General features: G+C 31.7%; 1 non-coding gene across 1 annotated transcript; it reads right to left on the bottom strand.

Annotated features, from left to right (window-relative positions):
• Positions 1 to 91,407: 91,407 nt before the first annotated feature.
• On the bottom strand, positions 91,408 to 91,514 carry LOC137966792 (small nucleolar RNA R71). Its single transcript, XR_011116283.1, has one exon. It is a non-coding gene; the product is annotated as a small nucleolar RNA R71 (small nucleolar RNA).
• Between the last annotated feature and the right edge of the window lie 196,844 nt (positions 91,515 to 288,358).

The raw sequence follows: 288,358 nt of genomic DNA, 5'->3' as shown, positions 1-288,358 counted from the left end.
GAGAGATAATTCAAAAAGTGTCTGTATTTTTTTGGGATTGTAAACTCTTTCAAGTGTTTATATATTAGGTTTTGCAATGAACAGGAAATGGGGACGCGAGGGATTTTTAATTGAGTGTTACCTCCCAATCCATAAGCCATTTCTTACAAAAACTTAGCCCGTTACGCATGATTGACCCAAAAATCACTTTACAAATCATTTATGATTGTTAGGTCATCTTTTTGAAAACAGACAAAATACTGGCTTGTTTGACTCGGGTATATATCCCACCGCACGTTCACTTGAGAATTAAATGTGGTTTGGATCCATAGGTCATTTGCATCTTTAACATGTTTCAAGCGTGCATATCCATATTTAAAACAATTCTAGCATCAATTAGAAATCTCTCTCTTATAAAATTCCAAGCTATTAGGGTTGAATTAGTAGAATTTCCCAAACTTTGATATCAAAGTTTTCGTGTTCATTTGTGGTGTGTGAATAACTTTTCTTTACTTACATTTGTTGTTGTTTTAATTTTTTTACATACATAAAATCCAAAAATTTCATTTTGTTGTGATCTGGTTGCCTTGTCTTCTTGTTCACAAGATAAAGTGAAAAGTAAAAAACTCAAGTTTTGATTTAACAAAAAAGTATACATCTAAAATGGAAATGCAAAAATGTAAAGATAGATAATTCCAAAAATTGTCAGTAATTTTTAGGGATTGTAAACTCTTTCTAGTTTTTATATATTAGGTTTTGCAATCATCGCGAAAAGGGGGAGGCGGGATGATTTTTAACTAAGTGTCGACTTCTAATCCGTAAGTCATTTCTGACAAAAATATAGCCCATTACGCATGATTGACTGATAAATCACTTTAAAAATCATCTATAATTGTTAGGTCAGCTTTATGAATATAGAAAAATAATGGTTTGTCTGACTTGGGTAAATATCCCACCTCACGTTCACTTGAGAATTTAATGAGGTTTGGATCTATTGGTCATTTGCATCTTTAACATGTTTCAAACATGCATATCCATATTTAAAGCATTTGTAGGATCAATTAGAAATCCCTCTCTTATAAAATTCCAAGCTATTAGGGTTGAACTAGAAGAATTTCCTAAACATGGATATCAAAAATTTTGTGCTCATTTGTGGCGAGTGAATAAATGTTCTTTACTTAAATTTGTTGTTGTTTCATATTTTATGCATACATAAAATCCAAAGTTTTCATTTTGTTGTGATCTGTTTGCATTGTCCTTTTGTTAACAAGATAAAGGGAAAAAGTCAAAAATCAAGTTTTGATTTAAGAAAAAAGTATCCATCTAAAATGGAAATGCACAAATATAGACAGAGATATTCCTAAAAGTGTCAGTAATTTTTAGGTATTGGAAACTTTTTCTAGATTTTATATATTAGGTTTTGCAATCATCGGGAAAAGGGGGATTTTTAAATGAGTCATTGACTCCCAATCCGTAAGTCATTTCTGACAAAAATATAGTCCGCTACGCATGATTGACCGATAAATCACTTTAAAAATCATCTATAATTGTTAGGTCAGTTTTTCAAATTGGCAAAATAATGGCTTGTTTAAATGGGGTAATTATCCCACTGCATGTTCACTCGAGAATTTAATGAGGTTTGGATCCATAGGTCAATAGCTTCTTTAAAATATTTCATGCATGCATATCCATATTTAAAACATGTGTGGGATACATTAGAAATCTCTCTCTTATAAAATTCCAAGCTATTAGGGTTGAGCTACTGGAATTTCCCAAACTTGGATATCAAAACTTTCGTGTTCATTTGTGTTGTGTGAATAAATTTTCTTTACTTACTATTGTTGTTGTTTTATATTATTTGCATACATAAACTCCAAAGTTTTCATTTAGTTGTGATCTGTTTGCCTTGTCTTTTTGTTAATGAGATAAAGCAAAAAAGTGAAAACTCAAGTTTTGATTTAAGAAAAAAGTATACATCTAAAATGGAAATGCACAAATATAGAGTGAGATAATTCCTAAAAGTGTATGTAATTTTTACGGATTGTAAACTCTTTTTAGTTTTTATATATTAGGTTTTGCAATCATCGGGAAAAGGAGGAGGCAGGGGATTTTTAACTGAGTGTTGACTCCCAATCTGTAATTCAATTCTTACAAAAATTTAGCCCATTACGCATGATTGACTGATATATCACTTTACAAATTTTCTATGGTTGTCATGTCAATTTTTTCAAACTGGCAAAATAATGGCTTGTTTGACTCGGGTAAATATCTCACAACACGTTCACCTGAAAATTTAATGAGGTTAGGATCCATAGTTCATTTGCATATTTAACATGTTTCAAGCATGCATATGCATATTGAAAATATGTGTAGGATCAATTAGAAATCTCTCTCTTATAAAATTCCAAGCAATTAGGGTTGAACTAGTGGTATTTCCCAAACTTGGATATCAAAACTTTCGTGTTCATTTATGGGGTGTGAATACATTTTCTTTACTAACATTTGTTTTTGTTTTATGTTTTTTGCATACAAAAACTCATAAGTTGTAATTTTGTTGTGATTTTTTTGCCTTGTCTTTTTGTTCACGAGATAAAGAGAAAAAGAGAACAATCAAGTTTTGATTTAATAAAAAAGTATACATCTAAAATTGAAATGAAAAAATATAGAGAGATATATTCCTAAAAGTGTCAGTAACTTTTAGGGATTGAAAACTCTTTCTAGTTTTTTTTTATATTAGGTTTTGCAATAGTTGGGAAAAGGGGGATTTTTAAATGACTGTTGACTCCCAATCCGTAAGTCATTTCTGACAAAAATATAGCCCGCTATGCATCATTGATCGATAAATCACTTTACAAATCATCTATAATTGCTAGGTCAGTTTTTTTGCAAATTGACAAAATAATGGCTAGTTTGCATGGGGTAAAAATCCTACCGCACGTTCACTTGAGAATTTAATGAGGTTTGGATCCATGGGTCAATAGCTTCTTTAACATGTTTCAAGCATGCATATCCATATTTATAATATGTGTGAGATAAATTAGAAATCTCTCTCTTATAAAATTCCAAGCTATTAAGGTTGAACTAGTGGAATGTCACAAACTTGGATATCAACACTTTCATGTTCATTTGTGGTGTGTGAATAAATTTTCTTTACTTACAGTTGTTGTTGGTTTATATTTTTTGGATACAAAACTCCAAAGTTTTCATTTTGTTGTGATGTTTTTGCCTTATCTCTTTGTTAACTAGATAAAGGGAAAAAGTGAAACTCAAGTTGTGATTAAAGAAAAAAGTATACATCTAAAATGGAAATGCACAAATATAGAGAGAGATAATTCCTAAAAGTGTATGTAATTTTTAGGGATAGTATACTCTTTCTTGTTTTTATTTATTAGGTTTTGCAAACGTCGGGAAAAAGTGGTGGCAGGGATTTTTAACAGAGTGTTGACTCCCAATCCGTAAGTCATTTCTGACAAAAATATAGCCCGTTACGCATGATTGACCGATAAATCATTTTACAAATCTTCTATGATTGTTAGGTCAAGATTTTGTAAACGGGCAAAATCATGGCTTGTTTGACTCGGGTAAATATCCCACCGCACGTTCAGTTGAGAATTTAATGACGTTTGGATCCATAGGTCATTTACATCTTTAACATGTTTCAAGCATGCATATCCATATTTAAAAAATGTGTAGGTTCAATTAGAAATCTCTCTCTTATAAAATTCGAAGCTATTAGTGTTGAACTAGTAGAATTTAAAAAACTTGGATATCAAAACTTTCGTATTCATTCGTGGTGTGTGAATAAATTTTCTTTACTTACATTCTTTGTAAATTTTTTGCATACATAAATTCCAAAATTTTTATTTTGTTGTGATCTATTTTCCTTGTCTTTCTTCACGAGATGAAGGGAAAAAGTGACAATTTAAGTTTTGATTAAAGAAAAAAGTATACATGAAAAATAGAAATGCACAAATGTAGAGAGAGATAATTCAAAAAATTGTCTGTAATTTTTAGGGATTGTAAACTCTTTCTTGTTTTTATATATTACGTTTTGCAATGGTCGTGAAAAGGGGGATTTTTAACTGAATGTTGACTCCCAATACGTAAGTCATTTTCGACGAAAATATAGGTCATTACGCATGACTGACAGAAAAATCACTTTACAAATCATCTTTAATTGTTATGTCAGCTTTTTGGAAACGGCCAAAATAATGGCTTCTTTGAGTCGGGTAAATATCCCGCTACACATTCACTTGAGAATTTAATGAGGTTTGGACCCATAGGTCATTTGCATCTTTAACATGTTTTGAGCATGCATATCCATATTTGAAACAAGTGTAGGATCAATTTGAAATCTCTCTTTTATAAAATTCCAAACTATTAGGGTTGAACTAGTGGAATTTCCAAAATTTGGTTATCAAAACTTTCGTGTCCATTTGTGGTGTGTGAATAAATTTCCTTTACCTATATTTGTTGTTGTTTTAAATTTTTTGTGTAAATAAATTCCAAAATTTTCGTGTGGTTGGGATCTATTCGCCTTGTCTTTTTGTTCACGAGATAAAAGAAAAAGTGACAACTCATGTTTTGATTTAAGAAAAAAGCATACATAAAAAATGGAAATGCACAAATGTAGAGAAAGCTAATTCCATAAAGTGTTTGTAATTTTTTTATATTGTAAACTCTTTTTAGTGTTTATATATTAGGTTTTACAATCAACAAGAAAGGGGAAGGCAAGGGATTTTTAACTGAGTGTTGACACCCAATCCGTAAGTCATAACTTACAAAAAATTAGCCCGTTACACATGATTGACCAATAAATCACTTTAAAAATCATCTATGATTATTAGGTCAGCTTTTCGCAAACGGACAAAATACTGGCTTGTTTGACTCGGGTAAATATCCCACCACAAGTTCACTTGAGAATTTAATGAGGTTTGGATCCATAGGTCGTTTGCATCTTCAACATGTTTCAAGCATGCATATCCATATTTAAAACAATTCTAGGATCAATTATAAATCTCTTTCTTATAAAATTCTAAGATATTAGGGTTGAACTAGTGGAATTTTCAAAACTTTCTTGTTCATTTGTGGTGTGTGAATAAATTTTCTATCTCACATTTGTTGTTGTTTTAAACTTTTTGCATACATAAACTCCAAAATTTTCATTTTGTTGTGATTTGTTTACCTTGTCTTTTTGTTCACGAGATAAAGGGAAAAAAAGTGAAAACTCAAGTTTTGATTTAAGAAAAAAGTATACATCTAAAATGGAAACGCACAAATATAGAGAGAGATAATTCCTAAAAGTGTCTGTAATTTTTTAGGATCGTAAACTCTTTCTAGTTTTTAAATATTAGGTTTTGCATTTGTCGGGGAAAGGTGGATTTTTAAACGAGTGTTGACTCCCAAATTGTAAGTCATTTCTGAAAAAATAATAGCCCATTACGCATGATTGACCGATAATTTTTTTTACAAATCATCTATAATTGTAAGGTCAGATTTTTGCTAATGGGCAAAATAATGGCTAGTTTGACTGAGGTAAATATCCCACCACACGTTCACTTGAGAATTTAATGAGGTTTGGATCAATAGGTCATTTGCATCTTTAACATGTTTCAAGCATGCATATCCATATTTAAAACATTTGTAGGATCAATTAGAAATCTCTCTCTTATAAAATTTTAATATATTAGGGTTGAACTAGTGAAATTTTCCAAACTAGGATATCATAACTTTTGTGTTCATTTGTGTTGTGTGAATAAATTTTCTTTACTTACAGTTATTGTTGTTTTTTATTTTTTGCATAAATAAACTCCAAAGTTTTCATTTTGTTGTGATCTGTTTGCCTTGTCTTTTTGTTAACGAGATAAAGGGAAAAAGTGAAAACTCAAGTTTTGATTTAAGAAAAAAGTATACATCTAAAATGGAAATGCACAAATATAGAAAGAGATAATTCCTAAAAGTGCCTGTAATTTTTAGGGATTGTAAACTCATTCTAGTTTTTATATATTAGGTTTTGCAATCATCGGGAAAAGGGGGAGGCATGGGATTTTTAACTGAGTGTTGACTCGCAATCCGTAAGTTAGTTCTCACTAAAATATAGACCGTTACGCATGATTGACTGATAAATCACTTTACAAATTGTCTATGATTGTTACCTCACTTTTTTCAAATAGGCAAAATAAAGGCTTGTTTGACTCAGGTAAATATCCCACCGCACGTTCACTTGAGAATTTAATGAGTTTTTGATCCATAGGTCATTTGCATCTTTACCATGTTTCAAGCATGTATATCCATATTTAAAACATGTGAGGGATCAATTAGAAATCTCTCTCTTATAAAATTCCAAGCAATTAGGGTTGAACTAGTGGTATTTCCCAAACTTGGATATCAAAACTTTTGTGTTCATTTGTGGTGTGTGAATAAATTTTCATTACTAACATTTGTTGTTTTTTTTTTGTTTTTTGGATACAAAAACTCAGAAATTTTAATTTTGTGGTGATATTTTTGCCTTGTCTTTTTGTTTACAAGATAAGGGTAAAAGTGAAAACTCAAGTTTTGATTTAGGAAAAAAGTATACATCTAAAATGGAAATGTACAAATGTAGAGAGAAACTTCCTAAAAGTGTCTGTAATTTTGAGGGATTGTAAACTCTGTCAAGTTTTTATATATTAGGTTTTGCTATCATAGGGAAAAGGGGCATGCGGGGGATTTTTAATTGAGTGTTAACTCCTGATCTGTAAGTCATTTCTTACAAAAATATTGCCCGTTACTCTTCTTTGACCGTTAAATCACTTTACAAATCATCTATGATTTTTATGTCAGCTTTTGTTAAATGGTCAAAATAATGGCTTGTTTGACACGGGTAAATATCCCACAACATGTTCACTTGAGAATTTAATGAGGTTTGGATCCTCAGGTCATTTGTATCTTTAACATGTTTTAAGCATGCATATCCATATTTAAAACAATTGTAGGATAAATTAGAAGTCCCTCTCTTATAAAATTCCAAGCTATTAGGGTTGAAATAGTGGAATTTTCCAAACTTGCATATAAAAAATTTCGTGTTCATTTGTGGTGTTTCAATAAATTTTCTTTACTTACATTTGTTGTTGTTTTAAATTTTAGCATTCTTAAATTCCAAAATTTTCATTTTGTTGGGATCTGTTTACCTTGTCTTTTTGTTCACGTGATAATGGGAAAAAGTAAAAACACAATTTTTTATTTAACAAAAAAGTATACATCTAAAATGGAAATGACAAATGTAGAGAGAGATAATTCAAAAAAGTGTCCGTAATTTTTAGGGATTGTAAACTCTTTCTAGTTTTTATATATTAGGTTTTGCAATCGTTGGGAAGAAGGGGTGCCGGGGTTTTTTTATTTGAGTGTTGACTCCCAATCCGTAAGTCATTTCTGAAAAAAATATAGCCCGTTACACATGATTGATCGGTAAATCACTTACAAATCATCTATGATTGTTAGGTCAAGTTTTTGCAAACGGGCATAATCATGGTTTGTTTGACTTGGGTAAATATCCCATCGCATATTCACTTGAGAATTTAATGAGGTTTGGATCCATAGGTCATTTCCATCTTTAACATGTTTCAAGCGTGCATATCCATATTTAAAATAATTCTAGGATCAATTAGAAATCTCTCTCTTATAAAAATTCTTAGCTATTAGGGTTGAACTAGTGGAATTTCCAAAACTTTGATATCAAAACTTTTGTGTTCATTTGTGGTGTGTGAATAAATTTTCTTTCTTACATTTTTTGTTGTTTTAAATTTTTTGCATACATAAACTCCAAAATTTTCATTTTGCTGTGATCTGTTTTCCTTGTCTTTGTTCATGACATAAAGGAAAAAAGTGAAAATTCAAGTTTTGATTTATGAAAAATGTATACATGAAAAATGGAAATGCACAAATGTAGAGAGAGATAAATCCAAAAATTGACTTTAATATTTAGGGATTGTAAAATCTTTCTATTTTAATAAATTAGGTTTTGCAATGGTCGAGAAAGGAGGATTTTTAACTGACTGTTGACACCCAATCCGTCAGTCATTTTTGACGAAAATATAGTCCGTTACGCATGACTGACCTAAAAATCACTTTACAAATCATCTATAAAGCTTAGGTCCACTTTTTTCAAACAGCCAAAATAATGGCTTGGTAGACTCGGGTAAATATCCCAGTGCACGTTTAGTTGAGAATTTAATGAGGTTTGGATCCATAGGTCATTTGCATCTTTAACATGTTTCGAGCATGCATATCCATATTTGAAATAAGTGTAGGATCAATTAGAAATCTCTCTCATTTAAAATTCAAAGCTATTAGGGTTGAACAAGTGAAATTTTGCAAACTTGGATATCAAAACATTCATTTTCATTTGTGGTGCATGAATAAATTTTCTTTACTTAACATTTGTTGTTGTTTTAAATTTTTTGCATAAATAAACTCAAAAAAATTTTATTTGGTTGTGATATGGTTACCTTGTCTTTTTGTTCACATGATAAAGGAAAAAAGAGAAAACTCAAGTTTTGATTTAAGGAAAAAGTATACGTCTAATATGGAAATGCACAAATGTAGAGAGAGATAATTCCAAAAAGTGTCACTAATTTTTAGGGATTGTAAACTCTTTCTAGTTTTTATATATTAGGTTTTGTAATCGTCGGGAAAAGGGCGAGGCGCGATAATTTTTAACTGAGTGTTGACTCCACCTCCGTAAGTCATTTCTAACCAAAATATACCTCGTTATGCATGATTGACCGATAAATCACTTTACAAATCATCTATAATTGTTAGGTCACCTCTTTGAATATGGCAAAATAATGGCTTGTCTGACTCGGGTAAATATCCCACCGCACGTTGACTTGTAAATTTAATGACGTTGTGATCTATAGGTCATTTGCATCTTTAACATGTTTGAAGCATGCATAACCATATTTAAAACATGTGTAGGGTCAATTAGAAATCTCTCTCTTATAAAATTCCAAGCTATTAGGGTTGAACTAGTTGAATTACCTCAACTTGGATAGCAAAACTTTCATTTTCATTTGGTGGTGTAATAAATTTTCTTTACTTACATTTGTTGTTGTTTTAAATTTTTTTCATTGATAAAATCCAAAATTTTCATTTTGTTTTGATTTGTTTGCCTTGTCTTTTTGTTCACGAGATAAAAGGAAAAAGTGAAAACTCAAGTTTTGATTTAAAAAAAATGTATACATCTTAAATGGAAATGCAGAACTATAGAGAGAGATAATTCCAAAACGTGTCTCTAATTATTCGGGATTGTAAACACTTTCTAGTTTTTAAATAAATTAGGTTTTGGAATCGTCGAGAAAAAGGGGAGGCGAAGGATTTTTAAATGAGTGTTGATGCCCAATCCGTAAGTCATTTCTTACTAAATTAAAGCTCGTTACACATAATTCACCGATAAATAACTTTAAAAATCATCTATGTTTGTTATGTCAGGTTTTTGCAAACGAGCTACGTAATAGCTTGTTTGACACAAGTAAATATCTCACTGCACATTCACGTGAGAATTTAATGAGGTTTGGATCCATAGGTCATTTGCATCTTTAACATGTTTGAAGCATGCATATCCGTATTTAAAACATGTGTGGGATCAATTAGAAATCGTTCTCTTATAAAATTCCAAGCTATTAGGGTTGAACTAGTGGAATTTCCAAAACTTGCATATCAAAACTTCTGTGTTCATTTGTGGTGTGTGAATAATATTTTTTTACTTACATTTGTTGTTGTTTTAAATTTTTTTCAAACTTAAACTACAAAATTTTAATTTTATTGTGATCTGTTTGCCTTTTTTTTTTGTCCATGAGAAAAAGGAAAAAAGTGAAAACTCAAAGTTTTATTTAACAAAAAAATATACATCTAAAACGGAAATTGAGAAATGTAGAGAGAGATAATTCCAAAAAATGTCTGTAATTTTTATGGATTGTAAACTCTTCCTAGTTTTTATATATAAGGTTTTGCAATTATCGGGAAAAAGGGGACGCGGGGGATTTTTACCTAAGTGCTGATTCCCAATCCGTAAGTCATTTTCTTACAAAAATATTGCCCGTTATGCATGATTGACCGATAAATCACTTTACAAATTATCTATGATTGTTATGTCAACTATTTTCAAATGGGGAAAACAATGGCTTGATTGACTCGGGTAAATATCCCACCGCACGTTCACTTGAGAATTTAATGAGGTTTGGATCCATAGGTCATTTTGCATCTTTAACATGTTTCAAACATGCATATCCATATTTAAAACATGTGTAGGATCAATTATAAATCTCTTTCTTATAAAATTCCAAGCTATTAGGGTTGAACAAGTGGAATTTCACAAACTTGGAAATCAAAACTTTCGTGTTCATTTGTTGTGTGTGAATAAATTTTCTTTACTAACATTTGTTGTTGTTTTAAATTTTTTGCATACATAAATTCCAAAATTTTTATTTTGTTGTGAACAGTTTGCCTTGCCTTTTTGTTCGCGAGATAATGGGAAAAAGTGAAAACTCAAGTTTTGATCTAACAAAAGAGTATACCTCTAAAATGGAAATTCAGAACTGTTCAGGGAGATAATTCTCAAAAGTGACTGTAATTTTAAAGGATTATAAACTTTTTCTAGTTTTTATTGATTAGGTTTTGCAATCGTCAGGAAAAGGGGGAGGAGGGGGATTTTTAACTAAGTGTTGACTCCCAATCCATAAGTCATTGCTCACCAAAATATAGCCCGTTACGCATAATTGCTCGATAAATCACTGTACAAATCATCTATAATTGTTAGGTCAGTTTTTTTAAAACAGGCAAAATAATGGCTTGTATTACTCCGAAAAATATCTCATCGCACGTTCACTTGAGAATATAATGAGGATTGGATCCATAGGTCATTTGCATCTTTAACATGTTTCAAGCATGCATATCCATATTTAAAACATGTGTAGGATGAATTAGAAATCTCTCCCTTATAAAATTCCAAGCTAATAGGGTTGAACTAGTGCAATTTCGAAAACTTGGATTTCTAAACTTTCATTTCATTTCTGGTGTGTGAATAAATTTTCTTTACTTACAGTTGTTGTTGTTTTATATATTTTGCATACATAAACTCCAAAGTTTCATTTTGTTGTGATCTTTTTGCCTTGTCTTTTTGTTTTCACGTGTCCATTTGGCACCTATGCTTACAAACGCATGCCTTTTGGTTTATGCAATACGCCCGCCACTTTCCAACAGTGCATGATGAGTATCTTTTCTGACATGATTGGTGACTTTTTAGAGGTCTTTATGGATGACTTTTCTGTGTTTGGCTCTAGTTTTGATACATGTCTATACAATCTCTCACTCGTATTGTCCCATTGCATTAAGTTCAATTTACTCTTGAATTGGGAGAAATGCCACTTCATGGTAACAGAAGGAATTGTTTTAGGACATGTAGTGTCTGAGCGGGGTGTAGAAGTGGACAAAGCCAAGGTTGACCTAATTGCCAATCTTCCACCACCTTCTTCTGTGAAGGGGTTGCGTTCTTTCCTTGGCCATGCTGGGTTCTATAGGCGCTTCATTAAGGACTTTAGCAAAATTTCTCGTCCTTTGACGAATTTGCTTGGTCAAGATGTTGCTTTTGCTTTTGATGATGCCTGTATTCATGCTTTTGAGACACTGAAGAAATTTTTGTCCACTGCACCCATTGTCCAACCCCCTACTTGGTCTTTGCCTTTTGAGTTGATGTGTGATGCCTCTGATTATGCATTGGGGGCTGTTTTGGGGCAAAAGACAGATAAAATTCCCTGTGTCATTCAGTATGCTAGCCGCACTCTTCATGATGCTCAATTGAATTACACTACTACTGAGAAGGAGTTGCTAGCTGTTGTGTTTTCCTTGAACAAATTCAGATCATTTCTATTACGGTCAAAGGTTATAGTGTTCACTGATCATTCTGCTTTGAAGTACTTATTATCAATGAAGGACACTAAACCTTTCTTGATTAGATGGATCTTGCAATTGCAAGAATTTGACCTTGAGATTCGAGATAAGAAGGGTTGTGAGAATGTTGTTGCTGATCATCTATCTAGGATTTGTGTAGCACCTCAGGAAGGATTCCTTCCTTTAAATGATTCCTTCCCTGATGAACAACTTCTCCAAGTATCCCAGTTGCCTTGGTTTGCTAACATAGTCAACTATTTTGTAACTCATAAGATTCCTAATTATTGGAGTAAACAAGATCGGTTGAAATTCTTTTCCCAAGTCAAACATTTTTTTTTGGATGACCCTTATTTGTTCAAGGTGTGTCCTGACCAAGTCATTAGGCATTGTGTACATGAGCAAGACTTTGCCAACATTCTTGAATTTTGTCATTCCCACGCATGTGGTGGACATTTTGGTGCTAGAAAGACCGCGGCTAAAGTCTTGCAATGTGGTTTCTATTGGCCTTCATTATTTAGAGATGCCCATGAGTTTTGTCGTGTGTGTGATAGATGCCAATGGACTGGTTGTTTGTCTAGGAAGAACATGATGCCTCTTAACCCCATTCTTATTGTTAAATTGTTTGATGTGTGGGGTATTGACTTCATGGGTCCTTTTCCTGTCTCGTTCGGCTATCAATACATCCTTGTTGTTGTTGAATATGTCTCTAGATGGATTGAAGCTATTGCATGTAAGACAAATGAGCACAAAGTGGTGGTAAAGTTTTTAAAAGAAGACATCTTTAATCTGTTTGGTACTCCGAGACCGATCATCAGTGATGGGGGATCTCATTTTTGTAATAGAGCATTTGAGACCTTATTGAAGAAATATTCCATCACTCATCGGGTGGTACGGAGTGGACACCCGTAAACTTGTGGTCAAGTGGAAATCTCTAATAGGGAGATCAAACGGATTTTGGAGAAGTCGGTTCGCTTTGATAGGAAAGATTGGTCCACTCGAGTGGACGATGCTTTATGGGCCTATCGAACCGCTTATAAGACTCCGATTGGGATGTCTCCATTTCGCCTAGTGTTCGGCAAAGCATGCCATCCACCTGTTGAGCTTGAGCATAGAGCTTATTGGACCATTAAGGCTTTGAATTTTGATTTGACTCAAGCGGGCGAGGAGAGAAAATTACAATTGAATGAGTTGGAGGAGATACGTCATGATGATTATGAGAATGCCAAATTGTATAAGGAGCGAACAAAGATTTTACATGGTAAATCTATTTTTTGCAAGTCTTTTACTGTTGGGCAGAATGTTTTACTTTATAACTCACGATTGCATTTGTTTCCAGGGAAGCTAAGATCCAGGTGGTCCGGTCCATTTGAAGTTACACAGGTGTTTCCTCATGGCGCTATTGAGATCCGCAATCACGGAGATGGGTCGGTCTTCAAAGTTAACGGTCAGAGGCTCAAACCGTATCTTGAGAATGTCTCCACACCGGAGGAGGTGATGGTGATTTTCTTGGAGGAACCTGTCATTTCATCTTGAATGCATTAGAGTCTTGCTTACGACTATAAACTTAGCACATTGTGGGCAATCCCCACGTTTCTATCCCTTTGTACATTACAGTTTTATTTTTGGTTTATTCATTCTTGTTTGGGATAACATTTGGTGTACTCTGGTCTTGATTGATTGGAGGTCCCTCGGCGATGCCGGCCCCATCATGGACTTGGGGTACTCTCTTGCCGGCTGAGAGCATAAATGGTTCCGGTAGTCGATAACCAGACTTTTGGTCCCTAGTTTGAGAGGTCTGTACTCAAACAACCGTTCTGCGATTGACCAATTCGATCTTGAAGTATTGAATGAAAACCTTATGGTGAGTAACTTATGGACTTGTGTTCAGCGCGTGATTCCTGTTGCCTTCAGTGGCCAGTCACACAAAGATTTTTTCAAAGTGTGATGTGGGATAGAGGTTTCATCTACGAATGATTACCTACAGGTATGACTGATACGAGTAAACCTTCTTTGAGGGAGACTATGTATCATTCCTGGGGGTCTTTATTGACTTTTTGGTATTATTTTTGATGACCAAACACATATGGTCCCACCTATGGATTTAAGAGCCCTGAGGGAGCTTAACCCTTACTCTGCTGGAGTATAACTAGCTAAGCTGTTATTCCTTTTTGTAGTCGTTCTAGTTTTTTAACTTTTCCCCATTGGGGACAATGTCAGGTTTAGGTTTTGGGGGGGACGTCTCTTTTATGTCTTAGAAATAATTTTCTTTTGATTTCTGTTCGTGGTTTTCAAATTACTCCTCTTAGTATGTGGTTAACGTTAGTAGAGTTAAAATAAGTTGCTCAAATGTGTTTCAAAATTTTTCGTAAAACTGTGTAGAATATGCCTATTAGAAATCTAATATCATTTGTTGTGATCCATGAGAATTCAGTGGGATAACTTACTATTGCATTAGACTTGGAACTTAGTTGCAAAAGAGAACATGTAAATCTAGTGTTGATCTATGTTAGTCTGAATAGTCTTGTATGCCTATTTGAACTCATTCCTTTTTATACCTCAGTGAAATTCCTTGTTGTAATGTATGAATGCAAATGGAAATGCTCTTGCTTGCAAAAGACAGATAACTTCAAAAACAGCCTGGGCAAACCCGGGGGACATGCACCGGAATAGTCGGTTACTTAAAAATAAGTGCATGTGCAGTGAAGACGAATACAAAATGGTGGTAATACCAAAAGTATTCAATGAAACAAAAATTACGCTGGTAATAGCAAAAGTGCGCTGGTAATAGCGTAAAATGGGTTTAAATCTGGAAGCAATGAGTTTCCTTAACTTTGATGATGAATTGTAATTTGAAAAAAGTTGTAGGTCAAGATTGAAATTGGTATATTTCTTTTGTGAGATTGTTAGACAACAGGCTTACTATACTATTTTCTCTTAATTGTGATGTGATCAGGATTTTATTGTTATTTGTTGCCTCTTTGTTCTGTTGAAGTAATTGTTTATGGGTCACATTGGTTCAGGTGGAGTAACAATGAGTATATTTGGATTGATAATATGCTATATTTTACACAGGTTTTCAAATTGCGCAGGATCTCATATGATTTTCAGATATTTTACGATACTAAGTGTTAGTCATATGCTAATGAGGAGTAAATTTTCTTCAGTTTTCTTATTATATTATTGATTTAGATAAATTTTGTGGGTAAATTCCATGCAAACCCTCACGAGACATAACTCGTCCACTACTGCAAAGTAGGGGTTTAACGGCTTGTTGCATGCGCTAAATGCAATCGTGCTCCCTACGAAAGTGGCATTTTGTTTTCCTAGGCTTAAGTTTGGTTCGATTGTTGTTTTGCTAGGGACTAACAAAGATTTAGGTTTGGGGGTGTGATAGATGCCATATTCTGACATGAGAACTAGGTTAATTATAATAGAATAACCCTTATAATTGTGTTATAGGTGGTTATTTATCGGTTTTCAATTGAAACGTGCATTTATTGAATTTGGCATTAATCACTATCTATATTGCATATTTTTCTCTCCTGAATTATATTTCATTACTTTTAGGGCTTATTTCTTCCTGAAATGCTTTTTATGGATTCAATTATGGAATTTCAGGAGAATTTTGGTGGAGAAGGAGATATTTACCAAAATGCCCTTAGTGAAAGGAGGTGATTTTTTGGGGCAAATCGTATTAAAACAAAGGAGAGAGGATCGACTGAACGAGGGGGACGTCGACAGAAATAGAGCACCGTGGACCGAAACAGGGGAAGACCCGAGCGGATTTTGCCACCGTCGTTCACCACACCACCGTCATCCATCGCTGTCCAGCAACCGATAACAGACCCGAGGAGAGCTCGAGAGAGTCTCCATCGCGGCGAGTTTGACAGTGCCAGTTTCTGTTCACCAGGCCGAGAGGTGATGCGAGAGGGCTCCTCCGATGCCAATTCCGCATTCCGACCATCCTTCGGCGTTGATTACCTATTTTCGACCATTCCCGGAGCTTTTCCGACTCCGACCGAGACTCGAGAGAGTTGGTTAGAGGACTTCAGCTCCGTTTTGTTCTTCGTCGGTCGTCACCTCCGTCTGTGGGCTTCTATCCTTCTTCGCCGGCGTCGTCTCTACCTCCGGCCACTTGCTCTTGCTACCTGAAGCCATCAATTTCGGGAAATTGCAGCACCCGTGAGAGCGAGTCTGCTGCCCGAGTGAGACGAAGGAGAAGGGGAGTAATCCGTCATTTTGGAATCTAATTTTTCTATAGTTTGAACTTAGGTTTTGAATTTTTATTAAATGTGAGTTGATAATTAATGTTTATCGAATATTTGTTTTCCGGATATTTGATAAAATTAGCTAGTTAGGGTAGGATTATAATTTAGGTTGGATTTTGGTATTTTTATCCGATTTTTTTCTTTCACTCTATGGGCTCGAGAGGGGCTAGATGAAAGGATTGAGAAATCGGATCCGTGGTTACGTGGCGCTCGAGAGAGGCACGAATCACCGTAAAATCCAGAGTTGATGTTTCCTGTTGTGCAAGTAGTTAACCAGATGATTGGTTGATAATTTAGGATATAATTAGTGTTTAGTTCAGATTAATTCATCATATTTGGTTAGGCTAGTTGACTGAAGAATACACAAAATTCAGTCCTCCCTATTGATATGACCCTCGCTTCCCGCTAGATTACATGAACGATTCGTACGCTTGTGAGGTATAAAAGCCGATGTAATCAAATTTCACATCAATTGACTCGGGTAAATATCCCACCGCACGTTCACTTGAGAATTTAATGAGGTTTGGGTCCTTCACAACTTTAACATGTTTCAAACATGCATATCCATATTTAAAACATGTCTAGGGTTGAACAACTGGAATTTTCAAAACTTGGAAATCAAAAATTTCGTATTCATTTTTGGTGTGTGAATAAATTTTCTTCACTAACATTTGTTGTTGTTTTAAATTTTTTGCATACATATATTCAAAAATTTTCATTTTGTTGTGATCAGTTTGCCTTGCCTTTTTGTTTGCGAGATAAAGGGAAAAAGTGAAAACTCAAGTTTTGATTTAACAAAAAGGTATACCTCTAAAATGGAAATTCAGAACTGTTGAGGGAGATAATTCTAAAAAGTAACTATAATTTTTAGGAATTGTAAACTATTTCTAGTTTTTATATATTAGGTTTTGCAATCGTCAGGAAAAGGGGGAGGAGGAGGATTTTTAACTGAGTGTTGACTCCCAATTCGTATGTCATTGCTTACCAATATATAGCCCGTTACTAATTGATCGATAAATCATTTTACAAATCATCTATAATTGTTAGGTCAGTTTTTTTAAAATAGGCAAAATAATGGCTTGTATTACTCAGGTAAATATCTCACTGCACGTTCACTTGAGAATATAATAAGGTTATGATCCATAGGTCATTTGCATCTTTAACATGTTTCAAGCATGCATATCCATATTTAAAACATGTGTAGGATCAATTAAAAATCTCTCTCTTATAAAATTGCAAGCTATTCGGGTTGAGCAAGTGGAATTTCCCAAACATGGATATCAAAACTTTTGTGTTCATTTGTGGTGTGTGAATACATTTTCTTTACTTACATTTGTTGTTGTTCAAATTTTTTGCACACATAAACAAAAAAATTTCATTTTGTTGTGATTTGTTTGCCTTGTCTTTTTTATCACGAGATAAAGGAAAAAAGTAAAAACTCAAGTTTTAATTTAAGAAAAAAGTATACATCTAAAATAGAAATGCACAAATGTAGAGAGAGTTAATTCCAAAAAGTGTTTGTAATTTTTAGGGATTGTTTACTATTTCTTGTGTTTATTTATTAGGTTTTGCAATCGACGGGAAAAAGGGGAGGCGGGGGATTTCTAACTGAGTGTTGACTCCCAATCCGTAAGTTATTTTTTTACAAAAATTTAGCCCGTTAAGCATGATTCACCGATAAATCACTGTACAAATCGTTTATGATTGTTAGGTCAGCTTTTTAAAAACAGGCAAAATACAGGCTTGTTTGACTCGGGTAAATATCCCACCGCACGTTCATTTGTGAATTTAAATAGGTTAGGATCCATAGGTCATTTGCATCTTTAACATGTTTCAAGCATGCATATCCATATTTCAAACAATTTTTGGATCAATTTGAAATCTCTCTCTTATAAAATTCAAAGCTATTAGGGTTGAACAAGTGGAATTTCCAAAACTTGGATATCAAAACTTTCGTGTTTATTTGTGGTGTGTGAATAGATTTTCTTTACTTACATTTGTTGTTGTTTTAATTTTTTACAAACATGAACTCAAAAATTTTTATTTCGTTGTGATTTGTTCGCCATGTCTTTTTGTTAATGAGATAAAGGGAAAAAGTGAAAACTCAAGTTTTGATTTAACAAAAAAGTATACATCTAAAATGGAAATGCACAAATGTAGAGAGGGATAATTCCAAAAAGTGTCTATAATTTTTAGGGATTGTAAACTCTTTCTAGTATTTATAATTTAGGTTTTTTAATCGTCAAGAAAAGGGGATGGCGGAGATTTTCAACTGAGTGTTGACTGCCAATCCGTAAGTCATTTCTAACAAAAATATAGCCCGTTATGCATGATTGACCGACAAATCACTTTACAAATCATCTATGATTGTTAGGTCAAATTTTTGAAAACAGGCAAAAACATGGCTTGCTTGATTTGGATAAATATCCCACCACACGTTCAGTTGAGAATTTAATGAGGTTTGGATCCATATGTCATTTGCATCTTTAACATGTTTCAAGCATGCATATCCATATTTAAAACATGTGTAGGATCAATTAAAAATCACTCTCTTATAAAATTCCAAGCTATTTGAGTTGAACTAGTGGAATTTCCCAAACTTGGATATCAAAACTTTCGTGTTCATTTGTGTTGTGTGAATTAATTTTCTTTACTAACATTTGTTGTTGTTTACATAAACTCTAAAATTTTCATTTTTTATGATATGTTTGCCCTATCTTTCTTCACGAGATAAAGGGAAGAAGTGAAAACTCAAGTTTTGATTTAAGAAAAAAATATACATTTAAAATGGAAATACACAAATATAGAGAGAGATAATTCCAAAAATTGTCTGTTATTTTAACGGATTTTAAACTCTTTCTAGTTTTTATATTTTAGGTTTTTTAATTGTTGAGAAAAGGGGGATTTTTATTTGAGTGTTGACTCCCAATCCGTAAGTAATTTCTGACAAAAATATATCCCGTTACTCATGATTGACCGATAAATCACTTTAAAAATCATCTATAATTGTTAGGGCAACTTTTGGCAAACAGGAAAAATGATGGTTTTTTTACTTGGGTAAATATCCCACTGCACATTCACTTGAGAATTTAGTGGGGTTTGGATCCATAGGTTTTTTGCATCTTTAACTTGTTTTAAACATGCATATCCATACTTAAAAGATTTGTAGGATCAATTAGAAATCTTTGTCTTATAAAATTCCAAACTATTAGTGTTGAAATAGTGGAATTTCCCAAACTTGGATATCAAAACTTTCGTGTTGAATTGTGGTTTGTGAATAAATTATCTTTACTTACATTTGTTGTTGTATTAAATTTTTTGAATACATAAAGTCCAAACTTTTCATTTTGTTGTGATCTGTTTGCCTTGTTTTTTTGTTCACAAGATATAGGAAAAAGTGAAAACTCAAGTTTTGATTTAAGAAAAAAGTATACAACTAAAATTAAAATGCATAAATATAGAGAGAGATAATTCCAAAAAGTGTCTGTAATTTTTAGGGATTGTACACTCTTTCTAGTTTTTATATATTATGTTTTCCAATCGTTCGGAAAAGAGGGAGGTGGGGGATTTTTAACTGAGTGTTGACTCCCAATCTATAAGTCATTTCTTACAAAAATATAGCCCGTTAAACATAGTTGACCGATAAATAACTTTACAATCATCTATGATTGTTCGGTCAGATTTTTTGCAAATGGGCAAAATAATGGCTTGTTTGACTCGGGTAAATATCCTACCACACGTTCAGTTGAGAATTTAACGAGGTTTGGATCCATAGGTCATTTGCTTCCTTAACATGTTTCAAGCATGCTTATCCATATTTAAAACATGAGTTGGATCAATTAGAAATTTCTCTCTTATAAAATTCTAAAATAATAGAGTTGAACTAGTGGAATTTCCCAAACTTGGATATCAATACTTTCGTGTTCAATTGTCATGTGTGAATAAATTTTCTTTACTCACATTTGTTTTTTTTTTTAATTTTATGCATACATAAAGTAAAAAAATTTCATTTTGTTGTGATCTGTTTGCCTTGTCTTTGTTCATGAGATAAAGGGAAAAAGTGAAAACTCAAGTTTTGCTTTAAGTAAAAAGTATTCATCTGAAATGGAAATGCACAAATATAGAGAGTGACAATTCCAAAAAGTGTCTGTAATTTTTAAGGATTTTAAATCTTTCTAGTTTTTATATATTATTTTTTGGAATCGTAGGGAAAAGAGGGATTTTTAACTGAGAGTTGACACCCAATCCATAAGTCATTTCTGAAAAAAATATTGCCTGTCACACATGATTGATCGATAAATCACTTTACAAATCATCTATAATTGTTAGGTCTATTTTTTGCAAAATAATGGCTTGTTTGACTCTGGTAAATATCTGCACGTTCACTTGATAATTTAATGAGGTTTGGAACCATAGGTCATTTGCATCTATAACATGTTTCAAGCATGCAAATCCATAATTAAAACATGTTTAGGATCAATTAGAAATCTCTCTCTTATAAAATTCCAAGCTATTAGGGTTGAACTAGTGGAATTTCCCAAACTTGGATAGCAAAACTTTTGTTTTCATTTGTGGTGTGTGAATAAATTTTCTTTACTTACATTTGTTGTTGTTTTAATTTTTTTTCATTGATAAAATCCAAAATTTTCATTTTGTTGTGATCTTTTTTCCTTTACTATTTGTTCACGAGATAAAGGAAAGAAGTGAAAACTCAAGTTTTGATTTAAGAGAAAAGTATATATCTAAAAGGGAAATGCACAAATGTAGAAAGAGATAATTCCAAAAAGTGTCTGTAATTTTTAGGTATTGTAAACTCTTCTAGTTTTTATATATTAGGTTTTCCAATCGTCGCGAAAAAGGGGAGGCAGGGGATTTTTAAATGAGTGCAGACTCCCAATCCGGATGTCATTTCTATAAAACATATAGCCCATTACGCATGATTGATCGATAAATCACTTTACAAATCATCTATAATTGATAGGTCAGGTTTTTGCAAACAGGCAAAATAATGGTTTGTTTGACTCAGGTAAATATCCCACTACACGTTCACTTGAGAATTTAATGAGGTTTGGATCCATAGGTCATTTGCATCTTTAACATGTTTTCAAGCATGCAAATCCATATTTAAAACCTGTGTAGGATCAATTAGAAATCTCTCTCTTATAAAATTCCAAACTATTAGGGTTGAACTAATGGAATTTCCCAAACTTGGATAGCTAAACTTTCGTGTTCATTTGTGGTGTGTGAATAAATTTATTTACATACATTTGTTGTTGTTTTAATTTTTTTGCATACATAAACTCCAAAATTTTCATTTTGTCGTGATCTTTTCTCATTGTCTTTTTTGTCACGAGACAAAGGGAAAAAGTGAACACTCAAGTTTCGATTTAAGAAAAAAGTATACATCTAAAATGGAATAGCATAGATGTGGGGAGAGATAATTCCAAAAAGTGTATGTAATGTTTAGGGATTGTAAACTCTTTCTAGTTTTTATATATTAGGTTTTGCAATCGTCCGCAAAAGGGAGATGTTTAATTGAGTGTTGACTCCCAATCCTTAAGTCATTTCTAACAAAAATATAGCCCGTTATGCCTGATTGACCGATAAATCACTTTACAAATCATCTATAATTGTTAGGTCAGCTTTTTGCAAATGGGCAAAATAATGGCTTACTCAGGTAAATATCCCGCCCCACGTTCACTTGAGAATTTAATGAAGTTTGGATCCATAGGTCATTTTCATCTTTAACATGTTTCAAGCATGCATATCCTTATTTAAAAGATGTGTAGGATCAATTACAAATATCTCTTATAAAATTCAAAGCTATTAGGGTTGAACTAGTGGAATTTCTCAAACTTGGATATCAAAACTTTCATGTTCATTTGTAGTGTATAAATAAATTTTCTTTACTTACATTTCTTGTTGTTTTATATTTTTTTCATACATAAACTCCAAAGTTTTCTTTTGGTTGTGATTTGTTTGCCTTGTATTTTTCTTCACGAGATAAAGGAAAAAAGTTAAAACTCAAGTTTTGATTTAAGAAAAAAGTATACAACTAAAATAAAAACTTTGAGTTTTCGCTCACCCTTCATCCCGTATACAAAAAAGGCAAATAGATCACAACAAAATGAAAATTTTAGAGTTTATGTATGGGAAAAATTTAAAACAAAAACAAATGTAAGTAAAGAAAATTTATTCACACACCACAAATGAACACAAAATTTTTGTTATCCAAGTTAGGGAAATCCCACTAGTTCAACCCTAATAGCTTGGAATTTTATAAGAAAGAGATTTTTTCTACACTTGTTTTAAAAATGGATATGCATGCTCGAAACATGTTAAAGAGGCAAATGAGCTATGGATCCAAACCTTTTAAAGAGAATAACAAACCCTCATTAAATTCTCAAGTGAACGTGCGGTGGGATATTTACCCGAGTCAAACAAGTCATTATTTTGCCCATTTAAAAAAAGCTGACCTAACAACCATAGATGATTGTAAAGTAATTTATCATATATAACGGGCTATATTTTTGTAAGAAATGACTTATGGATTGGGAGTCAACAATCTATTAAAAATCCCCCGCCTCCCCCTTTTCCTGATTATTTCTAAACCTAATATATAAAAACTAAAAGGAGTTTACAATCCCTAAAATTTACAGAAAATCTTTGAAATTATCTCTATCTATATTTGTGAATTGCGCATTTCAACTTTAGATGTATACTTTTTTCTTCAATCAAAACATTGAGTTTTCGCTAGCTCTTCATCCCGTAAACAAAAAAAGCAAATAGATCACAACCAAATGAAAATTTTAGAGTTTATGTATGGGAAAATTTTAAAACAATAACAAATGTAAGTAAAGAAAATTTGTTCACACACCAAAAATGAACAAAAATCTTTTGTTATCCAAGTTTTGGAAATTCCACTAGTTCAACCCTAATAGCTAGGAATTTTATAAGAAAGAGATTTTTTCTACACATATTTTAAAAATGGATATGCATGCTTGAAACATGTTAAAGAGGCAAATGACCTATGGATCCAAACCTTTTAAAGAGAATAACAAACCCTCATTAAATTCTCAAGTGAACGTGCGGTGGGATATTTACCCGAGTCAAACAAGCCATTATTTTGCCCATTTACAAAAAGCTGACCTAACAACCATAGATGATTGTAAAGTAATTTATTATACATAACGGGCTATATTTTTGTAAGAAATGACTTATGGATTGGGAGTTAATAATCTGTTAAAAATCCCCCGCCTCCCCCTTTTCCCGATGATTGCTAAACCTAATATAAAAAAACTAAAAAGAGTTTACAATCCCTAAAATTTACAGACAATCTTTGAAATTATCTCTCTATATTTGTGAATTGTGCATTTCAATCTTAGATGTATACTTTTTTCTTCAATCAAAACTTTGAGTTTTTCTTCTCCCTTCATCTCATAAATAAAAAAGGCAAATAGATCACAACCAAACGAAAATTTTAGAGTTTATGTGTGGAAAAAATTTAAAACAATAAGAAAGAGATTTCTTCTACACATGTTTTAAAACTGGATATGCATGCTTGAAACATGTTCAAGATGCTAATGACCATGGATCCAAACCTTTTAAAGAGCATAACAAACTCACTTTAAATTCTCAAGTGAACGCGTGGTGGGATATTTACTCGAGTCAAACAAGCTATTATTTTTCCCATTTACAAAAACTTGACCTAACAACCATATATGATTGTAAAGTGATTTATCATGCGTAACGGGCTATATTTTTTTAAGAAATGACTTATGGATTGGGACTCAACACTTAGTTTAAAATCCCTGACCTCCCCCTTTTACCGATGATTGCAAAACCTAATATATTAAAACTTAAAGAAGTTTACAATCCATAAACATTAGAGACATTCTTTAGAATTATCGCACTCTACATTTGTGCATTGTGCATTTCATATTTGTATGTATACTTTTTTCTTGCATCAAAACTTTGAGTTTTCGCTCTCCCTTCATCCTGTAAACAAAAAGGCAAATAGATCACAACAAAATGAAAATTTTAAAATTTCTGTGTGGAAAAAATTTAAAACAATAACAAAAGTTAGAAAAGAAAATTTATTCACACACCACAAATGAATACAAAAGTTTTTTTATCCAAGTTTGGGAAATTCCACTAATTCAACCCTAATAGCTTTGAATTTTATAAGAAAGAGATTTTTTCTACACATGTTTTAAAAATAGAAATGCATGCTCGAAACATGTTAAAGATGCAAATGACCTACAGATCCAAACTTTTTAAAGAGAATAACAATCCCTCAATAAATTCTCAAATGAACGTGCGGTGGGATATTTACCGGAATCAAACAAGCCATTATTTTGCTCATTTACAAAAATATGGCCAAACAACCGTAGATGATGGTAAAGCAATTTATCAAACATAACGGGCTATATTTTTGTAAGAAATGACATATGGATTGGGAATCAACACTCAGTTAAAAATCCCCTGCCTCCCCCGACGATTACAAAACCTAATATATAAAAACTAAAAGGAGTTTACAAACCCTAAAAATTACAGATAATTTTTGGAATTATCGCTCTCTACATTTGTGCATTGTGCATTTCCATTTTAGATATGTACTTTTTTTCTTAAATCAAATCTTTGAGTTTTCGCTGTCCCTTCATCCCGTAAACAAAAAGGCAATTAGATCACAAAAAATGAAAATTTTAGAGTTTTGTGTATAAAAAATTTAAAACAATAAAAAATGTAATTAAAGAAAATTTATTCACACACTACAAATGAACAAAAAAGTTTTGTTATCCAAGATTGGGAAATTCCACTAGTTCAACCCTAATAGCTTGGAATTTTATAACAAAGAGATTTCTTCTATTCATGTTTTAAAAATTGATATGCATGCCTTAAACATGTAACAGATGCAAATGTCCTATGGATCCAAACCTTTTATAGAGAATAACAAATGCTCATTAAATCCTCAAGTTAATTTGTGGTGGGATATTTACCCGAGTCAAACATGGCATTATTTTTCCCAGTTACAAAAAGCTAACCTAACAACCATAGTTGATTGTAAAGTGATTTATTATGCATAATGGGCTATATTTATGTAGGAAATGGCATATGGATTGGGAGTCAACACTTAGTTAAAAATCCCCTGCCTCCCCCTTTTCTTGACGATTGCAAAACCTAAAATATAAAAACTAAAAGTAGTGTACAATCCCTAAAAATTAGAAACACTCTTGATAATTATCTCTCTCTACATTTGTTCTTTGTGCAATTATATTTTAGATGTATATTTTTTTCTTAAATCAAACTTTGAGTTTTCGCTCTCCCTACATCCGGTAAACAAAAAAGGCAAATAGATGATAACAAAAATAAAATTTTAGAGTTTACGTATGGAAAAAATTTTAAACTATAACAAATGTAAGTAAAGACAATTTATTCTCAACACACGAATGAAGACAAAAGGTTTGTTATCCATGTTTCAAAAATTCCACTACTTCAACCCTAATAGCTTGGAATTTTATAAGAAAAAGATATTTTCTACACATGTTTTAAAAATGGATATGCATGCTTGAAATGTGTTTAAGATGGAAATGACCTATGGATCCAAACTTTTTAAAGAGAAGAACAAACCTTCATTAAATTCTGAAGTGAATTTGCTGTGGGATATTTACCTGAGTCAAACAAGCCTTTATTTTGCCTATTTAAAAAAATCTGACCTAACCACCATAGTTGATTGTAAAGTGATTTATCATGCATAACGGGCAACATTTTTGCAAGAATTGACTTATGGATTGGGAGTATACACCCAGTTAAAAATCCCCCGCCTCCCCCTATTCCCGACGATTGCAAAACCTAAAATATAAAAACTAAAATTAGTTTACAATCCCTAAAAATTATAGACATTCTTTGGAAATATCTATCTCTGCATTTGTGCTTTGTGAATTTCCATTAGCTTTTTTTGAAATAAAAAATTTGTGTTTTCCCTCTCCCTTTTTCCTGTAAACAAAAAAGGCAAATAGATCACAACAAAATGAAAATTTTAGAGTTTATGTATAGAAAAAATTTAAAACAATAAAAAATTTAAGTAAAGAAAATTAATTCACAAACCACAAATGAACACAAAAGTTTTCTTCTCCAAATTTCGTAAATTCCACTTGTTCAAACCTAATTGCTTGGAATTTTATAAGAAAGAGATTTTTTTTACTCATGTTTTAAAAATGGATATGCATGTTCGAAACATGTTAAAGATGCAAATGACCTATGGATCCAAACTTTCAAAAGAGAATAACAAACCCTCATTAAATTCTCTAGTGAATATGTGGTTGGAGATTTACTCGAGTTAAACAAGCTATTCTTTTGCTCATTTACAAAAAGCTGACTTAACAACCATAGATGAAGGTAAAGTGATTTATCATACATTACGGGCAACATTTTTGTAAGAAATGACTTATGGATTGGGAGTCAACACTCAGATGAAAATCCCCTGCCTCCCCCTTTTCCCGACGATTGCAAAACCTAATATATAAAAAATAGAAGGAGTTTACAATACCTAAAAATTACTGACAATCTTGGGAATTATCTCTCTCTACATTTGTGCATTTTGCATTTCAATTTTAGTTGTATACTTTTTTCTTCAATCAAAACTTTTGAGTTTTCGCTCTCCCTTCATCCCGTAAACATAAATGGCAAATAGATCACAACAAAATGAGAATATTAGAGTTTATGTGCGGAAAAAAATTAAAAGAAAACAAATGTAAGTAAAGAAAATTTATTCACACACCACAAATGAATACAATAGTTTTGTAATACATGTTTCGGAAATACCACAAGTTCAACCATAATAGTTAGGAATTTTATAAGAAAGAGATTTCTTCTACACATGTGTTAAAAATGGATATGCCTGCATGAAACATGTTAAAGATGCAAATGACCTATGGATCCAAACCTTTTAAATAGAATAACAAACGCTAATTAAATTCTCAAGTGAATGTGCGGTGGGATATTTACCCGAGACAAACAAGCCATTATTTTTCGTATTTACAAAAAATTAACCTAACAACCATAGATAATTGTAAAGTGATTTATCATACGTAACGGGCAATATTTTTTTAAGAAATGACTTATGGATTGGGAGTGAACACTCAGTTACAAATCCCCCACCTCTCACTTTTCCCGACGATTGCAAAACCTAATATATAACAATGAAGTTTACAATCCCTAAAAATTATAGACACTCTTTGGAATTATCGCTCTCTACATTTTTGGATTGTGCATTTCCATTTTAGATGTATACTTTTTTCTTCAATCAAAACTTTGAGTTTTCGCTCTCCCTTCATCCCGTAAACATAAATGGCAAATAGATCACAACAAAATGAAAATACTAGAGTTTATGTGTGAAAAAAAATTAAAATAATAACAAATGTAAGTAAAGAAATTTTATTCACACACGACAAATGAACACAAAAGTTTTGTTATCCAAGTTTGGGAAATACCACTAGTTCAACCCTAATAGCTTGGAATTTTATAAGAAAGAGATTTCTTCTACCCATGTTTTAAAAATGGATATGCATGCTTGAAACATGTTAAAAATGCTAATGACCTATAGATCCAAACCTTTTAAAGAGAATAAAAAACGTTCCTTAAACCCTCAAGTGAATTTACAGTGGGATATTTACCCGAGTCAAACAAGTCATTATTTTGCCTATTTACAAAAAGCTCACATAACAACCGTAGTTGATTGTAAAGTGATTTATCGTCCGTAATGGGCTATATTTTTGTATGAAATAACTTAAAGATTGGGAGTCAACACTTATTTAAAAAAAATCCGCCTCCCCCTTTTCCCGACAATTGCAAAACCTAAAATATAAAAACTAAAATTAGTTTACAATCCCTAAAAATTACAGACACTCTTTAGAATTATCTCTCTCTACATTAGTGCATTGTGCATTTCCATTTTAGATGTATATTTTTTTCTTAAATAAAAACCTTGGGTGTTCACTCTCCTTTCATCCTGTAAACAAAAAAGGCAAATAGATCATAACAAAACTGAAAAATTTAGAGTTTATGTATGGAAAAAATTTAAAACAATAACAAATTTACATAAAGAAAAATTATTCACACACCACAAATGAACACAAAAGTTTTGTTATCCAAGTTTGGGATATTCTACTAGTTCAACCCAAATAGCTTGGAATTTTATAAGAAAGAGATTTTTTCTACACATGTTTTAAAAATGGATATGCCAGCTCGAAACATGTTAAAGATGTAAATGACCTATGGATCCAAACCTTTTAAAGAGAATAAAAATCCCTCATTAAATTCTCAAGTGAACGTGCGGTGGGATATTTACTTGAGTCAAACAAGCCACTATTTTGCTCATTTACAAAAAAGATGACCAAACAACCGTAGATGATGGTAATGTGATTTATCAAACATAATGGGCTATACTTTTGTAAGAAATGACTTATGAATTGGGACTCAACACTCAATTAAAAATACCTACCTCCCCCTTTTCCCGACGATTGAAAAACGTAATATTTAAAGACTAAAAGGAGTTTAAAATCCCTAAAAATTATAGACACTCTTTAGAATTATCGCTCTCTACATTTGTGCATTGTGCATTTCCATTTTAAATGTATATTTTTTTCTTAAATCAAAACTTTGACTTTTTACTCTCCCTTCATCCTGTAAACAAAAAAGCAAATAGATCACAACAAAATGAAATCTTTTGAATTTTTTTGTAGAAAATTATTTAAAAAATAACAAATGTAACTAAAGAAACTTTATTCACACACCACAATTGAACACAAAAATTTTGTTATCCAAGTTTGGGAAATACCACTAGTTCAATCCTAATACCTTGGAATTTTAAAGAAAAAAATTTCTTCTACACACGTTTTAAAAATAGATATGCATCCTTGAAACATGTTAAAGATGCAAATGACCTATGGACCCAAACCATTTAAAGAGAATAACAAACGCTCATTAAATCCTCAAGTGAATTTGCGGTGGGATATTTACCCGAGTCAAACAAGCCATTATTTTGCCCATTTACAAAAAGCTGACCTAACAACCATAGTTGTTTGTAAAGTGATTTATCATGTATAACGGGCTATATTTTTGTAAGAAATGACTTACGGATTGGGAGTCAACACTTAGTTAAAAATAGTCCGCCTCCCCATTTTCTCGACGATTGCATAACCTAAAATATTAAAACTAAATGTAGTTTACAATCCCTAAAAATTACAGACACTCTTTGGAATTATCTCACTCTACATTTGTGCATTGTGCATTTCCATTTTAGAATGTATATTTTTTTCTTAAATCAAATTTTGAGTTTTCACTCTCCCATCATCCTGTAAACATAAAAGGCAAATAGATGACAATAAAAAAAAATTTAGAGTTTATTTATGGAAAAAATTTAAAACTATAACAAATGTAAGTAAAGACGATTTATTCACAACCCACAAATGAACACAAAAGTTTTGTTATCCAAGTTTGGGAAATTTCACTAGTTCAACCCTAATAGCTTGGAATTTTAAAAGAAAGAGATTTTTTTCTACACATGTTTTAAAAAAGGATATGCATGCTTGAAAAATGTTAAAGATGCAAATGACCAATGGATCCAAACTTTTTAAAGAGAATAACAAACCCTCATTAAATTCTCAAGAGAATTTTCAATGGGATATTTACCCGAGTCGAACAAGCCATTATTTTTCCAATTTACAAAAAGCTGATCTAAAAACCATAGTTAATTGTAAAGTGATGTACCATACGTAATAGGCTATATTTTTGTAAGAAATGACTTACGGATTGGAAGTCAACACTCAATTAAAAATCCCTCGCCTCTCCCTTTTCCCGACGATTGCAAAACCTAAAATATAAAAACTAAAAGTAGTTTACAATCCCTAAAAATTATAGACAATCTATGGAATTATTTCTCTCTATATTTGTGCCTTGTGCATTTCCATTTTAGATGTATATTTTTTTCTTAAATCAAAACTTTTTCGCACTCCCTTTATCCTGTAAACAAAAAAGGCAAATAAATCACAACAAAATGAAAATTTTAGAGTTTAAGATTGGAAAATTTTTCAAACAATAAAAAATGTAAGTAAAGAAAATTTATTCACACACCACAAATGAACACCAAAATTTTTTTATCCAAGTTGGGAAAATTCCACTAGTTGTACCCTAATAGCTTGGATTTTTATAAGAAAGATATTTTTTCTACACATGTTTTAAAAATGGATATGCATGCTCGAAACATGTGAAAGATGCAAATGACCCATAGATCCAAAATTTTTAAGAGAATAATAATACCTCATTAAATTCTCAAGTGAACGTGCGGTCGGATATTTCCTTGAGTCAAACTAGCTATTCTTTTGCCCATTTACAAAAAGCTGACCTAACAACTATAGATGACGGTAAAGTGATTTATCATACGTAACGGGCTATTTTTTACGTAAGAAAAGACTTATGGATTTGGAGTCAACTCCCAGTTAAAACTCTCCCGCCTCCCCCTTTTCCCGACAAATGTAAAAATTAATATATAAAAAATAAAAGGAGTTCACAATCCCTAAAAATTAAAGACACTCTTTGGAATTATCTCTCTCGACATTTGTGCATTCTGCATTTCCATTTTGGAAGTATATTTTTTTCTTAAATCAAAACTTTGAGTTTTCGCTCTTCCTTCATCCTCTTAACAAAACAGGCAAACAGACCCCAACAAAATAAAAATTTTAGAGTTTATGTATGGAAAAATTTAAATCAATAACAAATGTAGTAAAGAAAATTTATTCACATACCACAAATGAACACAAAAGTTTAGTTATTCAAGTTTGGGAAATTCCACTAGTTCAACCCTATTAGCTTGGAATTTTATAAGAAAGAGATTTTTTCTACACATGTTTTAAAAATGGATATGCATGCTCGAAACAAGTTAAAGATGCAAATGAACTATGGATCCAAAATTTTTAAAGAGAATAAATAACCCTCAATAAATTCTCAAGTGAATGTGCGGTGGGTTATTTATCTAAGTCAAACAAGCCATTACTTTCCCCATTTACAAAAAGTTGACCTAACTACCATAGATGATTTTAAAGTGATTTATCATACATAATGGGCTATAGTTTTGTAAGAAATGACTTATGGATTGGGAGTCAACACTCAGTTAAAAATCCCCCGCCTCCCCCTTTTTTCTGACGACTGCAAAACCGAATATATAAAAACTAAAAGGAGTTTATAATCCCTTATAATTACAGACAATCTTTGGAATTATCTCTCTCTACATTTGTGCATTGTGAATTTAAATTTTAGATGTATTCTTTTTTCTTCAATCAAAACTTTGAGTTTTCGCTCTCCCTTCTTCCCATAACAAAAAAGGCAAATAGATCACAACAAAATTTAAATTTTAGAATTTATGTGTGGAAAAAATTTAAAACAATTACAAATGTTAATAAAGAAAATTTATTAACACACCATAAATGAATACAAAAGTTTTGTTATCCAAGTTTGGGATATTCCACTAGGTCAAACCTAATAGCTTGGAATTTATAAGAAAGAGATTTCTTCTTCACATGTTTTAAAAATAGATATGCATGCTTGAAAGATGTTAAAAATGCAAAATACCTATGGATCCAAATATTTTAAAGGGAATAACAAATACTCATTAAATTATCAAGTGAACATGCGGTGGGATATTTACCTGAGTCAAACAAGCCATTTTTTCCCTTTTACAAAAAGCTGACCTAACAACCATAGATGACTGTAAAGTTGTTTATCAAGCATAACAGGCTATATTTTTGTAAGAAATGACTTATGGATTGGGAGTCAACACTCAGTTAAAAATCCCCAACCTCCCCCTTTTCCCAACGATATCAAAGCCTAATATATAAAAACTAAAAGGAGTTCACAATCCCAAAAAATAACAAACACTCTTTGGAATTATCGCTCCCTACATTTTTGCATTGTGAATTTCCATTTTAGATTTATACTTTTTTCCTCAATCAAAACTTTGAGTTTTCTCTCTCCCTTCATCCCGTGAACAAAAAGGCAAATAGATCACAACAAAATAAAAAATTTAGAATTTATGTGTGGAAAAAATTTAAAACAATAAAAAATGTAAGTAAAGAAAAATTTTTCAGACACCACAAATGAAGACAAAATATTTGTTAACGAAGTATGGAAATTCCACTAGTTCAACCCTAATAGCTTGAAAATTTATAAGAAAGAGATTTCTTCTACCCATGTTTTAAAAATAGATATCCATGTTTAAAACATATTAAAGATGCAAATGACCTACGGATAAAAAATTTTTAAAGAGAATAACAAACGTTCGTTAAATCCTCATGTGAATTTGCGGTGGGATATTTCCCCGAGTCAAACAAGCCATTAATTTGCCCATTTACAAAAACCTGACCTAAAAACCATAGTTGATTGTAAAGTGATTTATCATTCATAGTGGGCTATATATTTGTAAGAAATGACTTAAAGATTGGGAGTATACACTCAATTTAAAATCCCCCGCCTCCCCCTTTTCCCGACGATTGCAAAACCAAAAATATAAAAACTAAAAGCAGTTTAAAATCCCTAAAAATTACAGACACTCTTTGGAATTATCTCTCTACATCTGTACATTGTGAATTTCAATTTTAAATGTATCTTTTTTTCTGAAATGAAAACTTTGAGTTTTCACTCTCCCTTCATTCCTTAAAGAAAAAAGGCAAAAATATCACCAAAAAATGAAAATTTTAGAGTTTTGTATGGAAAAAATTTAAAACAATAACAAATGTAAGTAAAGAAAATTTATTCACTCACCACAAATGAACACAAAAGTTTAGTTATCCAAGTTTGGGAAATTCCACTAGTTCAATGCTTGGAGTTTTATAAGAAAAAGATTTTTTCTATACATGTTTTAAAAATGGATATGGATGCTCGAAACATGATAAAGATGCAAATGAACTATGGATCCAAAAATTTTAAAGAGAATAAGAATCCCTCAATAAATTCTCAAGTGAACGTGCGAGGAGATATTTATCCAAGTCAAACAAGCCATTATTTTTCCCATTTACAAAATGCTGGCCTAACAACCATAGATAATTGTGAAGTGATTTATCATACATAATGGGCTATATTTTTGTAAGAATTGACTTATGGATTGGTTGTCAACACTCAGTTAAAAATTCCCGGTCTCCCCCATTTATCTGACGATTGCAAAAGCTACTATTTAAAAACTAAAAGAAGTTTACAATCCCTAAAAATTACAGACAATCTTTGGAATTATGACTCTCTACATTTGTACATTGTGAATTTCAATTTTAGACGTATACTTTTTTCTTCTACAAAAAATTTGAGTTTTCGCTCTCCCTTCATCCCGTAAACAAAAAAGGAAAATAGATCACAACAATTAAAATTTCTTCAATCAAAAATTTGAGTTTTCGGTCTCCCTTCATCCCGTAAACAAAAAAGCCAAATAGATCATAACAAAATTAAAATTTTAGAATTTATGTGTGGAAAAAATTTAAAACAATAACAAATGTAAGTAAAGAAAATTTATTCACATACCACAAATGAATACAAAAGTTTTTTTATCCAAGTTTTGGAAATTCCACTAGTTCAAACCTAATATCTTGGAATTTTATAAGGAGTGTTCTTCTACACATGTTTGAAAAATGGATATGCATGCTTGAAACATGTTAAAGATGCAAATTACCTATGGATCCAAATCTTTTAAAGGGAATAACAAACGCTCATTAAATTCTCAAGTGAACGTGCGGTGGGATATTTACCCGAGTCAAATAATCCATTATTTTTCCCTTTTACGAAAAGTTGACCTAACAACCATAGATGACTGTAAAGTGATTTATCAAGCGTAATGGGCTATATTTTTTTAAAAAATGACTTATGGATTGGGAGTCAACACTCAGTTAAAAATCCCCCACGTCCCCCTTTTCTCGATGATTGCAAAACCTAATATATAAAAACTAAAAGGTGTTTATAATCCCAAAAATAACAAACACACTTTGGAATTATCGCTCTTTGCATTTTTGCAGTGTGCATTTCCATTTTAGATGTATACATTTTTCCTAAATCAAAATGTTGAGTTTTCGCTCTCCCTTCATCCCGTAAACAAAAAGGCAAATAAATCACAACAAAATGAAAATTTTAGAATATATGTGTGAAAAAAAAATTAAAACCACAACAAATATAAGTAAAGAAAATTTATTCACACACCGCAAATGAAGACAAAAGTTTTGTTATCCAATTTTGGTAAATTCCACTAGTTCAACCCTAATAGCTTGGAATTTTATAAGAAAGAGATTTCTTCTACCCATGTTTCAAAAATGGATATCCATGCTTAAAACATGTTAAAAATGCAAATGACCTATGGAACCAAACCTTTTAAAGAGAATAAAAAACGCTCGTTAAATCCTCAAGTGATTTTGCGGTGGGATATTTACCCGAGTCAAACAAGCCATTAATTTGCGCATTTACAAAAAGTTGACCTAACAACCATAGTTGATTGTAAAGTGATTTATCATACATAACAGGCTATATTTTTGTAATAAATGACTTATAGATAGGGAGTCAACACCCAATTAAAAATCCCCCGCCTCCCCCTTTTCCCGACGATTGCAAAACTTAATATATAAAAACTAAAAGGAGTTTACAATCCCTAAAAATTACAGTCAATCTTTGGAATTATCTCTCTCTACATTTGTGCATTGTGCAATTCCATTTTAGATGTATACTTTTTTCTTCTATCAAAACTTTGAGTTTTCGCTCTCCCTTCATCTCGTTAACGAAAAAGGCAAATAGCTCACAACAAAAAGAAAAATTTAGAGTTTAAGGAAAAAATTTAAAACAATAACAAATGTAAGTAAAGAAAATATATTCACGCATCACAAATGAACACAAAATTTTTTATCTAAGTTTGTGAAATTCCACTACCACTAGTTCAACCCTAATAGCTTGGAAATTTATAAGAAAGAGATTTCTTCTACACTTGTTTTAAATATGGATATGCATGCTCGAAACATGTTAAAGATGCAAATGACCTATGGATCCAAACCTTTTAAAGAGAATAACAAACGCTCATTAAATTCTCAAGTGAACCTGCGGTGGGATATTTACCCGAGTCAAACAAGCCATATTTTTCCCATTTACAAAAAGCTGACCTAGCAACCATAGATAATTGTAAAGTGATTTATCATGAGTAATGGGCTATATGTTTTTAAGAAATGACTTATGGATTGGGAGTCAACACTCAGTTAAAATGCCCCACCTCCTCCTATTCCCGATGATTGCAAAACCTAATATATAAAAACAAAAAGGAGTTCACAATCCCTAAAAATTACAGACACTCTTTGGAATTATCGCTCTCTACTTTTGTGCATTGTGCATTTCAGTTTTAGATGTAAAATTTTTTCTTAAATCAAAACTTTGAGTTTTCGCTCTCCCTTCATCGCGTAAACCAAAAGGCACATAGGTCACAACTAAATAAATTTTTTAGAGTTTATGTCTGAAAAAAATAAAAACAATAACAAATGTAAGTAAAGAAAATTTATTCACACGCCACAAATGAACACAAAATTTTTGTTATCCAAGTTTGGAAAATTCCACTAGTTCAATCCTAATACATTGGAATTTTATACGAAAGAGATTTCTTCTAGCCATGTTTTAAAAATGGATATGCATGCTTGAAACATGTTAAAGACGCAAATGACCTATGGATCCAAACCTTTTAAAGAGAATAACAAATGCTCATTATATCCTCAAGTGTATTTGTGGTGGGATATTTATCCGAGTTAAACAAGCCATTATTTTGCTAATTTACAAAAAGTTGTCCTAACAACCATAGTGGATTTTAAAGTGATTTATCATGCGAAACGGGCTATATTTTTGTAAGTAATGAGTTACGGATTGGGAGTCAACACTCAGTTAAAAATCCCCTGCCTCCTCCTTTTCCCGACGATTGCAAAACATAAAATATAAAAACTAAAAATAGTTTACAACCATAAAAATTACAGACACTCTTTGGAATTATCACTCTCTACATTAGTGCATTGTGCATTCCAATTTTAGATGTATATTTTCCTCTTAATTCAAAACTTTGCGTTTTCGTTCTCCCTTCATCCTAAAAAAAAAAGGCAAATAGATCACAAAAAAATGAAAATTTTAGAGTTTATGAATGGAAAAATTTTAAACAATAAAAAATGTAAGTAAAGAAAATTTATTCACTTACCACAAATGAACACAAAAGTTTTTTTATCCAAGTTTGGGAAATTCCACTAGTTCAACCCTACTAGCTTGGAATTTTATAAGAAAGAGATTTTTTTCTACACATATTTTAAAAGTGGATAAGCATGCTCAAAACATGTTAAAGATGCAAATGACCTATGGATCAAAAATTTTAAAAGAGCAAAAATTCTCAAGTGTATGTGCGGTGGGATATTTACCCTAGTCAAACAAACCATTATGTTGCCTATTTAGACAAAGCTGACCAAACAACCATAGATGATTGTAAAGTGATTTATCATACATAATGGGCTATATTTTTGTAAGAAATGACTTATGGATTGGGAGTCAACACTTAGTTAAAAATCCCCCGCCTCCCCCTTTTCCTGACGATTGCAAAACCTAATATATAAAAATTAAAAGGAGTTTACAATCCCTAAAAACTACAGACAATCTTTGGAATTATCTCTCTCTACATTTGTGCATTGTGCATTTCCATTTTAGATATATACTTTTTAATTCAATCAAAACTTTGAGTTTTCGGTCTCCCTTCATCTCGTAAACAAAAAAAAGCAAATAGATCATAACAAAATGAACAAAATATTTTTGATATCCAAGTTTGTGAAATTCCACTAGTTCAACCATAATAGCTTGGAATTTTGTAAGAAAGAGATTTCTTCTACACATGTTTTCAAAATGGATATGCATGCTCGAAACATGTTAAAGATGCAAATGACCCATGGATCCAAACGTTTTAAAGAGAATAACTTACGCTCATTAAATTCTCAAGTGAACGTGCGGTGGGATATTTACCCTAGTCAAACAAGCCATATTTTTCCCATTTACAAAAAGCTGACCTAGCAACCATAGATGATTGTAAAGTGATTTATCATGCTTAACGGGCTATATTTATGTAAGAAATTACTTATGGATTGGGTGTCAACACTAAGTTAAAATCCCCCACCTCCCCCATTTCCCGACGATTGCAAAACCTAATATGTAAAAACTAAAAGGAGTTTACAATCCCTAAAAATTATAGACACTCTTTGGAATTATCAGTCTGTACATTTGTGCGTTGTACATTTCCATTTTAGATGTATACTTTTTTCATAAAACAAAACTTTGAGTTTTTGTTCTCCCCTCATCCCGTAAACAAAAAGGCACATAGATCACAAAAAAATAAAATTTTTAGAGTTTATGTCTAGAAAAAAATTTAAACAATAACAAATGTAAGTAAAGAAAATTTATTCTCACACCACAAATGAATAAAAGACTTTTGTTATCCAAGTTTGGGAAATTCCACTAGTTGAATTCTAATAGTTTGGAATTTTATAAGAAAGAGATTTCTTCCTCCCATGTTTTAAAAATAGATATGCATGTTTGAAACTTGTTAAAGATGCAAATGACCTATGGAACCAAACCTTTGAAATAAAATAACAAACGCTCATTAAATCCTCAACTGAATTTGGGGTGGGATATTTACCCGAGTCAAACAAGCCATTATGTTACAAATTTATAAAAAGCTGACCTAACAACCATAGTTGATTGTAAATTAATTAATCATGCGTAACGGGCTTTATTGTTGTAAGAAATGGGTTACGGAATAGGAGTCAACACTCAGTTAAAAATCCTCATCTCCCCTTTTCCCGACAATTGCAAAACCTAAAATATAAAAACTAAAAATAGTTTACAATCCCTAAAAATTACCGATACTCTGTGGAATTATCTCTCTCTACATTTGTGCATTGTCCATTTCCATTTTAGATGTATATTTTTTTCTTAAATCAAAACTTTGAGTTTTTGTTCTTCGTTCATCATGTAAACAAAAAAGGCATATAGATCACAAAAAAATGAAAATTTCAAAGTTTATGTATGGAAAAAATTTAAAACAATAACAAAAGTAAGTAAAGAAAATTTATTCACACACCACAAATGAACACAAAAGTTTTGCTATCCCAGTTTTGGAAATTCCACTAGTTCAACCCAAATAGCATGGAATTTTAAAAGGAAGAGATTTCTTCTACACATGTTTTAAAAATGGATAAGCAAGCTTGAAACATGTTAAAGATGCAAATGACCTATGGATCCAAATCTTTTCAAGAGAATAACAAACGCTCACTAAATTCTCAAGTGAACGTGAGGTAGGATATTTACCCTAATCAAACAAGCCATTATTTTTCCCATTAACAAAACACATACCTAACATCCATAGATGATTGCAAAGTGATTTATCATGCCTAACGGGCTATATTTTTTGTAAGTAACGACTTATGGATAGGGAGTCAACACTCATTTAAAAATCTCCCACCTCCCCCTTTTCCCGACGATTCCAAACCAAATATATAAAAACTAAAAGGAGTTTACAATCCCTAAAAATTACAGACACTCTTTGGAATTATCGCTATGTACGTTTGTGCATTGTGCATTTCCATTTTAGATGTATAATTTTTTCTTAAATAAAAACTTTGATTTTCGCTTTCCTTTCATCCTGTAAACATAAATGCAAATAGATCACAACAACATGAAAAGTTTAGAGTTTATGGGTGGAAAAAATTTAAAATAATAACAAATGTAAGTAAAGAAAATTTATTCACACACCACAAATGAACACAAAATTTTTGTTATTAAAGATTGGGAAATTCCACTAGTTCAACCCTAATAGCTTAGAATAATTTAAGAAAGAGATTTATTCAACCCATGTATTAAAAAAGGATATGCATGCTTGAAACATGTTAAAGATGCAAATGACCTATGGATCCAAACTTTTTAAAGAGAATAACTAACGCTCATTAAATTCTCAAGTGAACGTGCGGTGGGATATTTACCCGAGTCAAACAAGCCATATTTTTCCCAGTTACAAAAATCTGACATAGCAACAATAGATGATTGTAAAGTGATTTATCATGCGTAACGGGCTATATTTTTGTAAGAAATCACTTACGGATTGGGAGTCAATACTATGTTAAAAATCCCCCCCTCCACCTTTTCCCGACGATTCCAAAACCTAAAATATAAAAACTAAAAGTAGTTTACAATCCCAAAAAATTATAGACACTCTTTGGACCTCTCAACATTTGTGCATTGTGCATTTCTATTTTAGATGTACATTTTTTTCTTAAATCAAAACTTTGTATTTTCGCTCTACGTTCATCCTGTAAACAAAAAAGGCAAATAGATCACAAAAAAAAGAACATTTCAAAGTTTATGTATGGAAAAAATTTTAAAATATTACAAATGTAAGTAAAGAAAATTTATTCACACACCACATATGAACACAAAAGTTTTGTTACCCCAGTTTGGGAAATTCCACTAGTTCAACCGAAATAGCTTGGAAATTTTTAAGGAAGAGATTTCTTCTACACATGTTTTAAAAATCGATATGGATGCTTGAAACATGTTAAAGATGCAAATGACCTATGGATCCAAACCTTTTAAAGAAAATAAAAAACGCTCATTAAATACTCAAGTGAACGTGCAGTGGGATATTTACCCGAGTCAAATAAGCGATTATTTTTCCCATTTACAAAACGCATATCTAACAACCATAGATAATTTTAAAGTGATTTATCGTGCGTAATGGGCAGTAGTTTTGTAATGTATGACTTATGGATTGGGAGTCAACACACAGTTAAAAATCCCCCCCCCCCCCCCCCCCCCCCCCCCCCCTTTTCCCGACGATGGAAAAACATAATTTATAAAAACTAAAAGGCGTTTACAATCCCTAAAAACTACAGACAATCTTTGGTATTATCTCTCTCTACATTTGAGCATTGTACGTTTCTATTTTAGATATATAATTTTTCCTTACATCAAAACTTTGAGTTTTCACTCTCACTTCATTCTGTAAACAAAAAAATCAAATAGATCACAACAAAATGAAAATTTTAGAGTTTATGTGTGGAAAAATTTTAAAAAAATAAAAAATTTAAGTAAAGAAAATTTATTCATACACCACAAATGGACACAAAATTTTTGTTATCCAAGTTTGGAAAATTCCACTAGTACAACCCTAATAGCTTAGACTGTTATAAAAAAGAGATTTCTTCCACACGTGTTTTAAAAATGGATATTCATGCTTGAAACATGTTAAAGATGCAAATGACCTATGGATCCAAACCTTTTAAAGAGAATAACAAACGCTCATTAAATTCTCTAGTGAACGTGCGGCGGGATATTTACCGGAGTCAAACAAGCCATTATTTTTCCCATTTACAAAAGGCTGACCTAACAACCATAGATGTTTTTAAAGTGATTTAACATACATAACTATTTTTGTAAGTGATGACTTTTGGATTGGGAGTCAACACTCAGTTAAAAATCCTCTGCCTCCCCCTTTTCACGACAATTGCAAAACCTTATATATAAAAACTAAAAGGAGTTTACAATCCTTAAAAGTATCAGACAATCTTTGGAATTATCTCTCCCTACATGTATGCATTATGCATCTCTATTTTAGATATATACTATTTTCTTAAATCAAAACTTTGAGTTTTCACTTTCCCTTCATTCTTTAAACAAAAAACTGAAATAGATCACAACTAAATGAAATTTTAGAATTTATGTGTGGAAAAAATTTAAAACAATAAAAAATTTAAGCAAAGAAAATTTATTGACACACTACAAATGAACACAAAAGTTTTTTTATCCAAGTTTCGGAAATTCCACTAGTTCAATCCTAATACCTTGGTCTTTTATATGAAAGAGATTTCTTCTAGCCATGTTTTAAAAATGGATATGCATGCTTGAAACATGTTAAAGATGCAAATGACCTATGGATCCAAACCTTTTAAAGATAATAAGAAAGACTCTTTAAATTCTCAAGTGAACGTACGATGGGATATTTACCTGAGTCAAACAAGCCATTATTTTTCCCATTTATAAAAATCTGACCCAACAACCATAGATGATTATATAGTGATTTATCAAGCGTAACGGGCTATATTTTTGTAAGAAATGACTTATAGATTGGGATCCAACATTTAGTTAAAAACCCCCCATGTCACCCTTTTCCCGACGATTGCAATACATAATATATAAAAACTAAAAGGAGTTTACAATCCCTAAGAGTTACAGACACTCTTTTGGAATTATTGCTCTGTACATTTGTGCACTGTGCATTTCCATTTTAGATGTATAATTTTTTCTTAAATAGAAACTTTGAGTTTTCGCTTTCCTTTCATCCTGTAAACATAAATACAAATAGATCACAACAACATGTAATGTTTAGAGTTTATGGGTGGAAAAATTTTAAAATAACAACAAATGTAAGTAAAGAAAATTTATTCACACACCACAAATGAACACAAAAGTTTTGTTATTAAATATTGGGAAATTCCACTAGTTCAACCCTAATAGCTTAGAATATTTTAAGAAAGAGATTTCTTCAACCCATGTTTTAAAAAAGGATATGCATGCTTGAAACATGTTAAAGATGCAAATGACCTATGGATCCAAACTTTTTAAAGAGAATAACTAACGCTCATTAAATTCTCAAGTGAACGTGCGGTGGGATATTTACCCGAGTCAAATAAGCCATATTTTTCCCATTTACAAAAAGCTGACCTAGCAACCATAGATGATTGTAAAGTGATTTATCATGCGTAACGGGCTATATTTTTGTAAGAAATCACTTACCGATTGGGAGTCAATACTATATTAAAAATCCCCCGCCTCCCCCTTTTCCCGATTATTCCAAAACCGAAAATATAAAAACTAAAATTAGTTTACAATCCCAAAAAATTACAGACACTCTTTGGACCTCTCAACATTTGTGCATTGTGCATTTCCATTTTAGATGTACATTTTTTTCTTAAATCAAAACTTTGTATTTTCGCTCTCCGTTGATCATATAATCAAAAAAGGCAAATAGATAGCAAAAAAAAAGAACATTTCAAAGTTTATGTATGGAAAAAATTTAAAAATATAAAAAATGTAAGTAAAGAAAATTTTTTCACACACCACAAATGACCACAAAAGTTTTGTTATCCCAGTTTGGGAAATTCCACTAGTTCAACCGAAATAGCTTGGAAATTTTTAAGGAAGAGATTTCTTCTACACATGTTTTAAAAATCGATATGGATGCTTGAAACATTTTAAAGATGCAAATGACCTATGGATCCAAACCTTTTAAAGAAAATAACAAACGCTCATTACATACTCAAGTGAACGTGCGGTGGGATATTTACTCGAGTCAAATAAGCGATTATTTTTCCCATTTGCAAAACGCATATCTAACAACCATAGATAATTTTAAAGTGATTTATCGTGCGTAATGGGCAATAGTTTTGTAATATATGACTTGTGGATTGGGAGTCAACACACAGTTAAAAATCCCCCCCCCCCCCCCCCACTTTTCCCGACGATGGAAAAACATAATTTATAAAAACTAAAAGGAGTTTACAATCCCTAAAAACTACAGACAATCTTTGGTATTATCTCTCTCTACATTTGAGCATTGTATGTTTCCATTTTAGATATGTACTTTTTTCTTACATCAAAACTTTGAGTTTTCGCTCTCACTTCATTCTGTAAACAAAAAAATCAAATAGATCACAACAAAATGAAAATTTTAGAGTTTATGTGTGGAAAAAATTTAAAAAAATAAAAAATTTAAGTAAAGAAAATTTATTCATACACAACTAATGGACACAAAATTTTTCTTATCCATGTTTGGAAAATTCCACTAGTACAACCCTAATAGCTTAGACTGTTATAAAAAAGAGATTTCTTCCACACATGTTTTAAAAATGGGTATTCATGCTTGAAACATGTTAAAGATGCAAATGACCTATGGATCCAAACCTTTTAAAGAGAATAAAAAACGCTCATTAAATTCTCTAGTGAACGTGCGGTGGGATATTTACCGGAGTCAAACAAGCTATTATTTTTCCCATTTACAAAAGGCTGACCTAACAACCATAGATGTTTGTAAAGTGATTTATCATACATAACGGGCTATATTTTTTTAAGTGAGGACTTTTGGATTGGGAGTCAACACAAAGTTAAAAATCCTCTGCCTCCCCCTTTTCACGATGAGATCAAAACCTTATATATAAAAACTAAAAGGAGTTTACAATCCTTAAAAATATCAGACAATCTTTGGAATTATCTCCCCCTACATATGTGAATTGTGCATTTCTATTTTAGATGTATACTATTTTCTTAAATCAAAACTTTGATTTTTCGCTTTCCCTTCATCCTGTAAACAAAAAAGTGATATAGATCACAACTAAATGAAATTTTAGAGTTTATGTGTGGAAAAAATTTCAAAAAGTAAAAACTTTAAGCAAAGAAAATTTATTCACACACCACAAATGAACACAAAATTTTTTTTATCCAACTTTGGGAAATTGCACTAGTTCAACCCTAATAGCTTGGTCTTTTATATGAAAGAGATTTCTTCTACACATGTTTTAAAAATTAATATGCATGCTTGAAACATGTTAAAGATGCAAATGACCTATGGATCCAAACCTTTTAAAGATAATAAGAAAGACTCTTTAAATTCTCAAGTGAACGTACGATGGCATATTTACCTGAGTCAAACAAGCCATTATTTTTCCCATTTACAAAAATCTGACCCAACAACCATAGATGATTATATAGTGATTTATCATGCGTAACGGGCTATATTTTTGTAAGAAATGACTTATAGATTGGGAGCCAACACTTAGTTAAAAACTCCCCACGTCAACCTTTTCCCTACGATTGCAATACATAATATAAAAAAGCTAAAAGGAGTTTACAATCCCTATAAATTACAGACAATCTCTCTCTACATATGTGTATTGTGGATTTTTTTTTTAGATCTATATTTTTTTCTTAAATCAAAACTTTGAGTTTTCGTTCTCCCTTCATCCTGTAAACAAAAAAGGGAAATTGATCACAACAAAATGAAGATTTTAGAGTTTGTGTGTGGAAAAAAATGTAAAACAATAACGAATGATATTAAATAAAATTTATTCACGACCAGAAATGAACACAAAAGTTTTGTTATCCAAGTTTTGGAAATTCCACTAGTTAAAAATCCCCCACCTCCCCCTTTTCCCGACGCTTGCAAAACCTAAACTAAAAGGAGTTTACAATCCCTAAACATTACAAACAATCTTAGGAATTTTCTCTCTCTACATTTGTGCATTGTGCATTTCCATTTTACATGTATACTCTTTTCCTAAATATAAACTTTGAGTTTTCGCTCTGCCTTCATCCCGTAAACAAAAAAGGCTAATAGATCACAACAAAATTAAAATTTTAGAGTTTATGTGTGGAAAAAATTTTAAAAAATAACAAACTTAAGTAAAGAAAATTTATTTACACACCACAAATGAACACAAAAGTTTTGTTAACCATTTTTGGGAAATTCCACTAATTCAACCCAAATAGCTTGGAATTTTAAAAGAACGAGATTTCTTCTACCCATGTTTTGAAAATGGATATGCATGCTTGAAACATGTTAAAGATGCAAATGTCCTATGGATCCAAACCTTTTAAAGAGAATAACAAACGTTCATTAAATTCTCAAGTTAGTTAACGGTGGGATATTTACCCGAGTCAAACAAGCCAATATTTTTTGCCTCTTTACAAAAAGCTGACCTAACAACAGAAGATCATTATAAAGTGATTCATCATTCATAACAGGCTATATTTTTGTAAGAAATGACTTTTGGATTGGGAGTCAACACTCAGTTAAAAATCCCCCCCTCCCACATTGAAAAACCTAATATAGAGAAACTAATAGGAGTTTACAATCCCTATAAATTACAGAGATGCTTTGGAATTATCTCTCTCTACATTTGAGCATTGTGTCTTTCCATTTTAGATGTATACTTTTTTCTTAAATCAAAACTTTGAGTTTTCACTCTCCCTTCATCCTGTAATCAAAAACGGCAAATAGATCATAACAAAATGAAAATTTTAGAGTTTGTGTGGAAAAAATTTAAAACCCAAAAAACATAAGTAAAGAAAATTTATTCACTCACCACAAATGAGCAAAAAATTTTTGTTATCCTAGTTTGGGAAATTCCACTAGTTCAACCCTAATAGCTTGGAATTTTATAAGAAAGAGTTTTCTTCTACACATGTTTTAAAAATGGATATGGATGCTTCAATCATGTTAAAGATTAAAATGACCTATGGATCCAAACCTTTTAAAGGGAATAACAAACGCTCATTAAATTCTCAAGTGAACGTGCGGTGGGATAAATACCCGAGTCAAACAAGCTATTATTGTCCTATTTACAAAATGCTGACCTAACAGTGATAGATGATTGTAAAGTGATTTATCATGTGTAATGGGCTATATTTTGTAAGAAATGACTTATGGATAGGGAGACAATACTCAATTAAAAATCTCCCACATCCCCCTTTTTCCCGACGTTTGCAAAACCTTTTATATAAAAACTAAAAGGAGTTTACAATCCCGAAAAATTACAGACAATCTTTGGAACTATCGTTCACTACATTTGTGCATTGTGCATTTCAATTTTAGATGTATACTTTTTTCTTATATCAAAACTTTGAGTTTTCGCTCTCCCTTCATCCCGTTAAAAAAGGCAAATAGATCACAACAAAATGAAAATTTTAGAGTTTATATGTGGAAAAAATTTAAAACAATAACAAATGTATGTAAAGAAAATTTATTCAAACACAATAAATGATCACAAAAGATTTGTTATCCATGTTTTGGAAATTCCACTAGTTCAACCTTAATAGCTTGGAATTTTATAAGAAAGAGATTTTTTCTTCCCATGTTTTAAAAATGGATATGCATGCTTGAAACATGTTAAAAATGGAAATGACCTATGGATCAAAACCTTTTAAAGATAATAACAAACGTTCATTAAATCCTCAAGTGAATTTACAATGGGATATTTACTCGAGTCAACAAGCCTTTATTTTTTGCCCTTTTACAAAAAGCTGACTTAACAACCACAAATGATTGTAAAGTGATTTATCATACATAGCGGGCTATATATTTTTTAAGAAATGACTTATGGATTGAGAATCCTAATATATAAAAAACTAAAATGATTTTACAATCCCTAAAAATTGCAAACACTCTTTGGAATTATCGCTCTCTAAATTTGTGCATTGTGCATTTCCATTTTAGATGTATTCTTTTTTCTTAAATCAAAACTTTGAGTTTTTGCTCTCCCTTCATCTCAGAAACAAAAAAGGCAAATAGATCACAACAAAATGAAAATTTTAGAGTTTATGTGTAGAAAATTTTTAAAACAATAACAAATGTATGTAAAGAAAATTTATTTACACACCACAAATGAACTCAAAAGTTTTGTTATTCGAGTTTCGAAAATTCCACTAGTTCAACCCTAATAGCTTGGAATTTAATAAAAAAGAGATTTCTTCTACACAAGTTTTAAAAATGGATATGCATGCTTGAAACATGTTTTAAAAACTTTGAGTTTTCGCTCTCCCTTCATCCTGTAAAAAAATAAAAATAAAATAGATCACTATAAAATAAAAATTTTAGAGTTTATGTGTAAAATAAATTTAAAAGAATACCAATTGTTAGTAAAGAAAATTTATTCGCACACCATAAATGAAGAGAAAATTTTTGTTATCCAAGTTTGGTACATTCCACTAGTTCAATCCTAATAGATTGGAATTTTATAAGAAAGAGATTTCTTCTACCCATGTTTTAAAAATGGATACGCATGCTTGAAACATGTTAAAGATGCAAATTACCTATGGATACAAACCTTTTAAAGAGAATAACAAATGTTCATTAAATCCTGAAGTGAATTTACTATGGGATATTTACCCGAGTCAAACAAACCATTATTTTTTGCCCATTTACAAAAAGCTGACCTAACAACCATAGATGATTCTATAGAGATTTATCATACATAACGGGCTATATTTTGGTAAGAAATGACTTATGGATTGGCAGTCAACACTCAGTTAAAAATCCCCCACCTCCCCCTTTTCCCGACTATTGCAAAACCTACTATATAAAAACTAAAAGGATTTTACAATCCCTAAAAATTACAATTTTTTTTTAATTATCGCTCTCTACATTTGTGCATTGTGCATTTCCATTTTAGGTGTATACTTTTTTCTTAAATAAAAAATTTGAGTTTTCGTTCTCTCTTCTTCCCGTAAATAAAAAGGCGAATAGATTACAAAAAAATGAAAATTTTAGAGTTTATGTGTGGAAAAATTTTAAAACAATAACAAATGTATGTAATGAAAATTGATTCACAAACCACAAATGAACACAAAAGTTTTGTTATCGAAGTTTGGGAAATTCAACTAGTTCAACACTAATAGCTTCGAATTTTAAAAGAAAGAGATTTCTTCTACACATGTTTTAAAAATGGATATGCATGCTTGAAACATGTTAAAGATGCAAATGACCTATGGATCCAAACTTTTTAAAGAGAATAACAAACCCTCATTAAATTCTCAAGTGAACGTGCGGTGGGATATTTACCTTGAGTCAAACTACCATTATTTTGCCCATTTACTAAAAGTTGACCTAACAACCATAGATGATTTTAAAGTGATTTATCATTTATAATGGGCTATATTTTTGCAACAAATAAGTTATGGATTGGGAGTCAACACACAGTTAAAAATCCCTCGCCTCCCCCTTTTCCCGACGATTGCAAAACCTAATATATAAAAAATAAGAGTTTACGATCCCTAAAAATTACAGACAATCTTTCGAAATGTCTCTCTCAAAATTTGTGCATTTTGCAATAAATTTTTTGATGTATACGTATTTCCTAAATCAAAACTTTGAGTTTTCTCTCTCCTTTCATCCCGTAAACAAAAAAGGCAAACAGATCACTACAAAATGAAAATTTTAGAGTTTAAGTGTGGAAAATATTTTAAACAATAAAAATGGAAGTAAATAAAATTTATTGACACACCCCAAATGAACACAAAAGTTTTGTTTGCCAAGTTTGGGAAATTCCACTAGTTCAACCCTAATAGCTTGGAATTTTATAACAAAGAGATTTCTTATACACATGTATTAAAAATGGATATGCATGCTTGAAACATGTTAAATATGAAAATGACCTATGGATCCAAACCATTTAAAGAGAAAAACAAACGCTCATTAAATTCTCAAACGAACGTGTGGTAGGATATTTACCTGAGTCAAACAAGCCGTTATTTTTCCCATTTACAAAAAGCTGAACTAACAACCATAGATGATTGTAAAGTGATTTATCATGTGTAACGGGCTATAATTTTGTATGAAAATACTTTAGGATTGGGAGTTAACACTCAGAAAAAAATCCCCCACCTCCCTCTTTTTCCCGATGATTGCGAAACCAAATATATAAAAACTAAAAGGAGTTTACAATCCCTAAAAATTACAGACACTCTTTGGAATTATCGCTCTCTACATTTGTGCAATGTATATTTTAATTTTAGATGTCTAGTTTTTTCTTAAATCAAAACTTTGAGTTTTCGCTCTCCCTTCATCCCGTAAAAAAAAAAGGAAAAAAGAAAACTACAAAATTAAAATTTGAGAGTTTATGTGTAAAAAAATTTTAAACAAAATGAAATGTAAGAAAATAAAATTTATTAATACACCACAAATGAACACAAAAGTTTTGTTATGCAAGTTTGGGACAATCGCTAGTTCAACTCGAATAACTAGGAATTTTATAAGAAAGAGATTTCTTCCACACATGTTTTAAAAATTGATATGCTTGCTTGAAACATGTTAAAGATGAAAATGATCTATGAATCAAAACCTTTTAAAAAGAATAATAAATGCTCATTAAATTCTTATGTGAACTTGCTGTGGGATATTTACCTGAGTCAAACAAGCCTTTATTTTTCCCTTTTACAAAAAGCTGACCTAACAAGCATTGAAGATTGTAAAATTATTTAACATGCGTAATAGGCTTTATTTTTGTAAGAAATGACTTACGGATTCGGAGTCAACCTCCCCCTTTTCCCAACCATTGCAAAACCTAATATATAAAAACTAAAAGGATTTTACAATCCCTGAAAATTACAGAAAATTTTCTAAATTATCGCTCTCTACATTTGTGCATTGTGCATTTTCCTTTTAGATGTATACTTTTTTATTAAATAAAAAATTTGAGTATTCACTCTCCCTTCATCCCGTAAACAAAAAGGCAAATATCTCACAACAAAATAAAAATTTTAGAGTTTATGTGTGGAAAAAAATTAAAACAATAGCAAATGTAAGTAAAGAAAATTTATTCACACACCACAAATGAAAAAAAAAGTTTTTTTATCCAAGTTTGGGAAATTCCACTAGTTCAACCCTAATAGCTTGGAATTTATAAGAAAGAGATTTCTTCTAACCATGTTTTAAAAATTGATATGCATGCTTGAAACATGTTAAAGATACAAATGACCTATGGATCCAAACCATTTAAAGAGTATAACAAACGCTCATTAAATTGTCAAGTGAACGTGTGATGGGATATTTAACCGAGCCAAACATGCCATTATTTTTCCCATTTACAAAAAGCTGACCTAACAACCATAGATGATTGTAATGTGATTTATCATACGTAACAGGCTATATTTTTGTAAGAATTACTTTTGGATTGGGAACCAACACTCAGTTAAAAATCCCCCGCCTGCCCCTTTTACCAACGATTGCAAAACCTAATATATAACAACTAAAAGGAGTTTACAAACCCTAAAAATTACAGACAATCTTTGGAATTATCTCTCTCTACATATGTGTATTGTGCATTTCTGTTTTAGATGTATAATTTTTTATTAAATCAAAACTTTGATTTTTCCCTCTCTCTTCATCCCGTAAAAAAAAGGCAAATAGATCACAACAAAAAGAAAATTTTAGAGTTTATGTGTGGAAAAAATTTTAAAAAATAACCAATGTTAGCAAAGAAAATTTATTCACACATGACAAATGAACACAAATGTTTTTCTTATCCATGTTATTGAAATTCCACTAGTTCGAACCTAATGGCTTAGAATTTTTTAGAAAGAGATTTCTTTTACCCATGTTTTAATATTAGGTTTTGGAATCATCGGGAAAATGGGGAGGTGGGGGATTTTGAACCGAGTGTTGACTCCCAATCCGTAAGTTATTTTTTACAAAAATAAAGACGTTACGCATAATTCACCGATAAATAACTTCAAAAATCATCTATGACTTTAGGACAACGTTTTGCAAATGGGCTAAATAATGGCTTGTTTGACACAGTAAATATCCCACCGCACATTCACTTGAGAATTTAGTGAGGTTTGGATCCATAGGTCATTTGCATCTTTAACATGTTTCAAGCATGCATATCCGTATTTAAAACATGTGTGAGATCAATTAGAAATCATTCTCTAATAAAATTCCAAGCTATAAGGGTTGAACTAGTGGAATTTCGTAAACTTGGATATAAAAACTTTTGTGTTCATTTGTGGTGTGTGAATAAATTTTCTATACTTACATATTTTGTTGTTTTAAATTTTTTGCATACATAAACTCCAAAATTTTCATTTTGTTGTGATCTGTTTGCCTTTTTGTTTCACGAGATAAAGGAAAATAGTGGAAAATCAAGTTTGACTTTAAAAAAAACTATACATCTACAAAGGAAATGGAAAAATTTAGAGAGATATAATTCCAAAAAGTTTATGTAATTTTTATGGATTGTAAACTCTTTGTAGTTTTTATATATTAGGTTTTGCAATCGTCAGGAAAAGGGGAAGGCGGGGGATTTTTAACTGAGTGTTGATTCTGAATCCTTAAGTCATTTTCTTACAAAAATATTCCCCATTACGCATGATTGACCGATAAATCAATTACAAATTATCTATGATTGTTATGTCAACTATTTTTAAACGGGTAAAACAATGGCTTGTTTGACTCGGGTAAATATCCCACCGCACGTGCAGTTTAGAATTTAATAAGGTTTGGATCCATAGGTGATTTGCATCTTTCACATTTAAAACATATGTAGGATCAATTAGAAATCTCCCTCTTATAAAATTCCAAGCTATTACGGTTTAACAAGTGGAATTTCCCAAACTTGGATATCAAAACTTTCGTGTTCATTTGTGGTGTGTGAATAAATTTTCTTTTCAAACATTTGTTTTTGTTTTAAAATTTTTGCATACATAAACTCCAAAATTTTCATTTTGTTGTGATCAGTTTGCCTTGCCTTTTTTTTTTCACTACATAAAGGGAAAAAGTGAAAACTCAAGTTTCGATTTAACAAAAAGGTATACTTCTAAAATTGAAATTCAGACATGTAGAGGGAGATAATTCCAAAAAGTGACTGTAATTTTTAGGAATTGTAAATTCTTTCTAGTTTTTATATATTAGGTTTTGCAATCATCGGGAAAAGGGAGATGCAGGGGATTTTTAACTGAGTGTTGACTCCCAATCCGTAAGTCATTGCTTACAAAAATATAGCCCGTTATGCATAATTGACCGATAAATCACTTTACAAATCATATATAATTGTTAGGTCAGTTTTTTGAAAAGAGGAAAAATAATGGCTTCTATTACTCGGATAAATATCCCACTGCGTGTTCACTTGAGAATTTAATGAGGTTTGGATCCATAGGTCATTTGCATCTTTAACATGTTTCAAGCATGCATATCCATATTTAAAACATGTGTAGGATCAATTAGAATTATCTCTTATAAAATTCCAAGCTATTAGGGATGAATTAGTGGAATTTCCAAAACAAGGATATCAAAACTTTCGTGTTCATTTGTGGTGTGTGAATAAATTTTCTTTACTTACATTTGTTGTTGTTTCAAATTTTTTGCTCACATAAACTCAAAAATTTTCATTTTGTTGTGATCGGTTTGCCTTGTCTTTTTGTTCTAGAGATAAAGGAAAAAAGTGAAACTCAAGTTTTGATTTAAGAAAAAAGTATACATCTAAATTGGAAATTCACAAATGTAGAGAGAGATAATTCCAAAAAGTGTCTATAAATTTTAGGGATTGAAAACTCTTTCTAGTTTTTATATATTTGGCTTTACCATTGTCAGGAAAAGGGGGAGGGGGGGATTTTTAACTGAGTGTTGACTCCCAATCCATAAGTCATATCTGAAAAAAATATAACCCGTTACACATGATTGACCGATAAATTACTTTACAAATCATCTATGATTGTTTGGTCAGCTTTTTGCAAACGGGGAAAATAATGGCATGTTTGATGCGGGCTCCAAACCTTTACTTGAGAATTTAATGATGTTTCGATCCATAGGTCATTTGCATCCTTAACATGTTTCAAGCATGCATATCCATATTTAAAACATGTGTAGGATCAATTAGAAATCCCTCATAAAATTCCAAGCTATTAGGGTTAAACTAGTGGAATTTCCCAAACTTGGATATCAAAATTTTCTTGGTCATTTGTGGTGTGTGAATAAATTTTCCTTACATACATTTGTTGTTTTTTAAATTTTTTGCATACATAAATTCCAAAATTTTCATTTGGTTGATATCTGTTTGCCTAGTCTTTTTTTTCACGAGATAAAGGAAAAAAGTGAAAACTCAAGTTTTGATTTAAGAAAAAAGCATACATCTAAAATGGAAATTCACAAATGTAGAGAAGAGAGATAATTCCAAAAAGTGTCTGTAATTTTTTGGGATTGTAAACTCTTTCTAGTGTGTATATATTAGGTTTTGCAATCGACTTGAAAAAGGGAAGGCAGAGAATTTTTAACTGAGTGTTGACTCCCAATCTATAAGTCAGTTTTTATAAAACATTTTGCCCGTGATGCATGATTGACTGATAAATCACTATACAAATTATCTATGATTGTTAGGTCAACTTTTTGCAAATGGGCAAATTCTGGCTTGTTTGACTCGGGTAAATATCCCACCGCATGTTCACTTGAGAATTTATTAGGTTTAGATTAATAGGTCATTTGCATCTTTAACATGTCTCAAGCATGCATATCCATATTTCAAACAATTTTTGGATCAATTTGAAATCTCTCTCTTATAAAATTCAAAGCTATTAGGGTTGAACAAGTGGAATTTCCAAAACTTGGATATCAAAACTTTCATGTTCATTTGTGGTGTGTGAATAGATTTTTTTTACTTACATTTGTTGTTGTTTTAATTTTTTACAAACATAAACTCAAAAATTTTCATTTCGTTGTGATCTGTTCGCCATGTCATTTTGTTCATGAGATAAAGGGAAAAAGTGAAAACTCAAGTTTTGATTTAAGAAAAAAGTATACATCTAAAATGGAAATGTAGAAATGTAGAGAGAGATAATTCCAAAAAGTGTCTGAATTTTTAGGGATTGTAAACTCTTTCTAGTTTTTATATATTAGGTTTTGCAATCGTTGAAAAAATGGGATGGCGGGGTAATTTTAATATGAGGGTTGACTCCCAATCCATAAGTGATTTCTAACAAAAATATAGCCCATTATGCATGATTGACCGATAAATCACTTTACAAATCATCTATGATTGTTAGGTCAAGTTTTTGAAAACAGGCAAAATCATGGCTTGTTTGGCTAGATTAAATATCCCACCGTCAGTTGTGAATTAAATGAGGTTTGGATCCATAGGTCATTTGCATCTGTAACATGTTTCAAGCATGCATATCCATATTTAAAATATGTGTACGATCAATTAGAAATCTCTCACTTATAAAATTCCAAGCTATTAGAGTTAAACTAGAGGAATTTCCCAAACTTGGATATAAAAACTTTCGTGTTCATTTGTTCTGTGTGAATAATTTTTCTTAACTAACATTTGTTGTTGTTTTAAATTTTTTGCATACATAAACTCCAAAATTTTCATTTTTTTGTGATCTGTTTGCCCTGTCTTTGTTCACGTGATAAAGGGAAAAAGTGAAAACTCAAGTTTTGATTTAATAAAAAAGTATAAATCTAAAGTGGAAATGCACAAAAGGTAGAGAGAGATAATTCCAAAATTTTTTTATAATTTTTAGGGATTGTAATCTCTTTCTAGTTTTTATATATTAGGTTTTGTAATCGTCGAGAAAAGGGAGATTTTATCTGAGTGTTGACTCCCAATCCGTAAGTAATTTTTGACGAAAATATAGCATGTTACACTTGATTGACCGCTCAATCACTTTACAATCATCTATAATTGTTATCTATAATTGTTAGGTTAGTGTTTTGCAAACAGGTAAAATAATGGCTTGTTTGACTCGGGTAAATATCCCACTGCACGTTCACTTGAGAATTTAATGAGGTTTGGATCCATAGGTCATTTGCATCTTCAACATGTTTCAAACATGCATATCCAAATTTAAAAGATGTGTAGGATCAATCAGAAATCTCTCTCTTACAAAATTCCAAGCTATTAGGATTGAAATAGAGGAATTTCCAAAACTTGGATATCAAAACTTTCGTGTTGAATTGTGGTTTGTGAATAAATTTTCTTTATATACATTTGCTGTTGTTTTAAATTTTTTTCATACATAAAATCCAAAATTTTCATTTTGTTGTGATCTGTTTGCCTTGCCTTTTTGTTCACGAGATATAGGAACAAAGTGAAAACTCAAGTTTTGATTTAAGAAAAAAGTATACATCTAAAATGGAAATGCAGAAATATAGAGGGAGATAATTCCAAAAAGTAACTATAATTTTTAGGGATTGTAAACTCTTTCTAATTTTTATATATTAGGTTTTGCAATTGTCGGGAAAAGGTGGATGCGGGGGATTTTTAACTGAGTGTTGACTCCCAATCCGTAAGTCTTTGCTTACAAAAATATAGCCCATTACGCATAATAGATCAATAAATAACTTTAAAAATCATCTATGATTGTTAGGTCAGATTTTTTGCAAACGGGCAAAATAATGGCTTGTTTGACTTGGGTAGATATCCCACCGCACATTCAGTTGAGAATTTAATGAGGTATGGTTCCGTAGGTCATTTGCACCTTTAACAAGTTTCAAGCATGCATATCCATATTTAAAACATGTGTAGGATTAATTCGAAATCACTCTCTTATAAAATTTCAAGCAATTAGAGTTGAACTAGTGGAATTTTTCAAACTTGGATATAAAAACTTTCGTGTTCATTTGTCGTGTGTGAATAAACTTTCTTTACTTACATTTGCTGCTGTTTTAAATTTTATGCATACATAAACTCCAAAATTTTCATTTTGTTGTGATCTGTTTGCCTTGTCTTTCTTCTCGAGAAAAAGGGAAAAAGTGAAAACTAAAGTTTTGATTTAAGAAAAAAGTATATATCTAAAATGGAAATGCACAAATGTAGAGAGAGATAATTCCAAACAGTGTCGGCAATTTTAAGGGGTTTAAAACTGTTTCTAGTTTTTATTTATTAGGTTTTGGAATCTTAGAGAAAAGGGGGATTTTTAACTGAGTGTTGACTCCCAATCCATTAGTCGTTTCTGACAAAAATATACCCCGTTATGCATGAATGACTGATAAATCACTTTACAAATCAACTACAATTGTTAGGTCAGCGTTTTGCAAATAAGAAAAATAATGGCTTGTTTAACTCGGGCAAATATCCCACCGCACGTTCACTTGAAAATTTAATGAGGTATGGATCCATAGGTCATTTGCATCTTTAACATGTTTCAAGCATGCAAATCCATATTTAAAACATGTGTAGGATCAATTAGAAATCTCTCTCTTATAAAATTCCAAGCTATTAGGGTGAACTAGTGGAATTTCCCAAACTTGGATAGCAAAAATTTCGTGTTCATTTGTTGTTGTTTTAATTTTTTTGTATTGATAAACTCCAAAATTTTCATTTTATTGTGATCAGTTTGCCTTTTCTTTTGGTTCACGAGATAAAGGAAAGAATTGAAAACTCAAGTTTTGATTTAAGAAAAAAGTATATATCTAAAATGGAAATACAAAAATGTAGAAAGAAATAATTCCAAAAAGTGTCTCTAATTTTTAGGTAATGAAAACTCTTTCTAGTTTTGATATATTAGATTCTCCAACCGTCGTGAAAAGGGGGAGGCTGGGGATTTTTAACTGAGTGTAGACTCAAACTCCGTAAGTCATTTCTATAAAAAATATAGCCCGTTACACATGATTGACCGATAAATTTCTTTACAAATCATCTATTAATGTTAGGTCAGATTTTTTGCAAACGGGAAAAATAATGGCTTGTTTGACTCGGGTAAATATCCCACCACACTTTCACTTGAGAATTTAATGAGGTTTGGATCCATAGGTAATTTGCATCTTTAACATGTTTCAAGCATTCAAATCCATATTTAATACATGTGTAGGACAAATTAGAAATCTTTCTCTTATAAAATTCCAAGCTATTAGGGTTGAACTAGTGGAATTTCCAAAACTTGGATATCAAAACATTCGTGTTCATTTGTGGTGTGTGAATAAATTTTCTTTACTTACATTTGTTGTTGTTTTAAATTTTTTGCATACATAAACTCCAAAAATTTCATTTTGTTGCGATCTGTTCTCCTTCTCTATTGGGTCATGTGATAAAGGGAAAAAGTGAAAACTCAAGTTCTGATTTAAGAAAAAAGTATACATCTAAAATGGAAATGCACAAATGTGGAGACATATAATTCCAAAAAGTGTATGTAATTTTTAGGGATTGTAAACTCTTTCTAGTTTTTATATATTAGGTTTTGCAAACGTCGGGAAAAGGGGGATTTTTAAAGGAGTCTTGACTCCCAATCCTTATGTCATTTATGACAAAAATATAGCCCGTTACATATTATTGACCGATAAATCACTTTAAAAATCATCTATAATGGTTAGGTCAACTTTTTGCAAATGGGAAAAATAATGGCTTGTTTGACTCAGGTAAATATCCCACCACACGTTGACTTGAGAATTTAATGAGGTTTGGATCCATAGGTCATTTGCATCTTTAACATGTTTCAAGTATGCATATCCATATTTAAAACATGTGTAGGATCAATTAGAAAATTCTCTCTTATAAAATTCCATGTAATTAGGGTTGAACTAGTGGAATTTCCCACGCTTTGATATCAAAACTTTTGTGTTCATTTGTGGTGTGTAAAAAAATTTTGTTTACTTACAGTTGTTCTTGTTTTATATTTTTTGCATACATAAACTCCAAAGTTTTCATTTTGTTGTGATCATTTTGCCTTGTCTTTTTGTTAATGAGAAAAAGGAAAAAAAGTGAAAACTTAAGTTTTGATTTTAGAAAAAAGTATACATCTAAAATGGGCATGCAAAAATGTAGAGGAGATAATTCCTAAAAGTTTCTGTAATTTATATGGATTGTAAACTCTTTCTAGTTTTTATATATTAGGTTTCGCAATCGTCGGAAAAAGGCGGAGGCAGGGGATTTTGTACTCAGTGCTGACTCCCAATCTGTAAATCATTTCTTACAAATATATAGCCCGTTACACATGATTGATCTATAAATCACATTACAAATGATCTAAGATTGTTACGACACTTTTTTCAAATAGGCAAAATAATGGCTTGTTTGACTCGGGTAAATATCCCACCGCACGTCTTGAGAATTTAATGAGGTTTGGATCCATAGGTCATTTGCATCTTTAACATGTTTTAAGCATGCATATCCATATTTAAAACATGTGTAGGATAAATTAGAAATCTCTCTCTTATTAAATTCCAAGCTATTAGGGTTGAACTAGAGGAATTTCCCAAACTTGGATATCTAAACTTTCGTGTTCATTTGTGGTGTGTGAATAAATTTTCTTTACTAACATTTGTTGTTGTTTTAAATTTTTTTCATACCTAAACTCCAAAGTTTTGATTTTTTTGTGATCTGTTTGCCTTGTCTTTTTGTTCACGAGATAAAGGGAAAAAGTGAAAACTCAAGTTTTGATTTTAGAAAAAAATTGACATCTAAAATGGAAATTCACATATATAGAGAGAGATAATTCCTAAAAGTGTTTGTAATTTTTAGGGAATGTAAACTCTTTCTAGTTTTTATATATTAGGTTTTGCAATCGTCGGGAAAAGGGAGAGGCTAGGGATTTTTAACTAAGTGTTGACTCTCGATCCGCAAGTCATTTCTTACAAAAATATAGCACGCTACGATTGATTGACCGTTAAATCACTTTACAAATCATATATGATTTTTAGGTCAACATTTTGCTAATGGGCAAAATAATGGCTTGTTTGACTCGGGAAAATATCCCATTGCACGTTCACTTGAGAATTGAATGAGGTTTGGATCCGTAGGTCATTTGCATCTTTAACTAGTTTTAGGCATGCTTATCCATATTTTAAACAATAGTAGGATCAATTAGAAGTCTCTCTCTTTTAAAATTCCAAGCTATTAGGGTTGAACTAGTAGAATTTCCCAAACTTGGATATAAAAACTTTTGTGTTCATTTGCGGTCTTTGAATAAATTTTCTTTACTTACATTTGTGGTTGTTTTAAATTTTTTGCATACATAAACTCCAAATTTTTTATTTGGTTGTGATATGCTCGCCTTGTCTTTTTGTTCACGAGATAAAGGAAAAAAGTGAAAACTCTAGTTTTGATTTAAGAAAAAAGTATACCTCTAAAATGGAAATGCACAAATGTAGAGAGAGATAATACCAAAAAGTGTCTACAATTTTTAGGGATTGTAATTTCTTTCTTGTGTTTATAATTTAAATTTTGCGATCATTGAGAAAAGGAGGAGGCGGGTGATTTTGAACTGAGTGATGACTCCCAATCCGTCAGCGATTTCTTACAAAAATATTGCCTGTTATGCATGATTGACCAATAAATCACTTTACAAATCATCTATAATCGTTAGGTCAGCTTTTTGCAAAAGGGAAAAATAATGGCTTCTTTGACTCGGGTAAATATCCCACTGCACAATCACATGAGAATTTAATGAGGTTTGGATCCATAGGTCATTTGCATCTTTAGCATGTTTCAAGCATGCTTATCCATATTTAAAATATGTGTAGGATCAATTAGAAATATCTCTCGTATAAAATTCCAAGGTATTAGGGTTGAACTAGTGGAATTTCCCAAACTTGTATATCAAAAGTTTCATATTCATTTGTGGTATGTGAATACATTTTCTTTGGATACATTTGTTGTGTTAAATTTTTTGCTTACATAAATTCCAAAATTTTCATTTTGTTGTGATCTGTTTGCCTTGTCTTTTTATTCACGAGATAAAGGGAAAACGTGAAAACTCAAGTTTTGGTTTAAGAAAAAAAAGTATAGATCTAAAATTGAAATGCACAAGTGTTGAGAGAGATAATTCCAAAATGTGTCAGTATTTTTTAGGGACTGTAAACTCTTTCTAGTTTTTATATATTCGATTTTACAATCATCAGGAAAAGCGGGAGGCGAAGGATTTTTAACTGAGTGTTGACTCCCAATCCGTAAGTCATTTATGACAAAAATATTACCCGTTACGCATGATTGACGAAAAAATTACTTTACCAATCATCTATGATTGTTAGGTATGCGTTTTGCAAACAGGCAAAATAATGGCTTGTTTGACTCATGTAAATATCCCTCCACACGTTCACTTGAGAATTTAATGAGGTATGGATCCATAGGTCATTTGCATCTTTACAATGTATCAAGAATGCATATCTATATTTAAAACATGTGCAGGATCAATTAGAATCTCTCTCTTATAAAATTCCAAACTATTAGGGTTGACCTAGTGGAATTTCCAAAACTTGGATATCAAAAATTTTGTGCTCATTTGTGGTGTGTGAATAGATTTTATTTACTTATATCTGTTGTTGTTTTAAATTTTTTGCATACATAAATTCCAAAGTTTTCATTTGGTTGTGCTCTGTTTGCCTTGTCTTTTTGTTCACGAGATAAAAGAAAAAAGTGAAGACTCAAGTTTTGATTTAAGAAAAAAACATGCATCTAAAATGGAAATGCACAAATGTAAGGAGAGATAATTCCAAAAATTGTCTAAAATTTTTTGGGATTGTAAAATCTTTCTAGTATTTATATATTAGGTTTTGCAATCGACAGGAAAGAGGAGGCGGGGGACTTTTAACTGCGTGTTGTCTCCCAATCTGTAAGTCATTTCTTACAAAAATTATCCCATTACGCATGATTGACCATTAAATCACTTTACAAATCATCTATGATTGTTAGGTCAGCTTTTTGCAAATGGATAAAATACTGGCTTGTTTGACTCAGGTAAATATCCCATCGCACGTTCACTTGAGAATTTAATGAGGTTTGGATCCATAGGTCATTTGCATCTTTAACATGTTTCAAGCATGCATATCCATATTTAAAACATGTGTAGGATCAATAAGAAATCTCTCTCTTATAAAATTCTAAGCAATTAGGGTTGAACTAGTGGTATTTCCCAAACTTGGATATCAAAACTTTCGTGTTCATTTGTGGTGTGTGAATACATTTTCTTTGCATACATTTTTTGTTTTAAATTTTTTGCTTACATAAACTCCAAAATTTTCATTTTGTTGTGATCTGTTTGCCTTGTCTTTTTGTTCACGAGATAAACGGAAAAAGTGAAAACTCAAGTTTTGATTTAAGAAAAAAAGTATAGATCTAAAATTGAAATGCACAAATGTTGAGAGAGATAATTCCAAAATGTGTCTGTATTTTTTAGAGATTGTAAACTCATTCTAGTTTTTATATATTCAATTTTACAATCGTCGGGAGAAGCGGGATGCGGAGGATTTTTAACTGAGTGTTGACTCCCAATCCGTAAGTCATTTATGAAAAAAATATAGCCCGTTAAGCATGATTGAGCGATAAATTACTTTACAAATCATCTATGATTGTTAGTTATGCGTTTTGCAAACAGGCAAAATAATGGCTTGTTTTACTCGGGTAAATATCCCTCCACACGTTCACTTGAGAATTTAATGAGGTTTCGATCAATAGGTCATTTGCATCTTTAACATGTTTCAAGCATCCATATCCATATATAAAACATGTGTAGGATCAATTAGAAATCTCTCTCTTATAAAATTCCAAGCGATTAGGGTTGAAATAGTGGAATTTCCCACACTTGGATATCAAAACTTTCGTGGTCATTTGTGGTGTGTGAATAAATTTTCTTTAGTTACAGTTGTTGTTGTTTTATATTTTTTGCATATGTAAATTCCAAAGTTCTCATTTTGTTGTGATCTTTTTTCCTTGTCCTTTTGTTAACGAGATAAAGGGAAAAAGTGAAACTCAAGTTTTGATTTATGAAAAAAGTATACATCTAAAATGAAATGCACAAATATAGAGAGATAATTCCTAAAAGTATCTGTAATTTTTAGGGATTGTAAACTCTTTCTAGTTTTTATTTATTAGGTCTTGCAATCAACAGGAAAAGGAAGATTTTTAAAAGAGTCTTGACTCCAAATCCTTAAGTCATTTCTGACAAAAATATAGCCTGTTATGCATTATTGACCGATAAATCAGTTTACAAATCATCTATAATTGTTGGGTCAGGTTTTTGCAAAAGGGCAAAATAATGGCTTGTTGACTCGGGTAAATATCCCACTGCACGTTCACTTGGGAATTTAAAGAGGTTTGAATCCATAGGTCATTTGCATCTTCAACATGTTTCAAGCATGTAGATCTATATTTAAAACATGTGTAGGATCAATTAGAAATCTCTCTCTTATAAAATTCCAAGCTATTAGGGTTGAACTAGTGGAATTTCCCAAACTTGGATAACAAAACTTTCGTGTTCATTTGTGGTGTGTGAATAAATTTTCTTTACTAACATTTGTTGTTGTTTTTCGTTTTTTGCATACAAAAACTCCAAAGTATTAATTTTGTTGTGATCCATTTGCCTTGTCTTTTTTGTTCACGAGATAAAGGGAAAAAGTGAAAACTCAAGTTTTGATTTAAGAAAAAAGTTTATATCTGAAATGGAAATTCACATATGTAAAGAGAGATAATTCATAAAAGTGTTTGTAGTTTTTAGGGAATGTAAACTCTTTCTTGTTTTTATATAATAGGTTTTGCAATCGTCAGGAAAAGGGGGAGGCGGGGGATTATTAACTAAGTGTTGACTCCTGATCCGCAAGTCATTTCTTAAAAAAATATATCCCATTACGCATGATTGACTGTTAAATCACTTTACAAATCATCTATGATTTTTAGGTAAGCATGTTGCTAATGTGCAAAATATTGGCTTGTTTGACTCGGAAAAATATCCCACTGCACGTTCACTTGAGAATTTAATGAGGTTTGGATCCTTAGGTCATTTGCACCTTTAACTAGTTTTAAGCATGCTTATCCATATTTAAAACAATAGTAGGATCAATTAGAAGTATCTCTCTTTGTAAAATTCCAAGCTATTAGGGTTGAACTAGTGGAATTTCCCAAACTTGAATATAAAAACATTCTTGTTCATTTGCGATGTTTGAATAAATTTTCTTTACTTACATTTGTTGTTGTTTTAATTTTTTTGCATACATAAACTCCAAATTTTTATTAGGTTGTGATATGTTCGCCTTGTCTTTTTGTTCACGAGATAAACGAAAAAAGTGAAAACTCAAGTTTTGATTTAAGAAAAAAAGTATAGATCTAAAATTGAAATGCACAAATGTTGAGAGAGATAATTCCAAAATGTGTCTGTATTTTTTAGAGATTGTAAACTCATTCTAGTTTTTATATATTCAATTTTACAATCGTCGGGAGAAGCGGGATGCGGAGGATTTTTAACTGAGTGTTGACTCCCAATCCGTAAGTCATTTATGAAAAAAATATAGCCCGTTAAGCATGATTGAGCGATAAATTACTTTACAAATCATCTATGATTGTTAGTTATGCGTTTTGCAAACAGGCAAAATAATGGCTTGTTTTACTCGGGTAAATATCCCTCCACACGTTCACTTGAGAATTTAATGAGGTTTCGATCAATAGGTCATTTGCATCTTTAACATGTTTCAAGCATCCATATCCATATATAAAACATGTGTAGGATCAATTAGAAATCTCTCTCTTATAAAATTCCAAGCGATTAGGGTTGAAATAGTGGAATTTCCCACACTTGGATATCAAAACTTTCGTGGTCATTTGTGGTGTGTGAATAAATTTTCTTTAGTTACAGTTGTTGTTGTTTTATATTTTTTGCATATGTAAATTCCAAAGTTTTCATTTTGTTGTGATCTTTTTTCCTTGTCCTTTTGTTAACGAGATAAAGGGAAAAAGTGAAACTCAAGTTTTGATTTATGAAAAAAGTATACATCTAAAATGAAATGCACAAATATAGAGAGAGATAATTCCTAAAAGTATCTGTAATTTTTAGGGATTGTAAACTCTTTCTAGTTTTTATTTATTAGGTCTTGCAATCAACAGGAAAAGGAAGATTTTTAAAAGAGTCTTGACTCCAAATCCTTAAGTCATTTCTGACAAAAATATAGCCTGTTATGCATTATTGACCGATAAATCAGTTTACAAATCATCTATAATTGTTGGGTCAGGTTTTTGCAAAAGGGCAAAATAATGGCTTGTTGACTCGGGTAAATATCCCACTGCACGTTCACTTGGGAATTTAAAGAGGTTTGAATCCATAGGTCATTTGCATCTTCAACATGTTTCAAGCATGTAGATCTATATTTAAAACATGTGTAGGATCAATTAGAAATCTCTCTCTTATAAAATTCCAAGCTATTAGGGTTGAACTAGTGGAATTTCCCAAACTTGGATAACAAAACTTTCGTGTTCATTTGTGGTGTGTGAATAAATTTTCTTTACTAACATTTGTTGTTGTTTTTTATTTTTTGCATACAAAAACTCCAAAGTCCAAAGTATTAATTTTGTTGTGATCCATTTGCCTTGTCTTTTTTGTTCACGAGATAAAGGGAAAAAGTGAAAACTCAAGTTTTGATTTAAGAAAAAAGTTTATATCTGAAATGGAAATTCACATATGTAAAGAGAGATAATTCATAAAAGTGTTTGTAGTTTTTAGGGAATGTAAACTCTTTCTTGTTTTTATATAATAGGTTTTGCAATCGTCAGGAAAAGGGGGAGGCGGGGGATTATTAACTAAGTGTTGACTCCTGATCCGCAAGTCATTTCTTAAAAAAATATATCCCATTACGCATGATTGACTGTTAAATCACTTTACAAATCATCTATGATTTTTAGGTAAGCATGTTGCTAATGTGCAAAATATTGGCTTGTTTGACTCGGAAAAATATCCCACTGCACGTTCACTTGAGAATTTAATGAGGTTTGGATCCTTAGGTCATTTGCATCTTTAACTAGTTTTAAGCATGCTTATCCATATTTAAAACAATAGTAGGATCAATTAGAAGTATCTCTCTTTGTAAAATTCCAAGCTATTAGGGTTGAACTAGTGGAATTTCCCAAACTTGGATATAAAAACATTCGTGTTCATTTGCGATGTTTGAATAAATTTTCTTTACTTACATTTGTTGTTGTTTTAATTTTTTTGCATACATAAACTCCAAATTTTTATTAGGTTGTGATATGTTCGCCTTGTCTTTTTGTTCACAAGATAAACGAAAAAAGTGAAAACTCAAGTTTTGATTTGAGAAAAAAGTATACATCTAAAATGGAAATGCACAAATGTAGAGAGTGATAATACCAAAAAGTGTCTGTAATTTTTAGCGATTGTAATTTCTTTCTAGTGTTTAAAGATTAGGTTTTACGATCGTCGAGAAAAGGGGGAGGCGGGGGATTTTTACCTAAGTGATGACTCCCAATCCGTAAAAGATTTCTTACAAAAATATTGCTCGTTATACATGATTGACTAATAAATCACTTTAAAAATCTTCAATGATTGTTAGGTTAGGTTTTTGCAAAAGGACAAAATAATGGCTTCTTTGACTCGGGTAAATATCCCATTGCACAATCACTTGAGAATTTAATGACGTTTGGATCCATAGGTCATTTGCATCTTTAACATGTTTCATGCATGCACATCAAAATTTAAAATATGTGTAGGGCCAATTAGAAATATCTCTCTAATAAAATTCCAAGCTATTAGGGTTGAACTAGTGGAATTTCCCAAACTTTTATATCAAAACTTTCGTGTTTATTTGTGGTGTGTGAATACATTTTCTTTACATACATTTGTTGTTTTAATTTTTTTGCTTAGATAAACTCCAAAATTTTCATTTTGTTGTGATCTGTTTGACTTGCCTTTTTGTTCACGAGATAAAGGGAAAAAGTGAAAACTCAAGTTTTGACATAAGAAAAAAAGTATAGATCTAAAATTGAAATGCACAAATATTGGGAGAGATAATTCCAAAATGTGTCTGTATTTTTTAGGGATTGTAACCTCTTTCGTGTTTTTATATATTTGGTTTTGCAATCGTCTGGAAAAGGGGGAAACTGGGGATTTTTAACTGAGTGCTGACTCCCAATCCGTAAGTCATTTCTTAAAAAGATATAGCCCATTACGCATGATTGACCGTTAAATCACTTTACAAATCATCTATGATTTTTAGGTCACGTTTTTGCAAACAAGCAAAATAATGGCTTGTTTAACTCGGGTAAATATCCCACTGCACGTTCACTTGAGAATTTAATGAAGCTTGGATCCTTAGGTCATTTGCATCTTTAACAAGTTTTAAGCATGCATATCCATATTTAAAACAATTGTAGGATCAATTAGTAGTCTCTCTCTTATAAAATTCCAAGCTATTTGGGTTGAACTAGTGAAATTTCCCAAACTTGGAAATAAAAACTTTCGTGTTCATTTGTGGTGTTTGAATAAATTTTCTTTACTTGCATTTGTTGTTGTTTTAAATTATTTACATACATAAACTTCAAATTTTTTATTTTGTTGTGATCTGTTTGCCTTGTCTTTTTGTTCATGAGATAAAGGGAAAAAGTGAAAATACAAGTTTTGATTTAAAAAAAAAGTATACATCTAAAATGGAAATGCACAATTGTAGAGAGAGCTAATTCCAAAAAGTGGCTGTAATTTTTATGGATTGTAAACTCTTTTTAGTTTTTATATATTAGGTTTTGCAATCGTCGGGAAAAAGGGGTGGTAGGGGATTTTTAAGTGAGTGTTGACTCCCAATCCGTAAGACATTTCTGACAAAAATATAGCCCGTTATGCTTGATTGACCGATAAATCACTTTACGAATCAACTATGATTGTCAAGTCAAGTTTTTGCAAACGGGCCAAATCAAGGCTTGTTTGACACGGGTAAATATCCCACCACACATTAAGTTGAGAATTTAATGAGGTTTGGATCCATAGGTCATTTGCATCTTTAATATGTTTCAAGCATGCATATCCATAATTAAAACATGAGTAGCATCAATTAGAAATCTCTCTCTTATAAAATTCCTAGCTATTAGAGTTGAACTAGTCGAATTTCCCAAACTTGGATATCAAAACTTTCGTATTCATTTGTCGTGAGTGAATAAATTTTCTTTACTTACATTTGTTGTTGTTTTAAATTTTTTGCATACATAAACTCCAAAATTTTCATTTTGTTGTGATTTGTTTACCTTGTCTTTGTTCACGAGATAAAGGGAAAAAGTGAAATTTCAAGTTTTGATTTAAGAAATAGTATACATCAAAAATGGAAATGAACAAATGTAGAGAGAGATAATTCCAAAAATTGTCTGTAATTTTTAGGGATTGTAAACTCTCTCTAGTTTTTATAAATTAGGTTTTGCAATGGTCGAGAAAAGGGGGATTTTTAACTGAGTGGTGACTCCCAATCTGTAAGTCATTTCTAACAAAAATATAGCCCATTACGCATGTTTGACTGAAAAAATCACTTTACAAATTATCGATAATTGTTACATAAGTTTTTTGCAAACGGCCAAAATAATGGCTTGTTTGACTCGGGTAAATATCCCATTGGATGTTCATTTGAGAATTTAATGCGGTTTGGATCTATAGGTCATTTGCATCTTTAACATGTTTCGTACATGCACATCCATATTTGAAACAAGTGTAGGATCAATAAGAAATCTCACTCTTATGAAATTTTAAGCTATTAGGATTGAACTAGTGAAATTCACAAACTTGGATATCAAAACATTCGTTTTTGTTTGTTTTAAATTTTTTGCAAAGATAAACTCCAAAATATTAATTTTGTTGTCATATGTTCGCCTTGACTTTTTGTTCACGAGATTAAGGAAAAAAGTGGAAACTCAAATTTTGATTTAAGAATATACATCTAAAATTGAAATGCACAAATGTAGAGAGAGATAATTCCAAAACGTATCTGTAATTTTTTGGGATTGTAAACTCTTTCTAGTTTTTATATATTTGGTTTTACAATTGTCGGGAAATGGGGGAGGTGGGGGATTTTTAACTGAGTTTTGACTCCCAATCCGTAGGTCATTTATGAAAAAAATATAGCCCATAACGCTTGATTGACTGATAAATTACTTTACAAATCATCTATGATTGTTAGGTAAGATTTTTGAAAACGGGTAAAATAATTGCTTGTTTGACTCGGGAAAATATCCCTTCACACATTCACGTGAGAATTTAATGAGGTTTGGATCTACTGGTCATTTGCATCTTTAACATGTATGAAGCATGCATATCCATATTTAAAATTAGGAATCTCTCTCTTATAAAATTTCAAGCTATTAGGGTTGAACTTGTGAAATTTCTCAAACTCGGATATAAAAACTTTCGTGTTCATTTTTGGTGTGTGAATAAATTTTCTTTACTTATATTTGTTATTGTTTTAATTTTTTTCGCATACATAAATTCCAAAATTTTCAATTGGTTGTGATCTGTTCGCCTTGTCTTTTTCTTCACGAGATAAAAGAAAAAAGTGAAAACTCAAGTTTTGATTTAGGAAAAAAACATACATCTAAAATAGAAATGCACAAATGTATAGAGAGATAATTCAAAAAGTGTCTGTAATTTTTTGTGATTGTAAACTCTTTCAAGTGTTTATAAATTAGGTTTTGCAATCAACAGGAAATGGGGACGCGGGGGATTTTTAATTGAGTGTTGCCTCCCAATCCATAAGCCATTTCTTACAAAAACTTAGCCCGTTAAGCATAATTGACCCAAAAATCACTTTACAAATCATCTATGATTGTTAGGTCAGCTTTTTGAAAACGGACAAAATACTGGCTTGTTTGACTCGGGTATATATCCCACTGCACGTTCACATGAGAATTAAATGTGGTTTGGATCCATAGGTCATTTGCATCTTTAACATGTTTCAAGCATGTATATCCATATTTAAAACAATTCTAGCATCAATTAGAAATCTCTCTTATAAAATTCCAAGCTATTAGGGTTGAATTAGTGGAATTTCCCAAACTTTGATCTCAAAACTTTCGTGTTCATTTGTGGTGTGTGAATAACTTTTCTTTACTTACATTTGTTGTTATTTTAATTTTTTTACATACATAAACTCCAAAATTTTCATTTTGTTGTGATCTGGTTGCCTTGTCTTTTTGTTCACAAGTTAAAGGGAAAAAGTATAAACTCATGTTTTGATTTAACAAAAAAATATACATCTAAAATAGAAATGCAAAAAATATAGAGATAGATAATTCCAAAAGTTGTCAGTAATTTTGAGGGATTGTTAACTCTTTCTAGTTTTTATGTATTAGGTTTTGCAATCATCGCGAAAAGGGGGAGGCGAGATGATTTTTAACTAAGTGTTGACTCCTAATCCGTAAGTCATTTCTGACAAAAATATAGCCCGTTACGCATGATTGACCAATAAATCACTTTAAAATCATCTATAATTGTTAGGTATGCTTTTTGAATATGGCAAAATAATGGCTTGTCTGACTTGGGTAAATATCTCACCCGACATTCACTTGAGAATTTAATGAGGTTTGGATCTATTGGTCATTTGCATCTTTAACATGTTTCAAGCATGCATATTCATATTTAAAGCATGTGTAGGATCAATTAGAAATCCCTCTCTTATAAAATTCCAAGCTATTAGGGTTGAACTAGAAGAATTTCCTAAACATGGATATCAAAACTTTTGTGCTCATTTTTGGCGAGCGAATAAATGTTCTTTACTTAAATTTGTTGTTGTTTCATATTTTATGCATACATAAACTCCAAAGTTTTCATTTTGTTGTAATTTGTTTGCATTGTCTTTTTGTTAACAAGATAAAGGGAAAAAGTCAAAAATCAAGTTTTGATTTAAGAAAAAAGTATCCATCTAAAATGGAAATGAACAAATATAGAGAGAGATATTCCTAAAAGTGTCAGTAATTTTTAGGTATTGGAAACTCTTTCTAGTTTTTATATATTAGGTTTTGCAATCATCGGGAAAAGGGGGATTTTTAAATGACTGTTGACTCCCAATCTGTAAGTCATTTCTGACAAAAATATAGTCCGCTACGCATGATTGACCGATAAATCACTTTACAAATCATCTACAATTGTTAGGTTAGTTTTTCTAATTGGCAAAATAATGGCTTGTTTAAATGGGTAATTATCCCACTGCACGTTCACTCGAGAATTTAATGAGGTTTGGATCCATAGGTCAATAGCCTCTTTAAAATGTTTCAAGCATGCATATCCATATTTAGAACATGTGTGGGATAAATTAGAAATCTCTCTCTTATAAAATTCCAAGCTATTAGGGTTGAGCTAGTGGAATTTCCCAAACTTGGATATCAAAACTTTCGTGTTCATTTGTGTTGTGTGAATAAATTTTCTTTACTTACTGTTGTTGTGATTTTATATTATTTGCATACATAAACTTCAAAGTTTTCATTTAGTTGTGATTTGTTTCCCTTGTCTTTTTGTTAATGAGATAAAGCGAAAAAGTGAGAACTCAAATTTTGATTTAAGAAAAAAGTATACATCTAAAATGGAAATGCACAAATATAGAGTGAGATAATTCCAAAAAGTGTATGTAATTGTTACGGATTGTAAACTCTTTCTAGTTTTTATATATTAGGTTTTGCAATCATCGGGAAAAGGGGGAGGCGGGGGAATTTTAACTGAGTGTTGACTCCCAATCTGAAATTCAATTCTTACAAAAATTTAGCCCGTTATGCATGATTGACTGATATATCACTTTACAAATTTTCTAGGTTGTCACGTCACTTTTTTCAAATAGGCAAAATAATGGCTTGTTTGACTCGGGTAAATATCTCACCGCACGTTCACTTGAGAATTTCATGAGGTTTGGATCCATAGGTCATTTGCATCTTTAACATGTTTCAAGCATGCATATGCATATTGAAAATATGTGTAGGATCAATTAGAAATCTCTCTCTTATAAAATTCCAAGCAATTAGGGTTGAACTAGTGGTATTTCCCAAACTTGGATATCAAAACTTTCGTGTTCATTCGTGGTGTGTGAATACATTTTCTTTACTAACATTTGTTGTTGTTTTATGTTTTTTGCATACAAAAACTCATAAGTTGTAATTTTGTTGTGATTTTTTTGCCTTGTCTTTTTGTTCACGAGATAAAGAGAAAAAGAGAACACTCTAGTTTTGATTTAAGAAAAAAGTATACATCTAAAATGGAAATGAACAAATATAGAGAGATATATTCCTAAAAGTGTTAGTAACTTTTAGGGATTGAAAACTCTTTCTAGTTTTTTTATATTAGGTTTTGCAATCGTCGGGAAAAGGGGAATTTTTAAATGACTGTTGACTCCCAATCCGTAAGTCATTTCTGACAAAAATATAGCCCGCTATGCATCATTGATCGATAAATCACTTTAAAAATCATCTATAATTGCTAGGTCAGTTTTTTGCAAATTGACAAAATAATGGCTTGTTTGAATGGGGTAAATATCCCACAGCACGTTCACTTGAGAATTTAATCAGGTTTGGATCCATAGGTCAATAGCTTCTTTAACATGTTTCAAACATGCATATCCATATTTAAAACATGTGTGAGATAAATTAGAAATCTCTCTCTTATAAAATTCCAAGCTATTAGGGTTGAACTAGTGGAATTTCACAAACTTGGATATCAACACTTTCATGTTCATTTTTGGTGCGTGAATAAATTTTCTTTACTTATAATTGTTGTTGCTTTATATTTTTTGGATACAAAACTCAAAATTTTTCATTTTGTTGTGATCTTTTTGCCTTATCTTTTTGTTAACTAGATAAAGGGAAAAAGTGAAACTCAATTTTTGATTAAAGAAAAAAGTATACATCTAAAATGAAAATGCAAAAATATAGAGAGAGATAATTCCTAAAAGTGTATGTAATTTTGAGGGATTGTAAACTCTTTCTTCTTTTTATTTATTAGGTTTTGCAATCGTTGGGAAAAAGTGGTGGCATGGGATTTTTAACAGAGTGTTGACTCCCAATCCGTAAGTCATTTCTGACAAAAATATAACCCGTTACGCATGATTGACCGATAAATCATTTTACAAATCATCTATGATTGTTAGCTCAAGATTTTGTAAACGGGAAAAATCATGGCTTGTTTGACTCGGGTAAATATCCCACCTCACGTTCAGTTGAGAATTCAATGACGTTTGGATCCATAGGTCATTTACATCTTTAACATGCTTCAAGCATGCATATCCATATTTAAAACATGTGTAATGCATATCCATATTTAAAACATGTGTAGGATCAATTAGAAATCTCTCTCTTATAAAATTCGAAGCTATTAGTGTTGAACTAGTGGAATTTCAAAAACTTGGATATCAAAACTTTCGTATTCATTTGTGGTATGTGAATAAATTTTCTTTACTTACATTTTTTGTTGTTTAAAATTTTTTGCATACATAAACTCCAAAATTTTCCTTTTGTTGGGCTCTATTTTCCTTGTCTTTGTTCACAAGATGAAGGGAAAAAGTGACAATTCAAGTTTTGATTAAAGAAAAAAGTATACATGAAAAATGGAAATGCACAAATGTAGAGAGAGATAATTCAAAAAATTGTCTGTAATTTTTAGGGATTGTAAACTCTGTCTTGTTTTTATATATTAGGTTTTGCAATGGTCGTGAAAAGGAGGATTTTTATCTGAATGTTGACTCCCAATCCGTAAGTCATTTTCGGCGAAAATATAGGCTATTACGCATCACTGACCGAAAAATCACTTTACAAATCATCTTTAATTGTTATGTCAGCTTTTTGGAAACGGCCAAAATAATGGCTTCTTTGACTCGGGTAAATATCCCGCTACACGTTCACTTGAGAATTTAATGAGGTTTGGATCCATAGGTCATTTGCATATTTAACATGTTTCGAGCATGCATATCCATATTTGAAACAAGTGTAGTATCAATTTGAAATCTCTCTTATAAAATTCCAAGCTATTAGGGTTGAACTAGTGGAATTTCCAAAATTTGGTTATCAAAACTTTCGTGTTCATTTGTGGTGTGTGAATAAATTTTCTTTACTTGTATTTGTTGTTTTTTTAAATTTTTTGTGTAAATAAATTCCAAAATTTTCATGTGGTTGTGATCTATTCGCCTTGTCTTTTTGTTGACGAGATAAAAGAAAAAAGTGACAGCTCATGTTTTGATTTAAGAAAAAAACATACATCAAAAATGGAAATGCACAAATGTAGAGAGAGCTAATTCCATAAAGTGTTTGTAATTTTTTTGTATTGTAAACTCATTTCAGTGTATATATATTAGGTTTTGCAATCAACAAGAAAGGGGAAGACGAGGGATTTTTACCTGAGTGTTGACACCCAATCCGTAAGTCATAACTTACAAAAAATTAGCCTGTTACGCATGATTGACCAATAAATCACTTTAAAAATCATCTATGCTTATTAGGTCAGCTTTTTGCAAACAGACAAAATACTGGCTTGTTTGACTCTGGTAAATATTCCACCACAAGTTCACTTGAGAATTTAATGAGGTTTGGATCCATAGGTCCTTTGCATCTTTAACATGTTTCAAGCATGCATATCCATATTTAAAACAATTCTAGGATCAATTAGAAATCTCTTTCTTATAAAATTCTAAGATATTAGGGTTGAACTAGTGGAATTTTCAAAACTTTGATATCAAAACTTTCTTGTTCATTTGTGGTGTGTGAATAAATTTTCTATCTCACATTTGTTATTGTTTTAAATTTTTTGCGTACATAAACTCCAAAATTTTCATTTTGTTGTGATTTGTTTACCTTGTCTTTTTGTTCACGAGATAAAGGGAAAAAGTGAAAACTCAAGTTTTGATTTAAGAAAAAAGTATACATCTAAAATGGAAATGCACAAATATAGAGAGAGATAATTCCTAAAAGTGTCTGTAATTTTTCAGGATTGTAAACTCTTTCTAGTTTTTAAATATTAGGTTTTGCAATTGTCGGGAAAAGGGGGATTTTTAAAAGAGTGATGACTCCCAAATTGTAAGTCATTTCTGACAAAATAATAGCCCATTACGCATGATTGACCGATAAATCACTTTACAAATCATCTATAATTGTAAGGTCAGATTTTTGCTAATGGGTAAAATAATGGCTAGTTTGACTGAAGTAAGTATCCCACCGTACGTTCACTTGAGAATTTAATGAGGTTTGGATCCATAGGTCATTTGCATCTTTAACATGTTTCAAACATGCATATCCATATTTAAAACATTTGTAGGATCAATTAGAAATCTCTCTCTTATAAAATTCCAAGATATTAGGGTTGAACTAGTGAAATTTTCCAAACTTGGATATCATAACTTTCGTGTTCATTGGTGTTGTGTGAATAAATTTTCTTTACTTACAGTTATTGTTGTTTTTTATTTTTTGCATACATAAACTCCAAAGTTTTCATTTTGTTGTGATCTGTTTGCCTTGTCTTTTTGTTACGAGATAAAGGGAAAAAGTGAAAAATCAAGTTTTGATTTAAGAAAAAAGTATAGATCTAAAATGGAAATGCACAAATATAGAGAGAGATAATTCCTAAAAGTGTCTGTAATTTTTACGGATTGTAAACTCTTTCTGGTTTTTATATATTAGGTTTTGCAATCATCGGGAAAAGGGGTAGGCAGGGGATTTTTAACTGAGTGTTGACTCGCAATCCGTAAGTTAGTTCTCACTAAAATATAGACCGTTACGCATGATTGACTGATAAATCACTTTACAAATTGTCTATGATTGTTACCTCACTTTTTTCAAATAGGCAAAATAAAGGCTTGTTTGACTCAACTAAATATCCCACCGCACGTTCACTTGAGAATTTAATGAGTTTTTGATCCATAGGTCATTTGCATCTTTACCATGTTTCAAGCATGCATATCCATATTTAAAACATGTGAGGGATCAATTAGAAATCTCTCTCTTATAAAATTCCAAGCAATTAGGGTTGAACTAGTGGTATTTCCCAAACTTGGATATCAAAACTTTTGTGTTCATTTGTGGTGTGTGAATAAATTTTCATTACTAAAATTTGTTGTTTTTTTATGTTTTTTGCATACAAAAACTCCAAAATTTTAATTTTGTGGTGATATGTTTGCCTTGTTTTTTTGTTCACGAGATAAAGGGTAAAAGTGAAAAATCAAGTTTTGATTTAGGAAAAAAGTATACATCTAAAATGGAAATGCACAAATGTAGAAAGAGATACTTCCTAAAAGTGTCTGTAATTTTGAGGGATTGTAAACTCTTTCAAGTTTTTATATATTAGGTTTTGCTATCGTCGGGAAAAGGGGCAGGCGGGGGATTTTTAATTGAGTGTTAACTCCTGATCCATAAGTCATTTCTTACAAAAATATAGCCCGTTACTCTTGTTTGACCGTTAAATCACTTTACAAATCATCTATGATTTTTAGGTCAGCTTTTGTTAAATGGACAAAATAATGACTTATTTGACACGGGTAAATATCCTACAACATGTTCACTTGAGAATTTAATGAGATTTGGAACCTCAGGTCATTTGCATCTTTAACATGTTTTAAGTATGCATATCCATATTTAAAACAATTGTAGGATAAATTAGAAGTCCCTCTCTTATAAAATTCCAAGCTATTAGGGTTCAAATAGTGGAATTTTCCAAACTAGCATATAAAAACTTCTGTGTTCATTTGTGGTGTTTCAATAAATTTTCTTTACTTACATTTGTTGTTGTTTTAAATTTTAGCATCCATAAACTCCAAAATTTTCATTTTATTGGGATCTGTTTACCTTGTCTTTTTGTTCACGAGATAAAGGGAAAAAGTATACATCTAAAATGGAAATGACAAATGTAGAGAGAGATAATTCAAAAAAAGTGTCTATAATTTTTAGGGATTGTAAACTCTTTCTAGTTTTTGTATATTAGGTTTTGCAATCGTTGGGAAGAAGGGGTGGCGGGGTATTTTTATTTGAGTGTTGACTCCCAATCTGTAAGTCATTTCTGACAAAAAATATAGCCCGTTACGCATGATTGATTGATAAATCACTTACAAATCATCTATGATTGTTAGGTCAAGTTTTTTCAAACGGCAAAATCATGGCTTGTTTGACTTGGGTAAATATCCCACCGCATGTTCACTTGAGAATTTATTGAGGTTTGGATCCCTAGGTCATTTCCATCTTTAACATGTTTCAAGCGTGCATATCCATATTTAAAACAATTCTAGGATCAATTAGAAATCTCTCTCTTATAAAATTCTAAGCTATTAGGGTTGAACTAGTGGAATTTCCAAAACTTTGATATCAAAACTTTTGTGTTCATTTGTGGTGTGTGAATAAATTTTCTTTCTTACATTTGTTGTCGTTTTAAAATTTTTGCATACATAAACTCCAAAATTTTCATTTTGTTGTGATCTGTTTTCCTTGTCTTTGTTCATGACATAAAGGAAAAAAGTGAAAATTCATGTTTTGATTTATGAAAAATGTATACATGAAAAATGGAAATGCACAAATGTAGAGAGAGATAAATCCAAACATTGACTCTAATTTTTAGGGATTGTAAAATCTTTCTATTTTAATAAATTAGGTTTTACAATGGTCGAGAAAGGAGGATTTTTAACTAGCTGTTGACACCCAATGCATCAGTCATTTTTGACGAAAATATAGCCCGTTACGCATGACTGACCTAAAAATCACTTTACAAATCATCTATTAAGCTTAGGTCAACTTTCTTCAAATGGCCAAAATAATGGCTTGTTAGACTCAGGTAAATACCCCATTGCACGTTTAGTTGAGAATTTAATGAGGTTTGGATCCATCGGTCATTTGCATCTTTAACATGTTTCGAGCATGTATATCCATATTTGAAATAAGTGTAGGATCAATTAGAAATCTCTCTCCTTTAAAATTCAAAGCTATTAGGGTTGAACAAGTGAAATTTTGCAAACTTGGATATCAAAACATTCATTTTCATTTGTGGTGCATGAATAAATTTTCTTTACTTAAGATTTGTTGTTGTTTTAAATTTTTTGCATACATAAACTCCAAATTTTTATTTGGTTGTGATATGTTCGCCTTGTCTTTTTGTTCACAAGATAAAGGAAAAAAGAGAAAACAGGAAACTCAAGTTTTGATTTAAGAAAAAAGTATAGGTCTAAAATGGAAATGCACAAATGTAGAGAGAGATAATTCCAAAAAGTGTCACTAATTTTTAGGGATTGTAAACTCTTTCTAGTTTTTATATATTAGGTTTTGTAATCATCAGGAAAAGGGCGAGGCGGGATGATTTTTAACTGAGTATTGATTCCACCTCCGTAAGTCATTTCTAACCAAAATATACCTCGTTACACATGATTGACTGATAAATTACTTTACAAATCATCTATAATTGTTAGGCCACCTCTTTGAATATGGCAAAATAATGGCTTGTCTGACTCGGGTAAATATCCCACCGCACGTTGACTTGTGAATTTAATGAGGTTGGATCTATAGGTCATTTGCATCTTTAACATGTTTGAAGAATGCATATCCATATTTAAAACATGTGTAGGATCAATTACAAATCTCTCTCTTACATAATTCCAATCTATTAGGGTTGAACTAGTGGAATTACCTAAACTTGGATAGCAAAACTTTCATTTTCATTTGGTGGTGTAATAAATTTTCTTTACTTACATTTGTTGTTGTTTTAAATTTTTTTCATTGATAAAATCCAAAATTTTCATTTTGTTTTGATTTGTTTGCCTTGTCTTTTTGTTCACGAGATATAAGGAAAAAGTGAAAACTCAAGTTTTGATTTAAGAAAAATGTATACATCTTAAATAGAAATGCACAAATGTAGAGAGAGATAATTCCAAAAAGTTTCTCTAATTATTCGGGATTGTAAACTCTTTCTAGTTTTTAAATAAATTAGGTTTTGGAATTGTAGGGAAAAAGGGGTAGCGGGGGATTTTTAACTGAGTGTTGACGCCCAATCCGTAAGTCATTTCTTACTAAATTAAAGCCCGTTACGCATAATTCACCGATAAATAACTTTAAAAATCATCTATGTTTGTTATGTCAGCTTTTTTCAAACGAGCTAAATAATAGCTTGTTTGACACAGGTAAATATCTCACCGCACATTCACATGAGAATTTAATGAGGTTTGGATTCATAGGTCATTTGCATCTTTAACATATTTGAACCATGCATATCCGTATTTAAAACATGTGTGGGATCAATTAGAAATCGTTCTCTTACAAAATTTCAAGCTATTAGGGTTGAACTAGTGGAATTTCCAAAACTTGCATATCAAAACTTCCGTGTTCATTTGTGGTGTGTGAATAATATTTTTTTACTTACATTTGTTGTTGTTTTAAATTTTTTGCAAACTTAAACTCCAAAATTTTAATTTTATTGTGATCTGTTTGCCTTTTTTTTTGTCCGCGAGAAAAAGGAAAAAAGTGAAAACTCAAAGTTTTTATTTAACAAAAAAATATACATCTAAAACGGAAATTGGGAAATGTAGAGAGAGATAATTCCAAAAAGTGTCTGTAATTTTTATGGATTTTAAACTCTTCCTACTTTTTATATATACGGTTTTGCAATCATTGGGAAAAGGGGGACGCGGGGGTTTTTTACCTAATTGTTGATTCCCAATTCCTAAGTCATTTTCTTACAAAAATATTGCCCGTTATGCATGATTGACAGATAAATCACTTTAAAAATTATCTATGATTGTTATGTCAACTATTTTCAAATGGGGAAAACAATGGCTTGATTGACTCGGGTAAATATCCCACCGCACGTTCACTTGAGAATTTAATGAGGTTTGGATCTATAGGTCATTTTGCATCTTTAACATGTTTCAAACATGCATATCCATATTTAAAACATGTGTAGGATAAATTAGAAATCTCTTTCTTATAAAATTCCAAGCCATTAGGGTTGAACAAGTGGAATTTCACAAACTTGGAAATCAAAACTTTCGTGTTCATTTGTGGTGTGTGAATAAATTTTCTTTACTAACATTTGTTGTTGTTTTAAATTTTTTGCATACATAAATTCCAAAATTTTTATTTTGTTGTGAACAGTTTGCCTTGCCTTTTCATTCGCAAGATAAAGGGAAAAAGTGAAAACTCAAGTTTTGATCTAACAAAAAAGTATACCTCTAAAATGGAAATTCAGAACTGTTCAGGGAGCTAATTCTAAAAAGTGACTGTAATTTTAAGGGATTATAAACTTTTTCTAGTTTTTATTTATTAGGTTTTGCAATCGTCAGGAAAAGGGGGAGGAGGGGGATTTTTAACTGAGTGCTGACTCCAAATCCATAAGACATTGCTTACCAAAATATAGCCCGTTACGCATAATTGATCGATAAATCACTGTACAAATCATCTATAATTGTTAGGTCATATTTTTTAAAATAGGAAAAATAATGGCTTGTATTACTCCGGTAAATATATCATCGCACGTTCACTTGAGAATATAATGAGGTTTGCATCCATAGGTCATTTGCATCTTTAACATGTTTCAAGCATGCATATCCATATTTAAAACATGTGTAGGATGAATTAGAAATCTCTCCCCTATAAAATTCCAAGCTAATAGGGTTGAACTAGTGCAATTTCTAAAACTTGGATTTCAAAACTTTCATATCATTTCTGGTGTATGAATAAATTTTCTTTACTTACAGTTGTTGTTTTTTTTATATTTTGCATACATAAACTCCAAAGTTTCATTTTGTTGTGATCTTTTTGCCTTGTCTTTTTGTTAATGAGATAAAGGGAAAAAGTGAAACTCAAGTTTTGATTTAAGAAAAAAGTATACATCTAAAATGGAAATGCACAAATGTAGAGAGAGATAATTCCAAAAATTGTCTGTTATTTTTAGGGGTTGTAAACTCTTTCTTGTTTTTATATTTTAGGTTTTGCAATCGTTGAGAAAAGGGGGATTTTTATCTGAGTGTTGACTCCCAATCCGTTAGTAATTTCTGACGAAAATATAGCCCGTTACGCATGATTGACCGATAAATCACTTTACAAATCATCTATAATTGTTAGAGCAGCTTTTGGCAAAACGGAAAAATAATGGTTTTTTGACTCGGGTAGATATCCCACTGCAAGTTCACTGGAGAATTTAGTGAGATTTGAATCCATAGGTCATTTGCATCTTTAATTTGTTTTAAACATGCATATCGATACTTAAAAGATGTGTATGATCAATTAGAAATCTCTGTCTTATAAAATTCCAAACTATTAGGGTTGTAATAGTGGAATTTCCCAAACTTGGATATCAAAACGTTCGTGTTGAATTGTGGTTTGTGAATAAATTATCTTTTACTTAAATTTTTTGTTGTTTTAAATTTTTTGCATTCATAAAGTCCAAAATTTTCATTTTGTTGTGATCTATTTGCCTTGTTTTTTTTTTTCACGAGATAAAGGAAAAAAGTGAAAACTCAAGTTTTGATTTAAGAAAAAAGTATACAACGAAAATTAAAATGCATAAATGTAGAAGGAGATAATTCCAAAAAGTGTCTGTAATTTTTAGGGATTGTAAAATCTTTCTAGTTTTTATAAATTATGTTTTCCAATCGTCGGGAAAAGGGGGAGGCGAGGGATTTTAAACTGAGTGTTGACTCCCAATCCGTAAGTCATTTCTTACTAAAATATAGCCCATTACACATAGTTGACCGATAAATAACTTTACAATCATCTATGATTGTTTGGTCAAATTTTTTGAAAACGGGCAAATAATGGCTTGTTTGACTCAGGTAAATATCCCACCACACGTTCAGTTGAGAATTTAACGAGGTTTGGATCCATGGTCATTTGCTTCCTTAACATGTTTCAAGCATGCTTTTCCATATTTAAAACATGTGTTGGATCAATTAGAAATTTCTCTCTTATAAAATTCCAAAATAATAGAGTTGAACTAGTGGAATTTCCCAAACTTGGATATCAAAACTTTCGTGTTCAATTGTCGTGTGTGAATAAATTTTATTTACTTATATTTGTTTTTGTTTTTAATTTTATGCATACATAAAGTCAAAAATTTTCATTTTGTTGTGATCTGTTTGCCTTGTCTTTGTTCATGAGATAAAGGGAAAAAGGGAAAACTCAAGTTTTGCTTTAAGAAAAATGTATTCATCTGAAATAGAAATGCACAAATGTAGAGAGTGATAATTCCAAAAAGTGTTTGTAATTTTTAAGGATTGTAAAATCTTTCTAGTTTTTATATATTAGGTTTTGGAATCGTAGGGAAAAAAAAGGGATTTTTAACTGAGTGTTGACACCCAATCCGTAAGTCATTTCTGACAAAAATATTGCCCGTTACGCATGATTGATCGATAAATCACTTTAAAAATCATCTATAATTGTTAGGTCAGCTTTTTGCAAAATAATGGCTTGTTTGACTCTGGTAAATATCTGCACGTTCACTTAAGAATTTAATGACGTTTGGATCCATAGGTCATTTGCATCTATAACATGTTTCAAGCATGCAAATCCATATTTAAAACATGTTCAGGATCAATTAGAAATCTCTCTCTTTTAAAATTCCAATCTATTAGGGTTGAACTTGGAGAATTTTCCAAACTTGGACAGCAAAACTTTCGTTTTCATTTGTGGTGTGTGAATAAATTTTCTTTACTTACATTTGTTGTTGTTTTAAATTTTTTCATTGATAAAATCCAAAATTTTTAATTTTGTTGTGATCTTTTTTCCTTTACTATTTGTTCACGAGATAAAAGAAAGAAGTGAAAACTCAAGTTTTGATTTAAGAAAAAAGTATATATCTAAAGGGAAATGCACAAATGTAGAAAGAGATAATTCCAAAAAGTGTCTGTAATTTTTAGGTATTGTAAACTCTTTCTAGTTTTTATATATTCGGTTTTCCAATCGTCGAGAAAAGCAGGAGGCGGGGGATTTTTAACTGAGTGCAGACTCCCAATCCCTACGTCATTTCTATAAAACATATAGCCCATTACGCATGATTGATCGATAAATCACTTTACAAATCATCTATAATTGATAGGTCAGGTTTTTGCAAACAGGCAAAATAATGGCTTGTTTGACTCAGGTAAATATCCCATTGCACGTTCACTTGAGAATTTAATGAGGTTTGGATCCATAGGTCATTTGCATCTTTAACATGTTTCAAGCATGCAAATCCATATTTAAAACCTGTGTAGGATCAATTAGAAATCTCTCTCTTATAAAATTCCAAGCTATTAGGGTTGAACTAGTGGAATTTCCCAAACTTGGATTGCTAAACTTTTGTGTTCATTTGTGGCGTGTGAATAAATTTATTTACATACATTTGTCGTTGTTTTAAATTTTTTGCATACATAAACTCCAAAATTTTCATTTTGTCGTGATCTATTCTCATTGTCTTTTTGTCACCAGACAAAGGGAAAAAGTGATATACATCTAAAATGGAACATAAAAAATGTGGAGAGTGATAATTCCAAAAAGTGTATGTATTGTTTAGGGATTGTAAACTCTTTCTAGTTTTTATATATTAGGTTTTGCAATCATCGGGAAAAGGAAGATGTTTAATTGAGTGTTGACTCCCAATCCGTAAGTCATTTCTAACAAAAATATAGCTCGTTACACTTGATTGAGCGATAAATCACTTTAGAAATCATCTATAATTGTTAGGTCAGCTTTTTGCAAATGGGCAAAATAATGGCTTACTCGGGTAAATATCCCGCCCCACATTCACTTGAAAATTTAATGAGGTTTGGATCCATAGGTCATTTGCATCTTTAACATGTTTCAAGAATGCATTTCCTTATTTAAAAGATGTGTAGGATCAATTACATATCTCTCTCTTATAAAATTCCAAGCTATTAGGGTTGAACTAGTGGAATTTCCTAAACTTGGATATCAAAACTTTTGTGTTCATTTGTAGTGTATAAATAAATTTTTTTTCCTTACATTTGTTGTTGTTTAATATTTTTTGCATACATAAATTCCAAAATTTTCTTTTTGTTGTGATCTATTTGCCTTGTTTTTTGTTCACGAGATAAAGGAAAAAAGTTAAAACTCAAGTTTTGATTTAAGAAAAAAGTATACAACTAAAATTAAAATCCATAAATGTAGAGAGAGATAATTCCAAAAAGTGTCTAAAATTTTTAGGGAATGTAAACTCTTTCTAGTTTTTATATATTAGGTTTTGAAAACGTAGGGAAAAGGGGGATTTTTAACTGAGTGTTGGCTCCCAATCCGTAAGTCATTTCTTCAAAAAATATAGCCAATTACGAATAATGGACTGATAAATTACTTTACAATTCATCTATGATTGTTAGGTCAATTTTTTTGCAAATGGGCAAAATAATGGCTTGTTTGACTTGGGTAAATATCCCACCGCACGTTCAGTTGAGAATTTAATGAGGTTTGAATCCGTAAGTCATTTGCATAAAACATGTGTAGGATCTATTAGAAATTTCTCTCTTATAAAATTCCAAGCTATTAGAGTTGAACTAGTGGAATTTCCCAAACTTGGATATAAAAATCGTGTTCATTTGTCATGTGTGAATAAATTTTCTTTTCTTACATTTGTTGTTGTTTCAAATTTTATGCATACACAAACTCCAAAATTTTCATTTCGTTGTGGTCTTTTTGCCTTGTCTTTGTTCACGAGAAAAAGTGAAACCTCAAGTCTTGATTTATGGAAAAAGTATACATCTAAAATGGAAATGTACAAATGTAAAGAGAGTTAATTCCAAAGGTGTCTGTAATTTTTAGGGAATGTAAACTCTTTCTAGTTTTTATATATTAGGTTTTGGAATAGTAGGGAAAAGGGGGATTTTTAACTAAGTGTGGACTCCCAATCCGTATGTCATTTCTGACAAAAAATATAGCTCGTTATGCATGATTGACTGATAAATCACTTTATAAATAATCTATAATTCTTAGGTCAGATTTTTTCAAATGGGAAAAATAATGGTTTGTTTGATTCGTGTAAATATCCTACCTCACGTTCACTTGAGAATTTAATGAGGTTTGGATCCAGAGGTCCATTGCATCTTTAAAATGTTTCAATCATGCATATCTATATTTAAAACATGTGTAGCATCAATTAGAAATCTCTCTCTTATAAAATTCCAAGCTATTTGGGTTGAACTAGTGGAATTTCCAAAAACTTGGATATCAAAACTTTTGTGTTCATTTGTGGTGTGTGCATAAATTTTCTTTACTTACATTTGTTGTTGTTTTAATTTTTTTGTAATGATAAACTCCAAAATTTTCATTTTGTGATGATCTGTTTGCTTTTTCTTTTTGTTCATGAGATAAAGGAAAGAAGTGAAAACTTAAGTTTTGATTTAAGAAAAAAAGTATATATCTAAAATGGATATGCACAAATGTAGAAAGAGATAGTTCCAAAAAGTGTCTGTAATTTTTAGGGATTGTAAAATCTTTCTCGTTTTTATATAATAGTTTTTCCAATTGTCGAGAAAAGGGGTGGGGGATTTTTAACTGAGTGTTGACTCCCAATCCATAAGTCATTTCTTACAAAAATATAGCCAGTTACGTATGATTGACCTATAAATCACTTTACAAATCATCGATTATTGTTATGTCTGCTTGTTGCAAACGGGCAAAATAATGTCTTGTTTGACTCGGGTAAATATCCCCCATTCACTAGAGAATTGAATGAGGTTTGGATCCATAGGTTATTTTCATCTTTAACATGTTTCAAGCTTGCACTTCCATATTTTAAACATGTGTAGGATCAATTAGAAATCTCTCTCTTATTAAATTCCAAGCTGTTAGGGTTGAACTACAGGAATTTCCCAATCTTGGATATCAAAATTTTCGTGTTCATTTGTGGTGTGTGAATAAATTTTCTTTACTAACATTTGTTTTTGTTTTATGTTTTTTGAATAAAAAAACTCCAAAGTTTTAATTTTTTTGTGACATGTTTGCCTTGTTTTTTAGTTCACGAGATAAAGGGAAAAAGAAAAAACTCAAGTTTTGATTTAAGAAAAAAGTATACATCTAAAAAAGAAATGCACAAAAGTAGAGAGAGATAATTCCAAAAAGTGCCTGTAATATTTAGGGATAGTAAACTCTTTCTAGTTTTTATATATTAGGTTTTGCAATCGTCGGGAAAATGGGGAGGGGGGGGGGGCATTTTTAACTGAATTTTGACCCCCAATCCGTAAGTCATTTCTTCCAAAAATATAGCCAGTTACGCATGATTGACCGATAAATCAGTTTACAAATCATCTTTGATTTTTATGTCAGCTTTTTGCAAACGGAAAAAATAATAGCTTGTTTGACTTGGGTAAATTTCCCACCGCACGTTCACTTGAGAATTTAATGAGGTTTGGATCCATAGGTCATTTGCATCTTTAACATGTTTCAAGAATGCATATCCATATTTAAAACAATTGTAGGATCAATTAGAAGTCTCTCTCTTATAAAATTCCAAGCTATTAGGGTTGAACTTGTGGAATTTCCCAAACTTTGATATCAAAACTTTTGTGTTCAGTTGTGGTGTGTGAATAAATTTTCTTTACTTACATTTTTTGTTGTTTTAAATATTTTACATACATAAACTCCAAAATTTTAATTTTGTTTTAATCTATTTGCCTTGTCTTTTTGTTGACGAGATAAAGGGAAAAAGTGAAAACTCAAGTTTTTATTTAAGAAAAAAGTATACCTCTAAAATGGAAATGCACAAAAGTAGAGAGAGATAATTTAAAAAAGTGTCTGTAATTTTTAGGGATTGTAAACTCTTTCTAGTTTTTATATATTTTGTTTGGCAATCGTCAGGAAAAGGAGGTGGCGAGGGATTTTTAACTAAGTGTTGACTCCCAATCCGTAAGTCATTTCTGACAAAAATATAGCCCGTTACGCATGATTGACAGATAAATAACTTTGCAAATCATCTATAATTGTTAGGTCAGCTTTTTGCAAACGGGCAAAATAATGACTTATTTGACTCGGGTAAATATCCCATCGCTCATTTCCTTGAGAATTTAATCAGGTTTGGATCCATAGGTTATTTGTATCTTTCACATGTTTCAAGCATGCATAAGCATATTTGAAACATGTGTAGGATTAATTAGAAATCTCTCTCATTAAAGTCCATGCTATTAGGGTTGAACTAGTGGAATTTCCCAAACTTGGATATCAAAACTTTCATGCTCATTTCTGGTGTGTGAATAAATTTTCTTGACTTATGTTTGTTGTTGTTTTATATTTTTTGCATACATAAACTCCAAAGTTTTCATTTTTTTGTGATCTATTTGCTTTGTCTTTTTGTTCACGAGATAAAGGGAAAAAGTGAAAACTCAAGTTTTGATTTAAGAAAAAAGTAAACATCTAAAATGGAAATGCAGAAATGTAGACAAAGATAATTCCAAAAAGTGTTTGTTTCTTTAAGGGATTGTAAATTCTTTATTTTTTTTGTATATTAGGTTTTGCAATTGTCGGGAAAAGGGGGAGGCAGGGGATTTTTAACTGAGTGTTGACTCCCAATCCGTAAGTCATTTGTTAAAAAATTATAGCCCATTACGGATGATTAACCGATGAATCACTGTACAAATCATCTATGATTGTTAAGTTAGCTCTTTGCAAACGGGCAAAATACTGGCTTGTTTGACTTGGGTAAATATCCCACAATACGTTCACTTGAGAATTTAATGAGGTTTGGATCCATAGGACATTTACATCTTTAACATGTTTCAAGCATGCATATCCATATTCAAAACAATTGTAGGATCAATTAGAAATCTCTCACTTATAAAATTCCAAGCTATTAGGGTTGAAATAGGGGAATTTGCCAAACTTGGATATCAAAACTTTCGTGTTCAATTGTCGTGTGTGAATAAATTTTTTTTACTTACATTTGTTGTTGTTTTAATTTTTCTACATAAATGCCAAAATTTTCATTTTTTTCTGATCTGTTTGCCTCTTCTTTTTGTTCACGAGATAAAGGAAAAAAAAGTGAAAACCCAAGTTTTGGTTTAAGAAAAAACTATACTTTTAAAATGGAAATGCACAAATTTAGAGAGAGAGAATACCAAAAAGGGTCTTTAATTTTTAGGTACTGTAAACTCTTTCTAGTTTTTATATATTAGGTTTTCCAAACATCGGGAAAAGGGGGAGGCGGGGGATTTTTAACTGAGTGTTGACTCCCAATCCTCAAGTCATTTTTGACAAAAATATAGTTTGTTACCCACACTTAACCGATAAAAAACTTTACAAATCATCAATGATTGTTAGGTCAGCTTTTTGCAAACGGGCAAAATCATGGCTTGTTTGACTCGGGAAAATATCCCACCGCACGTTAAGTTCATAATTTAATGAGGTTTGGATCCATAAGTTATTTGGATCTTTGACAAGTTTCAAGCATGCATATCCATATTTAAAACTTGTGTAAGATCAAATAGAAATCTCTCTCTTACAAAATTCCAAGCTATGAGAGTTGAAGAAGTCGAATTTTCGAAACAAGGATATCAAAACTTTCATGTTCATTTGTGGTGTGAGAATAAATTTTCTTTAGTAACATTTGTTGTTGTTTTAATTTTTCTTTCAAACATAAACTCCAAAATTTTAATTTAGTTGTGATCCGTTTGCCTTGTTTGTTCACAAGATAAAGGGAAAAAGTGAAAAATCAAATTTTGATTCAAGAAAAAAGTATACATCTAAAATGGAAATTCAGAAATGTAGAGAGAGATAATTCCAAAAAGTGTGTGTAATTTTTTGGGATTGTAAACTCTTTCTAGTTTCTACATATTAGGTTTTACAATCATCGAGAAAAGGGGGATTTTTAACTAAATGTTGACTCCCAATCCGTAAGTCATTTCTGATAAAAATATAGCCATTACACAAGACTAACTGATAAATCACTTTAAAAATCATCTATAATTGTTACGTAACCTTTTTGTAAACGGGCACAATAATGGCTTGCTTGACTCGGGTAAATATCCCACCGTACGTTCAGTGGAGAATTTATTGAGATTTGGATCCATAGGTCATGTGTACCTTTAACATGCTTCAAGCATGCATATCCATATTTAAAACATGTGTAGGACCAAATAGAATTCTCTCTTATAAAATTCAAATCTATTAGAGTTTACTAGTGGAATTTCCAAAAATTGGATATTAAAACTTTCGTGTTCATTTGTGGTGTGTGAATAAATTTTCTTTACATATATTTTTTGTTGTTTTAAATTATTTGCATACTTAAACTCCAAAATTTTCATTTTGTTGAGATCTGTTTGCCTTGTCTTTGTTCACGAGATAAATGGAAAAAGAGAAAAATCAAGTTTGTATTTCAGAAAAAAGTATACATCTAAAATTGAAATGCACAAATGTAGAGACAGATAATTCCAAAAAGTGTCTGTAATTTTTAGGGATTGTAAACTCTTTCTAGTTTTTATATATTAGATTTTGCAATCGTCGAGAAAAGGGGGATTTTAACCTAAGTGTTGACTCCCAATCCGTAAGTCATTTTCCACAAAAATATCACCCGTTATGCATTACTGACGGAAAAATCACTTTACAAATCATCTATAATTATTAGGTCAACTTTTTGAAAACGGGGAAAATAAAGGCTTTTTTGACTCGGGTAAATATCCCACAGCACGTTCACTTGAGAATTTAATGAGGTTTGGATCCATAGGTCATTTGAATCTTTAACAAGTTTCAAGCATGCATATCCATATTTAAAAAATTTGTAGGATCAATTACAAATCTATCTCTTATAAAATTCCAAGCTATTAGAGTTGAACTACTGGAATTTTCCAAACTTGGATATCAAAACTTTCGAGTTGATTCGTAGTGTGTGAATAAATTTTGTTAACTTACATTTGTTGTTGTTTTAAATTTTTTGCATACATAAACTTCAAAATTTTCATTTTATTGTGATATGCTTGCCTGGTCTTTTTGTTCATGAGATAAAGGGAAAAAGTGAAAACTCAAGTTTTGATTTAAAAAAAAAAAGTATACATCTAAAATGGAAATGACAAAATGTAGAGAGATAATTCCAAAAAGTGTCTGTAATTTTTAGGGATTGTAAACTCATTCTAGTTTTTAAATATTTGGTTTTGCAATCGTCGGGAAAAGGAGGAGGCATGGGATTTTTAACTGAGTGTAGACGCCCAATCCGTAAGTCATTTCAGACAAAAATATAGCTCGTTACGTGTGATTAACAGTTATATCAGTTTATAAATCATCTATGACACGGGTAAATATCTCACCGCACGTTCACTTTAGAATTTAATGAGGTTTGGATCCATAGGTCATTTGCATCTTTAACATGTTTGAAACATGCATATCCATATTTAAAACATGTGTGGGATCAATTAGAAATCGTTCTCTTATAAAATACCAAGCTATTAGGGTTAAACTAGTGGAATTTCCAAAACTTGCATATCAAAACTTCCGTGTTCATTTGTGGTGTGTGAATAATTTTTTTTACTTAAATTTTTTGTTGTTTTAAATTTTTTGCAAACTTAAACTCCAAAATTTTAATTTTATTGTGATCTGTTTGCCTTTTTTTTTGTCCACGAAAAATGGAAAAAAGTGAAAACTCAAGTTTTTATTTAACAAAAAAATATACATCTAAAACGGAAATGGGGAAATGTAGAGAGAGATAATTCCAAAAAGTGTCTGTAGTTTTTATGGATTGTAAACTCTTTCTAGTTTTTATATATAAGGTTTTGCAATCATTGGGAAAAGGGGGACGCGGGGGATTTTTAACCAAATGTTTATTCCCAATCCGTAAGTCATTTTCTTACAAAAATATTGCCCGTTATGCATGATTGATCGATAAATCACTTTAAAAATTATCTATGATTGTTATGACAACTATTTTCAAATGGGGAAAACAATGGCTCGATTGATGATAGATACCATATTCTGACATGAGAACTAGGTTAATTATAATAGAATAACCCTTATAATTGTGTTATAGGTGGTTATTTATCGGTTTTCAAATGAAACGTGCATTTATTAAATTTTGCATTAATCATTGTCTATATTGCATATTTTTCTCTTCTGAATTATATTTCATTGCTTTTAGGGTTTATTTCTTCCTGAAATGCTTTTTATGGATTCAATTACGGAATTTCAGGAGAATTTTTGTGGAGAAGGAGATATTTACCAAAATGCCCTTAGTGAAAGGGAGGTGATTTTTTAGGGCAAATTGTATTAAAACAAAGGAGAGAGGGTCGACTGAATGAGGGGGGCGTCGACCGAAATAGAGCACTGTGGACCGAAATAGGGGAAGACCCGAGAGGATTTTGCCACCGTCGTTCGCCTCGCCACTATCGTTCGCCGCCGTCCGGCAACCGAGAACAGACCCGAGGAGAGCTCGAGAGAGTCTCCATCGTGGCGAGTTCGACAGTGCCAGTTTCTGCTCGCCAGACCGAGAGGTGACCCGAGAGGGCTCCTCCGATGCCAATTCCGTATTCCGACCATCCTCCGGCGTCGATTACCTATTTCCGACCATTCCCGGAGCTATTCCGACTCTGACCGAGACTCAAGAGAGCCGGTTAGAGGACTTCAGGTCCGTTTTGTTCTTCGCCGGTCGTCAGCTCCGTCCGTGGGCTTCTATCCTTCTTTGCCGGCGTCGTATCTACCTCCGGCCACTCGCTCTTGCTACCCGAAGCCATCAATTTCGGGAAATTGCAGCACCCGTGAGAACGAGTCTACTGCCCGAGCGAGAGGAAGGAGAAGGTGAGTAATCCATCATTTTGGAATTTAATTTTTCTATAGTTTGAACTTTGGTTTTGAATGTTTATTAAATGTGAGTTGATAATTAATGTTTATCGAATATTTGTTTTCCGGATATTTGATTAAATTAGCTAGTTAGGATTATAATTTAGGTTGGATTTTGGTATTTTAATCCGATTTTTGTCTTTCACTCTATGCACCCAAGAGGGGCTAGACGCAAGGATTGAGAAATCGGATCCGTGGTTACGTGGCGCTCGAGAGAGGCACAAATCACCGTAAAATCTAGAGTTGACGTTTCCTGTTGTGCAAGTAGTTAACCAGATGATTGCTTGATAATTTAGGATATAATTAGTGTTTAGTTCAGATTAATTCATCATATTTGGTTAGGCTAGTTGACTTAAGAATACACAAAAGTTAGTCCTCCCTGTGGATATGACCCTCACTTCCCGCTAGATTACATGAACAATTCGTATGCTTGCGAGGTATAAAAGCCGATGTAATCAAATTTCACATCAAATTTTTGGCTCCGTTGCCGGGGAGGCACGTATTAAGTGTATTTCTTTGTTCTCCATGGTCTTAGGTTAGATTTATTTTTATTTATTTAATTTTATTTTTTTCTTTCATAATTTTATCTTGGTGATTTTGTATGGAATTATTTTTTATTTCGTCTAGTTAGTTCGTATTTTCAGTAGTGAGTTTGTTAGCTTAATTTGATAGTTCGTTTTGTTTCTTTTTGTGTTTTTATGCACGGGTGCCACTCCCTAGGTGAACCATTAGCTACGTTTGTTGAAGAAGTTGAACATATTTGTAGGAAAACACCAGAAGTCAAGTTAGGAGCTACCATGGCCAATCAGGGTGAACCATTACAGTTACCTGCAGTCGGTGACCATAGAGCCCTGAGGGATTATTCTATCCCATCCCACTTCACATCACCTTCTTGCATTATATTGCCACCCACTACTGCCGCCAGATATGAGTTGAAACTGGGTGTGATCCAACTCCTCCCTACAATCTATGGGTTGGAGAAGGAGGACCCTTATTACCACATCAAGGAATTCTTAGCTATTTGTGCAACTTTCAAATTCCAGAATTTCTCAGATGACTCTATCCGGTTAAGACTTTTTTCATTTTCACTTAAGGATAAGGCCAAGTCTTGGCTTAATTCCTTAGAGGTGGGCATCATTACTTCATGGGACACATTAGTCACGAATTTTTTGTCCAAATACTTTCCCATTCAGAGAACTACAACCCTCAAAAGAGAAATCTCCAACTTTATGTAGTAGGAGGGTGAACACTTTTTTGAGGCTTGGGAGAAATGGAAGGATTTGATCCGTAGGTGTCCGCATCATGGGTTTGAGAAATGGCATTTAGTGCAATACTTTTATCAAGGTCTTACACCCCAGGTTAGATCCATGGTAGATGCAACGAATGGTGGGAGTTTGATGGGTAAGAGTGCTAGTGAGGCATGGGACTTCTTTGAAACGTTGAGTGATCAATCTTAGCAATGGGGTTCGTCATTTAATGTTGATAGGAGATTCTACAAAGCCAAAAGAGGGGGTCTCTACAAGGTTAGTGAAACACCCATGCTCATGGACAAGATTGAGGGGTTGACTAGAAAAAATGATGCCCTTATGGTGTCCAAGAGTTCACCTACTCCTAACCCATCAACTGTCTGTGCCATAAGCTCTGGTTCATCTCATCCCACACAAATGTGTCCATCTAGTTCATCCTACCCGGAGCTCATTGAGCACTTGAATGCAGTCCAGAATTTTCCTAGACCAAACCAGAACGATCCTTTTTTGGAAACATATAATTCGGGTTGGGCTAGGCACCCAAATTTCTCATAGTCCAAGGGCCCATAGTTTGGGGGTCCTCCACGGTTTACTCAACCCCAAGCTCCGTGCCCACACTTCACTCAACAACCATTGATTCCACAAAAACCTTCACTTGAGGATACACTTCAATTATTCATGCAGAATGCACAGTCCTCCATTCCTAAACTTGAAATGCAAGTGAGTCAGTTGGCCAACCACATGAGTGAACAAGCACAAAATAGACTCCCGAGTCAAACCATTCCTAACCCCAAAAGCACACATGAGAGTGGGTCGAGTTCCAATCCCCACCATGAGCAAGCCAAAGCCATAACCACCCTTAGGAGTGGTCGTGAGTTGAACAATGGGGTAGGGACCACTAAGTCTAAGGAGTCAAAGGATGACAATGGGGACACATCATTGAGTGAAGAACCTCCAAGTTCTCCACCAACAGCCAAGCAGATCCCTAACCAAGTCCCACCAACTCCTTATCCGCAGAGGTTATCGGGCCCACCTAGGAAAGGAGATAGCATGCATGAAACATTGGAATTGTTTAGTAAGGTTCACATTAACATTCCACTTCTTGATGCTATCAGGCAAGTCCCTGCCTATGCCCGATTTTTGAAAGACCTTTGTATATAGAAGAGAAAACAACATGTTAACAAAAAGGTCTTTCTTACTGAGAATGTAAGCTCAATTCTGAAGCACAACACTCCTCTTAGAGTTAAAGATCCTGGATGTCCCACAATTTCATGTGTCATTGGTGAACATACCATCCAGAGAGCTCTTCTTGACTTAGGGGCAAGTGTGAATTTGCTTCCTTTCTTTGTTTACCAACAATTAGGTTTGGGGGAATTGAAGCCTACTCCCATCACACTTCAACTAGCTGACTGTTTTGTCAAGATACCACAAGGAATAGTTGAAGATGTTTTGATAAAAGTGGACAAGTTTATGTTCTCGGTTGATTTCATTGTTCTTGATACAGAACTGGTAGTCAATGTGACCAACCAAATTCCTGTCATCCTAGGACGTCCCTTCTTAGCCACATCAAATGCTATCATTCATTGTAAAAGTGGTGAGTTGGAGTTGTCTTTTGGAAATTTTAAGGTATCGTTGAATGTGTTTAATGCCGGGCACCACCCACTTGAGTCTGAAGATCTGAGTCTTGCATTTAAGATAGAGACTATTATGCTTGATGACGAATCCACTTTTGAATCTTTTGAGTCTTGCATAACATCTTTAGACATGGACTATTTTGATGAGGAAACATATTTCCGAGAGGTTGACTCTTTACTCAGTTTTGTACCTCTGTTGGAGGAAGCTTATGAGGTTGTCACAACTGATCATCCACAGGATCTTCATCTTGACTTGGACTCTTGATGCCTTAAAAGGGATTAGCCCCTCCATATGCATGCATCGTATTCATTTGGCGGAGGGGACTAAAGCCTCACGTGAGATGCAACGTAGGTTAAATCCCCATATGCTGGAGGTTGTGAGAGAAGAAATCATCAGGTTGCTTGTGACAGGAATCATTTACCCTATTTTCGATAGCACCTGGGTGAGTCCAATTCAAGTTGTCCCTAAGAAATGGGGGATAAGGATAATGAAAAATGAGAGTGGTGAATTAATTCCCACAAGAACTACCACCAAGTGGCATATCTGCATTGACTATAGAAAACTTAATTCCGCCACTAGGAAGGATCATTTCCCACTACCTTTCATTGATCAGGTGCTAGATTGATTGGCTAGCCACAATTTTTATTGCTTCTTAGATGGATACTCCGGCTACAATCAAATTCCCATTGCTCCAGAAGACCAGGAAAAGACCACATTCATGTGTCCGTTTGGCACCTATGCTTACAGACGAATGCCTTTTGGTTTATGCAATGCACCCGCCACTTTCCAACGGTGCATGATGAGTATCTTTTCTGACATGATTGGTGACTTTTTAGAGGTCTTTATGGATGACTTTTCTGTGTTTGGCTCTAGTTTTGATACATGTCTACACAATCTTTCACTCGTATTGTCCCATTGCATTAAGTCCAATTTAGTCTTGAATTGGGAGAAATGCCACTTCAAGGTAACAGAAGGAATTGTTTTAGGACATGTAGTGTCTGAGCGGGGTGTAGAAGTTGACAAAGCAAAGGTTTACCTAATTGCCAATCTGCCACCACCTACTTCTGTGAAGGGGGTGCATTCTTTCCTTGGCCATGCTGGGTTCTATAGGCACTTCATTAAGCACTTTAGCAAAATTTCTCGTCCTTTGATGAATTTGCTTGCACAAGATGTTGCTTTTGCCTTTGATGATGCCTGTATTCATGCTTTTGAGACACTGAAGAAATTTTTGTCCACTGCACCCATTGTCCAACCCCCTACTTGGTCTTTTCCTTTTGAGTTGATGTGTGATGCCTCTGATTATGCATTGGGGGCTGTTTTGGGGCAAAAGACGGATAAAATTCCCTGTGTCATTCAGTATGCTAGCCGCACTCTTCATGATGCTCAATTGAATTACACTACCACTGAGAACGAGTTGGTAGCTGTTGTGTTTGCCTTGAACAAATTCAGATCATATCTGTTAGCGTAAAAGGTTATAGTGTTCACTGATCATTCTACTTTGAAGTACTTATTATCCATCAAGGACACTAAACCTCGCTTGATTAGATGGATCTTGCAATTGCAAGAATTTGACCTTGAGATTCGAGATAAGAAAGGAAAGGTTGTGAGAATGATGTTGCTAATCATCTATCTAGGATCTGTGTAGCACCTCAGGAAGGATTCCTTCCTTTAAAAGATTCCTTCCCTGATGAACAACTTCTCCAAGTATCCTAGTTGCCTTGGTTTGCTGACATAGTCAACTATCTTGTAACTCATAAGATTCCTGATTATTGGAGTAAACAAGATCGGTTGAAATTCTTTTCCCAAGTCAAACATTTTTTTGGGATGACCCTTATTTGTTCAAGGTGTGTCCTGACCAAGTCATTAGGTGTTGTGTACATGAGCAAGACTTTGCCAACATTCTTGAATTTTGTCATTCCCACGCATGTGGGGGACATTTTGGTGCTAGAAAGACCGTAGCTAAAGTCTTGCAATGTGGTTTCTATTGGCCTTCACTATTTAGAGATGCCCATGAGTTTTGTCGTGTGTGTTATAGATGCCAACGGACTGGTTGTTTGTCTAGGAAGAACATGATGCCTCTTAACCCCATTCTTATTGTTGAATTGTTTGATGTGTGGGGTATTGACTTCATGGGTCCTTTTCCTATCCCCTTCGGCTATCAATACATCCTTGTTGCTGTTGAATATGTCTCTAGATGGATTGAAGCTATTGCATGTAAGACAAATGATCACAAAGTGGTGGTAAAGTTTTTAAAAGAAAACATCTTTAATCGGTTTGGTAACCCGAGAGTGATCATCAGTGATGGGGGGTCTCATTTTTGTAACAGAGCATTTGAGACCTTATTGAAGAAATATTCCATCATTCGTCGGGTGTCCATTCCGTACCACCCGCAAACTTGTGGTCAAGTGGAAATCTCTAATAGGGAGATCAAACGGATTTTGGAGAAGTCGGTTCGCTTTGATAGGAAAGATTGGTCAACTCGATTGGACAATGCTTTATGGGCCTATCGAACCGCTGATAAGACTCCTATTGGGATGTCTCCATTGCACCTAGTGTTCGGCAAAGCAAGTCATCTACCTGTTGAGCTTGAGCATAGAGCTTATTGGGCCATTAAGGCTTTGAATTTTGATTTGACTCAAGCGGGTGAGGAGAGAAAATTGCAATTGAATGAATTGGAGGAGATACGTCATGATGCTTATGAGAATGCCAAACTATATAAGGAGTGAACAAAGCTTTTACATGATAAATCTATTTTTCACAAGTCTTTTACTGTTGGGCAGAATGTTTTACTTTATAACTCACGATTGCATTTGTTTCCAGGGAAGCTAAGATCCAGGTGGTCCGGTCCATTTGAAGTTACATAGGTGTTTCCTCATGGCGCTATTGAGATCCACAATCACGGAGATGGGTCGGTCTTCAAAGTTAACGGTCAGAGGCTCAAACCGTATCTTGAGAATGTCTCCACACCGGAGGAGGTGATGGTGATTTTCTTGGAGGAACCTGTCATTTCATCTTGAATGCGTCAGAGTCTTGCTTATGACTATAAACTTAGCACATTGGAGGGATAACATTTGCTGTACTCTGGTCTTGATTGATTGGAGGTCCCCCGGCGATGCCGGCCCCATCATGGACTCAGGGTACTCTCTTGCCGGCTGAGAGCATAAATGGTTCCGGTAGTCGATGACCAGACTTTTGGTCCCTAGTTTGAGAGGTCTGTACTCAAACAACCGTTTAGTTTGATCTTGAAGTATTGAATGAAAACCTTATGGTGAGTAACTTAAGAACTTTTATTCAACGCGTGATTCCTGCTGCCTTCAGTGGCCAGTCACACGAAGATTTCTTCAAAGTGTGATGTGGGATAGAGGTTTCATCTACGAATGATTACCTATAGGAACGACTGATACGAGTAAACCTTCTTCGAGGGAGACTATGTATCATTCCTGGGGGTCTTTATTGACTTTTCGGTATTATTGTTGATGACCAAACACATATGGTCCCACCTATGGATTTAGAAGCCCTGAGGGAGCTTAACCCTTACTCTGCTGGAGTATAACTAGCTAAGCTGTTATTCCTTTTTGTAGTCGTTTTAACTTTTCCCCATTGAGGACAATGTCAGGTTTAGGTTTTGGGGGGGGGGGGGGGGGGGGGGGGGGGGAACGACTCTTTTATGTCTTAGCAATAATTTTCTTTTGATTTCTGTTTTTGGTTTTCAAATTACTCCTCTTAGTATGAGGTTAATGTTAGTAGAGTTAAAATAAGTTGCTCAAATGTGTTTCAAAATTTTTCGTAAAACTGTGTAGAAAATGCCTATTAGAAATCTGATATCATTTGTTGTGATCCATGAGAATTCAGTGGGATAACTTACTATTGCATTAGACTTGGAACTTAGTTGCAAAAGAGAACATGTAAATCTAGTGTTGATCTATGTTAGTCTGAATAGTCTTGTATGCGTGTTTGAACTCATTCCTTTTTTTACCTCAGTGAAATTCCTTGTTGTAATGTATGAATGAAAATGGAAATGCTCTAGCTTGCAAAAGACAGATAACTTTAGAAACAGCCTGGGCAAACCCAGGGACATGCACTGGAACAGTCAGTTACTTAAAAATAAGTGCATGTGCAGTGAAGATGAATACAAAATGGTGGTAATACCAAAAGTACTCAGTGAAACAAAAATTACACTGGTAATAGCAAAAGTGCACTGGTAATAGCGTAAAATGGGTTTAAATCTGGAAGCAATGAGTTTCCTTAACTTTGATGATGAATTGTAATTTGAAAGAACTTGCAGGTCAAGATTGAAATTGGTATATTTCTTTTGTGAGATTGTCAGACAACAGGCTTACTCTACTATTTTCTCTTAATTGTGATGTGACCAGGATTTTATTGTTATTTGTTGCCTCTTTGTTCTATTGAAGTAATTGCTTATGGGTCACATTGGTTCAGGTGGAGTAACAATGAGTGTATTTGGATTGATAATATGCTATATTTTACACAGGTTTTCAAATTGCGCAGGATCTCATATGATTTTCGGATATTTTACGATACTAAGTGTTAGTCATATGCTAATGAGGAGTAAATTTTCTTCAGTTTTCTTTTTATATTATTGATTTAAATGAATTTTGTGGGTAAATTCCATGCAAACCCTCACGAGACATAACTCGTCCACTACTACAAAGTGGGGTTTAATGGCTTGTTGTATGCGCTAAATGCAATCCTGCTTCCTACGAAAGTGGCATTTTGTTTTCCTAGGCTTAATTTTGGTTCGATTGTTGTTTTGCTAGGGACTAGCAAATATTTAGGTTTAGGGGTGTGATAGATGCCATATTCTAACATGAGAACTAGGTTAATTATAATAGAATAACCCTTATAATTGTGTTATAGGTGGTTATTTATCGGTTTTCAAATGAAACGTGCATTTATTGAATTTGGCATTAATCACTGTCTATATTGCATATTTTTCTCTCCTGAATTATATTTCATTACTTTTAGGGCTTATTTCTTCATGAAAGGCTTTTTTATGGATTCAATTATGGAATTTCAGGAGAATTTTGTTGGAGAAGGAGATATTTACCAAAATGCCCTTAGTGAAAGGGAGCTGATTTTTTAGGGCAAATCATATTAAAACAAAGGAGAGAGGGTCGACTGATTGAGGGGGGCATCAACCAAAACATAGCACCATGGACCAAAACAGGGGAAGACTCGAGAGGATTTTGCCACCGTAGTTCGTCGCGCCACCGTCGTTCGCCGTGCCACCATCATCCACCGCCATCCGGCAACCGAGAACAGACCCAAGGAGAGCTCGAGAGAGTCTCCATCGCGGCGAGTTTGACAGTGCCAGCTCGCCAGGCCGAGAGGTGACCCAAGAGGGCTCCTCCGGTGCCAATTCCGCATTCCGACCATCCTCCGGCGTCGATTACCTATTTCCAACCATTCCCGGAGCTATTCTGACTCTGACCGAGACTCGAGAGAGCCGGTTAGAGGACTTCAGCTCCGTTTCATTCTTCGCCGGTCATCACCTCCGTCTGTGGGCTTCTATCCTTCTTCACCGGCGTCGTCTCTACCTCTGGCCACTCGCTTTTGCTACCCGAAGCCATCAATTTCGGGAAATTGTAGCACCCGTGAGAGCGAGTCTACTGCCTGAGCGAGAGGAAGGAGAAGGGGAGTAATCTGTCATTTTGGAATTTAATTTTTCTATAGTTTGAACTTAGGTTTTGAATGTTTATTAAAAGTGAGTTGATAATTAATGTTTATCGAATATTTGTTTTCTGGATATTTGATTAAATTAGCTAGTTAGGGTAGGTTTATAATTTAGGTTGGATTTTGGTATTTTAATCCGATTTCTATCTTTCACTTTATGCACTCGAGAGGGGCTAGACGCAAGGATTGTGAAATCGGATCCATGCTTACGTGGTGCTCGAGAGAGGTACAAATCACCGTAAAATCTAGGGTTGACGTTTCCTGTTGTGCAAGTAGTTAACCAGATGATTGCTTGATAATTTAGGATATAATTAGTGTTTAGTTCAGATTAATTCATCATATTTGGTTAGGCTAGTTGACTAAAGAATACACAAAATTCAGTCCTCCCTGTGGATATGACCCTCGATTCCAGCTAGATTACATGAAAGATTCGTACGCTTGCGAGGTACAAAAGCCGATGTAATCAAATTTCACATCAATTGACTCGGGTAAATATCCCATCGCATGTTCACTTGAGAATTTAATGAGGTTTGGGTCCATAGGTCATTTGCATCTTTAACATGTTTCAAGCATGCATATCCATATTTAAAACATGTGTAGGATCAATTAGAAATCTCTTTCTTATAAAATTCCAAGCTATTAGGGTTGAACAACTGGAATTTCCCAAACATGGAAATCAAAACTTTCGTGTTCATTTTTGGTGTGTGAATAAATTTTCTTTACTAACATTTGTTGTTGTTTTAATTTTTTTGCATACATAATTTCCAAAATTTTCATTTTGTTGTGATAAGTTTTCCTTGCCTTTTTGTTTGCGAGATAAAGGGAAAAAGTGAAAACTCAAGTTTTGATTTAACAAAAAAGTATACCTCTAAAATGGAAATTCAGAACTATTGAGGGAGATAATTCTAAAAAGTGACTATAATTTTTAGGGATTGTAAAATCTTTCTAGTTTTTATATATTAGGTTTTGTAATCGTCAGGAAAAGGGGGAGGGGGGGATTTTTAACTGAGTGTTGACTCCCAATCCGTAAGTCATTGCTTACCAATATATAGTCCGTTACACATAATTGATCAATAAATCATTTTACAAATCATCTATAATTGTTAGGTCAGTTTTTTTATAACAGGCAAAATAATAATGGCTTGTATTACTCAGGTAAATATCTCACCGCACGTTCACTTGCGAATATAATAAGGTTATGATCCATAGGTCATTTGCATCTTTAACATGTTTCAAGCATGCATATCCATATTTAAAACATGTGTAGGATCAATTAAAAATCTCTCTCTTATAAAATTGCAAGCTATTCGGGTTGAGCTAGTACAATTTCCCAAACATGGATATCAAAACTTTTGTGTTCATTTGTGGTGTGTGAATACATTTTCTTTACTTACATTTGTTGTTGTTCAAATTTTTTGCACAAATAAAAAAAAAATTTCATTTTGTTGTGACATGTTTGCCTTGTCTTTTTTATCATGAGATAAAGGAAAAAAGTAAAAACTCAAGTTTTGATTTAAGAAAAAAGTATACGTCTAAAATGGAAATGCAAAAATGTAGAGAGAGTTAATTCCAAAAAGTGTCTGTAATTTTTAGGGATTGTATACTATTTCTTGTGTTTATTTATTAGGTTTTGCAATCAACGGGAAAAAGAGGAGGCGGGATTTCTTACCGAGTGTTGACTCCCAATCCCTAAGTCATTTTTTTACAAAAATTTATCCCGTTAAGCATGATTCACCGATAAATCACTTTAAAAATCATTTATGATTGTTAGGTCAGCTTTTTCAAAACGTGCAAAATACAGGGTTGTTTGACTCGGGTAAATATCCCACCGCACGTTCACTTGAGAATTTAATTAGGTTAGGATCCATATGTAATTTGCATCTTTAACATGTTTCAAGCATGGATATCCATATTTCAAACAATTTTTGGATCAATTTGAAATCTCTCTTATAAAATTCAAAGCTATTAGGGTTGAACAAGGGGAATTTCAAAAACTTGGATATCAAAACTTTCGTGTTCATTTGTGGTGTGTGAATACATTTTCTTTACTTACATTTGTTGTTGTTTTAATTTTTTACAAAACAAACTCAAAAATTTTTATTTCGTTGTGATTTGTTCGCCATGTCTTTTTGTTCATTAGATAAAGGGAAAAAGTGAAAACTCAAGTTTTGATTTAACAAAAAAGTATACATCTAAAATGGAAATGCACAAATGTAGAGAGAGATAATTCCAAAAAGTGTCTATAATTTTTAGGGATTGTAAACTCTTTCTAGTATTTATAATTTAGTTTTTTTAATCGTAAGGAAAAGGGGATTGCAGAGATTTTTAAATGAGTGTTGACTGCCAATCCGTAAGTCATTTTTGACAAAAATATAGCCCGTCATGCATGATTAACCGACAAATCACTTTACAAATCATCTATGATTGTTAGCTATAGTTTTTGAAAACAGGCAAAAACATGGCTTGCTTGATTTGGATAAATATCCCACCGCACATTCAGTTGAGAATTTAATGAGGTTTGGATCCATAGGTCATTTGCAACTTTAACATGTTTCAAGCATGCATATCCATATTTAAAATATGTGTAGGATCAATTAGAAATCTCTCTCTTATAAAATTCCAAGCTATTTGAGTTGAACTAGTGGAACTAGTGGAATTTTCCAAACTTGGATATCAAAACTTTCGTGTTCATTTGTGGTGTGCGAATAAATTTTCTTTACTAACATTTGTTGTTGTTTACATAAACTCTAAAATTTTCATTTTTTATGATATGTTTGCCCTATCTTTCTTCACGAGATAAAGGGAAGAAGTGAAAACTCAATTTTTTATTTAAGAAAAAAGTATACATCTAAAATGGAAATGCACAAATGTAGAGAGAGATAATTCCAAAAATTGTCTGTTATTTGAAGGGATTGTATACTCTTTCTAGTTTTTATATTTTAGGTTTTGCAATCGTTAAGAAAAGGGGGATTTTTATCTGAGTGTTGACTCCCGATCCGTAAGTAATTTCTGACAAAAATATAGCCTATTACTCATGATTGACCGATAAATCACTTTAAAAATCATCTATAATTGTTAGGGAACCGTTTGGCAAACAGGAAAAATGATGGTTTTTTGACTCAGGTAAATATCCCACTGCACGTTCACTTGAGAATTTAGTGGGGTTTGGATCCATAGGTTTTTTGCATCTTTAACTTGTTTTAAACATGCATATCCATACTTAAAAGATGTGTAGGATCAATTAGAAATCTCTGTCTTATAAAATTCCAAACTATTAGTGTTGAAATAGTGGAATTTCCCAAACTTGGATATCAAAACTTTCGTGTTGAATTGTGGTTTGTGAATAAATTATCTTTACTTACATTTTGTTGTGATCTTTTTGCCTTGTTTTTTTGTTCACGAGATAAAGGAAAAAAGTGAAAACTCAAGTTTTGATTTAAGAAAAAAGTATACAACTAAAATTCAAATGCATAAATATAGAGAGAGATAATTCCAAAAAGTGTCTGTAATTTTTAGGGATTGTAAACTCTTTCTAGTTTTAATATATTATGTTTTCCAACCGTCGGGAAAAGGGGGAGGTGGGGGATTTTTAACTGAGTGTTGACTCCCAATCCGTAAGTCATTTCTTACAAAAATATAGCCCGTTAAATATAGTTGACCGATAAATAACTTTACAATCATCTATGATTGTTCAGTCTGATTTTTTGCAAACGGGCAAAATAATGGTTTGTTTGACTCGGGTAAATATCCCACCACACGTTCAGTTGAGAATTTATCGTGGTTTGGATCCATAGGTCATTTGCTTCCTTAACATGTTTCAAACATGCTTATCCATATTTAAAACATGTGTTAGATCAATTAGAAATTTTCCTCTTATAAAATTCCAAAATAATAGAGTTGAACTAGTGGAATTTCCCAAACTTGGATATCAATACTTTCGTGTTCAATTGTCATGTGTGAATAAATTTTCTTTACTCACATTTGTTTTTGTTTTTAATTTTATGCATACATAAAGTCAAAAAATTTCATTTTGTTGTGGTCTGTTTGCCTTGTTTTTATTCATGAGATAAAGTGAAAAAGTGAATACTCAAGTTTTGCTTTAAGGAAAAAGTATTCATCTGAAATGGAAATGCACAAAGGTAGAGAGTGATAATTCAAAAAAAGTGTCTTTAATTTTTAAGGATTGTAAAAATATTTCTAGTTTTTATATATTATATTTTGGAATCGTAGGGAAAAGAGGGATTTTTAACTGAGTGTTGACACCCAATCCGTAAGTCATTTCTGAAAAAAATATTTCCTGTTATGCATGATTGATCGATAAATCACTTTACATATCATCTATAATTGTTAGGTCAGCTTTTTGCAAAATAATGGCCTGTTTGACTCTGGTAAATATCTGCACGTTCACTTGATAATTTAATGAGGTTTGGATCCATAGGTCATTTGCATCTATAACATGTTTCAAGCATGCAAATCCATATTTAAAACATGTTTAGGATCAATTAGAAATCTCTCTCTTATAAAATTCCAAGCTATTAGGGTTGAACTAGTGGAATTTCCCAAACTTGGATAGCAAAACTTTCGTTTTCATTTGTGGCGTGTGAATAAATTTTCTCTACTTACATTTGTTGTTGTTTTAAATTTTTTTCATTGATAAAATCCAAAATTTTCTTTTTGTTGTATCTTTTTTACTTTACTATTTGTTCACGAGATAAAGGAAAGAAGTGAAAACTGAAGTTTTGATTTAAGAGAAAAGTATATATCTAAAAGGGAAATGCACAAATGTAGAAAGAGATGATTCCAAAAAGTGTTTGTAATTTTTAGGTATTGTAAACTCTTCTAGTTTTTATATATTAGGTTTTCCAATCATCGAGAAAAAGGGGATGCGGGGGATTTTTAACTGAGTGCAGACTCCCAATCCATACGTCATTTCTATAAAACATATAGCCCGTTACGCATGATTGATCGATAAATCACTTTACAAATCATCTATAATTGATAGGTCAGGTTTTTGCAAACAGGCAAAATAATTTCTTGTTTGACTCAGGTAATTATCCCACTGCACGTTCACTTGAGAATTTAATGAGGTTTGGATCCATAGGTCATTTGCATCTTTATCATGTTTCAAGCATGCAAATCCATATTTAAAACCTGTGTAGGATCAATTAGAAATCTCTCTCTTATAAAATTCCAAGCTATTAGGGTTGAACTAGTGGAATTTCCCAAACTTGGATAGCTAAACTTTCGTGTTCATTTATGGTGTGTGATTAAATTTATTTACATACATTTGACATTGTTTTAAATTTTTTACATCCATAAACTCCAAAATTTTCATTTTGCCGTGATCTGTTCTCATTGTCTTTTTTGTCACGAGACAAAGGGAAAAAGTGAAAACACAAGTTTCGATTTAAGAAAAAAGTATACATCTAAAATGGAATAGCACAAATGTGGGGAGAGATAATTCCAAAAAGTGTATGTAATGTTTAGGGATTGTAAACTCTTTCTAGTTTTTGTATATTAGGTTTTGCAATCGTCCGAAAAAGGGAGATGTTTAATTGAGTGTTAACTCCCAATCCGTAAGTCATTCCAAACAAAAATATAGCCCGTTACGCCTGATTGACCGATAAATCACTTTACAAATCATCTATAATTGTTAGGTCAGCTTTTTGCAAATGGGCAAAATAATGGCTTACTCAGGTAAATATCCCGCCCCACGTTCACTTGAGAATTTAATGAAGTTTGGATCCATAGGTCATTTTCATCTTTAACATGTTTCAAGCATGCATATCCTTATTTAAAAGATGTGTAGGATCAATTACAAATCTCTCTTATAAAATTCAAAGCTATTAGGGTTGAACTAGTGTAATTTCCTAAACATGGATATCAAAACTTTCGTGTTCATTTGTGGTGTATAAATAAATTTTCTTTACTTACATTTGTTGTTGTTTTATATTTTTTTCATACATACACTCCAAAGTTTTCTTTTTGTTGTGATTTGTTTGCCTTGTATTTTTCTTCACGAGACAAAGGGAAAAAGTATACAACTAAAATTAAAATGCATAAATGTAGAGAGAGATTTCCAAAAAGTGTCTGTAATTTTTAGGGAATGTAAACTCTTTCTAGTTTTTATATATTATGTTTTGGAAACGTGGAGAAAAGGGGGATTTTTAACTGAGTGTTGACTCCAAATCCGTAAGTCATTTCTTAAAAAATATAGCCAGTTACGCATATTCGATTGATAAATAACTTTACAAATCATCTATGATTGTTAGGTCATTTTTTTTTGCAAATGTGCAAAACAATGGCTTGTTTGACTTCGGTAAATATCCCACCGCATGTTTAGTTGAGAATTTAATGAGGTTTGAATCCGTAAGTTATTTGCGTCTTTAACATATCTCAAGCATGCATATCCATATTTAAAACAGGTGTAGGACCTATTAGAAATCTCTCTCTTATAAAATTCAAAGCTATTAGAGTTAAGCTAGTGGAATTTCCCAAACTTGGATATAAAAACTTTGTGTGCATTTGTCGTGTGTGAATAAATTTTCTTTTCTTCCATTTGTTGTTGTTTCAAATTTTATACATACATAAAATCCAAAATTTTCATTTCGTTGTGGTCTTTTTGCCTTGTCTTTGTTCACGAGAAAAAGGGAAAAAGGGAAAAAGTGAAACCTGAAGTTTTGATATAAGGAAAAAGTATACATCTAAAATGGAAAAGTACAAATGTTGAGAGAGTTAATTCCAAAAGGTGTTTGTAATTTTTAGGGAATGTAAACTCTTTCTAGTTTTTATATATTGGGTTGTGGAATCGTAGGGAAAAGGGGGATTTTTAACTGAGTGTGGACCCCCAATCCGTAAGTCATTTCTGACAAAAAATATAGCCCTTTTTGCATCATTGACCGATAAATCACTTTACGAATCATCTATATTTCTTAGGTCAGATTTTTTCAAACGGGCAAAATAATAGCTTGTTTGATTCGTGTAAATATCCCACCGCACGTTCACTTGAGAATTTAATGAGGTTTGGATCCATAGGTCCATTGCATCTTTAACATGTTTCAATCATGCATATCCATATTTAAAACATGTGTAGGATCAATTAGAAATCTCTCTCTTATAAATTTGAAGCTATTAGAGTTGAACGAGTGGAATTTCCCAAAACTTGGATATCAAAACTTTTCTTTTCATTTGTGGTGTATGCAACAAATTTATTTACTTAAATTTTTTGTTGTTTTAATTTTTTGGCAATGATAAACTCCAAAATTCTCATTTTGTGGGGATTTGTTTGCTTTTTCTTTTTGTTCACGAGATTAAGTTTTGTTTTAAGAAAAAAAGTATATATCTAAAATGGAAATGCATAAATGTAGAAAGAGATAATTCCAAAAAGTGTCTGTAATTTTTAGGGATTGTAAACTCTTTCTCATTTTTATATAATAGGTTGACCGATAAATCACTTTACAAATCATCTTTGATTTTTAGGTCAGCTTTTTTGCAAACGGGAAAAATAGTAGCTTGTTTGACTGGGTAAATTTCCCATTGCACGTTCACTTGAGAATTTAATGTGGTTTGGATCCATAGGTCATTTGCATCTTTAACATGTTTCAAGAATGCATATTCATATTTAAAACAATTGTAGGATCAATTAGAAGACTCTCTCTTATAAAAATCCAAGCCATTAGGGTTGAACTAGTGGAATTTCCCAAACTTTGTTATCAAAACTTTTGTGTTCAGTTGTGGTGTGTGAATAAATTTTCTTTACATACATTTGTTGTTGTTTTAAATTTTTTACAAACATAAACTCCAAAATTTTAATTTTGTTATAATCTATTTGCCTAGTCTTTTTGTTGATGAGATAAAAGGAAAAAGTGAAAACTCAAGTTTTTATTTTAGAAAAAAGTATACCTCTAAAATGGAGATGCACAAAAGTAGAGAGAGATAATTCAAAAAAGTGTCTTTATTTTTTAGGGATTGTAAACTCTTTCTAGTTTTTATATATTTTATTTTGCAATCGTTAGGAAAAGGGGGTGGTGAGGGATTTTTAACTAAGTGTTGACTCCCAATCTGTAAGTCATTTCTGACAAAAATATAGCCCGTTACACATGATTGACAGATAAATCTCTTGACAAATCATCTATAAATGTTAGGTCAGTTTTTTGCAAACGGGAAAAATAATGGATTATTTGACTCGGGTAAATATCCCATCGCACATTTCCTTGAGAATTTAATCAGGTTTGGATCCATAGGTCGTTTGCATCTTTAACATGTTTCAAGCATGCATAAGCACATTTGAAACATGTGTAGGATCAATTAGAAATCTCACTCTAAATTTCATACTATTCGGGTTAAACTAGTGGAATTTCCCAAACTTGGCTATCAAAACTTTTGTGCTCATTTCTGGTGTGTGAATAAATTTTCTAGACTTATATTTGTTGTTGTTTTATATTTTTTGCATACATAAACTCCAAAGTTTTCATTTTGTTGTGATTTGTTTGCCAAGTCTTTTTGTTCACGAGATAAAGGGAAAAAGTGAAAACTCGAGTTTTGATTTAAGAAAGAAGTATACATCTAAAATCGAAATGTAGAAATGTAGATCGAGATAATTCCAAAAAGTGTTTTTTAGGGATTGTAAACTCTTTCTTGTTTTTGTATATTAGGTTTTGCAATTTTCGGGAAAAGGGGGAGGCGAGGGATTTTTAACTGAGTGTTGACTCCCAATCCGTAAGCCATTTCTTAAAAACATATAGCCCATTATGGATGATTAACCGATGAATCACTTTACAAATCACCTATGATTGTTAGGTCAGCTCTTTGCAAGCGGGCAAAATACTGGCTTGTTTGACTATGGCAAGTATCCCACCGCACGTTCACTTGAGAATTTAATGAGGTTTGGATCCATAGGTCATTTGTATCTTTAACATGTTTCAAGCAATTGTAGGATCAATTAGAAATCTCTCACTTATAAAATTCCAAGCTATAAGGGTTGAAATAGAGGAATTTTCCAAACTTGGATATCAAAACTTTTGTGTTCAATTGTCGTGTGTGAATAAATTTGTTTTACTTATATTTGTTGTTGATTTAATTTTTTTACGTACATAAACTCCAAAATTTTCATTTTTTTTTTATATGTTTGCCTTGTCTTTTTGTTCACGAGATAAAGGAAAAAAGTGAAAACCCAAGTTTTGATTTAAGAAAAAACTATACTTTTAAAATGGAAATGCACAAATGTAGAGAGAGAGAATACCAGAAAGTGTCTGTAATTTATAGGGACTGTAAATTCTTTCTAGTTTTTATATATTAGGTTTTCCAAACATTGGGAAAAGGGGGAGGCGGTGGATTTTTAACTGAATGTTCACTCTCAATCCTTAAGTCATTTCTGACAAAAATTTAGTCTATTAGCCACACTTAACTGATAAAAAACTTTACAAATCATCTATGATTGTTAGGTCAGGTTTTTGCAAACGGGCAAAATCATGGCTTGTTTGACTCGGGAAAATATCCCATTGCACGTTAAGTTGATAATTTAATTAGGTTCAGATCAATAAGTCATTTGGATATTTAACATGTTTCAAGCATGCATATCCATATTTAAAACTTGTGTAAGTTTAAATAGAAATCTCTCTCTTATAAAATTCCAAGCTATTAGAGTTGAACAAGTGGAATTTCCGAACAAGGATATCAAAACTTTCGTGTTCATTTGTGGTGTGAGAATAAATTTTCTTTACTTACATTTTTTGTTGTTTTAAATTTTTTTTCAAACATAAACTCAAAAATTTTCATTTAGTTGTGATCTGTTTGCCTTGTTTGTTCACAAGATAAAGGGAAAAAGTGAAAAATCAAATTTTGATTTAAGAAAAAAGTTTACATCTAAAATGGAAATTCAAAAATTTAGAGAGAGATAGTTCCAAAAAGTGTGTGTAATTTTTTGGGATTGTAAACTCTTTCTAGTTTCTACATATTAGGTTTTGCAATCGTCGAGAAAAGGGGGATTTTTAACTGAATGTTGACTCCCAATCCGCCAGTCATTTCTAATAAAAATATAGCCCATTACTCATGACTAACTGATAACTCACTTTACAAATCATCTATAATTGTTATGTAACCTTTTTGAAAACGGGCAAAATAACGGCTTGTTTGACTTGGGTAAATATCCCACCATACGTTCAGTGGAGAATTTAATGAGGTTTGGATCCATAGGTCATTTGCACCTTTAACATGTTTCAAGCAAGCATATCCATATTTAAAACATGTGTAGGACCAAAAAGAAATCTCTCTCTTATAAAATTCAAAGCAATTAGAGTTTAACTAGTGGAATTTCCAAAACTTGGATATCAAAACTTTCGTGTTCATTTGCGGTGTGTGAATAAATTTTCTTTACATACATTTGTTGTTGTTTTAAATTTTTGCATACTTAAACTCCAAAATTTTCATTTTGTTGAGATCTGTTTGCCTTGTCTTTGTTCACGAGATAAATGGAAAAAGAGAAAACTCAAGTTTGTATTTAAGAAAAAAGTATACATCTAAAATTGAAATGCACAAATGTAGAGAGAGATAATTTCAAAAAGTGTCTGTAATTTTTAGGGATTGTAAACTCTTTCTAGTGTTTATATATTAGGTTTTGCAATCGTCGAGAAAAGGGGGATTTTAACCTGAGTGTTGACTCCCAATCCGTAAGTCATTTTCCACAAAAATATCACCCATTATGCATGATTGACCGAAAAATCACTTTACAAATCGTCTATATTTATTAGGTCAATTTTTTAAAAATGGGCAAAATAAAGGCTTGTTTGACTCGGGTAAATATCCCACTGCACGTAAACTTGAAAATTTAATGAGGTTTGGATCCATAGGTCATTTGAATCTTGAACAAGTTTCAAGCATGCATATGCATATTCAAAAAATTTGTAGGATCAATTACAAATCTCTCTTTTAAAATACCAAGCTATAAGGTTTGAACTAGTGGAATTTTCCAAACTTGGATATCAAAACTTTCGAGTTGATTCGTGGTGTGCGAATAAATTTTCTTAACTTACATTTTTTATTGTTTTAAATTTTTTGCATACATAAACTTCAAAATTTTCATTTTTTTGTGATATGTTTGCCTGAACTTTTTGTTCTCGAGATAAAGGGAAAAAGTGAAAACTCAAGTTTTGATTTAAAAAAAAAGTATACATCTAAAATGGAAATGCACAAATGTAGAGAGATAATTCCAAAAATTGTCTGTTATTTTTAGGGATTCTAAAATCTTTCTAGTTTTTATATATTAGGTTTTGCAATCGTAGGGAATAGGAGGAGGCATGGGATTTTTAACTGAGTGTTGACGCCCAATCCGTAAGTCATTTCAGACAAAAATATAGCCAGTTACGCGTGATTGACAGATAAATCACATTACAAATCATCTATGATTGTTAGGACAACTTTTTGAAAATGGACAAAATAATGGCTTGTTTGACTCGGGTAAATATCCCACTGCACGTTCACTTGAGAATTTAATAAGGTTTTGATCCATAGGTCATTTGCATCTTTAACATGTTTGAAGCATGCATATCCATAATTAAAACATGCATAGGATTAATTATAAATCTCTCTATTAAAAAAATTCAAGCTATTAGTGTTGATCTAGTAAAATCTTTACTTACATTTGTTGTTGTTTTAAATTTTTTGCATACATAAACTCCAAAATTTTCATTTTGTTGTGATTTGTTTGCCTTGTCTTTGTTCATGAGATAAAGGACAAAAAGTGAAAACTCAAGTTTGTATTTAAGAAAAAAGTATACATCTAAAATGGAAATGCACAAATGTAGAGAGAGATAATTCCAAAAAGTGTCTGTAATTTTAAGGGATTGTAAACTCTTTCTATTTTTTATATATTAGGTTTTTCAATTTTCGTGAAAAAGGGAAATTTTCAACTGAGTGTTGACTTCCAATCCGTAAGTCATTTCTTACAAAAATATCGCCCGTTAGGCAAGACTGACCGATAAATCACTTTAGAAATCATCTATAATTGTTAGGTCAACTTTTTATAAATGGGCAAAATAATGGCTTGTTTGACTCTGGTAAATATCCCCCAACACGTTCACTTGAGAATTTAATGAGGTTTGGATCCATAGGTCATTTGCATATTTAACATGTTTCAAGCATGCATATCCATAATTAAAACATGTGTAGGATCAATTAGAAATCTCTCTCTTATAAAATTCCAAGCTATTAGGGTTGATCTAGTAGAATTTTCCAAACTTGGATATCAAAACTTTCGTGTTCCTTTGTGGTGTGTGAATAAATTTTCTTTACTTACTTTTGTTGTTATTTTAAATTTTTTGCATTCAAAAACTACAAAATTTTTATTTTGTTGTGATTTGTTTGCCTGGTCTTTTTGTTCAAGAGATAAAGGGAAAAAGTGAAAACTCAAGTTTTGATTTAACAAAAAAGTATACATCTAAAATTTAAAAGCACAAATGTAGAGAGAGATAATTCCAAAAAGTGTATGTAATTTTTAGGGATTGTAAACTCTTTCTAGTTTTTATATATTAGGTTTTGCAATCGCCGGGAAAAGGTGGAAGCGGGGGATTTTTAACTGTGTGTTGACTCCCTATCTGTCAGTCATTTCTTACCAAAATAAAGCCCATTATGCATAATTGACCGATAAATAACTTTACAAATCATCTTTGATTGTTGGGTCAGCTTTTTGCAAACGTGCAAAATAATGGCTCTTTTGACTTTGGTAAATATCCCACCCGACATTCAGTTTAGAATTTAATGAGGTTTGGATTGATAGGTTAGTTGCATCTTTAACGTGTTTCAAACATGCATATCCATATTTAAAATATGTGTAGGATAAATAACAAATCTCTCTCTTATAAAATTCCAAGCTTTTAAAGTTGAACTAGTGGAATTTCCCAAACATGGAAATCAAAACTTTCGTCTTCATTTGTGGTGTGTGAATAAATTTTTTTTACTTACATTTTTTGTTGTTTTAAGTTTTTTGCATACATAAACTCCAAAGTTTTCATTTTGTTGTTATCTTTTGGCCTTGTCTTTTTTTTTTCTCGAGATTAAGGAAAAAAGTGAAAACTCAAGTTTTGATTAAAGAAAAAGTATACATCTAAAATGGAAATGCACAAATGTAGAGAGAGATAATTCCAAAAAATTTCCGTAATTTTCAGGGATTGTAAACTCTTTCTAGTTTTTATATATTAGGTTTTGCAATCGTCGGGAAAACCTAGAGGCAAGCGATTTTTAACTGAGTGTTGACTCCCAATCTGTAAGTCATTTCTTAAAAAAATGTAGCTCATTATGCACGATTCACTGATAAATCCCAGTATAAAACATCTATGATTGTTAGGTAAGCTTTTATCAAACGGATAAAATAATGGCTTGTTTGACTCAGGTAAATATCCCACCGCACGTTCACTTGAGAATTTAATAAGTTGTGGATCCATAGGTCATTTGCATCTTTAACATGTTTCAAGCATGCTTATCCATATTTAAAACATGTGTAGGATCAATTGGAAATTTCTCCTTTACAAAATTCCAAGCTATAAGGGTTGAACTTGTGAATTTCCCAAACTTGGATATCAAAACTTTTGTGTTCAATTGTGGTGTGTGAATAAATTTTAATTACTAACATTTGTTGATGTTTTAAATTTTTTGCTTAAATAAACTCCAACATTTTCATTTTCTTGTGATGTTTTTGTCTTGTCTTTTTGTTCACGAGATAAAGGGAAAAAGAGAAAACTCAAGTTTTAATTTAAGAAAAAAGAATAAATCTAAAATGGCTATGCAAAAATGGAGAGAGATAATTCCAAAAAGTGTCTTTAATTTTTAGGGATTGTAAACTCTTTCTAGTTTTTATATATTATGTTTTCCAATCGTTGGGAAAAGGGGGAGGCGGGGGATTTTTAACTGAGTGTTGACTCCCAATCCGTAAGTCATTTCTTACAAAAATATAGCCCGTTAGGCATGATTGACCGATAAATCACTTTACAAATCATCTATAATTGTTAGTTCAGCTTTTTGCAAACGAGCAAAATACTGGCTTGTTTGACTCGAATAAATAACCCACCACACGTTCACTTGAGAATATAATGAGGTTTGGTTCCATAGGTCATTTGCATCTTTAACATGTTTCAAGCATGCATATCCATATTTATAACAATTGTAGGATCATTAGAAATCTCTATCTTATAACATTCCAAACTAGTAGGGTTGAAATAGTGGAATTTCCAAAACTTGGATATCAAAACTTTCGTGTTCATTTGTGGTGTGTGAATAAATTTTGTTTTTTACATTAGTTGTTGTTTTAAATTTTTTGCATACATAAACTCCAATATTTTTATTTTATTGTGATTTTTTTGCATTGTCTTTATGTTCAGGAGATATAGGGAAAAAGTGAAAACTCAAGTTTTGATTTAACAAAAAAGTATACATCTAAAATAGAAATGCACAAACGTAGAAAGAGGTAATTCCAAAAAGTGTCTGTAATTTTTAGGGATTGTAAACTATTTCTTGTTTTTATATTAGGTTTTGTAATCATCGGGGAAAAGGGGGAGGTAGAGGATATTTAATTGAGTGTTGACACCCAATGCGTAAATCATTTCGGTGAAATATTTAGCCTATTACACATGATTGACCGATAAATCACTTTACAAATCATCAATGATTGTTAGGTCAACTTTTTGCAAACGGGCAAAAAAAATGGCTTGTTTGATTCAGGCAAATAACCCACCGCATGTTTACTTGAGAATTAAATGAGGTTTGGATCCAAAAGGCATTTACATCATTAACATGTTTCAAGCACGCATATCCATATTTAAAACATGTGTAGGATCAATTAGAAATTTCTCTCTTGCAAAATTAATACCAATTAGAGTTGAAAAAGTGGAATTTCCCAAACTTGGATATCTAAACTTTCGTGCTCAATTGTGGTGTGTGAATAATTTTTCATTTCTTACAATTGTAGTTGTTTTAAAATTTTTTCCTACATAAACTCCAATATTTTCATTTTGTTGTCATCTAACTGCCTTGTCTTTTTGTTCACGAGATAATGGAAAAAAGTGAAAACTCAAGTTTTGATTTAAGAAAAAAGTATACATCTAAAATGGAAATGCGCAAATGTTGAGAGAGATAATTTAAAAAAGTGTCTGTAATTTTTAAGGGTTGTAAACTCTTTCTTGATTTTTTAATTAGGTTTTCCAATTTTCGGGAAAAGAGGAAGCGGGGGATTTTTAACTGACTGTTGACTCCCAATCTGTATGTCATTTCTGAGAAAAATAAACCCGTTACGCATGAATAACCGATAAATCACTTTAAAAATTATCAATGATTGTTTGGTAAGCTTTTTGTAAACGGGCAAAATAATAGTTTGTTTGACTCCGATAAATGTCCCACAACACATTCACATGAGAATTTAATAGGGTTTGGATCCGTAGCTCATTTGCATCTTGAACAAGTTTCAAGCATGCATATCCATATTTAAAACATGTGTAGGATCAATTAGAAATCTCTCTTTTATTAAATTCCAAGCTATTGGGGTTTAACTTGTGGAATTTCCCAAACTTGGATATCAAAACTTTCATTTTCATTTGTGGTATCTGAATAAATTTTCTTTACTTACATTTGTTGTTCTTTTAAATGTTTTGCATACATAAACTCTAAAATTTTCATTTTGTGGTGTTTTGTTTGCCTTGTCTTTTTTTTTACGAGATAAAGGGAAAAACTGAAAACTTAAGTTTTGATTTAAGAAAAAATTATACATCTAAAATGGAAATGAACAAATGTGGAATGAGATAATTCCAAAAAGTGTCTGTAATTTTTAGGGGTTGTAAACTCTTTCTAGTTTTTACATATTAGGTTTTGCAGTTGTCGAGAAAAGGGGGACTTTTAATTGAGTGTTGACGCCCAATCCGTAAGTCATTTCTAACGAAAATATAGCCCATTACACATGATTGACCGATAAATCACTTGACAAATCATCTATAATTTTTATGTCAGCTTTTTGTAAACGGGAAAAATTATGGATTGTTTGACTCGGATTAATATCCCACTGCACATTCACTTCATAATTTAATGAGGTTTGGATCCCTAGGTCATTTGCATCTTTAATATGTTTCAAGCATTCATATCCATATTTAAAACATGTGTAGGATCAATTAGAAATTTCTCTCCTATAAAATTTCAAGCTATTAGGGTTGAACAAGTGGAATTTCCCAAACTTGGATATAAAAACTTTCGTGTTCAGTTGTGGTGTGTGAATAAATTTTCTTTACTTACATTTGTTGTTGTTATAAATTTTTTGAATACACTCATTTTGTTGTGAATTGGTTGCCATGAGTTTTTGTTCTCGAGATAAAGGGAAAGAGTGAAAACACAAATTTTGATTTAATTAAAAAGTATACATCTAAAATGCAAATGCACAAATGTAGAGAGACATAATTCCAAAAATTGTCAGTAATTTAAGGGATTGTAAACTCTTTGTAGTTTTTATGTATTAGGTTTTGCAATCGTCGGGAGGAGGTGGGGGTTTTTTAACTGAGAGTTGACTCCCAATCTGTAAGTCATTTCTGAAAAAAATATAGCCTGTGACCCATGATTTACCGATAAATCACTTTACAAATCATCTATGATTGTTTGGTCAGCTTTTTGTAACCAGGCAAAATAATGGCTTGTTTGACTAGGGTAAATAACCCACCGCACGTTCACTTGAAGATTTAATGAGGTTTGGATCCATAGGTCATTTGCATCTTTAACATGTTTTAAGCAAGCATATCCATATTTAGGGTTGAACTTGTCGAATTTCCCAAACTTGGATATCAAAACTTTCGTGTTCATTTGTGGTGTATGAATAAATTTTCTTTACTTACATTTGTTGTTTGTTTAAATTTTTTCATACTTCAACTCCAAAATTTTCATTTTGTTGTGATCTGTTTGCCTTCTCTTTTTGTTCACGAGATAAAGGGAAAAAGTGAAAACCCAATTTTTGATTGAAGAAATAAGTATACATCTAAAATGGACATGCAAAAATTTAGAGAGTGATAATTTCAAAAAGTGTCTATGATTTTTAGGGATTGTAAATTCTTTCTAGTTTTTATAGATTAGGTTTTTCAATCATCGGGAAGAGGGGGTGGCGCGGGATTTTTAACAAAGTTTGGACTCCCAATCCGTATATGATTTCTTATAAAAATATAGCCTATTACGTATGATTGACAGATAAATCACTTTACAAATCATCTATAATTGTTAGGTCTGCTTTTGCAAACTGGCAAAATAATGGCTTGTTTGACTCAGGTAAATATCCCACCGCTTGTTCACTTGAGAATTTAATGAGGTTTCGATCCATAGGTCATTTGCATCTTTAATATGTTTCAAGCATGCATATCCATATTTAAAACATGTCTAGGATCTATAAGAAATCTCTCTTATAAAATTCCAAGCTATTAGGGTTGAACTAGTGGAATTTCCCAAACTTGGATATCAAATCTTTCATGTTCATTTGTGGTGTGTGAATAAATTTTTGTTACTTACATTTGTTGTTGTTTTAAATTTTTTGCATACTTAAACACCAAAATTTTCATTTTGTTGTGATCTATTCGCCTTGTCTTTTTATTCACGAGATAAAGGTAAAAATTGAAAGCTCAAGTTGAAATTTAAGAAAAAGTATATATCTAAAATGGAAATGCACAAATGTAGAGAGAGATAATTCCAAAAAGTGTCTATAATTTTTAGGGATCGTAAACTCTCTCTTGTTTTTATATATTAGGTTTACCATTCATCGGGAAAAGGGGGTGGTGGGGGATTTTTAAGTGAGTGTTGACTCCCAATACGCAAGTCATTTCTTACAAAAATATAGCCCGATACTCATAATTGACCGATTAATCATTTTACAAATCAGTAGTGATTTTTAGGTCAGCTTTTTTCGAAGGGGCAAAATAATGGCTTGTTTGACTCGGGTAAATATCCCACCGCACGTTCACTTGAAAATTTAATGAAGTTTGGATCCATAGGTCATTTGCATCATTAACATGTTTCAAGCATGCGTATCCATATTGAAAACATGTGTAAGATCAATTAGAAATCTCGCGCTTATAAAATTCCAAGTTATTAGGGTTGAACTAGTGGAATTTCCGAAACTTGGATATCAAAACTTTCGTGTTCATTTGTGGTGTGTGAATAAATTTTCTTTACTTACATTTGTTGTTTTAAAAAAAAAATTGCAATAATAAACTCCAAAATTTTCATTTTTCACGAGATAAAGGGAAAAATTGAAAACACAAGTTTTGATTTAAGAAAAAAGAATACATCTAAAATGGAAATGCACAAATGTAGAGAGAAAAAATTCTAAAATGTGTCTGCAATTTTTAGGGATTGTAAACTCTTTCTTTTTTTAATATTATAGGTTTTGTAATAGTCGGGAAAAGGGGGAGGCAGGGGATTTTAAACTTAGTGTTGACTCCCAATTCGCAAGTCATTTCTTATAAAAATATAGCCTATTACACATGATTGACCAATAAATCACTTACAAATCATCTTGATATTTAGGTCAGCTTTATGCAAATGGGCAAAATAATGGCTTGTTTGACTAGGGTAAATATCCCACTACATGTTCACTTGAGAATTTAATGAGGTTTGGATCCATAGGTCATTTGCATCTTTAAAATGTTTCAAGCATGCATATCCATCAATTAAAAATCTCTATCTTATAAAATTCCAAGCGTTAAGGGTTGAACAAGTGAAATTTTCCAAACTTGGAGATCAAAACTTTCGTGTTCATTTGTAGTGTGTGAATAAATTTTCTTTACTACCTTTTGTTGTGATCTATTTGCCTTCTCTTTTTGTTCACGAGATAGAGGGAAAAAGTGAAAACTCTAGTATTGATTTAAGAAAAAAGTATACATCTAAAATGGAAATTCAAAAATGTACAAAGTGATAATTCCAATAAGTGTCTATAATTTTTAGGTATTGTAAACTCTTTCTAGTTTTATATATTAGGTTTTTGCAATCATCGAGAAAAGGGGGTGGGATTCTTAACTGAGTGTAATCCGTATGTCATTTCTGACAAAAATATAGCCTGTGACGCATGATTGACCGATAAATCACTTTACAAATCATCTATGATTGTCAAACAAGCTTTTTTCAAACGGGAAAAATAATGGCTCTTTTGACCAAAGTAAATATATCTGCCCACGTTCACTTGAGAATTTAATGAGGTTTGGATCCATATGTCATTTGCATCTTTAACATGTTTCAAGCATGCATATCTTTATTTAAAACATGTGCAGAATATTTTAGAAATTTTTCTCTTATAAAATTCCAAGATTAGGGTTGAACTAGTGGAATTTCCCAAACTTGGATATCAAAACTGTCGTGTTCATTTGTGGTGTGTGAAAAAATTTTCTTTACTTACATTTGTTGTGGTTTTAAATTTTTTGCATACATAAACTCCAAAATTTTCATTTTTGTTGTGATCTGTTTGCCTTGTCCTTTTGTTCACGAGATAAAGGGAAAAAATGAAAACTCAAGTTTTGATTTGACAAAAAAGTATACATCTAAAATGGAAATACACAAATGTAGCGAAGATAATTCCAAAAAGTGTCTGTAATTTGTAGGGATTGTAAACTCTTTCTAGTTGTTTATATTATGTTTTGAAATCGTCGGGAATAGGGGGTGGCAGAGGACTTTTAACGAAGTATTGACTCCCAATCCACAAGTCATTACATAAAAAAATGTAGCCCGTTACACATGATTTGCCGATAAATCACATTAAATATCATCTAAGATTCTTAGGTCAGCTTTTGGAAAACGGGCAAAATAATGGTTTGTTTGACTCGAGTAAATATCCCACCGCAACTTTACTTTAGAATTTAATGAGGTTTGGATGCATAGGTCATTTTCATATTTAACATCTTCCAAGCATGCATATCCTTATTTAAAACATGTGTATGATCAATTGGAAATCTCTCTCTTATAAAATTCCAAGCAATTAGGGTTGAACTATAGGAATTTCAAAAACTTGGATATCAAAACTTTTGTGTGCATTTGTGGTGTGTGAATAAACTTTCTTTACTTACATTTGTTGTTGTTTTAAATTTTTTGCATACATAAATTGCAAAATTTTCATTTTGTTGTAATCCGTCAAGTCTTTTTGTTCACGAGATCAAGGGAAAAAGTGAAAAGTCAAGTTTTGATTTAAGAAAAAAGTATGCATCTAAAATGGAAATGCACAAATGTAGAGAAGATAATTCCAAAAAATGTCTGTAATTTTTAAGGATTGGAAACACATTCTAGTTTTTATCTATTCGGTTTTGCAATCATCGCGAAAAGGGGAAGGTGGGATGATTTTTAACTGAGGGTTGACTTCCAATCCGTAAGTCATTTCTGACAAAAATATAGCCCCTTACGCATGATTGACCGATAAATTACTTTACAAATCATCTATAATTGTTAGGTTAGCTTTTTCCAAACGGTCAAAATAATTGATTGTTTGACTCGGGTAAATATCCCACTGCATGTTCTCTTGAGAATTTAATTAGGTTTGGATCCATAGGTCATTTTCCTATTTAAAATATTGCAAACATGCATATATATATTTAAAACATGTGAAGGATCAATTAGAAATCTCTCTCTTATAAAATTCCAAGCTATTACGGTGTACTAGTGGAATTTTCCAAACTTGGATATCAAAATTTCATGTTCATTTGTGGTGTGTGAATACATTTTCTTTACTTACATTTGTAGTTGTTTTAAATTTTGTGCATACATAAACTCCAAAATTTTCATTTTGTTTTTATCTGTTTGCCTTGTCTTTTTGTTCACATGATAAAGCGAAAAAGTGAAAAATCAAGTTTTGATTTAAGAAAAAAGTATACATCTAAAATGGAAATGCACAAATGTAGAGAGAGATAATTCCAAAAAGTGTTTGTACTTTTTAGGGATTTTAAACTCTTTCTAGTTTTTTTATATTAGGTTTTGTAATCGTCGGGAAAAGGGGGAGGCAGGGGATTTTTTACTGAGTGTTGACTGCAAAACCATAAGTCATTTCTTAATCAAATATAGCTTATTACGTATGATTGACCGATAAATCACTTTAAAAATCACCTACGATTGTTCGGTATGATTTTTGCAAACTGGCAAAATAATGGCTTGTTTGACTCGGGTAAATATCCCACCACACGTTCACTTGAGAATTTAATAAGGTTTGGATCCATAGGTCTTTTGCATCTTGAATATATTTCAAACATGTATATCCATATTTAAAACATGTGAAGGATCAATTAGAAATCTCTCTCTTATAAAATTCCAAGCTATTAGGGTTGAACTAGTTGAATTTCCCAAACTTGGATATCAAAACTTTCGTCTTCATTTGTGGTGTGTGATAAAATTTTATTTGCTTATATTTGTTGTTGTTTAAAAGTTTTTGCATACATAAACACCAAAATTTTCTTTTTGTTATGATATGTTTGCCTTGTCTTTTTATTAACGAGATGAAGGAAAAAAGTGAAAAGTCAAGTTTTGATTTAAGAAAAAGGTATACATCTAAAACAGTAATGCACAAATATAGAGAGAGATAATTCAAAAAAATATTTTTAATTTTTAGGTAGTTTAACCTTTTTCTAGTTTTTATATATTAGGTTTTGCAATCTTCAGGAAAAGGGGGAGGCGGGATGATTTTTAACTGTGTGTTTACTTGCAATCGAAAAGTCATTTTTGACAAAAATATAATCCTGTTAGGCATGATTGACCGATAAATCACTTGACAAATCATCTATAATTGTTAGATCAGCTTTTTGAAAATGGGCAAAATATGGGCTTGTTTGACTCGGGTATATATCCTGCCGCACGTTCACTTGAGAATTTGATGATGTTAGGATCCATAGGACATTTTCATATTTAACATGTTTCAAGCATGCATATCCATATTTAAAACATGTGTAGGATCAATTAGAAATCCTTGTCTTATAAAATTCCAAGCTATTAGAGTTGAACTAGTGGAATTTCCCAAACTTGGATATCAAAACTTTCGTGTTCATTTCTGGTGTTTGAATAAATTTTCTTTACTTACATTTGTTGTTGTTTTAATTTTTTTGCATACATAAACTCAAAAGTTTTCATATTGTTGTGATATGTTTGCCTTGTCTTTTTGTCCACGAGATAAAGGGAAAAAAGTAAAAACTCAAGTTTTGATTTAAGATTAAAGTATACATCTAAAATGAAAATGCACAAATGTCGAAAAAGATAATTCCAAAAATTGCCTGTAATTTTTAGGATTGTAAACTCTTTTTAGTTTTATATATTAGGTTTTGCAATTGTCGGGAAAAGGGGGTGGCGGGGGATTTTTAACAGAGTGTTGACTCCCAATTCGTAAGTCATTTCTTACAAAAATATAGCCTATTATGCATGAATGACCGATAAATCACTTTACAAATCATTTATGATTGTTAGGTCAGCTTTTTGCAAACGGGCAAAATAATGGTTTGTTTGACTCAGGTAAATATCCCACCGCACATTCACTTGAGAAATTAATGAGGTTTGGATCCATAGGTCATTTGCATCTTGAACATGTTTGAAGTATGCATATCCATTTTTAAAACATGTGTAGGATCAATTAGAAATCTCTCTCTTATAAAATTCCAAGCTATTAGGGTTGAACTAGTGGAATTTCCCAAACTTTTTTATCAAAACTTTTGGGTTTATTTGTGGTGCTTAAATAAATTTTATTTACGTACATTAGTTGTAGTTTTAAATTTTTTGGATATAAAAACTCCAAATTTTTTATTTTTTTGTGATCTTTTTGCCTTGTCTTTTTGTTCACAACATCAAAGGAAAAAGTGAAAACTCAACTTTTGATTTAAGAAAAAAGTATACATCTAAAATGGAAATGCACTAATGTAGAGAGAGATAATTAAAAAAAGTGTGTAAATTTTAGAGATTGTAAAATCTTTCTTGTTTTTATATATTAGGTTTTGTAATCGTCGGGAAAAGGGGGAGGTGGAATGATTTTTACCTAAGTGTTGACTCCTAATCCGTAAGTCATTTATGACAAAAATATAGCCCATTACACATGATTGACCAATAAATCACTTTACAAATCATCTACAATTTTTAGGTTTGCAAACGGGCAAAATAATGGCTTGTTTGACTCGGGTAAACATCCCACCGCATGTTCACACTAGAATTTCATGATGTTTGGATCCATAGGTGATTTGCATCTTTAACATGTTTCAAGCATTCATTTCCATATTTAAAACATGTGTAGGATCAATTAGAAATTTCCCTTATAAAATTCATAGGTATTAGGATTGAACTAGTGGAATTTCCCAAACTTGGATAACAAAATTTTTCGTGTTCATTTGTGGAGTGTGAAGAAATTTTCTTTACTTACATTTGTTGTTGTTTTCAATTTTTTGCATACATATATTCCAAAGTTTTCATTTTTTTGTGATATGTTTGCTTTGTATTTTTGTTTATGAGATAAAGGGAAAAAGAGAAAACTCAAGTTTTGATTTAAGAAAAAAGTATACATCTAAAAAGGAAATTCTTAAATGTATACAGTGATAAATCAAAAAATTGTTTGTAATTTTTATTGATTATAAACTCTTTCTAGTTTTTATATACTAGGTTTTCCAATCGTTAGGAAAAGAAGGAGCCGGGGGCTTTTTAACTGAGTGTTGACTCCCAATCCCTAAATCATTTCTTACAAAAATATAACCCATTATGCATAATTGACCGTTAAATCACTTTAAAAATCATCTAAGATTGTTAGGTTAGCTTTTTGCAAACTGGTAAAATAATGGCTTGTTTGACTCGGGTAAATATCCCACTACAAGTTCACTTGAGAATTAACAAGTTTCAAGCATGCATGCCCATCTTTAAAACATTTGTAGGATCAATTAGAAATCTCCCCCTTATAAAATTCGAAGCTATTAGGGTTGAACTAGTGGAATTTCCCAAACTTGGATATCAAACTCTCGTTTTCAATTGTGGTGTGTCAATAAATTTTCTTTACTTACATTTTTTGTTGTTTTTAAATTTTTTGTATTCATAAACTCAGAAATTTTCATAATGTTATGATCTTTTTGCCTTGCCTTTTTCTTCACGAGATAAAGGGAAAAAGTGAAAACTCAAGTTTTGATTTAAGAAAAAAGTATACATCTAAAAAGGAAATGTACAAATGTAGAGAGAGATAATTCCAAAAAGTGTCCTTAATTTTTAGGGATTGTAAACTCTTTCTAGTTTTTATATATTATGTTTTGCAATCGTTGGGAAAAGGGGGAGGCGTGATGATTTTTAACTGAGTGTTGACTCCCAATCCGTAAGTCATTTCTTACAAAAATATAGCCAGTTATGCATGATTGACCGATAAATCACTTTACAAATTATCAATAATTGTTATGTTTGCACACGGGTAAAATAATGGCTTGTTTCACACGAGGAAATATCGCACCGTACGTTCATTTGAGAATTTAATGATGTTTGGATCCATAGGTCATTTTCATCTTTAACATGTTTCAAGCATGCATATCCATATTTAAAACATGTGTAGGATCAATTAGAAATCTCTCTCTTATAAAATTCCCAACTATTAGGGTTGAACTAGTGGATTTACCAAAAAATGGATATAAAAACTTTTGTGTTCATTTTTGGAGTGTGAATAAATTTTCTTTACTTACATTTGTTTTTGTTTTAAGTTTTTGGCATACATAAATTCTAGAGTTTTCATTTGTTGTGATATGTGTGCCTTGTCTTTTTGTTCACGATATATGGCAAAATGTGAAAACTCTAGTTTTGATTGAAGGAAAAAGTATTCATGTAAAATGGAAATGCACAAATGTAGAGAGAGATAAATCCAAAAAGTATCTGTAATTTTTAGGGATTGTAAACTCTTTCTAGTTTTTATATATTAGGTTTTGCAATCGTCAGGAAAAGGGGGAGGCAGAATGATTTTTAACTGAGTGTTGACTCCCAATCCGTAAGTCATTTCTAACAAAAATATAGCCCATTATACAAGATTGACCGATAACTCACTTTAAATATCATCGATGATTGTTTGGTCAGCTTTTTGCAAACGGGAAAAATAATGTATTGTTTGACTCGGGTAAATATCCCACCGCATGTTCACTTGAGAATTTAATGAGGTTTGGATCCATAGGTCATTTGCATCTTTAACATTTCAAACATGCATATCCATATGTAAAACATGCGTAGGATCATTTAGAAATCTCTTTCTTATAAAATTCCAAGCAATTAGCCTTGAACTAGTGAAATTTCTCAAACTTGGATATCATAACTTTCATGTTCATTTTTGGTGTGTGAATAAATTTTCTTTACTTACATTTGTTGTTGTTTTAAATTTTTTGCGTACATAAACTTTCTAAATTTTCATTTTGTTGGGATCTGTTTGCCCTGTCTTTTTGTTCACGTGATAAAGGGAAAAACTTAAAAGTCAAGTTTTGATTTAAGAAAAATGTATATATCTAAAATGGAAATTCACAAATGTAGAGAGAGATAATTCCAAAAAGTGCCTGTAATTTTAGGGATTGTAAACTCCTTCTAGTTTTTATATATTAGGTTTTACAATTGTCGAGAAAAGGGGGACGCGTGATGAATTTTAACTGAGTTTTGACTCCCAATCCGTAAGTCATTTCTGGAAAAAATATAGCCCGTTACGTAAGATTGAACGATAAATAACTTTACTAATCATCTACGATTGTTAGGTCAGCTTTTTGAAAATGGGCAAAATAATGGCTTGTTTGACTCGGGTAAATATACCACCCCACGTTCACTTGAGAATTTAATGAGGTTTAGATCCATAGGTCATTTCTATCTTTAACATGTTTCAAGCATGCATATCCATATTTAAAACATGTGTAGGATCAATTAGAAATCTCTCTCTTATAAAATTCCAAGCTATTTGGGTTGAACTAGAGGAATTTCCAACACTTTGATATCAAACTTTCGTGTTCATTTGTGGTGTGTGAATAAATTTTCTTTACTCACATTTGTTGATCTTTAAAAATTTTTGCATATTTAAACTTTCAAAATTTTTATTTTATTGTGATCTGTTTGCCATGTCTTTTTGTTCACGAGATAAAGGGAAAAAGTGAAAACTCAAGTTTTTATTTAAGAAAAAAGTATACATGTAAAATGGAAATGCACAAATATAGAGAGAGATAATTTCAACAATTGCCTGTAATTTTTATGGATTGTAAACTCTTTCTAGTTTTTATATATAAGGTTTTGCAATCGTTGGGAAAAGGGGGGGTCAGGGGATTTTTAACTGATATTGACTCCCAATCCCTAAATCATTTCTTACAAAAATATAACCCGTTATGCATAATTGACCGTTAAATCACTTTAAAAATCATTTAAGATTGTTAGGTCATGTTTTTGCAAACTGGTAAAATAATGGCTTGTTTGACTCAGGTAAATATCCCATTGCACTTTCACTTGAGAATTAACAAGTTTCAAGCATGCATACCCATATTTAAAACATGTGTAGGATCAATTAGAAATCTCTCTGTTATAAAATTCGAAGCTGTTAGGGTTGAACTAGTGGAATTTCCCAAACTTTGATATAAAAACTCTCGTTTTCAATTGTGGTGTGTGAATAAATTTTCTTTACTTACATTTATTGTTGTTTTAAATTTTTTGCATCCATAAACTCAGAAATTTTCATATTTTTTTTATCTTTTTGCCTTGTCTTTTCTTCACGAGATAAAGGGAAAAAGTGAAAACTCAAGTTTTGATTTAAGAAAACAGTATACATCTAAAAAGGAAATGCACAAATGTAGAGAGAGATAATTCCAAAAAGTGTTCGTAATTTTTAGGGATTGTAAACTCTTTCTAGTTTTTATATATTATGTATAACAATCGACGGGAAAAGGGGGAGGCGAGATGATTTTTAACTGAGTGTTGACTCCCAATCTGTAAATTATTTCTTACAAAAATATAGCCAGTTATGCATGATTGACCGTAAATCACTTTACAAATTATCAATAATTGTTATGTTTGCACACGGGTAAAATAATGGCTTGTTTGACTCGGGTAAATATCCCACCGTATGTTCATTTGAGAATTTAATGATGTTTGGATTGATAGGTCATTTGCATCTTTAACATGTTTCAAGCATGCATATCCATATTTAAAACATGTGTAGGATCAATTAGAAATCTCTCTCTTATAAAATTCCTAGCTATTAGGGTTAAACTTGTGGAATTTCAAAAAATTGGACGTAAAAACTTTTGTTTTCATTTGTGGAGTGTGAATAAATTTTCTTTACTTACATTTTTGTTCTTTTAAGTTTTTGGCATCCATAAATCCTAGAGTTTTCATTTTGTTGTGATCTATTTGCCTTGTCTTTTTGTTCACGAGATAAAGGGAAAATGTGAAAACTCATGTTTTGATTTATGAAAAAGTATACATCTAAAATGGAAATGCACACATGTAGAGAGAGATAAATCCAAAAAGTGTCTGTAATTTTTAGGGATTGTAAACTCTTTCTAGTTTTTATATATTAGGTTTTGCAATCGTCAGGAAAAGGGGGAGGTAGAATAATTTTTAACTGAGTGTTGACTCCCAATCCGTAAGTCATTTCTGACAAAAACATAGCCCATTATGCATGAATGACCGATAAATCACTTTAAATATCATCTATGATTGTTTGGTCAGCTTTTTGTTAACGGGCAAAATAATGGCTTGTTTGACTCGGGTAAATAGCCCACCACATGTTCACTTGAGAATTTAATGAGGTTTGGATCCATAGATCATTTGCATCTTTAACATGTTTCAAGCATGCATATCCATATTTAAAAAATGCATAGGATCAATTAGAAATCTCTTTCTTGTAAAATTCCAAGCTGTTAGGCTTGAACTAGTGAAATTTCCCAAACTTGGATATCAAAACTTTCGTGTTCATTTTTGGTGGCTGAATAAATTTTCTTTAATTACATTTGTTGTTGTTTTAATTTTTTTGCGTAAATAAACTCCAAAATTTGCTTTTTGTTGTGATCTATTTGCCCTGTCTTTTTGTTCACGTGATAAAGGGAAAAACTTAAAAGTCAAGTTTTGATTTAATAAAAATTTATATATCTAAAATGGAAATGCACAAATCTAGAAAGAGATAATTCCAAAAAGTGTCTGTAATTTTAGGGACTGTAAACTCTTTCTAGTTTTTATATATTAGGTTTTACAATTGTCGGGAAAAGGGGGAGGCGTGATGATTTTTAACTGAGTTTTGACTATGAATCCGTAAGTCATTTCTGACAAAAATATAGCCCACTACGCAAGGTTGGCCGATAAATAACTTCTAATCATCTATGATTGTTAGGTCAGGTTTTTGCAAATGGGCAAAATAATGGCTTGTTTGACTCGGGTAAATAAACCACCGCACGTTCACTTGAGAATTTAATGAGGTTTTGATCCATAGGTCATTTCTTTCTTTAACATGTTTCAAGCATGCATATCCATATTTAAAGCATGTGTAGGATCAATTAGAAATTTCTCTCTTATAAAATTCCAAGCTATGAGGGTTGAACTAGTGGAATTTCCAACACTTTGATATGAAACTTTTATGTTTGTTTGCGGTGTGTGAATAAATTTTATTTACTCACATTTGTTGATGTTTAAAATTTTTTGCAAATTTAAACTCCAAAATTTTCATTTGATTGTGATCTGTCCGCCTTGTCTTTTTGTTCACGAGAGAAAGGGAAAAAGTGAAAACTCAAGGTTTGATTTAAGAAAAAAGTATACATCTAAAATGGAAACGCACAAATATAGAGAGAGATAATTTCAACAATTGTCTGTAATTTTTAGGGATTGTAAACTCTTTCTTGTTAATATATATTAGGTTTTACAATCGTTGGGAAAAGGGGGAGGCGTGGGATTTTTAATTGAGTGTTGGCTCCCTATCCATAAGTCATTTCTTAAAAAAATATAGCCCGTTATGTATAATTGCCTAATAAATCAGTTTACAAATCATCTATGATTGTTAGGTCAGCTTTTCGGAAATGGGCAAAATAATGGCTTGTTTGACTCGGGTAAATATCCCACCGCATGTTCATTTGAGAATTTGATTAGCTTTGGATCCATAGGTCATTTGCATCTTTAACAAGTTTCAAACATGAATATCCATATTTAAAACATGTGCAGGATCAATTAGAATTGTCTCTCTTATAAAATTCCTAGGTATTTTGGGTTGAACTAGTGGAATTTCCCAAACTTGGATATCAAAAACTTTCGTGTATATTTGTGGCGTGTGAATAAATTTTCTTTACTTACATTTGTTGTTGTTTAAAATTTTTTGCATACATAAACTCCAAAATTTTCTTTTTGTTGTGATCTATTTCCTTGGTCTTTTTCTTCACGAGATAAAGGGAAAAAGTGAAAACTCAAGTTTTGATTTTAAAAAAAAGTATACATATAAAATGGAAATGCACAAATGTAGAGAGAAATAGTTCAAAAAAGAGTTTCTAATTTTTAGGGATTGTAAACTCTTTCGAGTTTTTTGTATATTAGGTTTTGCAATTATCTGGCAAAGGGGGAAGTGGGGGATTTTTAACTGAGTCTTGACTCCCAATCCGTATGTCATTTCTTACAAAAATATAGCCTGTGTCGCATAATTGACAGACAAATCACTTTACAAATCTTCTATGATTCTTATTGTTCACGTGATAAAGGGAAAAACTGAAGAGTCAAGTTTTGATTTAAGAAAAATGTATACATCTAAAATGGAAATGCAAAAATGTAGAGAGAGATAATTCCAAAAAGTGGCTGTAATTTTAGGGATTGTAAACTCTTTCTAGTTTTTATATATTAGGGTTTACAATCGTCGGGAAATGGGGGAAGCGTGACTATTTTTAACAGAGTGTTGACTCCCAATCTGTTAGTCATTTCTGACAAAAATATAGCCCGTTAGGCATGATTGACCGATAAATAACATTACTAATCATGTATGATTGTTATGTCAAGTTTTTGCAAACCAGCAAAATAATGGCTTGTTTGACTCGGGCAAATATACCCCCGCACGTTTACTTGAGAATTTAGTGAGGTTTGGATCTATAGATCATTTCTATCTTTAAGATGTTGCAAGCATGCATATCCATATTTAAAGCATGTGTAGGATCAATTAGAAATCTCTCTCTTATATAATTCCAAGTTATTAGGATTGAACTAGTGGAATTTCCAACACTTGGATATCAAACTTTCGTGTTCATTTGTGGTGTGTGAATAATTTTCTTTACTTACATTGGTTGTTGCTAAAAAAATTTTGCATACATAGACTCCAAAATTTTTATTTTGTTGTGATATGTTTTGCCTTGTTTTTTTGTTCACGAGATAAAGGGAAAAAGTGAAAACTCAAGATTTGAATTAAGAAAGAAGTATACATCTAAAATGGAAATGCACAAATGTAGAGAGAGATAATTCAAAAACGTTTTTGAAATTTTTATGGATTGTAAAGTCTTTCGAGTTTTTTATAGTAGATTTTGCAATCGTCGGGAAAAGGGGGAGGCAGGGAATTTTTAACAGAGTGTTTATTCCCAATCTGTAAGTCATTTCTTACCAAAATATAGCCTGTTACGCATAATTGACCGATAAATCACTTTACAAATCTTCTATGATTGTTAGGTCAGTTTTTCACAAACGGGCAAAATAATGGCTTATTTTGCTCAGGTAAATATCCCACCGCACGTTCACTTGAGAATTTATTGATGTTTGGATCCATACGTCATTTGCATCATTAACATGTCTCAAGCATGTATCTCCATATTTAAAACATGTGTAGGATCAATTAGAAATCTCCCTCTAATAAAATTCCAAGCTATTAGGGTTGAACTAGTGGAATTTCCCAAACTTGGATATCAAAACTTTCGTTTTCATTTGTAGTGTGTGAATAAGTATTATTTACTAACATTTATTGTCGTTTAAAATTTTTTACATACACACACTCCAAAATTTTCATTTTGATGTGATCTATTTGCCTTGTCTTTTTGTTTACGAGATAAAGGGAAAAAGTGAAAACTCAAGTTTTGATTTTAGAAAAAAGTGTACATCTAAAATGGAATTGCACAAATGTAGAGAGAGATAGTTCAAAAAAGTGTTTGTAATTTTTAGGGTTTGTAAACTTTTTCTAGTTTTTATTTACTAGGTTTTCCAATTGTCGGGAAAAGAGGGAGGCGGGGGATTTTTAACTGAGCGTTGACTCACGTTCACTTGAGAATTTAATGAGGTTTGGATCCTTAGGTCATTTGCATCATTAACATGTTTCAAGCATGCATATCCATATTTATTAAATGTGTAGGATCAATTACGAATCTCTCTCTTATTAAATTCCAAGCTATTAGGGTTGAACAAGTGGAATTTCCAAAACTTGGATATCAAAACTTTTGTGTTTATCAGTGGTGAGTGAATAAATTTTCTTTATGTACATTTGTTCTTATTTAAAATTTTTTGCATACATAAACTCCAAAATTTTCATTTTGTTGTGATCTGTTTGCCTTGTCTTTTTTATCATGAGATAAAGGGAAAAGTGAAAACTCAAGTTTTTATTTAAGAAAAAAGTATACAAGTAAAATGTAAATGAAAAAATGTTGAGCGATATAAATCCAAAAAGTGTCTATAATTTTTACGGATTGGCAATCGTCGGGAAAAGGGGGAGGCGGGGGATTTTTAACTGAGTGTTGACTCCCAATCTGTAAGTCATTCCTTATATAAATATATCCCATTGCGCATAATTGATATCACTTTATAAATCATCTATAATTGTTAGATCAGCTTTTTGCGAACTGGCAAAATAATGGCTAGTTTGACTCGCATAAATATCCCACTGCACATTATCTTGAGAATTTAATAAGTTTTGGATCCATAGGTCATTTGCATCATTAACATGTTTCAAGCATGCATATCCATATTAAAAACATGTGTAGTATCAGTTAGAAATCTCTCTTATAAAATTCCAAGCTATTAGGGTTGAACTAGTGGAATTTCCCAAAATTGGATATCAAAACTTTTGTGTTAATTTTTGATGTGTGAATAAATTTTATTTCCTTACATTTGTTGTTGTTTTAAATTGTCAGGTCAACATTTTGTAAACGGGCAGAATAATGGATTGTTTGACTCAGGTCAATATCCCCCTGCATGTTCACTTGAGAATTTAGTGAGACTTGGATCCATAGGTCATTTGCATCTTTAACATGTTTCAATCATGCATATCCATATTTAAAACATGTGTAGGATCTATTATAAATCTCTCTCTTATAAAATTCAATACTACTAGGGTTGAACTAGTCAAATTTCCAAAATTGGATATCAAAACTTTCGTATTCATTTGTTGTGAATAAATTTTATTTTCTTATATTTGTTGTTGTTTAAAATTTCTTTCATATATAAACTACGAAATTTTCATTTTGTTGTGTTCTATTTGCCTTGTCTTTTTGATCCCTAGATAAAGGGAAAAGTGAAAACACAAATTTTGACTTTACAAAAAGTATATATCTAAAATGGAAATGCACAAATGTAGAAAGAGATAAATCCAAAAACTATCTGTAACTTTTACGGTTTGTAAACTCTTTCTAGTTTTTATATATTAGGTTTTGCAATCGTTGGGAAAAGGGGGAGGCGGAGGATTTTTAACTGATTGTTAACTCCCAATCCGTAACTCATTTATTACAAAAAATGTTGCCCGTTACGCATAAATGACAATTAAATCACTTTACAAATCATCTATGATTGTTAGGGCAGCTTTCGCAAATGGGCAAAATAATAGCTTGTTTGACTCGGGTAAATATAACACCGCATGTTCACTTGAGAATTTAATGAGGTTTGGTTCCATATGTCATTTGCATCTTTAACATGTTTCAAGCAAACATATCCATATTAAAAACATGTGTAAGATCAATTAGAAATCTCTCTCTTATAAAATTCCAAAGTATTATGGTGTAACTAGTGGAATATCCCAAACTAGGATATCAAAATTTTCGTGTTCATTTGTGGTGTGTTACTAAATTTTCTATACTTACTTTTGTTGTTGTTTTAAATTTTTTGCATGCATAAACTCCAATCTTCTTGCTTTGTTTTTTTTTTCACGAAATATAGGGAAAAAGAGTCAAGTTTTGATTTAAGGAACAAGTATACCTCTAAAATGGAAATGCACAAATGTAGGGAGAGATAATTCCAAAAAGTGTCTGTTATTTTAAGGGATTGTAAAGGATTTCTAGTTTTTATATATTATGTTTTCCAATCGTTAGAAAAAGGGGGAGGCGGGATGATTTTTAACTGAGTGTTGATTCCCAATCTGTAAGTCATTTCTGACAAAAATATACCTTGTTACGCATGATTGACTGGTAAGTCACTTTACAAATCATCTATAATTGTTAGGTCAGCTTTTTGCAGACGGGCAAAATAATGGCATGTTTGAGTCGGGTAAATATCCCACCGCTCGTTCACTTCAGAATATAATGAGATTTGGATCCATAGGTCATTTGCATCTTTAACATGTTTCAAGCATGCATAACCATATTTAAAACATGTGTAGGATCAATTAGAAATCTCTGACTTATAAAATTCCCAGCTAAATGGGTTGAACTAGTGGAATTTCCCAAACTTGGATATCAAAAATTTCATATTCATTTATGGTATGTGAATAAATTTTCTTCACTAACATTTGTTGTTGTTTAAAATTCTTTGCATACATAAGCTACATTATTTTTATTGTTTTTTGATCTATTTGCGATGTCTTTTTGTTCACGAGATAAAGGGAAAAGTGAAAACTCAAGTTTTTATTTAAGAAAAAAGTGTACATTTAAAATGAAAAGCACATATGTAGAGAGAGATAATTTAAAAAATTGTTTGTAATTTTTAGGGATTGTGAACTCTTTCTAGTTTTTATATTTAGGTTTTGCAATGGTCAAGAAAAGGGGGAGGCGGGGGACTTTTAACTGAGTGTTGACTCCCAATCCGTAAGTCATTTCTTACAAAAATATAGCCTATTACGCATAATTGACCGATAAATCACTTTACAAATCATCTATGATTATTGGGTCTGCTTTTCACAAATGGGGAAAATAATAGCTTGTTTGACTCGAGTAAATATCCCACTGCACGTTCACGTGAGAATTTAATGATGTTTGGATCCATAGGTCATTTGCGTCTTTAACATGTTTCAAGCATGCATATCCATATTAAAAACATGTGTAGGATCAGTTAGAAATCTCTCTCTTATAAAATTCCAAGCTATTAGGGTTGAAAGAGTGGAATTTCCCAAACTTGGATATCAAGACATTCGTGTTCATTTGTGGTGTGTGAATAAATTTTCTTTACTTACTTTTGCTGTTGTTTTAAATTTTTTTGATACATATACTCCGAAATTTTCATTTTTTTGTTATCTGTTTGCCTTGTCTTTTTGTTCACGAGATAAAGGGAAAAAGTGAAAAGTAAAGTTTTGATTAAAGAAAAAATTATACTTCTAAAATTGAAATGGACAAATGTAGAGAGATAATTCCAAAAAGTGTCTGTAATTTTTAGTGATTGTTAACTCTTTCTAGTTTTTATATATTAGGTTATGCAATCATCGAGAAAACGGGGAGGTGGGATGATTTTTAACTGAGTGTTGACTCCCTATCCGTAAGTCATTTCTGACAAAAATATAGCCCATTTCGCATGATTGACCGATAAATCACTTTTACTAATCATCTATCATTTTTAGGTCAGCTTTTTGCAGACGGGCAAAATAATGGCATGTTTGACTCGGGTAAATATCCCACTGCTCGTTCACTTCAGAATTTAATGAGGTTTGGATCCATAGGTGATTTGCATCTTTAACATGTTTCAAGCATGCATATCCATATTTAAAACATGTGTAGGATCAATTAGAAATCTCTCATTTAAAAAATCCCAACCTAATGAGGTTTAACTAGTGGACTATCCCAAACTTGGATATCAAAACTTTTTTGTTCATTTGTGGTGAGTGAATAAATTTTATTTACTTACATTTGTTGTTGTTTAAAACTTTTTGCATTCATAAACTACAAAATTTTCATTTTGTTGCAATCTGTTTGCCTTGTCCTTTTTTTTCATGAGATAAAGGGAAAAAGTGAAAACTCAGGTTTTGATTTATGAAAAAAGTATACATCTAAGATGGAAATGAACAAATGTAGAGAGAGATAATTCAGTAAATTGTTTGTAATTTTTAGGGATGGTGAACTCTTTCTAGTTTTTATATTTAGGTTTTGCAATGGTCAGGAAAAGGGGGAGGCGGGGGACTTTTAACTGAGTGTTGACTCCCAATCCGTAAGTCATTTCTTACAAAAATATAGCCTATTACGTATAATTGACCGATATATCACTTTACAAATCATCTATGATTATTGGGTCTGCTTTTCACAAATGGGGAAAATAATAGCTTGTTTGACTCGAGTAAATATCCCACTGCACGTTCACGTGAGAATTTAATGATGTTTGGATCAATAGGTCATTTGTGTCTTTAACATGTTTCAAGCATGCATATCCATATTAAAAACATGTGTAGGATCAGTTAGAAATCTCTCTCTTATAAAATTCCAAGCTATTAGGGTTGAAAGAGTGGAATTTCCCAAACTTGGATATCAAGCCATTCGTGTTCATTTGTTGTGTGTGAATAAATTTTCTTTACTTACGTTTTTTTTTGTTTAAAATTTTTTGGATACATTAACTCCAAAATTTTCCTCTTGTTGTGATATGTTTGCCTTGTCTTTTTGTTCAGGAGATAAAGGGAAAAAGTGAAAAGTAAAGTTTTGATTAAAGAAAAAAGTATACATCTAAAAAAGAAATGCACAAATGTAGAGAGAGATAATTCATGAAAGTGTCAGTAATTTTTTGTGATTGTAAACTCTTTCTAGTTTTTATAGATTAGGTTTTGCAATCGTCAGGAAAAGGGGGAGGTGGGATGATTTTTAATTGAGTGTTGACTCCCAATCCATAAGTCATTTCTGAAAAAAAATATAGTCCGTTTCGCCTGATTGACCAATAAATCACTTTACAAATCATCTATAATTTTTCGGTCAGATTTTTGCAATTAGGAAAAATAATACCTTGTTTGACTTGGGTAAATATCCCACTACACGTTCACTTGAGAATTTACTAAGGTTTGGCTCCATCGGTCATTTGCATCTTTAACAAGTTTCAAGCATGCATATCCATATTTAAAACATATATAGAATCAATTAGAAATCTCTCTCTTATAAAACTCAAAGCTATGAGGGTTGAAATAGTGGAATTTTCCAAACTTGGATATCTAAAATTTTGTGGTCATTTGTGGTGTGTGAATAAATTTTCTTTACTTACATTTTTTTTGTTTTAAATTTTTCACATATATAAATTGAAATCTATGTGCCTAGTATTTAGTTCACGATATAAAAGCAAAAAGTGAGAAGTGAAGTTATGATTTGAAAAAAAAAGTATACATCTAAAATGGAAATGCACAAATGTAGGGAGAGATACTTCCAGAAATTTTCTGTTATTTTTAGGGTTTGTAAACTATTTTTAGTTTTTTATATATTTGGTTTTGCAATCGTCGGGAAAAGGAAGAGGCAGGATGATTTTAAACTGAGAGTTGATTCCCAATATGTAAGTCATTTCTGACATAAATATACCATGTCGTGCATGGTTGACCGGTAAGTCACTTTACAAATCATCAATAATTGTTAAGTCAGCTTTTTTTAAACGGGCAAAATAATGACTTGTTTGACTCAGGTAAATATCCCACCGCTCGTTCACTTCAGAATCTCATGAGCTTTGGATGCATAGGTCTTTTGCTTCTTTAACATGTTTCAAACTTGCATATCCATATTTAAAACATGTTTAGGATATAATAGAAATCTCTCACTTATAAAATTCCAAGCTATAGGGGTTGAACTAGTGGAATTTCCCAAACATGGATATCAAAACTTTCGTGTTCATTTGTGGTGAGTGAATAAATTTTCTTCACTTACATTTGTTGTTTTTTAAAATTTTTTTCTTTCATAAACTACAAAATTTTCATTTTGTTGTGATCTGTTTGCCTTGTCTTTTTTTTCACGAGATAAAGGGAAAAAGTGAAAACTCAAGTTTTGATTGAAGAAAAAAATATACGTCAAAGAATGGGAATGCACAAATGTTGAGAGAGATAATTTCAAAAAGTGTTTTAATTTTTAGGGATTGTAAAATCGTTGTAGTTTTTATAGATTAGGTTTTGCAATCGTCGGGAAAAGGGGGAGGCAGGGGATTTTTAACTGAGTGCTGAGACCATTCCATAAGTCATTTCTTAAGAAAATATAGCATGTTACGGATGATTGGCCGATAAATCACTTTACAAATCATCTACAATTGTTCGGTCAACTTTTTGCAAACAGGAAAAATAATGGCTTGTATGACTTGGGTAAATATCCCACCGTACGGTCACTTGAGAATTTAATGAGGTTTGGATCCATTGGACATTTGCATCTTGAACATGTTTCAAGCATGCATATCCATATTTAAAATAAGTGTAGGATCAATTTGAAATCTCTCTCTTAAAAAATTTCACGCTATTAGTGTTGAACTAGTTGAATTTCCCCAACTTGGATATCAAAACTTTCATGTTCATTTTTGGTGTGTGAAAATTTTCTTTACTTACATTTTTTGCGTTTTTAAACTTTTTTTATATGTAAACTCTAAAATAGAAACTTCTAAATGTTGAGAGAGATAATTCCAAAAAATAGTCTGTAATTTTTAGGGACCGTAAACTCTTTCTAGTTTTTATGAATTAGTTTTTGCAATAGTCAGGAAAAGGGGTAGGCGGGGGATTTTTAACTGAGTGTTGACTCACAATCAGTAAGTCATTTCTTACAAAAATATAGTCTGTTACACATGATTGACCGATAAATCATTTTACAAATCATCTATGTTTGTTAGGTCATCTTTTCGAAAATGGGCAAAGTAATGGCTTGTTTGACTCGGATAAATATCCCACCGCACGTTCACTTGAGAATTTAATGAGGTTTGAATCCATATGTCATTTGCATCTTTAACATGTTTCAAGCATGCATATCCAAATTTAAAACATGTGTATGATCAATTAGAAATCTCTCTTATAAAGTTCCAAGCTATTAGGGTTGAACTAGTGGAATATCCCAAACTTGGATATCAAAACTTTTGTGTTCATTTGTGGTGTGTCAGTAAATTTTCTTTACTTACATTTGTTGTTTTTTTAAATAATTTTCACCATATATTAACTCCAAAATTTTCACCATTTTGCTAAAAAATTGAAAACTCAAGTTTTGATTTAAGAAAAAAGTATACATCTAAAATGGAAATGAACGAAAGTAGAGAGACGTAATTCAAAAATGTTTTTCTAATTTTTATGGATTGTAAATTCTTTTATGGTTTTTATAGATTTGGTTTTGCAATCGTTGGGAAATGGGGTTGGCGGAGGATTTTTAACTGAGTGTTGACTCCCAATCTGTAAGTAATTTCTTACAAAAATATAGTCCGTTACGCATGATTGACCAAATAATCACTTTACAAATCATCTATGATTGTTAGGTCAGATTTTTTCAAACGGGCAAAGTAATGGCTTGTTTGACTCGGATAAATATCCCACCGCACGTTCACTTGAGAATTTAATGAGGTTTGGATCCATAGGTTATTTGCATATTTAACAAATTTCAAGCATGCATATCCTTATTTAAAACATGTGTAGGAACAATTAGAAATCTCTCTCTTATAAAATTCCAAGCTATTAGGGTTGAACTAGCAGAATTTCCCAAACTTGAGTATCAAAACTTTCGTGTTCATTTGTGGTGTGTGAATAAATTTTCTTTACTTACATCTGTTGTTGTTTTAAATTTTTTGGAAACATAAACTCCAAAATTTTCATTTTGTTGTGATCTGTTTGCTTTGTCTTTTTGTTCATGAGATAAAGGGAAAAAGTGAAAAACAAAGTTTTCATTAAAGAAAAAAGTATACATCTAAAATGGAAGTGCACAAATGTAGAGAGAGAAAATTCCAAAAAGTGTCTCTAATTTTTAGTGGTGGTAAACTCTTTCTAGTTTATATAGATTAGGTTCTGCAATAGTCGGGAATAGGGGGAGGCGGGATGATTTTTAATTGAGTGTTGATTCCCATTCTGTAAGTCATTTCTGACAAAAATATACCCTGTCATGCATGATTGACCAATAAGTCACTTTACAAGCCATCTATAAATTTTAGGTCAGCTTTTTGCAAACTGGCAAAATAATGGCTTGTTTGACTCGGGTAAATATCCCACCGCTCGTTCACTTCAGAACTTAATAAGGTTTGGATCCGTAGGTCATTTGCTTCTTTAACATGTTTCAAGCGTGCATATCCATATTTAAAACATGTGTAGGATCAAATAGAAATATCTCACTTATAAAATTCCACGCTATTGGGGTCGAACTAGTGGAATTTCCCAAACTTGGATATCAAAATTTTCGTGTTCATTTCTGGTGAGTGAATAAATTTTCTTCACTTACATTTTTTGTTGTTTAAAAATTTTTTCTTTCATAAATTACAAAATTTTCAATTTGTTGTGATATTTTTGCCTTGTCTTTTTTTCATGAGAGAAATGGAAAAATTGAAAACACAAATTTTGATTTAAGAAAGAAGTATACATCTAAAATGGAAATGCACCAATGTAGAGAGAGATAATTCCAAAAACTGTCTGTAATTTTTAGGGATTGTAAACTCTTTCTAGTTTTTATAGATTAGGTTTTTCTATCATCGAGAAAAGGGGGAGGCAGGGGATTTTTCATTGAGTGCAGACTCCTATTCTGTAAGTCATTTCTTACTAAAATATAGCATGGTAAGCATGATTGACCGATAAATCACTTTACAAATCATCTAGAATAGTTAGGTCAAATTTTTACAAATAGGCAAAATATTGGCTTGTTCGACTCGGGAAAATATCCCACCGCACGTTAACTTGAGAATTTAATGAGGTTTTCATCCATAGGTCATTTGCATCTTGAACATGTATCAAGCATTCATATCCATATTTAAAACATGTGTGTCATCAATTTGAAATCTCTCCCTTATAAAATTTCAATCTCTCAGGGTTGAACAAGTTGAATTTCTCCAACTTGGATATCAAAACTTTCGTGTTCATTTGTGGAGTGTGAATAAATTTTCTTTTCTTACATTTGCTGTGGTTTAAATTTTTGTCATATGTAAAATTCAAAATTTTCATTTTGTTGTGATTTGTTTGCGTTGTCTTTGGTTCACGAGAAAAAGGAAAAAAGTGAAAACTCAAGTTTTGATTTAAGAAAAAAGTATACATCTAAAATGGAAATTTATAAATGTTGAGAGAGATAATTCCAAAAAGTGTCTGCAATTTTTAGGGATCATAAACTCTTGCTTGTTTTTATGTATTAGGTTTTGCAATAATCAGGAAAAGGGGGAGGCAAGGAATTTTTAACTGAGTGTTGACTCCCAATCTGTAAATCATTTCTTAAAAAAATATGGTGCGTTACGCATGATTGAATGATAAATCACTTTACAAATAATCTATGATTATTAGGTCATCCTTTCGCAAACGGGCTAAGTAATGGCTTGTTTGACTCGGACAAATATCCCACCGCACGTTCACTTGAGAATTTTATGAGGTTTGGATCCATGGGTCATTTGCATCTTTTACATGTTTCAAGTGTGCATATGCATATTTAAAACATGTGTAGGATCAATTAGAAATCTCTCTCTTATAAAATTCCAAGCTATTAGGGTTGAACTAGTGGAATATCCCAAACTTGGATATCAAAACTTTCGTGTTCATTTGTGGATTGTGAATAAATTTTATTTACTTACATTTTTTATTGTTTTAAATAATTTCATCATACTTAAACTCCAAAATTTTCATCCTGTTGTGATCTGTTTGCCTTGTCTTTTGGTTCACGAGAAAATTGAAAAAAGTGAAAACTCAGGTTTTGATTTAAGAAAAAAGTATACATCTAAAATGGAAATTTACAAATGTAGAGAGAGATAATTCAGACAAGTGTCTATAATTTTTAGGGATTGTAAACTCTTTCTAGTTTTTATGTATTAGGTTTTGCAATGGTCAGGAAAAGGGGGAGGTGTGGGATTTTTAACTGAATGTTGACTCCCAATCCGCAAGTCATTTTTACAAAAATATAACCCGTTACGCATGATTGACCGATAAATCACTTTACAAATCATCTATGATTGTTAGGTCTGCTTTTTGCGAATAGGCAAAGTAATGGCTTGTTTGAATCGGATAAATATCCCACAACACGTTCACTTGAGAATTTAATGAGGTTTGGATCCATAGGTCATATGCAACTTTAACATGTTTCAAGCATGCATATCCTTATTCAAAAACATGTGTAGGATCATTTAGAAATCTCTTTCTTATAAAATTCCATGCTATTAGGGTTGAACTAGTGGAATTTCCCAAACATGGATATCAAAACTTTCGTGTCCATTTGTGGTGTGAGAATAAATTTTCTTTACTTACATTTGTTGTTGTTTTAAATATTTTGGATACATACAGTCCAAAATTTTAATTTTGTTGTGATATGTTTGCCTTGTCTTTTTGTTCACGGGATAAAGGGAAAAAGGGAAAAGTAAAGTTTTGATTAAAGGAAAAAGTATAAATCTAAAATGGAAATGCACAAATGTAGAGAGAGATAATTCCAAAAAGTATGTGTAGTTTTTAGTGATTGTAAACTCTTTCTAGTTTTTATAGATTAGGTTTTGCAATCGTTGGGAAGAGGGGGAGGTGGGCTGATTTTTAACTAGTGTCGACTCCTAATTTGTAAGTCATTTCTGATAAAAATATAGCCCATTTCGCATGATTGACCAATAAATCACTTTACAAATCATCTCTATTTTTTAGGTTAGCTTTTTGAAAACAGGAAAAATAATGGCTTGTTTGACTCGAATAAATATCCCATCGCACATTCACTTGAGAATTTACTGAGGTTTGGATCCATAGGTCATTTGCATCTTTAACAAGTTTCAAGCATGCATATCCATATTTAAAGCTTGTCTAGGATCAATTAGAAATCTCTCTCTTATAAAACTAAAAGCTATGAGGGTTGAAATAGTAGAATATCCCAAACTTGGATATCTAAACTTTCGTGTTCATTTATGGAGCGTGAATAAATTTTCTTTACTTATATTTGTTGTTGTTTTAATTTTTTTGCATATATATACTCAAATCTGCTTGCCTAGTTTTTTTGTTCATGATATAATGGGAAAAAGTGAAAAGTGAAGTTAGGATTTAAGAAAAAAGTATACATCTAAAATGGAAATGCACAAATGTAGAGAGAGATAATTCCATAAAGTTTTTTTATTTTTAGGGATTGTAAACTATTTCTTGTTTTTATATATGTGGTTTTGCAATCTTTAGGAAAAGGAAGAGGCGGGATGATTATTGATTGAGTGTTGATTCCCAATCTGTAAGTCATTTCTGACAAAAATATACCCTATCACGCATGGTTGACCGGTAAGTCACTTTACAAATCATCTATAATTGTTAGGTCAGCTTTTTGGAAACGGGCAAAATAACGGCATGTTTGAGTCAGGTAAATATCCCACCGCTCGTTCACTTCAGAATTCAATGAGGTTTGGATGCATAGGTCATTTTCTTCTGTAACATGTTTCAAGCTTGCATATCCATATTTAAAACAAGTTTAGAATCAAATAGAAATCTCTCACTTATAAAATTCCAAGCTATTGGAGTTGAACTAGTGGAATTTCCAAAACTTGGATATCAAAACTTTCGTGTTCATTTGTGGTGAATGAATAAATTTTCTTGACTTACATTTGTTGTTGTTTAATTTTTTTTGCTTTCATAAACTACAAAATTTTCATTTTGTTGTGATCTATTTGCCTTGTCGTTTTTTTCACGAGATAAAGGAAAAAAGTGAAAAATATAGTTTGATTGAAGAAAAAAGTATACGTCAAAAATGGATATGCACAAATGTAGAGAGAGATAATTCCAAAAAGTGTTTGTAATTTTCAAGGATTGTAAACTCGTTCTAGTTTTTATAGATTAGGTTTTGCAATAGTTGGGAAAAGGGGAGGTAGGGGATTTTTAACTGAGTGTCGACTCCCATTCCGTAAGCCATTTCTTAAGAAAATATAGCATGTTACGCATGATTGAACGATAAATCATTTTACCAATCCTCTATGATTGTTAGGTCAATTTTTTTCAAATACGTAAAATAATGGCTTGTTTGACTCGGGTAAATATCCCGCTGCACCTTCATTTGAGAATTTAATGAAGTTTGGACCCATTGGACATTTGCATCTTGAACATGTTTCAAGCAAGCATAACCATATTTAAAACATGTGTAGGATCAATTTGAAATCTCTCTCTTATAAAATTTCAAGCTATTAGTGATGAACTAGTTGAATTTCCCCAACTTGGATATCAAAACTTTCGTGTTCATTTTTGGGGTGTGAAAATTTTCTTTACATACATTTTTTGTGGTTTTAAATTTTTTTTTATATGTAAAATCCAAAATTTTCATTTTGTTGTGATATGTTTTCGTTGTCTTTTGGTTCACGAGATAAATGAAAAAAGTGAAAACTCAAGTTTTGATTTAAGAAAAATGTATACATCTAAAATGGAAATTTATAAATTTAGAGAGAGATAATTCCAAAAAGTGTCTGTAATTTTTAGGGATCGTAAACTCTTTCTAGTTTTTATGTAATAGGTTTTCCAATGGTCAGGAAAAGGGGGAGGCGAGGGATTTTTAACTGAGTGTTGACTCCCAATTTGTAAGTCATTTCTGACAAAAAATATACCTTGCACGCATGATTGACCTGTAAGTCACTTTACAAATCATCTCTAAATTTTAGGTCAGCTTTTTGCAAACGGGCAAAATAAAAGCTTTTTGGACATGGGTAAATATCCTACCACTCGTTCACTTCAAAATTCCATAGGTCATTGGCATCTTTAACATGTTTCAAGCATGCATATTCATATTTCAAACATGTGTAGGATCAAATAGAAATATCTCACTTATAAAATTCCAAGCTATTTGGGTTGAACTAGTGGAATTTCCAAAATTTGGATATTAAAACTTTCGTGTTCATTTGTGGTGAGTGAATAAATTTTCTTCACTTACATTTGTTGTTGTTTAAAATTTTTTGCTTTCATAAACTATAAAATTTTCATTTAGTTGTGATCTGTTTGTTTTGTCTTTCTTTTCACGAGATAAAGGGAAAAAGTGAAAACACAAGTTTTGATTTAAGAGAAAAGTATACGTCTAAAATGGAAATGCACAAATGTAGAGAGAGATAATTCCAAAAACTGTTTGTAATTTTTAGGGATTGTAAACTCTTTCTAGTTTTTATGGAATAGGTTTTGCAATTGTCGAGAAAAGGCGGAGGCAGGGGATTCTTAAATGAGTGCTGACTCCCATTTCCGTAAGTCACTTCATAAAAAAATATAGCGTCTTACGCATAATTGACTGATAAATCACTTTACAAATCATCTACGATTGTTAGGTCAACTTTTACAAATAGGCAAAATAATGGCTTGTTTGACTCCGGTAAATATCCCACCACACGTTCACTTGAGAATTTAATGAGGTTTTGATCCATAGGTAATTTGCATCTTGAACATGTTTCAAGCATGCATATCCATATTTAAAACTGGTGTAGGATCAATTTTAAATGTCTCTCTTATAAAATTTAAAGCTCTCAGGATTGAACAAGTTGAATTTCCCCAACTTGGATATCAAAACTTTCGTGTTCATTTGTGGTGTGTGAATAAATTTTCTTTATTTACATTTGTTGTGGTTTTAATTTTTTTTATACATAAACACCAAAATTTTCATTTTTTTGTGATATGTTTGCCTTTTCTTTTGGTTCAAGAGAAAAATGAAAAAAGTGAAAACTCAAATTTTGATTTAAGAAAAAAGAATAGATCAAAAATGGAAATTATAAATGTAGAGAGAGATAATTCAAAAAAGTGTCTATAATTTTTAGGGATCGTAAACACTTGCTTGTTTTTATGTATTAGGTTTTGCAATAGTAAGGAAAAGAGGGAGGCGGGGGATTTTTAACTAAGTGTTGACTCCCAATCCGCAAGTCATTTCTTACAAAAATATAGTCCGTTACCCATGATTTACCGATAAATCACTTTACAACTAATCTATGATTGTTAGGTCATCTTTTCGCAAATGGGCAAAGTAATGGCTTGTTTGACTCGGATAAATATCCCACTGCACGTTCCCTTGATAATTTTATGAGGTTTGGATCCATACGTCATTTGCATCTTTAACATGTTTCAAGTATGCATATCCATAATTTAAACATGTGTAAGATCAATTAGAAATCTTTCTCTTATAAAATTCCAAGCTATTAGGGTTGAACTAGTGGAATATCCCAAACTTGGATATCAAAACTTTCGTGTTCATTTGTGTCATGTGAATAAATTTTATTTACTTACATTTGTTGTTGTCTTACATAATTTTCATCATACATAAACTCCAAAATTTTCATTTTGTTGTGATATGTTTGCCTTGTCTTTTGGTTCACGAGAAAAAGGAAAAATGTGAAAACTCATGTTTTGATTTAAGAAAAAATTATACATCTAAAATTAAAATTTACAAATGTAGACAGAGATAATTCCAAAAAGTGTCTGTAATTTTTAGGGATTTTGAACTCTTTCTAGTTTTTATGTATTAGGTTTTGCAATAGTGAGTAAAATGGGGAGGCAGGGGATTTTTAACTAATTGTTGACTCCCAATCTGTAAGTCATTTTTTACAAAAATATAGCCCGTTACACAAGATTGACCGATAAATCTCTTTACAAATCATCTATGATTGTTAGGTCAGGTTTTTGAAAATAGGCAAAGTAATGGCTTGTTTGACTCGGATAAATATCCCACCGCACGTTCACTTGAGAATTTAATGAGGTTTGGATCCATAGGTCATTTTCTTCTTTAACATGTTCCAAGCATGCATATCCTTATTTAAAACATGTGTAGGATCCATTAGAAATCTCTCTCATAAAATTCCTTGCTATTAGGTTTGAACACATGGAATTTCCAAACTTGGATATCAAAACTTTCGTGTTCATTTGTGGTGTGTGAATAAATTTTCTTTACTAACATTTGTTGTTGTTTTAAATTTTTTGGATACATAAACTCCAAATTTTTCCTTTTGTTGTGATATGTTTGCCTTGTCTTTTTGTTCAGGAGATAAAGGGAAAAAGTGAAAAGTAAAGTTTTGATTAAAGAAAAAAGTATACATCTAAAGTGGAAATGCAAAAAAGTAGAGAGAGATAATTCATAAAAGAGTCAGTAATTTGTTGTGATTGTGAACTCTTTCTAGTTTTTAAAGATTAGGTTTTGCAATCGTCGGGAAAAGGGAGAGGTGGGATGATTTTTAACTGAGTGTTGACTCCCAATCCGTAAGTCATTTCTGAAAAAAATATAGCCCGTTTGGCGTGATTGACCAATAAATCACTTTACAAATCATCTATAATTTCTTGGTCAACTTTTTGCAATTAGGCAAAATAATGCCTTGTTTGACTTGGGTAAATATCCCACTGCACGTTCACTTGAGAATTTACTAAGGTCATTTGCATCTTTAACAAGTTTCAAGCATGCATATCCATATTTAAAACATGCGTAGGATTAATTAGAAATCTCTCTTTTATATAACTCAAAGCTATGAGGGTTGAAATAGTGGAGTTTCCCAAACTTGGATATCTAAACTTTCGTGGTCATTTGTGGTGTGTGAATAAATTTTCTTTACTTACATTTGTTGTTGTTTTAAATTTTTTGCATATATAAACTAAAATCTGCTTGCCTAGTCCATTGTTCACGATATAAAAGTGAAAAGTGAAGTTATGATTTTAGAAAAAAGTATACATCTAAAATGCAAATGCACAAATGTTGGAAGAGATACTTCCAAAAAGTCTCTGTTATTTTTAGGGATTGTAAACTATTTCTAGTTTTTATATATTTGGTTTTGCAATCGTCGGGAAAAGGAAGAGGCAGGATGATTTTAAACTGAGTGTTGATTCCAAATCTGTAAGTCATTTCTGACAAAAATATACCCTATCACGCATGATTGACCAGTAAGTCACTTTACAAATCATCAATAATTGTTAGGTCAGCTTTTTGTAAACGGGCAAAATAATGGCTTGTTTGACTCAGGTAAATATCCCATCGCTCGTTCACTACAAAATTTAAAGAGGTTTGGATGCATAGGTCATTTGCTTCTTTAACATGTTTCAAACTTGCATATCCATATTTATAACATGTTTAGGATCAAATAGAAATCTCTCACTTATAAAATTCCAAGCTATAGGAGTTGAACTAGTGGAATTTCCTAAACTTGGATATCAAAACTTTCATGTTCATTTGTGGTGAGTGAATAAATTTTCTTCACTTACATTTGTTGTTGTTTAAAATTTTTTGCTTTCATAAACTACAAAATTTTCATTTTGTTGTGATCTGTTTGCCATGTCTTTTTTTTTCACGAGATAAAGGGAAAAAGTGAAAACTCATGTTTTGATTGAATAAAAAAGTATACGTAAAAAATGGAAGTGCACAAATGTAGAGAGAGATAATTCCAAAAAGTGTTTGTAATTTTTAGGGATTGTAAAATCGTTATAGTTTTTATAGATTAGGTTTTGCAATAGTCGGGAAAAGGGGGAGGTAGGGGATTTTTAACTGAGTGCTGACACCCATTCCATAAGTCATTTTTTAAGAAAATATAGCATGTTACGCATGATTGACCGATAAATCACTTTACAAATCATCTACCATTATTAGGTCGACTTTTTGTAAACAGACAAAATAATGGTTTGTTTGACTCGGGTAAATATCCCACCGCACGGTCACTTGAGAATTTAATGAGGTTTGGATCCATTGGACATTGGCATCTTTAACATGTTTCAAGCATGCATATCCATATTTAAAACAAGTGTAGGATCAATTTGAAATTTCTCTCTTATAAAATTTCATGCTATTAGTGTTGAACTAGTTGACTTTCCCCAACTTGGATATCAAAACTTTTGTGTTCATTTTTGGTGTGTGAAAATTTTCTTTACTTACATTTTTTGTGTTTTAAAATTTTTTTTATACGTAAACTCTAAAATAGAAATTTATAAATGTACAGAGAGACAATTCCAAAAAACTGTCTATAAATTTTAGGGATCATAAACTCTTTCTAGTTTTTATGTATTAGGTTTTGCAATAGTCAGGAAAAGGGGGAGGCGAGGGATTTTTAACTGAGTTTTGAATCCCAATCCGTAAGTCATTTCTTACAAAAATAGAGTCTGTTACGCATGATTGACCGATAAATCATTTTACAAATCATCTATGTTTGTTACGTCATCTTTTCACAAATGGGCAAAGTAATGGCTTCTTTGACTCGGATAAATATCCCACCGCACGTTCACTTGAGAATTTAAAGAGGTTTGGATCCATGTGTCATTTGCATCTTTAACATGTTTCAAGCATGCGTATCCAAATTTAAAACATGTGTATGATCAATTAGAAATCTCTCTCTTATAAAATTCCAAGCTATTATGGTTGAACTAGTGGAATATCCCAAACTTGGATATCAAAACTTTTGTGTTCATTTGTGGTGTGTCAGTAAATTTTCTTTACTTACATATGTTGTTTTTTTAAATAATTTTCACCATAAATAAACTCCAAAATTTTCACCATTTTTCTCAAAAAGTGAAAACGCAAGTTTTGATTTAAGAAAAAAGTATACATCAAAAATGGAAATGCACTAAAGTAGAGAGAGATTATTCAAAAATTTTTTTGTAATTTTTATGGATTGTAAACTCTTTTATAGTTTTTATAGATTTGGTTTTGGAATCCGTAAGTGATTTCTGAAAAAAATATAGCCCGTTTCGCATGATTGACCGATAAATCATTTTACAAATCATCTGTAATTTTTTGGTCTGCTTTTTGCTAACGGGCAAAATAATGGCTTGTTTGACTCGGGTAAATATCTCACCGCTCGTTCACTTGAGAATTTAATGTGGTTTGGATCCATAGGTCATTTGCATCTTTAACAAGTTTCAAGCTTGCGTATCCATATTTAAAACATGTGCAGGATCAATTAGAAATCTCTTTCTTATATAACTGAAAGCTATGAGGGTTGAAATAGTGGAATTTCCCAAACTTGGATATCTAAACTTTCGTGTTCATTTGTGGTGTGTTAATAAATTTTGTTTACTTAGATTTATTGTTGTTTTAAATTTTTTGCATGGATAAACTCAAATCTACTTGCCTTGTCTTTTTGTTCACGAGATAAAGGGAAAAAGTGAACAGTCAAGTTCTGATTTAAGAAAAAAGTATACATATAAAATGAAATTCACAAATGCAGGGAGAGATAATTCCTAAAAGTGTCTGTTATTTTTAGGGATTGTAAACAATTTCCAGTTTTTAAATATTAGGTTTTGCAATCATCAGGAAAAGGGGGAGGTGGATGATTTTTAACTGAGTATTGACTCCAAATCCGTAAGTCATTTCTGAAAAAAAAATAGCCCATTTCGCATGATTGGCCGATAAATCACTTGACAAATCATCTATAATTTTTCGGTCAACTTTTGCAAATAGGAAAAATAATGCCTTGTTTGACTCGGGTAAATATCCCACTGCACGTTCACTTGAGAATTTACTGAGGTTTGGATCCATAGGTTTCAAGCATGCATATCCATATTTAATACATGTGTACGATCAATTAGAAATCTCTTTCTTATAAAACTCAAAGCTATGAGGGTTGAAATAGTGGAATTTCCCAAACTTGGATATCTAAACTTTTGTGGTCATTTGTTGTGTGTGAATAAATTTTCTTTACTTACATTTGTTCTTGTTTTAAATTTTTCGCATATATAAACTCAAATCTGCTTGCCTAGTTCTTTGTTCACGATATAAAGGGAAAAAGTGAAAAGTGAAGTTATGATTTAAGAAAAAAGTATACATCTAACATGGAAATGCACAAATGTATGGAGAGATACTTCCAAAAAGTTTCTGTTATTTTTAGGGATTGTAAATTATTTCTAGTTTTTATATATTTGGTTTTAAAATCGTCGGGAAAAGGAAGAGACAGGACAATTTTAAACTGAGAGTTGATTCCCAATCTGTAAGTCATTTCTGAAAAAAATATACCCTGTCACGCATGATTGACCGGTAAGTCACTTTAAAAATCATCAATAATTTTTAGGTCAACTTTTTGTAAACGGGCAAAATAATGGCTTGTTTGACTCAGGTAAATATCCCACCGCTCGTTCACTTCTGAATTTAACAAGGTTTGGATGCATAGGTCATTTGCTTCTTTAACATGTTTCAAACTTGCATATCCATATTTAAAACATGTTTTGGATCAAATAGAAATCTCTCACTTATAAAATTCCAATCTATAGGGGTTGAACTAGTGGAATTTCGCAAACTTGGATATCAAAACTTTCATGTTCATTTTTGGTGAGTGAATAAATTTTCTTCACTTACATTTGTTGTTGTTTAAATTTTTTTCTTTCAAAAACTACAAAATTTTCATTTTATTGTGATGTGTTTGCCTTGTCTTTTTTTTCACGAGATAAAGGGAAAAAGTAAAAACTCAAGTATTGATTAAAGAAAAAAGTTTAAGTCAAAAATGGAAATGCATGAATGCAGAGAGAGATAATTCCAAAAAGTGTTTCTAATTTTTAGGGATTGTGAAATCGTTATAGTTTTTATAGATTTGGTTTTGCAATCGTCGGGAAAAGGGGGAGGTAGGGGATTTTTAACAGAGTGCTGACACCCATTCCGTAAGTCATTTCTTCTTGACCGATAAATCACTTTACAAATCATTTACATTTGTTAGGTCAACCTTTTGCAAACTGACCAAATAATGGCTTGTCTGACTCGGGTAAATATCCCACCGCTCGGTCACTTGAGAATTTAATGAGGTTTGGATCCATTGGACATTTGCATCTTGAACAAGTGTAGGATCAATTTGATATCTCTCTCTTATATAATTTCAAGCTATTAGTGTTGAACTAGTTGAATTTCCTCAACTTGGATATCAAAACTTTTGTGTTCAATTTTGGTGTGTGAAAATTTTCTTTACTTTCATTTTTTGTGTTTTTAAATTTTTTTTATACGTAAACTCTAAAATAGAAATTTATAAATGTATAGAGAGATAATTCCAAAAAACTGTCTGTAAATTTTAGAGATAACTCTTTCTAGTTTTTATTTATTAGGTTTTGCAATAGTCAGGAAAAGGGGGAGGCGGGGGATTTTTACCTGTGTGTTGACTCCCAATCCGTAAGTCATTTATTACAAAAATATAGTCTGTTACGCATGATTGACTGATAAATCATTTTACAAATCATCTATGTGGGCTAGGTCATCTTTTCGCAAATGGCCAAAGTAATGGCTTGTTTGACACGGATAAATATCCCACCGCACGTTCACTTGAGAATTTAATGAGGTTTGGATCCATATGTCATTTGCATCTTTAACATGTTTCAAGCATGCATATCCAAATTTAAAACATGTGTATGATCAATTAGATATCTCTCTCTTATAAAATTCCAAGCTATTATGGTTGAACTAGTGGAATATCCCAAACTTGGATATCAAAACTTTTGTGTTCATTTGTGGTGTGTCAGTAAATTTTCTTTACTTAAATTTGTTGTTTTTTTAAATAATTTTCACCATAAATAAACTCCAAAATTTTCACCATTTTATTGAAAAAGTGAAAACTCAAGTTTTGATTTAGGAAAAAAGTATACATCTAAAATGGAAATGCACTAAAGTAGAGAGAGATAATTCAAAAACTTTTTTGTAATTTTTATGGATTGTAAACTCTTTTATAGTTTTTTTAGATTTGGTTTTGCAATCGTAGAGAAATGGGGTTGGTGGGGGATTTTTAACTGAGTGTTGACTCCCAATCTGTAAGTAATTTCTTACAAAAATATAGCCCGGTACGCATGATTGACCAAATAATCACTTTACAAATCATATATGATTGCTAGGTCAGATTTTTTCAAACGTGCAAAGTAATGGCTTGTTTCACTCGGATAAATATCCCACCACACGTTCACTTGAGAATTTGATGAGGTTTGGATCCTTAGGTCATTTGCATCTTTAACAAGTTTCAAGCATGCATATCCATATTTAAAACATGTGTAGGATCAATTAGAAATCTCTCTCTTATAAAACTCATAGCTATGAGGGTTGAAATAGTGGAATTTCCCAAACTTGGATATCTAAACTTTTGTGGTCATTTGTAGTGTGTGAATAAATTTTCTTTACTTACATTTGTTGTTGTTTTAAATTTTTCGCATATATAAACTCAAATCTGCGTGCCTTGTCTTTTGTTCACGATATAAAGGGAAAAAAGTGAAAAGTGAAGTTATGATTTAAGACAAAGTATACAACTAAAATGGAAATGCAAAAATGGAGGGAGAGATACTTCTTTAAATTTTCTGTTATTTTTAGAGATTGTAAACTATTTCTAGTTTTTATATATTTGGTTTTGCAATTGTCGGGAAAAGGAAGAGGCGGGATGATTTAAAATTGAGAGTTGTTTCCCTATCTATAAGTAATTTTTGAAAAAAATATACCCTATCACGCATGATCTACCGGTAAGTCACTTTACAAATCATCAATAATTGTTAGGTCAGCTTTTTGAAACGGGAAAAATATTGGCTTGTTTGACTCAGCTAAATATCCCATCGATCATTCACTTCAAAATTTAACAAGGTTTGGATGCATAGGTCATTTGCTTCTTTAACATGTTCCAAACTTGCATATCCATATTTAAAACATGTTTAGGATCAAATAGAAGTCTCGCTTATAAAATTCCAAGCTATTGGGGTTGAACTAGTGTAATTTCCCAAACTTGGATATCAAAACTTTCGTGTTCATTTGTGGTGAGTGAATAAATTTTCTTCACTTATATTTATTGTTGTGTAAAATTTTTTGCTTTCATAAACTACAAAATTTTCATTTTGTTGTGATCTATTTTCCTTGTCTTTTTTCTTCACGAGATAAAGGGAAAACGTGAAAACTCAAGTTTTGATTGAAGAAAAAAGTATACGTCAAAAATGGAAATGCACAAATGTACAGAGAGATAATTCCAAAAAGTGTTTGTAATTTTTAGGGATTGTAAAATCGTTCTTGTTTTTATAGATTAGTTTTTGGAATCGTCGGGTATAGGGGGAGGCAGGGGATTTTTCACTGAGTGTTGGCACCCATTCCGTAAGTCATTTCTTAAGAAAATATAGCATGTTATGCATGATTGACCGATAAATCACTTTAAAAATCATCTACAATTGTTAGGTCAACTTTTTGCAAACAGGCAAAATAATGGCTTGTTTGACTCGGGTAAATATCCCACCGCACGGTCACTTGAGAATTTAATGAGGTTTGGATCTATTAGACATTTGCATCTTGAACATGTTTCAAACATGCATATCTATATGTAAAACAAGTGTAGGATCAATTTGATATCTCTCTCTTATAAAATTTCAAGCTATTAGAGTTGAACTAGTTGAATTTCCCCAACTCGGATATCAAAACTTTCGTGTTCATTTTTGGTGTGTTAAAATTTTCTTTACTTACATTTTTGGTGTTTTTAAACCTTTTTTTATATGTAAACTCTAAAATAGAAATTTATAAATGTAGAGAGAGATAATTCCAAAAAATTGTCTATAATTTTTAGGGATCGTAAAGTCTTTCTAGTTTTTATGTATTAGGTTTTGCAATAGTCAGGAAAAGGAGGAGGCGGATGATTTTTAACTGAGTGTTGACTCCCAACCCGTAAGTCATTTCTTAAAAAAATATAGTCCATTATGCATGATTGACCGATAAATCGTTTCACAAATCATCTATGTTTGTAAGGTCATCTTTTCACAAATGGGCAAAGTAATTGCTTGTTTGACTCGGATAAATATCCCACCGCACATTCACTTGAGAATTTAATAAGGTTTGGATCCATATGTCATTTGCATCTTTAACATGTTTCAAGCATGCATATCCAAATTTAAAACATGTGTATGATCAATTAGAAATCTCTCTCTTATAAAATTCCAAGCTATTAGGGTTGAACTAGTGGAATATCCCAAATTTGGATATCAAAACTTTTGTGTTCATTTGTGGTGTGTCAGTACATTTTTTGTTTTTTTAAATAATTTTCACCATAAATAAATTCCAAAATTTTCACAATTTTGCGAAAAAAGTGAAAACTCAAGTTTTGATTTAAGAAAAATGTATACATCAAAAATGAAAATGCACTAAAGCAGAGAGAGATAATTCAAAAAAAAATTTTGAAATTTTTATGGATTGTAAACTCTTTTTTAGTTTTTATAGATTTGATTTTGCAATCTTTCGGAAATGGGGTTGGTGAAACTAAGTGTTGACTCCCAATCTGTAAATAATTTCTTACAAAAATATAGCCCGTTACGCATGATTGACCAAATAATCCCTTGACAAATCATCTATGATTGGTCAACTTTTTTCAAATGGGCAAAGTAATGGCTTGTTTGACTCGGATAAATATCCCACCACACGTTTACTTGGAAATTTAATGAGGTTTGGATCCAAAGGTCATTTGCATATTTATCATGTTTCAAGCATGCATATCCTTATTTAGAACATGTGTAGGAACAATTAGAAATTTCTCTCTTATAAAATTCCAAGCCATTAGGATTGAACTAGTTGAATTTCCCCAACTTGGATATCAAAACTTTTGTGTTCATTTCTGGTGTGAGAATAAATTGTCTTTACTTACATTTGTTGTTGTTTTAAATTTTTTGGATACATAAAATCGGAAATTTTCCTTTTGTTGTGATCTGTTTGCGTTGTCTTTTTGTTCAGGAGATAGGGGGAAAAAGTGAAAAGTGAAATGCACATATGTAGAGAGAGATAATTTCAAAAAGTGTCTGTAATTTTTAGTGATTGTAAACTCTTTCTAGTTTTTATAGATTAGGTTTTACAATCGTCGGGAAAAGCGAGAGGTGGGATGATTTTTAACTGAGTGTTGACTCCCAATCCGTAAGTGATTTTAGAAAAAAATATAGCCCGTTTCGCATGATTGACCGATAAATTACTTTACAAATCATCTGTAATTTTTAGGTTTGCTTTTTTCTAACGGGCAAAATAATGGCTTGTTTGACTCGGGTAAATATCCCTTCGCATGTTCACTTCAGAATTTTATGAGGTTTGGATCCATAGGTCATTTGCATCTTTAACAAGTTTCAAGCAAGAATATTCATATTTAAAACATGTGCAGGATCAATTAGAAATCTCTTTCTTATATCACTCAAAGTTATGAGGGTTGAAATAGTGGAATTTCCCAAACTTGGATATCTAAACTTTTGTGTTCATTTGTGGTGTGTTAATAAATTTTATTTATGTACATTTATTGTTGTTTTAAAATTTTCTCATGGATAAACTCAAATCTGCTTGCCTTGTCTTTTTGTTCACGAGATAAAGGGAAAAAGTGAACAGTCAAGTTCCTTTTTAAGAAAAAAGTATACATCTAAAATGAAATTCACAAATGTAGGAAGAGATAATTCCTTAAAGTGTCTGTTATTTTTAGTGATTTTAAACTATGTCTAGTTTTTAAATATTAGGTTTTGCAATCATCGGGAAAAGGGGGAGGTGGATGATTTTTAACTGAGTGTTGATTCCCAATCTGTAAGTCATTTCTAAAAAAAATATAGCCCGTTTTGGATGATTGACAGATAAATCACTTTACAAATCATCTATAATTTTTCGGTCAGCTTTTTACAAACAGGCAAAATAATGCCTTGTTTGACACGGGTAAATATCCCACTGCACGTTCACTCGAGAATTTACTAAGGTTTGGATCCATAGGTCATTTGCATCTTTAACAAGTTTCAAGAATACATATCCATATTTAATACATGTGTAGGATCAATTAGAAATCTCTCTCTTATAAAACTCAATGCTATGAGGGTTGAAATAGTGGAATTTCCCAAACTTGGATATCTGAACATTCGTGGTCATTGGTGGTGTGTGAATAAATTTTCTTTACTTACATTTGTTGTTGTTTTAATTTTTTCGCATATATAAACTCAAATCTGCTTGTAGTCCTTTGTTCACGTCATAAAGTGAAAAAGTGAAAACTCACATTTTTATTTAAGAAAAAAAGTATACATCAAAAATTGAAAAGCACAAATGAAGAGAGAGATAATTCTAAAAAAAATCTGTAATTTTTAGGGATTGTAAACTCTTTCTAGTTTTTATATAATAGGCTTTGCAATCATCAGGAAAAGGGGGAGGCGAGGGATTTTTATTAGAGTGTTGACTCCCAATCCGTAAATCGTTTCTTACAAAAATATTTCCCGTTACGCATGATTGACTGATGAATCAGTTTACAAATCAGCTGTGATTGTTAGGTCAGCTTTGTGCGAACGGGCAAAATAATGGCTTGTTAGACATGGGTAAATATCCCACCGCACGTTCACTTGAGAATTTAATGAGATTTGGATCCATAGGTCATTTGCATCTTTAACATTTTGCAAGCATGCATATCCATATTTAAAACATGCGTAGGATCAATTAAAAATCTCTCTTAAAAAATTCCAAGCTATTAGGGTTCAACGAGTGGAATTTAGCCAACTTGGATATCAAAACTTCCATGTTTATTTTTGGTGTGTGAATAAATTTTCCTTTCTTACATATTTTCTTTATTTAATTTTTTGCATACATAAACTCCAAAATTTTCATTTTGTTGTGTTCTGTTTGCCTTGTCTTTTTGTTCACGAGATAAAGGGAAAAAGTGAAAACTAAAGTTTTGATTTAAGAAAAAACTATACATCTAAAGTGGAAATGCACAAATGTAGAGTGCGATAATTCTAAAAAGTGTCTGTAATTTTTAGGGATAGTAAACTCTTTCTAGTTTTTATATATTAGGTTTTGCAATCGTTGGGAAAAGGGGGAGGTAGGGGATTTTTAACTGGGTGTTGACTCCCTATCCGTAAGTCATTTTTAAAATAATATAGCCCGTTATGCATGATTGATTGATAAATCATTTTAAAAATTGTCTATGATTGTTAAATCAGCTTTTTGCAAAAGTGAAAAATAATCACTTGTTTGACTTAGGTAAATATCCCACCGCACCACTTGAGAATTTAATGAGGTTTGGATATATAGGTCATTTGCATCTTTAACAAGTTTCATGCATGCATATCCAAATTTAAAAAAATTGTAGGATCAATTAGAACTCTAATTTATATAAAATTTCAAGCTACTAGGGTTGAACGAGTGGAATTTCCCATACTTGGATATCAAAACTTTCGTGTACATTTGTGGTGTGTGAATAAATTTTATTTTCTTACATTTGTTGTTGTTTTAAATTTTTTGCAAACATAAAGTCCAAATTTTTTATTTTGTTGTGATTTGTTTGTCTTGACTTTTTGTTCACGAGATAAAGAGAAAAAGTGAAAACTCAAGTTTTGATTTAAGAAAAAAGTATACAGCTAAAATAGAAATGCACAAATGTAGAGCGAGATAGTTACAAAATGTGTCTGTAATTTTTAGGGATTGTAAACTCTTTGTAATTTTTAGATATTAGGTTTTGCAATCATCGGGAAAAGGGGGAAGCATGAGATTTTTAAATGAGTGTTGCCTCCCAATCCGTAAGTCATTTATAACTAAAATATAGCCCATTACACATGATTGACCGATAAATCACTTTACAAATCATCTATAATTTTTTTGGTCAACTTTTTCCAAATAGGCAAAATAATTGCTTGTTTGACTTTGGTAAATATCCCATTGCACGTTCACTTGAGAATTTAATGACGTTTGGATCCGTAGGTCATTTGCAGCTTTAACATGTTTCAAGCATGCATATCCATATTTTAAACATGTGTAGGATCAATTTGAAATCTCTCTGTTATAAAATTCCAAGCTATTAGGGTTGAATGAGTGGAATTTCCCAAACCTGGATATCAAAACTTCCGTGGTCATTTGGGGTGTGTGAGTATATTTTCTTCACTTACATTTGTGGTTGTTTTAATTTTTTTGCATACATTAACTCCAAAATTTTCATTTTGTTGTGATATGTTTGCCTTGCCTTTTTGTTCATGAGACATAGGGAAAAAGTCAAAACTCAAGTTTTGATTCAAGAAAAAAGTATATATCAAAAATGGAAAATGCACAAATGTTGAGAGAGATAAAATCAAAAAAGTGTCCGAAATTTTTTGGGATTGTAAACACGTTCTAGTTTTAATATATTTGGTTATGCAATCGTCGGGAAAAGGGGGAGGCGGGGGATTTTTGACTGAGTCTTGACTCCCAATCCGTAAGTCATTTCTTAAAAAAATGTAGCCCATTACGCATGATTGATCGATAAATCATTTTACAATTGATCTATGATTGTTAAGTTAGCTTTTTGGAAAAGTGAAAATAATCACTGGTTTGGCTCGGGTAAATATCCCACCGCATGTTCACTTGGGAATTTAATGAGGTTTGGATCCATAGGTCATTTGCATCTTTAACATGTTTCAAGAATGCATATCCATATTTAAAACATGTGTAGAATCAATTAGAAATCTCTCTCTTATAAAATTACAAGCTATTAGGGTTGAACAAGTGGAATTTCCCTAACTTGGATATCAAAAATTTCGTGTTCATTTGTGGTGTGTGAATAAATTTTCTTTACTTAAATTTGTTGTCATTTTAAATATTTTGTATACGTAAAACTCCAAAATTTTCATTTTGTTGTGATTTGTTTGCCTTGTCTTTTTTATCACAAGATAAAGGTAAAAAGTGAAAACTCAAATTTTGATTTAAGAAAAAATATACATCTAAAATGGAAATGGACAAATGTAGAGAGTGATAATTCCACAAAGTGTCTGTAATTTTGAGGGTTTGTAAAATCTCTCTGGTTTATATATTAGGTTTTGGAATCGTCGGGTAAAGAGGGAGGCGAGGAATTTTTAACTGTGTTGACTCCCAATCTGTAAGTCAATTCTTAAAAAAATATAGCCCGTTACGCATGACTGATCGATAAATCAATTCACAAATCATCTCTGATTGTTAGTTAAGGTCTTTCCAACCGGCAATATATTGAGTTGTTTGACTCCGATAAAAATCCCACAACACGTTAACTTGAGAGTTTAATGAGGTTTTGATCCATAGGTCATTTGCATCTTTAACACGTTTCAAGCATTCATTTCCATATTTAAAACATGTGTAGGATCAATTAGAAATATTTGTCTTATAAAATTCCAAGCTATTAGGGTTGAACTTGTGGAATTTTCAAAAATTGGATATCAAAACTTTCGTGTTCATTTGTGGTGTGTGAATAAGTTTTCTTTACCTACATTTGTTGTTGTTTTAAATTTTTTGCATACATAAACTCCAAAATTTTCTATTGTTGTGATATGTTTGCCTTGTCTTTTAGTTCACAAGATAAAGGGAAAAAGTGAAAACTCAAGTTTTGATTTCAGAAAAAAGTATACATCTAAAATGGAAATGCACAAATGTAGACAGAGATACTTTCGAAAACTGTCTGTAATTTTTAGGGATTGTAAAATCTTTATAGTTTTTATATATTACCTTTTGCCATCATCGGGAAAATGGAGAGGTGGGGGCTTTTTATCTGAGTGTTGACTCCCAATCCCAAGCTGTCAAGCCCGTTACGCATGATTGACCGATAAATAATTTTACTAATGATCTATGATTGTTAGGTCATCTTTTTGCAAACGTGCAAAATAATGGCTTGTTTCACTCAGGTGAATATCCCAACGCACATTCATTTGAGAATTTAATGAGGTTTGGATCCATAGGTCATTTTCATCTTTAACATGTTTCAAGCATGCATATCCATATTTAAAACATGTGTAGGATCAATTAGAAATCTCTCTCTTATAAAATTCTAAGCTATTAGGGTTGAACTACTGGAATTTCCCAAACTTGGATATAAAAATTTTCGTGTTAATTTGTGGTATGTGAATAAATTTTCTTTATTTACATTTGTTCTTATTTTAAATTTTTTGCATACATAAACTCCAAAATTTTCATTTTTTTGTGATATGGTTGCCTTGACCTTTTGTTCACGAGATAAAGGGAAAAAGTGAAAACTCGAGTTTTGATTTGAGAAAAAAGTATGCATCTAAAATGGAAATGCACAAATGTATAGAGAGATAATTCCAAAAAGTGTCTGTAATTTTTAGGGATTTTAAACTCTTTCTAGTGGTTATATTAGGTTTTGCAATCGTCGGAAAAGCGGGGAGGCAAGAGATTTTTAATTGAGTGTTGACCCCAATCCGTAAGTCATTTCTCACAAAAATATAACCCATTACACATGACCGATAAATCACTTTAAAAATCATATATGATTGTTAGCTCAACTTTTTGCATACGGGCAAAATAATGGTTTGTTTGACTCGGGTAAATATCCCACAACACGCACAATTGAGAATTTAATTAGGTTTGGATCCCAAGGTTATTTGCATCTTGAACATGTTTCAAGCATGCATATCCATATTGAGAACATGTGTAGGATCAATTAGAAATCTCCCTCTTATAAAATTCCAAGATATTAGGGTTAAACTATTGGAATTTCCAAAACTTGGATATCAAAACTTTTGTTTTCATTTGTGGTGTGTGACTAAATTTTGTTTACTTACATTTGTTGTTGTTTTAAATTTTTTGCATACAAAAACTCCAAAATTTTTATTTTGTTATGATCTATTTGTCTTGTCTCTTTGTTCACGAGATAAAGAGAAAAATAGAAAACTCAAGTTTTGATTTCAGAAAAAAGTATACAACTAAAATTTAAATGCACAAATGTAGAAAGATATAATTCCAAAATGTGTCTGTAATTTTAGGGATTGTAAACTCTTTGTTATTTTTATATATTATGTTATGCAATTGTCAAGAAAAGGGGGAGGCATGGGATTTTAAACTGAGTGTTGACTTCCAATCTGTAAATCATTTCTAAAAAAAAAAATATAGTCCGTTACGCATGATTGACCGATAAATCACTTTACAGATCATCTATGATTGTAAGGTCAGCTTTTTGCATATGGGAAAAATAATGGCTTCTTTGACACAGGTAAATATTGCACCACTCGTTCACTTGAGAATTTAATGAGGTTTGGATCCATAGGTCATTTGCATCTTTAACATGTTTCAAGCATGCATATCCATATTTAAAACATCTGAAGGATCAATTAGAAATCTCTCTCTTATAAAATTCAAAGCTTTATGGATTGAACTAGTGGAATTTCCAAAACTTCGATATCAAAACTTTTGTGTCCATTTGTGGTGTGTGAATAAATTTTCTATACTTACTTTTGTTGTTGTTTTAAATTTTTTGGATAGATAAACTCCAAAATTTCTTTTTGTTGTGATCTGTTTGCCTTGTCTTTTTGTTCACGAGATAAAGGGAAAAAGTGAAAACACAAGTTTTGATTTAAAAAAACAATATACATCTAATATGGAAATGCACAAATGTAGAGAAAGATAATTCCAAAAAGTGTCTGTAATTTTTAGGGATTGTAAATTGATACGAGCCACATCAACTTGTGACGAAACCTGATTCCAAATGTGGTAGTCATCCCCATGACCTTTCAAGTTTGGATGGAAACCGTGACCCGGTTCTTAGCGAAGGAAGAACCTTGGTATATTGAAGACGCCACAAATGGGGGATGGAAATCCATTTGATAAGTCGAATTGAACGCCACAAGAAAACTCTCAATTATGAATAAAATCAAAGGTTTTTCAAATCCATGTTCAAGTCCTCTATTTGTAATGGAGGACGTGGTAGAATATAGATAGAATAAACCCTTTCCATAATTACATTCATTTAAAGAAAACTACATATGGTAACTTGATGTAAATAGAATCCTAATATAATGTAAACGAGAATTTCCAAGATATGTTGCCAACTCGTGGATATCCTTGTGGATCCCACAAGATCTGACCTTCTAAGATAGATTGCCAACTTGTGGTTATCCTTTTGGGTCCCACAAAATCTCATGGTGGGTCCCACCAACTTGTGCCTCCATGGTCGGTCCCACATTGTAGTAGAGTAAATCCTGCCTTTGTCTTCATGGTGGGTCCCACAATATAACAGCGTAAAACCAACCTATGTTGGTGCATCCCACTAGTTTGTGACTCCATGGTGGGTCCCACAATATAACAGCGTAAAACCAACCTATGTGGGTGCGTCCCACTAGCTTGTGACTCCATGGTGCGTCCCACAATATAACTGCGTAAAACCAACCTTAGTTTGCTTTATAAACACATTCTAGTTTTTATATATTAAGTTTTGCAATCGTAGGGAAAAGGGGGAGGGGGGATTTTTTAACTGAGTGTTGACTCCCAATCCGTAACACATTTCTGACAAAATTATAGCTCGTTACGCATAATTTACCAATAAATCACTTTACAAATCATCTAAGTTACCAACTCGTGGATATCTTTTTGTAAGCGAACAAAATAATGACTTGTTTGACTCGGGTAAATATTGCACGCACGTTCACTTAAGAATTTAATGAGGTTTGGATCCATAGGTCATTTGCATCTTTAACATGTTTCAAGCATGCATATCCATATTTAAAACATGTGAAGGATCAATTAAAAATCTCACTCTTATAAAATTCAAAGCTATTAGGGTTGAACTAGTGGAATTTCCCAAACTTGGATATGAAAACTTTCGTATTCATTTGTGGTATGTGAATAAATTTTTTTTACTTTCATTTGTTGTTGTTTTAAATATTTTGCATACATAAACTCCAAAATTTTTATTTTGTTGTGATCTGTCTGCCTTGTCTTTTTGTTCACGAGATAAAGGGAAAAAGTGAAAACTCAAGTTTTGATTTAAGAAAAAAGTATACATCTCAAATGGAAATGGATAAATGTAGAGAGAGATAATTCCAAAAAGTTCCTGTAATTTTTAGGGATTGTAAACTCTTTGTAGTTTTTATATATTAGGTTTTGCAATCGTCTGAAAAAGGGGGAGGTAGGAGATTTTTAACTGAGTGTTGACTCCCAATCCTTAAGTCATTTCTGAAAAAAATATAGCCCGTTACGCAGGATTGACCGATAAACCACTTTACAAATTATCTATGATTGTTAGATCAGCTTTTCGCAAACGGGCAAAATAATGGCTTGTTTGACTCAAGTAAATATCCCACCGCACGTTCACTTGAAAATTTAATGAGGTTTGGATCCATAAGTCATTGTCATCTTTAACATGTTTCAAGCATGCATATCCATATTTAAAACATGTGTAGGATCAATTAGAAATCTCTCTCATTAAATTCCAAGCTATTAGGGTAGAACAAATGGAATTGCCCTTACTCGGATATCAAAACTTTCATGTTTATTTGTGGTGTGTGAATAAATTTTGTTTACTAAATTTTGTGGTTATTTTAAATTTTTTGCATACATATACTACAAAATTTTTATTTTTTTGTGATCTATTTGACTTTTCTTTTTGTTCACGAGATAAAGGGAAAAAGTGAAAACTCAAGTTTTTATTTAAGAAAAAAGTATACATCTAAAATTAAAATGCACAAATGTAGAGAGAGATAATTCCAAAAAGTATGTTTAATTTTTATGGAAATTAAACTCTTTCTAGTTTTTATATATTTGGTTTTCCAATCTTCGGGAAAAGGGGGAGGCTGGGGATTTATAACTGAGTGTTGACTCCCAATCCATAAGTCATTTCTTACAAAACTATAGCCCGTATGATTGACTGATAAATCACTTTACAAATCATCTAGGAATTGTAGATCAGCTTTTTGCAAAAGGGCATAATAATAGCTTGTTTGACTTAGGGATATACCCCACAGAACATTCACTAGAGAAGGATCCATAGGTCATTTGCATCTTTAACATGTTTCAAGAATGCATATCGAAATTTAAAACATCTGTAGGGTCAATTAGAAATCTCTCTCTCATAAAATTCCAAGCTATTAAGGTTGAAGTAGTGGAATTTCCTAAACTTGGATATCAAAACTTTCGTGTTCATTTGTGGTGTGTGAATAATTTTTTTTACTTACATTTGTTGTTGTTTTAAATTTTTTGAATACATTAACACCAAAATTTTTATTTTTTTGTGATCGGTTTTCCTTGTCTTTTTGCTCACAAGATAAAACTAAAAAGTGAAAATTCATGTTTTGATTTCAGAAAAAAGTAAACATCAAAATCGGAAATGCACAAATGTAGAGAGAGATAATTCCTAGTAGTGTCTATAATTTTTAGGGAATGTAAACTCTTTATAGTTTTTATATATTAGGTTTTTCAAAGATGGGAAAAGGGGGAGGCGGGGAATTTTTAACTGAGTGTTGACTCCCAATCCGTAAGTCATTTCTTAAAAAAATATAGCCCATTACGCATGATTGACCGATAAATCATTTTACTAATGATCTATAATTGTTAGGTCAGTTTTTGAAAACATGCAAAAAAATGGCTTGTTTAACTCGGGTAAATATCCCACTGCATGTTCACTTGAGAATTTAATGAGGTTTGGATCTATAGGTCATTTGCATCTTTAACATGTTTCAAACATCCATATCCATATTTAAAAGATGTGTAGGATCAGTTAAAAATCTCTCTTATAAAATTCCAAACTATTAGGGTTGAACTAGAGGAATTTCATAAATTTGAATATCAAAACTTCTGTGTTCATTTTTGGTGTGTGAATAAATTTTCTTTACTTACTTTTGTTGTTGTTTAAAATTTTTTGCATTCATAAACTCCAAAATTTTCATTTTGTCGTGATTTTTTTGTCTTGTCTTTTTGTTCATGACATAAAGGGAAAAAGTGAGAACTCATGTTTTGATTTAAGAAAAAAGTATACATCTAAAATGGAAATGCACAAATATAGAGACAGGTAATTCCAAAAAATGTCTGTAATATGTAGGGATTGTAAACTCTTTCTAGTTTTTATATATTAGGTTTTGCAATCATTGGGAAAAGCGGGAGGCGGTGGATTTTTAACTGAGTGTTGACTCCCAATACTTTAGTAATTTCTTACAAAAATATAGCCAGTTACGTATTATTGACAGATAAATCGCTTTAAAAATCTTCTATGATTGTTAGGTCAGCTTTTTACAAACAGGCAAAATAATGTCTTGTTTGACTCGGGTTAATATCCCACTGCACGTTCACTTGAGAATTTAATGAGGTTTGGATCCATAGGTCATTTGCATCTTTAACATGTTTCAAACATGTATATCCATATTTAAAACATGTGTGGGATCAATTAGAAATCTCTCTCTTATAAAATTCCAAGCTATTAGGGTTGAACTAGTGGAATTTCCCAAACTTGGATATAAAAACTTTCGTGTTCATTTGTGGAGTGCGAATAAATTTTCTTCACTTACAGTTGTTGTCGTTTTAAATTATTTGCTTACATAAACTCAAAAATTTTCATTTTGTTTTGATCTATTTGCCTTGTCTTTTTGTTCACGAGATAAAGGGAACAAGTGAAAACTCATGTTTTGATTTCAGAAAAAAGTATACATCTAAAATGGTAATGGAAAAATTTAGAAAGAGATAATTCCAAAAAGTGTCTATAATTTTTAGGGATTTTAAACTCTTCCTAGTTTTTATATTTGGTTTTGAAATCGTCCGAAAAAGAGGGAGGTGGGGGATTTTTAACTGAGTGTTGAGTCCTTATCCGTAAGTCATTTCCAACAAAATTATAGCCAGTTATGCATAATTTACCAATAATTCACTCTACAATTCATCTATGATTCTTAGGTCAGCTTTTTGCAAGCGGACAAAATAATGACTTTTTTGACTTGGGTAAATATCCCACTACACGTTCACTTGAGAATGTAATGAGGTTTGGATCCATTGGTCATTTGCATCTTTAACATGTTTCAAGCATGCATATCCATATTTAAAACATGTGTTGGATCAAATAGAAATATCTCTCTTATAAAATTTCAAGCTATTAGGGTTGAACTAGTGGAATATCCCAAACTTAGATATCAAAACTTAAGTGTTCATTTGTGGTATGTGAATAAATTTTCTTCACTTACAGTTGTTGTTGTTTTAAATTTTTTCCTTACGTAAACTCAAAAATTTTCATTGTTTTTATCTGTTTGCCTTTTCTTTTTGTTCACGAGATATAGGGAAAAAGTGAAAAATAGTGTTTTGATTTAAGAAAAAAGTATACATCTAACATGGAAATGGACAAATGTAGAGTGAGATAATCCCAAAAAGTGTCTATAATTTTTAGGGATTGTAAAATCTTTCTAGTTTTTAGATTAAGTTTTGAAATTGTCCGAAAAATAGGGAGGTGGGGGATTTTTAACTGAGTGTTGACTCCTTATCTGTAAGTCATTTCCGACAAAATTATAGCCAGTTATGCATAATTTACCAATAAATCACTTTACAATTCATCTATGATTCTTAGGTCAGCTTTTTGCAAGCGGACAAAATAATGACTTGTTTGACTTGGGTAAATATCCCACTGCACGTTCACTTGAGAATGTAATGAGGTTTGGATCCATTGGTCATTTGCATCTTTAACATGTTTCAAGCATGCATTTCCATATTTAAAACATGTGTTGGATCAATTAGAAATCTCTCTTATAAAATTCCAAGCTATTAGGGTTGAACTAGTGGAATATCCCAAACTTAGATATCAAAACTTAAGTGTTCATTTGTGGTATGTGAATAAATTTTCTTCACTTACAGTTGTTGTTGTTTTAAATTTTTTCCTTACGTAAACTCAAAAATTTTCATTTTTTTTTATCTGTTTGCCTTTTCTTTTTGTTCACGAGATATAGGGAAAAAGTGAAAAATCGTGTTTTGATTTAAGAAAAAAGTATACATCTAACATTGAAATGGACAAATGTAGAGAGAGATAATTCCAAAAAGTGTCTATAATTTTTAGTGATTGTAAACTCTTTCTAGTTTTTAGATTAGGTTTTGAAATCGTCCGGAAAAGTGGGAAGTGGGGGATTTTTAACTGAGTGTTGACTCCTTATCTGTTAGTCATTTATTACAAAAATATAGTCCATTACCCATGATTGACCTATAAATCATTTTACAAATCATCTATGATTGTTAGTTCAACTTTCTGTAAATGGGCAAAATAATGGCTTGTTTGACAAGGGTAAACAGCCCACCGTATGTTCACTTGAGAATATGTTCACTTGAGAATTTAATGAGGTTTTGATCCATAGGTCATTTCCATCTTTAACATGTTTCAAGCATGCATATCCATATTTAAAACATGTGAGGCATCAGTTAGAAATCTCTCTCTTATAAAATTTTAAGCTGTTAGGGTTGACTTAGTCGAATTTCCAAAACTTGGATATCAAAACTTTCGTGTTCATTTTTGGTGTGTGAATAAATTTTCTTTACTTACATTTGTTGTTGTTTTAAATTTTTAGCATACATAAACTCCAAAATTTTCATTTGGTTGTGATTTGTTCGCCTTGTCTTTTTCTTCACGAGATTGAGGAAAAAAGTGAAAACTAGTGCTTTGATTTAAGAAAAAAGTATACATCTAAAATGGAAATGCACAAATGTAGAGAGAGACAATTCCAAAAACTGTCTGTAATTTTTAGGGATTGTAAACTCTTTCTACTATTTATATAATAGGTTTTGCAATCGTAGGGAAAAGGGGGAGGCGGTGGATTTTTAACTGAGTGTTCACTCCCAATCCGTAAGTCATTTCTTACAAAAATATTGCCCGTTACACATGATTGACCGATAAATCACTTTACAAATCACCTATGATTGTTAGGTCAACTTTTTTCAAACGGGCAAAATAATGGGTTGTTTGACTCGGGTAAATATCCCACCGCACGGTCACTTGAGAATTTATGAGGTTTGGATTCTTAGGTCATTTGCAACTTTAATATGTTTCAAATATGCATATCCATATTTAAAAGATGTGTAGGATCAATTAAAATCCAGTCTTATAAAATTCCAAGCTATTAGGGTTGAACTAGTGGAATTTCACGAACTTGAATATCAAAACTTCCGTGTTCATTTGTGGTTGGTGAAGAAATTTTCTTTACATACATTTCTTGTTGTTTAAAATTTTTAGCACGCATAAACTCCAAAATTTTCATTATGTTGTGATCTGTTTGCCTTGTCTTTTTGTTCATGATATAAAGGGAAAAATTGAAACCACAAGTTTTGATTTAAGAAAAAAGTATACATCTAAAATGGTAATGCACAAATATAGAGAGAGATAATTCCAAAAAATGTCTATAATATTTCAGGATTGTAAACTCTTTCTAGTCTTTATATATTAGGTTTCGCAATCATCAGGAAAAACGGGAGGCCGGGGATTTTTAACTGTGTGTTGACTCCCAATACTTTAGATATTTCTTACAAAAATATAGCCGGTTACGCATTATTGACCGAAAAATTACTTTAAAAATCTTCTATGATTGTTAGGTGAGCTGTTTACAAATGGGCAAAATAATGTCTTGTTTGATTCGGGTTAATATCCCATCGCATGTTCACCTGAGAATTTAATGAGGTTTGGATCCATAGGTCATTTGTATCTTTAACATGTTTCAAACATGCATATGCAAATTTAAAACATGTGTAGGATCAATTAGAAATATCTCTCTTATAAAATTCCAAGCTACTAGGGTTGAACAAGTGGAATTTCCCAAACTTGGATATAAAACTTTTGTGTTCATTTGTGGTGTGTGAATAAATTTTTTTCACTTACAATTGTTGTTATTTTATATTTTTTGCTTACATAGACTCTTAAATTTTTATTTTGTTTTGATCTGTTTACCTTGTCTTTTTTTTCACGAGATGTAAGAAAAAAGTATACATCTAAAATGGAAGTGGAAAAATGCAGAGAGAGATAATTCTAAAAAGAATCAGTAATTTTTAGGGATTGTAAACTCTTTCTAGTTTTTATATTAGGTTTTGAAATCGTCCGGAAAAGAGGGAGGTGGGGGATTTTTCACTGAATGTTGACTCCTTATCTGTAAGTAATTTCATACAAAATTATAGCCCGTTAAGCCTAATTTACCAATAAATCACTTTACAAATCATTTATGAATGTTAGGTCAGCATTTTACAAGCGTAAAAAATAATGACTTGTTTGACTCGGGTACATATCCCACCACATGTTCACTTGAGAATTTAATGAGGTTTGGATCCGTAGGTCATTTGCATCTTTAACATGTTTCAAGCATGCATATCCATATTTAAAACATGTGTAACATCAATTAGAAATCTCTCTCTTATAAAATTTCAAGCTATTAGGGTTGAACTAGTGGAATTTCCCAAACTTGGATATCAAAACTTCAGTGTTCATTTGTGGTGTGTGAATAAATTTTCTTCACGTACAGTTGTTGTCGTTTAAAATATTTTGCTTACATAAACTCAAAAATTTTCATTTTGTTTTGATTTGTTTGCCTTGTCTTTTTGTTCATGAGATTTAGGAAAAAGTTGAAAAATCGTGTTTTGATTTAAGAAAAAAGTATACATCTAAGATGGAATTGGACGAATGTAGAGAGAGATAATTGCAAAAAGTGTCTGTAATATTTAGCGATTGTAAACTCTTTCTAGTTTTTATACTAGGTTTTGAAATCGTCTGGAAAAGGGGGGGGGGGATTTTTAACTGAGTGTTGATTCCCAATCTGTAAGACATTTCTTACAAAAATATAGCCCGGTACGTAAGATTGATCGCTAAATCACTTTACAAATCATCTATGATTGTTAATTCAGCTTTTTGCAAATGGGCAAAATAAAGGCTTGTTTGACTAGGGTAAATAGCCCACCGAACGTTCACTTGAGAATTTAATTAGGTTTTTTTCCATAGGTCATTTGCATCTTTAACATGTTTCAAACTTGCACATCCATAATTAAAACATGTGTAGGATCAATTAGAAATCTCTCTTATAAAATTCCAAGCTATTAGGGTTGAACTACTGGAATTTCCCGAACTTGGATATAAAAACTTGCGTGTTCATTTGTGGTGTGTGAATAAACTTTCTTTACTTACATTTGTAGTTGTTTTAAATTTTTTGCATGCTTAAACTCCAAAATTTTCTTTTTTTTGTGATCAGTTTTCCTTGTCTTTTTGTTCACGACATAAAGGGAAATAGTGAAAACTCCTGTTTTGATTTAAGAAAAAAGTATACATCTCAAATGGAAATGGATAAATGTTGAGAGAGATAATTCCAAAAAGTGTCTGTAATTTCTAGGGATTGTAAAATATTTCTAGTTTTTCTATGTTAGGTTTTGCTATAGTCGGGAAAAGGGGAGGCAGGGGTTTTTTACCTGAATGTAGACTCCCAATCCGTAAGTCATTTCTTAGAAAAATATAGCCCGTTACGCAGAATTGAGCAATAAATCACTTTACAAATCATCTATGATTGTTAGGTCAGCTTTTTGCAAATGGGCAAAATAATGGCTAGTTTGACTCGGATAATTATCCTACCGCACGTTTACTTGAGAATTTAATGAGGTTAGGATGCACAAGTCTTTTGCATCTTTAACATGTTTCAAGCATGCATATCCATATTTAAAACATGTGTAGGATCAATTAGAAATCTCTCTCTTATTAAATTCCAACCTATAAGGGTAGAACGAGTGGAATTTCCCATACATGGATATCAAAACTTTCGTGTTGATTTGTGGCTTGTGAATAAATTTTGATTACTTAAATTTGTGATTGTTTTAAATTATGTTCAAACATATACTCCAAAATTTTCTTTTTGTTGTGATTTGTTTGACTTCTCTTTTTGTTCATGAGATAAAGGAAAAAAAATGAAAACACAAATTTTTATTTAAGAAAAAAGTATACGTCTAAAATTGAAATGCACAAATGTAGTGAGAGATAATTCCAACAAGTATCTGTAATTTTTAGGGAAGTAAACTCTTTCTAGTTTTTATATATTAGGTTTTCCAATCGTCTAGAAAAGGGGGAGGCGGGGGATTTATAACTAAGTGTTGACGCCCAATCCCTAAGTCATTTCTTAAGAAACTATAGCCCAGTATGCATGATTGACTGATAAATCACTTTACAAATCATCAATGAATTGTGGATCAGCTTTTTGCAAAAGGGCAAAATAATGGCTTGTTTGACTCGGGGAAATATCCCACTACACGTTCACTTGAGAATTTAATTAAGTTTGGATCCATAGGTCATTTGCATCTTTAACATGTTTCAAGCATGCATACCCAAATTTAAAACATGTGTAGGATCAATTAGAAATCTCTCTCTTATGAAATTCCAAGCTATTAAGGTTGAACTAGCGGAATTTCATAAACTTGGATATTAAAACTTTCGTGTTCATTTGTGATGTGTGAATAAATTTTATTTATTTACATTTGTTGTTGTTTTAAATTTTTGCATACATTAACTCCAAAATTTTTATTTTTTTGTGATCGGTTTGCCTTGTCTTCTTGCTCACGAGAGAAAGGGAAAAAGTGAAAATTCAAGTTTTGATTCCAGAAAAAAAGTATACAACTAAATCGGAAATGCACAAATGTAGAGATAGAGATAATTCCAAATAGTGTCTATAATTTTTAGGGATTGAAAAATCTTTATAGTTTTTATATATTAGGTTTTATAATGATCGGGGAAAAGGGGGAGGCGGGGGATTTTTAACTGAATGTTGACTCCCAATCCATAAGTCATTCCTTAAAAAAATATAGCCCGTTACACATGATTGACCGATAAATCATTTTAAAAATGATCTACAATTGTTAGGTCAGCTTTTTGGAAACATGCAAAATAATGGCTTGTTTGACTCGGGTAAATATCCCACTGCATGTTCACTTGAGAATTAGTGAGGTTTGGATCCATAGGTCATTTGCATCTTTAACATGTTTCAAACATGCATATCCATATTTAAAATATGTGTAGGATCAATTAAAAATCTCTCTTATAAAATTCCAAGCTATTAGGGTTGAACAAGTGGAATTTCATAAACTTGAATATCAAAACTTCCGTGTTCATTTGTGTTGTGTGAATAAATTTTCTTTACTTACATTAGTTCTTTTAAAAAAATTTTGTATACATAAACTCCAAAATTTTCATTTTGTTGTGATTTGTTTGCCTTAGCTTTTTGTTCATGAGATAAAGGAAAAAAGTGAAAACTCAAGTTTTGATTTAAGAAAAAAGTATACATCTAAAATGGAAATGCACAAATATAGAGGGAGATAATTCCAAAAATATCTAAAATATTTAGGGATTGTAAACTCTTTCTAGTTTTTATATATTAGTTTTTGTAATCATCAGGAAAATCGGGAGGTGGGGGATTTTTAACTGAGTGTTGACTCCCAATACTTTAGTCATTTCTTACAAAAATATAGCGGTTACGCATTATTGACCGATCAATCACTTCACAAATCTTTTGTGATTGTTAGGTCAACTTTTTACAAATTGGCCAAATAATGTCTTGTTTGACTCAGGTTAATATCCCACCGCACGTTCACTTGAGAATTTAATGAGGTTTGGATCCATGGGTCATTTGCATCTTTAACATGTTTCAAACATGCATATCCATATTTAAAAGACGTGTAGATCAATTAAAAATCTCTCTTGTAAAATTCCAAGCTATTAGGGTAGAACTAGTGGAATTTCACAAACTTGAATATCAAAACTTCCGTCTTCATTTGTGGTGTGTGAATAAATTTTCTTTACTTACATTTGTTGTTGTTAAAATTTTTTGTATACATAAACTCCGAAATTTTCATTTTGTTGTGATCTGTTTGCCTTGTCTTTTTGTTCATGAGATAAAAGGAAAAAGTGAAAACTCATGTTTTGATTTAAGAAAAAAGTATACATCTAAAATGGAAATACAAAAATATAGAGGGAGATAATTCCAAAAAATATCTATAATATTTAGGGATTCTAAACTCTTTCTAGTTTTTATATATTAGGTTTTGCAATCATCGGAAAAATTGGGAGGCGGGGGATTTTTAATTGAGTGTTGACTCCTAATACTTTAGTCATTTCTTTCAAAAATATAGCCGGTTACACATTATTCACCGATCAATCACTTTACAAATCTTCTGTGATTGTTAGGTCAGCTTTTTACAAACGGGCAAAATAATGTCTTGTTTGACTCAGGTTAATATCCCACCGCACGTTCACTTGAGAATTTAATGCGGTTTGGATGCATAAGTCATTTGCATCTTTATCATGTTTCAAACATACATATCCATATTTAAAACTTGTTGAGGATCAATTAGAAATCTCTCTCTTATAAAATTCCAAGCTATTAGTGTTTAGCTAGTGGAATTTCCAAAACTTTGATATCAAAACTTTCTGTGTTTATTTGTGGTGTGTGAATAAATTTTTTTGACTTACATTTGTTGCTGTTTTAAATTTTTTTTCATACATAAACTCTAAAATTTTCATTTTGGTGTGATCTGTTTGCCTTGTCTTTTTGTTCACGAGATAAAGTTAAAAAGTGAAAACTCAAGTTTTGATTTCATAAAAAACTATACATCTAAAATGGAAATGCACAAAGGTAGAGAGAGAGAATTCCAAAAAGTGTCTGTAATTTTTAGGGATTGTAAACTCTTTATAGTTGTTATATATTAGGTTTTGCAATCATCGGGAAAAGGGGGTGGCGGGGATTTTTATCTGAGTGTTGTCTCCCAATCCGTAAGTCATTTCTTAAAAAATATTGTGTTACGCATGATTGACCGATAAATCAGTTTAAAAATCATCTATGAATTTTTGATCAACTTTTGGCAAATGGGAAAAATCATGGCTTGTTTGACTCGGGTAAATATCCCACAACACGTTCACTTGAGAATTTAATGAGGTTTGGATCCATAGGTCATTTGCATCTTTAACATGTTTCAAGCATGCATATCCATATTTAAAACATGTGTAGGATCAATTAGAAATCTCTGTCTTATAAATTCCAAACTATTAGGGTTGAACTGGTGTAATTTCCCAAAATTGGATATCAAAACTTTCGTGTTCATTTGTGGAGTGTGAATAAATTTTCTTTACTTACATTTGTTATTTTTTTAAATTTTTTGCATACATAAACTCCAAAATTTTCTTTTTGTTGTGATCTGTTTGCCTTGTCTTTTTGTTCACGAGGTCATGGGAAATAGTGAAAACACAAGTTTTGATTTAACTAAAAAGTATACAACTAAAATAGAAATGCACAAATGTAGAGAGAGGTAATTCCAAAAATGTTATGTAATTTTTAGGGATTGTAAACTCTTTCTAGTTTTTATATATTAGGTTTTCCAATCGTCGGGAAAGGAGGAGGCGGGGGATTTTTAACTGAGTGTTGACTCCCTATCCGAAAGTCATTTCTTACAAAAATATTGCGCGTTACGCATGATTGACCGATAAATCACTTTAAAAACCATCAATGAGTTTTAGATCAACTTTTTGCAAACTGGCAAAATAATGGCTTGTTTGACTCGGGTTAATATCCCACAATACTTTCACTTGAGAATTTAATGAGGTTTGGATCCATAGGTTATTTCAATCTTTAACATGTTTCAAGTATGCAAATCTATATTTAAAACATGTGTAGGATCAAGTAGAAATCTCTCTCTTATAAAATTTCATGCCATTAGTGTTGAACTAGTGGAATTTCCCAAACCTGGATATCAAAACTTTCATGTTCATTATTGGTGTGTGAATAAATTTTCTTTACTTACAGTTATTGTTGTATTAAATTTTTTGCTTACATAAACTCCAAAATTTTCATTTTGTTTTGCTCTGTTTGCCTTGTCTTTTTGTTCACGAGAAAAAGGGAAAAAGTGAAAACTCATGTTTTGACTTAAGAAAAAAGTGTACATCTAGAATGGAGATGGACAAATGTAGAGAGAGATAATTCCAAAAAGTGCCGGTAATTTTTAGGGATTGTAAACTCTTTCTTGTTTTTATATTAGATTTTGCAATCGTCTGGAAAAGAGGGAGGCAGGGGATTATTAACTGAGTGTTGACTTCTAATCCTTAAGTCATTTCTTAGACAAATATAGCCCGTTCCGCATGATTGACCGATAAATCACTTTACAAATCATCTATGATTATTAGTTCAGCTTTTTGCAAACGAGCAAAATAATGGCTTGTTTGACTCAGGTAAATATCCCACCGAACGTTCACTTGAGAATTTAATGAGGTTTTGATCCATAGGTCTTTTTCATCTTTAACATGTTTCAAACATGCATATCCATATTTAAAACATGTGTAGGATCAATTAGAAATCTCTTTCTTATAGAATTCCAAGCAATTAGGGTTGAACTAGTGGAATTTCCAAAAAATTGATATAAAAACTTCCGTGTCCATTTGTAGTGTGTGAATAAATTTTCTTTACTAACATTTGTTGTTGTTTTAAATTTTTTGCATGAATAAACTCCAAAATTTTGATTTTTTTTGTGATTTGTATGCCTTGTCTTTTTGTTTACGAGATAAAGGGAAATAGTGAAAACTCAAGTTTTGATTTAAGAGAAAAGTATACATCTAAAATGGAAATGCACAAATGTAGAGAGAAATAATTCCAAAAAGTGTCTGTAACTTTTAGTGATTGTAAATTCTTTTTTTTTATATATTAGGTTTTGCAATCGTCTGGAAAAGGGGGCAAGGGATTTTTAGCTAAGTGTTTACTCCCTATCCGTAAGTCATTTCTTACAAATATATTACGCACTACGCAAGATTGACCGATAAATCACTTTAAAAAACATCTATGAATTTAAGATCAAGTTTTTGCAAACAGGCAAAATAATGGCTTGTTTGACTCGGGTTAATATCCCGTAACACTTTCACTTGAGAATTTAATGAGGTATGGATCATTTGGTAATTTGTATCTTTAACATGTTTCAAGCATGCAAATCCTTATTTAAAACATGGAAATCTGAATTAGAAATCTCTCTTATAAAATTCCAAGCTATTAGGGTAGAACGAGTGGAATTTCCCAAACTTTGGATATCAAAACTTTCGTGTTCATTTGTGGTGTGTTAATAAATTTTCTTTACTTACATTTGTGGTTGTTTTAAATTTTTTGCATATATAAACTCCAAAATTTTCATTTTGTTGTGATATGTTTGACTTGTCTTTTTGTTCACAAGATAAAGGGAAAAAGTCAAAACTCAAGTTTTGATTTAAAAAAAATATACATCTAAAATTGAAAGGCACAAATGTAGGGAGAGACCTAATTCCAAAAAGTGTCGGTAATTTTTAGGAATTGTAAACTCTTTCTATTTTTTATATATTAGGTTTAGCAATTGTCAGGAAAAAGGGGGGGGGGGGGGGGGGGGGGGGGGGGGGTGCAGGGGATTTTTAACCGAGTGTTGACACCCAATCCGTAAATCATTCCTTATAAAAATATAGCCATTTACACATGATTCACCGATCAATCACTCTACAAATCATCTATGAATTTTAGATCAACTTTTTGCAAACGGGCAAAATAATGTCTTGTTTGACTCGGGTAAATATCCCACGGCACGTCCACTGTAGAATTTAATGAGGTTTGATCATTTTCATATTTAACATGTTTCAAGTATGCATATCCATATTTAAAACATCTGTAGGATCAAGTAGAAATCTCTCTCTTATAAAATTCCAAGCTACTATGGTTGAACTAGTGGAATTTCCCAAACTTGGATATCAAAACTTTAATTTTCATTTGTGGTGTGTGAATAAATTTTCTTTAGTTACAGTTGTTGTTGTATTAAATTTTTTTCTTACATAAACTCCAAAATTTTCATTTTCTTTTGACGTATTTGCCTTGTCTTTTATTCACAAGATAAAGGGAAAAAGTGAAAACTCCAGTTTTGATTTAAGCAAAAATTATACATCTAAAAAAGAAATAGACAAATGTAGAGAGATATAATTCCAAAAATTGTCTGTAATTTTTAGGGATTGTAAACTCTTTCTTGTTTTTATAGTAGTCCTTCTAATCGTCGGGAAAAGAGGGAGGTAAGGGGATTTTTAACTGAGTGTTGACTCCTAATCTGTAAGTCATTTCTTACAAAAATATAGCCCGTTATGCATGATTTACAGATAAATCACTTTAAAAATCATATATGATTGTTAGTTCAGCTTTTTACAAACGAGCAAAAGAATGGGTAGTTTGACTATGGTAAATATCCCACCCCACCGTACATTCACTTGAGAATTTAATGAGATTTTTTACTTACATTTGTTGTTTTTGTAAATGTTTTGCATGCATAAACTCCAAAATTTTCATTTTGTTGTGTTCTGTATGCCTTATCTTTTTGTTGCCGAGAGAAAGGGAAATAGTGAAAACTCAAGTTTTGATTTAACAAAAAATTATACATCTAAAATGGAAATGCACAAATCTAGTGAGAGATAATTCCAAAAAGTGTATGTAATTTTTAGAGATTGTAAACTCTCTCTATTTTTTATATATTAGGTTTTGTAATCGTCGGGAAATGGAGGTGGGGGATTTTTAACTGAGTGTTGTCTCCCAATCCGTAAGTCATTTCTTACAAAAATATTGTGCGTTACACTTGATTGATCGATAAATCAGTTTACAAATCATCTATGGCCTGTTTGACTCGGGTAAATATCCTACAACACGTTCACATGAGAATTTAATGAGGTTTGGATCCATAGGTCATTTGCATCTTTAACTTGTTTCAAGCATGCATATTCATATTTAAAACATGTGTAGGATCAATTACAAATCTATGTCTTATAAAATTCCAAGCTATTAGGGTTGAACTGGTGTAATTTCCCAAACTTGGATATCAAAACTTTCGTGTTTATTTATGGAGTATGAATAAATTTTCTTTACTTACATTTGTTGTTGTTTTAAATTTTTTGCATACATAAACTCCTAAATTTTCATTTTGTTGTGATCTGTTTGCCTTGTCTTTTTGTTCACGAGATAAAGGGTAATAGTGAAAACTCAAGTTTTGATTTAACTAAAAAGTATACATCGAAAATGGAAATGCACAAATATAGAGAGAGATAATTCCAAAAAGGTTATGTAATTTTTAGGGATTGAAAACTTTTTCTAGTTTTTATATATTAGGTTTTGCAATCGTCGGGAAATGGTCAAGGGGGGGGGGGGTGGATTTTTAACTGAATGTTTACTCCTTGTCTAAAAGTCATTTCTTAAAAAAATATTACGCGTTACGCAATATTGACATATAAATCACTTTACAAATCATCAATGAGTTTTAGATCAAATTTTAGCAAATGGGAAAAATAATGGCTTGTTTGGACTCGGGTTAATATCCCACAACACTTTCACTTGAGAATTTAATTAGGTTTGGATCCGTAGGTCATTTGCATCTTTAACATGTTTCAAGCATGCATATCCATATTTTAAACATGTGTAGGATCAATTAGAAATCTATCTCTTATAAAATTCCAAGCTATTATGGTTGAACTAGTGGAATTTCCCAAACTTGAATATCAAAACTTTCGTGTTCATTTGTGGTGTGTGAAAAAAAATTCTTTACTTATATTTGTTGTTGTTTAAATTTTTTTGTATACATAAACTGCAAAATTTTCATTTTGTTGTGATCTGTTTGCCTTGTCTTTTTGTTCACGAGATAAAGGGAACGAGTGAAAACTCATGTTTTGTTTTAGGAAAAAAGTATACATCTAGAATGGAAATGCACAAATGTAGAGAGAGATAATTCACAAAATTGTCTGTAATATTTAGGCATTGTAAACTCATTCTAGTTTTTTTATATTAGGTTTTGCAAGCATCGGGAGAAGGTGGAGGTGAAAGATTTCTAACTGAGTGTTGACTCCTAATCCTTTAATCATTTCTTACAAAAATATAGCCCGTAATGCATGATTGACCGATAAATCACTTTACTAATCTTCAATGATTGTTAGGTCACTTTTTGCGAACGGGCAAAATAATGCCTTGTTGGACTCGGGTAAATATCCCAATGCATGTTCACTTTAGAATACAATGAGGTTTGGATCCATAGGACATTTGTATCTTTAACATGTTTCAAACATGCATATCCATATTTAAAACATGTGAGGGATCAATAAGACATCCCTCTCTTATAAAATTCAAAGCTATTAGGGTTGAACTAGTGGAAATACTGAAAAATCAAGTTTTGATTTAACAAAAAAGTATACCACTAAAATGGAAATGGACAAATATAGAGAGAAATAATTCCAAAAAGTTTCTGTAATTTTTACGGATTGTAAACTCTTTCTTGTTTTAATATTAGGTTTTGCAATCGTTGGGAAAAGGAGGAGGTGGGGGATTTTTAACTGAGTGTTGACTCGTAATATGTAAGTCATTTCTTACAAAAAAAAATAGCTCGTTACGAATGATTGACCGATAAATCACTTTACAAATCATCTATTATTATTAGTTCAGCTTTTTGCAAATGGGCAAAATAATGGCTTGTTTGACTAGGGTAAATATCCCACCGTACGTTCACTAGAGTATTTAATGAGGTTTTGATCCATAGGGGATTTGCATCTTTAACATGTTTCAAACATGCCTATCCATATTTAAAACATGTGTAGGATCAATTAGAAATCTCTCTCTTATAAAATTCCAAGTTATTATGGTTGAACTAGCGGAATTTCCAAAACTTGGATATAAAAACTTTCGTGTTCATTAGTGGTGTGTTGTTTTAAATTTTTAGCGTGCATAAAATCCAAAATTTTCATTTTTTGAGATCTGTTTGGCTTGTCTTTTTGTTCACGAGATAAAGGGAAATTGTGAAAACTCAAGTTTTGATTTAAGAAAAAAGTATACATCTAAAATGGAAATGCACAAATTTAGAGAGAGATAATTAAAAAAAGTGTCTGTAATTTTTAGGGATTTTAAAATCTTTCTAGTTTCTATATATTTGGTTTTTTAATCGTCGGGAAAAGGAGTAGGTGGGGAATTTTTAACTGAGTGTTATCTCCCAATCCATAAGTCATTTCTTACAAAAAAAATAGCGCATTCATGATTGAACGATAAATCACTTTACAAATCATCTATGAATTTTAGATCAGCTTTTTACAAACATGCAAATTAATGGCTTGTTTGACTCGGGAAAATATCCCACAACACTTTCACTTGAGAGTTTAATGAGGTTTCCATAGGTCATTTGCATCTTTAACATGTTTCAAGCATGCATATCCATATTTAAAACATGTGTAGGCTCAATTAGAAATCTCTGTTTTATAAAATTCCAAGCTATTAGGGTTGAACTAGCGGAATTTCCCAAACTTGGATGTCAAAAATTTCGTGTTCATTTGTGGCATGTGAATAAATTTTCTTTACTTACTTTTGTTGTTTTGTTTTTATATTTTCTGCATACATAAACTCCAAAATTTTCATTTTGTTGTGATCAAGGTAGCCTTGTCCTTTTGTTCACAAGATGTAGGGAAAAAGTGAAAAATAAAGTTTTGATTTAAGAAAAAAGACTACATCTAAAATAGAAATGCACAAATTTAGAGTGGGATAATTCAAAAAAAATATCTGTAATTTTTAGGGATTTTAAACTCTTTCTAGTTTTTATATATTAGGTTTTGCAATTGTCGGGAAAAGGGGGAGGCGGGGGATTTAGAAGTGAGTGTTGACTCCCAATCCAAAAGTCTTTTCTTACAAAAATATAGCCTAGTACGCATCATTGACCCATAAATCACTTTACAAATCATCTATGAATTTTAGATCAGCTTTTTGCAAACCGACAAAATAATGACTTGTTTAACTCGGGTAAATATCCCACTGCACGTTCACTTAAGAATTTTTTTTTTTTATCCATAGGTCATTTTCATCTTTAACATGTTTCAAGCATGCATCTCCATATTTAAAACATGTGTAGGATCAATTAGAAATCTCTCTTATAAAATTCCAACAAAGTAGGGTTGAACTTGTAGAATTTCCTAACCTTGGATATCAAAACTTTCACATTCATTTGTGGTGTGTGAATAAATTTTATTTACTTACATTTGTTCTTCTTTTAAATTTTTTGCATACATAAACTCCAAAATTTACTTTTTTTGTGATCTATTTGCCCTGTCTTTATGTTCACTAGATAAAGGGAAAATGTGAAAACTCAAGTTTCAATTTAAGAAAAAGGTATACATCTAAAATTGAAATGCACAAATATAGGGAGTGATAATTGCAAAAAGTTTCTGGAATTTTTAGGGATTGTAAACTCTTTCTTGTTTATATATATTAGAGTTTGCAATCGTCGATAAAAGGGGGGAGGGGGGTGGAGAGATTTATAACTGAGTGTTGACTCCCAATCTGTAAGTCATTTCTTCCAAAAATATAGCTCGTTACGCATGATAGACTGATAAATCACTTTACAAATCATATATGGCTGTTAGGTCAGCTTTTTGCATACATGCAAAATAATGGCTTGTTTGTCTCGGGTAAATATCCCACAACACGTTCACTCAAGAATTTAATGAGGTTTTGATCAATAGGTCATTTGCATCGTTAACATGTTTCAAGCATGCATATCCATATTTAAAACATGTGTAGGATCAATTAGAAATCTCTCTCTTATAAAATTACAAGCTATTAGGGTTGAACTAGTGGAATTTCCAAAACTTGGATATCAAAACTTTCGTGTTCATTTGTGGTGTGTGAATAAATTTTCTGTACTTATAGTTGTTGTTGTTTTAAATTTTTTGCTTACATAAACTCCACAATTTTCATTTTTTTTTATCTGTTTGCCTTGTCTTTTTGTTCACGAGATAAAGGGAAAAAGTGAAAATTTATGTTTTGATTTAACAAAAAAGTATACATCTAACACGGAAATGGACAAATGTAGAGAGAGATAATTATAAAAAGTGTCTTTAATTTTTAGGGATTGTAAACTCTTAATAGTTTTTATATATTAGGTTTTGCAGTCATCGGGGAATGGGGGAGGAGGGAGATTTTTTACAAAGTGTTGACTCCCAATCTGTAAGTCATTTCTTAAAAAATATAGCCCGTTACGCATGATTAACCGATAACTAATTTTACAAATGATCTATGATTGTTAGGTCAGCTTTTTGCAAACGTGCAAAATAATGGCTTGTTTGACTCGAGTAAATATCTCACCACACGTTCGCTTGAGAATTTAATGAGGTTTGGATCCATAGGTCATTTCCATCTTTAACATGTTCCAAGTATGCATATCCATATTTAAAACATGTGTAGGATCAATTAGAAATCTCTCCCTTATAAAATTCCAAGCTATTAGTGTTGAAATAGTGGAATTTCTCAAATGTGAATATCAAAACTTTCCAGTTCATTTGTGGTGTGTGAATAAAATTTTTTTAATTACATTTTTTGTTGTTTTAAATTTTTGGCATACATAAACTCCAAAATTTTCATTTTGTTGTGATTTGTTTGCCTTGTTTTTTTTTCACGCGAAAAAGGGAAAAAGTAAAAACTCATGTTTTTATTTAAGAAAAAAGTATACATCTAAAATGGAAATGAAAAAATGTAGAGAGAGATAATACCAAAAAAAATTTTAAATTTTTAGGGATTTTCAACTCTTTTTAGTTTTTATATTTTAGGTTTTTCAATCAACGGGAAAAGAGGAAGGCGGGGGATTTTTAGCTGAGTGTTGACTCCCAATGCTTTACTCATTTCTTACAAAAATAAAGCCCGTTACGTATGATTGACCGCTAAATCACTTTACAAATCTTTTATGATTGCTAGGTTAGCTTTTTGGAAAAGGGAAAATAATGTCTTGTTTGAGCGCAATGACACTAACCCAACCCGGTGGCCTATTCTAGCAACGGCCTACTCCTAGTGCCCCTTCACAGTTCTCCAGGTCGCCCCCTCCGCTAGGTCGCCCCTTCCGAACCTACCAGTAATTTTAAACCAGCCTTTGGGCGCCCCGGGACTCGAACTTGCGACATGGGAGCCCACTCTGATACCAAATGTTAAGCACCTAGCCAATACTACCCAATAGACCGGCCTGTGAGGAGTGGAAGACATAGGTACTGAACCCCAAGACTATTACACACGTTCACTTTAGAATTTAATGAGGTTTGAATCCATAGGTAATTTGCATCTTTAACATGTTTCTATCATGCATATCCATATTTTAAACATGTGTAGGATCAATTAGAAATCCCTCTCTTATAAAATTCCAACTATTAGGCTTGAACTAGTGGAATTTCCCAAACTTGGATATCAAAACTTTCGTGTTCATTTGTGGTGTGTAAATAAATCTTCTTTACTTACAGTTGTTGTTGTTTTAAATTTTTTGCTTACGTAAACACCAAAATTTTCATTTTGTTTTGATCTGTTTGCCTTGTCTTTTTCTTCACGACATAAAAGGAAAAAGTGAAAACTCAAGTTTTTATTTAACAAAAAAGTATACATCTAAAATGGAAATGGACAAATGTAGAGAGAGCTAATTCCAAAAAATGTCTATAATTTTGAGGGATTGTAAAATATTTCTTGTTTTTAGATTAGGTTTTGCAATCGTCGAGAAAAGAGGGAGGTGGGGGATTTTTTACTGAGTGTTGACTCCTAATCCGTAAGTCATTTCTTACAAAAATGTAACCAGTTACGCATGATTGACCGATAAATCACTTTACAAAATAATAGCTTGTTTCACTCGAGTAAATATCCCACCATACGTTCACTTGAGAATTTAATAAGGTTTGGATCCATAGGTCATTTGCATATTTAACATGCTTCAAGCATGCATATCCATATTTAAAACATGTGTAGGATCATTTAGAAATCTCTCTCTTAAAAAAGTCCAACCTATTAGGGTTGAACTAGTGGAATTTCCCAAACTTGGATGTCAAAACTTTCATGTTCATTAATGGTGTATGAATAAATTTTTCTTTACTTACATTTCTTGTAGTTTTAAATTTTTTGCAAACATAAACTCCAAAATTTTTATCTTGTTGTGATATGTTTGCCTTGTCTTTTTGTTCACAAGATAAAGGAAAAAAGTGAAAACTCACGTTTTGATTTAAGAAAAAAGTATACATCTAAAATGGAAATACACAAATGTAGAGAGAGAACATTCCAAAAAGTGTATGTAATTTTTAGGGATTGTAAAGTTTTTCTAGTTTTTAGATATTAGGTTTAGCAATCGTCGGGAAAAGGGGGAGGTGGGGGATTTTTAACTAAGTGTTGACTTTCAATCTGTTACGCATGATTGATAGATAAATCACTTTACAAATCATCTATGATTGTTAGGTCAACCTTTTGTAGACGGGCAAAAAAATTGCTTGTTTGACTCGAGTAAATATCCCATCGTACGTTCACTTGAAAATTTAATGAGGTTTGGATCCATAGGTCATTCGCATCTTTAACTTGTTTCAAGCATGCATATCCTTATTTAAAACATTTGTATGACCAATTAGAAATCTCTCTCTTATAAAATTCCAAGCTATTATGGTTGAACTAGTGGAATTTCCCAAACTCTAATATCAAAACTTTCGTGTTCATTTGTGGTGTGTGAATAAATTTTCATTACTTACATTAGTTTTTGGTTATAATTGTTTGCATACATAAACTCCAAAATGTTCATTTTGTTGTGATCTATTTGCCTTGTCTTTTCGTTCACGAGATAAAGGAAAAAAGTGAAAACTCAAGTTTTGATTTAAGAAAAAATTATACATCTAAAATGGAAATACAAAAATTTAAAGAGAGATAATTCCAAAAAGTGTCTAGAATTTTTAGGGATTGTAAACTCTTTCTAGTTTTTATATATTAGGTTCTGCAATCGTAAGGAAAAGGAGGTGGTGGGGAATTTTTAACTGAGTGTTGTCTCCCAATCCGTAAGTCTTTTCTTACAAAACTATAGCGTGTTATGCATGATTGACCGATAAATTACTTTACAAATCATCTATGAATTTTAGATCAGCTATTTGCAAATGGGCAAAATAATGGCTTATTTGACTAAGGTAAATATCCCACCGTATGTTCACTATAGAATTTAATGAGATTTTGATCCATAGGTCATTTGCATCTTTAACATATTTCAAACATGCATATCCATATTTAAAACATGTGTAGGATCAATTAGAAATCTCTCTTATAAAAATCTAAGCTATTAGGGTTGAACTAGTGGAATTTCCCAAACTTGGATATAAAGACTTACGTGTTCATTTGTGGTGTGTGAATAAATTTTCTTTACTTACATTTTATGTTGTTTTAAATTTTTTGCATGCTTAAACTCCAAAACTTTCATTTTTTTGTGATTTGTATGGCTTGTCTTTTTGTTCACGAGATAAAGGGAAATAGTGAAAACTCAACTTTTGAATTAAGAAAAAAGTATACATCTAAAATAGAAATGAAAAAATGTGGAGAGAGATAATTCTAAAAAGATTCTGTAATTTTTAGGGATTGTAATCTCTTTCTTGTTTTTATATATTAGGTTTTGCAATCGTCGGAAAATGGAGGAGGTGGGGGATTTTTAACTGAGTGTTGTCTCCCAATCCGTAAGTCATTTCTCACAAAAATATAGCGTGTTATGCATGATTGACCGATAAACCACTTTACAAATCATCCATAAGTTTTTAATCAGCTTTTGGCATACGGGCAAAATAATTGCTTGTTTGATTCTGGTAAATATTCCACAGCACGTTCACTTGAGAATTTAATGAGGTTTGGATCCATAGGTCATTTGCATCTTTAACTTATTTCAAGCATGCATATCCATATTTAAAACAATTTTACGGTCAATTAGAAATCTCTCTCTATTAAAATCTCAAGATATTAGGGTTGAACTAGTGGAATTTCCCAAACTTGAATATAAAAACTTTCGTGTCCATTTGTGGTGTGTGAATAAATTTTCTTTACTAATATTTGTTGTTGTTTTAAAATTTTTTCATGCATCAATTCTAAAATTTTTATTTTGTTGTGATATGTTTGCCTTGTCATTTTGTTCACGAGGAAAACGAAAAAATAAAAACACAAGTTTTGATTTAAGAAAAAAGTATACATCTAAAATGGAAATAAACAAATGTAGAGAGAGATAATTCCAAAAAGTGTATGTTATTTTTATGGATTTTAAACTTTTTCTAGTTTTTATATATTTTCTTTTGCAATCGTCGGGAAAAGGAGGAGGTGGGGGATTTTTAACTGAGTGTGGTCTCCCAATTCGTAAGTCTTTCTAACAAAATTATTGCGTCCTACGCATGATTGACCGATAAATCATTTTACAAATCATCTATGAATTTTAGATCAGCCTTTTGCAAATGGGCAAACCAATGGCTTGTTTGACTAGGGTAAATATCCCACAGCTCTTTCACTTGAGAATTTAATGAGGTTTGGATCCATAGGTCATTTGCATCTTTAACATGTTCAAGCATGCATATCCATATTTAAAACATGAGTAGGACCAATTAGAAATCTCTGTCTTATAAAATTCCAAGCTATTTGGGTTGAATTAGTGAAATTTCCCAAACTTGGATGTCAAAACTTTCGTGTTCATTTGTGGTGTGTGAATAAATTTTCTTTACTTAAATTTGTTGTTTTTTTAAATTTTTTGCATACATGAACACAAAAATTTTCATTTTGTTGTGATCTTGTTGCCTTGTCTTTTTGTTCACGAGATGAAGGGAAAAAGTGAAAACTCAAATTTTGATTTAAGAAAAAATTTTACATCTAAAATAGAAATCACAAGTGTTGAGATAGATAATTCCAAAACATGTTTGTAATATTTAGGGATTTTAAACTTTTTCTATTTTTTATATATTAGGTTTTGCAATCATCGTGAAAAGGGGGAGGCAGGGGATTTTTAACTTAGTGTTGACCCCCAATTCGTAAATCATTTCTGAAAAATAAAATAGCACATTACGCATGACCGATAAATCACCTTAAAAATCATCTATGATTGTTAGGTCAACTTTTTGCATACGGGCAAAATAATGGCTTCTTTGACTTGGGTAAATATCCCACATCACGTTCACTTGAGAATTTATTGAGATTTTGATCCATAGGTCATTTGCATCTTTAACATGTTTCAAGCATGCATATCCATATTTAAAACATATGTAGGATCAATTAGAAATCTCTCTCGTTATAAAATTCCAAGCTATTAGGGTTGAACTAGTGGAATTTCCAAAACTTGGATATCAATACTTTCGTGTTCCTTTGTGGTGTGTGAATAAATTTTCTTTACTTACAGTTATTGTTGTATTAAATTTTTTGCTTACATAAACTCCAAAAATTTCATTTTGTTTTGATATGTTTTCCTTGTCTTTTTGTTCACGAGATAAAGGGAAAAAGTGAAAATTTAAGTTTTGATTTAACAAAAAAGTAACATCTAAAATAGAAATGGACAAATGTAGAGAAAGATAATTCCAAAAAGTTCTATAATTTTTAGGGATTGTAAACTCTTTAAAGTTTTTATGTATTAGGTTTTGCAGTCATCGGGAAAAGGGGGAGGCGGGGGATTTTTCCCAGATCCGTAAGTCATTTCTTATAAAAATATAGCCCGTTACGCATGATTAACCGATAAATCATTTTACAAATGATCTATGATTGTTAGGTCAGCTTTTTGAAAACGTACAAAAGAAAGGCTTTTTTGACTCGAGTAAATATCCCACCGCAAGTTCGCTTCAGAATTTAATGAGGTTTGGATCCATAGGTTATTTTCATCTTTAAGATGTTCCAAGCATGCATATCCATATTTAAAACATGTGTTGCATCAATTAGAAATCTCCCTCTTATAAAATTCCAAGCTATTAGGGTTGAAATAGTGGAATTTCTCAAATGTAAATATCAAAACTTTCGATTTCCTTTACGGTGTGTGAATAAATTTTCTTTAATTTCATTTGTTTTTGTTTTAAATTTTTGGCATACATGAACTCCAAAATTTTTATTTTGTTGTGATCTTTTTGCCTTGTCTTTTTGTTCACAAGACAAAGGGAATAAGTGAAAATTCAAGTTTTGAATAAAGAAAAAAGTATACATCTAAAATGGAAATGCACAAATGTAGAGAAAGATAATTAAAAAAGGTCTCAATAATGTTTAGGGATTGTAAAATCTTTCTAGTTTTTATATATTAGGTTTCACAATAGCCGGGAAAAGGGGGAGCCAGGGGATTTTAACTGAGTGTTGACTCCCAATCCGTAAGTCATTTCTTAAAAAAACATCACCCATTACGCATGATTGACCGATAAATCACTTTACAAATGATCTATGACATTTAGGCCAACTTTTCAAAAATGATCAAAATAATGACTTGTTTGATTCAGGTAAATATCCCACCGCACGTTCACTTGAGAATTTAATGAGCATTGGATACATAGGTCATTTGCATCTTTAACATGTTTCATGCATGCATATCCATATTTAAAACATGTGAAGAGTAATTTAGAAATCTCTCTCTGATAAAATTCCAAGCTATTAGGGTTGAACGAGTGGAATTTCCCAAACTTTGATATTAAAACTTTCGTTTTCATTTGTGGCGTGTGAATAAATTTTCTTTACTTATATTTCTTGTTGTTTTACATTTTTTGCATACATTAACTCCAAAATTTTCATTACCCGAGTCAAACAAGCCATTATTTTGCCCATTTACAAAAAGCTGACCTAATAGATGATTGTAAATTGATTTATCATGCGTAACGGGCTATATTTTTTTTTAAGAAATGACTTATGGATTGGAAGTCAACACTCAGTTAAAAATCGCCCACCTTCCCCTTTTCCCGACGATTGCAAAACCAAATATATAAAAACTAAAAGGAGTTTGCAATCCATAAAAATTACAGACACTCTTTGGAATTATCTCTATGTACATTTGTTAATTGTGCATTTCCCTTTTAGATGTATACTTTTTCTGAAATCAAAACTTTGACTTTTCACTCTCCCTTCAACCTGTAAACAAAAATTGGCAAAAAGATCGCAACAAAATGAAAATTGTAGACTTTATTTATGGAAAAAATTTAAAACAATAAAAAATGAAAGTAAAGAAAATTGATACACACACCACAAATGAACACAAAAGTTTTGTTATCCAAGTTTGGGAAATTCCACTTGGTCAACCTAATAGCTTGGAATTTTATATGAAAGTGATTTCTTCAACACATGTTTTAAAAATGGAAATTCATGGTTGAAACATGTTAAAGATTCAAATGGCCTATGGATCCAAATTTTTTAAAAAGAATAAAAAACGCTCATTAAATTCTCAAGTGAACGTGTACCTGAGTCAAGCAAGCCATTATTTTGCCCATTTACCAAAAGCTGAGCTAATCATAATAGATGATTGTAAAATGATTTATCATACGTAACTGGCAATATTTTTGAAACAAATGACTTATGGATTGGGAGTCAACACTCAGTTAAATATCTTCCGCCTCCCCCTTTTCCCTACTATTGCAAATCTTAATATATAAAAGCTAAAAGGAGTTTACAATCCCTAAAAATTAATGATGCTCTTTGGAATTATCTCTCTCTACATTTGTGCATTGTGAATTTTCATTTTAGATGTATACTTTTTTCTTATATAAAAACTATGAGTTTTCGCTCTCCCTTCATCCTATAAATAGAAAAAGGCAAATAGATTACAATAAAATGAAAATTTAATAGTTTATGTACGGAAAAAATTTAAAACAATAACAAATGTTAGTAACAAAATTTATTCACACACCACAAATGAAGACAAAAGTTTTGGTACCCTAGTTGGCGAAATTCCACTTGTTCAACCCTAATAGGTTGGAATTTTATAAGACAAACATTTGATTTACACATGTTTTAAAAAAGGATATGAATGCTTGAAACATGTTAAAGACGCTAATGACCTATGGATCCAAACCACATAAATAGAATAACAAACGCTCATTAAATTTTAAATTGAACGTGTTGTGGGATATTTACCCGAGTGAAACAAGCCATTATTTTGCCCATTTAAAAAAAGTTGGACTAACAATCATAGATGATTGTAAAGTGATTTATCATGCATAACGGGCTATATTTTTGTTAAAAATGACTTATGGATTGGGAGTCAACACTTAGTTAAAAATCCCCCGCCTCCCCCTTTTCCCAACGGTTGCAAAACCAAATATATAAAAACTAATACGATTTTACATTCTCTAAAAGTTACAGCCACTTTTTGGAAATATATTTTCTACATTTGTGCATTTTGCATTTCCATTTTAGATATATACTTTTTTCTTACTTCAAAACTTTGAGTTTTCGCTATCCCTTCATCACGTAAACAAAAAAAGGCAAATAGATCACAACAAAATGAAATTTTAAGATTTTATGTATGGAAAAAAAAAATAATAAATGTAAGTAAGAAAATTTACTCACACACCACAAATGAACACAAAAGTTTTGTTATCCAAGTTTGGAAACTTCCACTAGTTCAACCCTAATAGCTTGGAATTTTATAAGAAAGATATTTCTTCTACACATGTTTTAAAAATGGATATGCATGTTTGAAACATGTTAAAGATGCAAATGGCCTATGGATCAAAACCTTTTATAGAGAATAACAAACGCTCATTAAATTCTCAAGTGAACGTGCGGTGGGATATTTACCTGAGTCAAGCAAGCCATTATTTTTCCCATTTACCAAAAGCTGACCTAACAATAATAGATGATTTTAAAGTGATTTATCATGCGTAACAGACTATACTTTTGTATGAAATGAGTTATGGATTTGGAGTCGACACTCAGTTGAAAATCTCCCGCCTCCCCCTTTTCCGGACAATTGCAAAACCTAATATATAAAACTAAAAGGAGTTTAAAATCGCTAAAAATTACAAACATTGCTTGGAATTATCTCTCTACATTTGTGCATTGTGATTTTCCATTTTAGATGTATACTTTTTTCTTATATAAAAACTATGAGTTTTCGCTCTCCCTTCACCCTGTAAAGTGAAAAAGGCAAATAGAACACAAATAAATGAAAATTTAATAGTTTATGTATGGAAAAAATCTAAAACAATAACAAATGTTAGTAAGAAAATTTATTCACACACCACAAATAAAGACAAAAGTTTTGGTACCCTAGTTGGGGAAATTCCCCTTGTTCAACCCCAATGGGTTGGAATTTTATAAGACAAACATTTGTTGTACACATGTCTTAAAAAAGGATATGCATGCTTGAAACATGTTCAACACGCTAATGACCTATGGATCCAAACCACATAAATAGAATAACAAACGCTCATTAAATTTTAAAGTGAACGTGCGGTGGGATATTTACCCGAGTCAAACAAGCCATTATTTTGCCCATTTAAAAAAAGTTGGACTAACAATCATAGATGATTGTAAAATGATTTATCACACATAACCGGCTATATTTTTGTAAAAAATGACATATGGATTGTGAGTCAACACTTAGTTAAAAATCCCCGCCTCCCCCTTTCCCAACGGTTGCAAAACCAAATGTATAAAAACTAATACGAGTTTACATTCTCTAAAAGTTACAGCCACTCTTTGGAATTATATCTTCTACATTTGTTCATTGTGCATTTTCATTTTAGATATATACTTTTTTCTTACTTCAAAACTTTGAGTTTTCGCTATCCCTTCATCTCGTAAACAAAAAAAGGCAAATAGATCACAACAAAATGAAAATCTAAGATTTCATGTATAGAAAAAATATAAAAATATAACAAATGTAAGTAAAGAAAAATTATTCACACACCACAAATGAACACAAAAGTTTTGTTATCCAAGTTCGGGAAATACCACTATTTCAACCCTAATAGCGTGGAATTTTATAAGAATGAGATGTCTTCTACACATGTTTAAAAAATGGATATGCATGCTTGAAACATGTTAAAGATGCAAATGGCCTATGGATCCAAACCTTTTAAAGAGAATAACAAACGCTCATTAAATTCTCAAGTGAACGTGCAATGGGATATTTACCTGAGTCAAGGAAGCCATTATTTTTCCCATTTTCCAAAAGTTGACCTAACCATAATAGATGATTGGAAAGTGATTTATCATGCGTAACGGACTATATTTTTGTATGAAATGAGTTATGATTTGGTGTCAACACTCAGTTGAAAATCTCCCGCCTCCCCCTTTTCCCAACAATTGAAAAACCTAATATATAAAAACTAAAAGGAGTTTAAAATCGCTAAAAATTACAGACATTGTTTGGAATTATCTCTCTACATTTGTGCATTGTGATTTTCCATTTTAGATGTATACTTTTTTCTTATATAAAAAAACTATGAGTTTTCGCTCTCCCTTCATCCTGTAAACAGAAAAAGGAAAATAGATCACAATAAAATGAAAATTTAATAGTTTATGTATGGAAAAAATTTAAAACAATAACAAATGTTAGTAAGAAAATTTATTCACATACCACAAATAAAGACAAAAGTTTTGGTACCCTAGTAGGGGAAATTCCACTTGTTCAACCCTAATCGGTTGGAATTTTATAATACAAACATTTGTTCTACAGATGTTTTAAAAAAGGATATGCATGCTTGAAACATGTAAAAGACGCTAATGACCTATGGATCCAAACCACATAAATAGAATAGAAAACGCTCATTAAATTTTAAAGTGAACGTGCGGTGGGATATTTACCCGAGTCAAACAAGCCATTATTTTGCCCATTTAAAAAAAGTTGGACTAACAATCATTGATGATTGAAAAGTGATTTATCAAGCATAATGGGCAAAAAATGAACACAAAAATTTTCTTATCAAAGTTTTGGAAATTCCACTAGCTCAACCCTAATAGGTTGGAATTTTATAAGAAAGAGATTTCTTCTGCACATATTTTAAAAATGGATATGCATGCTTGAACCATGTTAAAGATGCAAATGAACAATGGATCCAAACCTTTTAAAGAGAATAAAAAACGCTCACTAAATTCTCTTGTGAACGTGTGGTGGTATATTTACCCGAGTCAAATAAGCCATTATTTTGCCCATTGTCAAAAAGTTGACCAAACAATCTTAGGTGATTGTAAAGTGATTTATAATGCGTAACAGGTAATATTTTTTTAATAAATGACTTAGGATTGGGAGTCAACACTCAATTAAAAATCCCCCGCCTCCCCCTTTTCCCGACGATTACAAAACCTAATATATAAAAACGAAAAGGAGTTTACAATCCCAAAAAATTACAGACACTCTTCGGAATTATCTCTTTCTTAATTTTTGCATTGTGCATTTCCATTTTAAATGTATACTTTTTTCTTAAATCAAAACTTTGAGTTTTTACTCTCCCTTCAATCCATAGAATAAAAAAGGCAAAAAGATGGCAACAAAAAGAAAATTTTAGAATTTATGAATGGAAAAAATTTAAAAATATAACAAATGTTGGTAATGAAAATTGATTCACAAACCACAAATGAGCACAAATGTTTTGTTATAAAGAGAAAAACAGATACTCATTAAATTTTCAAGTGGACGTGTGGTGCGATATTTACCCTAGTCAAACAAGCCATTATTTTTCCCATTAATAAAAAGCTGACCTAACAATCATAGATGATTTTAAAGATATTTATCATACGTAATGGGCTATATTTTTTTAAGAAATGACTTATGGATTGGGAGTCAACACGTAGTTAAAAATCCCCCGCCTCCCCCTTTTCCCGACGATTGAAAAACCTTAAATATAAAAACTAAAAGGAGTTTACAATCCCTAAAAATTACAGACACTCTTTGAAATTATCTCTCTCTACATTTGGGCATTGTGAATTTCTATTTTAGATGTATACTTTTTTCTTATATCAAAACTTTGAGTTTTCACTCTCCGTTCATCCTAAAACATAAAAAAGCAAATAGATCACAACAAAATAAAAATTTAAGAGTTTATGTATGGAAAAATTTAAAATAAAACCAAATGTAAGTAATGAAAATTTATTGACACACCACAAATGAACACAAAATTTTGGTTTTCCAAGTTTTGAAAATTCCACTAGTTCAACCCTAACAGCTTCGAATTTTATATGAAAAACATTTCTTCTACTCATGTTTTAAAAATGGATTTGCATGCTTTAAACATGTTAAAGATAAAAAAAAATGTCCAGTAAATTCTCAAGTGAACGTGCTGTGGGATATTTAACCGAGTCAAACAAGCCATTTTTTTCCCTTTTACAAAAAGATGACTTAACAATCATAGATGATTGTAAAGTGATTTATCATGTGTAATGGGCTATATTTTTGTAAGAAATGAATTATGGATTGGGAATCAACACTTAGTTAAAATTCCCCCGCCTCCCCCTTTTGCCGACGATTGCATAACCTAGTATATTAAAACTAAAAGGATTTTACATTCCCTAAAAATGGCAGACAATCTTCGGAATTTTCTCTCTCTACATTTTTCCATTGTGCATTTCGATTTTAGATGTATAGTTTTTTCTTAAATCAAAACTTTGAGTTTTTGCACTCCTTTCTTCCTGTAAACAAAAAAAGTCAAGTAGATTGCAACAAAATGAAAATTTTAGAGTTTATGTATGGAAAAAATTTAAAACAATAACAAATTTAAATAAAGAAAATTTATTCACACTCTACAAATGAACACAAAAGTTTTGTTATCCAAGTTTGGGAAATTTCATTAGTTCAACGCTTATAGCAGGGAATTTTATAAAAAAGAGATTTCTTCTACTCATGTTTTAAGAAAGGATTTGGATGCTTAAAACATCATAAAGATGCAAATGACCTATGGATCCAATCCTTTTAAAGAGAATAATAAACGCTCAATAAATTCTCAAGTGAACGTGCGGTGGGATATTTACCAGAGTCAAAGAAGCAATTATTTTGCCCATTTAAAAAAAGCTGACCAAACAATCATAGATGATTGTAAAGTGATTTATCATGTCTAATGAACTATATTGTTGTAAGAAATGACTGATGGATTGGGAGTCAACACAGTTAAAAATTCCCCACCTCCCCCTTTTCCTGATGATTGCAAAACCTAATATATAAAACACTAAAAAGAGTTTACAATCCATAAAAATTACAGACACTCTTTGAAATTATCTCTCTCCACATTGGTGCATTGTGCATTTCCATTTTAGATGTATACTATTTTCTTCAATCAAAACTTTGAGTTTTCGCTCTCCTTCATTCCATAAAAAAAATGCAAATAGATCACAAAAAAATAAAAATTTTAGAGTTTATAAATGGAAAAAAATGTAAGTAAAGTTTATTCCCAGACCACAAATGAACACAAAAGTTTTGATATCTACATTGTGAAATTCCACTAATTTAACCCTAATAGCTTGGAATTTTATAAGAAAGATATTTCTTCTACACATGTTTTAAAAATGGATATGCATGCTTGAAACATGTTAAAGATGCAATTGACCTATGGAACCAAACCTTTTAAAGAGAAAAATAAATGTTCATTAAATTCTCAAGTGAACGTGCAATGAGATATTTACCTGAGTCACACAAGCCATTATTTTGCCCATTTACAAAATTTTGAGCTAACAATCATAGATGATTGTAAAGTGATTTATTATGCGTAATGGGCTATATTTTTGTAAGAAATGACTTATGGATTGGGAGTCAACACTCAGTTAAAAATCCCCCACCTCCTCCTTTTCCCAACAATTGCAAAACTTAATATGTAAAAACTAAAAGCAGTTTACAACCCCTAAAAATTAAAAACACTCTATGGAATTATCTTTGTCTACAATTTTTTATTGTGCATTTCCATTTTAGATGTATACTTTAATCTTAAATCAAAACTTTTAAGTTTTCGCTCTCCCTTCATCCCGTAAACAAAAAAAGGCAAATAAATGACAAAAAAATGAAACAATTAGAGTTTATGTATGGAAAAAATTTAAAACAATAACAAACATAAGTAAAGAAAATTTATTCACACACCACAAATGATAAAAAAAGTTTTGTTATCCAAGTTTTGGAAATGCCACTAGTTCAACCATAATAGATTGGAATTTTATAACAAAGAGAATTCTTTTACACAAGTTTTAAAAATGGCTATGCGTGCTTGAAACATGTTAAAGATGGAAATGACATATGGATCCAAACCATTTGCAAGAGAATAACAAACGCTCATTAAATTCTCAAGTTAACATGGTGTGCAATATTTACACGAGTCAAATAAGCCATTATTTTGCCCATTTATAAAAAGCTGATCTAACAATCACAGATGATTGTAAAGTGATTTATCATGCGTAACGGGCTATATTTTTGTAAGAAATTACTTATGGATTAGGTTAAATCTAGCGTAGAGAGGCTAAGAGTTCTCCTCAACGAGCTCTAGGGTTTTCAAGCTTCCCTTTGGCTTGATCTTTCCTTTTCGTTCTCCATGTCTTCCTTCAATCCTTACTATCCGTACGGTAATCCGTGGCAGATTGCAGATCCACCCAAAGAATCCTTGTGCCAGATCCGGGACCGTAACAACTGGTATCAGAGCGGGAACACAATGGGTTATTCTATATCCCAAGAAAGATGGATCGCTATGGGTAAGGAATTGGAGAAAATGCGAGCACGGTTAGATGCTTCCATTGAACGTTATGGAAGGAAGAAACTTGTTGTTGCAGCAAACCAGGTCATACGACCTCAAATCTCTATCTCGGATGGGTAGAACGGCCCATGGCTTGAAAAATCAAAAATTTCGTCTCGAGGGGCAGACGCAGAAAAGCAACAGAAATCAGTCGTCCCCTGCTCACGGCAAGCCAAGCACGCAGCCATAGTCCGTTACGCACGGGAGGGGACAAATTTTTGTTCCGCATGGGAGGGGAAAAATTTCCCTTTGGTAATCAAGGGTCAGGGTTCCGCCTCCCAAAACCCCTCCCCACGGCCAGCCCGGTGTCTTCCGGCGATTCTTCCGACAGGGGTGTGTTTCCGAGAGCCCTCGGTCTCAGAAAATTACCATGTGACGACGCCCAAAACGGCTGCTCTTCACCACCGGACACGAAGGCGACTCCGTCGGCGCCGTCATACACAACTCCGGTGGGATTCGACTTCCGGCCACCACCTCCCACATTCAATCCACCTCTCGGCAGAACAGAGCAAACCATTGTTCCAAATTGGGGGGGGGGGGGGGGGGACAGTGTATCGAAAATTTTTTTTTGAGGGGCTTTGTGTTTCTGTGAATGAGCACAATACCTGTGCGGATGTGGATCTTCGAATTGCAGCTGTGGGATTTAAATTTCTGGATCCCCTGTATGCTGTTCGACCATGAACTGTTCGCCCTATTCGGAGCCGTGTGGATGGAAGACGACCGTCGCCCACCTTCGTCGGCGCCCTGAGGGAAGGAGCAGCTGTCGACAAGGTTTCGGCACTTACCGACGGCCGCTATGTTCGGGATCGGCAGGAGGATAACGCCGGATTTCGATTTCCGAAGAAGCGTCGACGACATTTCCGCCGAAAGAGGAAGAAGATGGTTCAATTCAAATTTTCTAAGTTAGGAAAATTTCATCAGCGCACGAAGCTAAGTGGTGCGCCAGACCGAGTTCCTGAACCGAGTCAACCCAGGTTCACTCAGATTGGGCCAAAAAAAAAATCGCGTCCTGAAGGGGGGTCGTGCGCCGGACCGGGTTCCTGAACCGAGTCAACACAGGTTAACTCATACCGGGACAAAAAAAAAAAAAAACAAACAAACATTGGTGTCCTGAAGGTGGGTCATAGCTATCGCAGATGCTACTTCGGCATACCGACACTACTTCCAAGCATGAGGACAAGCTTGTCTTCCAAGGGGGGTGTAATGTTATGCACGCAATAACATTATTATTTTAGTTGTTTTATTTAATTTACTTTATTTTATATCAGTTTTAGGCCATATGAATGGTTATTCTGAAGCAAGACAATTCCTTCCCTACCAGCCTGAGCAGTAAGCTCGATATGATCTATGGGGCAAACATCCGCTTTCCCAAGTGAATCATAACCATCAGGGCTTCCATCAAAGAAACCAAGCCTCATTAGAACAACATAGAGATTTCTCAAGGCCTTGTCCACTTCTGTTTCCCGGACTCTGCCATTCTGGACAGCAGGGATGGCGTAGTTGGTGTAATAAACTCCACAATCCAGATCCAAACCAGCTTCAAAGGTTTGTGTTACTGCATCTTCTGGTTCAGCATTCAGCCAGTTGTGACAATGGTGTATGACTTCAAGTGAATCACAATCAGCAACAATGTATCCATGAAGAGCCCATTCTCCTCTAACGGTTGCAGATAAGAGCCTGTTATCAGCACAAGAGGGAACACCATTGATATGATTATAAGAACACATAACACTGCTATTATCTCCATCCTTCACACATATTTCCAATGAATCCTTGAATTCCTTTTTACTAGCAGTAATTTTAGCCCCAGTAGTCTGCATATCCCCAGATTTAGGTCCCTCATTTTGGGTCATAAGATCCTTTCCAGATTTTTTAACCTCAAGCGTTTGCTTGTCAATTTTTGTACTACTGCCTATCTCACCATCTTGCGTTTTATCACTGTTCTCAACCCTGAATTCTTCTGTTTCAGCGTGAATGTGTTTCACAACCGCTGACAACTTTTCTGCAGTCTTAATGCATTCTGATGGCTCTTCTGGTACATTATCACCACCTCTTGCCCCCAAGTCCACAAAATCTAGACCTGCACTGGAGTTCGACACAGTCTGCAGTTTGAGGATAGAATTACAGCGTGCAATATATAGAACATCTACCGTAGTTTGGAGCAGTGTTATCGTATGGTCTTGGTCATGGTTACTTGCTTCCAAGTTTTTCATGTTAAGCTTCAGCAACTTCATGAGTCCAAACAGATGAACAACTTCATCTCGTGTTACTTGTAAAGCCTGTGACAGTACTCCAACACCCTCATCCATATAAGAAGAGAAACATTCAAACTTGTCAGTAATACGGTTATTTAGAACACTGAATCCTGCCAAAAAATTTGGGATGTAAAATGAGATACTTCCAGAAATATCTCCAGCACTTCTCTCACTGTTCTCCACTGGATGATTTAGATTGTCTCCATTTTCTGGGCCCAAATATAGTTTGGCCATGTGAGGATAATTCTCAATGTTAGGGCAATTTTGAAGCCAATCAGAACCTTTCTCCACAAATTGTGTTCTTATTTCTCCCATGGTGAAATGGGTATCATCACAATCAAATGCAAGATTGCGTGCAAGATCAATTTCTGCTTTACTGTAAGCAGTTCCCGGCATGTCACAAAACCCTTCTTTTCCAAGTTCCTGGAGAAGGACACCATGTCCAAGGCCAATGTGAAGGACACTCCAGCTAGACAACCAGTTGTTGACCTCTTCAACTGACTCACATTTGGATCTGGCTTCATCAACAAGATTCTGTGCATAATTGTTGGATATGTTGATGCAAAAAATTTTGGTCCAATTGACAGCAATCTCCATAACTTCAGATCCAAACCAAATTTCACCTACATGACCATGCTCATGAAAATTTGCCAGGTCATCTGCATACGCAACTTCCCAATAGCTTTGCAAGCCTAACATAGAGGGCTCAACTCCATCAATTGCCTCATCCTTGTTAGATCTGTAATTAGACGCAACAGGGAAGGTTCCAACGGAAAGCACCTGAATGGTCTGAATTGCCAATGAATCAAAGAAGAACTTGCACTCCTCTAGAAGGCTGATTCTACCACCTAAACCAGTTGTAATTAACAAGGAAATAAAATGCCATCCAACATCCATTTGGAAGAATCCCAATTTTCCAATTTGACAATGCTCTCCCAAAAAAATAAACCCAATTTGAAGGCAGCGTTGCCTGGGAGCCCCATCCATTGCATGGAAGAATCGAATTGAGTGGAAAACAGAGGACGATGTAAAGGCTTACCCGCAATTGCGTGGACGAGGGTTCCCCACTGTCTAGCCGAGAAGGAGATTGAGACTAATTGCAGTTGGCCGGAAGCCAACTCCCCTTGAAAAAATTTTCGGAGCCACGCCCACCCAATTAGGAAGTTGGGTTCCCTCGGTTCTACCGAGAGGGGGACGGCGAGTGGGAGGGAGTGGTTGGAAGTCACATCCCACCGGACATGTTTTCGACGGCGCCTCTTCCTCCGTTTCCGGTGATGAGTAGCAGCCCTTGGTGGCTTCGCTGCTTGTATATTTTCTGAGATAGTGGAGGGTCGAACGAACTGATTCGCCGAGATAGAGGCAGAGTGGGATTTTTCCGCCTACTGTTTTGGAAGACATTTTGTTGGCCGGGAGGAGTGATTTTTTGAGGTTGAACCCAAATCAACCCTTACCGACGGGGTTTTGGCAGCATTCCCTTCCGCCACCGATTTCCCCAAATCTTCCGCAGAGATTTCGACTGGTAAACATAAAAAAAATTTTAATTTCTCTAACGAGACAACTTCTGCCTCTTTTCCTTGTGTGCGTACGCCTTGCTCGAATATTTCAGGTCGTATGACCTTTTCTGCAGGAGCACGTGGCTCCCTTGCCGAACATTCAATGGAATATTCATACCATGCTCGAATTTCTCCCAGTTCTTTGCATGCCTTTTCCATTGAATCGCGTACCTCGTCGAGAATAATAATTTCTTTTTGGCATAGAGAATAACCCATTGTGTTCCCGCTCTGATACCAGTTGTTACGGTCCCGGATCTGACACAAGGATTCTTTGGGAGGATCTGGGGTCTGCCACGGGTTACAGGTCTTCCAGTAATTTTAATCTAGCCTTTGCGTGCCCCGGGACTCGAACTCGCAACGTGGGAGCCCGCTCTGAAACCAGTTGTTACGGTCCCGGATCTGGCACAAGGATTCTTTGGGTGGATCTGCAATCTGCCACGGATTACCGTACGGATAGTAAGGATTGAAGGAAGACATGGAGAACGAAAATGAAAGATCAAGCCTAAGGGAAACTTGATACCCTAGATTTAACCTAATTCTTAATACTTCAATGCTTCCTTTTCTCATTACTTTTACCCCTTAAATAGGGTTCACCCTGTTAGGGTATAATAAAATATTACAAAAATATTCCTATGAATAAAATATTCCAAAAATATCCCTATTAATAAATAATTCCAAAAATACCTTATGGCCTAAAACTGAAATTAAATAAAGTAAATTAAATAAAACAACTAAAATAATAATGTTATTGCGTGCATAACACCTCCCCCTTTTCCCGACGAATGCAAAACCTAATATATAAAAACTAAAAGGAGTTTAAAATCCCTAAAAACTGTAGACACTCTTTGGAATTATCTCTCTCTACATTTTCGCATTATGAATTTATATTTTAGATGTATACTTTTTTCTTAAATCAAAACCTTCAGCTTTCGCTCTCCCTTCATCCTGTAAAAAAAAAAGGCAAATATATCACAACAAAATGAAAATTTTAGACTTTATGTGTAGAAAAAATTTAAAACAATAAAAAATGTTAGTAAATAAAATTTATTCACACACCACAAATGAACACAAAAGTTTTGTTATTCTTGTTTGGGAAATTCCAGTAGTTCATCCTTAATAGCTTGGAATTTTATAAGAAAGAGATTTCTTCTACACATGTTTAAAAAATGGATATGCATGCTTGAAACATGTCAAAGATCCAAATTACCTATGCATCCAAACCTTTTACAGAGAATAACAAACGCTCATTAAATTCTAGAGTGAATGTGCGGTGGGATATTTACCCAAGTCAAACAAGCTATTATTTTGCCCATTGACAAAAAGCTTACCTAAGAATCATAGATGATTGTAAAGTGATTTATCATGCGGATTGGGAGTCAACACTCAGTTAAAAATCCCCTGCCTCCCCCTTTTCCCGACGATTGCAAAACCTAATACATAAAAACTAATAGGAGTTTACAATCCCTAAAAATTACAGACACTCTTTGGTATTATCGCTCTCTATAGTTGTGCATTGTGCAATTCCATTTTAGAAGTATACTTTTTTCTTGAATCAAAACTGTGAGTTTTCGCTCTCCCTTCATCCCGTATACAAAAAAAAGGCAAATTGATCACAACAAATGAAAATTTTTGAGTTTATGTATGGAAAAAATTTAAAACAATAACAAAAGTAAGTAAATAAAATTTATTCACACACCACAAATGAACACAAAAGTTTTGTTATCCTAGTTTGGGAAATTCCACTAGTTCAACCCTAATAGCTTGAAATTTTATAAGAAAGAGATTTCTTCTACACATGTTTTACAAAAAGCTCTCCCTTCATCCTGTAAACAACAAAAGGCAAATAAATTACAACAAAAAGAAAATTTTAGAGTTTATGTATGGAAAAAATTTAAAACAATAACAAATGTTAGTAAATAAAATTTATTCACGCACCACAAATGAACACAAAAGTTTTGTTATCCCTGTTTGGGAAATTCCAGTAGTTCAACCCTAATAACTTTGAATTTCATAAGAAAGAGATTTGTTCTACACATGTTTTAAAAATGGATATGCATGCTTGAAGCATGTTAAAGATGAAAATGACCTATGGATCCAAACCTTTTAAAGAGAATAACAAACGCTCATTAAATTCTCAAGTGAACGTGTAGTGGGATATTTACCCGAGTCAAACAAGCCATGATTTTGCCAATTTAAAATAAGCTGACCTAACAATCATAGATTATTGTAAAGTGATTTGTCATGTGTAAGAGGCTATATTTTTGTAAGAAATGACTTATCGATTGTGAGTCAACAATCAATTAAAAATACCCCGCCTCCCCCCTTTTCCCGATGAAGGCAAAACCTAATATATATATAAAAAAAGGAGTTTACAATCCCTAAAAATTATAGACACTCTTTGGAATTATCTCTCTCTACATTTTTGCATTGTGCATTTCTATTTGATAAGTATACTTTTTTTTTTAAAATCAAAACTTTGAGTATTCGCTCTCCCTTCATCCCGTAAACAAAACAAGGCAATTAGATCAAATCAAAATGAAAATTTTAGAGTTTATGTATGGAAAAAATTTAAAACAATAAAAAATGTAAGTAAACATATTTTATTCACACACCACAAATGAACACAAAAGTTTTATAATCCAAGTTTGGGAAATTCCACTAGTTCAACCCTAATAGCTTGGAATTTTATCAGAAAGAGATTTTTCTACACATGTTTTAAAAATGGATATGCTTTCTAGAAACATGTTAAAGTTGCAAATGACCTATGGATCCAAACCTCTTAAAGAGAATAACAAAAGCTTATTAAATTCTCAAGTGATCGTGTGGTGGGATATTTACCCGAGTTCAACAAGCCATTATTTTGCCCATTTACAATAAGTTGACCTAACAATCATACATGATTGTAAAGTGATTTGTCATGGGTAACGGGCTATATTTTTTTAAGAAATGACTTATGGATTGTGAGTCAACAATCAGTTAAAACTCCCCCACCTCCTAGTTTCCCGACGATTGCAAAACCTAATATATAAAAACTAAAAGGAGTTGACAATCCCTAAATGTTTTAGACACTCTTCGGAATTATCGCTCTCTACATTTGTGCATTGTGAATTTCCATTTTAGATGTATACTTTTTTCTTAAATAAAAACATTGAGTTTTCACACTCCCTTCTTTCCGTAAACAAAAAAAGGCAGATCGATCACAACAAAATGAAAATTTTAGAGTTTATGTATGGAAAAAATAAAAAACAATACCAACTGTAAGTAAAGAAAATTTATTCACACACCACAAATGAACACAAGTTTTGTTATCCAAGTTTGGGAAATTCCACTAGTTCAACCCTAATAGCTTGGAATTTTACAAAAAAGAGATTTCTTCTACACATGTTTTAAAAATGGATATGCATGCTTTAAACATGTTAAAGATGCACATGACCTATGGATCCAAACCTTTTAAAGAGAATAACAAACGCTCATTAAATTATCAAGTGAATGTGTGGGTGAATATTAACCCGAGTCAAACAACTCATTATTTTGCCCATTTACAAAAAGTTGACCTAACAATCATAGATGATAGTAAAGTTATTTAATAAGTGTAAAGGGCTATATTTTTGTACGAAATAACTTATGGATCTGGAGTCAACACTCAGTTAAAAATCCCCCATCTCCCCCTTTTCCCGACGATTGAAAAATGAAATATATAAATACTAAAAGAAGTTTACAATCCCAAAAAATTACAGACACTCTTTGGAATTATCTCTCTCTACATTTGTACGTTGTGCATTTTCATTTTCGATGTATACTTTTTTCTGAAGTCAAAACTTTGAGTTTTCAATCTCCCTCCATCCCGTAAACAAAAAACGCAAAAAGATCACAAAAAAATGAAAATTTTGATTTTATGTTTGGAAAAAATTTAAAACAATAACAAATGTAAATAAAGAAAACTTATTCACACACCACAAATGAACACAAAAGTTTTGTTGTCCAAGTTTTGGAAATTCCACTCGCTCAACCCTAATAGGTTGGAATTTTATAAGAAAGAGATTTCTTCTACACATGTTTTGAAAATGGATATGCATGTTTGAAACATGTTAAAGATGCAAATGACCTATGGATCCAAACCATTTAAAGATAATAACAAACGCTCATTAAATTCTCAAGTGAACGTGTTGTGGGATATTTATCCGAGTCAAACAAGCCATTATTTTTCCCATTTAACAAAAGATGACCTAACAATCATAGATGATTGTAAACTGATTTATCTTGTGTAACGTGTAATATTTTTGTAAGATATGACTTATGGATTAGGAGTCAACACTGAGTTAAAAATCATCCACCTCCCCCTATTCTCGACAATTGCAAAACCTAATATATAAAAACTAAAAGGAGGTTTTAATCCCAAAAAATTTCACACACTTTTTGGAATTATCTCTTTCTACATTTGTGCATTGTGCAATCGTATTTTAGATGTATACTTTTTTCTTCAATCAAAACTTTGAGTTTTCATACTCCAACCCATAAACAAAAATAGGCAAAAAGATCGCTCCAAAATGAAAATTTTAGAATTGATGTATGGAAAAATTTTAAAACAATAACAAATGTAAGTAATGAAAATTGATTCAAACACCATAAATGAACAAAATTATTTTTATATCCAAGTTTTGGAAATTCCACTTGCCCAACTGTAATAGCTTGGAATTTTATATGAAAGAGATTTCTTCTTCACAAGTTTTAAAAATGGATATGCATGCTTGAAACATGTTAAAGATGCAAATGACCTATGGATCCAAACTTTTTAAAGAGAAAAACAAACGCTCATTAAATTCTCAAGTGAACGTGCGGAGGGATATTTACCCAAGTCAAAAAAGAAATTATTTTTCCCCTTTAAAAAAGGCTTACAAAACAATCATATATGATTTTAAAGTGATTTATCATGTTTAATAGACTATAATTTTGTAAGAAATGACTGATGGATTGGGAGTCAACACTCAGTTAAAAATCCGTTGCTTCCCCCTTTTTTCGACAATTGCAAAACCTAATATATAAAAACTAAAAGGAGTTTACAATCCAAAAATATTAAAGACACTCTTTGGAATTATTTCTCTACATTTGTGCATTGTACATTTCCATTTTTATGTCTACTTTTTTCTTTAATCAAAACTTTGAGTTTTCGCTCTCCCTTCATCCCGTAAATAAAAAAAATGCAAATAGATCACAACAAAATGAAAATTTTAGACTTAATGAATGAAAAACATTTAAAACAAAAACAAATGTAAGTAAATATTATTCACACACCACAAATGAACACAAAAGGTTTTTTATCCAAGTTGTGAAATTCCACTAGTTCAACCCTAATTGCTTGGAATTTTATAATAATATCTTCTGCACATGTTTTAAAAATGGATATGCATGCTTGAAACATGTTAAAGATGCAAATGACCTATGGATCCAAACCTTTTAATGAGAATAAAAAATACTCATTAACGTCTCAAGTGAACGTGCAGTGGGATATTTACCCGAGTCAAGAAAGCCATTAATTTGCCCATTTACAAAAAGTTGACATAAGAATCATAGATTATGTAAAGTGATTTATCATGCGTAACATGCAATATTATGTTAAGAAATGACTTATGGATTGGGAGTCAACAATCAATTAAAAATCCCCCGCCACCCCCTTTTCCCTATGATTGCAGAAAGCTAATATAAAAATTAAAATTTTTTTACAATCCCTAAAAATTATAGACACTCTTTGGAAATATCTCTCTCTACATTTGTGCATTGTGCATTTCCATTTTGGATGTATACTTTTGTCTGAAGTCAAAACTATGAGTTTTCGCAATCCCTTCATCCCGTAAAGAAATAAGGAATATTTATCACAACAAAATGAAAATTTTAGAGTTTATGTATGGAAAAAATTTTAAAAAATAACATATGTAAGTAAAGAAAATTTATTCACACACAACAACTGAACACAAAAGTTTTGTAATTCAATTTTTGGAAATTCCACTAGTTCAACCCTAATAGCTTGGAATTTTAAAAGAAAGAGATTTCTTCTAAACATGTTTTAAAAAAGGATATGCATGCTTGAAACATGTTAAAGACACTAATGACCTATGGATCCAAACCACATAAAAAGAATAACAAACGCACATTAAATTCTAAAGTGAACGTGCGGTGGGATATTTACCCAAGTCAAACAAGCCATTATTTTGCCCATTTACAAAAAGAAGGACTAACAATCATAGATGATTATAAAGTGATTTATCACGCATAACTGGCTATATTTTTGTAAGAAATGACTTATGCATTGGGAGTCAACACTCAGTTAAAAATCTCCTGCCTCCTTCTTTTCCAAATGATTTCAATACCAAATATATAAAAACTAATACGAGTTTACATCCCTTAAAAATTACAGACACTTTTTGGAATTGTCTCTCTCTTCATTTGTGCATTGTTCATTTCAATTTTAGATGTATACTTTTTTCTTACTTCAAAACTTTGAGTTTTCACTCTCCCTTCATCACGTAAACAAAAAAAGGCAAATAGATCACAACAAAATGAAAATTTTAGAGTTTATGTACAGAAAAAATTTTAAATAAGAACAAATGTATGTAAAATGAAAATTTTAGAGTTTATCTATGGAAAAAATTTAAAACAATAAAAAATGTAATTAAAGAAAATTTATTCACACACCACAAATGAACACGAAAGTTTTGTTGTCAGAGTTTGGGAAATTCCACTAGTTCAACCTTAAAAGCTTCGATCTTAATTAGAAAGAAATATCTTCCACATATGCTTTAAAAACGGATATGCATGCTTGAAAAATGTTACAGAAGCAAATCACCTACGGATCCAAACGTTTTAAAGGGAATAAAAAACGCTCATTAAATTCTCAAGTGAACGTGCCATTGGATATTTACCCGAGTCAAAGAAGCCATTATTTTGCCCATTTACAAATAGCTGACCTAACAATCATTGATGATTGTAAAGTGATTTATCATGCGTAATGGGCTATATTTTTGTTAGAAATGACTTATGGATTGGGACTCAACACTTACTTAAAAATCCCCTGTCTCCCCCTTTTCCCGATGATTTCAAAACCTAATTAAAAAAATAAAAAGGAGTTTACAATACCTAAAAATTACAGACACTCTTCGAAATTATCTCTCTCTAAATTTGTGCATTGAGCATTTACATTTTAGATGTATAATTTTTTCTTCAATCAAAACTTTGAGTTTTTGCTCTCCCTTCATCCCATAAAAAAACAAGCAAGTAAATAGCAACAAAATGAAAATTTTAGAGTTTACGTATGGAAAAAAAATTAAAAATTAAAAAACGTAAATAAAGAAAATTTATTCACACACCACAAATGAACACAAAAGTTTTGTTATCCAAGTTTTGGAAATTCCAATAGTTCAGCCCTAATAGCTTGGAAATTTATAAGATAGAGATTTCTTCTACACATGTTTTAAAAATGGATATGCAGGCTTGAAATATGTTAAAGATGCAAAAGACCTATGGATCCAAACCTTTTAAAGAGAACAACAAACACTAATTAAATTCTCAAGTGAAGGTGCGGTGGGATTTTTACCTGAGTCAAACAAGTCATTATTTTGCCCATTTTCAAATAGCTGACCTAACAATTATTGATGATTGTAAAGTAATTTATCATACGTAATAGGCCATATGTTTTGTAAGAAATGACTTATGGATTGGGAGTCAACACTTAGTGAAAAATCCCCCACCTCCCCTTTTTCCCGACGATTGTAAAACCTAATATATAAAAACTAAAAGGAGTTTACAATCCCTAAAAATTACAGACACTCTTTTGAATTATCTCTCTCTACATTTGTGCACTGGGAAGTTCCATATTAGATGTATTCTTTTTTCTTATATCAAAACTTTGAGTTTTTGCTCTCCCTTTATCCCGTAAACATTAAAAGGCGAAAAGATCACAACAAAATGAAACTTTAAGAGTTTTTGTAAGGAAAAAATTTAAAAAAATGACAAATGTATGTAAAGAAAATTTATTCACACACCATAAATGAACACAAAATTTTTGTTATCCAATTTCATGAAATTTCACTATTTCAACACTAATTGCTTGGAATTTTATAACAAAGATTTCTTCTACACATGTTTTAAAAATGGATATGCATGCTTGAAACATGTTAAAGATGCAAATGACCTATGGATCCAAACCTTTTAGAGAGAATAACAAATGCTCATTAAATTCTCAAGTAAACGTGTGTTGGGATATTTACCCGAGTCAAACAAGCCATTATTTGCCCATTTACAAAAAGTTTACATAAGAATCATAGAAGATTGTAAAGTGATTTATCAAGCGCAACGGGTAATATTTTTGTAAGAAATGACTTATAGATTGGGAGTCAACACTCAGTTAAAAATCCCCCGCTACCCCCTTTTCCCAACGATTACAGAAACCTAATATAAAAACTAAAAAGTGTTTAGATCCCTAAAAATTATAGACACACTTTGGAATTATCTCTCTCTACATTTGTGCATTTTGCATTTCCATTTCAGATGTATACTTTTTTCTTATGTCAAAACTATGAGTTTTCACTCTCTCTTCATCCCATAAACCAAAAAGGCAAATAGATCACAACAAATTGAAAATTTTAGAGTTTATGTATGGAAAAAATTTAAAAATATAACAAATTTAAGTACAATAAATTGATTCACACACTAAAAATGAACACAAAAGTTTTGTTATCCAAGTTTGGGAAATTCCACAAGATCAACCCTAATTTCTTGGAATTTTATCAGTAATAGATTTCATCTATACATGTTTTGAAAATGGCTATGCATGCTTGAAACTTGTTAAAGATTCAAATGGCGTATGGTTCCAAACCTTTTAAAGAGAATAACAAATGCTCATTAAATTCTCTAGTGAACGTGTGGTGGGATATTTACCTAACTCAAACAAGCCATTATTTTGCCTATTTACAAAAAACTGACCTAACAATCATAGATGATTGTAAAGTGATTTATCATACGTAACACCCCATATTTTTTGTAAGAAAGGACTTATGGATTGAGAGTCAACACTCAGTGAAAAATCCCCCGCCTCCCCTTTTTCCGACGATTGCAAAACCTAATATATAAAAACTAAAAAGAGTTTACAATCCGTAAAAATTATAGACACTCTTTGGAACTATCTCTCTCTACATTTGTGCATTGTGAAGTTCCATATTAGATGTAGACTTTTTTCTTATATCAAAACTTTGAGTTTTCGCTCTCCCTTTATCCCGTAAACAAAAGAAGGCAAATAGATCACAACAAAATGAAAATTTAAGACTTTATGTATTGAAATTTTTTTTTTAAAATAAAAAATGTAAGTAAAGAAAATTTATTCACACACCATAAATGAACACAAAAGTTTTGTTACCCAAGTTGCTGAAATTCCACTTGTTCAACCCTAATTGCTTGGAATTTTATAACAAAGAGATTTCTTCTACACATGTTTTAAAAATGGATATGCATGGTTGAAACATGTGAAAGATGCAAATGACCTATGGATCCAAACCTTTTAAAGAGATTGACAAATGCTCATTAAATTCTCAAGCGGAGGGATATTTACCCGAGTGCAACAAGCCATTATTTTGGCCATTTACAAAAAGCTCACATAATAATCATAGATGATTGTAAAGTTATTTATCATACGTAACGCGGAATTATTTTTTAAGAAATGACTTATGGATTTGGAGTCAACACTCAGTTAAAAATCCACCCCCCCCCCCCCCCCCCCCCCCCCCCCACCCCCTTTTCCCGACGATTGCAAAAACCTAATATAAAAACAAAAAAGTGTTTACAATCCCTAAAAATTATAGACTCTCTTTGGAAATATCTCCCTCTAAATTTGTGCATTGTGTTTTTCCATTTAAGATGTATACTTTTTTCTTAAGTCAAAATTATGAGCTTTCCCTCTCCCTTCATCCCGTAAAGAAAAAAGGCAAATTGATCACAACAAAATAAAAATTTAAGAGTTTATGTATGGAAAAACTTTAAAACAATAACAAATATAAGTAAATAAAATTTATTCACACACTAGAACTGAACACAAAAGTTTTGTAATCCAATTTTTGGAAATTCCACTAGTTCAACCCTAATTGCTTTGAATTTCATAAGAAAGAGATTTCTTCTACACATGTTTTAAACAAGGATATGCATGCTTGAAACATGTTAAAGAAGCTAATGACCTATGGATCCAAACCATATAAATAGAATAACAAAAGCTCAATAAATTCTAAAGTGAACGTGCGGTGGGATATTTACTCGAGTCAAACAAGCTATTATTTTTCCCATTTACAAAAAGCTGGACGAACAATCATAGATGATTGTAAAGTGATTTATCTCGCATAACGGGCTATATTTTTGTAAGAAATGACTTATGGATTGGGAGTCAACACTCAGTTAAAAATCCCCTGCCTCCCCCTTTTCCCAACGATTGCAAAACCAAATATATAAAAACTAATACGAGTTTACATACCCTCAAAATTACAGACACTTTTGAATTATCTCTCTCTACTTTTGTGCATTGTGCATTTCCATTTTAGATGTATACTTTTTTCTTACTTCAAAACTTTGAGTTTTCTCTCTCCCTTCATCACGTAAATAAAAAAAGGCAAATAGATCAAAACAAAATGAAAATTTTAGAGTTGATGTGTGGAAAAAATTTAAAACAATAACAAATGTAAGTAAAGAAAATTTATTCACACATCACAACTGAACACAAAAGTTTTGTTATACAATTTTTGGAAATTCCACTAGTTCAACCCTAATAACTTGGAATTCTATATGAAAGAGATTTTTTCTACACATATTTTAAAAAAGGATTTGTTTGCTTGAAACATGATAAATAAGCAAATGACCTAGGGATCCAAATCACATAAATAGAATAACGAAAGCTCGGGAAATTTTAAAGTGAACGTGCGGTGAGATATTTACCCGAGTCAAACAAGCCATTATTTTGCCATTTAAAAAAATGTTCGACTAACAATCATAGATGATTGTAAAGTGATTTATTACGCATAACGGGCTATGTTTTTGTAAGAGATAAATTTTCGCTCTCCCTTCATCACGTAAACAAAAAAAAGCAAATATATCACAACAAAATGAAAATTTAAGAGTTTATGTATGGAAAAAGTTTTAAAAAATAAAAAATATAAGTAAAGAAAATTTATTCACACACCACAAATGAACACAAAAGTTTTGTTATCCAAGTTTGGGAAATTCCACTAGTTCAACCCTAATAGCTTGGAATTTTATAAGAAAAAGATTTCTTCTACAAATGTTTTAAAAATTGATATGCATGCTTGAAACATGTAAAAGATGCAAAATGCCCTATGGATCCAAACCTTTGAAAGATAATAACAAACGCTCATTAAATTTTCTAGTCAACATGCGGTGGGACATTTACCCGAGTCAAACAAGCCATTATTTTGCCCATTTTCAAAAACCTGACCTAATAGAGGATTGTAAAGTGATTTATCATGGGTAACGAGCCATATTTTTTTGTAAGAAATGACTTATGGATTGGGAGTCAACACTCAGTTAAAAATCCCCCGCCTCTCACTTTTCCTGACTATTGAAAAACCTAATATATAAAAACTAAAAGGAGTTTACAATCCCTAAAAACTACGAACACCCTTTGGGATTATCTCTCTCTACATTTGTTCATTGTGCATTTCCATGTTAGATGTATACTTTTTTCTGAAATCAAAACTTTGGGTTTTCGCTCTCCCATCAACCTATAAACAAAAATAGGCAAAGAGATCGCAAAAAAATGAAAATTTTAGAGTTTATGTCAGGAAAAAATTTAAAACAACAAAAAATATAAGTAAAAAAAAATTATTCACACCACAAATGAAAACAAAAGTTTTGTTATCCTAGTTTTGGAAATTCCACTTGCTCAACCGTAATAGCTTGGGATTTTATATGAAAGAGATTTCTTCTACACATTTTTAAAAAAAGGATAAGCATGCTTGAAACATGTTAAAGATGCAAATGGCCTATGGATCCAAACGTTTTAAAGAGAATAACAAACGCTCATTAAATTCTCAAGTGCACGTGCGGTGGGATATTTACCTGAGTCAAGCAAGCCATTATTTTGCCCATTTTCAAAAAGCTGACCTAACAATCATAGATGATTGTAAAGTGATTTATCAAACGTAACAGGCCATATTTTTTTGCAAAAAATGACTTATGGATTTGGAGTCAACACTCAATGAAAAATCCCCTGCCTCCCCCTTTTCCCGACAATTGCAAAAGCTTATATATAAAAAATAAAAGGAGTTTACAATCCCTAAAAATTACTGTCACTCTTTGGAATTATCTCTCTCTACAATTGTGCATTGTGAAGTTCTATTTTAGATGTATACTTTTTTCTTACATCAAAACTTTGAGTTTTCGCTCTCCCTTTTTCTCGTAAACAAAAAAAGGCAAATAGATCACGACAAAATGAAAATTTAAGAGTTTGTGTATGGAAAAAAATTAAAACAATAAAAAATATAAGGAAATAAAATTTATTTAAACACCATAAATGAACACAAAAGTTTTGTTATCCAAGTTTCTGAAATTCCACTAGTACAACCCTCAGTGCTTGGAATGTAATAAGAAAGAGATTTTTTCTAGATATGTTTTAAAAAATTGATATGCTTGCTTGAAACATGTTAAAGATGCAAATGACATATGGATCCAAACCTTTTAAAGAGAATAAAAAATGCTCATTAAATTCTCAAGTGAAGGTGCGGTGGCATATTTACCCGAGTCAAACAATCCATTATTTTGCCCATTTACAAAAATCTGACTTAACAATCATAGATGATTGTAAAATGGTTTATCTTGCGTAACAGACAATATTTTTATAAGAAATGACTAGTGGATCGGAGTCAACACTCAGTTAAAAATCCCCGCCTCCCCCTTTTCCCGTGGATAGTAGAAACCTAATATAAAAACCAAAAAGAGTTTACAATCCCTAAAAATTATAGACACTCTTTGGAATTATCTCTCTCTATATTTGTGCATTGTGCATTTCCATTTTAGATGTATACTTTTTTCTAAGTCAAAACTATGAGTTTTGCTCTCCCTTCATCCAGTAAACAAAAAAGGCAAATTGATCACAACAAAATGAAAATCTAAGAGTTTATGTATGGAAAAAATTGAAAATAATAACGAATGTAACTAAAGAAAATTTATTCACACACCACAACAGAACACAAAAGTTTTGTGATCCCATTTTAGGAAATTCCACTAGTTCAACCCTAATATCTTGGAATTTAAAAGAAAGAGATTTCTTCTACACATATTTTAAAAAAGGATATGCATGCTTGAAACTTTTTAATGATGCAAATGACCTATGGATCCAAACCTTTTAAAGAGAACAACAAACATTCATTAAATTCTCAAGTGAATGTGCGGTGAGATATTTACCCGAGTCAAACAAGCCTTTATATTCCCCATTTACAAAAAGTTGGACTAACAATCAAAGATGATTGTAAAGTGATTTATCATGCATAACGGGATATATTTTTGTACGAAATGACTTATGGATTGGGAGTCAACACTTAGTTAAAAATCCCTTGCCTCCCCCTTTTCCCAATGATTGCAAAACCAAATATATAAAAACTAATACGAGTTCATATTCCCTTAAAATTACAGACACTCTTTGGAATTATCTCTCTACATTTGTGCATTGTTCATTTCAATTTTAGATGTATACTTTTTTCTTACATCAAAACTTTAAGTTCTCGCTCCTCCTTTATCATGTAAACAAAAAAAGGAAAATAGATCACTACAAAATGAAAATTTAAGATTTTATGTTTGGAAAAAATTTAAAACAATAACAAATTTAAGTAAATAAAATTTTTTCACACACCACAAATGAACACAAAAGTTTTGTTATCCAAGTTTTGGAAGTTCCACTAGTTCAACCCTAATAGCTTGGAATTTTATAAGATAGTGATTTCTTCTACACATGTTTTAAAAATGGATATGCATGCTTGAAACATGTTAAAGATGCAAATGACCTATGGATCCAAACCTTTTAAAGATAATAACAAACGCTCATTAAATTTTCAAGCGAACGTGCAGTAGGATATTTACCCGAGTCAAACAAGCCATTATTTTGCCCATTTACAAAAAGCTGACCTAATAGATGATTGTGAGTGATTTATCATGCGTAATGGGCTATGTTGTTTTTTAAGAAATTACTTATGGATTGGGAGTCAACACTCAGTTAAAAATCCCCTGCCTCCCCCTTTTTCGGACGATTGCAAAACCAAATATATAAAAACTTAAAGTCTTTGGAATTATCTCTCTATACATTTGTTAATTGTGCATTTCCCTTTTATATGTATACTTTTTTCTAAAATCAAAACGTTGAGTTTTCGCTCTCCCTTCAACCGGTAAACAAAAATAGGCAAAAAGATCGCAACAAAATGAAAATTGTTGAGTTGATTTATGGAAAAAAATTAAAACAATAACAAATGTAAGTAGAGAAAATTGATTCACACACCACAAATGAACACAAAAGTTTTGTTATCCAAGTTTTGGAAATTCCACTTGGTCAACCATAATAGCTTGGAATTTTATATGAAAGTGATTTCTTCCACACATGTTTTAAAAATGGATATTCATGGTTGAAATATGTTAAAGATGCAAATGGCCTATGGATCCAAACCTTTTAAAGAGAATAACAAACGCTCATTAAATTCTCAAGTGAACGTGCGGTGGGATATTTACCTGAGTCAAGCAAGCCATTATTTTGTCCATTTAGCAAAAGCTGACCTAACCAGCATAGATGATTGTAAAATGATTTTTCATGTGTAATTGGCCATATTTTTGAAAGAAATGACTTATGGATTGGGATTAAACACTCAGTTAAATATTTTCTGCCTCCCCCTTTTCACACACCATTAGTGGACACAAAAGTTTTGTTGTCCAAGTTTGGGAAATTTTACTAGTTCAACCCTAACAGCTTGGAATTTTATAAGAAAGAGATTTCTTCTACACATGTTTTAAAAATGTATAAGCATGCTTGAAACATGTTAAAGATGGAAATAACCTATGGATCCAAACCTTTTAAAGAGAATAACAAACACTCATTAAATTTTCAAGTGCATGTGTGGTGGGATATTTACTCAAGTCAAACAAGCCATGATTTTGCCCATTTACAATAAGGTGGCCTAACAATCATAGATGATTGTAAAGTGATTTCTCATGTGTAACGGGCTATATTTTTTTAAGAAATGACTTATAAATTGGGAGTTAACACTTAGTTAAAAATCCTCCGCCGCCTCCTTTTCCTAACAATTGCAAAACCTAATATATAAAAACTAAGAGGAATTTACAATCCCTAAAAATTACAGACACTCTTTGGAATTATCTCTCTCTACTTTTGTGCATTGTGAATTTCCATGTTAGATGTATACTTTTTTCTTAAATGAAAATTTTGAGTTTTCGCTCTCCCTTCATTCCAAGGCAAATTGATCACAAAAATTGAAAATTTTAGAGTTTATGAATGGAAAAAATTTAAAACAATAACAAATGTATGTAAATAAAATATTTTCACACACCACAAACGAACACAAAATTTTTGTTATCCAAGTTTGGGAAATTCCACTAGTTCAACCCTAATAGCTTGGAATTTTATAAGAAAGAAATTTCTTCTACAAATGTTTTAAAAATGGATATGCATGCTTGAAACATGTTAAAGATGCAAATGAACTATGGCTCCAACCCATTTAAAGAGAATAACAAACCCTCATTAAATTTTCAAGTGAATGTGCGATGGCATATTTAACCGAATCAAATAAACCTTTATTTTACCCTTTTACAAAAATCTGACCTAACAATCATAGATGATTGTAAAGTGATTTATCACGTGTAACAGGCTATATTTTAATACGAAATGACTTATGGATTGTCAGTCAACACTCAGTTAAAAATCCCCCGCCTCTCCCTTTTCCCGACAAATGCAATACGTAATATATAAAAACTAAAAGGAGTTTACAATCCCTAAAAATTATGGACACACTCTGGAATCATCTCTCTCTACATTTGTGCATTGTGCATTTCCATTTTAGATGTACACTTTTTTCTTAAATAAAAACTTTGAATATTCGTTCTCCATTTATCCTGTCAACAAAAAAAGGCAAATAGATCAACACACAATGAAAATTTCAGACTTTATGTATGGAAAAAATTTAAAACAATAAAAAATGTAAGTAAGAAAAATTTATTCACACACCACAAATGAATAAAAACGTTTTGTTATCCAAGTTTGGGAAATTCCACTAGCTCAACCATAATAGCTTGAAATTTTATAAGAAAGAGATTTCTTCTTCACATGTTTTAAAAATGGATATGCATAATTGAAACATGTTAAAGACGCAAATGATCTATGGATCCAAACCTTTTAAAGAGAAAACAAACGCTCATTAAATCTTCAAGTGAACCTACTGTGGGAATTTACCTGTGTCAAATGGGCCATTATTTTACCCATTTAAAAAAAGCTAACCTGACAAAAATAGATGATTGTAAAGTGATTTATCATGCATAAGAGGCTATATTTTTGTAAGAAATGACTTATGGATAGGGAGTCAACACTCAGTTAAAAATCCCCCACCTCTTCCTTCTCCCGACGATTTCAAAATCTAATATATAAAAACTAAAAGGAGATTAAAATCCAATAAAAATTACAGACACTCTTTGGAATTATCTCTCTCTACATTTTTTCATAGTGAATTTCCATTTTAGATGTATAATTTTTTCTTAAATCAAAACTTCGAGTTTTCGCTCTCCCTTCATCCCGTAAACAAATAAAGGCAAATGGATCACTACAAAATGAAACTTTAAGAGTTTATGTGAGGAAAAAAAATTAAAACAATAACAAATGCAAGTAAAGAAAATTTATTCACACACCAGAAATGAACACAAAAGTTTTGTTATCCAATTTTGGGAAATTCCACTAGTTCAACCCTAATGTCTTGGAATTTTATAAGAAAGAGATTTGTCCTACACATGTTTTAAAAATGGGTATGCATACTAGAAACAAGTTAAAGATGCAAATGACCTATGGATCCAAACCTTTTAAAGAGAATAACAAACGCTCATTAAATTCTCAAGTGCACGTGCGGTGGATTATTTACCCGAGTTAAACAAGCCATCATTTTGACCATTTAAAAAAATTTGACCTAATAATTATAGATATTTTAAAGTGATTTATCAAGCATAACGGGCTATAATTTTTTAAGAAATTACTTATAGATTGGGAGTGAACACTCAGTTAAAAATTCCTCGCCTCCCCCTTTTCCTGACGATTGCAAAACCTAATATATAAAAACTAAAAGGATTTAACAATCCTTAAAAATTATAGACACTCTTCGGAATTAACGCTCTCTACATTTGTGCAATGTGAATTTCCATTTTTGATGTCTACATTTTTCTTAAATCAAAACATTGAGTTTTTGCTCTCCCTTCATCCTGTAAACAAAAAAAGGAAAATAGATCACCACAAAATGAATTTTTTAGATTTTATGTATGGAAAAAATTTAAAACAATAACAAATGTAAGTAAAGAAAATTTATTCACACACAACAAATGAACACAACAGTTGTGTGATCCAAGTTTGGGAAATTCCACTAGGTCAACCCTAATAGCTTGGAATTTCTTGAGAAAAAGATTTCTTCTACATATGTTTTAACAATGGATAAGCATGCTTGAGACATGTCAAAGATGCAAATGACCAATGGATCCAAGCCTTATAAAGAGAACAACAAACGCTCATTAAATTCTCAAATGAACTCACGGTGGGATATTTACCTGACTCAAACAAGCCATTATTTTGCCCATTTACAAAAAGTTGTCCAAACAATTATAGATGATTGTAAAGTGATTAACAATGCGAAACGGGCTACATTTTTTAAGAAATGACTTATGGATTGGAAGTCAACCCTCGGTTGAAAACACCCCGCCTCCCCCTTTTCCTGACGATTGCAAAAACTAATATATAAACATTAATTGGAATTTACATTCCCTAAAAAATAAAAACACTCTTAAGAATTATCTCTCTCTACATTTGTGCATTGTGCATTTCAATTTTAGATGTATACTATTTCCTTATATCAAAGTTTTGAGTTTTTGCTCTCCCTTCATCCCGTAAACAAAAAAAGGCAAATAGGTCACAACAAAAAGAAAAATTTAGAGTTTATGCATGGAAAAAATTTAAAACAATAACAAATGTAAGTAAATAAAATTTATTCACACTCAAAAAATGAACCCAAAAGTTTAGTAATTCTAGTTTGGGAAATTCCACTAGTTCAACCTTAATAGCTAGGAATTTTATAAGAAAGAGATTTCTTCTACACATGTTTTAAACATGGATATGCATGCTTGAAACATGTTAAAGATGCAAATTACCTATGGATCCAAAATTTTTAAATAGAATGAAAAACGCTCATTAAATTCTCAAGTGACCGTTCGTGGGATATTTACTTACATAAACAAGCTATTATTTTGCCCATTTACACAAAGCAGACCTAACAATTATAGATGATTTAAAGTGATTTATCATGCGTAACAGGCAATATTTTTGTATGAAATGACTAATGGATTGGTAGTCAACACTCAGTTAAAAATCCCCTGCCTCCCCTTGTTCCCCACAATTGCAAAACCTAATTTATAAAAACTAAAAGGATTTTACATTCCCTAAAAATTATAGACACTCTTCAGAATTATCTCTCTCCACATTTGTGCATTGTGAATTTCAATTTTAGATATATACTTTTTTCTTAAATCAAAACATTGGGTTTTTCGCTCTCCCTTCATTCTAAAAAAAAAGGCAAATATATCACATCAAAATGAAAATTATAGAGTTTATGTATGCAAAAAAATCAAAAAAATAACAAATGTAAGTAAAGAAAATTTATTCACACACCACAACACAAAAGTTTTGTTACCCAAGTTTGGGAAATTCCACTAGTTCAACCCTAATAGCTTGGAATTTTATAAGAAAGTGATTTCTTTTACTCATGTTTTAAAAATGGATATGCATGTTTGAAACATGTTAAAGATGCAAATGACCTATGGATCCAAACCTTTTAAAGAGAATAACAAAGGCTCATTAAATTCTCAAGTGAATGTGCGGTGGGATATTTACCCGAATCAACCAAGCCATGATTTTGCCCATTTAAAAAAAGCTGACCTAACAATCATAGATTATTGTAAAGTGATTTATCATGCGTAACGGGCTATATTTTTTTAAGAAATGACTTTTGGATTGGGAGTCAACACTTAGTTAAAAATCCCTCGCCTCCCCATTTCCTGACAATTGCAAAACTAATATATAAAAACTAAAAGGAGATTACTATCCCTAAAACTGACAGACATTCTTTGGAATTATCTCTCTCCACATTTGTGCATAGTTAATTTCCATTTTAGATGTATACTTTTTTCTTAATTCAAAAGTTTGAGTTTTCACTCTCCCTTCTTCCCATTAAAAAATAAAGACAAATAGGTATAAAAAAAAATGAAAATTTAAGATTTTGTGTATGGAAAAAATTTTAAACAATAACAAATGTAAGTAAAGAAAATTTATTCGTACTTCACAAATGAACACAAAAGTTTCGTTATCCAAGTTATGGAAATTCCACTAGTAGAACCCTAATAGCTTGGAATTTTATCTGAAAGAGATTTCTTCTACACATATTTTAAAAATGGATATGCATGCTTGAAACATGTTAAAGATGCAAATGACCTATGGATCCAAACCTTTTAAAGAGAATAATAAACGATCATTAAATTCTCAAGTGAACGTGCTGTGGGATATTTACCTAAGTCAAACAAGCCATTATTTTGCCCATTTAAAAAAAGCTGACCTAATAATCATAGATGATTTTAAAGAGATTTATCATGTGTAACAAGAAAACTTTTTAAAGGAAATGACTTATGGAATGGGAATTTACACTCTGTTAAAAATTACCCACATCCCCCTTTTTTTGACGAATGCAAATCCTAATATATAACAACTAAAAGGTGTTTATAATCCCAAAAAATTACAGACACTCTTCGGAATTATCTCTCTCTACATTTGTGCATTGTGCATTTCCATTTTAGATGTATACTCTTTTATTAAATAAAAACTTGAATTTTCGTTCTCCCTTCATCCCGTACATAAAAAAAGGCAAATAGATCACAACAAAATGAAAATTTTAGAGTTTATGAGTAGAAAAACTTTATAACAATAAAAAATGTATGTAAATAAAATTTATTCAGACACCATTAATGAACACAAAAGTTCTTTTATCCAAGTTTGAGAAATTCCACTAGTTCAACCCTAATAGCTTGGAATTTTATAAGAAAGAGATTTCTACACATATTTTAAAAATGGATATGCATGCTTGAAACATGTTAAAGATGAAATAACCTATTGATCCAAACATTTTAAAGAGAATAACAAGCACTCATTAAATTCTCAAGTGAACGTGTTGTGGGATATTTACTCGAGTCAAACAAGCCATGATTTTGCCCATTTATAATTAGCTAACCTAACAATCATAGATGATTGTAAAGTGATTTATCATACGTAACGGCCTATATTTTTGTAAGAAATGACTTATGGATTGGGAGTCAACACTCAATTAAAAATCCCCCGCCTCCCCCTTTTCTCAACGATTGTAAAACCTAGTATATAAAACTCATAGGAGTTTACAGTCCATAAAAATTACAAACATTCTTTGGAATTATCTCTCTCTACAGTTGTGCATTGTGTATTTCCATTTTAGAAGTATACTTTTTTTTTTAAATAAAAACTTTGATTTTTCGCTCTCCATTCATCCAGTATACAAAAAAAGGCAAAATGATCACAACAATAAGATTTTTGAGTTTATGTATGGAAAAAATTTAAAACAATAACAAATGTAAGTAAAGAAAATTTATTTACACACCAGAAGTGAACAATAAAGTTTGTTATCCTAGTTTTGGAAATTTCACTAATTTGAACCATAATAGCTTGGAATTTTATAAGAAAGAGATTTCTTCTACACATGTTTTAAAAATGGAAATGCTTGCTTGAAACATCTTAAAGATTAAAATGACCTATGGATCCAAACCTTTCAAAGAGAATAACAAACGCTAATTAAATTCTCAAGTGAACATGTGGTGGGATATTTACCCGATTTAAACAAGCCATTATTTTGCCCATTTACAAAAATCTGACCTAAAACTTATTGATGATTTTAAAGTTATTTATCATGCGTAACGGGGCTATATTTTTGTAAGAAATGACTTATAGATTGGGAGTTAACATTCAGTTAAAAATCCCTCGCCTCCCCCTTTTCCAGACGATTGCAAAACCTAATATATAAAAACTAAAAGTAGTTTACAATCTCTAAAAGTTATAGACACCCTTCGGAATTGCCTCTATTTGTGCATTGTGAATTTTCATTTTAGATGAATACTTTTTCCTTAAATCAAAACATTGCGTTTTCGCTCTCCCTTCTTCCCGTAAACAAAAAATGTCAAATAGATCACAACAAAGAGAAAATTTTAGAGTTTAATTATGGAAAAAGTTTAAAACAATAAGAAATCTAAGTAGAGAAAATTTATTCCCACGCCACAAATGAACACAAAAGTTTTGTTATCAATGTTTGGGAAATTCCACTAGTTCAACCCTAATAACTTCGAATTTTAGAAGAAAGAGATCTCTTCTACACATGTTTTAAATATGGAAATTCTTGCTTGAAACATATTAAATATTAAAATGACCTATGGATCCAAACCTTTCAAAGAGAATAACAAATGCTCATTAAATTCTCAAGTGAACGTGCGATGGGATATTTACCCGAGTTAAACAAGTCATTATTTTGCTCATTTACAAAAAGCAAACCTAAAAATTATTGATGATTATAAAGTGATTTATCATGCGTAACGGGTTAAATTTTTGTAAGAAATGACTTATGGGTTGGGAGTTAACATTCAGTTAAAAATCCCCCGCCTCCCCCTTTCCCCGACAATTGCAAAACCTAATATATAAAAACTAAAAGGAGTTTACAATCTCTAAAATTTATAGACAGCCTTCGGAATTATCTCTCTCTACATTTGTGCATTGTGAATTTCCATTTTAGATGTATACTTTTTTCTTAAATCAAAACTTTAGGTTTTCGCTCTCCCTTCATCCCACAAACAAAAAAGGCAAATAGATCACAACAAAATAAAAATTTTAGAGTTTATGTATGGAAAAAATTTTAAACAATAACAATTGTAAGTAAAGAAGATTTATTCACACACCACAAATGAACACAAAAGTTTTGTTATCAAAGTTTGGGAAATTCCACAAGTGCAACTCTAATAGCTTGGAATTTTAGAAGAAAGAGATTTCTTCTACACATGTATTAAAAATGGATATGCATGTTTAAAACATGTTAAAGACGCAAATGACCTATGGATTCAAACCTTTTAAAGAGAATAAAAAACGCTCATTAAATTCTCAAGTTAATGTGGGGCGAGATATTTACCAGAGTCAAACAAACCTTTATTTTGCCCATTTACAAAAAGCTGACCTAACAATCATAGATGTTTGTAAATTGATTTATCATGTGTAACGGGCTATTGTTTTCAAAGAAATGACTTATGGATTGGGAGTCAACATTTAGTTAAAACTCCCCCGCCTCCCCCTTCTCCCAACTATTGCAAAACCTAATATATAAAAACTGAAAGGAGTTTACAATCCCTAAAAATTATACACACTCTTCAGAATTATTGCTCTCTACATTTGTGCATTGTGAATTTCCATTTTAGATGTATACTTTTCTCTTAAATCAAAACATTTAGTTTTCGCTCTCCCTTCTTCCCGTAGATCACAACAAAATAAAGATTTTAGAGTTTAAGTTTGGAAAAAAATTTAAACAATAAGAAATATAAGTAGAGAAAATTTTTTCACACACGACAAATGAACACAAAAGTTTTGTTATCCAAGTTTTGGAAATTCCACTAGTTCAACACTAATAGCTTGGAATTTTTGAAAAAAGAGATTTCTTCTACACATGTTTTAAAAATGGATATGCATGCTTGCAACATGTTAAAGGTGCAAATGACCTATGGATCCTAACCTTTTAAGGAGAGTAGTAAATGCTCATTAAATTCAGAAGTGAACATGCGGTGGGATATTTACCCGAGTCAAACAAGACATTATTATGCCCATTTACATAATGCTAACCATAGATGATTGTAAAGGGATTTATCATGTGTAACAGGCTGTATTTTTTTAAAAAATGACTTTCGAATTGGGAGTCAACCCTCAGTTAAAAATCCCCGCCTCCCCCTTTTCCCGACAATTGTGAAACCTAATATATAAAAACTAAAAGGAGATTAAAATCCCTAAAAATTATAGACAGTCTTAGGAATTATCTCTCTCCACATTTGTGCATAGCGAATTTCCATTTTTGATGTATAATTTTTTCTTAAATCAAAACTTTGAGTTTTCGCTCTCCCTTCATCTCTTAAACAAATAAGGCAAATGAATCACTATCAAATGAAAATTTAAGAGTTTATGAATGGAAAAAATTAAAACAATAACAAATGTAAGAAAAGAAAATTTATTCGCACACCACAAATGAACACAAAAGTTTTGTTATCCTAGTTTGGGAAATTTCTCTAGTTCAACCCTAATGGCTTGGAATTTTATAAGAAAGAGATTTCTTCTACACATGTTTTAAAAATGGATATGCATGCTTGAAACATGTTAAAGATGCAAATGACCTATGGATCCAAACCTTTTAAAGAGAATAACAAACGCTCATTAAATTCTCAAGTGAACGTGCGGTGGGATACTTACCCGAGTCAAACAAACCCTTATTTTGCCCATTTACAAAAAGTTGACCTAACAATTATATATGATTTTAAAGTGATTTCTCAAGCGTAACGGGCTATATTTTTGTAAGAAATTACTTATAGATTGGGAGTGAACACTCAGTTAAAATTCCCCCGCCTACCCCTTTTTCCACCGATTGAAAAACCTAATATATAAAAACTAAAAAGATTTTACAATCCCAAAAAATTATAGACACTCTTCGGAATTAACTCTCTCTACATTTGTGCAATGTGAATTTCCATTTTAGATGTATACATTTTTCTTAAATCAAAACATTGAGTTTTCGCTCTCCCTTCATCCCGTAAACAAAAAATGGTAAATAGATCACAAAAAAATGAAAATTTTAGAGTTTATGTATGGAAAAAATTTAAAACAATAACAAATGTAAGTAAAGAAAATTTCTTCACACTCCACAAATGAACACAAAATTTTAGTAATCCAAGTTTGGGAAATTCCACTAGTTCAACCCTAATAGCGTGAAATTTTATAATAAAGAGAGTTCTTCTACACATGTTTTAAAAATGGATATGCATGCTTGAAACATGTTAAAGATGCAAATGACCTATGGTTCCAAACCTTTTAAAGAGAATAACAAACGCTCATTAAATTCTCAAGTGAACGTGCTGTGGGATATTTACCCGAGTCAAACAAGCCATTATTTTGCCCATTTACAAAAAGCTGACCTGACAATCATAGATGATTGTAAAGAGATTTATCATACGTAACGGGCAAAAGTTTTGTAGGAAATGTCTTATGGATTGGGAATCAACACTCAGTTAAAAATAACCCGCATCCCCCTTTTGTCGACCATTGCAAAACCTAATATATATAAACTAAAATGAGTTTAAAATCCTTAAAAATTATAGACACTCTTCTGAATTATCTCTCTCTACTTTTGTGCATAGTGCATTTCCATTTTAGATGTATACTTTTTTCTTAAATAAAAAATTTGAGTTTTCGTTCTCCCTTCTTCCCGTGAAAAAAAAAGGCAAATAGATCAAAACAAAATGAAAATTCTAGAGTTTATGTAAAGAAACAATTTAAAACAATTACAAATGTAAATAAAAAAAATTTATTCACACACCACAAATGAACACAAAAATTTTTTTATCCAAGTTTGGAAAATTCCTCTAGTTCAACCATTATTGCTTGGAATTTTATAAGAAAGAGATTTCTTCTACTCATATTTTAAAAATGGATATGCATGCTTGAAACATGCTAAAGATGCAAATGACCTATGAATCCAAACCTTTTAAAGAGAATAATTAACGCTCATTAAATTCTGAAGTTAACTTGCGGTGGGATATTTACCCGAGTCAAATAAGTCGCCTATTTTCAAAAAGTTGACCTAACAATCATAGATGATTGTAAAGTGATTTATCGTGCATGACTAGCTATAATTTTTTTAAAATGAGATAAGGATTGGGACTCAACACTTAGTTAAAAATCCCTAGCCTCCCTCTTTTCCTAATGATTGCAAAACCTAATATATAAAAACTAATATGAGTTTACAATCCCTAAAAACTAAAGACAGTCTTTGGAATTATCTCTCTCTACATTTGTGCATTGTGCATTTTTATTTTAGATGTTTACTTTTTTCTTAAATCAAAACTTTGAGTTTTCGCTCTCCCTTCATCCCGAAAACAAAAAATGGAAAATAGATCGCAACAAAATAAAAATTTTAGAGTTTATGCATGGAAAAAATTTAAAACAATAACAAATGTAAGTAAAGAAAATTTATTCACACACAACAAATGAACACAAAAGTTTTGTTATCCAAGTTTGGGAAATTCCACTAGTTCAACCCTAATAGCTTTGAATTTTATAAGAAAGAGATTTCTTCTACACATGTTTTTGAAAATGGATATGCATGCTTGAATCATGTTAAAGAGGCTAATGACTTATGGATCCAAACCTTTTAAAGAGAATAAAAAATGCTGATTAATTTCTCAAGTGAATGTGTGATGGGATATTTACCCGAGTCAAACAAGCAACTATTTTGCCCCTTTACAAAAAGCTGACCTAATAATCATAGATGATTGTAAAGTGATTTATCATGCGTAACGAGCTATAATTTGGTAAGAAATTACTTAAGCATTGGGAGTCAACACTCAGTTAAAAATCCCTTGTGTCCCCCTTTTACCGACGATTGCAAAACCTAATATGTAAAAACTAAAAGGAGTTTAAAATCCCTACAAATTACAAAAAATCTTTGGAATTATCTCTCTCTACATTTGTGCATTGTGTATTTCCATTTTAGATGTATACTTTTTTCTTAAATCAAAACTTTGAGTTTTCGCTCTCCCTTCATCCCGTATACAAAAAAGGCAAACGGATCACAACAAAATGAAAATTTTAGAGTTTATGTGTGGAAAAAATTTAAAACAATAACAAATGTAAGTAAATAAAATGTATTCACACACCACAAATGAACACAAAAGTTTTGTTATCTAAGTTTGGGAAATTCCACTAGTTCAACCATAATAGGTTGAAATTTTACAAGAAATATATTTGTTCTACACATCTTTTAAAAATGGATATGCATCCCTGAAACATGTTAAAGATGCAAATGACCTATGGATCCAAACCTTATAAAGAGAACAACAAACGCTCATTAAATTCTCACGTGAATGTGCGGTGGGATATGTACCCGAGTCAAACAAGCCATTATTTTGCCCATTTACCAAAAGATGACCTACCAATCATAGATGAATGTAAAGTGATTTATCATGTGTAACAGGCTATATTTTTGTAAGAAATGACTTATGGATTGGGAGTCAACACTCATTTAAAAATCTCCCGCCTCCCCCTTTTCCCGACGATTGTAAAACCTAATATATAAAAACTAAAAGGTGTTCACAATCCCTACAAATTACAGACACTATTTGGAATTATCTCTCTCTACATTTGTGCATTGTGCATTTCTATTTTAGATTTATACTTTTTTCTTATATCAAAACTTCGAGTTTTCGCTCTCCTTTCTTCCTGTAAACAAAAAAAGCAAATAGGTCACAAAAAAATGAAAATTGAAGAGTTTATGTATGGAAAAAATTTAAAACAATAAAATTAAGTAAAGAAAATTTATTCACACGCCACAAATAAACACAAAAGTTTTGTTATCCAAGTTTTGGAAATTCCACTAGTTCAACCCTAGTAGCTTGGAATTTTATAAGAAAGAGATTTCTTCTACACATGTTTTAAAAATGGATATGCATGCTTGAAACTTGTTAAAAATGGAAATGACCTATGGATCCAAACCTTTTAAAAAAAATGTTATGGACTCATTAGGGGTTTATTTGAAATTTCAATTCATTGGGGGTTTATTTTTAATTTCTATTCATTAGAGAATGTTATGGCCTTTGGCATGTTTTCCCTATCTCCCTATATAGGGACATGAGATGAATGAAGAAAGTAAGTATTATGAAAATTATAATTAAATAGGTCGGATTCTCCCTCAAAGGTCTAGGTCGGATTCTCCCTTTGAGGTCCAAGGTCAAGCCTCTTTCAAGGCTCAATTCCTTCCTCCCCACGCTGGAAGAAATTGTCCTGTGGATGATCCAAAAATGGGGCATAACATCTTGGTATCAGAGTGAACCACCCGTGGCGATTCCTTTTCCTGGGATGATTTGCGTCGACATTTGGTGGAACATCGTCCAGTTATGGAGAAGCAGCATCTGGCTATGGTGCAAACCATGGAGGAAATCAAGACGGACATGTACGCCGTGAATGACTATTTACTGCGGATCATACAGCTACAGGATGAGGAAGTGGGTCGTGGTTAGACGCTGCTGAGTAGTTCCACTCTTCTGGCCAAGCACTACCATTACCGCCCTGCCCCCATGTAGGGCCCATCTACACCCAGCACAACCTTCGTCGGCGAAAATGCCAATTCGGGAGCTCTTGGTCGCGGAAAAGCTCCCCCAAATTCCAACACCAGACGGCGGTGACCCCAAATCGTGCACACCGGAGGGGTTATTCCCCACCCCTATCTCATGGGAAGTCGTACCTCTTCCTTCACAATGGACCCAGTCCAAAGGATCGCAGACTCGAAAAAGCTTTCCGAACTCCCAAAATCAAAAGGCGGGGACCCTGATTTTGGGAAATCGGAAGACATTTCATCCCAAATCCCATCGATACTGGCTGATTTGGGTTGACCTCCCAAGTCCCCTTCTCACGGCCAGCCACACATCTTCCCGCACAGTAGACGGAAGTATTCCCATCTGCCTCGGTCACGGCAAATCAATTCGACCCTCCCTCCTCTGTCTCCGACAATCCACTAGCAGAAACAAGAGTCCACCAAAAAATGAGGAAGCGCCATCGGAAAATTGTCCTGTGGGATGTGACTTCCGAATATCACCTCGCACTCGCAATCCCCCTCTTGGCCGAACTGAGGGAACCTAACTTCCAAATTGGGTGGGTGTGGCTCAGAAAAAATTTCGGGGGGAATTGGCTTCTAGCCAACAGCTATCAGTTTCAATCTCCTTCTCGGCAATCTAGAGGGGTAACCTCGTCCACTCAATCGCGGGGCATTGTCAAAATGGCAGCTTCGATTCGGCATCTCTGATTTTTGATAGACTGGTCAAGGCAGGTTCTCAGCCAAACTCTATTAGTTATTCGTGTTTCCTTCATGGTCTTTGCAATGCTGGTCCTCTTAAAGAAGCATGTGATCTACTCATTGACATGAGAAATAGAGGTGTTTGTCCTAACGTTCAAACTTACACTGGTTTGATCCCAGGGTTGTTTAGAGTGGATTACTTTGAATTGCCTATTGGCATGTTTAACAAGATGTTACAAGATAGTGTGGTTCCTCACCCAGTCACTAATAATGCTCGACAGCCGTGGTATGAATTACTAGTCATACCTCTTTGGTTTGAGCTTCTGTGTTCAATCATGATTCCACTTTCTATCAAGGCTTTTCTCAATTTTTTGACGAGTTTATATGCAACATTTATAGACTGGGATGATGAGATGTATGATACGGACACCAACACCCCTTCCCATGCTGCAAATACAGCAATCTGTGAGGATTTGGGACCAGTGGAGTACATTTTGCCTATTGTTAATGCTTGTTTTGAAGTTTATAGAAAGTCAGGTAGCTTTCATTTTCTCTTTAAGCACGGTTTGGATGGAACTCACCGTAGAGCTGACGGCAGTGTTGACCTACTGACTAAAATTTTCAGTTCTACTACTGGTATATATACTTCTCTTGGAATTCATAGTGAGAGTGAGCTTGCAATGACATGTGGAGCTATTGCAAAAAGGTTAGACCACGATAGATTTGGATTGGATGGGGAATTTGTTGAAAATATAATAGAACAACTTCCTGAGGCCCTCTCTTGTTGCCTGTATTATATGAGGGGGACTTATTTTGGTTCCCATAGTGATGACTTGCTCAGAAAATCTAAGAAATAGTGCAATGAGGATTTGTTTAATGAACCGAGAGTTCCTCCTCCTTGTCGACCTTTGAGCAGCATGCTTCCACCAGAGCTGGCTGGTGATGTTATTCAGGCATGGGAATTACTATTTTTTTTATGACATATTAGAGCTAGAAGACCCTATATCCTTTGAGGAACTTAAAAAAGAACTCGACCCATGGTTTGATGATCCAAACAATATTGGAAAAGTTGAAAAAGAAACACAGCAAGAAAAAGACCTTTCCATGCAGGGCAGTGAGCGCCCTGGCTTGTCCACTTCTTCTTCTACTTGTGAAGCAGGAATTCCTCGTAAGGATTATCTCAGTGATTCAATCATTATGATTGAAGTGGAGTCCAACACTGAAGATGCTCATTTGAAGAAATTGGATCATGCCCCTGAAAATCTTCAACTCTCTTGGTGCGGCTAATGCAGGATGCGCTGGAGTCTTCCATGTTGCAAGTCCATTCCCTCCGGGTAGTGTCCCCAATCAAGAGATTGACTTAATTGAACCTGTTGTGACCGGTACCCTCAATGTACCTAAGGTATTAACTGAGGCACATGTGGGATAGGTTATTGTTGTTTCTTCTCCCTTTGTTGTTCCTATGCCAACAATGTGGCCAAAGGATACAATCATGGATGAGACTTGCTAGTCAGAAAAAGTATACTATAGAACAACTGGGAACTGGTACTGCCTTGGAAAAACAGCAACCGCAAGTGAAGCTTTGGAGTATGGACAAAAACACAACATCTGGCACATATTTGATGTCCGAGATGTCGCTGAAGCTCTTTTCCTTATCTATACAAGATCAGATGCATCTGGGAGATCCATATGTGGTCCCCATGCAATACAGGCATATGATTTATTTGACAAGTTACTGAGCATGTTTTCACAGTATAATTATCCTCAAAATTTTGTCAATGGTGGTGATGATATTTGTCTGAGCTCTGAGAGGAAGAGAGATAAAGAAACTAAAAAAAAAAAAAAATTGCTCCTCTGCTAGGTTGCTCTACTTTTGTACTCCAACGTGTTGCCGCTGATATTGCGGTTGCCACTTTACATGGACCTAACCCTTGGCACGGACAAACCATTCTACATTCGAGCTTGAGGGCAAGCTCGTTGTCCAGGAGGGGAGTAATGTTATGGACTCATAAGGGGTTTATTTGAAATTTCTATTCATTAGAGGTTTATTTGCAATTTCTATTCATTAGGGGTTTATTTTTAATTTTTTGAAATTATGGCCATTGGCATGTTTTCCCAAACTCCCTATTTAGGGACGTGAGATGAATGAAGAAAGTAAGCATTGAGGAAATTAGAATTAAACAGGTTGGATTCTCCCTCAGAGGTCTAGGTTGGATTCTCCCTTTGAGGTCCAAGGTCGAGCCTCCTTCAAATCTCAATCCCTTCCTCCCCACACAGGAAGAAATTGTCCGGTGGTTGATCCGAAATGGGGCATAACAGAGAATAACAAACGCTCATTAAATTCTCAATTGAACGTGTTGTTGGATATTTACCCGAGTCAAACAAGCCATTATTTTGCCCATTTATAAAAAGCTGACCTAACAATCATAGATGATTGTGAAGTGATTTAAAATGCTCAACGGACTATATTTTTGTAAGAAATGACTTATGGATAGGGAATCAACACTCAATTAAAAATCCCCGGCCTCCTCCTTTTCCTGACGATTGCAAAACCTAATATAAAAAAACAAAAAGGAGCTTACAATCCCTAAAAAATAGTGACACTCTTCTAAATTATCTATTGTGCATTTCCATTTTAGATGTATACTTTTTTCTTAAATCAAAACATTAAGTTTTCGCTCTCCAGTCATCCCGTAAACACAAAAAGGCAAATAGATCACAACAAAATGAAAATTTTAGAGTTTATGTATGGAAAAGATTTAAAAAAAATAACTGTAAGTAAAGAAAATTTATTCATACACCACAAATGAACACAAAAGTTTTGTTATGCAAGTTTGGGAAATTCCACAAGCACAACCCTAATAGCCTTAAAAATGGATGTGCATGTTTAAAACATGTTAACAATGCAAATGACCTATGGAGCTAAACCTTTTAAAGAGAATAACAAACGATCATTAAATTCTCAAGTGAACATCCGGTGGGATATATACCCGAGTCAAACAAGCCTTTATTTTGCCTAGTTACATAAAGCTGACCTACCAATCATAGATTATTGTAAAGTGATTTATCATGCATAATGGGCTATATAATTGTAAGAAATGACTTCTAGATTGGGAGTCAACACTTAGTTAAAAATCCCATGCCTCCCCCTTTTCCCGACGATTGCAAAACTTAATATATAAAAACTAAAAATAGTTTACAATCCTTAAAAATTACAGACACTCTTTGGAATTATCTCTCTCTACAGTTGTTCATTATGCATTTCTATTTTAGACGTATACTTTTTTCTTAAATAAAAATTTTTAGTTTTAGCTCTCCCTTCATCCTGTAAAAAAAAAGACAAATAGATCACAACAGAAGGAAAATTTAAGAATTTATGTATGGAAAAAATTTAAAACAGCAACAAATGTAAGGAAATAAAATTTATTCACATACCACAAATTAACAAAAAAGTTTCGTTATCCAAGTTTTGGAAATTCCACTAGTTCAACCCTAATAGCTTGGAATTTTATAAGAAAGAGCTTCTACACATGTTTTAAAAATGGACACGCATGCTTGAAACAAGTTAAAGATGCAAATGACTTATGGATCCAAACCTTTTAAAGTAAATTCTCAAGTGAACATGCATTGGGATATTTACCCGAGTCCAACAAGCCATTATTTTGCCCATTTACAAAATAGTTGACCTAACAATCAAAGATGATTGTAAAGCCATTTATCATGTGTAACGGGCTACATTTTTTGTAAGAAATGACTTATGGATTGTGAGTCAACACTCTGTTAAAAATCCCCTACCTCCCCATTTTCCCTACGATTGCAAAGCCTAATATATAAAAACTAAAAGAAATTTACAATCCCTAAAAATTACAAAAACTCTTTGGAATTGTCTCTCTCTTTATTTGTGCATTGTGCATTTGTATTTTAGTTCTATACTTTTTTGTTAAATCAAAACTTTGAGCTTTCGCTCTCCCTTCTTGTCGTAAACAAAAAAAGGCAAATAGATAAAACCAAAATGAAAATTTTAGAGTTTATGTATGAAAAATATTTAAAAAAATAACAAATTTAAGTAAAGAAAATTTATTCACACACCACAAATGAACAAAACAGTTTTGTTATCCAAGTTTTCGAAATTCCACTAGTTCAACCCTAATAGCTTGGAATTTTAAAAGAAAGAGATTTCTTCTACACATGTTTTACAAATGGATATGCATTCTTGAAACATGTTAAAGATGCAAATGACCTATGGATCCAAACCTTTTAAAGAGAATTCTCAGGTGAACGTGCGTTGGGATATTTACCCGAGTCCAACAAGTCATTATTTTGCCCATTTACAAAACAATTGACCTAACAATCAAAGATGATTATAAAGCCATTTATCATGTGTAACGAGCTATATTTTTGTAAGAAATCACTTATGGATTGGGAGTCAACACTCTGTTAAAAATCCCCTACCTCCCCCTTTTCCCTATGATTGCAAAGCCTAATATATAAAAACTAAAAGGAATTTACAATCCCTAAAAATTACAGAGACTCTTTGGAATTGTCTCTCTCTACATTTGTGCATTGTGCATTTGCATTTTAGGTATATAATTTTTTGTTAAATCAAAACTTTGAGCTTCTGCTCTCCCTTCTTGTCGTAAACAAAAAAAGGCAAATAGATAAAAACAAAATGAACATTTTAGAGTTTATGTATGGAAAAAATTTAAAAAAATAACAAATGTAAGTAAAGAAAATTTATTCACACACCACAAATGAACAAAAAAGTTTTGTTATCCAAGTTTTTGAAATTCCACTAGTTTTCGAAATAGCTTGGAATTTTAAAAGAAAGAGATTTCTTCTACACTTGTTTTAAAAATGGATATGCATTCTTGAAACATGTTAAAGATGCAAATGACCTATGGATCCAAACCTTTTAAAGAGAATAACAAACGCTCATTAAATTCTCAAGTGAACGTGCAGTGGGATATTTACTCCAGTCAAACAAGCCATTATATAGCCCATTTACAAAAATCTGACCTAACAATCAAAGGTAATTTTGAAGTGCTTTATCATGTGTAACAGGCTATATTTTTGAAAAAAAATGACTGATTGATTGGGCGTCAAAACTTAGTAAAAAATCCCCCGCCTCCCCCTTTTCTCGACGATTTCACAACCTAATATATAAAAACTAAAAGGAGTTTACAATCCATAAAAATTACAAATACTCTTTGGAATTATCTCTCTCTACATTTGTGCATTGTGCATTTCCATTTTAGATGTATACTTTTTTCTTAAATCAAAACTTTGAGTTTTCGCTCTCCCTTTAACCCGTAAAAATAAAAGGCAAATAGATCACAACAAAATGAAATTTTTAGAATTTATGTATGGAAAAATTTTAAAAAATAAAAAATATAAGTGATGAAAATTTATTCACACGTCATAAAATCGACACAAAAGTTTTGTAATCAGAGTTATGGAAATTCCACTAGTCCATCCCTAATAACTTGGAATTTTATAAGAAAGAGATTTATTCTAAACATGTTTTAAAAATGGATATGCGTGCTTGAAACATGTTAAAGATGCAAATGACCTATGGATCCATACATTTTAAAGAGAATAACAAATGTTCATTAAATTATCATGTGAACGTGCAGTGGGATATTTACCCAAGTCAAACAAGTCTTTATTTTGCCCATTTAAAAAAAGCTGACCTAACAATCATAGATGATTGTAATGTGATTTATCATGCATAACAGGATATATTTTTTTAGGAAATGACTTATGGATTGGGAAACAACACTCAGTTAAAAATCCCCTGCCTCCCCCTTTTCCTGACGATAGCAAAACCGAATTTATAAAAACTAAAAGGAGTTAAAAATCCCTAAAAATTATACATACTCTTTGGAATTAACTCTGTCCACATTTGTGCATTGTGTATTTCCATTTTAGATGTATACTATTTTTTTAAATCAAAACTTCGATTTTCGCTCTCCCATCATCCCGTAAACAAAAAAAGGCATATAGATCACAACAAAATGAAAATTTTAGAATTTTTTTATTGATAAAATTTAAAACATTAACAAATGTAAGTTAAGAAAAAGATTTCTTCAACACATGTTTTAAAAATGGATTTGGATGCTTGAAACATGTTAAAGATGCAAATGACCTATGGATCCAAACCTTTTAAAGAGAATAACAAATGCTCATTAAATTCTCAAGTGAATGTGCGGTGGGATATTTACCCGAGTCAAACAAGCCGTTATTTTGCCCATTAACAAAAAGCTGACCTCACAATAATAGATGACTTTAAAATGATTTATCTTGCATAACGGGCTATACATTTTGTAAGAAATGATTTATGGATTGGGAGTCAACACTTAGTTCAAAATCCCTCGCCTCCCCCTTTTCCCGACTATTGTAAAGCTTAATATATAAAAGCTAAAAAGAGTTTACAATCCCTAAAAATTATAGACACTCTTTGGAATTATCGCTCTCCACATTTGTGCATTGTGCATTTCCATTTTAGATGTATACATTTTTCTTAAATGAAAACGTTCAGTTTTCGCTCTCCCTTCATCCCGTAAACAAAAAAGGCAAATAGATCACAACAAAAAGAAAATTTAAGAGTTTAGGAATGGAAAAAATTTAAAACAATAACAAATGTATGTAAAGAAAATTTAATCACACACCACAAATGAACACAAAAGTTTTGTTGTCCAGGTTTTGGAAATTCCACTCGTTCAACCCTAATATCTTTGAATTTTCTAAGAAAGGGATTTCTTCTACACATGTTTTAAAAATGGATATGCATGCTTGAAACATGTTAAAGATGCAAATGACCTATGGATCCAAACATTTTAAAGATAATAACAAATTCTCATTAAATTCTCAAGTGAACGTGCGGTATGATATTTACTCGAGTCAAACAAGGTATTAATTTGCCCATTTACAAAAAGCTAACCTAGCAATAATAGATGATAGTAAAGTGATTTATCATGCATAGCGGGCTATATTTTTGTAAGAAATGATTTATGGATTGGGAGTCAACACTTAGTTAAAAATCCCCCGCTTCCCCCTTTTCCCGACAATTGTGAAACCTAATATATAAAATCTAAAAAAAGTTTAAAATCCCTAAAAATTATAGACACTCTTTGGAATTGTGTCTCTCCACATTTTTGCATTGTACATTTCCATTTTAGATGTATACTTTTTTATTAAAATGAAAACCTTGAATTTTCACTCTCCCTTCATCCAGTAAACAAAAAAGGGAAAATAGATCACAAAAAAATGAAAATTTTAGAGTTTATGTATGAAAAAATTTTAAAAGAAAAAAAAAGTAAGTAAATAAAATTTAATCACACACCACAAATGAAATCAGAGTTTTGGAAATTCCACTAGCTAAAACCTAATAGCTTTGAATTTTATAAAAAAAGAGATTTCTTCTATTTGTTTTAAAAATGGATATGCATGCGTGAAACAAGTTAAAGATGAAAATGACCTATGGATCCAAACCATTTAAAGAGAAAAACAAATGCTAATTAAATTCTCAAGCGAACGTGATGTGCGATATTTACCCGTGTCAAACAAGCCATTATTTTGCCCATTTACGAAAAGCTAACATAACAATAATCGATGATTGTAAAGTGATTTATCATTCATAACGGTCTATATTTTTTGTAAGAAATGACTTATGGATTGGTAGTCAACACTCAGTTAAAAATTCCCCGCCACCCCCTTTTCCTGATGATCGTAAAACCTAATATATAAAAGCTAAAAGGAGTTTACAATCCCTAAAACTTACAGAAACTCTTTGGAATTATCTCTCTCTATATTTATGCAGTGTCCATTTCAATTTAGATGTATATTTTTTTGTCAAATCAAAACTTTGAGTTTTCGTTCTCCCTTCATCCCGTAAACAAAAAAAGGCAAATAGAACAAAATGAAAATTTTAGAGTTTATGTATGGAAAAATTTTAACCAATAACAAATGTAAGTAAAGAAAATTTGTTCAGACACCACAAATGACACAAAAAGTTTTGTTATCCAAGTTTTGGAAATTTCACTAGTTCAACACTAATAGTTTGGAATTTTATAAGAAAGAGATTTCTTTTACACATTTTTTAAAAATGGATATGCATGCTTGAAACATGTTAAATATGAAAATGACCTATGGATCCAAACCTTTTAAAGAGAATAACAAATGCTCATTAAATTCTCAAGTGAACATGCGGTGGGATATTTACCCGAACCAAACAAGCCTTTATTTTGCCCATTAACAAAAAGCAGACCTAACAATCATAGATGATTGTAAAGTGATTTATCATGCATAATGGGATATATTTTTTTCATAAATGGCTTATGGTTTGGGAGTCAACACTCAATTAAAAATCCCTCGCCTCCCCCTTTTTCCCGACGACTTCAAATGAACTTCGGATCGAAACCTTTTAAAGAGAATAAAAAACACTGAATAAATTCTCAACTGATGTGCGGTGGGATATTTACCCGAGTCAAACAAGCCATTATTTTGCCCATTTACAAAAAGTTGACTAACAATCGAAGATGATTTTAAAGTAATTGACCATGAGTAATGGGCTATATTTTTGTAAGAAATGACTTATGGATTGGGAGTCAACACTCAGTTAAAAATCTTCCGCCTCCCCATTTTCCCAACAATTCCAAATCCTAATATATAAAAACTAAAAGAAGTTTACAATCCCTAAAAATTATATACACTCTTTGGAATTAACTCTCTCTAATTTTGTGCACTGTGCATTTCCATTTTAGATATATACTTTTTTCTTAAATATAAACTTTGAGTTTTCGCTCTCCCTTCATCCCATAAAGAAAAAAGGCAAATAGATTACAACAAAATGAAACTTTTAGTGTTTATATACGGAAAAATTAAAAACAATAGCAAATGTAAGTAAAGAAAATTTATTCACACACCACAAATGAACACAAAAAGTTTTGTTATCCAAGTTTGGGATGTTCCACTAGTTCAACCCTAATAGCTTGGAATTTTATAAGAAAGAGATTTGTTCTACACATGCTTTAAAAATGGATATGCATGCTTGAAACATGTTAAATATGTAAATGACCTAAGGATCCAAACCTTTTAAACAGAATAACAAACGCTTATTAAATTCTAAAGTGAATGTGCAGTGGGATATTTAAACGAATCAAACAAGCCATTATTTATCCCATTTACAAAAAGCTGACCTAAAAATCATAGATGATTGTAAAGTGATTAATCATGCATAACGGGCTATATTTTTGTAAGAAATTACTTATGGATTGGGAGTCAATACTCATTTAAAAATCCCTCGCCTCCCCCTTTTGCCGACAATTGCAAAGACTAATATATAAAAACTAAAAGGAGTTCACAATCCCTAAAAATTACAGACACTCTTTTGAATTATCTGTCTCTACATTTTTCCATTGGCCATTTCCATTTTAGATGTATACCTTTTTCCTATATAAAAACTTTGAGATTTCGCTCTCCCTTCATTTCATCAACAAAAAAGGCAAATAGATCACAACAAAATGAAAATTTCAGAGTTTATCTATAAAAAAATTTTAAAAAATAACAAATGTAAGTAAAGAAAATTTATTCACACACCACAAATGTACACAAAAGTTTTGTTATGGAAGTTTTGGAAATTCTAGTAGTTCAACCGTAAAAGTTTCAATTTTTATAACAAATAGATTTCTTCTAAACATGCTTTAAAAATGGATATGCATGCTTGAAACATGTTAAAGATGCAAATGATGTATGGATCCAAACCTTTTAAAGAGAATAACAAACGGTCATTAAATTCTCAAGTGAACGTGTGGCGGAATATTTACTCGAGTCAAACAAGCCATTATTTTGCCCATGTACAAAAAGCTGACGTAACATTCATAGATGATTTTAAAGTGATTTATCATGCATAATGAACTATTTTTTTTTGTAAGAAATGACTTATGGTTTGGGAATCAACACTCAGAAAAAAATCCCCCACATCGCCCTTTTCCCGACGATTGCAAAACCTAATATATAAAAATGAAAAGAAGTTTACAATCCCAAAAAATTACAGACACTGTTTGGAATTATCTCTCTCTACATTTGTGCATTGTGCATTTCCATTTGAGAAGTATACTATTTTCTTATATCAAAACTTTGAGTTTTCGCTCTCCCTTCATCCCGTAAACTAAACAGGCAAATAGGTCACAACAAAATGAAAACTTTTGAGTTTATGTATGGAAAAAATTTTAAACAACAACAAATGTAAGTAAACAAAATTTATTCACACACCACAAATGAACACAAAAGTTTTGTTATCCAAGTTTGGGAAATTCCACTAGTTCAACCCTAATAGCTTGAAATTTTAAAAGAAAGAGATTTCTTCTACACATGTTTTAAAAATTGAAATGCATGCTTGAAACATGTTAAAGATGCAAATGACCTCTGGATCCAAACCTTTTAAAGAGAATTAAAAACACTCATTAAATTTTCAACTGATGTGCGGTGGGATATTTACCCGAGCCAAACAAGCAATTATTTTGCCCATTTACAAAAAGCTGACCTAACAATCATAGATGATTGTAAATTGATTTACCATGCGTAATGGGCTATGGTTTTGTAATAAATGACCTATGGATTGGGAGTCAACACTCAGTTAAAAATATCCCGCCTCCCCCTTTTCTCGACGATTGCAAATCCTAATATATAAAAACTAAATGAAGTTTACAAAACTCTACAAATTACAGACACTCTTTGGAATTAAGTCTCTCTACGTATGTGCATTGTGCATTTGCATTTTAGTGGTATATTTTTTTCTTAAATCAAAACTTTGAGTTTTCGCTCTCCATTCATCCCATAAAGAAAAAAGGCAAATAGATCACAACAAAATGAAAATTTTAGAGGTTATGTATGGAAAAATTTAAAACAATAGCAAATGTAAGTAAAGAAAATTTATTCACACACCACAAATGAACACAAAAGTTTTCTTATCCAAGTTTGGGAAATTCCACTAGTTCAACCCTAAAAGCTTGGAAATTTATAAGAAAGAGATTTCTTCTACACATGTTTTAAGAATGGATATGCATGCTTGAAACATGTAAAAGATGCAAATCACCTAGGGATCCAAACCTTTTAAAGGGAATAACAAACGCCCAATATATTCTCAAGCGAACGTGCGATGGGATATTTACCTGAGTCAAACAAGCCATTATTTTGCCCATTTAAAAAAGGTTGACCTAACAATCATAGATGATTGTAAAGTGATTTATCATGCGTAACTGGTTATATTTTTTTAAGAAATGACTTATGGATTGGGAATCTACACTCAGTTAAAAATCCCCCACCTCCCCCTTTTTCTGATGATTGCAAAACCTATATTAAAAGACAAAAAGAAGCTTACAATCCCTAAAAATTGCAGACACTCTTTGGAATTTTCTCTCTCTACATTTGTGCATTGTGCATTTCCATTTTAGATGTGTAATTTTTCTTAAATAAAAACTTTGAGTTTTCTCTCTCCCTTCATCCCGTAAACAAAAAAGGCAAATAGATCACAAAGAAATGTAAATTCTAAGAGTTTATGAGTGGAAAAAATTTAAAACAATACAAATTTAAGTAAAGAAAATTTATTCCACTAGTTCAACCCTAATAGCTTGGAATTTTATAAGAAAGAGATTTCTTCTACACATGCTTTAAAAATGGATATGCATGCTTGAAACATGTTAAAGACGCAAATGACCTATGGATCCAAACCTTTTAAAGAGAATAAAAAACGCTCATTAAATTCTAGTGTGAATGTGCAGTGGGATATTTTAGCGAGTCAAACAAGCCATTATTTTTCCCATTTACAAAAAACTGACCTAAAAATCATAGATGATTGTAAAGTGATTAATCATGCGTAACGGGCTTATCTTTGCAAGAAATGACATATGGATTGGGAGTCAATACTCATTTAAAAATCCCTCGCCTCCCCCTTTTGCCGAGATCATAAAGCCTAATATATGAAAACTAAAAGGAGTTCACAAACCCTAAAAATTACAGACACTCTTTTGAATTATCTATCTCTACATTTCTGCATTGGGCATTTCCATTTTAGATGTATACCTTTTTCTTATATAAAAACTTGGAGTTTTCGCTCTCCCTTCATTCCATCAACAAAAAAGGTAAATAGATCACAACAAAATGAAAATTTTAGAGTTTACCTATGGAAAAAATTTAAAACAAGAAAAAATGTAAGTAAAGAAAATTTATTCACACACCACGAATGTAGACAAAAGTTTTGTTATAGATGTTTTGGAAATTCCACAAGTTCAACCCTAATAGCTTGGAATTTTATCAGAAAGAGATTTCTTCTACACATGTTTTAAAAATGGATATGCATGCTTAAAACATGTTAAAGAAGCAAATGACGTAAGGATCCAAACCTTTTAAAAGGAATTACAAACGCTCATTAAATTTTTAAGTGAACGTGTGGCGGGATATTTTCCCGAGCAAACAAGCCATGATTTTAAAGTGAATTATCATGCGTAACGGGCTATTATTTTTTAAGAAATGATTTATGGATTTGGAGTCAACACTAGGTAAAAAATCCCCCGCATCCGCATTTTCTCAACGATTGCAAAACCTAATATATAAAAATTTAAAGGTGTTTACAATCCTTAAAAATTACTGACACTCTTTGGAATTATCTCTCTCTACATTAGTTTCCATTTCGGAAGTATACTTTTTTCTTATATCAAAACTTTGATTTTTCCCTCTCCCTTCATCCTGTAAAAAAAAGGCAAACAAATCACAACAAAATAAAAATTTTAGAGTTTATGTATGGAAAATTTTTTAAAAAATAACAAAAGTAAGTAAAGAAAATTGCTTTACACACCACAAATGAACACAAAATTTTTGTTATCCAAGTTTTGGAAATTCTACTAGTTCAACCCTAATAGCTTGGAATTTTATAAGAAAGAGATTTCTACTACACATGTTTTATAAATTGATATGCATGCTTGAAAGATGTTAAAGATGCAAATGTCCTATGGATCCAAACCTTTTAAAGAGAATAACAAATGCTCATCAAATTCTCAAGTGAACGTGCGGTGGTAAATTTACCCGAATAAAAAAAGCCATTATTTTTCTCATTTACAAAATGCTGACCTAACAACCATAGATCATTGTAAAGTGATTTACAATGCGTAAGGGGCTATATTTTTGTAAGAAATTACTTATAGATTGGGAGTCAACACTCAGTTAAAAATCTCCCGCCTCCCCCTTTTCCCGGCGATTGTAAAACTTAAGATCTAAAAACTAAAAGAAGTTTACAATCAATAAAATTATAGACACACTTTGGAATTATCTCTCTCTACATATGTGCATTGTACATTTCTGTTTTAGATGTATACTTTTTCCTTAAATCAAAAGTTTGAGTTTTCGCTCTCCCTTCATCCCATAATCAAAAAAGGCAAATCGATCACAAAGAAATGAAAATTTTAGGGTTTATTTATGGAAAAAATTTAAAACAATAAAAAATGAAAGTAAATAAAATTTATTCACACACCACAAACGAACACAAAAGTTTTGTTATCCAAGTTTTGGAAATTCCTCTAGTTTAACCCTAATAGCTTGGAATTTTAAAAGAAAGAGATTTCTTCTGCACATGTTGTAAAAATGGATATGCATGTTTGAAACATGTAAAAGATGCAAATGACCTATGGATCCAAAACTTTTAAAGATAACAACAAAAAATCATTAAAATCTCAAGTGAACGTGCGGTGGGATATTTACCCGAGTCAAAAAAGCCATTATTTTTCACATTTACAAAAAGCTGGCCTAACAATCATAAACAATTGTAAAGTGATTTATCATGCGTAACGGGCTTTATTTTTGTACGAAATGACTTATGGATACGGAGTCAACACTCAGCTAAATATCCCCCCCCCCCTTTTCCCAACGATTGCAAAACCTAAAATACAAAAACTAAAAGAATTTTACAATCCCTAAAAATTACAGGCACTCTTTGGAATTATCTTTCTCTATATTTGTACATTGTGCATTTCCTTTTTAGATGTATTCTTTTTCTTAAATCAAAACATTGAGATTTCACTCTCCCTTCATCCCGTAAAATAAAAAGGTTAATAGATCACAACAAAATGAAAATTTTAGAGTTTATGTAAGGAAAAGATTAAAAACAATAACAAATTTAAGTAAAGAAAATTTATTCACACACCACAAATGAACACAAAAGTTTTCTTATCCAAGTTTGGGAAATTCCACTAGTTCAACCCTAAAAGCTTGGAAATTTATAAGAAAGAGATTTCTTCTACACATGTTTTAAGAATGGATATGCATGCTTGAAACATGTAAAAGATGCAAATCACCTAGGGATCCAAACCTTTTAAAGGGAATAACAAACGCCCAATATATTCTCAAGCGAACGTGCGATGGGATATTTACCTGAGTCAAACAAGCCATTATTTTGCCCATTTAAAAAAGGTTGACCTAACAATCATAGATGATTGTAAAGTGATTTATCATGCGTAACTGGTTATATTTTTTTAAGAAATGACTTATGGATTGGGAATCTACACTCAGTTAAAAATCCCCCACCTCCCCCTTTTCCTGATGATTGCAAAACCTAATATTAAAAGACAAAAAGAAGCTTACAATCCCTAAAAATTGCAGACACTCTTTGGAATTTTCTCTCTCTACATTTGTACATTATGCATTTCCATTTTAGATGTGTAATTTTTCTTAAATAAAAACTTTGAGTTTTCTCTCTCCCTTCATCCCGTAAACAAAAAAGGCAAATAGATCACAAAGAAATGTAAATTCTAAGAGTTTATGAGTGGAAAAAATTTAAAACAATACAAATTTAAGTAAAGAAAATTTATTCACACACCACAAATGACCACAAATGTTTTTGTATCCAAGATTGGGAAATTCCACTATGTCAACCCTAATAGTTTGTAATTTTATTAGAAATAGATTTCTTCTACACATGTTTTTAAAATGGATATGCATGCTTGAAACATGATAAAGATGCAAATGACCAATGGATCCAAACCTTTTATAGAGAATAATAAACACTTGTTATTTTCTCAAGTGAACGTGCGGTGGGATATTTACCTATGCCAAACAAGCCATTATTTTCCCCATTTACAAAAAGTTGACCTAACAATCATAGATGATTATCAGGTGATTTATCATACGTAAGGGGCTATATTTTTTTAAGCAATGACTTATGGATTGGGAGTCAACACTCAGCTAAAAATCCCCTGCCTTCTCTTTTTCCCGACGAATGCAAAACCTAATATATAAAAATTAAAAGGATTTACAACCCCTAAAAATTTTAGACACTCTTGGGAATTATCTCTCTCTACATTTGTGCATTGTGCATTTCAATTTTATATGTATACTTTTTTCTTAAATCAAAACTTTGAGTTTTCACTCTCCCTTTATCCCGTAAACAAAAAAGGCAAATAGATCACAAAAAAATAAAAAATTTAGAGTTTATGTAAGGAAAAAATTTTAAACAATAACAAATGTAAGTAAAAAAAATTTTCTCACACCACAAATGAACACAAAACTTTTGTTATGCAAGTTTAGGAAATTCCACTAGTTATACCCTTATAGCCTGGAATTTTATTAGAAAGAGATTTTTTCTACACAAGTTTTAAAAACAAATATGCATGCTTGAAACATGTTAAAGATGAAAATAACTTATGGATCCAAACCTTTTAAAGAGAATAATAAATGCTCATTAAATTCCCGAGTGAACGTGCTGTGGGATATTTACCCAAGCCAAACAAGCTATTATTTTGCCTATTTAAAAAAAACCTGAACTAAAATCATAGATGATTTTAAAGTGATTTATCATGCACAAAGGGCTACATTTTTTTTAATAAATGGCTTATGGAAGGGATTCATCACTCAGATAAAAATCCCTCGCCTCCCCCCTTTTCCCGACGATAGCAAAACATAATATATAAAAACAAAATGGAGTTTACAATCCCTAAAAATTACATACACTCTTTGGAATTCTCTCTCTATACATTTGAGCATTGTGCATTTCATTTTAGATGTATATTTTTTTCTTATATAAAAATCTTTGAGTTTTTCCTCTCCCTTCATCCCGTAAATGAAAAAGGCAAATAGACCACAACAAAATGAAAATTTTAGAGTTTATGTATGGAAAATATTTTAAAAAATAACCAATATAAGTAAAGAAAACTTATTCATAGGCTACAAATGAACGCAAAAGTTTTGTTATCCATGTTTGGGAAATTCCACTAGTTCAACCCTTATTGCTTCGAATTTTATAAGAAAGTGATTTCTTCTACACATGTTTTTAAAATGTATACGCATGCTTGAAAATGTTAAAGATGCAAATGACCTATGTATCCAAACCTTTTAAAGAGAATAACAAACACTCAATAAATTCTCAAGTGAACGTTCGGTGGGATATTTACCCGTGTCAAACAAGCCATTATTTTGCCCAATTACAAAAAGCTGACCTAAAATCATAGATGATTGTAAAGTGATTTATCACGTGTAACGGGCTATATTTTTGTACGAAATGACTTATGCATTGGGAGTCAACACTCAGTTAAAAATCACTCGCCTCCCCCTTTTCCAGACGATTGCAAAACCTCGTATATAAAATTTAAAAGGAGGTTTCAGTCCCTAAAAATTACATACACTTTTTGGAATTATCTCTCTCTACATTTGTGCATTTTGCATTTCCATTCTAGATGTATACTTTTTTCTTAAATCAAAACATTGAGTTTTCACTGTCCCTGCATCCCATTAACAAAAAATGCAAATTGATCAAAACAAAATGAAAATTTTAGAGTTTAAGTATGGAAAAAAATTAAAACAATAACAAATGTAAGTAAAGAAAATTTATTCACACACAACAAATGAACACAAAAGTTTTGTTATCTAAGTTTTGGAAATTCCACTAGTTCAAACCTAATAGCTTGGAAATTTATAAGAAAGAGATTTCTTCTACACACATTTTAAGAATGGATATGCATGCTTGAAACATGTTAAAGATGCAAATGACCTATGGATCCAAGCCTTTTAAAGAGAATAACAAACGCTCATTAAATTCTCAAGTGAATGTGCGGTGGGATATTTACCCAAGTCAAACAAGCCATTATTTTTTCCATTTACAAAAAACTGACCTAACAATCATAGATGATTGTAAAGTGATTTATCATGCGTAATAGGCTACATTTTTGTAAGAAATGACTTATAGATTGGGAGTACACACTCAGTTAAAAATCCCTCACCTCCCCCTTTTCCCAACGATTGCAAAACCTAATAAATAAAATCTAAAAGAAGTTTACATTCCGTAAAGATTATAGACACTCTTTGGAATTATCTCTCTCTACATTTGTGCCTTGTGCATTTCCATTTTAGATGTATACTTTTTTCTTAAATCAAAACCTTGATTTTTCGCTCTCCCTTCATACCGTAAACAAAAAAGGAAAATAGATCACAAAGAAATGTAAATTTTAGAGTTTATGATTGGAAAAATTTTTAAACAATAAAAAATTTAAGTAAGGAAAATTTATTCACACACCACAAATGAACACAAAAGTTTTGTATCCAAGTTTGGGAAATTCCACTAGGTCAACCCTAATAATTTGGAATTTTATAAGAAATAAATTTCTTCTACACATGTTTTAAAAATGGATATGCATGCTTGAAACATGTGAAAGATGCAAATGACAATGGATCCAAACCTTTTATAGGGAATAACAAACACTCATTATATTTTCATGTGAGCGTGCAGTAGGATATTTACATGAGCCAAAGAAGCCATTTTTTTGCCCATTTACAAAAAGCTGACCTAATAATCATAGATGATTGTAAAGTTATTTATCATGTGTAATGGACATTTTTTTTTAAGAAACGACTTATGGATTTGGAGTCAACACTCAGTTAAAAATCCCCTGCCTTCTCCATTTCCCGATGATTGCAAAACCTAATATATAAAAACTAAAAGGAATTTACAATCCCTAAAAGTTACTGACACTCTTGGGAATTATCTCGCTACATTTGTGCATTTCAATTTTAGATTTATACTTTTTTCTTAAAAAAAAACTTTGAGTTTTCGCTATCTCTTCATCACGTAAACAAAAAAGGCTAATAGATCATAACAAATAAAAATTTTAGATTTTAAGTAAGGAAAAAAATTTAAAAAAAAAACAAATGTAAGTAAAGAAAATTTTTCACACACCACAAATGAACAAAAAATTTTTGTTATCCAAGTTTGAAAAATTCCGCTAGTTCAACCCTTATAGCTGGGAAGTTTATAAGAAAGAAAATTCTTCTACACATGTTTTATAAACAGATAGGCATGCTTGAAACAAGTTAAAGATGCAAATGACCTATGGATCCTAAACTTATAAAGAGAATAACAAACACTCATTAAATTTTCAAGTGAACATGCGGTGGGATATTTACCCGAGCCAAACAAGCCTTTATTTTGCCCATTTACAAAAAGCTGACCTAACAATCATAGATGATTGTAAAGTGATTTATCATGCTAACGGGCAATATATTTTTAATAAATGGCTTATGGATTGGGAGTCAACACTCAGTTAAAAATTCCACGCCTCCCCCCTTTACCCGACGACTACAAAACCTAATACATAAAAACATAAAGGAGTTTAATATCCCTAAAAATTACTGACACTCTTTGGAATTTTCTCTCTCAACATTTGTGCATTGTGCAATTCCATTTTAGATGTATACTTTTTTCTAATATCTCCTTCGTCCCGTAAAATAAAAAGGCAAATAGTTCACAACAATATGAAAATTTCAGAGTTAATGTATGGAAGAAATTTCAAACAAAAAAATGTAAGTAAAGAAAATTTATTTACAAGCTACAAATGAACAAAAAAGTTTTGTTTTCCAAGTTTGGGAAATTCCACTTGTTCAACCCTAATAGCTTGGAATTTTATAAGAAAGTGATTTCTTGTACACATGTTTTAAAAATGGATATGCATGCTTGAAACATGTTAAAGATGCAAATGACCTATGTATCCAAACCTTTTAAAGACAATAACAAACGCACATTAAATTTTAAAGTGAACGTGCAGAGGGATATTTACCCGAGGCAAACAAGGCATTATTTTACCCAATTACAAAAAGTTGACCCAACAATCATAGATGATTGTAAAGTGATTTATCATGCGTAACGGTATATATTTTTGTACGAAATGACTTATGGATTGGGAGTCAACACTCAGTTAAAAATCACCTGCCTCCCCCTTTTCCCGACGATTGTAAAACCTCGTATATAAAAACTAAAAGGAGGTTTCAATCCATTAAAATTAGAGACGCTCTTTGGAATTATCACTGTCTACATTTGTACATTGTGCATTTCCATTTTAGATCTTTACTTTTTTCTTAAGTCAAGCCTTTGAGTTTTCGCTCTCCCTTCAACCCGTTTACAAAAATTGCAAATTCATCACAACAAAATGAAAATTTTAGAGTTTAAGTATGGAAAGAATTTAAAGCAAAAACAATGTAAGAAAAGAAATTTTATTTACACACCACAAATGAACACAAAAGTTTTGTTATCCAAGTTTGGGAATTTCTTCTAGTTCAACCCTAATAGCTTGGAAATTTATAAGAAAGAGATTTCTTCTACACATGTTTTAAGAATGGATATGCCTGCTTGAAACATGTTAAAGATGCAAATGACCTATGGATCCAAACCATTTAAAGAGAATAACAAACACTCATTAAATTCACATGTGGATATGTGGTGGGATATTTACCCAAGTCAAACAAGCCATTATTTTGCCCATTTAAAAAAATCTGACCTAACAATCATAGATGATTGTAAAGTGATTTATCATGCATAACAGACTATATTTTTGTAAGAAACGACTAATGGATTGGGAGTAAACACTCAGTTAAAAATCCCCCACCACCCCATTTTCCCAATGATTGCAAAACCTAATAAATAAAAACTAAAAGAAGTTTAAAATCCCTAAAAATTATAGAAACTCTTTGGAATTACTCCTCTCTACATTTGTGCATTGTGCAGTTTCATTTTTGATATATACTTTTTTCTGAGATCAAAACTTTGAGTTTTCGCTCTCCCTTCTTCATGTAAACAAAAAAGGCAAATAAATCACAACAAAATGTAAATTTTAGAGTTTATGTATGAAAAACATTTTAAACAATAAAAAATGTAAGTAAAGAAAATTTCTTGAATCACCACGAATGAACACAAAAGTATTGTTATCCAAGTTATGGAAATTCCACTAGTAATACCCTAATAGCTTGGAATTTTATAAGAAAGATATTTCTTCTAATCATGTTTTAAAAATAGATATGCATGGTTGAAACATGTTAAAGATTTTAATGAACTTTGGATTCAAACCATTTAAAGAAAATAACAAAAGCTCATTAAATTCTCAAGTGAACGTGCGGTGGGATATTTGCCCGAGTCAAACAACCCATTATTTTCCCATTTACAAAAAGATGACCTAACAATCATAGATGATTGTAAAGAGATTTATCATGTGTAATGGGCGATATTTTTGTAAGAAATAACTTATGGATGGGGAGTCAACACTGAGGTAAAAATCCCCCGCCTCCCCCTTTTCCTGACGATTGCAAAACATAATATATAAAAATTAAAAGAAGCTTACAATCCTTAAAAATTACAGACACTCTTTGGAATTAGCTCTCTCTACATTTGTACATTGAGAATTTCCATTTTAGAAGTATACTTTTATCTTAAATCAAAACTTTGATTTTTCGCTCTCCCTTCATCCCGTAAACAAAAAAGGCAAAGAGATCACAACAAAATTAAAATTTTAGAGTTGATGTATGGACAAAATTTAAAACAATAAAAAATTTAAGTAAAGAAAATTTATTCACACACCACAAATGAACACAAAAGTTTTGCTATCCAAGTTTGGGAAATTCCACTAGTTCAACCCTAATAGCTTGGAGTTTTATAAGAAAGAGATTTCTTCTACACATGTTTTAAAAATTGATGTGCTTGCTTGAAACATGTTAAAGATGCAAATGACCTATGGCTCCAAAACTTTTAAAGAGAATAATAAACGCTCATTAAATTCTCTAGTTAACGTGCGGTGGGATATGTACCCGAGTCAAACAAGCCATTATTTTGCCCATTTTCAAAAAGCTGACCTAACAATCATAGATGATTGTAAAGTGATTTATCATGCATAACGGGCTATATTTTTGTATGAAATGACTTATGGATTGGGAGTCAACACTCAGTTAAAAATCATCCACCTCCCCCTTTTCCAGACGATTGCAAAACATCGTATATAAAAACTTAAAGGAGGTTTCAATCCCTAAAAATTACAAACACTCTTTGGAATTATCTCTCTCTACATTTGTGCAATGTGCATTTCCATTTTAGATGTATACTTTTCTATTAAATCAAAACTTTTAGTTTTCGCTCTCCCTTCATCCTGTTAAAAAAAAATTCAAATTGATCACAACAAAATGAAAATTTTAGAGTTTAAGTATGGAACAAATTTAAAACAAAACAAATGTAAGTTAAGAAAATTTATTCACACACCACAAATGAACACAAAAGTTTTTTTATCCAAGTTTTGGAAATTCCACTAGTTCAACGCTAATAGCTTGGAAATTTATAAGAAAAAGATTTCTTCTACACATGTTTTAAGAATGGATATGCCTGCTTGAAACATGTTAAAGATGCAAATGACCTATGAATCCAAACCTTTTAAAAAGAATAACAAATGCTCGTTAAATTCTCAAGTGAAAATGGGGTGGGATATTTACCCAAGTCAATCAAGCCATTATTTTGCCCATTTAGAAAAATCTGACCTAACAATCATAGATGATTGTAAAGTGATTTATCATGCGTAACAGGCTATATTTTTTTTAAGAAATGACTTATGGATTGGGAGTAAATACTTAGTTAAAAATCCTCCACCTCCCCCTTTTCCATAGGATATCAAAACCTAGTAAATAAAAACTAAAAGAATTTTACAATCCCTATAAATTATATACACTCTTTGGAATTACCCCTCTCTACATTTGTTCATTGTGCATTTCCATTTTTTGATATATATTTTTTTCTGAAATCAAAACTTTGAGTTTTCGCTCTCCCTTCTTCCCGTAAACAAAAAAGGCAAATAGATCACAAAAAAAATGAAAATTTTAGAGTTTATGTATGGAAAACATTTTAAGAAATAACAAATGTAAGTAAAGAAAATTTCTTGAAGCAGCACGAATGAACACAAAAGTATTGTTAACCAAGTTTAGGAAATTCCACTAGTTCAACCCTAAAAGCTTGAAATTTTATAAGAAAGGGATTTCTTCTACACATGTTTTAAAAATAGATATGCATGCTTGAAACATGTTAAAGATGTTAATGACCTTTGGATTGAAACCTTTTAAAGAGAATTACAAAAGCACATTAAATTCTCTAGTGAACATGTGGTGGGATATTTGCCCGAGTCAAAGACGCCATTTTTTTGCTCATTTACAAAAAAGCTGACCTAATAATCTTAGATGATTGTAAAGTGATTTATCGTGCATCACAGGCTATATTTTTGTACGAAATAAATTATGGATTGGGAGTCAACACTTAGTTAAAAATCCCCAACCTTCCCCTTTTATCGAGGATTGAAAAACGTAATATATAAAAACTAAAATTAGGTTTCAATCCCTAAAAATTTCAGACACTCTTTGGAATTATCCCTCTCTACATTTGTCCATTGTGAAAATGACCAATGGATCCAAACCTTTAATGGAGAATAACAAACGCTCATTATATTCTCAAGTGAACGTGCGGTGGGAAATTTACTTGAGCCAAAGACGCCATTTTTTTACCCATTTACAAAAAAATTGACCTAATAATCTTAGATGATTGTAAAGTGATTTATCATGTGTAATGGGCAATATTTTTTTAAGAAATGACATATGGATTGGGAGTCAACACTCAGTTAAAATTTCCCCGCCTTCTCCATTTGCCGACGATTGTAAAACCTAATATATAAAAACTAAAAGGAATTTACAATCCTTAAAAATTGTTGTCACTCTTGGGAATTATCTCTCTGCACATTTTTGCATTTCCATTTTAGATATATAATTTTTTCTTACATCAAAACTTTGATTTATCGCTCTCCCTTCGTCCCGTAAACAAAAAAGGCAAATAGATCACGACAAAATGAAAATTTCAGAGTTTATGTATAGAAAAAATTTCAAACAATAACAAATGTTAGTCAAGTAAATTTATTCACACGCTACAAATGAACAAAAAATTTTTGTTTTCCATATTTGGGAAATTCCACTTGTTCAACCCTAATAGCTTGAAATTTTATAAGAAAGTGATTTCTTCTACATTTGTTTTAAAAAAAGGATATGCATGCTTGAAACATGTTAATGATGCAAATGACCTATGTATCCAAACCTTTTAAAGAGAATAACAAACGCACATTAAATTTTAAAGTTAATGTGCGGTTGGATATTTACCCGAGGCAAACAAGCCATTAGTTTGCCCAATTACAAAAAGTTGACCTAACAATCATAGATGATTGTAAAATGATTTATCATGCATAATGGGCTATATTTTTGTATGAAATGACTTATGGATTGGGAGTCAACACTCAGTTAAAAATCACCCACCTCTCCCTTTTCCCGACTATTGCAAAACCTCGTCTATAAAAACTTAAAGGAGGTTTCAATCCCTAAAAAGTACAAACACTCTTTGGAATTATCTCTCTTTACATTTGTGCAATGTGCATTTCCATTTCCATTTAAGATGTATACTTTTTTATTAAATCAAAACTTTGAGTTTTCGCTCTCCCTTCATCCCGTTAACAAAAAATGCAAATTGATCACAACAAAATGAAAATTTTAGAGTTTAAGTATGGAAAACATTTAAAACAAAAACAAATGTAAGTAAAGAAAATTTATTCACACACCAAAAATGAACACAAAAGTTTTGTTATCCATGTTTTGGAAATTCCACTAGTTCAACACTAATAGCTTGGAAATTTATAAGAAACATATTTCTTCTACACATGTTTTAAGAATGGATATGCCTGCTTGAAACATGTTAAAGATGCAAATGACTTGTGAATCCAATCCTTTTATAGAGAATAATTATGCTCATTAAATTCTCAAGTGAAAGTGCGGTGGGATATTTACCCAAGTCAAACAAGCCATTATTTTGCCCATTTAGAAAAAGCTGACCTAACAATCATAGATGATTGTAAAGTGATTTATCATGTGTAACAGGCTATATTTTTTTAAGAAATTACTTATGGATTGGGAGTAAACACTCAGTTAAAAATCCCCCACCTCCCCCTTTCCCAACGATTCTAAAACCTAGTAAATAAAAACTAAAAGAAGTTTACAATCCCTATAAATTATAGACACTCTTTGGAATTACCCCTCTCTACATTTGTTCATTGTGCATTTCCATTTTTTGATGTATATTTTTTTCTGAAATTAAAACTTTGAGTTTTCGCTCTCCCTTCTTCCCGTAAACAAAAAAGGAAAATAGATCACAAAAAAATGAAAATTTTAGAGTTTATGTATGGAAAAAATTTTAAACAATAGCAAATGTAAGTAAAGAAAATTTCTTGAAATAGCACGAATGAACTCAAAAGTATTGTTATCCAAGTTTAGGAAATTCCAGTAGTTCAACCCTAATAGCTTGAAATTTTATAAGAAAGAGATTCCCTCTACACATGTTTTAAAAATAGATATGCATGCTTGAAACATGTTAAAGACGTGAATGACCTTTGGATGGAAACATTTTAAAGAGAATAACAAAAAATCATTAAATTCCCAAGGGAACGTGCGGTGGGATATTGGCCCGAGTCAAAGACGCCATTTTTTTGCCCATTTACAAAAAAGCTGACCTAATAATCTTAGAGGATTGTAAAGTGATTTATCATGCGTAACAGGCTATATTTTTGTACGAAATGAATTATGGATTTGGAGTCAATACTCAGTTAAAAATCCCCACTATTCCCCTTTTCCCGAGGATTGCAAAACCTAGTATATAAAAACTAAAAGGAGTTTTAAATCCCTTAAAATTATAGACACTCTTTGGAATTGTCTCTCTGTACATTTGTGCATTGTGCATTTCATTTTTGATGTATACTTTTTTGTTAAATCAAAACTTTGAGTTTTCACTCTCCCTTTTGTCCGTTGACAAAAAAAAAAAAAAAACAAATTGATCACAACAAAATGAAAATTTTAGAGTTTAAGTACGGAAAAAATTAAAAACAATAACAAATGTAAGTAAAGAAAATTTATTCACACACCTCAAATGAAGACAAAAGTTTTGTTATCCAAGTTTTGGAAATTCCACTAGTTCAACTCTAATAGCTTGGAAATTTATAAGAAAGAGATTTCTTCTACACATTTTTTTAAAATGGATATGCATGCTTGAAACATGTTAAAGATGCAAATGTCCTTTGGATCCAAACCTTTTAAAGAGAATTACAAACGATCAATAAATTTTCAAGTGAACATGCGGTGGGATATTTACCTGAGTCAAACAAGCCATTACTTTTCCCATATAAAAAAAACTGACCTACCAATCATAGATGATTGTAAAGTGATTTATTATGTGTAACAGGCTATATTTTTGTACGAAAGGACTTATGGATTGCAAGTCAACACTGAGTCAAAAATCCCCCGCCTCCCCTTTTCCCGACGATTGCAAAACCTAATATTTAAAAACTAGATGGAGGTTTCAATCCCAAAAATTACAGACACGCTTTGGAATTATCTCTCTCTAAATTTGTGCATTGTGCATTTCCATTTTAGATGTGTACTTTTTTCTTAATTCAGAACTCGCTCTCCCTTCATAACGTAAATAAAAAAAGGCAAATAGATCACAACAAAATCAAAATTTTAGAGTTTATGTATGGAAAAATTTTTAAACAGTAAAAAATGTAAGTATAGAAAGTTTCTTCACACACAACAAATGAACACAAAAGTTTTGTTGTAAAAGTTTAGGAAATTTCTACTAGTTCAACCTTAATAGCTTGGAATTTTATAAGAAAGAGATTTCTTCTGCACATTTTTTAAAAAAGAATATGCATGCTTGAAACATGTTAAAGATGCAAATGACCATTGGATCAAAACCTTTTAAAGATAATTAATGGAGCCAAAAAAGCCATTATTTTTCCCATTTACAAAAAATTGACCTAACAATAATAGATGATTGTAAAGTGATTTATCATGCGTAACGGGCGATACTTTTGTAAGAAATGATTTATGGATTGGAAGTCAACATCAGCTAAAAATCTCCTACTTCCCCCTTTTCCAGACTATTGCAATACCTAATATATAAAACTAAATGAAAATTTACAATCCCCAAAAATTATAGAAACTCTTTGGAATTTACTCTTTCTATATTTGTGCATCGTGCATTTCCAATTTAGATGTATACTTTTTTATTAAAATAAAACTTTGAGTTTTCGCTCTCCTTTCATCCCATAAACAAACAAGGCAAATACATCACAACAAAATGAAAAATTTTGAGTTGATGTATGAAAAAAATTTAGAACAATAACAAATGTAGGTTAAGAAAATTTATTCATACACCAAAAATGATCACAAAATTTTTGTTATTCAAGTTTGGGAAATTCCACTAGTTCAACCCTAATAGCTTGGAATTTTATTAAAAAAAAAATCTTCTACACATGTTTTTAAAATGGATATGCATAATTTAAATATGTTAAAGATGCAAATGACCTATGGATCCAAACCTTTTAAAGTGAATAACAAATACTCATTAAATTCTCAAGTGAATGTGTGGTGGGATATTTACCCGAGTCGAACAATCCATTTTGTTGTCCATTTACTAAAATTTGACCTAACAATCATAGATGATTGTAAAGTAATTTATCATGCGTAACGGGCTATTTTTTTGTAAGAAACGACATATGGATTGGGAGTTAACACTCAATTAAAAATCCCCCCCCCCCCCCCCCCCCCCCCCCCCCTCCCTCTTTTCCCGACGTTTGCAAAACCTAATATTTAAGAACTAAAAGAAATTTACAATCCCAAAAAATTATAGACACTATTTGGAATTATCTCTCTCTACATTTGTGCATTGTGCATTTCCATTTTAGATGTATACTTTTTTCTTTATCAAAACTTTGAGTTTTCTCTCTCCCTTCATCCCGTAAAGAAAAAAGGCAAATAGATCACAACAAAATGAAAATTTTAGAGTTTATGTAAGGAAAAAAATTTAAACAATAACAAATATAACTAAAGATAATTTATTCACACTCCACAAATGAACACAAAAGTTTTGTTATCCACGTTTAGGAAATTCCACTAGTTCAACCCTAATAGCAAAGAATTTTATAAGAAACAGATTTCTTCTACACATGTTTTAAAAATTGATATGCATGCTTGAAAAATAGTAAACATGCAAATGACCTATGGATCCAAACCTTTTAAAGGGAATAAGAAACGCTCATTAAATTCTCAAGTGAACGTGCGGTGGGATATTTACCCGAATCAAACAAGCCAACAAAAATTAGGAATCAATACAGGTAAAAATTCCCCGCCTCCCCCTTTTCCCTACGATTGTAGAACCTAATATATAACAAAAAAAACGAATTAACAATCCCTAAAAATTACTGACACTCTTTGGAATTACCTCTCTATATTTTTACATTGTGCATTTCCATTTTAGATGTATCCTTCTTTCTTAATTCAAAACTTTGAGTTTTCGCTTTCCCTTCATCCCGTAAACAAAAAAGGCAAATAGATCACAAAAAAAAGAAAATTTTAGAATTTATGTATGGAAAAAATTTAAAACAATAACAAATATCAGGGAAGAATATTTATTCACACACTACAAATGAACACAAAATTTTTCTTATCCAAGTTTGGGAAATTCCACTAGTTCAACCTTAATAGCTTGAAGTTTTATAAGAAAGAGATTTCTTCTGCAGTTGTTTTAAAATGGATATGCATTCTTGAAACTTTTTAAAGATGCAAATGACCTATGGATCCAATCCTTTTAAAGAGAATAATAAACGCTCATTAAATTCTCAAGTGAACGTACGGTGGGATATTTACTTGAGTCAAACAAGCCATTATTTTGCCCATTTACAAAAAGCTGACCTAACAATAATAGATGATTGTAAAGTGATTTATCATGCGTAACATGCTATATTTGTGTGAGAAATGACTTAAGGATTTGGAGTCAACACTTAGTTAAAAATCCCCCGCCTCCCCCTTTTCCCGACGAGAGCAAAACCTAATATATAAAAACTAAAAGGAGTTTACATTCCCTAAAAATTATAGACACTCTTTGGAATTCTCTCTCTCTACATTTGTGCATTGTGCCTTTCCATTTTAGATGTATTATTTTTTCCAAACATAAACTTTGAGCTTTCGCTCTCCCTTCATCCCGTAAACAAAAAAGGCAAATAGATCACAACGAAAGGAAAATTTTAGAGTTTATGTTTGGAAAAAAGTTAAACATTAACAATTGTCTGTAAAGAAAATTTATTCCCACACCACAAATGACCACAAAAGTTTTGTTATCCAGGTTTGGGAAGTTCCAGAAGTTCAACCTTAATAGCTTGGAAATGTATAAGAAACAGATTTCTTTTGCACATGTTTTAAAAATGGATATGCATGCTTGAAATATATAAAAGATGCAAATGACCTATGGAGCCAAACCTTTTAAAGAGAATAACAAACTCTCCTTAAATTCTCAAGTGAACGTGCGGTGGAATATTTACCCAAGTCAAACAAGCCATTATTTTGCTCATTTACAAAAAGTTGACCTAACAATCATAGATGATTCTAAAGTAATTTATCATGCGTAATTGGCTATATTTTTTTTAAAAATGACGTATGGATTGGGAGTCAACACTCAGTTAAAAATCCTCCACCTCCCCCTTTTCCCGACATTTATAAAACCTAATATATAAAAACACAAGCAGTTTACAATCCCTAAAAATTACAGACACTCTTTGGAATTATCTTTCTCTACATTTGTGCATTGTGCATTTCCATTTTAGATGTATGCTTTTCTCTTAAATAAAAACTATGAGTTTTCGCTCTCCCTTCATCCCATAAACAAAAAAGGCAAAACGATCACAGAGAATGGAAAATTTTAGAGTTTATATATGGAAAAAATTTAAAACAATAACAAATTTAAGTAAAGAAAATTTATTCACATACCACAAATGAACACAAAAGTTTTGTTATCCAAGTTTGGGAAATTCCACTAGTTCAACCCTAATAGCAACGAATTTTGTAAGAAAGAGATTTCTTCTGCACCTATTTTAAAAAAGGATATGCATGCTTGAAACATGTAAAAGATGCAAATGATCTATGGATCCAAACCTTTTAAGGAGAATAACAAACTCTCATTAAATTCTCCAGTGAACATGCGGTGGGCTATTTACTTGAGTCAAATAAAGCACTTATTTTGCCCATTTACAAAAAATGACGTCTGGATAGGGAATCAACTCTCAGTTAAAAATTCCTTCCCTCCCCCTTTTCTCGACGATTGCAAAACCAAATATATAAAAAATAAAACGAGTTAACAATCCCTAAAAATTTAAGACACTCTTTGGAATTTTCTCTCTCTAAATTTGTGCATTGTGAATTTCCATTTTAGATGTATACATTTTTCTTCATTAAAAACTTTGAGTTTTCTCTCTCCCTTCACCTCGTCAACAAAAAAGGCTAATAGATCACAACAAAAAAAAAATTTAGAGTTTATGTATGGAAAAAATTTAAAACAATAACAAATGTCAGTAAAGAACATTTATTCACACACCACAAATGAGCACAAAAGTTTAGTTATCCAAGTTTGGGAAATCCCACTAATTCAACCCTAATAGCTTCGAATTTTATACGAAAGAGATTTCTTCTACACATATTTTAAAAATGGATATGCATGCTTGAAACATGTTACTTGATGCAAATGACCTATGGATCCAAACCTTTCAAAGAGAATAATAAACGCTCATTAAATTCTCAAGTGAACGTGTGGTGGCATATTTACCCGAGTCAAATAAGCCATTATTTTGCCCATTTACAAAAAGCTGACCTAACAATCATAAATGATTGTAAAGTTATTTATCATGCAAAACGGGCAATATTTTTGTGAAAAATGACTTAAGGATTCAGAGTCGACACTCAGTGAAAAATCCTCCGCCTCCCCCTTTTCCCGACGGTTGTAAAACCTAATATATTAAAACTAAAAGGAGTTTACAATCCCTAAAAATTACAGACACTCTTTGGAATTATCTCTCTCTACATTCGTGCCTTGTGTATTTCCATTTTAGATGTATTATTATTTCCTAAATCAAAACTTTGAGTTTTCGCTCTCTGTCCATCCGGTAAGCAAAAAAGGCAAATAGATCACAACAAAATTAAAATTTTAGAGTTTATGTATGGAAAAAATTTAAAACATTAAAAAATATAAGTTAAGAAAATTTATTCACACATCATAAATGAACACAAGAGTTTAGTTATCCAAGTTTGAGAAATTCCACCAGTTCAACTCTAATAGCTTGAAAATTTGTAAGAAAGAGATTTTTCTACACATGTTTTAAGAAGGGATATGAAAGGTTTAAACACGTTAAAGATGCAAATGACCTATGGATCCAAACCTTTTAAAGAAAATAAAAAATGCTAATTAAATTCTCAAGTGAACGTGCGGTGGGATACTTACCCGGTCAAACAGACCATTAGTTTGCCCATTTACAAAAAGCTAAGCTTACAATCATCTATGATTGTAAAGTGATTTATCATGCGTAATGGGCTATATTTTTGTAATAAATGACTTATGGATTGGGAATTAACACACAGTTAAAAATCCACGGCCTTCCCCTTTTCCCAATGATTGCAAAGCCAAATATATAAAAACTAAAAGGAGTTTACAATCCCTAAAAATTATAGACACTCTTTTGAATTGTCTCTCTCTACATATGTGCATTGTGCGTTTCCATTTTAGTTATATACTTTTTTCTTATATCAAAACTTTTAGTTTTTGCTCTCCCTTCATCTCGTAAAGAAAAAAGACAAATACATCACAACAAAATGAAAATTTTAGAGTTTGTGTAAGGAAATTTTTTAAAAAAATAACAAATGTAAGTAAAGAAAATTTATTCACATGTCTCAAATGAACACAAAAGTTTTTTTATCCAAGTTTGGGAAATTCCACTAGTTCAACCCTAATAGCTTGGAATTTTATAAGAAAGAGATTTCTTCTACACATGTTTTAAAAATTGATATGCATGCTTGAAACATGTTAAAGATGCACATGACTTATGGATCCAAACCTTTTATAGAGAATAACAAATGCTCATTAAATTCTCAAGTGAACGTGCGGTGGGATATTTACCTGTGCAAACAAACCATTATTTTGCCCATTTACAAAAAACAACCATAATAATCATAGATAATTGTAAAGTGATTTATCTTGCGTAATAGGCTATATTTTTTTAATAAATGACTTATGGATTGGGAATTAACACACGGTTAAAAATCCCCCCCCCTCCCCCTTTTCCCGACGATTTCAAAACCTAATATATAAAAACTAAAAGGAGTTTAAAATCCCTAAAAATAACAGACACTCTTTGGAATAATCTCTATCTATATTTGTGCATTCTTCATTTCAATTTTAGATGTATACTTTTTCCTTAAATCAAAACTCTGAGTTTTTGCCCTCCCTTCATCCTGTAACCAAAAAGGTAAATAGATCACAAAAAATGAGCATTTTAGAGTTTATGTGTGGAAAAAATTTAAAACCATAACAAATGTAAGTAAAGAAAATTAATTTACACGCTACAAATAAACACAAAAGTTTTGTTATCCAAGTTTGGGAAATTCCACTAGTTCAACCCTAATAGCTTGGAATTTTATAAGAAAGAGATTTCTTGTACACATGTTTTAAAAATAGATATGCATGCTTGAAACATGTTAAAGATGCAAATGACCCATGGATCAAACTTTTTAAAGAGAATAACAAACGCTCATTAAATTCTCAAGTGAATGTGTGGTGGGATATTTACCTGAGTCAATCAAGCCATTATTTTGCCCATTTACAAAAAGCTGACCTAACAATCATAGATGATTGTAAAGTGATTTATCATCCGTAACGGGCTATATTTTTGTAAGAAATAACGTATGGATTGGGAGTCAACAGTCAGTTATAAATCCCTTGACTCCCCCTTTTCCTGACGATCGGGAAGCCTAGTATATTAAAACTAAAAGGAGTTTACTATTCCTTATAATTAGAGACACTCTTTGGAATTATCTCTCTCTACATTTATGCATTGTGCATTTCCATTTTAGATCTATACTTTTTTCTTATATGAAAACTATAAGTTTTCCCTCTCCCTTCATCCTACAAACAAAAAAGGCAAATAGATCACTACAAAATGAAACTTTTAGAGTTTATGTATGGAAAAAATTTTAAACAATAACAAACATAAGTAAAGAAAATTTATTCACACACTTCAAATGAGCACAAATTTTTTGTTATCCAAGTTTTTGAAATTCCACTAGTTCAACCCTAATAGCTTGGAATTTTACAAGAAAGAGATTTCCTCTACACATGTTTTAAAAATTGATATGCGTGCTTGAAAAATGTTAAACATGCAAATGACCTATGGATCCAAACCTTTTAAAGGGAAAAACCAACGCTCATTAAATTCTCAAGTGAACGTGCGATGGGATATTTACCCGAGTCAAACATGCCATTATTTTGCCCATTTAAAAAAAGCTGACCTAACAATCATAGATAATTGTGAAGTGATTTATCATGCGTCACATATTAAATTTTTGTAAGAAAGTACTTATGGATTGGGAGCCAACACTGTTAAAAATCCCTCGCCTCCCCATTTTTCTGATAATTGCAAAACCTAATATAAAAAAAGTAAAAGGAGTTTACAATCGATAAAAATTACAAACACACTTAGCAATTATCTCTTTCTAAATTTGTGCATTGTGCATTTCCATTTTAGATGTGTACTTTTTTCTTATGTCAAACTTATAAGTTTTCCCTCTCCCTTCATCCTGTAAACAAAAAAGGCAAATAGATCTCAACAAAATAAAAAAATTAGAGATTATGTATGGAAAAAAATTAAAACAATAAAAAATATAAATAAATAAAATTTCTTGACACACTACAAATGAACACAAAAATTTTGTTATCAAAGTTTGGGAAATTCCACTAGTTCAACCTAATAGCTTGGAATTTTATAAGGAAGAGATTTCTTCTACACATTTTTGAAAAATGGATATGCATGTTCGAAACATGTTAAACATGCAAATGACCCTTGGATCCAAAGCTTTTAAGAGAATTACAAATGCTTATTAAATTCTTAAGTGAATGAGGAGCACGATATTAACTTGACTCAAACTAGCCATTATTTTGCCCATTTACAAAAATCTGACCTAACAATCACAGATGATTGTAAAGTGATTTATCATGCGTAACAGACTATATTTTTGAATGAATCAACTTATGGATTAGGAGTCAACACTGGGTTAAAAATCCCCCGCCTCCCCCTTTTCCTGACGATTGTAAAACCTAATTTATAAAATCTAAAAGGAGTTTAGAATCCCTAAAAATTACAGACACTCTTTGGAATTCACTCTCTCTACATTTGTGCATTGTGCATTTTCATTTTAGATGTATGCTTTTCTCTTCAATAAAAACTATGAGTTTTCGCTCATCCTTCATCCCATAAACAAAAAATACAAATAGATCACAACAAAATGAAAATAAATTAAGTATTGGAAAATTTTAAAATAATAACAAATGTAAGTAAAGAAAATTTATTCACACACACAAATGAACAAAAAAGTTCTGTTATTCAAGTTTGGGAAATTCCACTAGTTCAACCCTAATAGCTTGGAAATTTATGAGAAAGAGATTTCTTCTACACATGTTTTAAAAATGGATATGCATGCTTGAAACATGTTAAAAATACAAATTACCTATGGATCCAAACCTTTTAAAGCGAATAACAAACGCTCATTAAATTCTCTAGTGAACATGCGGTGGGATATTTACCCGAGTCAAACAAGCTATTATTTTGCCCATTTACAGAAAGCTGACCTAAAAATCATTGATGATTACCATGCATAACTGGCTATATATTTATAAGAAATGGCTTATGGATTGGGAGTCACCACTCAGTTAGATAACCTTGGCCTCCCCCTATTCCCAAGGATTGCCAAACCTAATATATTAAAACAAAAAGGAGTTTACAATCCCTAAAAATTATAGACACTCTTTGGAATTCATTCACACACCACAAAAGAACACAAAAGGTTTTTTATCCAAGTTTGGGAAATTCCACTCGTTCAACCCAAATAGCTTGGAATTTTATAAGAAAGAGATTTCTCCTCCACATGTTTCATAAAAAGATATGCATGCTTCAAACATGTTAAATATGCAAATGACCTATGGATCCAAACTCTTTAAAGAGAATACCAAACGCTCATTAAATTTTCAAGTGAACGTGCAGCGGGATATTTACCCGAGTCTAACAACCCATTATTTTGCCCATTTACAAAAAGCTTACCAAAAAATCATAGATGATAGTAAATTGATTTATCATGCATATCGGGCTATATTTTTGTAAAAAATGGCTTATGGATTGGGTGTCAAAACTCAGTTAAAAATTCTTCGCCTCACCCATTTCCAGGCGATTGCAAAACCTAATACATAAAAACAAAAAGGAGTTTACAATCCCTAAACATTATAGACAGTCTTTGGAATGCTATCTCTCTACATTTGTGCATTGTGCATTTCCATTTTACGTGTATACTTTTTTCTTAGATCAAAACGTTGATCTTTCGCTCTCCCTTCATCTTGTTAACAAAAAATACAAATAGATCACAACAAAATGAAAATTTTAGAGTTTAAGTATGGAAAAGCTTTAAAACAATAACAAATGTAAGTAAAGAAATTTAAGTCACACACCACAAATGAACACAAAAGTTTTGTCATCCAAGTTTGGGAAATTCCACTAGTTCAACCCTAATAGCTTGGAAATTTAAACGAAAGAGATTTCTTCTACCATGTTTTAAAAATGGATATGCATGCTTAAAATATGTTAAAAATGCAAATGACCTATGGATCCAAACTTTTTAAAGAGAATACCAAACGCTCCTTAAATTCTCAAGTAAACGTGCGGTGGGATATTTACCCGAGTCAAACAAGCCATTCGTTTGCCCATTTACAAAAAAGCTGACCTAACAATCATAAATGATTGTAAAGTGATTTACCATGCGTAACGGGCTATATTTTTGAAAGAAAAGACTTATGGATTGGGAATAAACACTCAATTAAAAATTCCTCGTCCCCCCCTTTTCCTGACGATTGCAAAACCTAATATATAAAAACAAAAAGGAGTTTACAATCCCTAAACATTACAGACACTCTTTGGAATTCTCTCTCTTTACATTTGTGCATTGTACATTTCCATTTTAGATGTATACTTTTTTCTTATATCCAAACTTTGAGTTTTCTCTCTCCCTTCTTCCCATAAACAAAAAAGGCAAATAGATCACACCAAAATGAAAATTTTAGAGTTTATGTATGGAAAAAAATTTAAACAATAACAAATTTAAGTAAAGAAAATTTATTCACACGCTACAAATTAACACAAAAGTTTTGTTATCCATGTATGGGAAATTCTACAAGTTCAACCCTAATAGCTTGAAATTTTATAAGAAAGAGATTTCTTCTTCACATGGTTTAAAAATGGATATGCATGCTTAAAACATGTTAAAGATGCAAATGACCTATGGATCCAAACATTTTAAAGAGAATAACAAATTCTCATTAAATTCTCAAGTAAACGTACAGTGGGATATTTACCCGAGCCAAACTTGCCATTATTTTGCCCATTTGTAAAAAGTTGACCTAACAATCATAGATGATTGTAAAGTGATTTATCATGCATAACAGGCTATATTTTTGTACGAAATGACTTATGGATTGGGAGTCAACTTTCTTTTAAAAATCCCTTGCCTCCCTCTTTTCCCGACGATTGCAAAACCTAATATATAAAAACAAAAAGGAGTTTATAATTGCTAAAAATTACAGACACTCTTTAGAATTATCTCTCTTGACATTTGTGCATTGTGCATTTCCATTTTAGAGGTATAATTTTTTCTTAAATGAAAACTTTGAGTTTTCGCTCTCCCTTCATCCAATTAACAAAAAATGCAAATAAATCACAACAAAATGAAAATTTTAGAGTTTAAGTATGAAAAAAATTAAAACTTTAACAAATGTAAGAAAATAAAATTTATTTACACACCACAAATGAACACAAAAGTTTTTTTTATCCAAGTTTGTGAAATTCCACTAGTTCTACCCTAATAGCTAGGAATTTTATAAGATAGAGATTTCTTCTACACTTATTTTAAAAATGGATATGCATGCTTGAAACTTGTTAAAGATTCTAATGACCTATAGATCCCAACCTTTTAAAGTGAATAACAAACGCTCATTAAATTCTCAATTTAACTTGTGGTGGGATATTTACCAGAGTTAAACTAGCCATTACTTTGCCCATTTACAAAAAGCTGACCTAACAATCATAGATGATAATAAAGTGATTAATCATGCGTAATAGGCTATATTTTTCAAAAACGGACTTATGGAGTGGGAGTCAACACTCGGTTAAAAATCCCCCGCCTCCCCCTTTTCCCAACGATAACAAAACCAAATATATAAAAACTAAAAGAAGTTTACAATCCTTAAAAATTACAGACACTCTTTGGAATTATCCCTCTCTACATTTTTGCATTGTGCATTTGCATTTAAAATTTAAAATTTTTCTTAAATCAAAACTTTGAGTTTTTCTCTCCCTTCATCCTATAAACAAAGAAGGCAAATAGATCTCAACAAAATGAAAATTTTAGAGTTTATGTATGGAAAAAATTAAAAAAAATAACAAATGTATGTAAAGAAAATTTATTCACATGCCACAAACGAACACAAACTTTTTGTTGTCAAAATTTGGGAAAAACCACTATTTCAACCCTAATTGCTTGGAATTTTATAAGAAAGAGATTTGTTCTAAAAATGTTTTAAAAATGGATATGCATGCTTTAAAAATGATACATATTCAAATAACCTAAGGATCCAAACCTTCTAAAGAAAATAACAAACTCTCATTAAATTCTCAAGTGAACGTGCTGTGGGATATTTACCTGAGTCAAACAAACAATTATTTTGCCCATTTACATAAAGTTGACCTAACAATCATAGATGATTGTAAAGTGATTTATCATGCATAACGGGCTTCGTTTTTGTAAGAAATTACTTATGGATTGGGAGTCAACACTCAGTTAAAAAATCCCCCGCCTCCGCCTTTTCCCGACAATTGCAAAACCTAATATATAAAAACTAAAAGGAGTTTACAATCCATAAAAATTAAAAACACTCTTTGTTATTATGTCTCTCTACATTTGTGCATTGTGCATTCCCATTGTAGATCTATACTTTTTTCTTAAATCAAAACTTTGAGTTTTCCTTCTCCCATTATCCCGCAAACAAAAAAGGCAAATAGATCACCACAAAATGAAAATTTTAGAGTTTATGTACGGAAAAAATTTAAAAAAATAACAATCCTTTGTAAATAAAATTTATTCACACACCACAAATGAAGACAAAAGTTTTTGTACCCAAGTTTTGGAAACTCCACTAGTTCAACCCTAATTTAATAAGAAAGAGATTTCTTCTACACATGTTTTTAAAATGGATATGCATGCTTGAAACATGTTAAAGATTCAAGTGACCTATGGATCCAAACCTTTTTAAGAAAATAAAAATGCACATTAAATTTTCAAGTGAACGTGCAGTGGGATATTTACCCGAGTCAAACAAGCCATTAGTTTGCCCATTTACAAAAAGCAGACTTAAAAATCATAAATGTTTGTAAAGTGATTTATCATGCGTAACGGGCTATATTTTTTTTAAGAAATAACTAATGGATTGGGTGTCAACACTCAGTTAAAAATTCCCCACTACCCCCTTTTCTCGACCATTGGAAAACCTATTTTACAAAAAAAAATAAAGAGAGTTTAAAATCGTTAAAAATTACATACACTCTTATGAATTATCTCTTTCTACATTTGTGCATTCTGCATTTCCATTTTAGATGTATACTTTTTTTTTAATTCAAAACTTTGAGTTTTTGCTCTCCTTTCATCTAGTAAACAAAACAGGCAAACAAATCACAACAAAATGAAAATTTTAGAGTTTAAGTATGGACAAAATTTAAAATAATAAAAAATTTAAGTAAAGAAAATTTATTCACACACCACAAATGAACACAAAACTTTTGTTATCCAAGTTTGCGAAATTCCACTAGTTGAACCCTAATAACTTGGAATTTTATAAGAAAAATATTTCACCTACACAAGTTTTAAAAATGGATTTGCATGCTTTAAACATGTTAAATATGCAAATGATCTATGGATACAAACCTATTAAAGAGAATAAAAATTCCTCATTAAATTCTCAAGAGAACATGCGGTGGGATATTTATCCAAATCAAACAATCCATTATTTCGCCCATTTACAAAAAGTTGACCTAACTATCATAGATTATTGTAAAGTCATTTATCATGCGTAACAGGCTATATTTTTGTATGAAATGACATATGGATTAGGAGTCAACACTCATTTAAAAATCCCACACCTCCCCCTTTTTTCGATGATTACTAAACCTAATATATATAAACTAAAAGGAGTTCACAATCCCTAACAATTACAGACAACCTTTGGAATTATCTCTCTCTACATTTGTGTATTGTGCATTTGCATTTTAGATGTATACTTTTTTTTTAAAATCAAAACTTTGAGTTTTCTCTCTCCCTTCATCCCGTAAACAAAAAAGGCAAATAGATCACAACAAAATGAAAATTTTAGAGTTTATGTATAGAAAAAAATATAAAAAATATAAAAAATAAAAAAATGTAATAAAAGAAAATTTAATCACAAGCCATAAATCAACAAAAAAGTTTTGTAATCCAAGTTTGGGAAATTTCACTAGTTCAACCCTAATGGCTTGGAATTTTATAAGAAAGAGATTTGTTCCACACATGTTTTAAAAATGGATATGCATGCTTTAAACATGTTAAGAGAAGCAAATGACCTATGGACCCAAACCTTTTAAAGAGAATAACAAACGCTCATTAAATTCTCAAGAAAATGTGCGGTGGGATATTTACCCGAGTCAAACTAACCATTATTTTGCCAATTTACAAAAAGATGACCTAACAATCATAGATGATTGTATAGTGATTTATCATGTGTAACGGGCTATATTTTTGTATGAAATGACTTATGGATTGTGAGTCAACAATCATTTAAAAATCCCCCACCTCCCCCTTTTCTCGACGATTGCAAAACCTAATATATAATAACTAAAAGGAGTTTACGATAACAAAAAATTACAGACACACTTTGGTATTATCTCTCGCTAAATTTTTGCATTGTGCACTCCCATTTTAGATGTATACTATTTTCTTAAATCAAAACTTTGAGTCATCGCTCTCTCATCATCCCGTAAACAAAAAAGGCAAGTAGATCGCAACATAATGAAAATTTTAGAGTTTTTGTATGGAAAAATATAAAATAATAACAAAAGTGAGTAAAGAAAATTTATTCACACACCAAAAATGAAGGCAAAAGTTTTGTTACCCAAGTGTGGGAAATTCCACTAGTTCAACCCTAATAGCTTGGAATTTTATAAGAAATATATTTCTTCTACACATGTTTTAAAAATGGATTTGCTTTCTTGAAACATCTTAAAGATGCAAATGACCTAGGGATCCAAACCTTTTAATGAGAATAACAAATGCACATTAAATTTTCCAGTGAACGTGCAGTGGGATATTTAATTGAGTCAAACAAGCCATTATTTTGCCCATTTACAAAAAGTTGACCTAACAATCATAGATGATTATAAAATGATTTATCATGCGTAACGGGCTATATTTTCGTAAGAAATGACTTATGAATTGGGAGTCAACACTCAGTTTAAAATCCCCCGCCTCCTCCATTTCCTGTCGATTGCAAAACCTAATATATAAAAACTAAAAGGAGTTTAAAATCCCTAAAATTTACAAACACACTTTGGAATTATCTCTCTCTACATTTGTGCGTTGTGCATTCCCATTTAAGATCTAGACTTTTTTCTTATATCAAAACTTTGAGTTTTTGCTCTCCTGTCATCCCATAAACAAAAAAGGCAAAAAGATCACAACAAAACGAAAATTATAGAGTTTATGTATGGAAAACATTTAAAACAATAACAAATATAAGTAAAGAAAATTTATTCACACACCACAAATGAAGTCAAAAGTTTTTTTAAGCAAGTTTGGGATATTCGACAAGTTCAACCCTAACAACTAGGAATTTTATTAGAAAGAGATATCTTCTACACATGCTTTAAAAATGGATATGCATGCTTGAAACATGTTAAAGATGCAAATGACTATGGATCCAAACATTTTAAAGAGAATAATAAGCGCTCAATAAATTTTCAAGTGACCGTGCAGCTGGATATTTACCCGAGTCAAACAAGCCATTCTTTTGCCCATTTACAAAATGCTGACCTAACAATCATAATTGATTGTAAAGTGATTTATCATGCATAACATGCTATATTTTTTGTAAGAAATGACTTATGGATTGGGAGTCAACACTTAGTTAAAAATCCCTTTCCTCCCCCATTTCCCGACGATTGCAAAACCAAATATATAAAAACTAATAGGAGTTTACAATCCCTAAAAATTACAAACACTCTTTGGAATTATCTCTCTCTACATTTTTGCATTGTGCATTTTGCATTTCAGATTTATTGTTTTTTCTTAAATCAAAACTTTGAGTTTTCGCTCTCCTTTCATCCCGTAAACAAAAAAGGCAAATAAATCAAATCAAAATGGAAATTTTAGAATTTTTGTATGGAAAAAATTTAAAATAATAACAAGTGTAAGGAAAGAAAATTTATTCACACGCTACAAAAGAACACAAAAGATTTGTTATCCTAGTTTTGGAAATTCCTATCGTTCAACCCTAATAACTTGAAATTTTATAAGAAAGAGTTTTCTTCTACACAGGTTTTAAAAATTGATATGCATGCTTGAAACATATTAAAGATGCTAATGACCTATGGATCAAAACCATTTAAAGAGAATAACCAACTCTCATTAAATTCTCAATTGAATGTGTGGTCGGATATTTACCAGAGGCAATCAAGCCATTATTTTGCCCATTTACAAAAAGTTGAGTTAACAATCATAGATGATTGTGAAGTGATTTATCATGAGTAACGGGCTATATTTTTATAAGAAATGACTTATGGATTGGGAGTAAACACTCAGTTAAAAATCCCCCCGCTTCCCCCTTTTCACGACGATTCCAAAATCTAATATATAAAAACTAAAAGGAGTTTACAATCCCTAAAAATTACAGACACTCTTAGGAATTATCTCTCTAAATTTTTGCATTGTGCATTTACATTTTGGATTTATACTTTTTTCTTAAATCAAAACTTTGAGTTTGCTCTCTCCCTTCATCCCGTAAACAAAAAGGCAAATAAATCACAACAAAATAAAAATTTAGTGTTTATGTATGGAAAAAATTTAAAACAATAACAAATGTAAGTATAGAAAATTTATTCACAAGCCACAAATGAACACAAAATTTTTTTTTCCATGTTTTGGAAATTCCACTAATTCAACCCCAATTGCTTGGAATTTTATGAGAAAGAGATTTCTTCTACACATGTTTTAAAAATGGATACACATGCTTTTAACATGTTACAGATGCTAATGACCTATGGATCCAAACCTTTTAAAGAAAATAACAAACTCTCATTAAATTCTCAAGTTAACGTGTGGTGGGATATTTACTCGAGTCAAACAAGCCTTTATTTTGCCCACTTACATAAATCTGACCTAACAATCATAGATGATTGTAAAGTGATTTATCTTGTGTAACAGGCTATATTTTTGTAGGAAATGACTTATGGATTGGGAGTCAACACTCAGTTAAAAATTCCCCCGCCACCCCTTTTTCCCAACGATTGCAAAACCTAATATATAAAAACAAAAAGGAGTTTACAATCCCTAAAAATTACAAACACACTTTGTTATTATGTCTCTCTACATTCGTGCATTGTGCATTCCCATTTTTTATCTATACTTTTTTCTTATATCAAAACTTTGAGTTTTCGCTCTCCCATCTTCCCGCAAAAAAAAGGCAAATAGATCACCAGAAAATGAAAATTTTAGAGTTGATGTATGGAAAAATTTAAAACAATAAAAATCGTAAGTAAAGAAAATTTATTCTCACACCACAAATGAAGACAAAATTTTTGTAACCTGTGTTTGGGAAATTCCACTTGTTCAACCCTAATAGCATGGAATTTTATAAGAAAGAGATTTTGTCTACACATGGATATGCATGCATGCATGAAACATGTTAAAGATGTAAATGACCTATGGATCCAAACTTTTTTAAGAGAATAACACACGCACATTAAATTTTCAAGTGAACGTGCGGTGGGATATTTACCCGAGTCAAACAAACCATTATTTTTCCCATTTACAAAAAGCTGACTTAAAAATCATAGATGATTGTAAAGTGATTAATCATGCGTAATGGGCTATATTTTTAAAGAAATAACTTATGGATTGGGAGTCAACACTCAGTTAAAAATTCCTTTCCTCCCCCTTTTCCTAACGATTGCAAAACCTAATATATAAAAAATAAAAGGAGTTTACAATCCCTAAAAATTACAGATACTCCTTGGAATTATCTATCTCTACATTTTTGCATTTTGCATTTCCATTTTAGATATATACTTTTTTCTTAATTCAAAACTTTGAGTTTATGCTCTCCCTTCATCCCGCAAACAAAAAAGGCAAACTGTTCACAACTAAATGAAAATTTTAGAGTTTATGTATGGAAAAAATATAAAAAAAATTTCAGTATAGAATATTTATTCACATACCACAAATAAAAAGAAAACTTTTGTTATCCAAGTTTTGGAAATTCCACTAGTTCAGCCCTAATAGCACTGAATTTTATAAGAAAGACATTTCTTCTGCTCATGTTTTAAAAATGGATATGCATGCTTGAAATATGTTAAAGATGCAAATGACCTATGGATCAAAACCTTATAAAGAGAATAACAAACGCTCAATAAATTCTCAAGAGAACGTGCGGTGGGATATTTACCTGAGTCAAACAAGCCATTATTTTGCCCATTTATAGAAAGCTGACCAAACAATCATAGATGATTTTAAAGTGATTTATCATGCGTAACGGGCTATATTTTTGTACGAAATGACTTATGGATTGGGAGTCAACACTCAGTTAAAAATCCCCCACCTCCCCCTTTTCCTGACGATTGAAAAACCTAATATATAAAAACTAGGAGTTTACAATCCATAAAAATTACAGACACTCTTTGGAATTATCTCTCTCCAAATTTGCATTGTGCATTCCCATTTTAGATGTATACTTTTTTCTTAAATCAAAACTTTGAGTTGTTGCTCTCCCGTCATCCCGTAAAAAAAAGGTAAATAGATCACAACAAAATGAAAATTTAAGACTTTTTGTATGGAAAAAATTTTAAACAATAACAAAAATTTATTCACATACCACAAATGTAGACAAAATTTTTCGTACCCAAGTTTGGGAAATTCCACTAGTTAACACCTTATAGCTTGGAATTTTATAAGAAAGAAATTTCTTCTACACATATTTGAAAAATGGATATGCATGCTTGAAATATGTTAAAGATGCAAATGACCTATGGATCCAAACCTTTTAAAGAGAATAACAAATGCACATTAAATTTTCAAGTGAAGATGCGGTGGGATATTTACCCTAGTTAAACAAGCCATTATTTTGCCCATTTACAAAAAGCTGACAATTATAGAAGATTGTAAAGTGATTTATTATGAATAACATGCTATATTTTTCTAAGAAATGATTTATGGATTGGAAGTCAACACTCAGTTAAAAATCCCCCGCCTCCCCCTTTTCCTGATGATTGCAAAACCTAATATATTAAAACTAAAAAGAGTTTACCATCCCTAAAATTTACAAACACTCTTTTGAATTATCTCTCTCAACATTTTTGCATTGTGCATTCTCCAGTGAACGTGCGGTGGGATATTTACTCGAGTCAAACAGGCCATTATTTTGAACATTTATAAAAAGCTGACCTAACGATCATAGATGTTTCTAAAGTGATTTATCATGCATCACGGGCTATATTTTTGTGAGAAATGACATAAGGATTGGGAGTCAACACTTAGCTAAAAATCCCTGCCTCTCCCTTTTCCCGATGATTGTAAAACCTAATTTATAAAAACTAAAAGGAGTTTACAATTCCAAAAAATTATAGACACTCTTTGGAATTATCTCTCTCTACATTTGAGATTTGTGAATTTCCATTTTAGAATACTTTTTTCTTAAATCAAAACTTTGAGTTTTCTCTTTTCCTTCATCCCATAAACAAAAAAGGCAAATAGATCAAAACTAAATGAAAAGTTTAGAGTCTATGTATGGAAAAAAATTTAAACAATAAAAAATGTAAGTAAATAAAATATATTCACTCACCACAAATTAACACAAAAGTTTTGTTATCCAAGTTTGGGAAATTCCACTCGTTCAACCCTAATAGCTTGGAATTTTATAAGAAAGAGATTTGTTCTACACATGTTATAAAAATTGATATGCATACTTGAAACATGTTAAAGATGCAAATAACCTCTGGATCCAAACCTTTTAAAGAGAATACCAAACGCTCATTAAATTGTCAAGAGAATGTGCGGTGGGATATTTACCCGAGTCGAACAAGCCATTATTTTGCCCATTTACAAAAAGCTGACCTAGATATCATAGATGTAAAGTGATTTGTCATGCGTAACGGGCTATAATATTATAAGAAATGACTTATGGATTGGGAGTCAACACTCAGTTAAAAATCCCTGACTACCACTTTTCCTGTAGATAGCAAAACCTAATATACAAAAAATAAAAGCAGTTTACAATCTCCAAAAATTACATACACTCTTTGGAATTATCTCTCTCCACATTTTTGCATTGTGAATTTCCATTTTATATGTATAATGTTTTATTAATTCAAACCTTTGTGTTTTCATTGTCCCTTCATCTAGTAAACAAAAAAGGCAAATAGATCACAACAAAAAGAAAAGTTTAGAGTTTATGTATGGAAAAAATTTAAAACAATAATGAATGTCAGTAAAGAATATTTATTCACACTCCACAAATGAACACAAAAGTTTTTTTACCCAAGTTTGGAAAATTCCACTAGTTCAACCCTCATAGCTTGGAATTTTATAAGAAAGAGATTTTTCCAACACATGTTTGAAAAATGGATATGCATGCTTGAAACATGTCAAAAATACAAATGAACTATAGATCCAAACCTTTTAAATAGAATCATATACACTCATTAATTTCTCAAGTGAATGCGCTGTGGGCTACTTACCCTAGTCAAACAAGCCATTATCTTGCCCATTTACAAAAAGCTAAACAAACAATCATAGATTATTGTTGTAAGAAATGACTTATGGATTGGGAGTCAACACTCAGTTAAAAATCCCCCGCCTCCCCTTTTCCTCGACGATTGCAAAACTAAATATATATAAACTAAAGGGAGTTTACAATCCATAATAATTACAGACACTCTTAGAAAATTTATTTCTCTACATTTGTGCATTGTGCATTTTCTATTTTAGATGGATACTTCTTTCTTAAATCAAAATATTGGGTTTTAGATCTATTTATCATGTGTAACGGGCTGTATTATTGTAACAAATGACTTATTGATTGGTAGTCGACATTCAGTTAAAAATCCCTCACCTCCCCCATTTTCCAACGATTGCAAAGCGTAATATATAAAAACTTAAAGGAGTTTACAATCCCTAAAAATATTGACACTCTTTGGAATTATGACTCTCTACATTTCTGCAATGTGCATTTCCATTTTAGATGTATACTTTTTTCTTATATCCAAACTTTGAGTTTTCACTCACCCTTCATCCTGTAAACAAAAAAGAATAATAGATCACAACAAAATGAAAATTTTAGACTGTATGTATGGAAAAAATTTAAAACAATAACAAATGTAACTAAAGAAAATTTATTGACACACCACAAATGAACACAAAAGTTTTGTTATCCAAGTTTGGGAAATTCCACTAGTTCAACCCTAATAGCTTGGAATTTTATAAGAAAGAGACTTCTTCTACACATGTTTTAAAAATGGATATGCAAGCTTGAAACATGTTAAATATGCAAATGACCTACGGATCCAAACCATTTAAAGAGAATAACAAACGCTCATTAAATTCTCAAGTGAACTTACGGTGGGATATTTACCTGAATTAAACAAGCCATTATTGTGCGCATTTAAAAAAGCTAACCTTACAATCATATATGATTGTAAACTAATTTATCATGCGTAACAGGCTATATTTTTGTACGAAATGACTTATGGATTGGGAGTCAACACTCACTTAAAAGACCCCTGCCACCCCCTTTTCCCGACGATTGCAAAACCTAATATATAAAAACTAAAAGGAGTTTACTATCCCTAAAAATTAACAATATTCTTTGGAATTACCTCTCCCTACATTTGTGCTTTGTGCATTTCCATTTTAGATGTATACTTTTTTCTTAAATAAAAACATTAGTTTTCTCTCTCCCTTCATCCCGTTTACAAAAAAGGCAAATAGATCACAGCAAAATGAAAATTTTAGAGCTTATGTATGGAAAAAATTTAAATCAATAACAAATGTAAGTAAAGAAAACTTATTCACATGCCACAAAGGAACACAAAAGTTTTGTTATCCAAGTTTGCTAAATTCTACTTGTTCAACTCTAATAGCTTGGAATTTTATAAGAAAGAGATTTGTCCTACGCATGTTTTAAAAGTGGATATGTATGCTTTAAACATGTTAAAAAAGCAAATGACCTTTGGAACCAAAATTTTTAATGAGAATAACAAACGCTTATTAAATTTTGAAGTGAACGTGTGGTGGGATATTTACCCAAGTCAAACAAGCCACTATTTTTCCCATTTAAATAAAAGCTGAGCTAACAATCATAGATGATTTTAAACTAATTTATCATGCGTAACGGGTTATATTTTTTTACAAAATGACTTAAGGATTGGGAGTCTACACTCAGTTAAAAATTCTCCGCCTCCCCCTTTTCCTGACGATTGCAAATCCTAATATATAAAAACTAAAACGAGTTTACTATCCCTAAAAATTACAGACATTCTTTGGAATTACCTCTCCCTACATTTGAGCTTTGTGAATTTTCATTTTAGATGTAAACTTTTTTCTTCAATCAAAACTTTAGTTTTCTCTCTCCCTTCATCCCGTACACAAAAAAGGCAAATAGATCACAGCAAAATGAAAACTTTAAAGTTTATGAATAGAAAAAATTTAAAACAATAAAAAATGGAAGTAAAGAAAATTTATTCACACGCCACAAATGAACACAAAAGTTTTGTTATCCAAGTTTAGGAAATTCCACTTGTTCAACTCTAATAGCTTGGAATTTTATAAGAAAGAGATTTCTCCTACACATGTTTTAAAAATGTATATGCATGCTTTAAACATGTTAAAGATGCAAATGACCTATGGGTCCAAACGTTTTAATGAGAACAACAAAAGCTCATTAAATTCTAAAGAGAACGTGCTGTGGGATATTTACCCGAGTCAAACAAGCCACTATATTGCCCATTTACAAAAAGCTGATCTAACAATCATAGATGATTGTAAATTGATTTATCATGCGTAACGGGCTATATTTTTGTAAGAAATGACTTAAGGATTGGGAGTCAACACTCAGTTCAAAATAGACCGCCTCCCCCTTTTCCCGACGATTACAAAACCTAATATATAAAAAATAAAATGACATTACAATCCCTAAAAATTACAGAAACTCTTTGGAATTATCTCTCTCTACATTTGTGCATTGTGCATTTCCATTTTAGTTGTATACTTTTTTCTTAATTGAAAACTTTGAGTTTTTGCTCTCCCTTCATCCCGTAAACAAAAACGGCAAATTTATCACAACAAAATGAAATTTTTAGAGTTTATGTATGCAAGAAATTTTAAAAAATAAAAAATGTAACTACAGAAAATTTATTGACACACCACAAATGAACACAAAAGCTTTGTTATCCAAGTTTGGGAAATTCCACTAGTTCAACCCTAATAGCTTGGAATTTTATAAGAAAGAGATTTCTTCTATGTTTTAAAAATGGATATGCATGCTTTAAGCATGTTAAATTTGCAAATGACCTATGGATCCAAACCATTTGAAGAGAATAACAAATGCTCATTAAATTGTAGAGTGAACGTGTGGTGGGATATTTGCCCGGGTCAAACAAAACATTATTTTGCCCATTTAAAAAAAGCTGACCTACAATCATAAATGATTGTAAACTCATTTATCATGCGTAACATGCTATATTTTTGTACAAAATGACTTATGGAATGGGAGTCAACACTCAGTTAAAAATCCAATGCCTCCCCCTTTTCTCGATGATTGCAAAACCTAATATATAAAAACTAAAAGGAGTTTACTATCCCTAAAAATTATAGACATTCTTTGGAATTACTTCTCCCTACATTTGTGCTTTGTTCTATTTTAGATGTATACTTTTTTCTTCTATCGAAACTTTAGTTTTCTCTCTCCCTTCATCCCGTATAAAAAAAAGGCAAATAGATCACAGCAAAATGAAAATATTAGAGTTTATGTATGGAAAAAATTTAAAACCATAACAAATGTAAGTAAAGAAAATTTGTTCACACGCCACAAATGAACACAAAAGTTTTGTTATCCAAGTTTGGGAAATTCCACTTGTTCAACGTTAATAGCTTTGAATTTTATAAGAAAAAGATTTCTTCTACACATGTTTTAAATTTGGATATGCATGCTTTCAACAAGTTAAAGATGCAAATGACCTATCGACACAAACTTTTTAATGAGAATAAAAAATGCTCATTAAATTCTAAAGAGAATGTGCGGTGGGATATTTACCCGAGTCAAACAAGCCACTATTTTGCCCATTTACAAAAAGTTGACTTAATAATCAGTTACGATAGAGACTTAAGAATTGTGATTCAACACTAAGGCAAAAATTCCCTGCCTCCCCCTTTTCTTGACGATTGCAAAACCTAATATATAAAAACTTAAGGACTTTACAATCCCTAAAAATTAATGACACTCTTTGGAATTATCTCTCTTTACATTTGTGCATTGTGCATTTCCATTTTAGTTGTATACATTTTTCTTAATTGAAAACTTTGAGTTTTCGCTCGCTTTTCATCCCGTAAGCAAAAAAAGCAAATAGATCACAACAGAATGAAAATTTTAGACTTTATGTATGGAAAAAATTAAAACAATAAAAAATTTAACTAAAGAAAATTTATTGAAACACCACAAATGAACACAAAAGTTTTGTTATCCAAGTTTGGGAAATTCCACTAGTTCAACCCTAATAGCTTGGAATTTTATAAGAAAGAGATTTCTTCTACACATGTTTTAAAAATAGATATGCATGCTTGAAACATGTTAAATTTTCAAATGACCTATGGATCCAAACAATTTAAAGAGAATAACAAACGCTCATTAAATTCTCAAGTGAACGTGTGGTGGGATATTTACCCGAGCCAAACAAGCCATTATTTTGCCCATTTAAAAAAAGCTGACCTAACAATCATATATGATTGTAAACTAATTTCTCATGCGTAACAGGCAATATTTTTGTACGAAATGACTTACTGTTTGGGAGTAAACACTCAATTAAAAATCCCCCGCCTCCCCCTTTTCCCGTTGATTGCAAAATCTAATATATAAAAAATAACAGCACTTTACTATCCCTAAAAATTATAGACATTCTTAGGAATTACCTCTCCCTACATTTGTGCATAGTGTATTTCCATTTTAGATGTATACTATTTTCTTAAATCAAGAGTTTAGTTTTCTCTCTCCCTTCATCCTGTATACAAAAAAGGCAAATAGATATCAGGAAAATGAAAATTTTAGAATTTATGTATGGAAAAAATTTAAAACAAAAACAAATGTAAGCAAAGAAAATTGAAGAACACGCCACAAATGAACACAAAAGTTTTATTATCCAGGTTTGGGAAATTCCACTTGTTCAACTCTAATAGCTTGGAACTTTATAAGAAAGAGATTTCTTCTACACATGTTTTAAAAATGGATATGCATGCTTTAAACATGTTAAAGATGCAAAATGACCTATGGATCGAAACTTTTTAATGAGAATAACAAACGCTCATTAAATTCTAAAGAGAACGTGCGGTGAGATATTTACCTGAGTCAAACAAGCCACAATTTTGCCCATTTACAAAAAGCTGACGTAACAATCATAGATCATTTGAAAGTTTTTATCAAGCTTAACGGGCTATATCTTTGTAAGAAATGACTTAAGGATTGGGAGTCAACACTCAGTTAAAAAATTCCATGCCTCCCCCTTTGCCCGATCATTGCAAAACCTAATATGTAAAAAGTAAAAGGACTTTACAATCCCTAAAAATTACAGACACTCTTTGGAATTATCTCTCTCTACATTTTTCCATTGTTCATTTCCATTTTACTTGTATACATTTTTCTTAATAGAAAACAATTGTGCATTGTGAATTATCGCTCTCCCTTCTTCCCATAAAATAAAAATGGCAAATAAATCCCAACAAAATTAAAATTTTAGAGTTTATGTATGGAAACAATTTAAAACAATAACGAATGTCAATAAAGAATATTTATTCACACACCACAAATGAACACAAAAGTTTTGTTATCCAAGTTTGGGAAATTCCACTAGTTTAACGCTAATAGCTTGGAATTTTAAAAGAAAGAGATTTCTTCCAAACATGTTTTGAAAATGTAGATGCATGCTTGAAGCATGTTAAAGATGCAAATGATCTATGGATCCAAACCTTTTAAAGAGAATAGTAAACGCTCATTAAATTTTCAAGTGAACGTGCAGCGGGATATTTACCCGAGTCAAACAAGTCATTATTTTGCCCATTTACAAAAAGCTGACCTAACAATCATAGATGATTTTAAAGTGATTTATCATGCGTAACAGGCCATATTTTTGTATGAAATAACTTATGGATTGGGAGTCAACACTCAGTTAAAAATCGCACGCCTCCCATTTTTCCCGACGATAGCAAAACCTAATATATAAAATCTAAAAGGAGTTTACAATCGCTAAAAATTACAGATACTCTTCGGAATTTTCACTCTCTACATTTGTGCATTGTGAATTTTCATTTTATATGTATACATTTTTCTTAAATCTAAACTTTGAGTTTTAGCTCTCCCTTCATCCTGTAAACAAAAAAGGCAAATAGATAACAAAAAAATGAAAATTTTTGAGTTTGTGTATGGAAAAATTTTACACAATAATAAATGTAAATAAAGAAAATTTATTCACACACCACAAATGAACACAAAATTTTGTTATCAAAGTTTGGGAAATCCACTCATTCAACCCTAATAGCTTGGAATTTTATAAGAAAGAGATTTCTTCTAGACATGTTTTAAAAATGGATATGCATGCTTGCAACATGTTAAAGATGCAAATGACCTATGGATCCAAACCTTTTAAAGAGAATAACAAACGCTCATTAAATTCTCAAGTGAACGTGTGGTGGGATATTTACCTGAGTCAAACATGACATTATTTTTCCAATTTAAAAAAAGTTGACCAAACAATCATAAACTGTTGTAAAGTTATTTATCATGTGTAACCAGCTATATTTTTGTAAAAAATGACATATGGATTGGTAATCAGCACTCATGTTAAAACCCCATGTCCCAACGATTGGATGGCCTAATATATAAAAATATAAAAGAGTTTACAATCCCTAAAAATTATAGTCACTCTTTGGAGTTATCTCTTTATACGTTTGTGCATTGCGCATATCCGTTTTAGATGTATACTTTTTTCTTATATCAAAACGTTGAGTTTTCGCTCTCCCTTCATCCCGTTAACAAAAAAGGCAAATAGATCACCACAAAAAGAAAATTTTAGAGTTTATGTATGAAAAAATTTTAAAACAATAAAAAATGTAAGTAAAGAAAATTTATTCATACACCACAAATGAACACAAAAGTTTTTTTATCCAAGTTTGGGAAATTCCACTAGCTCAACCCTAATAGCTTGAAATTTTATAAGAAAGAGATTTCTTCTTCACATGTTTTGAAAATGGATATGCATGCTTGAAACATGTTAAAGATGCAAATGACCTATGGATCCAAACCTTTTAAAGAGAATAAAAAACGCTCATTAAATTCACAAGTGAACGTGCAGTGGGATATTTACCCGAGTCAAACTAGCCATTATTTTGCCCATTTACAATAAGTTGACGTAACAATGATAGATGATTTTAAAGTGATTTATCATGCATAACTGACTATATTTTTGTACGAAATGACTTATTGATTGAGAGTCAACACTCAGTTAAAAATCCCATGCCTTCCTCTTTTCCTGACGATTGCAAAGCCTAATATAATAAAACTAAAAGTAGTTTACAATCCCTAAAAATTATAGACACTCTTTGGAATTATCTCTCTCTAAATTTGTGCATTGTACATTTCCATTTTAGATGTATACTTTTTTCTTATATCAAAACTTAGAGTTTTCGCTCTCCCATCATCCCGAAAAAAAAAAGGCAAATAGATCTCAGCAAAATCAAAATTTTAGAGTTTATGAATGGAAAAAATTAAAACAAAAAAAACTTTAACTAAAGAAAATTTATTGACACACCACAAATGAACACAAAAGTTTTGTTATCCAAGTTTGGGAAATTCCACTAGTTCAACCCTAATAGCTTGGAATTTTATAAGAAAGAGATTTCTTCTACACATGTTTTAAAAATAGATATGCATGCTTGAAACATGTTAAACATGCAAATGACCTATGGATCCAAACAATTTAAAGAGAATAACAAATGCTCATTAAATTCTCAAGTGAACGTGTGGTGGGATATTTACCCGAGTCAACCAAGCCATTATTTTGCCCATTTAAAAAAAGCTGACCTAACAATCATATATGATTGTAAACTAATTTCTCATGCATAACAGGCTATATTTTTGTACGAAATGACTTACTGTTTGGGAGTAAACACTCAGTTAAAAATCCCCCACCTCCCCCTTTTCTCGATGATTGCAAAATTTAATATATAAAAAATAACAGCACTTTACTATCCCTAAAAATTATAGACATTCTTTGGAATTACCTCTCCCTACATTTGTGCATAGTGCATTTCCATTTTAGATGTATACTATTTTCTTAAATCAAGACTTTAGTTTTCTCTCTCCCTTCATCCCGTATACAAAAAAGGCAAATAGATATCAGGAAAATGAATATTTTAGAATTTATGTATGGAAAAAATTTAAAACAAAAACAAATGTAAGCAAAGAAAATTGAAGAACACGCCACAAATGAACACAAAAGTTTTATTATCCAAGTTTCGGAAATTCCACTTGTTCAACTCTAATAGCTTGGAACTTTATATGAAAGAGATTTCTTCTACACATGTTTTAAATATGGATATGCATGCTTTAAACATGTTAAAGATGCAAATGACCTATGGATCCAAACTTTTTAATGAGAATAACAAACGCTCATTAAATTCTAAAGAGAACGTGCGGTGAGATATTTACCTAAGTCAAACAAACCACAATTTTGCCCATTTTCAACAAGTTGACGTAACAATCATAGATGATTTTAAAGTGATTTATCAAGCTTAACGGGCTATATCTTTGTAAGAAATGACTTAAGGATTGGGAGTCAACACTCAGTTAAAAATTCCATGCCTCCCCCTTTGCCTGATCATTGCAAAACCTAATATATAAAAAGTAAAAGGACTTTACAATCCCTAAAAATTACAGACACTCTTTGGAATTATCTCTCTCTACATTTGTCCATTGTTCATTTCCATTTTACTGGTATACATTTTCTTAATAGAAAACAATTGTGCATTGTGAATTATCGCTCTCCCTTCTTCCCATAAAATAAAAATGGCAAATAAATCCCAACAAAATTAAAATTTTAGAGTTTATGTATGGAAACAATTTAAAACAATAACGAATGTCAATAAAAAATATTTATTCACACACCACAAATGAACACAAAAGTTTTGTTATCCAAGTTTGGGAAATTCCATTAGTTCAATGCTAATATCTTGGAATTTTAAAAGAAAGAGATTTAATCAAAAAAAGTTTTAAAAATGTAGATGCATGCTTGAAGCATGTTAAAGATGCAAATGATCTATGGATCCAAACCTTTTAAAGAGAATAATAAACGCTCATTAAATTCTCAAGTGAACGTGCAGCGGGATATTTACCCGAGTCAAACAAGCCATTATTTTGCCTATTTACAAAAAGCTGACCTAACAATCATAGATGATTTTAAAGTGATTTATCATGCTTAACAGGCCATATTTTTGTATGAAATGACTTATGGATTGGGAGTCAACACTCAGTTAAAAATCGCACGCCTCCTCTTTTTCCCGACGATAGCAAAACCTAATATATAAAATCTAAAAGGAGTTTACAATCGCTAAAAATTACAGATACTCTTCGGAATTTTCACTCTCTACATTTGTGCATTGTGAATTTTCATTTTATATGTATACTTTTTTCTTAAATCTAAACTTTGAGTTTTAGCTCTCCCTTCATCCCGTAAACAAAAAAGGCAAATAGATCACAAAAAAATGAAAATTTTTGAGTTTGTGTATGGACCAATTTTAAAACAATAATAAATATAAATAAAGAAAATTTATTCACACGCCACAAATGAACACAAAAGTTTTGTTATCAAAGTTTGGGAAATTCCACTCGTTCAACCCTAATAGCTTGGAATTTTATAAGAAAGAGATTTCTTCTACACATGTTTTAAAAATGGATATGCATGCTTGCAACATGTTAAAGATGCAAATGACCTATGGATCCAAACCTTTTAAAGAGAATAACAAACGCTCATTAAATTCTCAAGTGAACGTGTGGTGGGATATTTATCTGAGTCAAACATGACATTATTTTTCCAATTTACTAAATGTTGACCAAACAATCATAAATTGTTGTAAAGTTATTTATCATGCATAACCAGCTATATTTTTGTAAAAAATGACATTTGGAGTTATCTCTTTATACGTTTGTGCATTGCGCATATCCATTTTAGATGTATACTTTTTTCTTATATCAAAACTTTGAGTTTTAGCTCTCCCTTCGTCCCGTTAACAAAAAAGGCAAATAGATCACTACAAAGAGAAAATTTTAGAGTTTATGTATGAAAAAAATTTAAAACAATAAAAAATGTAAATAAAGAAAATTTATTCATACACCACAAATGAACACAAAAGTTTTTTTATTCAAGTTTGGGAAATTCCACTAGCTCAACCCTAATAGCTTGAAATTTTATAAGAAAGAGATTTCTTCTTCACATGTTTTGAAAATGGATATGCATGCTTGAAACATGTTAAAGATGCAAATGACCTATGGATTCAAACCTTTTAAAGAGAATAAAAAACGCTCATTAAATTCACAAGTGAACGTGCAGTGGGATATTTACCCGAGTCAAACTAGCCATTATTTTGCCCATTTACAATAAGTTGACGTAACAATGATAGATGATTTTAAAGTGATTTATCATGCATAACAGACTATATTTTTGTACGAAATGACTTATTGATTGGGAGTCAACACTCAGTTAAAAATCTCACACCTTCCTCTTTTCCCGACGATTGCAAAGCCTAATATAATAAAACTAAAAGAAGTTTACAATCCCTAAAAATTATAGACACTCTTTGGAATTATCTCTCTCTACATTTGTGCATTTTGCATTTCCATTTTAGATGTATACTTTTTTCTTATATCAAAACTTAGAGTTTTCGCTATCCCATCATCCCGAAAACAAAAAAGGCAAATAGATCACAACAAAATCAAAATTTTAGAGTTTATGAATGGAAAAAAATTTTAAAAATTAAAAATATAAGTAAAGAAAATTTATTTGTACGCCACAAATGAACACAAAAGTTTTGTTATCCAAGTTTGGGAAATTCCACAAGTTCAACCCTAATAGCTTGCAATTTTATAAGAAAAAGATTTCTTCTACAAATGTTTTTAACATTGATATGCATGCTTGAAACATGTTAAACATGCAAATGACCTATGGATCCAAACGTTTTAAAGAGAATAACAAACACTCAATAAATTCTCAAGTGAACGTGCGGTGGGATATTTACCCAAGTCAAACAAGCCATTATTTTGCCCATTTACAAAAAATGACCTATCATAGATGATTTTAAAGTTATTTATCATGCATAAAAGGTTATATTTTTGTAAGAAATGACTTATGGATTGTGAGTCAACACTCAGTAAAAAATCCCATGCCTCCCCATTTTCCCGACGATTGCAAAACCTCATATATAAAAAATAAAAGGAGTTTATAATCCCTAAAAATTACCGACACTCTTCTCGATTATCTCTCTCTAACTTTGTGCATTGTGCATTTCCTTTTTTGATGTATACTATTTTCTTAAATCAAAACTTTGATTTTTCGCTCTCCCTTCATCCCGTAAAAAAAAAGGCAAATAGATCAAAACAAAATGAAAATTTTCGAGTTTATGTATAGAAAAAATTTTAAACAATAAAAAATGTTAGTAAATAAAATTTCATCACACACCACAAATTAACACAAAAATTTTGCTATCCAAGTTTGGCAAATTCCACTAGTTCAATCCTAATAGCTTGTAATTTTAAAAGAAAGAGATTTCATCGAAACATGTTTTAAAAATTGATATGCTTGCTTGAAGCATGTTAAAGAGAAAATAAACTTATGATCCAAACCTTTTAAAGAGAATTAAAAAGGCTAATTAAATTCTCAAGTGAACATGTGGTGGGATATTTACCCGAGCCAAACTAGCCACTTTTTTGCATGTTTAAAAAAAGTTTACCTAACAATCATAGATGATTGTAAAGTGATTTATCATGCATAATGGGCAGTAGTTTTGTAAGAAATGACTTATGGATTGGGAGGCAACACTCAAGTAAAAATCCCTCGCCTCGCCCTTTTCCCGACGAGTGAAAAACCTAATAGATGAAAACTAGAAGAAGTTTGCAATCCCTAAAAATTATAGACACTCTTTGGAATTTACTCTCTCTACATTTTTGCATTGTGCATTTCTATTTTAGATATATACTTTTTTCTTAAATCAAAAAATTTGAGTTTTCGCTCTCCCTTCATCCCATAAACATAAAAGGCAAATAGATCACAGCAAAATGAAAATTTTAGAGTTTATGTATGGAAAAAATTTAAAATAATAAAAAAATTTTGGTAAGAAAATTTATTCACACACCACAAATGAACACAAAATTTTTGTTAACCATGTTTGGGAAATTCCACTAGTTCAACCTTAATAGCTTGGAATTTTTGAGAAAGAGATCTCTTCTACACATGTTTTAAAAATCGATATGCATACTTGAAACATGTCAAAGATGCAAATGACCTATGGATCAAAATCTTTTAAAGAGAATAACAAACGCTCAATAAATTCTCATGTAAACATGCAGTGGGATATTTACCTGAGTCAAACAAGCCATTATTTTGCCCATTTACAAAAAACTGACCTAAAAATTATAGATGATTGTAAATTGATTTATCTGGTGTATCGGGCTATATTTTTTGTAAGAAATGACTTATGGATTGAGATTCAACACTCAGTTAAAAATCCCCTGCCTCCCCCTTTTCCCGTCGATTGCAAAACCTAATATATAAAAACGAAAAGAAGTTTAAAATCCATAAAAATTATAGACACTCTTTGGAATTATCTCTCTCTACATTTGTGTATTGTGCATTTCCATTTTAGATGCACACTTTTTTTTAAAATAAAAAACTTTGATTTTTCGCTCTCCCTTCATCTTGTAAACAAAATGCACAAATAGATCACGACAAAATGAAAATTTTAGAGTTTATGTATGGAAAAAATTTAAAACAATAACAAATGCTAGTCAAGAAAATTTATTCACACAGCACAAAAGAACACAAGAGTTTTTTTATCCAATTTTGGAAAATGCCACTAGTTCAACTCTAATAACTTGGAATTTGATAAGAAAGAGATTTCTTCTACACATGTTTTAAAAATGGATATCATGCTTGAAACATGTTAAAGATGCAAACGACCTATGGATCCAAACCTTTTAAAGAGAATAATAAACGCTCATTAAATTCTCAAGTGAACGTGCGGTGGGATATTTACTCAAGTCAAACAAGCCATTATTTTGTTCGATTACAAAAAAGCTAACCTAACAATGATAGATAATTGTAAAGTGATTTATCATGCGTAACGGGCTATATTTTTTTAAGAAATGTCTTATGGATCGGGAGTCAACACTCAGTTAAAAATCCTCCGCCTCCCCCTTTTCCCGACTATTGCGAAACCTAATATATAAAAACTAAAAGGAGTTTACAATCCCTAAAAATTACAGAAATCATTTGGAATTAGCTCTCTCCACATTTGTGCATTGTCATTTCCATTTTAGATGTATACTTTTTTCTTAAATCAAAAGTTTGAATTTTCGCTCTCTCTTCATCCCGTAAAAAAAAAAGGGAAAAAGATCACAACAAAAAGAAAATTTTAGAGTTAATGAATGGAAAAAATTTAAAACATTAAAAAATGTCAGTAAAGAATATTTATTCACACATCACAAATGAACAAAAAAGTTTTCTTATCCAAGTTTGGAAAATTCCACTAGTTCAACCCTAATAGCATGGAAATTTACAAGAAATAGATTTCTTCTACACATGTTTTAAAAAATGGATATGCATGCTCGAAAGATGTTAATGATACAAATGACCTATAGATCCAAACCTTTTATAGAGAATAACAAATGGTCATTAAATTCTCAAGTAAACGTGCGGTGGGATATTTACCCGAGTAAAACAAGTCTTTATTTCGCCCATTTACAAAAAGTTGACCTACCAATAATAGATGATTCTAAGGTGATCTATCATGAGTAACGGGCTATATTTTTGTAAGAAATGCTTATGGATTGGGAGACAACACTCAGTTAAAAATCCCCCGCATCCCCCTTTTCCCGATGATTGTAAAACCTAAAATAAAAAAGCTAATCGGAGTTTACAATCCCTAAAAATTACAGACACTCTTTATAATTTTAACCTGGAATTTTATAAGAAAGAGATTTATTCTACACATGTTTTATAAACAAATATGCATGCTTGAAACATGTTAAAGATGCAAATGACCTATGGATCCAAACCTTTTAAAGAGAATACCAAACGTCATTAAATTCTCAAGTGAACGTGCAGAGGGATATTTACCCGAGTCGTACAAGCAATTATTTTGCCCATTTACAAAAAGTTGATCTAACAATCATAGATGATTGTAAAGCTATTTATCATGCATAACGGGCTATATTTTTGTAAGAAATGGCTTATGGATTGGGAGTCAACACTTAGTTAAAAATTCTTCGCCTCTCTCCTTTCCAGACGATTGCAAAACCTTATATATAAAAGCAAAAAGTAGTTTACAAGCCCTAAACATTACAGACACTTTTTGGAATTCTCTCTTTACATTTGTGCTTTGTGCATTTCTATTTTAGATGTCTACTTTTTTGTTATATCAAAACTTGGAGTTTTCATTCTCCCTTAATCCCGTAAACAAAAAAGACAAAAAGATCACAACAAAGTGAAAATTTTAGAGTTTATTAAAGGAAAAAATTTAAAACAATAACAAATGTAAGTTGAAAAAATTTACTCACACACCACAAATTAACACAAAAGTTTTGTTATCCAAGTTTGGGAAATTCCTCTTATTCAACCCTAATAGCTTGGAATTTTCTAAGCTAGAGATTTCTTCTAGACATGTTTTAAAAATGGATATGCGTGCTTGAATCATGTTAAGGATGCAAATAACCTATGGAACCAAACCCTTTAAAGAGAATAAAAAACGCTCATTAAATTTTCAAGTGAACGTGCGGTGGGATATCTACCCAAGTCAAACAAGCCATTATTCTGCCCATTTACAAAAACCTGACCTAACAATCATAGATGATTGTAAATTGATTTATCATGCATAACGGGCTATATTTTGATAAGAAATGACTTATGGATTGGGAGTCAACACTCACTTAAAAATCCCTCGCCTCCCCCTTTTCCCAACAATTGCAAAACCTAATATATAAACACTAAAAGGAGTTTACAATCTCAAAAAAATACAGACACTCTTTGGAATTAAATCTCACTCCATTTGTGCATTGTGCATTTCAATTTTAAATGAATACTTTTTCTTTTATCAAAACTTCGAGTTTTCGTTCTCCCATCATCCTGTAAAAAAAAAGACAAATAGATCACAACAAAATGAAAATTTTAGAGTTTATGTATGGAAAAAATTTTAAACATTAACAAATATAAGTAAATAAAATTTATTTACACGCTTCAAATGAACACAAAAGTTTTGTTATCCAAGTTTTGGAAATTCGTCTAGTTCAACCCTAATAGCTTGGAATTTTATAAGAAAGAGATTTCTTCTACACATGTTTTAAAAATGGATATGCAAGCTTGAAACATGTAAAACATGCAAATGACATATGGATCCAATCCATTTAAAGAGAATAAAAAACGCTCATTAAATTTTCAAGTGAACGTGCGGTTGGATATTTACCCAAGTCAAACAAGCCATTATTTTTCCCAATTACAAATAGATGACCTGACAATTATAAATAATTGTAAAGTTATTTATCATGAGTAGCAATCGATATTTTTGTACGAAATGACTTGTGGATTGGGAGTCAACACTCAGTTAAAAATCCCCCGCCTCCCTCTTATCCCGACGATTGCGAAACCCAATATATAAAAACAAAAAGGTGTTTAAAATCCCTAAAAATTAATGACACTCTTTGGAATTTAATTTCTCTACATTTGGGCATTGTGCTTTTCCATTTTAGATGTATAATTTTTTATTAAATCGAAAAACTTTGAGTTTTCGCTCT

This window comes from Aristolochia californica, unplaced genomic scaffold, assembly GCF_029961685.1.
Source record: "Aristolochia californica isolate CCGP_79_NKW_82.1479 unplaced genomic scaffold, dmAriCali1.0.hap1 SCAF_5, whole genome shotgun sequence".
NCBI classification, from domain to species: Eukaryota; Viridiplantae; Streptophyta; class Magnoliopsida; order Piperales; family Aristolochiaceae; genus Aristolochia; species Aristolochia californica.
Note: the sequence above shows the minus strand (reverse complement) of the source record. Positions and strands in the feature narration are given on the sequence as shown.